The 271,685-nt window shown below is 43.5% G+C and overlaps 3 protein-coding genes across 10 annotated transcripts; 2 read left to right on the top strand and 1 right to left on the bottom strand.

The window, feature by feature from the left end:
* The first annotated feature begins 40,391 nt into the window (after window positions 1-40,391).
* On the top strand, window positions 40,392-176,734 carry tspan15 (tetraspanin 15). Its single transcript, XM_072239704.1, has 8 exons — window positions 40,392-40,528; window positions 92,012-92,197; window positions 105,229-105,303; window positions 120,041-120,136; window positions 126,025-126,141; window positions 131,330-131,377; window positions 139,959-140,075; window positions 174,025-176,734. Exons 1-8 carry the CDS (start codon window positions 40,433-40,435, stop codon window positions 174,202-174,204), a joined length of 915 nt encoding a protein of 304 aa, XP_072095805.1. The 5' UTR covers window positions 40,392-40,432; the 3' UTR covers window positions 174,205-176,734.
* Window positions 176,735-183,816: 7,082 nt separating this feature from the next.
* Window positions 183,817-254,284, top strand: rufy2 (RUN and FYVE domain containing 2). 4 transcript variants are annotated; one of them, XM_072239126.1, is made up of 18 exons: window positions 183,817-184,393; window positions 185,341-185,514; window positions 188,917-189,034; window positions 190,446-190,547; window positions 196,806-196,929; window positions 201,332-201,396; window positions 202,607-202,672; window positions 215,001-215,070; window positions 217,219-217,320; window positions 220,170-220,286; window positions 222,856-223,023; window positions 225,743-225,840; window positions 239,693-239,812; window positions 245,427-245,556; window positions 248,287-248,381; window positions 248,619-248,667; window positions 252,015-252,092; window positions 252,646-254,284. In XM_072239126.1, exons 1-18 carry the CDS (start codon window positions 184,153-184,155, stop codon window positions 252,784-252,786), a joined length of 2,058 nt encoding a protein of 685 aa, XP_072095227.1. In that variant the 5' UTR covers window positions 183,817-184,152; the 3' UTR covers window positions 252,787-254,284. The 4 variants fall into 4 exon arrangements, 3 of the variants coding, with proteins under 3 accessions (XP_072095227.1, XP_072095228.1, XP_072095229.1); XR_011882690.1 differs by lacking the exon at window positions 252,646-254,284 and having other exon boundaries at window positions 248,287-248,479; window positions 252,015-252,047; XM_072239127.1 differs by lacking the exons at window positions 252,015-252,092; window positions 252,646-254,284 and having other exon boundaries at window positions 248,287-248,426; window positions 248,619-248,651.
* Window positions 254,285-257,620: 3,336 nt separating this feature from the next.
* Window positions 257,621-269,285, bottom strand: hnrnph3 (heterogeneous nuclear ribonucleoprotein H3 (2H9)). 5 transcript variants are annotated; one of them, XM_072239121.1, is made up of 13 exons: window positions 269,087-269,285; window positions 268,056-268,088; window positions 267,872-267,973; window positions 267,637-267,792; window positions 265,892-266,035; window positions 265,142-265,280; window positions 263,983-264,164; window positions 263,000-263,086; window positions 261,819-261,934; window positions 261,600-261,735; window positions 260,885-260,971; window positions 260,708-260,818; window positions 257,621-258,002 (listed from the first exon to the last, which is right to left on the bottom strand). In XM_072239121.1, the coding sequence occupies exons 1-13, from the start codon at window positions 269,196-269,198 to the stop codon at window positions 257,836-257,838; spliced, it is 1,572 nt and encodes a 523-aa protein (XP_072095222.1). In that variant the 5' UTR covers window positions 269,199-269,285; the 3' UTR covers window positions 257,621-257,835. The 5 variants fall into 5 exon arrangements, with proteins under 5 accessions (XP_072095222.1, XP_072095224.1, XP_072095223.1 ...); XM_072239123.1 differs by having other exon boundaries at window positions 257,621-258,000; window positions 260,711-260,818; XM_072239122.1 differs by having other exon boundaries at window positions 260,708-260,803; window positions 269,087-269,284.
* Between the last annotated feature and the right edge of the window lie 2,400 nt (window positions 269,286-271,685).

Below are 271,685 nucleotides of genomic sequence, written 5' to 3'. Positions count from 1 at the left end.
CTTTCTGTAGGTTCCACTCCAAGTCAGACATTGAATTGGAAATATGTCACAATTCTGTCATACCATAAAACTAAACACATTGGGCGAGTACCTTAAGCTGAAGGACTAAGAGGTGAGAGAGATGGATCACCACCTTTCCAGGAGCAATTAGAGATCCTAGCCCAGCCAGCAATGTTCACTTCCCAAAAAGTGAATAGTGTTACGTACCCCGTAACTGGGTTGCCAAACCAGCAGAAATGGATCACTCAGTTGGAGTCTGGATTACTAGAACTAAGAAAGTTTTATTAAAGAAACAAGCAACACAGTACTCTAATCAAAAGGATAATAAATGCAACAGTTCAGCAATGATAAACATACATGTACACAGAATTAAGATAACAGGATCAATCAAGCTCTATCGTTGTCTAGGGGTAAATGACCAATTTCAAAGTGATGCAAAGTTCAGTTCAATTTAGTTCAGTTCGCAGACAGTGGGGGGAAGGAGGGAGAGAGAAAAATGAATGAATATTCAAACGGCTTCCACACACAGACCTTCGCAGTCAGCTTTCGGGCGAGCCCTTCGTGATGTCATCTGAGGTCACCGACTGTGACCCCTCCGTTTCCAGATATGAATCGTTTCCCTGCGGTGAACCTGGCGCCCAGGCAAGGGTGGACACACACTAGGTTCCCGCCGATCGTGCCTTTCCACCCTGAGCGTCTATGGCTTGATCCCGCGATCAGCCGTCCAAAAGCTTCCCACCGACTTGTGAGAGGCGCACCGCTTCCAGGGTCTCGTTACCTCAGGTGTCGTGTGTGTCCTGCCTTAGCGAACCTGTCCCTTTTTATCCCCCTGCTGGGGTATCGCCTGTCCATCACTTCAAACAGTTCAGGGTTCAAAGGGGGAGCTGCTCTTGACAGCTTTCCTTCCCCTTCATTACACATCTCCAAATGCTGCTCCGTTGTTTTCCTTGTCTCTCTCTCTCTCCTGAAGACAGGTGGCAGACCAACTGCTGATTACACAGGACAGCTAACATCTTAATCTATGTGTATTCTCGTCACAATAGGTATATAGGTCTACTGGCTTGATTGTAATGGTTGACTGATAACACTGAAAATGTATCTCCATATCACTCCAATACTGTCCAAAGGGCCTTAATGGCTGTGAGCAATAGCATCTGAGTAATCACCATACACACTGAGATAAAGTAGCAAATAAAACCCACAGGAAATTGTCCTCTTAGTATCAGCAGCGTGGTTAATTTTCTTTGCAACTGGTTTTACTTCTTGCTGACGTTATTGTGGTGAGCTTGTATTAAGTATTTTCATGGAACAAAGTTAAGGCACAGAATAGCATGAGCGAGTTACTTTTTAACTTCTAGTGTAACACAAAATTCTCTCTAATATTATCTCTCTAGCATTCCATTTCCTTCCAGTGAAACCCAAAAGTCATGATTTTTTAGGCTATGTAGAACATACTTCAGAGGTATGTCAAAAGTTCAAGGTGGGTCTGATGTCAAGTATGGGCAAGACCAGCTGGAAAGAGAGATTTCCTTCCATGAAGAACATTGTTGAGCCAGATGGGCTTTTATAACATCATGCTGGTTAGCTTCTCTTTATTCTTCCATCTTTTCCCTGGATTTTCAACACAATTCTTTCCAATCACTTTACCACTACATCTTTGGTCCCTTTCCTTTAAAAATTATTTTACGTTTACAGCCCTTTACACCTCTAAAGTAATTGTGCCCTTTGCTTGTGGATGATGACCCCATCCTATACAAATGTGGCTTACCAAGTCAAGGAAAAGCATCCTGGGAAATCTACAGGGCCTGAGATGTGCAGGCAGTAAACTTCAATTGTTTTACATATCAGCCAGTGCTTATTTAATACAATATATATATTTTATAGTTATAGCTAAAGAGTCACAGAGCACTACAGCACACAATCAGACCCTTCATCCCACCTAGTCTGTGCCAACCTGATCTTCTGCCCTCTATATCCACTCATCCATGTACCTGCCTAAACTTCCCCTAAATGTTACAATTGAATCTGTATTTACCACTATTGCTGGCAGTTTGTTCCACACTTGCACTTCTATTTGAGTGAACAGGGTCCTTCTCAGATTCCCCTTAAATATTTCACCTTTTACCCTAAGCCTATGACCTCTAGTTCTAGTTTTATCCATCCTGAGGAGGAAAAGCATGGATGCATTCACCCTTCCATATCCTTCATAATTTTGTAAACCTCTATAAGATCCCTCCTCATTCTCCTGCTGTCCAGGGAATAAAATCCAAACCTATTCAACAATCCCTGTATCTCAGGCCCTCAAGTCCCAGCAATATCCTTGTAAATTTTCTCTGCACTCTTTCAATCCTATTGATATTTTTCCTTTAGGTAAGTGAGCAGAACTGCACACAATGCCCTTTTCTTATTCTGGTGTCTTCCCCCTTCCTTTCCAGTCCTGAAGAAGGGTCTTGACCCGAAATGTTGACTGCTTATTCATTTCCACAGATGCTGCCTGACCTGCTGAGTTCCTCCAGCATTTTGTGTGTGTTGCTCTGGATTTCCAACATCTGCAGAATCTCTTGGCCTTACCAATGTCTCATACAACTTCAACATAACATCCCACCTCCTGCACTCAGTGCTCTGATTTATGAAGGCCAATGTGCCAAAAGCTCTCTTTATGACCTGTGATGCCATCTTCAAGGATTCCCATATATCTTTGTTCTACTGCACATCTTAGAACTCTACCATTCACTGTGTAAGTTGTACCCTGGTTTGTCCTGCCAAAGGGCAACACCTCACATTTATCTGCATTAAATTCTATCGGCTATTTTTCGGCCTACTTTTCCAGCAGGTCTAGATAACTCTGCAAGTTTTGAAAGCCTTCCTCACTATCCAATATAGCTCCATATTGCATGAATTAGAGAAGCAAATATATAGGGAAGTATCTTAATTTCTTTTTTATCCTTAGCATATACAGTATATGTAATACAAAAAGAGCGGAAAAATACTGAGGTAGTGTTCATGGGTTCTTCGTTCATTTCATTGAGACATCTGATGGTGGAGGGGAAACAGCTTTTCCTGGAACACTGAGAGTGTGTCTTCATACTCCTGTACCTCCTCCTTGACGGTAGCAATGAAAAGAGGGCATGTCCTGGTTGATGGAGTTCCTTAATGATGGACGCCACCATTGTGAGGCATCGCCTTTTGAAGGTGTCCTGGATGCTGGAGAGGCCAGTGACCATGGTGGACCTGGCTGAGTTTACAACTTTCTCCAGCACTTTCCAATCCTTTGCAGTAGCCCCGCTGTACCAGATGTTGATGCAACCAGCTGGAATGCTCTCCACGGTACATCTGTAGAAGTTTGCGAGTGTCTTTGGTGACGTTCCAATTCTCCTCAAACTCCTAATGAAATACAGCCACAGTTATGCTTTCTTTGTGACTGCATCAATCTGTTCAGCCAAGGATAGATCCTCAAAGATGTTGACATCCAGGAACTTGAAACTAATCACCCTTTCCACTTCTGATCATCCACATAATCATTCAGATTGTTGATATAGCTGATAAACAACAATGAACCCAGCACTAGTCTACAACACACAATTAGTTACTTGCCTCTAGAAACAGAAACAACCATCTACTACCACTCTCTGGCTTCTCCTGCTGTGCCAGTGTTGAATTCAGTTCACTACTTCATCCTGAGTACTAAGCATCTTAACCTTCTGGATCAATCTCAGAAATGGGAATTTTCAAAAGTCTTACTATATACACAAGATCCACCATTTTTCCTTCACCAATTTTCTTGATTATTTCCTCAAAAATTCTATAAGATTGGTTATACATGACCTACCACACACAAAGTCATGTTAACTATCCATAATCAGGTCCTCTTTATCCAAATACTTATATGTCCTGTCTCTTAGAATACTTCTCAAAAATTTACCACAACTGACGTCAGGCTCACTGGCCTATAATTTCTGTTACTTATTTTTATACACACATTCTTTCTATCACTCTCCTTTTTCTCCCTCTGTCCCTCTGAATATGCACCTTGCCCATCCTCTGCATTTCCCCCCTCCGCCGTCTTTCTTCCCGGACCTCCTGTCCCATGATCCTCTCATATCCCTTTTGCCAATCACCCGTCCAGCTCTTGGCTCCATCCCTCCCCCTCCCATCTTCTCCTATCATTTTGGATCTCCCCCTCCCCCTCCAACTTTCAAATCTCTTACTCACTCTTCCTTCAGTTAGTCCTGACGAAGGGTCTCGGCCTGAAACGTCGACTGCACCTCTTCCTAGAGATGCTGCCTGGCCTGCTGCGTTCACCAGCAACTTTGATGTGTGTTGCTTGAATTTCCAGCATCTGCAGAATTCCTGTTGTTAACATTAGCTATCCTCCAGTCTTCCAGCACCTCACCAGTGACTACGGACATTATAAATGTCTCTACCTGGTCTCTGCATTTTCTGCACTAGCCTCCTGCAAAATACAAGGGGATGCTTTGTCCTGCTCTGGGGGTTTATCCATACTAATTACCCCCAAATCAGCCAGAACTTCCTCCTCCATCGTCCATATTTGGCCCATGACCTCATTACTCTTCTGCCTCAGTTCTATAGACTCTGTGTCCATCTCATGAATTAATACAGATGCAAAAGGAATTTCATTTAAGATGTCCCCCACCTCTTTCAGCTCAAGCATGGATAGCACACTGATCCTCAGGAGGACAAATTTTGTTCCTTACAGTCTTTTTGCTCTTAATATATACAGTACCCAATGGCCACTTTATTAGGTAAATACAGTATGTACACCTGCTTGTTAATGTAAATATCTAATCAGAAAATCATGTGTCCATAACTCAATGCATAAAAGCATGCAGACATGGTCAAGAGGTTCAGTTGTTGTTCAGACCAAACATCAGAATTGGGAAGAAAAGTGATCTATTTGACTTTGACCATGGAATAATTGCTGGTGCCAGATAGGGTGACTTGTGTATCACAAAAACTGCTGATCTCCTGGGATTTTCATGCACACAGACTCTAGAATTTACAGAGAATGGTGTGATTTTAAAAAAAAACTATCCAGTGAGCAGCAGTTCTGTGGCAAAAATGCCTTGAATCAGGTTTATTATCACCAGCATGTGTTGTGAAGTTTGTTAACTTAGCAGCAGCAGTTCAATGCAATACATAATATAGAAGAAAAAAATAATAAATAAATTACAGTATATGTATATTGAATAGATTAAAAATCGTGCAAAATCAGAAATAATATATATTTAAAATGTGAGGTAGTGTTCATGGGTTCAATGTCCATTTAGGAATCAGATGGCAGAGGGGAAGAAGCTGTTCCTGAATCGCTGAGTGTGTGCCTTCAGGCTTCTGTACCTCCTACCTGATGGTAACAGTGAGAAAAGGGCATGCCCTGTGTGCTGGACGTCCTTAATAATGGACGCTGCCTTTCTGAGACACCGCTCCTTGAAGATGTCTTGGGTACTTTGTAGGCTAGTACCCAAGATGGAGCCGACTAGATTTACAACCCTCTGCAGCTTCTTTTGGTCCTGTGCAGTAGCTCCCACCCCATACCAGATAGTGATGCAGCCTGTCAGAACGCTCTCCATGGTACATGTATAAAAGGCTTTGAGCATTTTTGTTGACATAGCAAATCTCTTCTAACTCCTAATGAAGTATAGTTGCTGTCTTGCCTTCTTTATAGCTTCATCGATATTAGGACCAGATTAGATTCTTAGAGATCTTGACACCCAGGTGTTACGTAACTGGCAATAATGAATATCAATCGAGACAGGTTATATAAAAACAACCAAACATTTATTAAACATAGATAAACGATAAGGAAAAAACAAACGAAAACTTTAATTGGAAGTTAACCGTTATGCAGCCGTTCGACAAATCGTCACTCGGCACTGGTTCTTAAAGTGTTAAATGCGAAAACAATTCAGATATAGTTCTTAAAATGGTAAGTTCGAAAGTCCAACAGATTTATACGTTCAATTGGGAGAGACTTCTCTGGAGAAGGATTTCTTCATAGATGCGACTTTCCTGCTGGTTCTGTCCAAAGGATTCACGACGCAGTAAATAAACAGTTTGAAACAACTGACCTTGGTTTCTAGAGAGCAAACCTTTGCATGAACTCTTTTCTCTTTTGGCAAGAGTTATCTCCGATGCAGGTTGCTACTCCTTCAATGAAGACTCAATAAGGTCAATCCTTTGTTAAACTGCCAAACGATGCCGACTCCTCTCAATCCTTCGGGTCCTGTACTTCGATAAAGTCTTCACTCTCCCTTCTACTGCTGGAATAGGGTAAATCAGCACATCTAGCCAAAAATTTTCAGTCCAATAATATTGTATCTTGCAATAGAACGCAACACTCCGTTTTAAAAAATGAAACTGCGTCACAAAAACAAACACGCAACAGAAACGGAGACACAGCATCTTCTACCTGGAAATCTACAAACTGAAAACTAACTGCATCATCTGGGGTCTTCCCTTATATACCCATGATGCACATGTCATCACATGACCTCAAATCGGTGGGAAAATCACATCAAGTGACCTCCAAAAGACCATTACATCATTCTCACAAAAAAAACAGATCTCCTTGAGGCATGTAACACAGGAACTTGAAGTTGCTCACTCTCTCCGCTTCTGACCCCTCTATGAGGATTGGTGTGTGTTCCTTCGTCTTACCTTTCCTGAAGTTCACAATCAGCTCTTTCATCTTACTGACACTGAGTGCCAGGTCGTTGCTGCGACACCACTCCACTAGTTGGCATATCTCACTCCTGTACGTCCTGTCGTCACCACCTGAGATTCTACCAACAATGGTTGTATCAAACCAATTTTATAAATGGTATTTGAGCTATGCCTAGCCACACAGTCATGTGTATAGAGAGAGTAGAGCAGTGGGCTAAGCACACACCCCTGAGGCGCACCAGTGTTGATCATCAGTGAGGAAGAGATATTATCACCAATCCACACAGATTGTGGTCTTCCAGTTAGGAAGTCGAGGATCCAATTGCAGAGGGAGGTACAGAGGCCATAGTTCTGAACTTCTCAATCAGGATTGTGGGAATGATGGTGTTAAATGCTGAGCTATATTTGATGAACTGCATCCTGACATAGGTGTTTGTATTGTCCAGGTGGTCTAACGCCGTGTGAAGAGCCATTGAGATTGTGTCTGTCATTGACCTATTGTAGTGATAGGCAATGGGTCTAGGTCCTTGCTGAGGCAGGAGTTCAATCTAGTCACGACCAACTTCTCAAAGCATTTCATCACTGTCGATGTGAGTGCTACTGGGTGACTCACATTGTCCTCCTTAGGCACTGGTATAATTGTTGCCTTTTTGAAGCAAGTGGGAACTTCCACCCATGGCAGTGAGAGGTTGAAAATTCCCTTGAATACTCCCGCCAGTTGGTTGGCACAGGTTTTCAGAGCCTTACCAGGTACTCGGAATGCCAGACATGTACAAGTTGACAGGAAGGTGACAACAACTCAAATAAATATGCGTTACAACAATGGTGTGCAGAAGAGCATCTCTGAATGCAGAGCATGTCGAACCTTGAAGTGGACGGGTTACAGCAGCAGATGACCACGAACATACACTCAGTGGCCACAATATTAAGTACAGGAGGTCCCTAATGAAGTGGCCACTGAGGGTGTGGCCCCTTGAAGTCAGCTCGTATGGATGGACTGAAACCAGATATTGGCAAAAGGGAGAAGCTGACAACACCAAATTGGAGTGAAGCTGGTGTTCCATATACTGAGCTAGTGCAATCTGCCAAACAAGTGGAACATGATATTGAAGTCCGAGTAAGATCATTATAGGTGGGGCTGTTACCTGTTCATCAGCAGCTACAGCCGCTACAGGCAAGTCAACAACCAACATCCAGTAACCAACAGGAAAAAACAGGAAAGGGCAAGATTGCAAAGGAAGGGGAGGCAGGTAGATACAGATTTCCTTTATATTGAGTGTAATTCTATTGTACAGCTTCAGGATATCAGAAAACACTTTGTAGCCAATGAGGAACCTTTCAAGTTTAGTCCTTGGCATAATGTAGTAAAGTGACAATTAATTTGTACACAGCAAGTTCCTATAAACAGTAATACTGAGCTTGATAAATACTGGCCAAAATATCTATAACTGGTTATTAGGTCAATAGGTCATTATAAATTGTCCACTGATTGGGTTAGGGTTAATTGGTGGTTTGAAAGGCCAGAAGGGTCTACTCCATGCTGTATCTCTAAGTAAATAAATATACAAACAAATAGATAGATAGATAATCTAACCTGAATATCAATAAAATAATGCAAGGGGTTTTTGTATCAATATGAATAAAATGATTCCACTGGAAAATGATGCTGAAGAGGTAGTAATGGGGGATAACAAAATGGCGGATGAACTGAATAAGTATTTTGTGTCTGGCTCTTCACTGTGGAAGACACTAGCAGTATGGTGTCAGGGGGCATAAAGTGTGTGCAGTTACAACAACTAGACAGAAGGTTCTTGGGAAACTGAAAGGTCTGAAGGTAAATAAGTTACCTGGACAAGATGGTGTACCCACCAGAGTTCTGAAAGGGGTGGCTGAAGAGATTGTGGAGGCATCAGTAATGATCTTTCAAGATTTTGGAATGGTCACCCAGGTGCTGCAAGGCTGCCCAGGCACTCAGTGTTACCTGGATGACATAAAGTAATTTTTATTGGTAAGGATGGCATGGAACATATCCAAAACATCAAGACTGTGTTAAAAAGATTAAAAGATTATGGGTTCAGAGCATAATGCAACAAGAGTGAATTCTTTAATCCAAGCATCACTTACTGTGGCCACACTATTGATGCACAAGAATTACACAAGTGTGCTGAGAAAATTCAAGCAGTGGTGGATGCTCTAAGGGTATAAGATGAATCACAGTTGTGGTCCTTTTTAGGATTCTTCAACCACTGTAGCAGGTTCCTGCCAAACCTGGCTACTGTGCTCCATCTCTTGAACTCATTACTGCAGACTGGGAAGGAATAGCAAAGGACAAAACAGTGTGAAGTGACTTTCAGAAAGGCAAAGGAAATGGCGACACCTAACACTGTACTCACATATTATAATCCACATCACTCAGTGAAGCTTGTCTGTGACACCTCACCTTATGATATAGGTGCAGTTGTGCCTCACGAACACCCCATAGCCTTCGCATCCTGTTCCCTTATTGCTGCAGAGAGGCCTCGAGTTTGGTTTGGGTTGTAAAATGTGTCAACCAGTACTTGTATGGGGGAAAGAGTTTACCGTCATTACTGATCCTCAACCACTCGTGTCCATTTTCAATCCACAGTAGGGTGTTCTACTAACAGCAGCTGCCCAACTACAGAGGTGGGCTCTGTTTCTTGGAGGACACAATTACAAGATTGAATTGAAGAGGACAACTAATTATAGAAATGCTGATGGATTGTCCTGTTTACCCTTGCAAAAGGAAATACTGGAAAAATTTACAAAAACAGAGACTCCTCTTGATATGTTCTCTCTAACGCATATCGAAAGTCTTGGATCAGGAGAGATGATCCAAAGATAAACCAGAAAAGTCCCCACACTGTCTCCGGTCTACATGGCCATCCAAAATGGCTGGAATGTACATCAGAAACTTCAGTTCCCCAATTGTTACCAGCACTGGGATGAGCTTGCCCTTGATGGAGGTTGCCTTATATGGGGATTGAGAGTTGTCGTACCATCAAAGCTCAGAGCTAAAGTGATGGAGGAGCTACATACCGGTCATCCGGACATGGTTAAAATGGAAGTACTGGCTTGAAGCTTTGTCTGGTGGCCTGGGATAGATCAGCAAATTGAGCAACTCATCATGCACTGTTCGGGATGCCTACATGTTCCGAAGATGCAGCACCTCTCCATCCCTGAGAATGGCCTGCATTGGCCTGGCAGAGGACTTGTGTGGATTTCGCTGGACCATTCATGGGCACAAATTTCTCGGTAGTAGTGGATGTAGCTACAAAATGGCCAGAAGTGGCCCCAATAGCCTCCACTACTGCCTCACACAATGTTAATGTGTTGAGAAGCCTCTTCTCAAGGACTGGTGTTCCAGAACAGTTAGTCAGTGACAATGGACCACAGTTAGTGGGTAAACAGTTTCAGTCTTCCTAAAAATGAATAGAATAAGACATATTGCATCTGAACCGTACCACCCAGCTACAAATGGCTGGTGGAAAGGTTTGTCCAGAGTCTAAATAACACACTGTGAACAATGTCAGTGGAACACACTGTACTGACCCTAAATCAGAAACTCATCAATTTCTTCCTTTTATATCACAATGCAGCTCACTCCATAACCAGCCATGCTGTTCCTGGGTCGTTCATGCTGCTGAGACAAATTGAGGACTCCTCAGACAAGGAGGTTCAATGTTTCACTCCTGGACCGGTAGCCCTGGTGGGGGACTACAGAAGTATCAAAAGTGGGTACTTGGAAAGATTAAGGACAGAACTGGACCACTTTCCTACACAGTGAAGATTGTGTCTGATGTCATCTACAGACGACACATCGATCAGTTGAGGAGAGTAGAGTCAATTGTTAGAGAAGAAAGTTGGTTACTGCTGCCGGAACCACTTCCAACAGTCTCAACTCCTACAACTATCACGGAGGAGGCCCCAGAACTAAGATCGTTTCACAGCCATAAGCCTCACCCGACAAGCAGTGTGATCCTTCTTGTCAGCAAAAACATTATCTCACAAGAGTAAGAAAGCCTTCGCAGCAATGAAACCTTCAGGCCTGATGGAACAATTTAAAAATTGACAATGCTGTGGAAGTCTGTATATAGTAGTTGCATTATACGTATAGTATACTGTGTACACAGTTGCTATGTATTCTCTATTGAGTTGGAGTTTATATCTAAGCAGGGAGGAGAGTTGTGTATTTGACATTTCAGTAATATTTGAGTAATCTTGTATACATATTGCCTGATTAAGCATTCTTGTCTATTTAAATAATTCATTATGGGTTACATGTAAGAATACATGAATTGCATACGTCATTATGTTACCACGTGATACATACGCACGTCACTGAAAGTAAACACGAAGTTAGACTCACATTTGCAACTCCCACATCTTCCTTTTAATTAGTTTAATACTTTGAAGTTAGAAAACATAAAAATACCCTTCACAATTTTGTATACCTCTATCAAATCTCCCCTCAATCTTCTAGGTTCTAGAAAATAAAGCCCTAACCTATTCAACCTTTCCCTATAACTCAGGTCCACAAGCCCCGGCAACGTCCTTGTAAATTTTCTCTGTACTCCTTCAATCTTATTTACATCTTTCCTGTAGGTAGCCATGCAGTTTTGGTCACAATACTCCAAATTAGGCCTCACCAACATCAATACAATTTCAACATAACATCCCTACTACTGTACTCAATACCTTGATTTATGAAAGCCAATATGCCAAAAGCTTTCTTTACAACCCTGTCTACATGCAATGCTACTTTCTATGAATTATGGATATTATCTACTATGATCTTCAGTGCCCTACCACTCACCGTAATAAGACCTACCTTGGATGGTCCTCCCAATGTGCCACATCTGCTATTTTTCAGCCTATTTTTCCAGCTGATCCAGATCCCACTGCAAGCTTTGATAGTCATCCTCACTGTCCACTACACCCCCAATCTTGGTGTCATCTGCAAATTTGCTGATCCAGTTCATTGATATAGAAGACAAACAAGAATGGGCCCAGCACTGATCCTTGCAGCACTAGTCACAGGCCTCCAGTCAGAGAGGCAACCATCTACAGCCACTCTTTGTCTTCTTCTGTAAAGCCAATGTATAATCCAATTTACTACATCTAAGCGACTGAACCTTCTTGACCAACCTCCCATGGGTACTTTGTCAAAGGCTTTGCTAACATCCACGTAGACAACATCCACTGCCTTGCCTTCATCAGCTCTGCTAGTAACTTCCTCAAAAAGCTCCATATGTTTGGTTGGACACAATTTACCACGCACAAAGCCATATTGACTATCCCTAATCAATCCCTGTCTATCCAATATTTATAAAGCCAGTCCCTTAGAATAACTTCCAATAACTTCCCCACTATTGGTGTCAGGCTCACCGCCTATAATTTCTTGGCTTATTCTTAGAGCCTTTCTAAACAAAAGAACAACATTAACTATCCTCTGACCCTTCACCCATGGCTATGATTGTTTGAAACATCTCCACTAAGGCCCCTGCAGTTTCTGCACTAGCCTCCCACGGGATCTGAGGAACACATTTTCAGGTTCTGGGGATTTATCCACAGTAATTTGCCGAAAGACAGCAAACAGCTCCTCTTCTGTAATTTGTACAAGGTCCCTGGTCGATGCTGCTTTGCCTCACTTCTATACACTCTGGGTCAATCTCCTGAGTAAATACAGATGGAAAAAAATCACTTAAGATCACCTCCATCTCTTTTGACTCCACATATGGACTATCATTCAGATCTTCCAGAGGACCAGTTTTGTCCCTTCCAATCCTTATGTTCGGACAATCCCTTAGGATTATCCTTCACCTTGTCTGTTGAGGCAACCTCATGCCTTCTTTTAGCCCTCCTGATTTCTTTCTTAAGTGTTCTCTTGCATTTCTTATACCCCTCAAGTATGTCATTTTGTTCCTGCCTGCTTATACCTGCTATCTGCCTCCTTTTTGTTTCTTAACCAAGGCCTCAATATCTTTCAAAAACCAAACTTTCCTAAAGCTTGGCACCCCAACCCTCATCTCTTCCCTGGCACCACTAACTCTCTTCCCCCCCTCTGATCCCAGTGTTAATTCTTGCTGTGTCTTCACCATTCCCTCCAACCTTCCCCACTCCGAGGCAGAATGTTCTGTTCACAGCTAGGGCCTTACCCTTGTCCCCTTTGCCCGTGCTTCAGTGAGTTCCACGCACGCCACAACATCAAGCTCTTCTTCCCTCGTCTCTGTCTCTGAGCCCACTTCTTCGGCAAGAATTACACATGGCGCACTGATGACCTCTTCTCCTGCCTTCAATCCTCCTCCTGTTGGACACCCCGATCTGGTTCACTGCCTGCTCCGGATCTTTTCATTTCAAATTGCCAACAAGATATCAACCATCTTGACCTCAGCATTCCTCTGTTCTCCTCGAACCTTAACTCTTCTGAATGCACTGCCCTGCATGCCCTCCTCCCCAATTCCAACCGTATCATCAAACCTACAGTCAGAGGGGGTGCTGTTGTAGTGCGGTGCACTGACCTCTACCTTGTTGAGGCCAGGTGGCAATTCTCATTCACCTACTCATACCCACCCTTTGAAGAGAACTCCTCTCCCCCATCAGAAAACTGACCTTATCAGCTCTGGAGAACTCCCATCCACTGCTACCAAACTCATAGTTCCCTTACCCCTCACTGCTTACTTTTACCTCCTACCCAAGATGCACAAGTCTGACTGACTGGGAGGCTTATTGTCCCTGCCTGTCCCTGCCCCACTGAATCCGTGTCCTTGTACCTCAATTCCATCTATCCGCCTTAGTCCAGTCCCTTCCCACCCACATCCTCAACACTTCTCATGCTCTTGATCCCCTCGGTAACTTTCAACCCCGGCCATGGCTGCCTCATTTTCACCTTGGATCTTCAGTCCCTATACGTTTCTACCCCCATCAAGAAGGCCTGAAAGTTCTTCGCTGTTTTCCCAACAAAAAAAACAACCAATTCTGCTCTTCCGTCCTCCTCTATCTGACAGAACAGGTCCTCACCCTCAACAACTTTTCCTTCGGCTCCTCCCACTTTCTCCGGACTTGAGGGGTAGCTTTGGGCCCCAGCTATGTCTGCCTCTTCACTGGCTATGTAGAACAGTCCAGGCTCGAAGCCTTCCCCAGTAAAATTCCCCAACTCTTCCCCTGCTACATTGACAACTGCATTGACGCTGCTTCATGCACCCACGCTGAGCTCATCAATTTCATCAACTTTGCCTCTAACTTCCATCCTGCCCTTAAATTCATTTGGTCCATCTCTGACAACTCCCTTGTCTTTCTCGATCTCTCTCTCTCCATCTCTGGAGACAAACTGTCAACTGGCATCTTTTATAAACATACCAATTCCCACAGTTATCTTGACTATACTTCCTCCCACTCTATGTCCTATTAAAATGCTATTCCCTTTTCTCAGTTCCTTTGCCTCCACCACTTCTGTTCCTAGGATGCTGCTTTCCTTTCCAGGACATCAGAGATGTCCTCCTTCTTCAAAGAACAGTGTTTCCCCTCCTCCATCACTGATGCAGCCCTCATGCACATCTCCTCCATTTCCCAAACATCCACACTCACCCCATCGTCTCACTGCCTTAAGAGTAATAGATTTCTTCTTGCCCCCACCCCATGAGCCCAAGAGCCTCCATATCCAACACATTATCCTCCACAGCTCTGCCATCTCCAAAGGGTTCCTACTACTAATCATATTTTTACCTCCCCCCCCCCACCCCGTTTTCCACAGGGAACGTTCACTCCACAAATCTCTTGACCGTTTGTCCCGCCACACTAATCTCCCTTGCTGCACTTAGTGCTACACCTGTCCATTCATCCCATCCCTCACTTCCATTCAAAGCCTCAAACACTTCATCTGCGAATCTGCTGGAGTTGTCTGTTGTGTCCGTTACTCCCAATGCCAGCTCCTCTACATTGGTGAGACCCAACGTAGATAGGGGGACCACTTTGTTGAGCACCTTCGCTCCTCACCTTCATTCCTTGTGGTCAACTATTTTACTTCTGATGCCTATTCCTGTTCCATGGCCTCCTCGTGCCAGGATGAGGCCTCCCTCAGGGTGGAGGAGCAATACCATATGTTCCATCTTGGTAGCTTCCAACCTGATGGCATGAATAGCGATTGCTCCTTCTGGTAAAAACATTTATTTTCCCTCCTCCTCCCATCTCCTTCTATTCCCCACTCTGACCTTTTACATCTTCTCACCCGCTTATCACCTCTCCCTGGTTCCCCTCCTCCTCCTCTTTCTCCCATGGTCCACTATCCTCTCCTATCAGATTCCTTCTTCTCCAGCCTTTTACCTTTCCCACCCACCTGACTTCACCTATCACCTTCTAACTAGCCTCCTTCTGCTCCCCCCACCTTTTTATTCTGGTATCTAAGCTCTTCCTTTACAGTCCTGAAGAAGGGTTCAGCCCGAAACATCTGCTGTTAATTCATTTCCATGGATGGTGTCTGACCTGCTGGTGTGGTGGCAAGGAAGACCACCCCTTCTCCCAATGACCAGGTGCTGTGTCTTACCGAGGCCAATGCAGTGGATAGTGAGGTCAGCTGAAGGGATCACTGGGGTCCCTCTTCTCGCCATTACAAACATTTATACCACACACTGCATCCGCAAAGCTAACAGCATTGTGAAGGACTCCACACACCCCTCACACAAACTCTTCTCCCTCCTGCCATCTGGCAAAAAGTACCGAAGCATTTGGGCTCTCACAACCAGACTGTGTAACAGTCTCTTCCCCCAAGCTATTAGACTCAATTCCAAGAGTCTAGTCTGACAGCAACCTACACCCACACACACACTCAACTGAACACCACTCCACTCCCTTTTGCAATTTTTGCTCATTTCTTTCTCAATTCCTGCTAAAACATTGCTTACATTTACACTTACATCATTTATTATTATATTGTAATTTGTTCTTTATTGTGCCTATTGTCTTGCTTATTAATTATTGTACTGTCTTGCACTGTTTTGTGCACTTTATGTAGTCCCGTGTAGGCCTGAAGCCTAATGTAGTTTTGTGTTGTCTCAGGTAGTCTAGTGTAGTTTTGTGTTGTTTCATGTAGCACCGTGGTCCTGGAGGATCATTGTTTTGTTTTTACTGTGTACTGTACCAGCAGTAATGGTTGAAATGACAATAAAAGCAACTTGACTTGACTTGAATTCCTCCAGCATTCTGGGTGTGTTGCTTTGGATTTCCAGCATCTGCAGATATTCTCATGTTTATGTTCCCTAAGTCCATTATCCTAGCCTTTTATTCTGACAGGAACATACAAAATCTGTACTCTCAGAATTTCACTTTTGAAGACCTGCCACATACCAGATACACCTTTGCCAGAAAACACCCTGTCCTGATCCACACTTGCCAGATCCTTTCTGATATCATCAAATTTAACCTTTTTCCAAATTTAGAAACTCATCCTGTGGACCAGACCTCTCCTTTTCCATAATTACCTTAAAAGTAATGGCATTATGATTCTATCCCTAAATAATGCAAAGTGTTCCCTTACACAAACTCCTGTCACCTGCTCCGTCTCATTCCCTGATAGGAGATCTAGTATCACATTCTCTCTAGCTGGGAACTCTAAGTATTGATTAAGGAAACTTTCCTGAACACATGTGACAAACTCTTTCCCATCCAGCTCTATTACAGTACGGGAGTCACAGTCAATATATGGAGAGTTAAAATCACCTACTATCACAACCTTATGTTTTTTCAACTATCTGTGATCTCTCTACAAATTTGCTCCGTTAAATCCCATGGACTGTTGGGTGGTCTATATATAATCTCATTAACATGGTCATACCATTCTTATTCTTCATTTCTACAATAAAGCCTCTCTAGATGAGCTCTCCAGTCTGTCCTGACTGAGCATCCCCATGGCATTTTCCCTGACTAGTAATCCACCCATTTCCCTTTAATCCCTCCTGTTAAAACAGCAGAACCCCGGAACACTGAGCTGCCATTTTTGCCCCTCCTGCAACCAAGTCTCACTTATTCTGATGTTCTGGTTCTCATCCCCCTGCAACTCTTGTATAAATCATCCTGCCCCACCCCCGCACTAGCAAACCTTCCAACTGGGATAGTAATCCCCCTCCATTTCAGGTGCAAAGCATCCCTTCTGGACAGGTCTCACCTTCTCTGGAAGAGAGCCCAATGATCTAAAAATCTGAAGCCCTTCCGCCTGCACCAGCTCCTTAGCCACGTGTTAAACTATATGATCTTCCTATTTCTGAATTCACCAGCATGAGGCATGGATAGCAATCCTGAGATCACAACCCTGGATGTCCTATCCTTTCACTCAGCACCTAACTCCTTGCACTCACTTTGCAGAACCTCGTCACTCATCCTGCCCATGTCATTGGTGCATACGTGGACCATGACCTCTGGCTGCTCACCCTCCCACTTTAGAACGCGGAGGACTTGATCCAAGACGTTCCAGACCCTGGCACCCGGGAAGCAACGTACCACCTAGGAATCTCATTCTCATCTGTCCCCCTAACCAACAAATCCCGTCACCAAAGCTCACACAGAGCCAGACTCGGTGCCAGGTATCTAACCGCTGTGGTCTCTATTCCTCTGCTAGGTCATCCCCCACAACAGTATCCAAAGCAGTATATCTGTTATTGAGGGAAATAGCCACAGGGTACTCTGCACTGGCTGCCTATCTCCTTTCCCCCTCCTGACAGTCACCCAATTACGTGTGTCCTACACCTTGGTTGTAACTACTTCCCTGTACATCCAGTCTATCAAACCTTCAGCCTCCCAAGTGATCCGGAGTTCATCCAGTTCCAGCTCCAACTCCTTAACATGGTCTGTCAGAAGTTGCACCTGGAGGCACTTGTTACCGGTGTAGCCATCAGGGACGCCGGAAATCTCCCTGCCTTCCCAAATCCTGCAAGAGGAGAATTCCACTATCCTGTCCAGCATCCCCATTGCTCAAAATGTGCAATAAAAAAGAACAAAAGAATAAATAACAAAAAAAAGCAGGTCTCTAGAATTGAACTCCAATGCCACGAGCTGCAATAATGTTGTGCTAACTGCTACACTACTGTGGCACCACTGAGGTGTTTCATCTGAAATACAGCACCTTTACAGCATTCTGGCAATTAAGTATCAGCCTGTGATTTCATACTTACCTGGATGAAAAAACTCTTCTTGGGCTTCCAGCCAGGTACAGGTATCAATTCTAACCGATATTTCGATGAAAATGGCAGAGTTTGTCATTGGGGATGATGCCTGGGCACATTTAGACAAGTGATATATATACAGAATATACAGGATAGTGGAATTCTCCTCTTGCAGGATGTGAGAAGGCAGGGAGACTTCCAGTGTTACAACTAAGGTGTAAGTGTGTATGTCCCATCTTGTTTACAATCAAATTCCAGTTCTTACTTAGAGTGAGACCTTCATCTTTGTGTCATAAGGGGGGCATTGGAGGCAGACCTAAATGCAAAACACAGGCACTGAGGTACCAGGAACAGGACTAGGCGTGACAAGAAAGCAAGGGAAGTGGGAAAGAAATGACGCTGGACAAGACACAGGCCCTGGACAAGACTAGGATACAGGGCCTGGGCTAGGACATGGACAAGAAACACAGAACCTGGACAAGGAACAAGGAACTAGGAACAAGAAGCCTGGACTAGTGACAAGGAGCTCCGGAACCAGAGCCTGGATAAGGACCCAGAACCTGGGTCTTGGTTGGGACTCAGAACCTGGGACTTGACCTGGGCTTGGACTCCAGATCTTGGCGAGGACAAGATGTGGAAAGGCAACAGGACTAGACATGGCGGCAGGACACGGGACCAGAACTGGATGAGGACACGAAGAAAAGACTTGGACTTGGGAGACTGGAACACAGAACACAGAGCCTTGGTAATCTTGGGAGACAGGAATGCAGAACACAGAGCCTTGGTAATCTTGGGAGACAGGAATGCAGAGCCTTGGATTTGGAAGAACAGGAACATGGAACACAGAGCCAGGACCCCTCCTTGGGAACAGAACTTGGGGCCGGGGCTCTACATAGAGTCAGGACCCCTCCTAGGGAGCAGGACGTAGGGCCGGAATTCATACACAGAACACTGAGAGACAGTTCCCAACTCAAAGTAGCGGCAAACAGCCGGACCTACCTAGCGAAGGAGGGGACACGGAGACAGTTCTCAACTCAAGGTAGCAGCAAACGGCTGGATCTACCTAGCGAAGGTGAGGACACAAAGAGATAGTTCCAAACAATGGTAGACAGCTCCTTATCTGGACACAGCAAGGCTCCAGTCTTGCTCCGGCGGTAGAACTTGACAGCGATACAGGCGAGGACGCAAGCGAGTTTGCAGGCAAGGCTTCAGGAGGAAGGTGAAGGGAAGGGAAGGGAACAGTCCAGCAACTGAAGCTTCTTCTACTTCTTCTTCTTCTTCTTCTGTTTTCAGCTGTTTAGACGCATCCGGGCATATTACAGCCCTCCACAGGATGTATAATTAATTATAGAACTTCAAGGAACTCAAATTCTCGAATACAACCTAGTCTCACGTATAAACTGAATAATAGACTCTTCAATCAGATGTTGATTCTCTTGATGGCCAAACAAAGATTTAATAGAAAACCAAAATAAATTTAAGCCAGACAGCGTCTTGAACAGCATGCTTCTTTCAATTTTGTATCGATTACAGCTCAGCAAAACCTGCTGGACTGTCTCTGGACTACCACAGTCACATAATCCAGTAGGATGTTTTCCTATTATCTTTAAATAATAGTTTAACCCACAATGCCCCAACCTAAGTCTTGTAAATTTCACCATATCTCTACGACTTAAAAGGTAACAGTCTGAGACCTTTTTAACTATGGATGACTGGAAAAATAATGCCTGCCCTTTAATTCATTTTTCCAATCCTCCTGCCACTTCTTCTCTATACCTTTTTTAATCCTACTTCTCAATTCTGCTCTGCCTAGGGGAACTCTAATTTCTACTTGCCTGCTCTGTAAGGAAGACTTTGCAATGCCATCCGCAATTTCATTTCCCTCCACCCCAGCATGCCCAGGTATCCATGAAAATCTAACCGCACAACCCATCTTCCCTACTCTAAACAACACTAAGAGAATCTCAATAACTATGTCAGGACGAGCTTTTGATTTACTCCCTTTTATAGACTCTAAGGCAGCAGCAGAATCTAAACAGATGATAACCCTACGTGGTTGAGAGTCTTCTATCCACCATAAGGCCCAGAGGATTGCTAATAATTCTGTTGCAAAGACAGAAACACCATCTGAAACCCAATGACCAATCTTAACTCCAAGTTGAGACACACACATCCCAAATCCTGCCCTACTGCTCTCTGGGTCCACTGAGCCATCAGTAAAAATCTTCAGATAAGATCCCCATTTATTATTTAAATATTCATTTGTGATTAACGCTGATGAAATTGCACTGCTTCCTTTAAACTGAAAAAGGAGGAATAGGTCTACTTCTGGTTCTGGAAGGAGCCAAAAAGGGACAGGTGGCAAGCAGATTTGGTCAACTATGTCTTCCTCAGTCAGTTTCAATTTCACAGCCCAGTTATTAAGCAAATCTAAAAATGGGAATCTTTTAATTTTACTTTGGCACTCCGACTTCCTCTACAAAAGACACTTTGATGGACAGCTGTGATTGAATCCATTTAGTTTTACCCAATACTGCAGGCCCAACTGAATTCGTCTTAAGTGCAGAGGCATTTCTCCCATCTCCACACATAATGCCGGGACTGTTGTTGTTCTAAAACCTCCACAACAGAGTCTAAGTGCTTTGGACTGCACAGTGTCTAGTTTTCCAAGCACTGCCGTAGCAGCGGAACCATAAGCAATACAGCCATAATCAATAACTGATCTAATCATAGCTAGATATATTAAGTACATAGTTTCCCACCCTGCTCCCCAGTCGCATCCAGCAATACTTCTCATAATATTTAAAACTTTCTCACACTTTCCAATTGTTTTATCGATATGAACCCTCCAAGTAAGTCTTTCATCAAACCAGACACCTAAAAACTTGAATACCTTGACTTTTTCTAGTGGGGAATCATATAGACACAACTCACAATCAGGAATCTTTCTTCTAAAGCCAAGAATCATATATTCGGTCTTAGAAGCAGAAATCCTGAAACCCCATTTATTAGCCCAGTTTTCAACTGATCTTAAAGTCTTTTGTACCTGCCTTAATATATACTTGATGTTTCTTCCTCTTTTCCACATTGCACCATCATCTGCAAACAGTGATTTGCCAAACCCTGTCCCTACCTGATCAAAGATATCATTTATCATGACATTAAAAAGAACTGGACTGATGACACTTCCTTGAGGGGTACCATTACCTATTTTAACTGACTTGGAGCTTGTTCTGCCTATTCTCACTTGAATTGTCCTTTCCTTAAGGAAATCTTTGATCCAATTAAACATTCTACCTCTAATTCCCACATCATACAGTTTAATTAATAAGCCATCCTTCCATAGTGAGTCATATGCTCTTTCAATATCTAGAAATACTCTTACCATTACTTCTCTATTTTGAAATGCTTTTTAATATCATGATCTAAAAGGGCAACAGATTCCATTGTTGATCTTCCAGTTCTAAAACCATTTTGATAGGCAGCAAAATATCCCTTATTTTCCAAAAAATAAACAAGTCTGTTGGTGACCATTTGTTCCATAGTTTTACAAAGCACTAACGTTAAAGCTATAGGCCGATACAAACTAGGACTACACGCGTCCTTACCTGGCTTTAAAACTAGCAACTGAAGCTGAACCCAGGAGCTGTTTCTGCAGCCAGCCCAAAATGGGAATCATGTGCCTCAGTTAAGGCACACAATAGGACAAGGGAAAACTAGAAAACCTGGAATAAGGAACAATGGACCAGACCGTGAACCAGAATGCAGACTTCACGGACAGGACCATGATACTTTGTTAAAATTCTTATTCTCTAATCTTATTTCAATAGCCTCCTTCACCAGGCAGCCCTGGCGGGACAGTAGAAACCTGATTGGTTGAGGACTAGCTAATCAGGAGGGAAAGATAAGGAGGTGTATAGATTAGATTAGATTAGATTAGATTAGATTATGAGGACACTCAGTCCTCGTTTATTGTCATTTAGAAATGCATGCATTAAGAAATGATACAATGTTCCTTCAGTATGATATCATAGAAATACAAGACAGACCAAGACTAAAACTGACAAAAACCACATAATTATAACATATAGTTACAACAATGCAAAGCAATACCGTAATTTGATAAAGAGCAGACCGTGGGCACGGTAAAAAAAGGTCTCAAAGTCCTGATAGCCTCATTATCTCACACAGATGGTAGAAGGGTGAAACTCTCCCTGCCATGAACCTCCAGCGCCGTAAACTTGCTGATGCAGCACCCTGGAAGCACCCGACCACAGCAGACTCTGAGTCCATCTGACAACTTCGAGCCTCCAACCAGCCCTCCAACACCGAGCACCATCTCTGCCAAGCACTTCGACCCCGCCCCAGCCGCCGAAGACTCAGGGCCTTCCCCTCCGGAGATTCTGGATCACACAGTAGCAGCGGCAGCAAAACAAGCAGTTCAGAAGTTTCACCAGATGTTCCTCTGTGCTCTCACGTCTGTCTCCATCAAATCAGAATTACGCACGGCACCCTACTTGACAGATAACAGATATTCATCACCGGAGTGGCCGCTGCACGCTGCATCGCGCTGCCATCTTCTCCTCCTCCAGGAGAAGGAGAAGTAATACTGGATAGACGTGCCTAGGCATCATCCCTAATGAAGATGGCAGTTTGTCATTGAAATGTCAGTTAAAGTTGATACCTGTACCTGGCCTGGCTGGAAGCCTGAGAAGGGTGTATTCATGATACATGCAGGGAAAGCACTAGATCCTTTTCCACTTACCTGGATGTTTACTGCACACACTCAACAGGAAAATCCAGTCCTTCTAATAAAGGTGCACGAAAGGCACAAATAGGGTGGAGAACTAGAAATTTTTTCATAGGGTGTAAAGGGCTAACACGAAGATCATCATTTTAAGGCAATTGGAACAAAATATAGGGGGGATGTCGGAGGTAAGTATTTTTGCAGAAAGTGGAACAGCCTGCAAGGGGATGGTGGTAGAGAGACACATTAGGGATATTTAAGAAAGCTTTAGATAGGCACATGGATGATAGAAAAATGGAGGGCTGTGTAGGAGGGAAGGGTTAGAGTAGGTTAAAAGGTGGACCAAATAGCCTGTAGTGTGCTGAAATGTTGTAAGTTCTAGAAGTCCACTACCCTGTCTCCCATTATCCAGTCTTTTCCCATCTACATCTAGGACCCCTTGCATACATTTTTGACAATATCTGATTCCCTGGCCTCCAGGGTTTCATCTTCACTGTGGATGTTAAGTCTTTATCGACATCTGTTCCCTGTCTAGAAGGTCATAGATCCCTCCTCTTCTTTCTCCAACAAAGATCCAGTCAGCCCTCTTCCTCCAACACTCACGTCCACCTGGCAGAACTTACACCAGCCCTCAGCAGCTTCTCCTTTCATCGCTCACGTTTCCTACAAATGGAGGGTGTAGCCATTAAGGCCACTCTCATGGTAACTGGCTGCACTTGTCTTTTTGTTGCATACATGGAATGGTCCTTGTTCCAGACTTTCTGCCACTAGAACTCTTTCCCGACCATACTGAAGCTGCTTCCTGCACGGGCGCAGAGCTTGGCACTCAAGTTCACCGTGCATTGAAGGCGAGAGGGAGTAAATCCTAAGAAGCTGTGAGGGCCAAGTTTTTTTTAGAAAGAGAGAGGTGGATGCTTGGATGGAACCGCCAATGTGGTAATGGAGGCAATATAACAGCGTTGTATAAGACTTAGGCACACGGCTATACAAAGAACGGAGAGATTTGGACCTTGTGTAAACAGAAGGGACTAGTTCGGTAGACTTTCACTGCATAGCTTAACTTGCTCAGCACGTTGTGACTGCTCTTGTGCTGTACTGTTCTATGTTGTTCCATGTTCACTTGACTCTTTCTGACATGCCTTTTCGCGTTCAAGATAACTCCACTCCATCTCAGGAGTCAAACTTTCCACTGACGTCCACTATAACCCCACTGACACCCCCCCCCCTACCACATACACACACACACACACACACACACACACACACACACACACACACAGCAACACGTTTGAAGTTCGAAAGGCAGATTTATATTTAAATAAAACTCGAAACGCAACGGGATCACTGATATCTGGCTTCATTACCGAGGCTTTATGCAAAGGCTAGAAAAGATAACACTTCTTGTCCTCAAACCCAAACTCTGAGTACAGTACCCTCGTCATACTCAGAAAAAATGAAATACAGGATACCTTTAACTAAATCAACAACATATTCAGCGACGTCAAGTCTACAATGGAAGGAGAAGGTGAGAACCGACTCGTGTTCCTGGATGTACATGTCACGGAAAGGACTGGCGGTACACTAGAGACCCCATCTACCAGAAGGGTACACGCACGGACCAGGTACTGAACTACCACAGTAAACACCCAGCCTGCCACATGAAAAGCTTCACTCGCTCCTTATTTAAGAAAGCACAAACACACTGCAGCACCACTGAACTTCGAGCAAGGGGAAAGAAGCGCTTACTCAGAGTATTCCAGAACGACGGCTACCCACGGATTTTCATCAGGAGATCAGAGAAAGTCACGCAGACCTCAACGCACATTGAAATGCACAACCTTGCCCTGCAATCAGAATTTATCAGAACTGCTGGACTGCTCGAACCTCACGGAATCACAAACCAACAGGGACTTTAAGGTAGCTTGTCTCAAGAATCAAAATACCATTAAAGGCAATCAACAAAAGCAATACGGTCAACACACATCAAAGTTGCTGGTGAACGCAGCAGGCCAGGCAGCATCTCTAGGGAGAGGCACAGTCGACGTTTCAGGCCGAGACCCTTCGTCAGGTCTGTCTGTCTGTCTGTATCTTGTTTTACGGCGGTTGGCATCCAGTTTAATGGTGCATTACCGCCACCCTCTGCTCCGGAATGTGCACTAGACATACATTCTAAATCCCTTCACCCAATTAAACACACACACACACACACACACACATACAAACCTACACTTCACTCTCCCATCTTTGACCATCCTAGTATCCTATTCCTGTTTATTCGTCATATTCTATAAAAAACCCCTGTACCCCTTAAAAACACTAAAAGTACCCGGACTTATGCTCTCTCACCCATGCCCAGCAACCCTTTTAATGTGAATTCCTGCATCCCCAACTCCCTTAATTTATTTCTCATCATCTCTCTCTGTATCCCATACTTCCTGCAACACAAAACTACATGTTCTACTGACTCCTCTTCCTGACATTCCTCACACAATCCTGTCTGGTGTTTCCCTATCATTTTCAATGTTTTGTTTAATGCACAATGCCCCAGCCTTAACCTAGTCCACACAATTTCCTCTCTTCTGTTTCCATTACCTACCCTAGTAACTGCAACACTCTTTTGTATTTGATATAAATGCCTCCCTTTCCCCTCCCTGTCCCATCTTTCTTGCCACATTCGGTTGACTTTTTCCCAGATTACACACTTAACCTCTGCTTTACTGATACTAATGTGCATTTCCACATTTTCTTTCTTTAACGCCCTCTTTGCCAACTCATCCATCCTCTCATTCCCCTTCACCCCTACATGTGCTGGAACCCATAGAAATTTTACCTGACCTCCCTGATTTGCAATTCTTGTAACTAACTGAAGCACTTCATAAAGTACATCTTGCCGACTGTTTGTGTGAAAAGACCTTAAACTTGCTAGAACTGAGGATGAATCTGAACATATCAATGCTTTGGCTTGTTTGGCTTTCTGCACCCATTGCAACGCAACCAACACTGCCAGCATCTCCACTGTAAACACCCCTAACTTATTAGATGTTCTTCTGCTGATTCCAATTTCTTTTGCTGGTATTACCACCCTAAACCCTGTCACTCCTGTTTCAGGTTCCTTCGCACCATCCGTATAAATGTGAGTATAATCACTATACTTCTCCATCACATGACAGTTAAATGCATTTACCAAATCTGTTTTATATCTTTCTTTCCTTTTTACCTCTAACAAATGCCAGTCTATGTCAGGCCATACAAGCTTCCATGGAGCTACAACCGGATAAACTACTGAAGGACTTATCCTCAGATCAAATACTCCACATTCTTTCGCGATATCATTCCCTACCCGACTAAAGGTATCCCTCTGAAACCTCCCATTTTCCCAGCACTCCTGCAACACTCCTTTAGTAGGGTGAGAATCATTGTGCCCCTGCAAGTTAGCCCAGTAGTTTGCCATCAGTTGCATCCTTCTTAGTTCCAAAGGCATTATTCCCATTTCTACCTGTAGGGCTGACACTGGTGACGTTTTAAAAGCCCCACTGCACACTCTCAAGGCCTGAGCCTGAATCACATCCAGTTTCCTTATAAGAGACCTAGCTGCTGATCCATATACTATATTTCCATAATCCAATATAGATCTTACTAAAGCCACATACATTCTCTTCAAAGCTGAACAACTTACTCCCCATTCCCTACCAGTCAAACATCTCATCACATTTATTACTTTTTTACATTTCTCCTCAACTTTCCTGATATGGTCTGCCCATGTTAATCGTGAATCAAATATAACTCCCAGAAATTTAAATGATGCAACCCTTTCTAATTCAACCCCATACATCCTTAACTTCTTCCCTACCTCAACCCTTTTCCTGGTAAAAAATACAGTTTGAGTTTTACCCACTGAAAATCTACATCCCCAATCATAACCCCACTCCACCACTTCATCAATTGCTTCTTGTAGTTTCTTGATTATATGGTCCATGTTCCTGCCTCTTTTCCACAAGGCCCCATCATCTGCAAACAGTGACCTACCTATATCCACTGGTACCTTTGTGAAGACATCATTGATCATAATGATGAAAAGTAACGGGCTAATCACACTACCTTGAGGTGTGCCATTTTCCACTATGTACTGTTTTGATAATTCTGATCCAATCCGAACTTGAATTTTTCTACCAAACAAAAAATCTTTAATCCAATTAAAAGCTCTCCCACCAACCCCCATCTTGTGCAGTTTAATTAATAATCCTTCCTTCCACATCATATCATAGGCTTTTTCAATGTCAAAGAACATTGCCACTACTGACTCTCTATTTGCCTGGGCCTTCCTTATTTCAGTCTCTAACATAATCACTGAGTCCATGGAATTCCTTCCCTTTCTAAAACCACTCTGATAACTTGCCAGCATTCCCTTCTTCGTCAGGACTAACTGAAGGAAGAGTTGGTAAGAGATTTGAAAGTGGGGGGGGGGGGAGATCCAAAGTGATAGGAGAAGACAGGAGGGGGAGGGATGGAGCCAAGAGCTGGACAGGTGATTGGCAAAAGGGATATGAGAGGATCATGGGACAGGAGGCCCAGGGAGAAGGAAATGGGAGAGGGGGGAAAACCCAGAGGATGGGCAAGGGGTATGGTCAGAGGGACAGAGGGAGAAAAAGGAGAAAGAGAGAGAGAAAGAATGTGTGTATAAAAATAAATAACGGATGGGGTACAAGGGGGAGGTGGGGCATTAGCGGAAGTTAGAGAAGTCGATGTTCATGCCATCAGGTTGGAGGCTACCCAGACGGAATATAAGGTGTTGTTCCTCCAACCTGAGTGTGACCTCATCTTTACAGTAGAGGAGGCCGTGGATAGACATGTCAGAATGGGAATGGGACATGGAATTAAAATGTGTGGCCACTGGGAGATCCTGCTTTCTCTGGCAGACAGAGCGTAGGTGTTCAGCAAAGCGGTCTCCCAGTCTGCGTCGGGTCTCGCCAATATATAGAAGGCCGCATCGGGAGCACCGGACGCAGTATATCAGCCCAGCCGACTCACAGGTAAACTGTCGCCTCACCTGGAAGGACTGTCTGGGGCCCTGAATGGTAGTGAGGGAGGAAGAGTAAGGGCATGTGTAGCACTTGTTCCGCTTACAAGGATAAGAGCCGGGAGGGAAATCGGTGGGAAGGGACGGGGGGGATGAATGGACAAGGGGGCCATGTAGGGAGCGATCCCTGCGGAAAGCAGAGGGAGGGGGGAGGGAAAGATGTGCTTAGTGGTGGGATCCCGTTGGAGGTGGCAGAAGTTACAGGGAATTATATGTTGGACCCGGAGGCTGGTGGGGTGGTAGGTGAGGATAAGGGGAACCCTATTCCTAGTCGGGTGGCGGAAGGATGGGGAGAGTGGAAATGTGCAATGGGAGAGATGAGTTTGAGAGCAGAGTTGATGGTGGAGGAAGGGAAGCTGCTTTCTTTAAAAATGGAGGACATCTCCTTCATCCCCTCATATCCCTTTTGCCAATCAACTTTCCAGGTCTTAGCTCCATCCCTCCCCCTCCTGTCTTCTCCTATCATTTTGGATCTCCCCCTCCCCCTCTCAAATTTCTTACTATCTCTTCTTTCGGTTAGTCCTGATGAATGGTCTCGGCCTGAAACGTCGACTCTATCTCTTCCTATAGATGCTGCCTGGCCTGCCTCACCAGCAATTTTTAAGAGACAGATATTCCTTGGTCCTCACACTTCACCCCAATGGCTTTGATATCTTTCATATTATTCTTTATAGTTTTCACCAGCTGCAACAGTATCCCTCCAGCAGTCACCTCTTAGCCTCTCCATTTCTTACGGCTTTCTTGCGAAGACCAATCTTCTGTAACATCCTGGTTTGTTGATCCCTCCCTGTCCTGGTACACATTCTCCCTGCAACTGCAGGAGGTGCAACTCCATTAGCCTAAATAGCCCTTCCAGCCTCCTAAAATTTTCCATACCTCTATCAGGTCACCTTTTAACCTCTTTGGCTCCATGAACAAAGCAATCACAGCTTATCCAATATCTCCCAATCCAGGCAACATCCTGGTGAAAATGCTTTGCACGCTCGCTGGCATTACCACATCTTTTCCAAAGTGTGATGATCAGAAATACTGACAATAATCCAAGTACAGTGTCACCGGTGTTCTGTAAAGTTACAGCATTTACATTCTATGTCCTGACCTGTGGAAGAAAACGTGCCATGTGCGTTCTTCGCCATCCTGTCTACTGGTGTTGCCCATTTAAGGGAACTTTGTACCTGAAAGCCAACATTCCTTTGCAACCTTCCATTTACTGTACATTTTGTTGCTATTCAACTTTTTAGTATGAAGTCACCCTTAAACAGCTATCAAAGCTTTCTTGAATATTCATGTGGATTCATGCAGCCTGGTATGGGAATATCAATGCCCTTGAATGGAAAAAGACTGAAAAAATAGTGGACACAGCCCAGTCCATCACAGGTAAAGCCCTCCCCAGCCCTGAGGACATTTACAAGGAGTGCCATCGCAGGAGAGCAGCATCCATCGTCAAGGGCACCCGCCATCGAGATCACGCTCTCTTCCCGCTTCCACCATCAGAAAGGAGGTACAGGTCCCACACCACCACGTTCAAGAACAGTAATTATCTTCAATCTTCAACCAGAGTGGATAACTCCAATCACCCCAAACCTGATTCCACAACCTATGAACTCACCTTTAAGGACTCTATGACTCGTGCTCTTCATGCTTATTATTTATTTATTTATTTTTCCTTTTGTATTTGTAGTTTGCTGTCGTTTTCACTATGTTGTTGGTCCACCTCTGCCATATAACCATATAACAATTACAGCACGGGAACAGGTCATCTCGGCCCTTCTAGTCCGTGCCGAACTCTTATCCTATCCTAGTCCCACCGACCTGCACTCAGCCCATAACCCTCCATTCCTTTCCTGTCCATATAGCTATCCAATTTAACTTTAAATAACAACATCGAACCTGCCTCAACCACTTCTACTGGAAGCTCGTTCCACACAGCTACCACCCTCTGAGTAAAGAAGTTCCCCCCCATGTTACCCCTAAACTTCTGTCCTCTAATTCTCAACCCATGTCCTCTTGTTTGAATCTTCCCCACTCTCAATGGAAAAAGTCTAACCACGTCAACTCTATCAATCCCCCTCATAATTTTAAACACCTCTATCAAGTCCCCCCTCAGCCTTCTATGCTCCAAAGAATGAAGACCTAACTTGTTCAACCTTTCTCTGTAACTTAGGAGATGAAACCCAGGCAACAGTTTAGTAAATCTCCTCTGTACTCTCTCAATTTTATTGACATCTTTCCTATAATTCAGTGACCAGAACTGTACACAATACTCCAAATTTGGCCTTACCAATGCCTTACACAAATTCAACATTACATCCCAACTCCTATACTCAATGCTCTGATTAATAAAGGCCAGCAAACCAAAAACTTTCTTTACCACTCTATCCACATGAGATTCCATCTTCAGGGAACTATGCACCATTATTCCTAGATCCCTCTGTTCTACAGCATTCTTCAATGCCCTACCATTTACCATGTATGTCCTATTTTGATTAGTTCTACCTAAATGTAGCACCTCACATTTTTCTGCATTAAACTCCATCTGCCATCTTTCAGCCCACTCTTCTAACTGTCCTAAATCTCTCTGCAAGCTTTGAAAACCTACTTCATCATCCACAACACCACCTATCTTAGTATCATCTGCATACTTACTAATCCAATTTACCACCCCATCATCAAGATCATTAATATATATGACAAACAACATTGGACCCAGTACAGATCCCTGAATCACACCACTAGTCACCGGCCTCCAATCTGACAAACAGTTATCCACCACTACTCTCTGGCATCTCCCATCCAGCCACTGCTGAATCCATTATACTACTTTGATATTAATACCTAACAATTGAACCTTCCTAACTAACCTTCCATGTGGAACCTTGTCAAAGGCCTTACTGAAGTCCATATAGACAACATCCACCGTTTTGCCCTCGTCAACTTTCTTAGTAACCTCATCAAAAAATTCAATAAGATTTGTCAAACATGACCTTCCACACATAAATCCATGTTGACTATTCCTAATCAGACCCTCTCTATCCAGATAATTATATATACCATCTCTAAGAATATCTTTCATCAATTTACCCACCACTGACGTCAAACTCACAGGCCGATAATTGTCAGGTTTACTCTTAGAACCCTTTGTAAACAATGGAACCACATGAGCAATACGCTAATCCTCCAGCACCATCCCCGTTTCTAATGACATTTGAAATATTTCTGTCAGAGCCCCTGCTATTTCCACACTAATTTCCCTCAAGGTCCTAGGGAATATCTTGTCTGGGCCCGGAGACTTATCCACTTTTATATTCCTTAAAAGTGCCAGTACTTCTTCTTCTATAATTGTCATACTTTCCGTAACTACCCTACTTGTTTCCTTTACCTTACACAATTCAATATCGTTCTCCTTCGTGAATACCGAAGAGAAAAAATTGTTCAAAATCTCCCCCATCTCTTTTGGCTCTGCACATAGCTGTCCATTTTGATTCTCCAAGGGACCAATTTTATCCCTCACTATCCTTTTGCCACTAACATAACTGTAGAAACCCTTTGGATTTATTTTCACCTTACTTGCCAAAGCAGCCTCGTATCTTCTTTTAGCTTTTCTAATTTCTTTCTTAAGATTCTTTTTACATTCTTTATATTCCTTGAGTACCTCATTAGCTCCAAGCTGCCTATATTTATTGAAGATCCCTCTCTTTTTCTGAACCAAGTTTCTAATATCTCTTGAAAACCATGGCTCTATTAAACTTTTAACCTTTCCTTTCAACCTAACAGGAACATAACGATTCTGAACCCTCAAAATTTCACCTTTAAATGATCTCCATTTCTCTGTTACATCCTTCCCATAAAACAAATTTTCCCAATCCACTCCTTCTAAATCCTTTCGCATCTCCTCAAAGTTAGCCTTTCTCCAATCAAAAATCTCAGTTCTAGGTCCCGTCCTATCCTTCTCCATAATTACACTGAAACTAATTGTATTGTGATCACTGGACCCGAAGTGCCCCCCAACAAATACCTCCGTCACCTGCCCGGTCTCATTCCCCAACAGGAGATCCAACACTGTCTGTTTCTTTGTATTTTGTATCTTGAGGAGGGTTTAAACTAAGTTAACAAGAGGATAGAGACTGGAGTGATTGGACTGAAGATTGGGGCTGTTGGTGCACAAATAGATGCAATGTGTAGTAAGACTGTGAGGAAGGACAGGCAGAGATGAAGGGGCAAAATTTCAGACAGCGGGATAAGATGAAGGGTAACATGGGGGCAAAATTGAAAAGGATGAATACAAGACTGAAGGTGTTATACTTGAACGCATGCAGTATATAAAATAAGGTACTGTATATAATTTTGTAGCGCTATTAGAGATTAGCGGGTATGACACTATTGGCATCACTGAGACGTGGCTAAGAGAAGATCATAGCTTGGAGCTTAACATTCAAGGATACACCTTGTATCAAAAAGACAGACAGGTAGGCGGGGGGTTGCTCTGTTGGTAAACATGAAATGAAATCCACAGAAAGAGGTAACATAGGATCAGAAGGTGCAGAAAAATTTGTGGCTAGAGTTAAAAAACTGCAAAGTTAAAAAGCCCCTGATGGGAGTTATACACATGCCCCCATACAGTACCAAGGATGTGGGGTATAAATTTCAACAGGAAATAACACAGGCAATGATGTAATAATGGCAATGTTACCATAGTCATAGGGAGTTTTAATATGCAGGTAACTGGGAAAATCAGATTGGTGCTGGATCCGAAGAGAGAGAATCTGACTACGAGATGGCATTTTAGAGCAGCTTGGTTGAGCCCACTAGGGGAAAGGTAATTCTGGATTGGGTGTTGTGTAATGACCCAGATTTGATTAGGGAGCTTAAGGTAAAGGAACCATTAGGAGACAGTGATCATAATATGATAGAATTCACCCTGCAGTTTGAGAGGAAGAAGATAAAGTCAGATATTTCAGCATTGTTGTCCAAAACTAACCACAGTCTACAAATCAGTGAACTTGAATAATTAAAGGACAGTGGAAGTAGAAAAGCTAACAGTCTTTGTTCTTGCCATGTGCATGAAGAAAATGGAGGTGGCCATTTTGTAAGACTGTCCTTGCAGCCCCCATTTTGTGAACTCATTAATGAACTGGTTCTTGCTCTGGGATAACTTAATCAGAGCAATTGAATGTGGACACAAGAAGTTTCAGCTAATGACCTGCTAGACCTGAGAGCATTCTCAGACAAGTATCTATGTAAAGTGGCAGGTTTTCAGGAGGAGGTCACCTACTTTGACTGGGCTTGAACCAGTCAGAGTTAAAAAGAGCAAAGGCACAAGGTTGAGGGCAGAGACCATAGAAGAATGTTGGTTGTAACCCTGGACCAAGAGCCAACAGGATGGAGATGACACCTTTGAAATGATGAGAGACACTTTAAGAGGAGCGTTAAATGCAAAAGAGCCACAACTCTCCAGAGACAAACATGGTTTTGGAGGACCACATGAACATGTGGAGATTGGAGCAGGACCATGAGGAATCCATAGCAGCATAGACTCCTTTCTCAGGTAATACCTTTTCTCTTCATTAACTGTTCATGCAGGGTCAGGGAATCCTAGTGGGTGTGTACACAAGTAGTTAGCTTGTGAACCCATGTGCTTCTTAGTTGAGACAATAAAAGTTACTTGTCGGTAAGTACAGATTCTCTTTTTTCCCTCTCTCACCTTATTTCCTTGCCCGCCCATCACCTCCCTCTGGTGCTCCTCCCCCTTTTCTTTCTTCCATGGCCTTCTGTCTCTTTCACAAATCAACCTCCCAGCTCTTTACTTCATCCCTCCCCCTTCAGGTTTCACCGATTACCTTGTGTTTCTCTCCCCTCCCCCCACCTTTTAAATCTACTCCTCAGCTTTTTTCTCCAGTCCTGCCAAAGGGTCTCAGCCCAAAACGTCGACTGTACTCTTTTCCATAAATGCTGCCTGGCCTGCCGAGATCCTCCAACAGAATTATAGTGGAGTAAAGGGAATTACAGAGGCATGACGGATCATCTAGCCAATGTGATTGGAAGGCAACACTATCAGGGAAGAGGCCTGAACAGCAATGACTGGAGTTCCTGGGATCAATCTGGAAGATACAGGATAGATACACACCAAGGATGAAGAAGTATTCTAAAGGAAAGATGAGGCAACCTCGGCTGACAAGGGAAGTCAAAAACAGCATAAAAGCGAAAGAGAGAGCACATAATATAGCAAAAATTAGTTGGAATTTAGAGGATTGGGGAGCTTTTAAAAACAAACAGAAAGCAACTAAAAATACATAAGGAGAGAAAAGATGAAATATAGCTAGCCAATAATATCGAAGAGAATGCCAAAGGATTTTTCCAATATATAGAGAGTAAAAGGGAGGCATGAGTGGATATTGGGCCACTGGAAAATGATGCTAGAGAGATAGTAATGGGGGACAAAGAAATGGCAGACAAACCCAAGAAATGTTTTGCATAAGTCTTCTATGTGAAAAACACTAGCAGTATACCAGAAATTTGGGAGTGTCAGGGGCAGAAGTGAATGTTGTTGCTATTGTTAAAGAGAAGCTGTTTGAAAAACTGAAGGTCTGAAGGTAGATAAGTCACCTCAACCAAACGGACCACACCCCAGGGCTCTGAAAGAGGTAGCTGAAGAGATTCTGGACGCCTTGGTTATGATCTTTCAAGAATCACTAGATTCTGAAGGACTGGAAATTTGAAAATGTCACTCCACACTTTGAGGGGAGGAAATTACAGGCCAGTTGGCCTGACTTCAGTGGTTGGGAAGATGCTGGAGCCCATTGTTAATCTTGAGGTTTCAGAGTGTTTGCAGGCACACGATAAAGTAGGCCAAAGTCAACGTGGTTTCCTTAAGGGGAAATCTTGTCTAACAAACAGGCAGGATAGACGAAGGAGAGTCAGCGGATGTTGTTTACTTGGATTTTCAGGCCTTTGATATGGTGTCGCACATGAGGCTGCAAGATAAGAGTCCATGGTCTTACAGGAAGGGTACTCGCATGGAAAGATCAGTTGATTGTCAGGAGGTAGAGTCTGAATAAAAGGGGCCAATTGGGGTTGGTTGCTGGAGATAAATGGTGTTCCACGGTGTTTGATATTGGGACTGCTTCTTTTCATATTATATGTTAATGATTTGGATGATGGAATTGATGACTTTGTGCCTATGTTTGCAGATGATACGAAGATAGGAGAAGGGGCAGATAGTGTTGGGGAAGCAGGGAATCTACAAAGGGACTTAGATTGGCAGAATGGTAAAGAAGTGGCAGATGGAATATGGTATAGGGAGGTGGATGGTCATGCACCTTGGTAGAAGGATAAAGGCATAGACTATTTTCCAAATGGGGAGAAAATTTAAAAATCAGAGGTGTAATGGAACTTGGGAGTCCTTGCGCAGGATTCCTTAATGATGAACTTGCAGGTTGAGTCAGTGTTAAGGAAAGTAAATGCAATGTTAGCATTTGTTTCGAGAGGACTGGAATATAAGAGCAAGGATGTGATACTGAAACTTTATAAAGCATTGGTCAGATTTCACTTGGAGTATTGTGAGTAGTTTTGGGCCCTTTATCTAAGAAAGGATGCGCTGGCATTGGAGGATCCAGAGGACGTTCTTGAGAATGATTCTGGGATTGAAAATGGAAACATATAAAATACAGAACACAGAACAGGTCCTTCAGCCCACAATATTGTGCTGAACCAGTTAGAAAATATATCAAAAAAGCCCCAAAAACTCATCCCTCCTCCCTACAACATCCATAACCCTCCATCTTCCTCATATTCATGTGCCTGCCTATGCGTGTCTTAAAAGCGTCTAATGTGAAGATACTCCCTCTCTACTCTATCTATGCCTCTCATAGTCATAAACTATCAGATCTCCTCTCAGACTCTGCTGCTCCAGAGAAAACAACACAAGTTTATCCAGCCTCTTATGGTAGCACATGCCCTCTAAACCATAAACCTTCTTGACCACCCTATCAACCTGTGTATTCACTTTCAGGAAGCTATGAACTTGGACCCCAAGATCTCTCTGCTCAGCGACACTGTTAATGATCTTGCCCTTAACAGTATACTGTTTCCTTGCATTTGTCCTGCCAAGGTGCAACACCTCACATTTGTCTGGGTTAAACTCCGTCTGTCATTTCTCAGCCCATACTTGCAACTGGTCTTTATCACATTGTATTCATTGCCAGTCTTCTACACTATCCACAACTCCACCAATCTTAATATCATCCGCAAACTTACAAACCCACCCATCTATATTTTTGTCCCGGTCATTTATATATATCACAAGCAGCGGAAGTCCAACACAGATCCCTGTGGAACACCACTAATTACAAACCTCCAGCTCAAATAGGTCCCTTCAACCACTACCGTCTATCTTCTATGAGCAACCCAGTTCTGAATTCAAACAGCCAATTTGCCAGGGATCTCATGGATCTTAATCTTCTGGAATAGCCTCCAATGAGGGACCTTGTGAAACACCTTGCAGACAATATCCACTGCTCTACCTTCATCAATCTTTCTTATCACCTTGTCAAAAAACTCAGTCAAGTTGCTAATACATGACTTGCCCCGCACAAATCTGTGCTGGCTCTCCCTAATTAGGCCATGGGTTTCCAAATGCTCATATTTCCTGTCTCTAAGAATTTTCTCCAGCATTTCCCTACAATTGATGTGAGACTCGCCAGTCTATAGTTTCCAGGATTTTCCTTTATTCCCTTCTAAAAAAGGCACAACCAATATCCCCTCTAAGGTGTGCGCATATGCACGTGCACGCATATTTTGCTACTAGTGCACAAAGGAACTTGAACTGCGTCCAAAAGTTTGTCACCCTTTACCTTGTTGACATAGTCATAGTCATACTTTATTGACCCCAAGGGAAATTGGGTTTCGTTACCGTTGCACCAAGAATAGAGTATAGATATAGCAATATAAAACTATAAATAATTAAATAATAATATGTAAATTATGCCAGGAAATAAGTCCAGGACCAGCCTATTGGCTCAGGGTGTCTGACCCTCCAAGGGAGGAGTTGTGAAGTTTGATGGCCACAGGCAGGAATGACTTCCTATGACGCTCTGTGTTGCATCTCGGTGGAATGAGTCTCTGGCTGAATGTACTCCTGTGCCCAACCAGTACATTATGTAGTGGATGGGAGACATTGCCAAGATGGCATGCAACTTGGACAGCATCCTCTTTTCAGATACCACCATCAGAGAGTATATTTCACAATCCTACACAATCACATTTCCTTTTCCAGTTTCGGATGCAAATGGTGTTGACAACATGGAGATGCAATGATTTGCCTGCAGATTTTAGAGTTTACATATTTATACATTTTTATTGAATAAATTATTGATTCACTGTGCCGAATTCCAAAGAAGCACGAAGGAACTTATAGTTCATTTAAAGTGGAATGGCTGGAGGAAATCAGCAGGCCAGGCAGCATCTATGGAAAAGAATACAGTTGACGTTTTGGGCCGAGACCCTTCGGCAGAACCGATAGATGCTGCCCGACCTGCTGAGTTCCTCCAGCATTTTGTACGTGTTGCTTTGGATTTGCAGCATCTGCACATGTTCTCCTGTTTGTGACTGGTGTTACCCGCATGTATTGTCACGATGCAAAAGTTGCTGGAGAATTTGCAAGTGGGAAGAAGTGGAGTGATATTTGGAAACTTGAATTTTTGAAGTGTCATTGAGCAAGCAAATCACATATGGATGATGCGCAAAAGCTCCAGCGAGAAAATCCTTCATTACCCGCTACAGGCCTGCGACATATGTTTTGTGAGTACAGATGAATAAGAGTGAAAATAATCAAACCCAGAGGAGATTAAAGTTCTTATTGACAGTGTTTTGCTAGCTGTTAAAATGAATACCTCTTTATATAAAATTCAGTGTGCACGTGTTGTTTGTCACAGGGCAAAAATTTGCACAGCACAAGATTTTTGTGCACATTGGCCATTACAAATTAGAGAGAAGACTGGATACAACAATAGCCACTCATCAGTCCTCTGGGAAGTCACCTGTAGCTAGAGAGAACACAAAGGTACTGGTCAGGGGCCCAGCAATCTCATTTCTTGCCTCCTTCAATAACCTGGGGAGTTATCCACTTTAATACTCATTGAGGCCCAACACTTCCTCCTCCTTGACCTCTCAACACCCTAACATATTTATCCAGTCAGCACTGATCTACCTTTTCCTTGGTAAATACTGAAGCAAAATACTCATTGAGTACCTCACTCACATTCTCCACATCCAAACAAATGTTCCCCTCTTTATCCTTGAGTGATCCTACCCTCTCCCTAGTTATCCTCTTGCTGTTGATGTATGTACAGAATGCCTTGAGATTCACCTTAATTGTACTTGCCAAGGACTTTTCATGGCCCCTCCTGGCTTTCCTAATTCCCTTCTTTAGTTCCTTTCTGGCTTCTTTATATTCCTCATGTGCTCAGTTTGATCCCAACTTCTGAAGCTTTACATACTTTTCCTTTTTCTTCTTGTCTAAATTCATCACTTTCTGGACATCCAAGGTTCTCTTACCTTTCCATCCCACCCTTCCTTCTAACAGGAATGTAACTTCCCTGCACTCTGTGCAGTTGGTCTTTAAACACCCTCCACATGTCTGATGTGGACTTGCTAGAAAAATGTCATTCCCCATTAACTCTTCTTAGTTCCAGCCTAATGCCCTTGTAATTTGCCCTACTCCAATTTAAGACTCTCCAACAAGGACCATCCCTATTCTTATCTTTTACTACCCTGAAAGTTAAGGAGTTGTTCTCACTGTTCACCCACTGAAAGGTCAGTCACCTGGCCGGGCTCCTTACCCAACACGAGGTCCTCTCATTAGACCATCCAAATATTGATTTAAGAAACCCTCCTGGATACACTTAACAAATTCTGTCCCATCTGAACCCCTTACACTAAAGAAGTCCCAGTTTATATTAGGGAAGTTAAAATTCCCCATACAACAACCCAATTATTTTTACATATTTCCTTAATCTGATTACATATCTGTTCCTCTCCCAGTGACTATTACGGGGTCTGTAGTATAATCCCATCAATGTGATTGCAACTTCCTGTTCCTGAGTTCTACCCAAATAGACTCAGTATCTTGACCCCTCCATTATGTCTCCCCAGAGTGCAGCTGTGACATTATCCCTGATTAGTAGTGCAATTCTTCCCCCCCCCCACACACACACACTTCTTTTACCTCCTTCTCTATCTACCTTTTCTAAAATTTCAGAAACCTGGTACATTAATTACCCATTCCTGCCCCCCTCTCAGCCAAGTCTCTACAATGGCCACAACATCGTAGTTCCATGTACAATGCTCTAATAAGTTCATCACTTTTACCCATAATACTCCTAGCATTAAAATATACACACTTCAAACTATCCGTCCCATTGTACCCATTATTTCAACACTTTCCCTGACATCCACCTCCCTGTCTGATCCTTCACTTATTGACCTGGTAATCTGCTTACCAGCACTCCCACCCCCCATCCCCCAGAACTAATTTAGACCCTCCCAAGTAGCAATAGCAAACCTCCAGGCCAAGATATTAGTTCCCCTGCAGTCCAGGAGCAATCCATCCCTCTTGTACAGGTCACTCCTTCCCCATAAAATGTTCCAGTGATCCAAGAACTTGAAACCCTGCCCCTCCCCTGCACCATCTTTTCAGCCACTTGTTCATCTCCGCTATCATCCCTTTCCTATCTAGACTATATGTATTTAATGGCTCTGTGCTATGCTTTAAATATACTCAATGACAAAAGAAATTCCTTCTCACCTCTGTTCTAACTGGACGTCCCTCTGTTCTGAGGTCCTATTGGAAACATTCTCTCCACATCCACTCTATCTAGGGATTTCAATTAGAAACCCCTCCTTGTTCTAAACTCCAGCCAGGACAGACCCAGAGCCATCAAACGCTCTTCATGCATTAACTCTTTCATTCCCGGGATTATTTCAAAATGTCTATATCTGAGTCCTGAATCTCCCGATAAAATGCCAGTAGCACCTCATGAAACTGCAACCATTCAGCAGTGCACTCTACCTGTGGACTAAAAACTGCACCTAGAATCTAACACTTCAGATCAGCAGCAGCATCCCTCGTCAACTTTCTGAGATTAGTTCTTGCTAGTAGAATTCTTAAAGTAGCTTTTATATATTGTGTCTCCTTACAAATATTGTCTCAATGGCAATCTTTTTAAAAGTACTCATCAACTAACGATACCCGTTTAAATTACATCTACACTAGTTACTTAAGTTTCTAATTTGGACCTTCCTTTGTTGAACCCTATTGTGTGAGGCTCTCAACGCTTTTCTGATCACGAATTCTTCGTTCGTGAACGGGCTTTTCGATACGTTTGTTGACTTCCTGAACTTAGATAGTTATTTCCCGCATTGCTGCTTGTTAATTCGACCAGAGATAAAGTCTTTATATTGAGGAAACTATTTGTGGAAAGGGAGTTGTTGGTAAAACTCCGGTTTGCCAACAACTGGACTACCAACCGCCTTTCCTTGGCCACTGCTCCCACCCTCGCCCACAGCGGAGGGCGCGCTGCTTCCTCGGTTGGTTTTGGGGGCTTGGCTTGTTCTGATTGGTGGCTGTAATGTCAGTCACAGATAATCGAGTTGCTGATTGGCGACTGTGCCGGGGCGTGGTGGAGTCAGGTACGAATAAACCGGAAAAGAGTGCGTGAACAAGGACCTGACTTCAGGTAAATTGGACTGACAACGGCCAGAATGGCAAATCGCGCAGTGGGGCCGCGCAACTATTGCCAACGCCTCAGTTATATGTACCTCAAATTCACGCTGGTCGCGTACGCCACCTTCTTCTGGGTAAGTGTCAACCGGCAGCGGCGGCAACTCGTGTGAAGGGAGGGAGAGCACTGCATATGTGGTGGTAGGAACAGCCCACGTCCGAATGTCAACAGAGCACCTGAACTTCGGGAACAAACTGACATTAACCAGAACCACCTCTTTCCTGACAATTATTCCATCTGAATTAGTTTTCCTAACTATGGCCCCGCTCAACTCTTGTTGAAATACGTATCCATGCCCTTGTTATATTGTGCAAAATTCAGATCATCCAAGACTTTTCCCAGTACTTTACCATTCATCACCTGCTTGCTGGCAGACCTGGTTAGTAAAGCGATCATTTATAAAATTCTCACCCTTTGTTTACACGTCTCTGCATAGCTTGCCTCATAACAGCACAGAAGGATGCCTTTCTACCCACCATGTCCATGCTACCCAACTGCATCGGTCCATAATCCAGCTTACCTTCGTGAGGATATAGCCTCCTTTCCCCTGGTGATTCAAGTGCCTGTCTGGATTCTGCTTAAATGTGTGAGAGTATCTACCTGTAACAGGTGCTCAGGTGGTGCATGCCAAACGTCATCACATTGTGTGTGTAAAGATATCTTCACACCCCCAAACCCAGATCCCTTCTAAGTCTCTCCTATAAACCTCCTACCTCCCACGTTAAGCCCAAGGGGAAATATTCTTATTATCAGATTGAGAATCAGGTTTAATATCACTGGCATATGTTTTGAAATTTGTTGTTTTGCGGCAGCAGTACATTGCAATACATATTTAAAAACACTATAAATTACAATAACATGTATGTATATAAATATATTAAATTAAATCCAGTAAGTAGTGCAAAAAGAGAAGGAAAAAATACTGAGGTGGAGTTCACGGGTTCATTGCCCATTCAGAAATCTGATGGTGGTGAGGAAGACGCTGTTCCTGAAACATTGAGTGTGTGTCTTCAGGCTCCTGTACCTCCTCCTTGATGGTAGCAATGGGAAGAGGGAAAGTTCTGGATGATGGGGGTCCTTTCTGAGGTGTCCTGGTTGCTGGAGAGACCAATGCCCATGACAGGGCTGGCTGAGCTTACAACTTTCTACAACTTTTTCCGATCCTGTCCCTCCATACCAGACGCTGATGAAATCAGTTAGAAAGCTCTCCATGGTACATATGTAGAAATTTGTGAATGTCTTTGATGACCTATTAATTCTCTTTAAACTTCTATTGAAATATAGGCACTGTCAGGACTGCTTTGTAATTGCATCAATATATTGGGTCCAGGATAGATCCTCAGAGATGTTGTCACCCAGAAACTTGAAACTGCTCACCCTTGCCTCTTCTGATCCCTCATTGAGGATTGGTGTGTGTTTCTTCAACTTCCCTTTCCCGAAGTCCTCAATCAGTTCCTTTGTCTTACTGACAGTGTGTGCAAGATTGTTGCGACACCACTCAACCAGCTGATCTATCTCACTCCTGTATGCCTCCTCATCACCATCTGAAATTCTGCCAACAACAGTTGTATCATCGTTAAATTTACAGATAGCATTTGAAATGCGCCTAGCCGCACAGCCGTGGGTGTGAAGAGAGCAGAGCAGTGGGCTAAGGATGCATACTTGGGGTGCTCCAGTGTTGATTGTCAGCAAGGAGGCAATATTATTTTTGATCCACACAGAATGTGGTCTTGTGGTGAGGAAATTGAGGATTCAGATGCAGAGGGAGCTATGGAGGCCCAGGCTTTGGAGCTTGTTGAGTAGAACTGAGGGAATGATTGTGTTGAATATTGAATCAAGAAACAGTGGCCTGATGTAGCTATTACTATTGTCCAGGTGATCCAAGGCCACTTGGAGAGCAGATGAGATTGCATTTGCTGTCGACCTATTGTGGCAATGGGCAAATTGCAGCATGGTTTTAGCCATGTCCGATCTCTCAAAGCACTTCATCATAGTAGATGTGAGTGCCACTGGGTGATAGTCATTGAGGCAGCTCACCCTGCTCTTCTTGGGCACCGGTATGATTGTCACCCTTTTCGAGCAGGTGGGAACCTCTGCCTGTAGCAGTTAGATCGAAGATATCCTTGAATACTCCAGCCAGTTGGATGGCACAGGTTTTCAGAGCCCTACCAGGTCTACCATCAGGACCTGATGCCTTGAAAATGTTCACCCTCTTGAAAAATGTTCTGACGTCAGCCTTCAAGACAAGGATCACAAGGTCAGCAGATGCTGCAGGGATTCGCACAGGTGTAGTTTTATTCTCCCTTTCAAAACGTGCATAAAAGGCGTTGAGCTGATCTGGGAGTGGAGCATCACAGCCATTCATGATGTTAGGTTTCACTTTGTAGGAAGATAATGGCCTGCAAACCCTGCCAGAGCTGACGTACATCTGATTCTGTCTGTAACCTCAATCAGAATTGTTTTACCCCCCTTAAAATAGCCTTTCAAAGGTCGTAACTGGACCTCTTGTATAGCTCTTGATCACCAGTCTTGAACCACAGATCTAGACATCAGCAAACTATGAATCTCCTGGTTCATTCACAGCCTTTGGTTGGGTATGTCTAGTATGTTCTTGAAGACACACACTCATCCACATAGGTCTTGATGAAGTTAGTGACAACTGTAGTGTAATCATTCAGACCTCAAAGATGAATCCTTGAATATTGTCCACCCCACTGACTCAAAGCAGTCCTGTAAGCGCTCCTCTGCCTCCCTTGGCCCTCACCATTGGTGTTCAGACTCTGCCTTTGCACTAGGAGTAGAAGTACAACCAGGTGATCAGACTGTCCAAAGTGTGGGTGCGGGATGGCACAGTAAGTGTCCTTGATGGTGGTATAACAGTGATCAAGTGTATTGGCTCCTCTGGTTCCACCAGGTGATACGTTGGTGGTGGTTGTTCAGAGAGTTCTTCAAGCTTAAGCTACATTTAGTCTGAGGTAGAACGTACACCACTACCAGGATTTAGATTATGAAGACACACAGTCCTCTTTTATTGTCATTTAGTAATGCATGCATTAAGAAATGATACAATATTTCCTCCAGTGTGATTATCACAAAACACAGGACAGACCAAGACTGAAAAAAACTAACAAAACCAAATAATTATAACATATAGTTACAACAGTGCAACAATACCATAACTTGATGAAGAAGTCCATGAGCACAGTAAAAGTTCAAAGTCTCTCAAATGTCCCACATCTCACGCAGACGGGAGAAGGAAGAAAAACTCTCCCTGCCGTACCCAACCACAGTCCAACTTTGAGTCATCCGAAAACTTCGGGCTCCGATCAGCTCTCCGACACCAAGTACTGAGCGTCATCTCTGTCCGAACGATTCGACCTCCATCTCAGTCACCAACAGCAGGCAAAGCCGGGGATTTTGATGACGGTGGTTCCAGCAGCACAGCCCAACATTCTCTCGGTCCTCCTCCACACCCCCCTGGCTGTACGCACACTGGAGGCTCTGGTGGATTCCAGCAGAGGAGGTAACCTTCTGGACTGGACTCTGTGTGTGCAGTGCTCCCTACTAAGCATATTTCTCATCCTGTCGGGAACACGGCCATTAATGGACATCCCTTGGGGTCTGAGATGGTCAGAGTGTACACGCCACCTGTTCACATGAGCATCAGAGAACACTGCGTCCATTCACTTTCTCCTTATTGATGCACCCAACGCTCCTCTCATCCAGGGTTATCCCAGCTGTCCACTCACAACCCCCACGTTGCCTGGTCATCTGGTTCACTGCTGTGTTGTGTACCCACCTGCCCGCAACCTCAGCTGACTTCACCCAGAAATCCACGAAAACAGAGGAAATCATCGACCTCACCGAACTCGCACAGGAATACCTTGACTCAGCCATCGCCTTCAGAAAAAGGGAAGCCAGCCCTCTGCTGCCCGACAGACCACATGACGATGCAATCTGCCTTTTCCCGGGCACCCACCCCCCAAGTTGTCTGTTCACCCTCTGCCTTTCTTTGCCGAAGCGCTAGAGCACAGCTCCATTCATCCATCCCAGTCCCCGAACGGTGCGGGACTCTCAGCATGAAGAACCACTACCCTCTCCCATTTTTAGATAGCACGTTCAAAACACTCCACAGGGCCCAGATATTCACCAAACTGGGTCTGTGGAGCGCCTACAACCTAATCCACATCCACGAGGGGGTGAGTGGCAAACAATGTTCATAACACCCAACGGCCACTATGAATATTTGGTGATGTCTTTAGGACTTTCCAACAGTCCAGCCATTTCCCAAGCCTTCAACAACGAGATCCTCTGAGATATGCCACAAAGGTATATGTTTGTCTACCTCAACAACACCCTCATCTTCTCCAAGGACCGAGGACCCCAGAGATCACGTCTGTCATAAACGTTCAGTCCTTCAGTGTCTCCTTGAAAACCAGCTGTATCTGCAAGTTAGAAAAATGCCAGTTCCACACCCCAGTAATTTCCTTCCTGAGTTACGTCCTTTCATCCATTCATAACTATGGACCCAGAGATGGTGCACAGCATAGTTGAATGGGTCCAACGGCGCTCCCTCAAACAGCAACCTCAAGCATTTGCTCCTAACTTTCAGTTACCTTGTTGCCTTGTTGTGTTAAGTCTCTGTTCTGGCTTGTTATTCTGCAGTTTATTATTAAAGTTATAGTTCACCACTATATAGAATAGTATGGCACAGTACAGGCCCTTCGGCCCACAATATTGAACTGACCCTCAAACCCTGCCTCCCATATAACCCCCCACCTTTAATTCCTCCATATACCTGTCTAGTAGTCTCTTAAACTTCACTAGTGTACCTGCGTCCACCACTGACTCAGGCAGTGTATTCCACAGACCAACCACTCTCTGAGTAAAAAACTTCCTCTAATATCTCTCTTGAACTTCCCACCCCTTACCTGAAAGCTATGTCCTCTTGTATTGAGCAGTGGTGCCCTGGGGAAGAGGCGCTGGCTATTCACTCTAACTATTCCTCTTATTATCTTGTATACCTCTATCACGTCTCCTCTCATCCTCCTTCTCTCCAAAGAGTAAAGCCCTAGCTCCCTTAATACCTGATCATAATGCAGACTCTCTAAACTAGGTAAATCTCCTCTGTCCCCTTTCCAATGCTTCCACATCCTTCCTATAGTGAGGTGACCAGAACTGGACACAGTACTCCAAGTGTGGCCTAACCAGAGTTTTGTAGAGCTGCATCATTACATCGTGACTCTTAAACTCTATCCCTCGACTTATGAAAGCTAACACCACATAAGCTTTCTTAACTACCCTATCTACCTGTGAGGCAACTTTCAGGGATCTGTGGACATGTACCCCCAGATCCCTCTGCTCCTCCACACTACCAAGTATCCTGCCATTTACTTTATACTCTGCCTTGGAGTTTGTCCTTCCAAAGTGTACCACCTCACACTTCTCCGGGTTGAACTCCATCTGCCGTTTCTCAGCCCACTTCTGCATCCTATCAATGTCTCTCTGCAATCTTCGACAATCCTCTACACTATCTATAACACCACCAACCTTTGTGTCATCTGCAAACTTGCCAACCCACCCTTCTACCCCCACATCCAGGTCGTTAATAAAAATCACAAAAAATAGGGGTCCCAGAACCGATCCTTTTGGGACACCGCTAGTCACAACCCTCCAATCCGAGTGTACTCCCTCCACCACGACCCTCTGCCTTCTGCAGGCAAGCCAATTCTGAATCCACCTGGCCAAACTTCCCTGGATCCCATGCCTTCTGACTTTCTGAATAAGCCTACCAAGTGGAACCTTGTCAAATGCCTTACTAAAATCCATGTAGATCACATCCACTGCACTACCCTCATCTATATGCCTGGTCACCTCCCCAAAGAACTCTATCAGGCTTGTTAGACACGATCTGCCCTTCACAAAGCCACGTTGACTGTCTCTGATCAGACCATGATTCTCTAAATGCCCGGAGATCCTATCTGTATATCTTCTCCGCTGTTCTGCATTTGGGGAAAGCCGCTTCTAGATTTCCTGACATCTGTACTCTTGATCTTTGTTTTAATCACTGTGTTGCTGGTAATCTAGCTTTCAGATTCCAAGGCCTTCAATTCAGGAATGCCTTCCATAAAACTTTCTATCTTTCTTTCCTTCTTTAAGATGCACCTTATGAAACTTAACACCTCATGGTGTATCCTGATGAATTTTTACTTAGCCATCATTGAGAGTGTTGTGACCACCTCTGTCAGTGTTTGGTTTCCTGCTGCCTCCTCTCTCCAAGTCCAGGCTGCAAAAAGTGATCCACTCATCAAAGAAGATCATTGTCTCTCAGCTACTGACATTAAGAGACCTGTTTACCGCCCTAGCAAAGAAAACATCTAAAAAAAATTACTGCTGACTCCACCCTCCCTCATAGTCACCTATTCACCAAATTGCCATCAGGGAGAGACTACAAGTTCATCAGCACCAGGACTACACATCATCTCTGAAGCTTCTGTCCTGTAGCTACCCAGCTTCTCAACAATACTCACTCAGGTGTAATATCCTAACTGTCCCTGCACAACATTTATTAAATGGCCTTTCCTACTCTACTTGTTCTGTTGATAATTATTGAGTCTTTTCATATGTTCACATTCATTTAAGTTTGATTCTTGACGTTTGTGTATGTGACTATTCAGCTAATTGCTCATGGCTGTTTGCGCTATTGTCTTGTAAACTGTTGGTTGTTATTGTTTTGTCTGTTATGGTATTGTCCCGTGTTTTATGCTTGGCACCAAACTGCAATCAATTCTGCTGTGTTTCATGTACTGGCAATAAGGTGATTCTGATTCTGAAAAGCTACATCCTTGATTGTTCATCTAGTCTAAAACCTCCTCAGGTGGTTTCCTTTGATAATGCTACTGGTGAACACTGGGATGTTTTCCTTCGTGTGATGCACCACAAGAGCACAGAGTGTTCTGAATTTTTGTACCAGGAAGCCCGGCACTGGCACATCCTCAGACTTCGTATTGCAAACCTTTGTATTGTCCCATGGAAGGCAAGAAGAGAAGAAGTTAGATCTTTCATTTCACAACCTTAATACACCCCAAAGAAACTTCATTCAATGATATAGTTACTTTTGCCAATTAGGAAACACTGCTAACACGAGGAAATCTGCAGATGCTGGAATTTCAAGCAACACACATAAAAGTTGCTGGTGAACGTAGCAGGCCAGGCAGCATCTCTAGGAAGAGGTGCAGTCGACGTTTCGGGCCGAGACCCTTCGTCAGGACTAACTGAAGGAAGAGCTAGTAAGAGATTTGAAACACCGCTGTCAATTTGCAGGCAGCAGGTTTCTCAACTTTTAACAGCTGCTGAGGTGACATAAGAAGCAAAAATTGCTAAATACACCAGGGGTAACTTCCCTGCCTTTCTTCCCACAATCGGCTGATTTTGTCTGTGCTTTTCAAAAGCCAACAGTTGAATGTATCATCTGAGAAGTACCATGCTGGTAGTGCAGTGCTCCTTGAACTAGAATATCAGTCTAGGTAACATGCCCCTGAGTACAGTAAGGAAGTTTTGAAACTTGTGACTCCAATGTGAAACTGTTAACACTGAGATAAAGCTAATGTTTGTAGGGTGTCACCAGAACATCAATGAGGCATATAGGAAATTGAGCAGATCCTGTTCTCGGTGAGCTGCTATGGGACTGAGTTAATATGAAATATTGTTATAATTGATGATGTCCTTTGTGGGGGTACGGCTATTATAGAGAGTGTAGTGTTATTGTGGTGTTGGTGTTATGGAGCCGAGTGTCAGTTCATCAACACAGTGTCATTCATGAAACATCAACCATCCCTTCGGTTTTGCAAATTCAGCTTGACACACTGATTATGTATTTTGTTCCGGATTCCTGCAAATGTAGTCTCTCTTGTGTTGCTGCATCTTTCCCGTTGATTAAGCACTGGAAATGATGATGTTTTTCCTTGTGGTTATAGAGATAACACTGCTCCCGCCCCTATCCCCATCCCTGATGTGAAGAGGGATATGAGTGATGCGAGTTCTTCTGAAGACCACAAGACATAGGAGCAGAATTAGACCATTTGGCCCATTGAATCTACTCCACCATTCCATTATGGCTGATTTATTATCCCTCTTAACCCCATTCTCCTGCCTTTTCCCCATAACCTTTGAAACCCTTACACCCTGAAGTCGATATCAATCTCCTTGTTGACATTGAGGAAGAGGTTATTTGCCTGGCTCTTCCACCTCCTCTCTGAAGGCTGTCTCATCGTTGTTGGTGATGAGCCCCACCACTGTCGTGTCTTCAATGAACTTGACAATGTGATTGCCTGGGTGTTTGGCCGTGCAGTCGTGTGTGAGCAGAGTGTACAGCAATGGGCTCAGCACACAGCCCTGGGGGGCACCTGTGCTGAGGATGATGGGGAGGGAGCTGTGGCTGTGCTTCCTGACTCTGGGGAGTCTGTTGGTTAGAAAGTCCAACACCCAATTGCACAGTAGTACATTTAGACCGAGCCATAGGAGTTTATTCACCTTGATCTGTGGGACAATAGTGCTGAATGCTGAACTAGAATCCAGAAACAGCATTCTGGGCTACTGTCCTAGTTTTCTAGGTATGTCAGGACCAGGTGCATAAAGGGGTTCTGTTGGTAAGCATATCGGTGAGTGTCCAAAGGGACAGGAATAGAGTTTTTCATATATGAACTTACCAGCCGTTCAAAGCACTTGATGACGTTTGGCATCAGTGCCGCTGGGCAGTAGCCGTTAAGATCTGAAGGTGGTGTGTGGGGAATGCAGCCTGAATGAGTGAAATGTTGAAGATGCCATTGAATTGGTGTGCACACTCCCCGAGTACTTAGCCTGGGGTGTTGTCTGGCCCGGCCACCTTACGGGGGTTGACTCTCTGCAGAGTCCTTCTCATGTCTGCTGCTGTTACGGACAGTGGGTCACTCACCTGGGAGAGGGGTAGCTTTCGTAGCTGGCATTGTGATGCATGTCTCGAAGCATGCGTAAAAGTTGTTTAGAGCATCAGGGAGGGAGGTGTCACTGCTTCAGTCGATGCTGTTTCTCCTTGTGTAGTCTGTAATGCCCTTAAAGCCCTTAAAGTTTCGACATATGCTGGGATCATTATCAGAAAGGCGTTCCTGAACTTTTTTGCATGTAGGTGGTCTTTGCCCTCTTGATGCCTAAGATGAGGTTTCTTCTGGCTGCTGCTCTGAGAGCTGTTCTGTCTCCAGACTTGAAGGCTCCATCATGAGTCTCAGAAGATGCGTTGTTTATCCTGATACAGCTTAGAAGACGAAGGCTGATAATATGTAATAATGATAGTTTGATGGATGCCTTGTAGGCATCAAAATATTAAGCCGTGATTTTAAAAATTCAATAAGCATGCTTATTTGTGTGACTAATTCAGATGTTGGTAAATTCACCCTCATGTATATCTGATTATATCTATATAATACTGCCTTCTTGAGTTACCACTGTCCTTCCTGTGATGTCTAGTAGGGAACTCCAGAATTTGGCAATGTTTCCAAGTGAGGATAGTGATGACTGAATGGTGTGTTCTCTTAGGCTGGTTACCTTCTTTGTTCTGATGGTAGAGGTCTTCAATTTCAGAGGTTGTCAGAGTATCCAAGATAAGTAATTACAAAGTATTTGTGGATGGTGTACAATGTGCTGGCAGTTGTTTGCTTAGCCCTGCTTGAAGAACTTCCTGAATGTTGTAGGGTCACGCACATCTTCGCAAATGGACGTACCGCTTTGAACAAACTTTTAGAAATCTATTTATTATTTCCTTATATTGCTTGGGTTTGTTTTGTCCTGTGGAATTCTTTTCTGATTCCACACTGAAGTACTATATAATTGCAAATTAGTGTTGAGTCGCTGTAGTGCACTCATAAATCATACATATTGTAGCCAAAGTATAAATTAATAACGGGAGGAATGGATGCTTCATCAGCTGAATGAGCCAATCATGAGTTACAGTAGCTATAATTCTCTTTCCACAGCTGGATGCCAGAGTGCACTTTCTATTTTTATTTAGATTTCCAACATTTGTATTTTCTTGGTAACGGGTTTTGGACTCGGAGTTCAGGGTTCATGCTCAAGGTTATTAAGTGCTGTTGATGGCATTGCCATTCAGACAAGAGAGTATCCCTCCAGAGCTCTGACATGTCCCATGTTACTGAATAAAATACTGTTTGATTGTTAAGAGGTGACTCATTCACTGCAGAATTCTCAGTATTTAATTGTCTTTGCAATCAATATTTTTGAAGGCTCTACAGTTGAATGCAAGTTTACTTTTTAATGTTCAGGAATTCAGTGATGAGAAAACAATTGATGGTCAAAAATAAATAATCTGTTCCTTTTTAGATTTATGTGACAAGAATTTTACTTGTGAGTTTACTCACCAGAATTACAAATAGAAACATATGATGCAACCTTATTACTTCTTGAGCCAATCAAAGAAAGTTTAACTTTGAAATCTATAAAACTGATACAGCAGTTTTCTGGACTAAACTGCTTGGGCTCCACCACTCACAATTTTTCATTGGCGGTTGCTATGACCATTGAGTCTATGGGACAAAAAATCTTTGTAGAACAAATTGCAGATCATTTTTCCTATTCTTCCCCCATTACCTTACTTTATGCCTTCTCAGATTCCTTTTTTTAAATTGCTGAATGACTAGTTTCCGTCAGCCTTGCAGACATTTAGTTAAAATTACAATCACTCTCAGCATATAAACTTTTCTCTTACGTTCCCCTTGGATCTTCTGCCCATTGGCTTAAGTCTGTGTTCCTGCTTATGAAACATCCGCTAGTAAGAGAAGTTTTTTCTATTTTTTTCTGTATCTAAGCTGGGATCAAACCTCCTCTCAACTTTCTGTGTTCAAAGAAAAGGATAATTCCAGTTTCTCCAATCCGATCTTGAAGCTATATTTACCCATCTCATTTCTTATTGTGGTACAGTATTTGTGTTCTGGACCTTCACAGCTGATGACATGACTATTATTAGCAGAATCTCAGATGTACAGGAGTGAGATAGATTGGCTGATTGAGTGATGTTGCAACTAAAACCTTGCACTCAACATCATTAAGACCAAGGAATTAATTATGGACTTCAGGAAGGGGAAGTTGAGGAAACACATACCAGTCCTCACCGAGTGGTCAGCAGTTTCAAGTTCCTGGATGTCAACATGCCCAACATATTGCTGCAATTATGAAAAAGGCCGTCAGTGGATATATCTCATTAGGAGATTGAAGAGAATTGGAATGTCACCAAAGACTCTAACAAATTTATACAGACGTACCGTGAACAGCATTCTAACTCTTTGCAATATTTGGCGGAGCGCTGCAGAGGATCGGAAGAAAGCTGCAGAGGGTTGTAAACTCACCCTGTCATGGGTGCTAGCCTCCCCAACATGGAAGATGTCTTCAAAATGTGATGCCTCAAAAAGGTGCATCCAACATTATGAGCTCCCCATCACCCAGGATGTGCTCTTTTCTTATTATTGCCATCAGAGAGAGTGTACAGGAGCTTGAAGACACACACTCAATAATTTAGGGACAGCTTCTTTCCCTCTGCCATCAATTTCTGAACAGATAATGAACTCATGAAAGCTACCTCACTATTTTTGCTCATTATTTGCACAACTTGCTTTAATTTTTTTAATATATTTCTTATTGTAAGTTATAGTTGTAAGTTTTCTGTATTGTACTATACTTCTGTTGCAAAACAACAAATTTCATGACATATATCTGTGATATTAAACCTGACTCTGATTCCTTTATTGATAACCAGAATTACGAAGAACCAGAATTGTAAAATTCCAACCATTCAGTATGAAATTTCATTTTCTGTTGATTTCCCTGTTTGTTCTGCTAGCCCACCAGGCCCTCTTCACACTCTACCACATCACATGCTTGGTGTTTGAAAATTTACTCTGTATTTTCATATCTAAGTCTTTAATGTATCATTTGTCCCATTATTGAATTTTGGAAAAGCCATTGTTCCAATGTTACCCTCATTTTAAAAAAGTCAGGTTAATTGAGCACTATTTACCTTCAACAAAGCTCTTGGCTCTATTAACTGGGCTTCTTCAAATGCCTAGTAAATTTTCTTTGATTTATTGTTTCTTAAACTTTTCCCACCACAGATGTTAAGCTGACCCATCTATACCTGTCAGGCTTGTCTATACACCCGATTTCATTCCTTTGTATCAAGACAGGATTGGAAGACTACGGAAAGTTGCCCCTTGATGCTAGTTGATTTTGGTTTCATTTGAGTCTCTTGTTGCTGTACTCAAAATGATATAGACTCAAGGGACTGCAGATGATGGAATTTGGATCAGCAATCTCCTGGAGGAAGTTCAGTGGGTTGAACCCCATTCATGGTAAGAAAGAAATGTCTACAGTTCAGATCAAGACCTTGCATCAAGACCGTTGGTGTTTCAGGCCAAAATTCTGCACCAGGGTCCTGCTGCTGTGGTTTGACCAGAAATGTCAACAATTCCTATCTTTCTGCAGATGGTGCTTGACCTGTTGTGTTTCTGCTTGATGTATCTATGTGTCTTTCACCTTGAGCTGAATCTTAACTCTCATAACACAGGAAATGGAAGTGAGAGTCGGAGGAGGGCTTGACACCAACAGGTGGTAGATCTGAAATTCTCTGCAGAGTGTTTAGCAGAGGCAATGCAATGCAGCTGTTGTGACCAATTATAATACCATAAGACATAAGACAAAGGAGGAGAATTAGGCCATTCCATCTTGGCTGATTTATTATTCCTTGCAGCCACATTCTCCTACCGTCTCCCTGTAACCTTTGATGTCCAGATGAATCAAGAACCTATCAGCCTCCACTTTAAACATACTCAGTGACTTGGCCCTCACCACCGTCCATGGTAATGAATTCCACAGATTCACCACCCTCTAGCTAAATGGACAAGACCCTGTATCCAGACAGTTTATTCTATTTTGAGGCTGTGCATTCTGGTCCCAGACTCTCCGACAATTGGAAACATCCTCTCCACATCCACTCTACCTAGGCCTTTCAATATTCGATAGGTTTCAATCAGATCTCCCCTCATTCTTCTAAACTCCAGCAAGTACAGGCCCAGAGCCATTAAACACTCCTTATACGTTAACCTTTTCATTCCCAGAATCATTATCATGAACCTCCTCCGGATCTTCTCCAATGCCAGCACAACTTTTCTTAAATAAGGGGTCCAAAATTGCTCACAATTCTCAGAGTGCAGTCTGGCCAAAGCCTTGTAAAGCCTCAGCATTTTATCCTTACTCTTATACTCTTTTTCTCTTGAAATTAATGCTAACATTGCATTTGTCTTCCTTACCACCAACTCATACTGCAAGCTAACTTTTAGGGAATCATGCACATGAACTCCCAAGTCCCTTTCCACCTCTGATTTTTGTATTTTCTAACTGTTTAATCTACACCTTTATTCCATCTACCAAAGCACATAACCATAAACTTCTCTACACTATATTCCACCTGCCTCTTCTTTGACCATTCTCCCAATGTAAATCCTTTTGCAGACTCCCTGCTTTCTCAATAATACCTGCTTCCCCACCTATCTTTATATCATCTGTAAACTTGGCCGCAAAGCCAAATTCCATTATCCAAATTGTTGGCATATAACAGGAAAAGAAACCGTTTCAATACTGACCCCAGTCACCGGCAGCCAACCAGAACAGCCCCTCCCCTTAATCCCACTATTTGCCTCCTGCCAGTCAGCCAATCTTCTATCCACGCTAACATCTTGCCTGTAATACCATGGGTTTCTACCTTGCTAAGTATCCTCACGTGAGGCACATCGTCAACTCTTTCTGAAGATCCACGTAAGCAACATCCACTAACTCTCTTTTGTCTACCCTACCTGTTATTTCCTCAAAAAGTTCCAGCCAATTTGTCAGGCAAGATTTCCCCTTGATAGTTCGTCATTTTTCTCTGTATGGCTTTTTTTTTTCATCCCTTCTGTTTGTTTTTAAAAGCTTCCCAATTTTGCTATATTTATATGGCCTTTCTTTTGCTTTAATGCTGTTTTTGACTTCCCTTGTCAGCGACGATTGCCTTATCCTCTCATATAAAAACTTCTTCATCTTTGGGATATATCAATCCTACGCCTTCTGAATTGCCCCCAGAAACTCCAACTTTCATCCCTACTAGTGCCTCCTTCCAATCAACTTTGGCCAGCTCCTCTCTCTCTCTCATGCCTCTGTAACGTCCTTTACTCCACTGTATTACAGATACATCTGACCTTCTCCCTTTCAAACGGCATGGTGAATAATATCATATTATGATCACTGTCTCCTAAAGGTTCCTTTACCTTAAACCCTCTAATCAAATCAGGTTCATTACATAACACCCAATCCAGAGGTGCCTTTCCCCTAGAGGGACAACCACAAGCTGCTCTAAAAAGCTATCTTGTAGGCATTCTATAGATTTCTTCTCTTGAGAACTAGCACCAACCTGATTTTATCAATCTACCTGGAATTTATCACTATGTCCATGAGAGTTTTTTCTAACAATATGTGGCTGGCCCCACTAGAGACTGTGTGCAGCATTTCCTGTTTGGAATGGAGGCTGGCAACAAACAGAAACGGGGGAAGCACATTGGAACCAGTGGCCATAATTTTAGATTTTAGATTTAGAGATACAGCAAGGTAACAGGCCCTCCTGACCCAGCAAGCCCACACCATCCAATTACATCCATCTGACAAATTAACCTGCTAACCCGCAGGTCTTTGTAATATGGGAAGAGACTGGAGCACACAGGGGAAACCCTTGCAGTCACAGGATGAACATGCAAACTCCTTATAAACAGTGGCAGAAACTGAACCCTGGTCACTGGCGGTGTGGTAACGTTACACTAACCTCAGCACTAGTGTTTTGCCCAACTTCCATAATTCTAAAAGATTGGACTGTTCCACACATTAAAGCCCTAAGTCAGGGTGAGGCAAATTTTGAGGGCGTCACACGGGAATTTGCAAAGGTTACTAAGGTGAGGCTGCTAACAAGCAAAAGCATGCCTGGCAAGTGGGAGTCTTTTAAAAGTGCAATGAGGAGAGTTCAGGGCCAACAGATTCCTGTTAGAGTGTAGTGGGAAATGAGGAAGATGGAGGAGGTACATGGCAGGCTTAGGCAGTTGGCATCAAGTAAATTCCTTGAGGAGTGTTAGGGATGCAGAGCCACAACTAAGAAGGGAACCGGGAAGGCTTGAAAAGAACGTGACATGAGATAACCTTCTCGGATAAGGTACAGAAGAATCCTTAAAGATTCCATTGGCATACTGGGAGTAACTAAGGGAAGAATAGGTTCCATTAAGGCGACTGTGGTTTTCTTTGTGTGGAGCCACAGGAGATAAACAAAGTCTTACCTGAATACAGTGAAGAAGGTTCACTAAGATTACAACAGGTTCTAGATCAACTATAAAAGTGAGGCAAGGAATGGCAGATGGAATTTAACTCAAGGCGTGCAAAGTAATGTACCTTGGGAAGATAAACCAGGATAAGACATACATAGTGAGTGATAGGGCCCCAGAGAGTGTTGTAGAACAGAGAATTCCAGGGGTATAAGTATATGGTTCCCTGAAAATAGTGACACAGGTAGACAGTGTGGTGGAGAAGTTGTACAGCGGGCCTGTCGTCATTGATAGGGACATTGAGTACAAGGGTTCGGATATTATGTTATAGCCATATAAGACTTTCATGAGAACATATATTGGGTGCAGTTTTGCTTGCCCAAATTTAGGAAGACTATGATTAAGATAGGAATAGTGCAGATCAAATAGACAGCCAGTGACTTTTTCTCCAGGTGGAAATGGCTAATATGAAGAGGGAGGGGCATCATTTTGAGGTGATTAGAGGAAAGTAATCTTTTTACACATAGAGTGGTGGGTGCATGGAATACACTGCCAGGGGTGGTGGTAAAGGCAGATACATCAGAGGCATTTAAAAAATTCTTAGATAGGCACGTGGATGATAGAAAATGGAGGATATGTTGGAAGGAAAGGTTAGATTGATCTTAGAGTATGTAAGGTTGGCGCAACATAGTGAGCCAAAGGGCCTGTAGATACTATGTTCTGTTTTCTAAATGATTCACAAGGCTCTTGCTGGGACTTGAGAGACTGGATTGGATGGGAGTCTTTTCCCTGGAGTGAAGGAGGCTGAGGGCTGCTCTGATTAAGGACCTTATAACTCAACGTTTCAGGAACAGCTTCTCCTCCTCTACAATCTGATTTCTAAATAGACATGGAAACTATGAACACTACCTCACTACTTTTTTGTTTCTATTTTTGCACAACTTATTTAACTATTAAGTATATATATTATTTAAAATAAATAAATTGTGCAAACCTTATATATATATTTAATTTAACTATTTTATATATAAGGTTTTCCACACAGAGGGTGGTGGGTATGTGGATCGAACTGCCAGGGCAAGTGGGAGAGGCAATTACAATCGCAATGGCTGAAAGCTATTTAGATAGGTACAGTATATGGATAAGAAAGGCTTAGAGAGCTGTGGGCCAAATGCAGGCAAAAAGGAGCAGCTCGGGAAGGCACTTTGGTCAGCATGGGCAAGTTGGTTCGCAAATGCCCGTTTTCCTGCTGTGTGGCTACAAATGGACTAGCTGTGTGAGTGTTAAAGTGCCTTTGAGGTCAGCCACTTTGATGCACGTGACAAAGAAACAGAGTATAGTTTGTTGAATGGTGAACAATTGGTTAGTTTTAATATTCAAAGAGACCTTTGTGTGCTGTGCGCATGTCATTAAAGTCAACACACTGGCACAACAAACCACCAAGTAGGCGGGTGGTGTGTTCGCTTTCATTATGAGAAGGTTTCACTACTTTGATTAAGGAAATGTTGCATTTGTATCAGATTTTGATGAAACTGCACCTGGAGGATTTGTACATTTGGTTAGGTCACAGCTAGCGTTCAGGTCCTCGGGCCAGAAATCAGGAAGGGCATAATTGCACTGGAGAGGATACAGAGGAGGTTCACCAGGATGTTGTCTCAGATATTTTATTCATCCAGAAGATAATGAGAATCTGAAACTCTGCCTGTTGCAAATGCTCTCACAGCAACTAATGGAAGTGCTGCCCCCTCCCTACCCCTCCCCAGCTCCAGGTACCTGGACTCAGATCTGACCTGTTCAGCTGTCTGAGTGGCGTACAAGTTTTCCCCAAGAATGTGTGTGTTTCCTCTAATATTCCAGCTTCCTTACACATCTCAGAAATGGTCAGTAATGGCCCTCTGTAAAATGCCCCTGATAAATCCTTCAAATCTTCATTTTTATTGTAACATTCAAGATGATTGTCGATACCTGCAAATTCTTCATAGTTCCTAACTTGTTGAAATAGTGAAATCGTTCCATTTTCACTCACAGCCATTTCCGGCATCTCCAAGCCTGAATGCTTGAAACTGCAGTGAGCAAAACTATTACAAATTGTCTTACTGCTTATTTCTCACCAACTATCAATGACAAAAATCGCTGCTTTTTGAACACAACCAAATGCATCTGACGCTATTTAAAAATTGCTTACTGCGTGCACTGCATAGTGTCCAATGGCCGCACAAATACATGCAGCCAGCGCTAGTTAGAAACTGTTCAGTGAGAGTCTCCCATCCCCATTAAGCAACATATTGTGCCAGAAAAAATGAAGGGAATCCTGGCAATGTTATCAATTAGTTTTTGTTCTTTAAGAGTTGCCCCAAATAAGCAGCTGCCCAATTAACTAGCATCCACTGTATAGTGTATGGTCATGCCCTGTAGTAGAGGAAGTAAAGCTGTAGACTATTTTCTGAACGGGAGAGAATTCAGAAATCGGAGGTGCAAAAGGAGCCCTGGTGCAGGATTCCCTGGAGGCTAACTTGCAGGTTGAGTCAGTGGTAAGGAAGGCAAATACAATGTTAGCATTCATTACAAAATGACTAGAATAGAAAAGCGACGTTGTAATTCTGAGACTTCATTAGGTTTTGATCAGACCATACTTGGAGTATTTTGAGCAGTTTTATCTAAGAAAGAATGTGCTGGGCCGGCTAGTGGCGCAACTACATTGGCACTGGACCCGGAAGCGGAGGCTCCCGGGTTCGAAACTAGTCAGGTTCCTCCCGAGTACGCTTTCCATCCGTGCCGGGTTGAGTGTCGAGATCGCAACTCGGCCCCGTAAAATGAAGGGAAAATACTGCGAAATTGTCTGTGTGAGGAGTGGTGCGCCACACAGTCTCTCTCTCTCTCGCTCCACGCCTTGTAAAAAGCCATGAAAAAGACATCATCACAGACGCACACACGGACACGCAGACACACATGCACAGACACGCACAGACTCGCACGCACACACAGGTGCACACACCAGAAAAAAAAAGAAAGAATGTGCTGGCATTCGAGAGGGACTTGCGAAGATTCACAAGAATGTAAAGGATTAACATAGGAGTGTTTGATAGCTCTGGGCCTGTACCTGCTGAAGTTTGGAAGAGTGAGGGGGGATCTCATTGAAACCTATCGAATATTGAAAGGCCTGGATAGAGTGGATGTGGAGAGGATATTTCTAAAAGCGGGAGAGTCTAGGACTGGAGGGCACATCCTTATAATAGAAGGACATGTCTTTAGCACAGAGATAAGGAGAAAATTCTTAAGCTAGAGGTGGTCAATCTGTGGAATTCATTGCTGCAGAGGCCAAGTCATTGGGTTATTTAAAGTGGCGGGTGATAGGTTCATTCATTATGTGCTGTGTCATATAACATGGGCGATCATTGTCTTGGCCATAATTGTTCTTGGCAAATTTTTCTATAGACGTGGTTTGCCATTGCCTTCTTCTGGGCCGTGTCTTGATTAGTAAGGACATGGGGAGAAGGCAAGAGAATGGGGTTTGAGAGGGAAAACAATCAACCGTGATGGAATTGTGGGGCAGACTCAATGGGCCGAACAGCCTACTTTTACTCCTATATCTCATGTCAGGGGCGTTAGAATTAGAGGACATAGGTTTGAATGAGAGGGAGAAATCTAAAGGAGATCTGAGGGGTATGTTTTCTGAGGTTGGTGAATGTTTCAAAAGAGGGGCCAGAGAAGATAGTAGAAGCAGATGCCATTGCAATATTTAAAAGACATCAGAATAGGTGCCGGGGATAGGAAAGGATTTGGGAGGAAATGGGCCTAAAGCAGTGAGCTGGTAGCATAGATAGACATTACAGTTGACATGGACACGTGGGCTGTCAGGGCAGCAATTGTGTTCTGGATCTCACCATTCCAGCCAGTTGCTAGTTCCTCTCTGACCTCCTCCGGACAAATGAAATGCCATTAACGACATCTTCAGGCTCACGGCTTCAGACACTGTCACAAAGGAGACGATTGAGAAGAAGCTGTGCAGCAGAACTAAGGATGCCTGGGCACCAGAAACAGATGAAAATTTTCAAAGCACTCTTACAAAGTGTATAGGTTGGTCAGTGTAAAAGTGAATCCTGACACACAAGTAGTTAAAAGCATCTGACTAGTTAACAGGTTAGTAAATAAATGGTTAACAATAGTTTTATTTTTAGATTGTTTTTTTTACACCACTACTTATGGGTTTTCAATAGTTAACAGAAGCAGAAGCCAATTTAATAACAACATCCTGAGATCCTACCTTGAAGTGGTGAAAGGGTTGGTGCATGTGATTACAGGAAAGAATGGTGCAGTTTGAAAAGTTTAAAGAGCTTTGAAGAGCTCAGCATTCGAATGAATAACAAGATACGTCCGTTTCAGAATTAACCTAGTTACCATGAATGAAAGAGCCATAGAGTCAAAGGATCCTTACAACGTGGAAACGGGGCGTTCAGCCCAACTCATCGTGTGTTATTCCCATCTACGAGCAGTTGGTCATAGCTTCTCGGTCTGGGCAATTCCACTGCGCACCTCGAAGCCTCATAGCTACCGTCAGTGATCCTGCTTCCAGCACTCTGTCCAACAGCGTGTTCCAGGCACCTGCTCATCACTCTCTGGGTCACCTCAGCTTCCCTTCCGAATCTCTTCCCCTCACTCTAAATCTGTGTCCTTTAGTTTCATCCACTTCTGACATGGTGAATACTTCCCTGCTGTCTAACCTACCTCTATGCTGCATAGTTCAGCAGTCCTCAGTCATGTGACCTTTGTTCCAGGGAGGACAGACTGAGCCTCTCCCACTTCTCTCCATTACTGAGCTGTTTTTTCTCAGGCACTTCTGCCTCCTCTCCTCCCCTTCGTGTGGCAGAGTGGCAGAACCACACACTGGGCTCCAGCTCAGCCCTGACCAAGGTTTCGTAAAGTTGGAGAATAGCCTCCCTAACTCTGTACTCAATGGCCCCTGATGAAAGCTAGTATTCCATAGGCCTTCCTATCTTTCTGAAATACCTGTTCAAATGATTCCGTTTATTATCAGAGGATGCATGCAGCATACAACCTGAAATACGTAGTCTGCGAAGATATACATGAAAAACAGAACCCCAAAGGAACGAATGACAGAAAAACATTAGAACCCCCAAGCCCCCTATCCCCCTCTCCCCACATAAACAGCATCAATCTCCCCCCTCCCCACCACTCATTTCATCGTCAGCCCCTACCACCCACCAACCAACAGCACACAAAGAGAGACCATGATCTGCAGTCAACAAAATCTATTGTTTACCTGACAGTTTGACTTGTCACAGATTCTCATTCTCTCTCTCTCTCTCTCTTTCTCTATCTCTATCTCTCTGTATCTCTCTCTCTATCTCTCTCTGTATCTCTCTCTCTCTATCTCTCTCTCTCTATCTCTCTCTCTCTATATATCTCTCTCTATATCTCTCTATATCTCTCTCTATATCTCTCTCTCTCTCTATCTCTCTCTCTATCTCTCTCTCTCTCTCTCTCCCCCACTAACAAGAGACAGTGAGGTGTCACCCATTTCACAGTGAAACCGGAGACCAACAGTCACCATTATGATGTTACAGTTTGCCATGTCATTTTTTATTCTGACATTCTCTGACTCGAGAATCATCAGCAAACCCTCCGCACCATTGAGAGAGAAACAGCAGACGCTCGACTACAGAGAGCTCCATCCACACATCCGTCACAGCGAAATCCTGATGCTCCTTCCCCCGCGACGTATCAGTCGGCGGTATCGGCTACACCCCAGCGCTGAAGAGTGTCGGAAAATGGCGCCTCTCAGTCGGTGAGTTCCAAGAACAGCAACTCATCGCCATGAGAAAAAGTATATTTTGAGTGTTGTTGCAGATCAGGGACCTCAACAGAACCCCAGCCGCCTTGAAAAGGGAAAAAAAGAGACATTAAAGAGAGGAATTTAAGCTATTTCCGCAGATTAGCTCGGAGAGTCTGCCATTTGGCACCATCTTAACTCTGCCCATTCTTTACTTTCATGGATCTTTGGATGTTCTCCAAGGCCCTCTGTTCCTCAGTAAGACTCTACCATCCATGGTGTACGTCTGGGCCTTTTTAGTGCTCCCAAAATGCACCACCAGTGGATTAAATTATTGCTTTGCAACCTCGAATGAGGGAGAAAATGGGAGATGTCAGTTTAAATGGCTTTGCCTTTGATGGCTTCTCATTTTGTATGCTTTCCTCATGGAAGCAGAGGTGAATCAATGAAGGTTTCTACTCCCTTCTGTTGTTTGTGATATAAGTAAATGACTTAGCTAAACTTATCAGTGGACTGGTTAGTAAATTTGTAAATGACACAATGATTGTTGGAGTTGGGGATAGTGAGGAAGGTTTTTGAAAGAGACAGCAGGATAAAGAGCAGCTGGACATATGGACAGAGAAATGGCAGACAGAGTTTAATGCAGACAGGTGTGAGCTATTTCAGTTTGGGAGATCAAACACAAGAGGAAACTATATAGTAAATGAGACCAAAAAAAGCAAGACAAATTAACTTTGACAATCTGTTGATGATGCTGGGAAGTGGGGATAATTTGCTCTATTTTCTGATTAGGAGTTTAATTTGATTTCCACAGATACTCATATTTGAGTGTTTTCAGGATGCAGGTCCATACTGCTATCAATTCTGTGGGACTGACAAAGGCTAAAACTGATTGAAGTGATTTATGCCATTGAACACACAAAACCACTGTAATCTCCTGCATGTCAAATGTGGATATCATTGCTGGTGGCTGCTTGTTAAGCATAGCAATATAAACAGAAGCTAGGCTGTTAGGTTCTAGCAGTTGTGTTTTCACATACAATGTGGCCTTCAGAACTGATTGGGATTGTCAATTTGGCCCTCTGCCAGCTTAAGTTGTGCACCAGTACCTGAACTTCTCTATTGCTATCTGATTTCTAATATTAAATTGCCTTAAGACATTCATTTTAATTTGCTCCACAGTTTTTGTTATATTTTATTGGCTTTTACTGTGAAGACCAATATACTCATTTCCTCCTTTCATATTATAATTTGTCCTGCCTCTGCCTCTAAGGAACTGCTGTTTACCTTTGCCTTTCCCTTTATTTTTACACATTTGACATATTCATTACCTGTGTAAAATGACGCAATCTCCAGGTTTTCCATTTGCCTAATTTAATCTTCCTACTAAATGATGTAAAATTGTAGAATTGGAGGTCAGCAAGTGTGGAACCCTATTAATCGATAGGTTGCTGTGGAAGAGAATGATTTCGTTTGGCAATAGCCATTACTTGCTGCTTTTCACCTTCACTGCCGTTCCTCACATTGGGCCAGGCCACTTCGACCCAGAGCCAAAACCGTTTCTCCTTCGTATCTGGGTGAATTTGGGTAGATAGCGGAGCTGTCAAACAGAAGATCATCTGACCACCTGCTTGCCAGTAAGCTGGTCCCCAGACACACCACTAGTGTCATTACTTGATCATTAAAAACATTACAATAAACAAAGAGAAATTCCACTGGAAGAGTTCTATGACAACAATGTATCTACATTTAAAATTCTTACATCTTATATCTATATTTAAAATTCTTAGAGAGGGAAGTTTGAAGCTTGGTTTGCCTGGCTGTTGTCCTGCACTGGAGAATTATACAGGAATAGCTAGAATGTTGATTACCAGAGTGCTATACCTGGGCCAGAACCTCAGCAGCTCCTACAGCAAGCAGCAAAAATTAGTTGAGATAATATTTTCTGCACTATCTTCCTCAGCTTTGCTGTATAATCTATGCCTATGGATCATCTTGAACACCATGCTGTCATTGCATTTTCAAATAATTCTTCGGCAACTTGAGTATCCAAAATCCTTTAGAATGTGTTTTGAATCTTAAAATAATAATTAGATGTGCGTGAAAATTTTTTTTAAAAACTGAACCCTTTAAAAATTGTGAAACATGTTTGCAATTTGGGTATAAATATCTAAGGTTTTATTATTAAGTTTACAGATGAAAGGAAAGTTAGTAGCAAGGAAAATTGTCCAAGTCTACAGGAGGATACAGATGAGATTAAAAATTGGGTGGAGCATTGGCAGATGGAATTTAATCTCTTGAGAAGTGTGAGCTCATAGAATCAGAGAGTCATACGGCTCAGAAACAGGCCCCTGGTCCATGCCAACCAAAGTTCCCAGTTGCCACTGTTTGGCCCATATCCCTCTTAACTTTTACCATCCATGTACCTGTCCAAGCACTTTTTAAATGTTGTTAATGTAGCTGCTTCAATCACTTCCTCTGGCAACTCTGAGCGAAACCTTCTCACTTTAAACCTACGCCTTCTAGTTCCTGGTTCCCAAACCTGGAAAAAAGACAGCGTGCTTTCACTCTATCTATGCCCCTCATGATTTATACACCTCTATAAGATCAACACTTATTTTCCTATGCTCCAATAAATGTAACTATGAAAATGGACAAGGGAGAGCCAGTAGATGCAGTGTACCTGGACTTTCAGAAAGCCTTTGATAAAGTCCCACATAGGAGATTAGTGGGCAAAATTAGGGCACATGGTATTGGGGGCGGAGTACTGACATGGATTGAAAATTGGCTGGCTGACAGAAAACAAAGAGTAGCAATTAATGGGTCCCTTTCGGAATGACAGGCGGTGACCAGTGGGGTACCGCAGGGTTCAGTGCTGGAACCGGAGCTGTTTACAATATATATTAATGATTTAGATGAGGGAATTAAAAGTAACATTAGCAAATTTGCAGATGACACCAAGCTGGGTGGTAGTGTGAAATGTGAGGAGGATGTTATGAGAATGCAGGGTGACTTGGCCAGGCTGGGTGAGTGGGCAGATGCATGGTAGATGCAGTTTAATGTGGGGTTATCCACTTTGGTGGTAAGAATAGGAAGGCAGATTATTATCTAAATGGAGTCAAGTTAGGAAAAGGGGAAGTACAACGAGATCTAGGTGTTCTTGTACATCAGTCACTGAAAGCAAGCATGCAGGCACAGCAGGTAGTGAAGAAAGCTAATAGCATGCTGACCTTCATAACAAGGGGAATTGAGTATAGGAGCAAAGAGGTCCTTCTGCAGCTGTACAGGGCCCTGGTGACACCACACCTGGAATATTGTGTGCAGTTTTGGTCTCCAAATTTGAGGAAGGACATTCTTGCTATTGAGGGAGTGCAGCGTAGGTTCACAAGGTTAATTCCTGGGATGGCGGGACTGTCATATGTTGAAAGATTGGAGTGACTGGGCTTGTATACACTGGAATTTAGAAGGATGAGAGGGGATCTGATTGAAACATATAAGATTATTAAGAGATTGGACACGCTGCAGGCAGGAAGCATGTTCCCGCTGATGGGTGAGTCCAGAACCAGAGGCCACAGTTTAAGAATAAGGGGTAGAACAGAGTTGAGGAAAAACTTTTTCACCCAGAGAGTGGTGGATATATGGAATGCTCTGCCTCAGAAGGCAGTGGAGGCCAAGTCTCTGGATGCTTTCAAGAAAGAGATGGATAGAGCTCTTAAAGATAGTGGAATCAAAGGTTATGGGGATAAGACAGGAACTAGACACTGACTGTGGATGATCAGCCATGATTACAGTGAATGGTGGTGCTGGCTCGAAGGGCTGAATGGTCTACTCCTGCACCTATTGTCTATTGTCTATAAATAAAATTCCAGCCTGCTTAAACTCTTTCCATAACTTGGTCCCTCGTCCTGGCAACATCCTTCCAAATCTCCTCTGCACTCCTAGCTTAGTAACATCTTTCCTAAATGATGATCCAAACTGAATCCAATATTCCAAATGCAGCCTGGCAGTGTTTTGTACAACTGCAATATAAGATCCCAACTCAGTACTGCATGATAAAGGCCAGTATGCCAAAAGCCTTCTTCGCCACCCTGTCAACCTGTGTCTCCACTTTCTGGAAAGTGTGTATCTGTACCCCTGTCTCTTGGGTCCCCTCTATTCTACAACACTTCTCAAGGCCTTACCATTCACATTCCTAATCTCATTTATATTCCCAAAGTACAACATCTTGCACTTAATTGGAACTTAACATCATTTGTCATTTCTTGGCCCACTTGCCCAAATGATCAAGAACACTTCGTAAGTCCAAATGAATCAGCTTGAATGTTATTGCTCTGGAATTCTGAAGAGATTCTGCAGAATCTCTTGTGTTTACAATGCAGATTAAAGTGTAACAGCTACTGAAAAATGCAGTACAGGCAAACAATAAGATGGAAGATCATAACGGGCAGATTGTGAGGTCGAGTTCATTTTATCATACAAGGGACCCATTTAATATAACAGTGTGAAGGGGACTGGGGGCATTACTGGAAGCTCGAGAAATCCCACCCCTCTTCACCATTCCCCATCCCCTTTTCCCTTTTTCAACTTAACTCCTAGCCTCCCCAGTGCCTCCTTCTTGTGCTCCTCCCCCTTTTTCTTTCTTCCATGGCCTTCTGTCCTCTCCTGTCTGACTCTCCCTCCTCCAGCCCTGTATCTCTTTTACCAATCAACTTCCCAGCTCTTTACTTCATCTCTCCGCCTCCCAGTTTCACCACCACTGATGTGAGACTCATCATTTCATGATTACTCTATCTCCCTTCTGGAGCAAAGGAACAACATCTTGTGTTGCCTGGCCCTCTGTGGGTACAATATGCCCAGACAGGAGAGTAACACAGTGGGTAGTTCTGCTGCCTCAAAGCTCCAGTGACCCTGGCGAAATCCTGACCTCTGGTCATAGTCATAGTCATACTTTATTGATCCCGGGGGAAATTGGTTTTCGTTACAGTTGCACCATAAATAATAAATCGTACTAGAACCATAATAGACCAGCCTATTAGCTCAGGGTGTCTGACCCTCCAAGGGAGGAGTTGTAAAGTTTGATGGCCACAGGCAGGAATGACTTCCTATAACGCTCTGTGCTGCATCTCGGTGGAATGAGTCTCTGGCTGAATGTACTCCTGTGCCCAACCAGTACATTATGTAGTGGATGGGAAACATTGACCAAGATGGCATGCAACTTAGACAGCATCCTCTTTTCAGACACCACCGTGAGAGAGTCCAGTTCCATCCCCACAACGTCACTGGCCTTACGGATGAGTTTGTTGATTCTGTTGGTGTCTGCTACCCTCAGCCTGCTGCCCCAGCACACAACAGCAAACATGATAGCACTGGCCACCACAGACTCTTAGAACATCCTCAGCACCGTCCGGCAGATGTTAAAGGACCTCAGTCTCCTCAAGAAATAGAGACGGCTCTGACCCTTCTTGTAGACAGCCTCAGTGTTTTTTGACCAGTCCAGTTTATTGTCAATTCGTATTCCCAGGCATTTGTAATCCTCCACCATGTCCACACTGACCCCCTGGATGGAAACAGGGGTCACCGGTACCTTAGCTCTCATCAGGTCTACCACCAGCTCCTTAGTCTTTTTCACATTAAGCTGCAGATAATTCTGCTCATACCATGTGACAAAGTTTCCTACCGTAGCCCTGTACTCAGCCTCATTTCCCTTGCTGATGCATCCAACTATGGCAGAGTCATCAGAAAACTTCTGAAGATGACAAGACTCTGTGCAGTAGTTCAAGTGGTGCCAACGTCCTTTAGTTTGTGTGTTCTCAGAGTCGGCTGTGGTCGGGGGCTTCCGATGCATCGGCAAGTTTGCGGCGCTTGGAGTTCATGGCAGGGAGAGTTTCTCCTTCTACCGTCTGCATGAGATGATGGGGCTATCGGGACTTGAGACTTTTTTTTACCGTGCCCATGGCCTGCTCTTTATCAAATTACGATATTGCTTTGCTCTGTTGTAACTATATGTTATAATTATGTGGTTTTGTCAGTTTTAGTCTTGGTTTGTCCTGTGTTTCTGTAATATCTCTCTGGAGGAACATCGTATCATTTCTTAATGCATGCATTTCTAAATGACAATAAACAAGGACTGAGTGTCTTCATAATCTAATCTTTTTATGACCTTGTGCATTTCCTCTCCGGGCTGGCAGATTAGTTGGTATATGAAATGTAAGTTTTGGGGAGAATTGGTGGAACTATGGGGAAAAATAAAAAGGAATTAGTATAAGTACAAACGTTTGTAGATATTGTAAGGTCAGTGAGCTTATTAGGCTGAAATGCTTGTGTCTGTACTCCCTGGCATGGTGACAACATAACTCTGCACATTGCGCTGCGAAGCCGCTCTTAACACTAAATAGACAACTAATTTATAAATCTGCACTTAATACATACAAACTTGTAACACCTGTACAATGTTAATGTGCACAATTATGTAAGCTGTCTCCAGGCAACTCTCTGACTAATCTAAATAACATTCATTTAAAATGGCCAAACACACTTAGGATCTGCTGGACTGTTAGATGTTATTAGATCACTTTTGCCAGATGTTTTACAAAGAATGTTCCATTTTCCAGTAAACCTGATGAGCTTAGAGGAAACAGGGCCAGGTGAGTTTTCAGGGAGCACGGGACCCTGAGCCCTAAGCAGTTGAAAGGATTTAATGGTCCCAGAACTTAGTTGAGTGAAAGGGAGGCAGGAACTACTCCTGATTCTAAAGCCCTGGGGATTCCTGATGATTGGACTATTGAAGTTCCACTGAAGTCTATCTGTCATGCTCTCAGCCTCTCATGTGTCTATGTCCTTTTGAAGTCTTGTTACATCCTCTTCATAATTCCATCTAGAGGTTTGACAGAGGTACAGGAGGCTGCAGATGCTGGAATCTGGAGCAAAGTCCAGCAGCATCTGTGAGGGAAAGGAATTGGCGATGTTTCAGGTTGAAACCTGCATCAGCTTTGAGTTGGAGTGCTGTGATGGAGGCTTGAAGTGATTGAAGTGTGGAGGGGGTGAAAGGTTGTATGCTGAGTGAGGAGGGGGGAGATGGTTTGTAGATTTGAGTGGCAATGGCAGGTGGATGATAGATGGAGGCAGACAACAAATCATCTCTGGCTCCTGTCTCACCACTCCCACTCTGACTATTTCCCCAGTCCCAATGCAGGGTTACAACCTGAAACTAGGATGCTGATATTTGCTTTGCTCAGTGTAGATTGAGAATAGCTCAGTCTTGAGCATCAATTTGTGTGCTGCCCCATTTTAATCAGCCTGCTAACTTAAGGGAAACTAATTTATTTCCACTGTGTCCTTTTGGTTTATTAACCCCATCTTGATCTAAAGTGTGCCATTATATTACGCCAAACACCGTGTGTTGTAACTTTATTGATCAACCTCTGGTAAGGGACCTTACAAAAGCTGTCCAAAAATCCAAATACCCAGTGTCTGCTTGTTCCCCCTTGCAATATTCTGCATTTCTGTTCCTCCTCCCAAACTAGGTAACCTCACATTTTCTCTCATAATACTCATCTGTTTTATTTGTGGGAAAGTTTACCCCACAGTGTTCACTTCCATCAAGTGAAGCTTATAAAATTGTGAGAAATTTGACGGGCCCTGTACCTCAAGAGGTGCAACGAGGGGAGATCCGGAATCTCGCTTGTGCAGTCCTGCCAGAAGCTAGCTGGTGGGTGACTGACTGTTTAAGCCGTAGAATTGTACAGCACAGAGGGAAGTAGATAGGGAGGTAAGTATCTCATTTTTTCCCTGGATTCTTGTTTGTTAAGGAAACCCCACTAATCCAGGACAATTGAGTGTCTTTTATCAAACCCAGACTTTTATCTTGTAGAAGACAATGAAAAGTGCTTTAGGGGGTTGAAGAGTGAGTTGCCCATTTAGGGGAACACAGCCTCTGGGTTGCTCTTGTAACTGCAGAATTAATCTTGGTTGTTTAATTACTTTTATAGAGGTATATAGAAGAGTACAGCGCAGGAACAGGCCATTCAGCCCACAGTGTTCTGCTGAACCAGCTAAAAAGCAAATCAAAAACACCCAAACACTAATCCCTCCTACCGATACCATGTCCATATCCCTCCGTCTTCCTTACATCTATGTGCCTGTCCAAACGTCTGTTAAAAGCCTTTGATGTACCAGGCAGCGCATTCCAGGCATCCACCACTCTCTGAGTAAAAAAACTTACCCCTCATATCCCTTTTGAACCTACCCCCTCTCATCTTCAATGGATGCCCTCTGGTATTAGACATTTCAACATATATCTAATATATATTATCATAATCTATGGTCAACATAGATCTATCCCCTCCCCCACAACTGGAATCGAAAATGAGAAAAGCTTGGGATCTGCTGGAAACCTGGAATGAAAACAAAACATATTGCCAGTATTCTAGAGAGGCAGCATATTTGGAAAGAGAACTGGGAAGGGAGCAAAATAAGTTAGTTTCAAGATGCTGAGAGGGTAAATGAGAGATGGATAGGACAAAGGGAATAGCTTTGAAAGAGTTGCTGAAGTTATTTCAGTATATTCAGAGTCAACTTGTAAATGAGTGAATGAGGGCAGATAGAGAGAGGGAGAAAGAGAGAACACAAACATAGGGATGTGTTGGAGCTGTGAATTGGGATGAGACTGGCAGCAAAGGCAGGATGCAGCAAATGCACAGAGAGCATCTGTGGGACAAAATAAAAACTGAGTTGATGTTACAAACGGATAACCTGTGGCAGAAATGGCCAGATCTGACTCAAACAGTTAAATTCTATAATGATTCCAAAAGGATGCAGGGTGCTCAGATATCATGGTACATGCACAGTACACTAGACCCAAATCCACTAAACCCAGTATAGATCAGTATTTCCAGATCCCTCGGCTCTACCACACTGCTTAGTGCCCTACTATTCACTGTGTAAGACCTGCCCTGGTTTGTCCTCCAAAGTACCACACATCACACTTGTCTGCATTAGATTCCATCTGCCATTTTTGAACCCATTTTTCCAGCTAGTCCAGGTCCTCTGCTGCCCACTGAGCCCCCCCCCCAATCTTGATGTCTTTGAGATTTGCTGAAATTGTCATTTGGATTGTTGATATAAATGACAAACAACAATGGTCCCAGCACCAGTCCATGCAGCACACCACTAGTCACAGGCCTCCAGTCTGAGAGGTAACCATCTTTTACTACTCTCTGGCTTCTCCTGCGAAGCCAATGTCGAATCCAATTTACTACCCCATCCTGAATACCAAGCAACTGAACTTTCTTGACCAGCCTCCCATGCAGGATCTTGTCAAAGACCTTGATAAAGTCCATATAGACAATATCTACTGCCTTTCTTTCAACAACTTTACTGGTAATCTCCTGAAAAAGCTTTAAGATTGGTTAGACACAGCCTACCGCACACAAAGCTGTGTCGACCTTTTTTGCTAATCAGGCCCTGGCAATCCAGATACTTATATATCTGATCCCTTAGAATATCTTTCAATAATTACCCACAACTGACATCAGGTTCACTGGCCTATAATTTCTCAGTTTAGAGCTTTTCTTGAATAATGGAACTACGTTTGTCATCCTCCTGTCCTCCGTCACCTCACCCTGGCTAAGGACATTTTAATTATCTCTGCCAAAGCCCCTACAATTTCTTCACTAGCCTCCCAAAGTCCAATGAGAACCTTGTCAGGCCCAGAACACTTATCCAACCTAATCTGACTCAAGACAGCAAGCACCTCCTCTTCTGTAATCTGTTCATGGTCAATAATATCACTGCTGATTTGCCTCATATCTATAGTCCCTGTGTCTGTCTCTCGGGCAAATACAGATGCAAAAAAACCATTAAAAATCTCGCCCATTTCTTTTCGCTCCATGTAAAGTTTGATTCAGCGATAAATGCGGAGTGGGCCTTTCCAGCCCTTCGAGCCACACCATCCTAGCAACCCCGTGACCAGAATTAACCCTAACTTAATCATGGGATCATTTATAATGACCAATTAACCTACCTGGTAGGTCTTTGGACTGTAGGAGAAATCCAGAGCACCCAGGGAAAACCCACACATTCCACGGGAGGATGTACAGAGAGTCCTTATAGAATGGTGCTGGAATTATACTCCAAGTTCTGGAACGCCCCGAGCTGTTATAGTCGTGCTATTCGCTACGCTACCATGGTGCCCCATGTGACAACGCTGATCAAGGGACCAATTTTATCCCTTGCTATCCTTTTGCTCTTAATATAATCTGTAAAAGCTCAGGATTGGCCTTCAACACACACACAAATGCTGGAAGAACTCAGCTGGCCAGGCAGCATCAATGGAAAAGAGTACAGTTGAGCCCAAAACGTCGACTGTGCTCTTTTCCATAAATGCTGCCTGGCCTGCTGAGTTTCTCCAGCATTTTGTGTGTGTTGTTTGGATTTCCAGCATCTGCAGATTTTCTCTTGTTTGTGATAGGGTTCTCCTTCACCTTGTTTGCCAGAGCAACTTCATGCCTTTTTTTTTTTAGCCCTCCTGATTTCCCTCTTATGTGTTCTCTTGCATATCTTATACTCTTTGAGTACCTCATTTGTTCCTTTCTGCCTATACCTGCTATGCATCTCCTTCTTCTTCTTATCCCGAGCCTCAATGTCGCTTGAAAACCAAGGTTCCCTAAACCTGTTATCCTTGCCTTTTACTTTAGCAGGAGCATACAAGCTCTCTACTCTCAAAATTTCATTTTTGAAGGCCTTTCACTCATCGAGCATCCCCTTGCCAGAATACAACCTATCCCAAACCACATTTGCCAGATCCTTTCTGATGCCATCAAAATTGGCCTTTCTCCAGTTTAGGATCTCAACCTGAGGACCAGTCCTATCCTTCTCCATAAGTATGGACAAACTAATGAAACTATGATCACTAGATCCACAGTGTACCCCTACACACACCTGTCCTGTCTCATTCCCTTTCAGGACATGCAGTATCACCATCTCTCTAGATGGGACTCTATTTCGATTAGGGAAGTTGATTAAGGAAATTTTCCTGAATACATATGATAAACTCTATCCCTTCCTGTCCTTTTACAATATGAAGGTCCCAGTCAATATGTGTAAAGCTAAAATCACCTACTATCACCACCTTATTTTTCTTGCAACTGTCTGCTGCCTCTCCACCAATTTGCTCCTCAAATCACACTGACTATTGGGTGTTCTATAATATAATCTCATTAACATAGTCATCCCATTTCATTACCCAATTCCACCTATATAGCCTCAAGAGAGAAGCCCTATAGCCTGTCCTGTCTGAGCACTGCCGTGACATCCTCTCTGACTAGTAATGCCACCCTCTCTTCTTTAATTCCTCACATTCTATCGTGTCTAAAACAATGGAATGCCAAAGCTGCTAGTCCTACCCCTCCCGAATGGCTAAAATATCATAATTCCACATGCTGATCCATACTCTGAGATCATCCACCCTACCTTCAATATTCGTTGCATTGAAATAGACACATCTCAGAACATTATTCTCACCTGCACACATGGGGCAAGGCAGAGTCATCTGCGTGCCCACTCTGCTCCAAGCGAGGAACCCTGGAGCACATCCTCAGCGGCTGCGCAAGGGCACTTGGTGAGGGACGGTACAGGTGGAGGCATGATCAGGTCCTGAAGACCATCGCTGAAGCCATCAGCGCAGGAGTTGAGTGGGCGAAGCGGTCCCGACCCTCCAAGCAGACCATTGCCTTTGTCAGAGCTGGGGAGCAGCCAATACCTGCCAAAAGGACATCTGCAGGCATTCTGACTTCTGCAAAGGACTGGCAGCTGTTGGTGGACCTCGAAGGGCAGCTGAAGTTCCCCAACCATATCGCAGCCACCAGCCTGCAACCAGACATTGTCCTAGTGTCTGAGTCGACTAAGCAAGTGGTGCTGCTGGAGCTGACAGTCCCATGGGAAGATAGCTTGGAGGAGGCCTTTGAAAGGAAGCTCTCCAAGTACGCAGGACTGGTCAGCAACTGTCAGCAGGCTGGATAGAGAGCGAGGTGTCTCCCAGTGGAGGTTGGTTGTAGGGGATTCATAGCCCGTTCTTTAGTTAGAGCCTTCAGCATTTTGGGCATCGAGGGAGAGAGGAAGAGGAGAGCCATCCACAGTACCACCGATGCGACAGAGAGGGCCTCAAGATGGCTGTGGCTCAAAAGAGGGGAGCCATGGAGTCATAAGTAGCTAGCCATCTGGACACAAGCTGGGGTCTGATCAGCCCCGGCTGGGTCACCTGAAGGAGGTTGTATGTTGTTGAAAGACCCGAAACACCCGATGATTCCAGGAACATCACTGAAGATGTGTCCAGAAGCATCAATAGATGTATGTACACAGCTCACCATGCTCAAACCTTTCAACATCTTTCCCCACAACCATGCTATCTGTGATGCTGGTATTCTGATTCCCATACCTCTACGACTTTAGTCTGAACCGCCTGGAACAGCACTACCAAATCTTCCTGGAAGGATTTTGCTCACCTTCCCCCTCGATCTGAGATGTCCCTGACCCTGGCACCTAAGAGGCAACATACCATCCAGGAATCTTGTTCTCTTCCACAGAACCTTCTGTCTGTTCCCCTAACCAATGAATCCCCTAACACGGGGGTCGGCAACCCTTTTGCCTCTGTGGGCCGGATCGTGTATTAATGAGCGATTGGCATAAAAAACTTGAAATATGGGAATTATCCATTTAAATATATCTAGTTATGTTTTGCCTCAAATTAATGAATAACGCATGCTAGAAAATCATTTGTGCTTAAGGTTGCCTACTCCTGCCCTAACACAACTGGTCACCTCTTCCCTTTCGAGTCACAGAACCAGACTGCTGTGGCTTTCCTCTGCTAGGTCAACCCCCCTCCGCCATTAGTATCCAAAACAATACACTGTTATTGAGGGGATGGCCACAGGCCACTATCTACCCCTTTCTCTCTCCTGACAGTCACGCAGATACCTGTATCCTGCAGCTTAAATGTAACTACCTCCCTGTATATACTGTCAATCAACCCCTCGACCTCCTGAGTGATGCGGAATTCTCCAGCTCCAGCTCCTCCGAATCCTGGGAGGAAGTGGCAGGGATTCAGTTCTCGAAATAGAATAGGGAAAGGAGTGAGGTATGTTATGAGATTGGTTTTAGATTAGATTAGATTATGAGGACACACAGTCCTCTTTTATTGTCATTTAGTAATGCATGCATTAAGAAATGATACAATGTTCCTCCAGAATGATATCACAGAAACACAAGACAAATCAAGACTGAAAAACTGACAAAAACTACAAAATTATAACATATAGTTACAACAGTGCAAAGCAATACCGTAATTTGATAAAGAACAGACCATGGGCACGGTAAAAAAAAAGTCTCAAAGTCTCTCGAAAGTCCCATCATCTCACGCAGGCGGTAGAAGGGAGAAACTTTCCCTGCCATGAGCTTCCAGCGCCACAAACTTGCCGATGCAGCACCCTGGAAGCACCCGACCACAGCCAACTCTTGAGTCCGTCGGAAAACTTTGAGCCTCCGACCAGCCCTCTGACACCGAGCACCGAGCACCATCTCTGCCAAGCGCTTTGACCCCGGCCCCGGCAACAGGCAAGAGGCAAAGCTGAGGATTTGGGGCCTTCCCCTCCGGAGATTCTGGATCGCACAGTAGCAGCGGCAGCGAAGCGGGCATTTCAGAAGTTTCTCCAGATGTTCCTCCGTGCTCTCACATCTGTCTCCATCAAATCAGGACTGTGCACTGAAACTGGAAAATCCAGCACTCATTCCAGGTTACAAAATGGACAGGTGGAGGTAGGTGTTCTTCATCTTTACGCTGAGCTTCACATTGTAAGTGTAAGAGACCACATGCAGACCGGGTGAAATGGGTGGGACTGAGGTTTAAAGTGACCTGCAGCACAAAGGTTTGAATCACCCCTGTGTGCCAGGCACAAGTGCTTCACAAAATAATCTCCCAGTCTGCTTTTAGTTTATCAAGTGAACACATGCAGCAGACTGGAAGAAGTGCGAGTAAATCGCTGCTTCACCTGGAGTGGTTGTCTGGGTCCCTGCTGTCTAACCGGCTGAGGATTTCTTTCCTTAGCTCAGTTTTCCAACAGGAATCAGAATCAGGTTTAATATCATGAAATCTGTCAACTTACCGGCAGCAGTATAATGAAACACATGATAAATAAATATAGAGAAAAAACTGAATTACATTAAATATATATATATAATACTTAAGTTAAAATCAGTATTGCAGGAAAAAAGAAATGAAAGTGTGTGAGGTGGTGTTCATGGGTTCAATGTCCATTCAAAAATCAGATGGCGGAGGGGAAGAAGCTGTTCCTGAATTCTGAGTGTGTGCTTCAGGCTTCTGTGCTTCCTTCCCGATGGTAACAGTGAGAGGAGGACATGTCCTGGGTGGTGGAGGTTCTTAATGATGGATGCTGCCTTCCTAAGGCACCGCTCCTTGAAGATGTCTTGGATATATGGAGGCTAGTACCCTTAATGGAGCTGATTAATTTTACAAGTTTCTGCAACTTACTTCGATCAGTAGCCCCCAACACCAGATGGTAACACAGCCAGTCAGAATGCTCTCCACAGTACATTTGTAGAAGTTTTCGAGTGTTTTACTTGACAAACCAAATCTCCTCAAACTCCAAATGAAATATAGTTGCAATCTTGCCTTCTATATAGCTGCATCAATATGTTGCATCCAGGTTAGGTCCTCAGAGATATTGACACCCAGGAACATGAAATTGCTCACTCTTTCCACTTCTGATCCCTCTATTAAGACTGGTTTGTGTTCTGTTGTGTACCCTTTCTGAAGTCCACAATCAGCCCTTTGGTCTTGCTGATGTTGAGTACAAGGTTGGGGCTGCGACACCACCCAACTAATTGGTAGGCTATTCTGGACTGGGTTTTGAGCAATGAGGAAGGGTTAATTAGCAATCTTGTCGTGAGAGGCCCCTTGGGTAAGAGTGACCATAATATGGTGGAATTCTTCATTAAGATGGAGAGTGACATAGTTAATTCAGAAACAAAGGTTCTGAACTTAAAGAGGGGTAACTTTGAAGGTATGAGACGTGAATTAGCTAAGATAGACTGGCAAATGACACTTAAAGGATTGACGGTGGATATGCAATGGCAAGCATTTAAAGGTTGCATGGATGAACTACAACAATTGTTCATCCCAGATTGGCAAAAGAATAAATCAAGGAAGGTAGTGCACCCATGGCTGACAAGAGAAATTAGGGATAGTATCAATTCCAAAGAAGAAGCATACAAATTAGCCAGAGAAAGTGGCTCACCTGAGGACTGGGAGAAATTCAGAGTTCAGCAGAGGAGGACAAAGGGCTTAATTAGGAAGGGGAAAAAAGATTATGAGAGAAAACTGGCAGGGAACATAAAAACGGACTGTAAAAGCTTTTATAGATATGTAAAAAGGAAAAGACTGGTAAAGACAAATGTAGGTCCCCTGCAGACAGACTCAGGTGAATTGATTATGGGGAGCAAGGACATGGCAGACCAATTGAATAATTACTTTGGTTCTGTCTTCACTAAGGAGGACATAAGTAATCTTCCAGAAATAGTAGGGGACAGAGGGTCCAGTGAGATGGAGGAACTGAGCGAAATACATGTTAGTAGGGAAGTTGTGTTAGGTAAATTGAAGGGATTGAAGGCAGATAAATCCCCAGGGCCAGATGGTCTGCATCCCAGGGTGCTTAAGGAAGTAGCCCAAGAAATAGTGGATGCATTAGTGATAATTTTTCAAAACTCGTTAGATTCTGGACTAGTTCCTGAGGATTGGAGGGTGGCTAATGTAACTCCACTTTTTAAAAAAGGAGGGAGAGAGAAACCGGGGAATTATAGACCGGTTAGCCTAACATCGGTGGTGGGGAAACTGCTGGAGTCAGTTATCAAGGATGTGATAACAGCACATTTGGAAAGCGGTGAAATGATCGGACAAAGTCAGCATGGATTTGTGAAAGGAAAATCATGTCTGACGAATCTCATAGAATTTTTTGAGGATGTAACTAGTAGAGTGGATAGGGGAGAACCAGTGGATGTGGTATATTTGGATTTTCAGAAGGCTTTTGACAAGGTCCCACACAGGAGATTAGTGTGCAAACTTAAAGCACACGGTATTGGGGGTAAGGTATTGGTGTGGGTGGAGAGTTGGTTAGCAGACAGGAAGCAAAGAGTGGGAATAAACGGGACCTTTTCAGAATGGCAGGCAGTGACTAGTGGGGTACCGCAAGGCTCAGTGCTGGGACCCAGTTGTTTACAATATATATTAATGACTTGGATGAGGGAATTAAATGCAGCATCTCCAAGTTTGCGGATGACACGAAGCTGGGTGGCAGTGTTAGCTGTGAGGAGGATGCTAAGAGGATGCAGAGTGACTTGGATAGGTTGGGTGAGTGGGCAAATTCATGGCAGATGCAATTTAATGTGGATAAATGTGAAGTTATCCACTTTGGTGGCAAAAATAGGAAAACAGATTATTATCTGAATGGTGGCCGATTAGGAAAAGGGGAGGTGCAACGAGACCTGGGTGTCATTATACACCAGTCGTTGAAAGTGGGCATGCAGGTACAGCAGGCGGTGAAAAAGGCGAATGGTATGCTGGCATTTATAGCGAGAGGATTCGAGTACAGGAGCAGGGAGGTACTACTGCAGTTGTACAAGGCCTTGGTGAGACCACACCTGGAGTATTGTGTGCAGTTTTGGTCCCCTAATCTGAGGAAAGACATCCTTACCATAGAGGGAGTACAAAGAAGGTTCACCAGATTGATTCCTGGGATGGCAGGACTTTCATATGAAGAAAGACTGGATGAACTGGGCTTGTACTCGTTGGAATTTAGAAGATTGAGGGGGGGATCTGATTGAAATGTATAAGATCCTAAAGGGATTGGACAGGCTAGATGCAGGAAGATTGTTCCCGATGTTGGGGAAGTCCAGAATGAGGGGTCGCAGTTTGAGGATAGAGGGGAAGCCTTTTAGGACCGAGATTAGGAAAAACTTCTTCACACAGAGAGTGGTGAATCTGTGGAATTCTCTGCCACAGGAAACAGTTGAGGCCAGTTCATTGGCTATATTTAAGAGGGAGTTGGATATGGCCCTTGTGGCTACAGGGGTCAGGGGGTATGGAGGGAAGGCTGGGGCGGGGTTCTGAGTTGGATGATCAGCCATGATCATAATAAATGGCGGTGCAGGCTCAAAGGGCCGAATGGCCTACTCCTGCACCTATTTTCTATGTTTCTATGTTTCTATCTCGCTCCTGTACACACTTCCATCACCACCTGAAATTCTGCCAACAATAATTATATCATCAGCAAATTTATAGATGGCATTTGAGCTGTGCCTAGCCACACAGTTGTGGATGTAGAGAGAGTAGAGCAGTGGGCTAAGCACACACCCCTGAAGGAGGAGGAGAAGATGGCGGTGCGACGCAGCGCGCAGCGGCCTCTCCGGTGAATGATATCTGTAACCTGTCAGGTAGAATGCCGTGCACAATCCTGATTTGATGGAGACGGACGTGAGAGCACGGAGGAACATCTGGAGAAACTTCTGAAATGCCTTCTTCGCTGCCGCTGCTACTGTGTGATCCAGAATCTCCGGAGGAGAAGGCCCCGAGTCCTCGGCTTTGCTTGTTGCTCAGCAGCTGGGGCGGGGTCAAAGCACTCGGCAGAGGATGGTGCTTGGGAGGCTGTATCGGGGGGCTGGTCAGGCTCAACGTTTTTGGACGGACTCACAGTCGGCTGTGGTCAGGTGCTTCCAATGCATCGGCAGTTGTCGGCGCCTGGAGGTTTGTGGCAGGGAGAGTTTCTCCCTTTTGCTGCCTGCTATCGGGACTATCGGGAGTCGATCAGAACTTTGAGACTTTTTTTTACCGCGCCCATGGTCTGCTCTTTATCAAATTATGGTATTGTTTTGCACTGCTGTAACTATATGTTATAATTATGTGGGCTTGTCAGTGTTAGTCGTTGGTTTGTCCTGTTTTTTTTTGTGATATCACTCTGGAGGAACATTGTATCATTTCTTAATGCATGCATTTCTAAATGACAATAAATGAGAACTGAGTGTCCTCATCATCTAATCTAATCTAATCTGTGTGGTGCACCAGTGTTGTTTTCAGTGAGGTGGAGATGTTATTTCCTATCAGCACAGATTGTGGTCCACAAGATCACAGTTCCTCTGTCCTAATAAACTATTCTTCATTTCACTCTCATTTCACTGGTATTTAAAGCTGTAGACTTCCTGCGATTAAGTATATGCACAGTGAAACATAAGACATAGGAGTGGAATTAGGATACTCGACCCATTGAGTCTGTTCTGCCAGGATTAAGGCAAGATGGTACCGGTGACCAGCGGCAACATCCTGCAGACAACTCACAAAACTACTAGATATTTCATAGATCAATTGCATTTTAAGGATGTATTCTTGAGCTGACTAAATGATCTGGTGCTATCGCAATCTCCTGTGGGATTCGGTGAGGTTAAGAGTGGAATGTGCAGGTGTTGCCATCAGTCCCTGATGGGAGAACACAAGCCCGTGGCTCCATTACTCCACGCCAATTAAAGCATCAAGCAAGATTAAAATTGACAAGGATGAGAGCGGAAAACAAACGGATGTCCAGTGCCGTCTGCCTGTGTTTGACCTGTCTCCCTCTCTCTGCTGCTGGCAGAAGGTGTATAAGTCTTGAGTCCCACACTACAAGGTTCGTTTGCCTCATGGCTCTTGGCTGTGGACTTTGCCGTTTGACGTTTAATGTCCTTGGCGCTGAATGCATGCTGCAGCTGTTGACTCACTTTTGGGGACTCTGCAGTTTATGTTCCATTTGTCTGTGTTTACTCTTTTTTATGATCTGTGTGATTCAGTTGAGACGCCTCGGCACGGAACTTGCCCTGCACCCTGTGGCCTGCAGCCCACATCACAGTGCTGAACTGATTGAGTCAGTGGATGTGGCTCGTGGACTGTTGTGGGGACTCTGTGGATTGATATTTAATATTCTGTGTGTTACTTGCTCGTTTTTTGCAATTTGTTTTTTCGAGTGTTGGGCGTTTGATGGCTTTTGTTGTGTGGGGTTTTTTTGTCTTTAAACAGGTCCTATGGTGTTTCTTTGTTTCGTGACTGCCTGCAGGAGGACAAATCTCAGGGTTGTATACTCTATACATACTTTGATAATAAGTGTACCTTGAACCTTGAATTCCAACATAGCTGATTTATTATCCCTCTCAATCCCATTCTCCAGTCTTCTCCCCATCATCTTGGATGCCCTGACTAATCAAGAAACTATCAACCTGCACTTTAAGTATAGTGACTGGGCCTCCACAGCTGTCTATGGCATTGAATTTCGCAGATTCATCACCCTCTGACTAAAGAAATTCCTCCTCATCTCTCTTCTAAATGGATGTCCCTCTATACTGAGGCTGTGCCCTCTTGTCCTCAACTCCCCACCTTAGGAAACATCCTCTCCAAACCTGCTCTATCTAGGTGTTTCAATATTCAATAGGTTTCAAATGAGATTCCCCCCTGATTCATGTAAACTCCAGCGAGCACAGGTCCAGAGCCACCAAACGCTCCTCGAAATTTAACCCTTTCATTCCCAGAGTTATTTTTATGAACCTCCTCTGGATCCTCACTAATGCCAGCACATCTTTTCTTAGATAAGGGGTACAAAACTGCTCACAGTACGCCAAAAACAGTCTGGCCAATGCCTTATAAAGACACAACATCACACCCTTGTTCTTATATTCTAGTCCTCTTGAAATGAATGCTAACATTGCATTTGCCTTCCTCACCACTGAAAATTAACCTTTAGGGAATCCAGCACAAGGACTCCTAAGTCCCGTTGTACCTCTGATTTTGAATTTTGAAATTTCTCCCTGTTTAGAAAACAGTCTGCACCTTTATTCCTTCTACCAAAGTGCATGATCATACACTTCCCTACACTACATTCCATCTGCCATGTTTTCACCTTTCCCCCAATCTGACCTTCTGCCAATTCCCTGCTTCCTCCACACTGCCTACTCCTCCACCTATCTTGTATTGTCTGCAACCTTGGCCACAAAGCCATCAATTCAAGCCATCCTGAGAAAACTAAAGAAATTTGGCCTGTCCCCTAAAACCCTCACTAATTTTTATAGGTGCACCGTAGAAAGCATTCTTCTGGGGTGCACCACAACCTGGTATGGAAGTTGTCCTGTCCAAGACCGAAAGAAGCTGCAGAAGATCGTGAACATGACGCAGCACATCACACAAACCAATCTTCCGTCCTTGGATTCACTTTATACCACACGCTGTTGGAGCAGTGCTGCCAGGATAATCAAGGACACGTTACCCACCCAGCCAACACACTTTTCGTCCCTCTTCCATCCGGGAGAAGGCTCAGGAGCTTGAAGACTGGTACGGCCAGATTTGGGAACAGCTTCTTTCCAACTGTGATAAGACTGCTGAACGGATCCTGACCCGGATCTGGGCCGTACCCTCCCAATATCCAGACCTGCCTCTCGATTTTTTTGCACTACCTTACTTTCGATTTTTCTATTTTGTATTTATTATAATTTAAATTTTTAATATTTACTATCGATTTGTAATCCAGGGAGCGGGAAGCACAGAATCAAATATCACTATGATGTTTGTACGTTCTAGTATCAATTGTTTGGCGACAATAAAGTATGAAGTATCAATTACATCATCCAAGTTGCTGACATATAACATGAAAAAGTGGTCTCAATACTGACCCCTGTGGAACACCACTAGTAACCAACAGCCAACCAGAATTATTCCCACTATTTGCCTTCCGTCAGTCAGCAATCTTCTATCCTTGCTAGTAATTTTCCTATAATGCCATGGGCTCCTATCTTGTTAAGCAGCCTCACGTGTGGCACATTGTCAAAGGCCTTCTGAAATTCCAAGTAAACAACTTCCACTGGTTCTCCTTTGCCTATATTGCCTGTTATATCCTCATAGAATTCCAACAGATTTGTCAGACAAGATTTTCCCTTAAGGAAACTATGCTGACTTTGGCTTACTTTATCATGCACCTCCAAGTACCCCGAAAACATTTCCTTAATAATGGACTTCAACATCTTCCCAATCACTGAAGTCAGGCTAACTGGCTGACAATTTCCTGTCTTCTGCCTCCCTCCCTTCTTAAAAAGCAGAGTATATTTGCAAATTTCCAGTCCTTTGGAACCATTCTAGAATCCAGGTGACATCTACCTTCAGACCTTTCAGCTTCCCAAGCACCCTCTCCTTAGTAGTGGTGACTTGAATGAGACTGGAAATAAATAATGGGAGGTATTAACGGGAATAGTAAGGAAATGGGAGAGCCTTGACCATCAATGTGTCATTATACAAGAAAACTCTAAAGAATACCAATATCGGCAGGCTAAAGAGATGGAGTAACTTCAATTTTCTGCAATGAACCTAATGTTTCTGTACCTGTTGGCCAGCATTGTAGAGTCTAAAAAGAAGTAGCTACAAGGATTGTGTTACCATCTTCCACATATCTCCAGATCCTAAACATGTCCCAACAGAAGGAGGTAGAAGCCATGTATCGATAGACCTATCATTGGAATTCACTACCAAGGAAGTGACAGTGTGACATCCTTGGTAGCAAAGTTAGCATCAATTTTGAAAGGGGAGTGAAGTATGGCAAAGTATAGAACCAGAAGTGGATAGTGCATTTGTATTTCTAAAAGGCATTCAATAAAATGCAATGTACGATATAACCAAGTTCAAGTTTAATTGTTATTTAACCAGACACATGAATACAGCCAAACAAAACAGTGTTCCTCTAGGACCAAGAGTTGTGTATTTAATATTTCAGTAACATTTGAGTAATATTGTAAATATATTGTTTGAGTAAGCATTCTTTAGTTGTTGAAATAATTCATTACAGGGTTATATATAAAAAATACATGAATTGCATACATCATGACACTACCACATCATATAAGTGTACCTTGCTTCAAGTAAAAACAAAAAGTTAGACTTGCATTCCAAACTCCCTTGTTTTTCTACTAGTTTTATGTTTTGGAGTTACAAAACATAACAGTGGAGACAAGGATGTTTTAAACGAACCCCGAGATGACTACCTATCTGTTGAAGTGCAGTGAGACGTTTGAGTTAAAACAAAAGTGAAGTGAGACATTTAAGTTAAAAAAGCGCAACATAACGTTTAAGTTAAGAAAAGGTAGAAACGGAGGAATTTAGGGGTTCATAAACAGTGAGTACTAGGTGATAATAATCATAAATTTTAAAAAAGAGCAGAAATAGCTGGTTACATCAGAAAGGTAGACACGTTCAATTGCTCAAAAGATAACTGGCTGCTATATACCGAATGAAATGAACAGCTTTTGGAGAAGTGAGTGTCAGTTTTGCTGGTTGCATTGGGTTTAAAGACAGACAGTTTGCTTAGAAGTTTGACTGCTCTTACTAAACCAGCTGAAATGAGCTCTGTTGATATCGTGAAAATAATATAGGAACATTTAGAAATGAAACCATTGTTGATTGCAGAATGCTTTAGGATTCAAAAGCACAATCAAAAGGAATTGTAACTGTTTCAGTGTATGTGGCTGAACTGAAGTTGTCTGAGCATAGTCAGTTCAGTAATGGGCTTAATGATGCACTGAGAGATCATTTAGTTTGTGAATCTTACAAAACAACATTCAAAAATGGCTCCTAACTGAAGCACAACTTACATTTAAAAGAGCAGTTGAAATTGCTGTAGCAATGGAAACAGTGGACAGAAACGCAACTGAGTTGCAGTCAGGAATGAAAGTGAGCATGAACAAAATTGCATCATCTATACAGAAACCAGCCTGGCTAAAATAAATTGTGTTACCATTGTGGTAGAAGCTCACATACACCAAACAGATGCAGAATTAAAGACGAATCTTGCAGAAAATGCAACAAAGTAGGACACATATAAAGAGCATGTCAGGCAGATAAAAATAAATGGTCAGTATCGTTAAGAGAAAAAGATAAAAAGTCAAGTAACAGTTTCAAAAAGAGCACTAATCTGCATGCTGTTGATGAAAATTCTGAAAATGATGAGTGACACAGAACAAATCACAGAACATTTAAGCAAAGTGTACTTTTTTGGGCTTACCTACAGATGGAGATGGAAGAAGAGTCCAAAGTGTTTCTCACCATAAGCACTCACAAAGGGCTTTATAAATATAATAGGCTTATTCTTGGCGTTGCATCTGCAGAAAGCCATGGACCAGGTGCTGTACGGCTGTCCAGGTACTCAGTGTTACCTGGGTGACATCATTGTTAACGGTGAGGATGATAAGGAACACCTCCAAAATTTCAAGATAATGTTAAAAAGATTTGAAGATCATGGGCTCAGAGCATGACACAACAAGTGTGAGTTCTTTAAACAAAGCATCAGCTATTGTGGTCACATCATTGACACACAGGGATTATACTTTATACTTTATTGTTGCCAAACAATTGATACTAGAACGTACAATCATCACAGCGATATTTGATTCTGCGCTTCCCACTACCTGGATTACAAATATTAAATATTAAAAATAGTAAAAATTAGTAAATATTAAAAATTTAAATTATAAATCATAAATAGAAAATAGGAAAATGGAAGGTAAGGTAGTGCAAAAAAACCGAGAGGCAGGTCCGGATATTTGGAGGGTACGGCCCAGATCCAGGTCAGGATCCGTTCAGCAGTCTTATCACAGTTGGAAAGAAGCTGTTCCCAAATCTGGCCATACGAGTCTTCAAGCTCCCGAGCCTTCTCCTGGAGGGTAGAAGGACAAAAAGTATGTTGGCTGGGTGGGTCGTGTCCTTGATTATCCTGGCAGCACTGCTCCGACAGTGTGCGGTGTAAAGTGAGTCCCCGGACGGAAGATTGGTTTGTATGATGTGCTGCACTGTGTTCACGATCTTCTGCAGCTTCTTTCGGTCTTGGACAGAACAACTTCCATACCAGGTTGTGATGCACCCTAGAAGAATGCTTTCTACGGTGCATCTATAAAAATTAGTGAGGGTTTTAGGGGACAGGCCAAATTTCTTTCGTTTTCTCAGGAAGTAAAGGCGCTGGTGGGCCTTCTTGGCAGTGAACTCTGCTTGGTTGGACCAAGTCAGGTCATTTGTGATATTGACCCCGAGAAACTTAAAGCTTTTGACCTGTTCCACTTGCGCACCACCAATGTAAATTGGGTTGTGCAGTCCGCTACTCCTTCTGAAGTCAACAAGCAATTCCTTCGTCTTGCTGACGTTGAGGGATAAGTTATTGTCTTTGCACCATGCCACCAGGTTCTTAATTTCCTCTCTGTACTCAAACTCATCATTACCCGAGATACGGCCTACAATTGTTGTGTCATCAGCAAACTTATATATTGAGGTTGATGGAAACTTGGCTACACAATCATGGGTGTACAGTGAGTACAGCAGGGGGCTGAGTACACAGTCTTGTGGGGCACCGGTGCTCAGAGTGATTGTAGAGGAGAGCTTGTCCCCTATTTTTACAGCCTGGGTCCTGTCTGTGAGGAAGTTGAAGATCCAGCTGCAGATCTGAGTTCCGGAGCTTAGGAATCAGTTTATTTGGAATGATGGTATTAAAGGCAGAGCTGTAGTCAATGAAAAGGAGCCTTACGTATGCGTCTTTATTCTCCAGATGTTCTAAGGAGGAATGTAGGGCCAGAGAGATGGCATCTGCTGTTGACCTGTTGCTCCGGTAGGCAAATTGCAAAGCGTCGAGGTTGACCGGTAGGCTGTGGTTGAAGTGTCCCATAACCAATCTCTCGAAGCACTTCATAGCAATTGATGTCAGAGCCACAGGTCGATAGTCATTCAGGCATGCCACCTTGCTCTTCTTCGGCACTGGGATTATCGTTGCCTTCTTAAAACATGAGGGGATCTTAGACTGAAGCAAGGAGCAGTTGAAGATGTCAGCAAACACTCCAGCTAGCTCGCTTGTACAGGCCCGGAGAACCCGTCCCAGGACGCCATCTGGGCCCGTCGCCTTCCTTGGATTTATCTTCAGGAAGGCCCTTCTAATGTCTTCCTCGGTGACGATGAATCTCGATGCCACCAGGTCCAGTTCATCCGGAGGGAGCAGGACACTCCTCTTCTGTTCGAATCTTGCGTAGAATACTTTAAGTTCATCAGGAAGAGAAGCGCCACAGTTATTGATATTCCCAGCCCTTTCTTTGCGCCCAGTGATCTCATTTAGACCCTGCCATAGTCTACTGGCATCCCTCTGGTTAGCCTGGGCTTCCAACTTGGCTCGATATTGCCTCTAGGCGCCCTTAATAGCTTTCTGGAGTTCACGCCTGGATTCTGTGTAGCTTACCCAAGTATGCTGATAAAAATCAAGCAATAGTGGATGCCCTAAAGCCAAAGGATGCGTCACAGGTGCGGTCCATTTTAGGAATGTCAATTAATATAACAGCCAAACCTGGCTACTGTGCTCGACCCCTTGAACTCATTACTAGAGAACGGGAAGAAATGGCAATGGACAAATGAGTGTGAAGTGGCTTTCCAAAAGGTGAAGGAAATAGTGACGCCAGACACTCTACTCACACATTCTGATCCACATTGTCCAGTGAAGCTTGCCATGCACTGTTCGAGATGCTGACACTTCCAGAAGAAAGGTGTCCAGAACTGTCAGAGCCGCCTCCTGCAGTCCCAGAGTCAACTCCTACAACCACCACGGAGGAGGCCCCAGAACCTGCGATTGTTTCACAGCCACAAGTCTCTCCTGACAAGCAAAGTGAATCACCTTGTCAGGAAAGACTTCATCCCACAAGAGTAAGAAATCCTCCCCAGCAATTAAACCTTCAGGCCTGAATGGGACAACTTAAAATTTACTATGCTGTGGATGTCTATATAGTGGTTGTATTATATAGTATATTGTATATATATTATAAAAGTTGAAATGCATTCTATATTGAGTTGGATTTTGTAGCTAAGCAGGGAGGAGTGTTGTGTATTTAATATTTAAGTAATATTGTAAATATATTGTTTGAGTAAGCATTCTTTGTTTATTTAAATAATTCATGTTATATGACTCACATTCCAGGCGCCCTTGTATTTCTTCCAATTAGTTTTATGTTTTGGTGTTACAAAAAATAACACCGAGTGCAAAGCATATTATCAACAGTTACACACAGCATACAGCTCATATAGCATATGCAATTACGATAGCAGAAAATATACAGTTACAAATAAATAAATAAATAATATAGCCCAAGTCCCTGAGTGTCATGGCCTGTAGATTTATGGTGCATGGATGTTGGCCTGGAGCCACGTTTCTGCAAGAACATAGCTGCAGCAGTTTCTCATACCGCGCAGTGCAGCTGCAGACTAATTCCATCCAGCTTGTCTTCCATCGAGCAAACACTAGAGGGCAGCACTGTTGGGAGGGGCTAGCCCCAACCCAATACAGAATCCAGCGACATTCAGCCAGTCTGGCAACTCCTTCCTTGGCAGTCGCAGCAGGCGACCCCGAGGCATGAGGCCTGGTCTGCACCACAGCCGAGGCCATGCAGCCGTTGGTCTCCCCAATGAACCAGTGGATCAGACTCACAAACAAGAGAAAGTCTGCAGATGCTGGAAATCTGAGCAACACACACAAAATGCTGGAGGAGCTCAGCAGGCCAGGCAGCATCTATGGAAAAGAGCACAGTTGACGTTTCAGGCCGAAGCCCCTTGACAGGACTCACATATTCTACATTACCAGTGTCCGACAGGGTCCTGTGATCACAAGAAAGGTGTCCAAGACAATCACCTACACCATCCGTTCAACCACACACCACCTCTATGCACCACTTCTTCTCCTGGTGGCACAAACACGTTACAACATGGTGCACAACAAATCTAGCTCCCCTACTATTGAGCAACTCACTAGTGGTACTTGTAATACACATCAAAGTTGCTGGTGAATGCAGCAGGCCAGGCAGCATCTGTAGGAAGAGGTGAAGTCGACGTTTCAGGCCAAGACCCTTCGTCAGGACTTGTAGAACTTGATATTCTTGATAACCAGCAGTGTCTTGCGATTGTGAAAAAGGACAAACAATTAATTGGTTGGTTGTACCCAGTGTTGCTGTGTGTCTGAGTGCGTCACCATCTTACCGTTTATGGTTTTGGGTGAATGTATTAGCACGGATAGCAAATTGGCTCATTAACAGAATCAGCAGAAGCAGCCTATTTGCTGAATGGAAGCTTTATTATGTAGCATGCAACAGGGATTAGCGTGGGGGCCTCAACTATTTACAGACTACATGAAAGAAATTAGTATACCATTTTCTCAACGATACAGAGACAGGAGGGAAAGTAAATTCTGAGGAGAATGCAGGCCCTGCAAAGGGACAAAGATAGATTAAGTGAAAGGGCAAAATGTAACAGAGCTTATAAATGTGAGATTATCTGGTTTTGGTAGGAAGAATAGAAAAGCAGAATATCACAGAAATTGAGGACAGTGGAATGGAGAGAGATCTGTGGTTGGAATCTTGGCTCATATTGCAAAGGGGATGGAGTTCCAAAAGAAGAAACCATTGCTGCTGACTACACCTGGACTATTAAGTACAAGGCTGGTCATGTTATGTAATGAATGATTTACTTGTATTGGAAGGAGTTCAGGAAAAGCTTCACTAAATTGGGTCCCAGGATGAATCGTCTTAGAATTCTTTGAATCATAGAGGAATGATGTGCCAGAAGGAGACAATTCATCCCATGTCTTCCTGGTTGGTCAAAAATGAAAGATCCAGCCGAAATGCAATGCTGTGCAGTCAGTCCACAGTCTTGCAGTTCTTCCGCCCAAGTACTCCCTGGTGCGTTGAGTTTTGTTTCTCTCACTCTCGGAGGCAGTGGGCTAAGAGGGATGATTGCATAGTTGGGGCTACGCTCTTTCACAAGAAGGAGAAGGATCTTATTGAAACAAGAAAAACTCTTGCGTTAGATAGTGAGTTGAAGTTTCACCCTCCGGGATAATAAGGAATTGTCCATTTAATATTTATCATAATTCCTTATGACCGGGAAGGAGGCCATTTGGCCCATTAAACCTATGCTAGACTCAGAGCCCATTCCCCATTGATCTCCCTGCAACCCGTTCTCTCTGTATGCCCATCAATTCTTCACCGATTTTCCTGTTTTCCAACTACACTATGGACAATTTACCATAATGAGTAACCTGCAAGCGTGAACTTGGAGTGTTGGAGGAAACTGAGAGAAGCCCACACAGTCACATGGAGAACATGCAATTTCTTACACCACACCTGTGTTAAATCAGTGCCTGGATTTATTATGCATCACATGGTACAGCCTTAACTCTCAAAACAAAGTATACTGTGCTTTGTTATCCTTGAGCAGTAATACAGGAGTTCTACTGTTCCTGTGTGAAGTCTACAGAATACATTGCTAAATGTACTACTTGATAGCTATAAGACTGCTTGATGAATTGTTATCAGGTGTGGGACTTCACAAACAGACACATCAAACACGGAAATGGAGTGACTACATGAAGTGGTTATAGTAACTCTACACCATCATTAAGACTTACATGAATAGAATTTGCTTTGAATATCAGTGCTGTGGGGTGACTGATGGAGGCTCAGTGGCAGGAGTCACAAGAAGAACCAAAGAACCCAAGAAAAGAACAGAATTAGGCCACCTGGTCCTCAAGCCTCGTGTTGTATTTGTACTCACATCTCATTGATCATTCCACCACACTGTTTGCAAAAAGAAGTTGCCCTTCAGATCCCTTTCAGAATCTTCTCCCTCTCAACTCAACCCAATACCCTGTAGTTTTAGATTTCCCTACTCTGAGAAGAAGATTGTGACGATTCACCTTATCTAAGCCCCACATTACAAACCTCTCCAAGGTCACCCTCAGCCTCCTACATTCCCAGCCTATCCAGTTCCGGAAACATACTTGATGCTACCACGTCATATTTTCTGTGGCCTTTCCAGCCTAATGACATCCTTCTTATAACCAGGTGCCTAGAACTGCACACACTATTCCAGGTACAATGTGGCCAAAGTCTTGTACAGCTCGAGCTCTAATATTCAACGTAGGGACCAAGGAAGGTAAGCAAGCCAAACACTTTCTTCACCACCCTGTTTCCCTGTATCTCCACTTTCAGGGAGCTAAATATCTACAGAAGGATTGTCAAAAGTTGTTTTTGTTTTTTTTTGTAATTATTGCATTGTTTCTCATGACTTGTCAATCATTGTCAAAAGTGCTTGTTGAAAAGTTGGCATGCCAGTCCCAGATTCCTGCTGCAGGGCTCTTTTGGGAAATGGCTCATCTGCCTAATTCACTGTGGTTTCTGATTCCATCTTTGCTAAATCATCACCAGTGATGCCCTCCTCTTCCTTATGCCTTTTTTTTAAATTTCACTTACAGTCTCTGTCAGTGATATTTGTACCGGTCCTTCATGATATTTCAGAATCTTCAATATATCTTAGCTCACATTTTAACCCACACTGTTCTGTTCAATAATCACCTCTATCCTTAGGTAGTCACTGGGAGAAATCTAATGTTAATGCAGTTAACTCCTTTCTGACCTTTCCCTTCTCCTCATGAGGTCCTGCACTGCAGCCCTGGTGGGTTCTGCGATCTTCTGTCTGTATTTCCTGCTTTCTCCATTGCTACACTGCAGATAACAAATTTTCTTGTCAATAAGCTTTGGAGTTTTATCTGATCTCTACAACTGCTCTTACAAGCCAATGGAACATCTTTGACTGCCCCTCCGAATTTTTGTTCTGTCTGTCTGAAGCCTGCTTTTAAGCTTGGTTTTGATTTTTTTCATATTGGAGATTCATCTAAATTCAAATGGTTCTAGGTTAATAATTACATCCCTGTCTTTACAAATCTGTGCTGAAGTTCTATCTGGCATTATGGTATTTTAATTATGCCCTTGCTGCCTTAGAATAATCGACCTTTACTCAGTGGACCTCTTTGTTTGAAATGCTCCACCTTCTGATTAACAGGTGACATAATGGGAACCTAGGTAAACTGAAAACTAACAGGGTAACATCAAGTACAGTGCTGCAACATGCAGAGAACGAAAAATGCAGATTTCAGATAAGGAGTGATATAATCACACTGAGATGCAATAGCATGTGATTAGTATAAAGTGTGTGCTTAATGGTTGGTGTAGACTCGGTGGATTGAGAAGGGCCTGTCCTCATGCCGTGTCTCACTATGATTCATAAACAGGACCATTAAGTGGCAGTTTCAACTAATTATTGGCAAGCTGAAAAGCAGATTTGCAAGAATCCTGGCGGGGCATCATCCTTGTGCCCAGAGTATATAGGACAGTGGACATATTTGGATGCAATTGATCTTTGCAAAAACAGAATTCCGCATTGCTATTTTATACCAATGTATTTTAATGTGTTGTTTTTCAGATAATAGGAGGATTGATCCTGTGCATTGGGATATATGCAGAGGTTGAAAGGCAGAAGTACAAAACATTGCAAGGTGTCTTTCTGGCTCCGGCTGTAATCCTGATTGTCCTCGGAATTCTGATGTTTGTGGTTTCCTTCATCGGTGTTCTAGCATCTCTCCGGGATAACTTGTGTCTTCTTAATGTGGTAAGATATTCTCTATTTATAACTTGTTTTTGCATTGAACGTTCACCTCTGTACTTTGTTTCAAAGTAACCTGCTCACTTTGAATTGAATTGAATTGACTTTGTTACTTACATCCTTCATCTACATGAGGACTAAAAATCCTTATGTTACGACTCCGTCTAAATGTTCAATGTGCAATTTAGAGTATTTTATAATAAATAGTGTGTACAACAGGACAGTCAATATAACAGAAATACAGTTGTGTCAGCATGAATTAATCAGTCTGATGGCCTGATGGCAGAAGCTGTCCTGGAGCCTGTTGGTCCTGGCTTTTCTGATGCGGTACTGTTTCCCAGAGAGTGGCAGCTGGAACAGTTTGTGGTTGGGGTGACTTGGGTCCCCAATGATCCTTTGGGCCCTTTTTACACACCTGTCTTTGTAAATATCCTGAATCGTGGGAAGTTCACATCCATAGATGCGCTGGGCTGTCCGCACCACTCTCTGCAGGGTCCTGCGATTGAGGGAAGTACAGTTCCCATACCAGGCAGTGATGTAGCCAGTCAGGATGCTCTCAATTGTGCCCCCGTAGAAAGTTCTTAGGATCTGGGGCTCTATGCCAAACTTCTTCAACCGTCTGAGGTGAAAGAGGCGCTGTTGTGCCTTTTTCACCACACAGCTGGTGTGTACAGACCACATGAGGTCCTCGGTGATGTGGATGCCGAGGAATTTAAAGCTGTTTACCCTCTCAACCCCAGATCCATTGATGTCAATAGGGGTTAGCCTGTCTCCATTCCTCCTGTAATCCACAACCAGCTCCTTTGTTTTTGCAACATCGTCTTGAATGCTACACTCAGATCAAGGGAAGTTCAGGTGATAATGATGTGAAATAGAAGTCATTGCTGCTAAGGTCATGAATATAAACATCTGCTGCACCTCAGAACCAATTACCAATTTCACATGTTCTGTCTGATATTGGAGTTGTTATCTTTTTTGTGTGCTCATAAAAAGAACATTATTTGATTATTCTGCTAAACAAGGTTTTGCCGGAAATCATTTTGTATTTTTAGAAAAGGTTGATTGCATTAGAAGGAAAATTCTTGAAATATAATAACTGGTCATTTTTAGTTGTTTGGAAATGGTAATGTTATCTAATGTGCATTAAATATATTTGTGTCAAATTCTTTTCTCTCCTGGTCTAACAAAGGCAATGATAGGTTTTATCTTAGATTTTTAATGCACTACAGCTATATAATCAGTTGTTCATAAATTGATTTTCTTTTGCAGATGTTTAACATAAGGAAAACTTAGATAACTTTGATACAATACTGTTCTGACTTATATCCATTTCAGGGATCAACTTTATTCACCTTATACATTTACATCCAATGGTGAATTTATGTGAAATTTTAAAAAATACTCTTTCAGGATAAGGATTGAAATATTTTACACCAATAATCTAAATAAATTTATGCAGATTGCTTCCTAACTAGTCCCTCAGAAAAAAGTGGAGTGTTTAATTTAAACTGACATATGAGTGTATTGCCAATACACATACAGTATTAGGATATTTTGGTCAAAGACACAGAGCAGCAGAATGCGGCAGATGCAGAAATATAGAAGAATTAGGAGCATGAGTAAACCACCTGGCCCCTGCACACTTGCTCTGCAATTCCTCAAGATCATTGCTAATCCTCCATGTCATGTCCACTTTCCTTGACTCCCGTGAGTATCCAGAGCTCTCTCTATCTCTGTTCTAAGTGAATTCAATGACTGAACCTCCACAGCCCTCTGAGTTTGAGAATTCCAAAGATTCACCACCCTGAGAGGCAAGAAATGTTTCAACTCTATCCTTAGTAGCCCACCTCTTACCTTAAGACTGTCACATCCTCCCTGTATCTACCTGGTCAAGCACTGTAAGAATATTCTAAAGTACAATATTTCACCTCTCATTCTAGAAAATACAGATTTCCCTTCGTATGGAAAGACTGTCATCCCTGGAATCAAATCTGTGAACATTTATAGCACCCTCTCCGAGGCGAGTACATCCTGTTTTTAAGCTAGGTGCATGTCAGCACAATCCTATATACAGTAACTGCAGCAGGATATCTTTAGTTCTATTCAAATCCTCTCTTAAAGGGCAGCATATCACAAGCCTTCCCACCTGCTTGCTGCGCGTTACTTTCCAGTTAGTTTTGCATAAGGTCCTGGGTCCCTTTGAGCACCAACATTCCTCAGCCCGTCACCATTTCAAGGTTCTTGCCGGTGTCTGTAAGGAGTTTGCACACTCTCCCCATGACCGTGTGGGTTTCCTCCGGGTGCTCCAGTCTCCTCCCACATTCCTAACCCCAAGTTAGTAAGTTGTGGGCATGCTACGTTGGCATCGGAAGTGTGGCACCACTTGTGGGCTGCCCCCCCCCAAGCACATATTCGGACCACGTGTTTCACTGTAGGTTTTGATGTTTCAATGTACATGTGATGAATAAAGCTAATTTTTAATCTTTAGTGTGCAATTCTGTTTTCTCAATGGAGATAGATGACTTCACAAATTTCCTCATTATATTCCATATGTCATATTCTCACCACTTATTTAGCTTGTCTATATCCTCTGAACCTTCCTTATATCCTCCGCTCTGCTGAATTGTTTAGTATCATCAGTAAACTTTGAAAATATTGAAATAAAAACTGTAAAATCTAGAAATACTCAGCAGACCAGGCAGCATCTGTGGAGTGAGAAAGGTGTTGTTACAAGTCAATGATTTTTTCTTTGAGATTTGAGAAAATTTAGAGATGAACAAGTTCATAGAAACAGAGAAAAAAAGAAGGAAAGAGAGAACAATAGTAAAGGTCTCAGATAGGGTAAGTGATGGAAGGTGTGATCATGCAAGGTGTTAGGGATAAATAAAGGTAAATGCCTTTCTTTTGTTGTCTAATAGTGCCTTACGAGGCTGGTGGGATGGATCCAGGATCAGGGGGTGTTCCTCATGTCAGATGTGGGAACTTTGGGAGACCTCCCGTCTCCCTGATTGCTACATCTGCACAAGGTTCATCCAGCTGCATCTCCTTACAAACCATGTTAGGGAACTAGAGCTGCAACTGGGTGGCCCACAGCTCATGTGGGAAAATGAGGAGGGGATAGGTAGGAGCTACAGGGAGGTAGTCATCCCTAAGTTTCAGGAGGCAGATGGCTGGGTGACAGGAGAGGGAAAGGGAATAGGTAAATAGAGCAGACTACCTCTGTGGCCATTCCCCTCAATAACACTGTTGGGGGAGACATCTTACCAGGGAAAAGCTGCAGTGACCAGATCCCTGGCACAGGGTTTGGTTCTGTGGCTCAGAAGGGAAGGGTGGAGAAGAAGAATGCCATGGTGATAGAGATTCAATAGTTAGGGAAGCCAACAGGAGATCCTGTGGATGTGAAAGAGATACCCCGAAGGTATGTACTATATGTTACCTCCCAGGTGCCAGGGTCAGGGACATCTCAAATCAAGTCCACAACATTCTAAAGGGGGAAGGTGAGCAAATAGGATGATTTGACAGATAAATGTGTGACTGAGGCATTTGTGCAGGGGATGGGATTTCAGATTCATGGATCATTGGGCTTTCTTCTGGGGAAGATATGACCTATACAAAAAGGACAGGTTACATTTGAACGAGAGGGGGACCAATTTCCATGTGTGCAGGTTTTCTACTAGGTTTTAAACCACTTTGGCAGGGGGATGGGAATCAGAGGAATGGGTCAGAAAATGGGGCAGTTGGTGTGCAGGTAGATACATCATGTAGAGAGACTGTGAGGATGGATAGGCAATTGACAGGGCAAAATTACAGTCAGTGGGATGGTTTCAAATGTGTCTATTTTAATGCAGGAAGTATCAGAAATAAGGGTGATGGAACTATGACATTGTGGCCATCGTGGTGTCAGATGTCTTGATGGATGAGCATTTTGGAGATAGTGACAACTCCCTGACCTGTGCCATACCATAGCCTTGGAGAGGGCCAGGACCAGGTGATAAGGGAAAGTTTTTAATTGGCGGAGGGAAATTATGATGCTATTCGGCAGGAACTTGGGTGCATAAATTGGGAACGGATTTACACAGGCTGTACAATGGAAATATGGAGGTTGTTTAGGGAGCAATTGCGTGGAGATCTGGATAGGTTGGTCCCATTGAGGCAGGGGAAGGGTGGTGGGATGAAACCAATATCCTTTCTCTGGTGACATCCTTGCCTCATAGTTGACAAGAGATGTGGAACATCATGGTCAAGAAGAAGAAAGAAGTTTAGCTTTAGGAAAAACTTCAGGTTTAGGAAGCAAAGATCATACAGGGTCATAGAGAGTTACAGGTTAGCCAGAACTGAAGATTAGGCTCAGGAGAGCTGGAAGGCAACATGAGAAGGTATTGGTGAGTAGGATTAAGGAAAATGCTAAGGTGGTCTACACATACATGAGGGTGACAGGAGTGAGGGTAAGAAGTTCAAAGTTCAAAGTAAAATTTATTATCAGAGTACATACATGTCACCAGATACAACCCTGAGATTCTTTTTCTGCAGACGTACTAGACAAATCTATAGAACAGTAACTGTAAACAGAAGCTGTAAACTGTAAACATCAAGAACTGTAAACTAAACAAACTGCTCAAATTCAGGTAAAATAAACACAGGTAGCAATTAATAACGAGCATGAAATATCAAGATAAAAGAGTCCTTAAATGAGTGTAGTTATCCCATTTTGTTCAAGAGCCTTTTTTAAACGCAAACAACAGGAATTCTGCAGATGCTGGAAATTCAAGTAACACACATAAAAGTTGCTGGTGAACACAGCAGGCCAGGCAGCATCTGTAGGAAGAGGTACAGTCGACGTTTCGGGCCGAGACCCTTCGTCAGGACTAACTGAAGGAAGAGTGAGTAAGGGATTTGAAAGTTGGATGGGGAGGGGGAGATCCAAAATGATAGGAGAAGACAGGAGGGGGAGGGATGGAGCCAAGGGCTGGACAGGTGATAGGCAAAAGGGATACGAGAGGATCATGGGACAGGAGGTCCGGGAAGAAAGACAAGGCGGGGTGGGACCCAGAGGATGGGCAAGGGGTATATTCAGAGGGACAGAGGGAGAAAAAGGAGAGTGAGAGAAAGAATGTATGTATAAAAATAAGTAACAGATGGGGTACGAGGGGGAGGTGGGGCATTAGCAGAAGTTAGAGAAGTCGATGTTCATGCCATCAGGTTGAAGGCTACCCAGACAGAATATAAGGTGTTATTCCTCCAACCTGAGTGTGGCTTCATCCTTACAGTAGAGGAGGCCGTGGATAGACATGTCAGAATGGGAATGGGATGTGGAATTAAAATGTGTGGCCACTGGGAGATCCTGCTTTCTCTGGCAGACAGAGCGTAGATGTTCAGCAAAGCAGTCTCCCAGTCTGCGTCGGGTCTCGCCAATATATAAAAGGCCACATCGGGAGCACCGGACGCAGTATATCACCCCAGCCGACTCACAGGTGAAGTGTTGCCTCACCTGGAAGGACTGTTTGGGGCCCTGAATGGTGGTAAGGGAGGAAGTGTAAGGGCATGTGTAGCACTTGTTCCGCTTACATGGATAAGTGCCAGGAGGGAGATCAGTGGGGAGGGATAGGGGGGACGAATGGACAAGGGAGTTGTGTAGAGAGCGATCCCTGCGGAATGCAGAGAGGTGGGGAGGGAAAGATGTGCTTAGTGGTGGGATCCCGTTGGAGGTGGCGGAAGTTACGGAGAATAATATGTTGGACCCAGAGGCTGGTGGGGTGGTAGGTGAGGACCAGGGGAACCCTAATCCTAGTGGGGTGGCGGGAGGATGGAGTGACAGCAGATGTACGTGAAATCCTCCCTTATCCATCTTTCGCTCCCCCTCTCTCTCTGCATTCTGCAGGGATTGCTCCCTACGCAACTCCCTTGTCCATTCGTTTCCCCCATCCCTCCCCACTGATCTCCCTCCTGGCACTTATCTGTGTAAGCAGAACAAGTGCTACACATGCCCTTACACTTCCTCCCTTACCACTATTCAGGGCCCCAAACAGTCCTTCCAGGTGAGGCAACACTTCACCTGTGAGTCGGCTGGGGTGATATACTGCGTCCGGTGCTCCCGATGTGGCCTTTTGTATATTGGCGAGACCCGACGCAGACTGGGAGACCGCTTTGCTGAACATCTACGCTCTGTCCGCCAGAGAAAGCAGGATCTCCCAGTGGCCACACATTTTAATCCAACATCCCATTCCCATTCTGACATGTCTATCCACGGCCTCCTCTACTGTAAGGATGAAGCCACACTCAGGTTGGAGGAACAACACCTTATATTCCATCTGGGTAGCCTCCAACCTGATGGCATGAACATCGACTTCTCTAACTTCCGCTAATGCCCCACCTCCCCCTCGTACCCCATCTGTTACTTATTTTTATACACACATTCTTTCTCTCACTCTCCTTTTTCTCCCTCTGTCCCTCTGAATATACCTCTTGCCCATCCTCTGGGTTCCCCCCCTCCATCTTTCTCCCTGGGCCTCCTGTCCCATGATTCTCTCGTATCCCCTTTGCCAATCACCTGTCCAGCTCTTGGCTCTATCCCTCCCCCTCCTGTCTTCTCCTATCATTTTGGATCTCCCCCTCCCCCTCCAACTTTCAAATCTCTTACTCACTCTTCCTTCAGTTAGTCCTGATGAAGGGTCTCGGCCTGAAACGTCGACTGCACCTCTTCCTAGAGATGCTGCCTGGCCTGCTGCGTTCACCAGTAACTTTTATGTGTGTTGCTTGTTCAAGAGCCTGATGGTTGAGGGGTAGTAACTGTTCTCGAACCTGGTGGTGCCAGTCCTGAGGCTCCTGTACCTTCTACCTGATGGCAGCAGTGAGAGAAGAACATGGCCTGGGTGGTGAGGATCTTTGATGATGGATGCTGCTTTTCTACGACGGTGTTTCATGTAATGTGCTCAATGGTTGGCAGGGCTTTACCCATGATATACTGAGTCAAATCTACTATCTTTTGAAGGATTTTCCACCCAAAGGCATTGGTGTTCCCATTCCAGGCCATAATGCACCCAGTCAGCACACTTTCCACCACGCATCTATAAGTTTTCCAACGTTTTTGATGACATGCCAAATCTCTGCAGACTCCTGAGGAAGTAGAGGCACTCTTGTGCTTTCTTTGTAATTATATGTATATGATGGGTCCAGGACAGGTCCTCTGAGATAGTGACACTCAGGAGTTTAAAATTACTGACCCTCTCCATCTCTGATCCTCCAATGATTACTGGCTCAAGGACCTCTGGTTTCCCTCTCCTGAAGTCTACAATCAGTTCCTTGGTTTTATTGACATTGAGTGAGAGGTAGTTGTTATTACACCACTCAGTCAAATGCTCAATATCCATCCTGTATGCTGATTCATCACCACCTTTGATATAGACCGCAACGGTGGTGTCATCAGCAAACTCGTATCTGGTCTTAGCCACACAGTCATAGGTGTAAAGCGAGTAGAGCAGAGAGCTAAATACACATCACTGTGGTGCCCCTGTGCTGATGGAGATTGTGGAGGAGATGTGTTTGCCAATTCAAACTGACTGGGGTCTACAAGTGAGGAAATCCAGGATCCAATTGCACAAGGGAATAGTGAGGCCCAGATCTTGGAGTTTACTGATTAGTTTTGAGGGGATGATGAAGATAAATGCTGAGCTGTAATCAATAAAGAGCATCCTGATGTATGCACTTTGCTGTCCAGATGTTCCAGGATTGTGTGAAGAGCCAGTGAGATGGCGTCTGCTGTAGACCTGTGGCTTCGGTAGGCGAATAGGAGTGGATCCAAGTCACCATTCAGACAGGATGTGCTTCAATACCAGTGTCTCAAAACACTTCATCACTGTGGGTGCAAGTGCCACTGGGCGACAGTCATTTAAACAAGTTACCACACTCTTCTCGGGTACCGGTACGATTGAAGTCTTGCCAGGTGGGTATCACTTGCCGAAGCAAGAGATTGAAGATGTCTGTGAGTAGACCAGCCAGTTGGGTCAGCACAGGTCTTCAGTACTCGGTCAGATACTCTGTCTGGACCGGATGCTTTCCTTGGATTCACTCTCTTGAAAGCAGCCCACACGTCATCTTCAGTTGCTGAGACCAAAGGATCATCGGAAGACATGGAGGTGCATGATGGTTCCTGCCTGTTCTGATGATCAGAGTGAGCATAGAAAGCATTGAGCTCATCCGGAAGTGAAGCCCTGCAGTCCCAAATGTCACAAGGTTTAACTTTGTAACTTTGTAGGAGGTTATGGCATTCAAACCCCACCACAGCTGTTGAGCATCCCTCGTTGATTCCAATATTGTCTGGAATCTCCACTTTGCCCAAGAGATCGCTTTCCAGAGATCATACCTGCGCCTCTTGTAGCATTCTTGATCTCCAGACTTGAATGCCTCTGTTCTGGATTTCATTGTTCATCATGGCTTCTGATTGGGGAAAACCCTGAACGATTTAGTGGTGGGCACACTCATCCACAGCTGTTTTAATGAAGTCTGGAACGACCCTGCTGTAGTCACTGATGTCCTCAGATGAGCCCAGTCTCAAGGTAATTCCGTAGTCATTACTGCACTTCCTGCGACCACATTGTAGTTGTCTTGATACCTGGAGCCTTGCTCTTTCGGCTCTGTCTGAACACAGGTAGGATCAATCAGGGATAGAAAAGGAAACATGTACCTAGAACCAGAGGAGGTAGGGAAGGTCAATGTTCACTAGTGTGAGGGACCTTGATGTCTGTGAAGACAGCATAAAACAGGCTGACATGCTGGAACATGTTGACGTTAAGAAAGAGGATGTGCTGGAACTTTTGAAAAACATTAGGATTGATAAATCCCCGGGGCCAGACAGGATATATACCAGGTTACTACAGGAGGTGAGGGAAGAAATTGCTGCACCTTTGGTGATGATCTTCCCATCTTCACTGGCCACAGGAGTGGTAGCAGATGATTGGAGAGTAGCAAATGTTATTCCTTTGTTCAAGAAAGTGAGTAGGATAACCCTGGGAATTAGACGAGTGAGTCTTACCTCAGTGGTGGGCAAATTATTGGAGAAGATTCTTAGAGACAGAATTTACAAGCATTTGGGGAAGTATAGTCTGATTAGGAATAGTCAGCCTGGGCTTTGTGAGGGGCAGGTCATGCCTCACAAGGCGGAATGAATTCTTTGAGGACATTGATGAAGGTCGAACAGTGGATGAGGTGTATATGGATTTTAGTAAGATCTTTGATAAGGTTCCCCTTGGTAGACTCATTGTGAAAGTCAGGACGGATGGGATACAGGGAAACTTGGCTGTGTGGATTCAGAATTGGCTTGCTTATAGAAGGCATAAGGTGGTAATAGGTAGAGCATATTTTGCCTGGAGTTCGGTAACCAGTGGTGCTCCTCGGGGATCTGTTCCGGCACCCCTGATCTCTGTGATTTTTATAAATGACTTGGATGAGGAAATGGAAGGATGGATTACTAAGTTTGCAGATGACATTTGACAGCTTGCTCTCCATTATCATACTGCCCTGGCTTGTGTATCACATAAACAGCTGGGACACATCATCCATGGTCAACCCTGACAAATGGAGGGCCTCAGATGACATGAAGGTTGGTGAAATTGTGGGTAGTGTGGAGCTTTGTTGTAGATGACAGTGGGACATTGACAGTTTGCAGAGCTGGGCTGAGAAGTGGCAGATGGAGTTCAACTGGAAAAGTGTGAAGTGATTCACTTTGGAAGGTTAAACTTGCTGGCAGAACACAGGGTTAATGGCAGGATCCTTAGCAGTCTAGAGGAATAGAGCGATCTTGGGGTTCACATCCATAGACCCCTCAAAGTTGTAACACAAGTTGATAGGGCTGGTAAGAAAGCGTATGGTATGTTAGCTTTCATTAGTCATGGAACTGAGTTCAAGAGTCACGAGGTAATGTTGCAGCTCCATAAAACTGGTTAGATCGCACTGTGTTCAGTTCTGATCGTCTCATTATAGAAGGGTGTGGAGGTTAAGTGAGCTAGGGCTTTTGTCTTTGGAGCAAAAGAAGATGAGAGGTGACTTGATAAAAGTGTACAAGATGATAAGAGGCATAGATTGAGTGGATAGCCAAGAATTTTTTTTCCTCAGGTCTGAAATGGCTAATACGAGGGGAGCATAATTTTAAGTTGATCGGAGGAAAATATAGGGGGATGTCAGAAGGCAATCTTTTTTATACATGGAGTCGTGGGTGTGTGGAATAACCTGCCGAGGGTGGTAGTAGAGTCAAATACATTAGGGACATTTAATAAACTCTTCAATAGACACATGGATGTTAATGGAGGGTTATGAGTAAGGGAAGGGTTAAATTGATTTTAGAGTGGGTTAAAAGATTGGCATGACATCATAGGACGAAAGGCCAGTACTGTGCTGTAATGTTCTATGCTCTTTGTTCTGAAAGGTATAATGCTGCCTAAAAAATACTAGGCTTGAAAAATACAGATTTCAGCAGAGGAAGACCAGGGATGAAGAGTTATCTAGTCAGAAGTATGAAATAGACTGAAAAGTATTTCAGATGTGTGAAAATTCAAGTGGGTTCTTACAAACTGAGCTGGAAGAAATTGAATTGAGGAATAGAAAGCAGCGGAAAATTTAAGCAAATATTCTGTTCCTGAAAATCAAAACTGGAAATCTGAAATAAAAACAGAAAATGTCTCCTCGGGTTGGAAGGTGGAAAATGTAACTTCACTACTTAAGAGAAGTGAGTGAGAGAATAGAGAGAAAATGGAACTGTAGATGAGTTAGCCTGAGTGGTAGAGAAGAATTTATCACAAGTAAACGATGACGGTGAACTTAAAATAATAATATGCATCAGTGTGGTAGCATCAGCATGAATTTAAGAATGTGGCATTATGTTTAACAAATGTTTGACTGTTTTTAATTGGTAACTAATAGGTTAGATAAGGGGGAATAAGTGGTGTTTTTCAACTTTCAGGAGGCCTTTCATAAAGTGCAAAAGACAAGATTATTGATTAAAATTAGAGAAAGTGAGATTGGAATAATATAATTGATTGTGACTGCTTAAAGGACAGAAGACAGTGGGTAGGAATAAATAGATAGCTTTTGAGTGGAATGCTGTGACTAGTGACATGTCATGGCTTTATAAGGCATTGGACAGACCACATCTAGAGTATTGTGAGCAGTTTTGGGCCCCAAACCTAAGAAAGGATGTGCTGGCCTTGGAGAGGGTCCAGAGGAGGTTCTCAAGAATGATCCCTGGAATAAAAGGGCTAATTTATGAGGAGGGTTTGATGGCTCATGGCCTGTACTTGCTGGAGTTTAGAAGAATGAAGGAGAATCTAATTGAGACCTACCGAATATTGAGAGATCTGGAAAGAGTGGGCATGGAGAGGATTTTCCAACAGTGGGAGAGTCTAGAATCAGAGGGCACAGCTTCAGAATACAAGGACATCCCTTTAGAACAGAAATGAAGAGGAATCTCTATAGCCAGGGGATGGCGAATCTGTGAAATTCAATGCTAACAGACGGCTGTGGAGGCAAGTCATTGGGTATATTTAAAGTGGAGGTTGATAGGTACTTAATTAATTAGGGTGCCAAAGGGTTCAGGGAGAAGCCAGGAGAGAGCGATTGAGAGGGAAAGTAAATCAACCATGACTGAATGGCTGAGCAGACTTGATGAGCCATATGGCATATGGCTCCGATGTCTTATCTCTTGCATTGGAAAGATCAGCGCTGGAGCACCAGCTCTTTCCATGATACAGAGAGGAGGACCAAGTATAATATATCTTGGTTTGAAAAGGATACAAAACTGGGCGTCAGTGTGAGCGGTGAAGAGAATGCAGAGAGGCTCCAAAACAATGTTGACAGACCAACTGAATTCAAGCGTATTTGGCGGGTGAAATATGTGTAAAGATGTGAAGTTATTCACTTCTGTCAGAAAAATAATAACCTGGACGTTTCACATCATATGTCACTCATTAGAAATCTGATCCTAATTCTTTTTTTGTATGGTGAGAGGTTGAAAGACGTTAGTTTTCAGAGCTTACTAACTTCGGTATTATTGTACATGAGTAATGAAGAGTTAACATGGTGATATTGGGTGGGACTACAACTAGAGGTTAGGGGTTAAGAGTGAAAGGTGAAAAGTTTAGGAGGAACATAAGGGGAAGCTGCTTCACTCTGAGGTTCATGAGAGTGTGGAATGAGCTGCCAGCACAGGTGGTACATGTGAGCACGATTTCAACATTTAAGAGAAGTTTGGATAGGTACATGCATGATAGGGGGTATGGAGGGCTATGGTCCCAGTACAGGTCAATAGGAGTATGCCGTGTAAATGGTTCAGCACAGACTAGATGGGCCAAAGAGCCTGTTTCTGTGCTGTATTTTTGTATGGCTCTATGATATAACAGCCAGCTGGGATAGTACTGTAAATAGTTTGGTGATCTTCATTGCAAAAGGATTCGAGTACAGAAGTTAAGCTATGTTATGCAATTTCTAGATGCAGGCTGACCTGCGGAGTGCTCCAACTATTTTCAGTTCCATTATTCAAAGTTCACCACATTGACTTGTGGAGCAGTACAACTGAGAGGGGGGTGGGGTGAAACTGGTAGAGACAGTGCAGTTATACCACATGGGATCTGTTCTGAGGAAAAGTGATATACTTTGTTCGCTTTAGGAGAAAGGCAAACACACTAAGACAGAAATTTCTTAGGAGGTTTGACGGAGTAGATAGAAGTCTTTGGTGGCGCACGTATGAGAAGCTGAATGAACTGCTTCAGTTTCTTGTGTTGCTGCAGTAGCCCTTCGATGCTTTACCTAAAGAAGCAAATATCAGCTTTATAAGTGGAATATTGATAATAAGAGACATTGTAGTCAAACAAAATGACATTAAGATGTTACTATGATTTTTTTTTCTTCACGCAATTATATCTATCAATTCTGTGTAAAGCAATATCAAAACCTCACTTGCACTTCCTGAACCCACAAACAGTATTTCTAAAAATATTGGTGCATTTATTAAGTTTAAGACTAAGACAGAACTATTTTCTTTTTCTACATAGTTTCTCTACACACTTGCAATTGGATTGATACTTGAATTGATGGGTGGAATCGTAGCATTGATCTTCAGGAATCAGGTAAGTAATTAATACCTCATCATTAAATTGATCATAATGCATATTAGCAGACTTTGAATTGTTAAGCTCTGCATTAACCTTTTTATACTCCATTTTGCTGTTGTTTTTCTTTTGCTTAATATTGTTGGATAATTAGAATGATCCTACACAAAAAAAGCACAAAATGGACTTTCATTTTCAGTTTTTAATGGAGACATTTGGGTCTCATTTCTAATCATTGTTTTAGATTTTGACAACAGGCAGTTTTGTTCCAGTTCCAATTATGGATATATGGCAGAACAAGATGGAATTTAATTCTCCCTAGTGTGAGTTGGTGCATTTTTGGGGGGGACAATAAAGAACAGCAACAGCCAACAGTAAGGCCTAGGGAATATTGAGGGACATAGGAGGAGACTGTGTCACAAATCCAAGGGCCTCTGAAGGCAGCATCCCAGGTAGATGATGCGATATTGCCTTCATTAGCTAGGTCATAGAATATACACGTTTAGAGCACATGGTACAACATTTTCTAAAGGATTCGCAAGGCCACAGCCGGAGTACTGAAAGCAGTTTTGATCATTACACTGTATGAAGGATGTGATTGCCTGAAGATTGCAGAGAGAAAACTCTCCAGGATGTTGTCTGGGATAGAGTGCTTCCATTACAAGGCTGAATTCAGTTTACCTGGAATGGAAAAGGCCGAGGGGAATTTAGTAGAGGTTCAAAGTAAATTTATTATCGCAGTACATATATATGTCATTATATATGACCCTGAGATTCATTTTCTTGAGGGCATACTCCATAAGTCCATAATAGAATAATAAGCAAAACAGAATCAATGAAAGGAGATTAATTATAGAAAGAATGAATGTTGTACAAATGTATGAGGGGATAGACAGTATAAAGCTCTTCCCAATGGCAGTACTTGGAAGTCTAAAGCTAGAGGGCATAGAGAAGAGTAAGAGTTTTAGAGGCTCTGAGGAGGAACTTTTCGTTCAACATTAGAATGCACTGCCTGAATGGGTGGTGGAGGCAGGTCTGTCTCACAAAACCATCACCATGGCAGTGTATTGGTTAGTGCAACGCTGTTACAGCTCGGGGAATCGGAGCCCGAAGTTCAACGCCAGTGCCTTCTGTAAGGAGTCTGTGCACCCTCCCTGAGGAAAGTGTGGGCTTTCTGCAGATACTGTGGTGCCCTCCCCACAGTCCAAGGACATACAGGTTCATGGGTTAATCGGTCACTGTAAATTAGGTTAGGCTTAATGGCAACTGTCAGTGGTTGTTGGGTGCGTGGCGGGAAGGGCTGGAAGGGCCTACTCTGAGCAGTGATAGCGTTGTGCTAACGGCTACGCTAACGTAGCAGCCAGACTCGGTCCGGGAGGTGAGATCACATGAGATTCAGGGTGAGCTAGACACAATTGGGAGGATTTGGCAGGAAGAGTCAAAGGGTGATGGTGCAGAGTTGTCTTTCAGATTGGAGGCCTGTGAAAGTTGATGCGTAGCAGGCATCGATGTGGATGCACTGTTGTTTGTCAGATATACTTATGATTTGGATGAGAACATAGGCGGCGTGATTAGTAAGTTTATGGATGGCAACAAAATTGGTGGTATAGTGGAAAAAGAAGAAGGTTGTCTGAGGTTACAATTGAATACTGAACAACTGGGAAAGTGGGCAAAAGAATGGCAGATAGAATTTAACGCGGACAAGTTCCAAGTGATGCGTTTTGGGAAATTAAACCAAAGCAGGACTTTGTAAATGGCGAGTATTGTAGAAGAGAGAGACCTTGGGGTACAATCACATAGTTCCCTGAAAGGCGAGGAAGGCATATGGCACCCCTTCAAGGGACAGGCACTGTGTACAAGAGTTAGGACATCATGTCATAGCTGACTAGAATGCTAGTGAGACTGCATCTGGAATAGTTCTGATCAGCAGACCAAAGGAAGGATGGCCTCCAGTTTGGACCCACCAATAATCTCATCCGATTGACTGCTTCTCCTGACACTTCTCCCTCCAGATTCTATGGAGCACCTTCCCTACCATGTGGCAATACCTGTAGCCTCTGTCTCTTGCTCTGCCACAGCTCCAGGCCTCAATTTCCACTATCTGCTAAGGAACTCGCCTACACTTTATCTCCACCAGATCCATGCCTTCATCCACTGGTTTTTCTCCTTCCTCATGTCCAGGAATGATCGGAAGATCAACTGTCTCCAGACTGCGAGGATGCTGTTGTAGTTTGGTTTGACTGACCTCTACCTCGCTGAGGCCAGGCAGCAATTCTCAGACATCTCCTCTTACTTATTCCTTCAACAGCTCCACACCATCACCAACCTCATTGACTCTGGAGATCTCCCATCTATTGCACCAACCTCATAGTTCCCTTACCCTGCACTGCTCATTTCTACCTCCTACCCAAGATCCATAATCCTGACTGTCTAGGTAACCCATTTGTTTCTAACCTGTTCCTGCCCACTGAACTTGTCTCTACACATCTCAACTCCATTTTGTCCCCTTTTCCCACCTACAAAAACAACAATTCACATGCTCTCAATCTCTTCAATTGCTCTAAGTTCCCTGGCTCTGATTGCCTCATTTTCACTATGGATGCCCAATCTCTATATATGCCTATACCCCATCACTAAGGATTTAAAGCTCTTTGTTGCTTTCTAGACAACAGACCTAACCAGTTACCCTCCACCACCACCTTCTTTCGTCTGGCAAAAGTAGTTCTCTTCCAGCTCCTCCCACTTTCTCCAAACCCAAACTGTAGCCATAAGCCCCAGCTCGGCCTGCCTTTTCATTGGCTGTGTGGAATAGTCCATGTTCCAAGCCTACACAAGTAACACTCCCCAACTCTTTCTGCACTACGTTGATGACTGCATTGGTGCTGCTTCCTGCACCCATGATGAGTTCAACAATTTCAGCAACTTTACCTTCAACTTCCACCCTGCCCTCAAATTTACTTGGTCCATCTCTCTCCACTTTGGGAATCTCTCTGCCTCCATCTCTGGACACAGATTGTCTACTGTTATCTTTAATTAATCTACTGACTCTCACAATGACCTTGACTATATCTCTTCCCACCTGGTATCTTGTAAAAATGCTGTTCCTTTCTATCAGTTCCTCTGTAACTACTGCATCTGCTCTCAGGATGAGGCTTCCCATTCCAGAACATCTTTGATGTCCCCCTTCTTCAAAAAAAATGGACCACCCTTCCTCTACCATCAATGCTGCCTTCTCTTCTGCTCATGTGCCCTTCACCTCCCTGTAGGGCCCCGCCTTCCCTTTCACCATGGTCCTCTCATTGCTCCTGTCAGATGTATTCTTATTTAGATCTTTACATCTTCCACCTATCACCTCCCTGCTTCTCACCATCACCCTTCCCCCACCCACCTACCTTCCCCATCACCTGGTTTCACCTATCACCTGCAAGTCTGTACTCCTATCGCTCCCCCTCCTTATTCAGGCTTCTTCCTCTTTCCTCTCCAGTCCCAATGAGGGGTCTCAGCATGAAAAGTGAACTGTTTGTTCTTCTCCATAGAAGCTGCCTGACTTGCTGAGTCTCTCCAGAATGTTGTGTTTCTGCATTTTGAAGATATGGTTAAGTTAGAGAAGGTTCAGAAAACATTCACAAGGATGTTGCCAGGACTGGAGGCTTTGAGTACAAAGGAGACACAGCAAAGGTTGGGAGTGTTTTCTGTGGAGTGAAGGAGACTGAGTGATGAACTTACAGAGGTTCATAAAGTCACAGTCTTCTTCCCATGGTAGGGGAGTCCAAAACAAGAAGACTTAGGTTTGACATGAGAGAGGAAAGATGTAAGGGGACCTGAGGGCAAGTCTTTCACACTGAAGGTGATAGGTATATGGCACAAGGTGACAGAGGAGGTGGTAACAATGACAACATGTGACAGACACTTTGACAGGTACCGAGGTAGGAAAGGTTTACAGGGATATGTGTAAGTGCAGACATATAGGCCAAGTAGCTCAGCAAGGTACCTTGATTGGTATTTTTGCACTAGGACCTTGTTGTGCAATGACAATCGTGTCCATTTTACTCCTGGTGAATGGAATCCACACTGATCCGTGCAATCGCTTGGTTACTTGGAGGAGGCAGCAGAGGGGATCTTGGTGATATCAGTTGATTATCTTAGATTGAAAGTTGTGCTTATCTTCTTCTCACCCTCCTCCTTCCCCAACTTAGGAGGGGCCCTGTGTTCCTGGATTGCCACGTGAGTGCAGTTGATTACAGTCTGAGTTCTGAAGAAGCAGAAATTGCTGGTAGAGAACGTACAAAAGTGTTTTCTTCTAGAGTACAGAATGCCAGCAACCTTCATAGTGCTGCAGTGAGGTGTCGTCTAGAGCACTCATTACCTCATGACTCTGGAGAGGTATTTCAGGCACCTGTGACCCATGTGGAGGTCCCCTGTGTAGGCCTTCTGCCTCCTCCCTCAGGTCTCCTAGTATTACGTTTGGTACCTGTGGCACCTGATCTGAAAACCCAGCTCCGATAATCTTCTATTATATGGATGATATCATTAGCTATTTTTCTGTCATTGGAATTGCAAATACCAGATTTCATTTCCATTGGCATCCCACTTCAGGCTGAAAGACATTTCTCACTGTGTAATGCGGAGAAAACAGCGCTCTGCAATATGACGTCTGTGGAATTGTGTTCATTCCAAGTTGACATCATTTGGCAGGGTATCTGCATTATTTGATTGATCTTTGTTTAATACACTCGCTTGACATTTTAAACACAGAATGGGTTCTAACGTGAATTTGTACAGTCTAAGAAAACTACGGAGATGCTGGGAATAAATTACAGTACCTTAAGTCAAAACTTAGGCATTCTGCCTGAGTGCAAAACCAAGTACATGCATAGCTTTCAGAAAAAAATAGGTGTGTTTGGTGGTTCCTGAAGATAAGAAATCTGTTTGAAAAGTATGTAAGTCAAAATGATTTGGCTGCAAGATAAATCTGATAGAGATGGGAGCTGATGACCACTTGAAGTTATTGCAGAAAATATTTGCCAGTGCATATGTCCAAGTGACACATTTGTGTTGCATGTATATGGTGGTGTTCTATAGTGACATTGAATGGTGCACTCGTACAAAATTCTACTGTGTAAAAAACCCACAAGAATATGGAACAAATTTTTAAACAGAGGACTAAACCCCGCTTTGACTTTGGTTTAACATTTCCAAAGCTGCTTAACATGCTGTTGGAGAGTATTTCAATATTCACCATTCAGAATCAGAATCAGGTTTGTTATCTCCAGCATGTGTCATGAAATGTGGTAACTTAGCAGCAGGAGTTCAATGCATTACATAATAATATAGAAAGAAAAAAATAAATCAATCAATCAATTACAGCAAGTAGATATGTGTGTACAGTTGAAGTCAGAATCTTACATACACCTTAGCCAAATACAGTTAAACTCAGTTTTTCACAATTCCTGACATTTAATCCTAGAAAACATTCCCTGTCTTAGGTCAGTTAGGATCACTACTTTATTTTAAGAATGTGAAATGTCAGAATAATAGTAGAGAGAATGATTTATTTCAGCTTTTATTTCTTTCATCACTTTCCCAGTGGGTCAGAAGTTTACATACACTTTGTTAGTATTTGGTAGCATTGTGTTCGCGCGCAAACGCACTACTAAAGAAACACACGGAGGCAGAGAGAGCTGAGCTCAGAATGCCTTTACTGATTCAAAATCGCGCGCTTAAATCTCCCCTCCCATGGGCCCCCTGCGACCCGTGGGACGGACATGACGTCAGACTGTCCCCGGAAGGTCCGCCCCGAGCAGGTAGTTCCAAACGCGCCACTACGTGTCTGCCCGCGGCTTCTGACGGTGGTTCGAGTCCCGCGTGTGCGGACTGCCACACCATCACCCCCCCCCCCCAGAAACATCCATCGGGGGAGTGGAGCCCCCAGTCTGTGTGGCTTGCCCGGGTGGCCGGCCTCGCCAGCGCGGTGCGGGTACCCTCACTGGTTGCTCAATGTCCAAGTGTGCCAGTTTCAGGCGGCCCACTGTAAAAGTCTCTTCCCGGCCACCCACCTCCACAACACACATTGTGCCGGGTTCACCTTGAAGGGTCCCTCGCACGGCCGCTGTAGAGGTGACCTGTGCATGCCCCGTGAATAAAAACACACTCACAGTCTCGGAGGTCTTTAGGGGTGAAGGATGGCGTGGGACCATGCCTGGAGGTCGGGACCGGTGCCAGGGTCCCTACCTTGTCCCGCAGCCTCGTTGGCACCGCTGCTGGAGTTTCTTCCAAACCTCGGGCCTCTGGTACGAACTCGCCTGGGACCGTCAGGGGGGCGCCGTAGACCAGTTCCACCGAGGAGGTATCCAGGTTCTCCTTGGGGACAGTGCGGATGCCCAGCAGGACCCAGGGAAGCTCATCTGTCCAGTTGGGGCCCCTGAGGCCCGCCATCAGGGCCGACTTGCGATGCCGGTGGAATCGCTCTACCAATCCGCTGGACTGGGGATGGTACGCTGTGGTGTGATGCAGCTGGGTGCCCAGGAGCTGCGCCAGTGCTGTCCACAAACCAGACGTGAACTGCACCCCTCTGTTGGAGGTGATGTCCGTTGGGAGGCCGAACCTGGCGATCCAGTTTGCAATGAGCGTCCTGGCGCAGGACTCAGTGGACGTGTCTGCGAGCGGTACGGCTTCCGGCCATCTGGTGAACCTGTCTACCATGGTAAAGATATACCTGGCGCCCCGGGAGTCTGGCAGAGGGCTGACGATGGCCACGTAGATGTGTTGGAACCTCCTGTGAGTTGGCTGGAACTACTGGAGGGGAGCCATTACGTGCCACTGGACTTTGGCGGTCTGGCAGTGTACGCAGATCCTGGCCCAGTGTCCAAACTATTTGTGCAAACCATGCCAGACGAATCTGTCCGCTACCTGCTTGATGGACGCCCAGATGGACAGGTGGGCCAGGTCGTGCAGCGTGTCGAACATCAGTGCCTCCGTGCTGCTGGTACCACAGGTCAGGGTTTGCCGGTAGACACGTCGCACAGGAGTCGATCCGCTGCCGGGCTGATGGAGACGTTCTCCAACTGGAGCCCCGAAATGGCGGTGCGGTAAGCCGGGATCTCGGTGTCCGACCGTTGTGCTTCCGCCAGTGCTGCGTAGTCTATTCCTGAGGACGATATGCCTACTGAGTGGAGTCAGGGACGAGACAGTGTGTCGGTGACGACGTTGTTCTTCCCTGTGATGTGGCGGACGTCTGTGGTGAATTCTGAAATAAGGGACAGGTGCCTCTGCTGCCGAGCCAACCATGGGTCCGATACCTTGGCCAGTGCGAAGGTGAGGGGCTTGTGGTCTGATACACGATGAACTCCCTTCCCTTGAGGAAGTACCGGAAATGCCGGACAGCCAGGTAGAGCGCTAGCAACTCTCTGTTGAAAGCGCTGTACTTCACCTCTGGTGGCTGTAGGTGCCAGCTGAAGAAAGCGAGTGATCGCCACTGGCCCTCGATGAGCTGCTCCAGGACTCCGCCGACTGCCGTGTCGGAAGCGTCGACTGTGAGTGCTGTGGGTACATTGACTCTCGGGTGCACTAGGAGGGCCGCCTTTGCCAGCGTGTCCTTGGCCTGCTCGAACGCCTCCGTGGACTCCGCGTCCCATGTCACTTCTTTGGCCTTGCCGGCCATCAGGCTGAACCAGGGTCTCATGATGTGTGCCGCCGCCGGCATGAACCAGTGATAAAAGTTGACCATCCCTACGAACTCCTGCAGGCCCTTGACCATGCTGGGCTTGGAGAACTGGCGGATGGCCTGGACCTTGTCCAGTAGGGGAACTGCGCCATGTCGGTTGACTCTGTGGCCCAAGAAGTCGATCTCCGTCAGCCCGAACTGGCACTTTGCCAGATTGATTGCCAGTCTGCGGTCGCTCAGGCGTTGGCAGAGCTGGCGCAAATGTGCCACGTGCTCTTGGTGCGAACTGCTGGCCACCAGGATATCATCCAAGTAAATGAAAACGAAATCCAGGCTGCATCCCACTGAGTCCATGAGCCTTTAGAAAGTTTGGGCTGCATTCTTGAGACCGAAAGGCACCCTCAGGAATTCGAACGAGCCGAACGGGGTGATGAGGGCTGTCTTGGGCACGTCGTCGGGGTGCACTGGGATCTGATGGTATCCCCTGACCAGGTCGATTTTCGAGAAGATGGTTGCTCCGTGCAGGTTCGCCATGAAGTCCTGGATGTGGGGTACCGGGTATCTGTCGGCGGTTGTGACATCGTTGAGCCTTCTGTAGTCTCCGCAGGGCCTCCATCCTCCTGCGGACTTGGGCACCATGTGCAGCGGGGATGCCCACGGGCTGTCTGAGAGGTGTACGCTTCCCATCTCTTCCATCTTACGGAACTCCTCCTTGGCGAGGTGGAGCCTGTCAGGTGGGAGCCTGCGAGCTCGGGCGTGCAGCGCCAGTCCTTGCGTGGGGATGTGGTGCTGCACGCCGTGCTTGAGATTGGCCGTGGAGAACTGCGGGGTGACTATGGAGGGGAATTCTGCCAACACCCTGGCGAATTCGTTACCCGAGAGGGTCATGGAATCCAGGTGGAGGGCCGGTAGCTTGGCTTCTCTGAGCTGGGAAGTCTGGAATGTCTTGGCGTGGACCAAACGCTGGCCTTTTAGGTTGACCAGGAGGCAGGTGGCTCGTAGGAAATTTGCCCCTAGTGGTGGCTGTGACACCGCTGCCAACGTGAAAGTCCAAGTGAAACGGCTGGACCCGAAATGCAGTGAGATAGTTCGCGGACTGTACGTCCGAATACTGGTGCCATTTGTACCGGTGAGTTCGGGGCCTGGGACCGCGTTACGAGTGTCCATGTTTGGGGGGAGGAGTATGCTGACTTCGGCCCCGGTGTCTACCAGGAAGCGCCGCCCAGAGTGTTGGTCCCAGAGGTACAGGAGGCTGTCTCGGTGGCCAGCCGTCATAGCTATTAGCTAGGGCTGGCCTGGCATTTCCCAGAAAGGCACATGGTGGACGGCAGCGGCGTGTGCCTGAGCCCCATCTTTGGTGACAGCAACACCATTGTTCCGAACTTCCGTATTTTTCCCCCATGGGTCTCAATGGCCTCGGTTGCAGGGACTGGGCTTTGGGGCGCTTGATCGTGGCTAGGCAAATGGAGGCTGCTCCACGTTGCTTGCTCTGCCAAAGGACGTCTGCTTTAGCCGCGACCCTGCGTGGGTTACTGAAATCCTCACTCGCGAGGAGGAGGTGAACGTCCTCTGGCATTTGCTCGAGGAACAACTGTTCAAATAAAAGGCACGGCTTATGGCCGTCCATGAGCGCCAGCATATCATTCATGAGCTCGGATGGCGTGCGGTCGCCCAGGCCGTCCATGTGTAGGAGCCGCACGGCCTGTTCGCGGTGGGAGAGGCCGAAGGTACGGATCAGGAGCACCTGAAGCTTAGTGTATCTGTCCTCCATTGGTGGCTGGCGTAGGAAGTCGATAATCCAGCCTGCCGTCTCCTCGTCGAGCATGCTGACCATGTAGTAGTACCGCATGGTGTCGGCTGTAATGTCTCTGATACTGAACTGGGCCTCAGCCTGCTCGAACCAAACGTGGGGCTGAGTGGCCCAGAAAGTTGGGAGCTTCAGAGAGACCGCGTTGTGCAAGTTGCTCAAACTCATGGCAGGTCGCTGAGTCGCCGGTTCCAGATGCCGTCTGGAACGTCGGGGTCACCAATGTAGTCGCGCACAAACGCGCTACTAAAGAAACACACAGAGGCAGAGAAAGCTGAACTCAGAATGCCTTTACTGATTCAATCTCCCCTTCCATGGGCCCCTGCGACCCGCAGGACGGACGTGACATCAGACTGTCCCCAGAAGGTCCGCCCTGAGCGGGTAGTTCCAAACGCGCTACCACGTGTCTGCCCGCAGCTCCCGATGGCGGTTCGAGTCCCGCGTGTGCGGGTCGCCACAGCATTGCCTTCAAGTTGTTTAACTTGGGTCAAACTTTTTGGGTAGCCTTCCACAAGCTTCTCACAGTAAGTTGCTGGAATTTTGTTCCATTCCTCCAGACAGAACTGGTGTAACTGAGTCAGGTTTGTAGGCCTCCTTGCTCGCACACACTTTTTCAGTTCTGTCCACAAATTTTCTATCGAATTGAGGTCAGAAAATGATGTCAAGTCTTGTTCATCCTTGGGAGCAATTTCCAAATGCCTGAAGGTACCACGTTCACCTGTACAAACAATAGTACGCAAGTATAAACACCATGGGACCACGCAGCCGTCATACCGCTCAGGAAGGAGACGCATTCTGTCTCCTAGAGATGAACGTACTTTGGTGCGAAAAGTGCAGATCAATTCCAGAACAACAGCAAAGGACCTTGTGAAGATGCTGGAGGAAACAGGTAGACAAATATCTATATCCACAGTAAAACGAGTCCTATATCGACATAACCTGAAAGGCTGCTCAGCAAGGAAGAAGCCACTGCTCCAAAACCACCATAAAAAAGCCAGACTACAGTGTGCAAGTGCACGTGGAGACAAAGATCTTACTTTTTGGAGAAATGTCCTCTGGTCTGATGAAAGAAAAATTGATCTGTTTGGCCATAATGACCATCGTTACGTTTGGAGGAAAAAGGGTGAGACTTGCAAGCTGAAAGACACCATCTCAACCATGAAGCATGGGGGTGGCAGCAACATGTAGTGAGGGTGCTTTGCTGCAGGAGGGACTGGTGCGCTTCAAAAATAGATGGCATCATGAGGAAGGAAAATTATGTGGATATATTGAAGCAACATTTCAAGACATCAGCCAGGAAGTTAAATCTCAGTCGCAAATGGGTCTTCCAAATGGACAATGACCCCAAGCATACCTCCAAAGTTGTAGCAAAATTGCTTAAGGACAACAAAGTCAAGGTATTGGAGTGGCCATCACACAGTCCTGACCTCAATCCGATAAAAAATTTGTGGGCAGAACTGAAAAAGCGTGTGCGAGCAAGGAGGCCTACAAACCTGACTCAGTTACACCAGTTCTGTCTGGAGGAGTGGAACAAAATTCCAGCAACTTACTGTGAGAAGCTTGTAGAAGGCTACCCAAAATATTTGACCCAAGTTAAACAATTTAAAGGTAATGCTACTAAATACTAACAGAGTGTATGTAAACTTCTGACCCACTGGAAAAGTGATGAAAGAAATAAAAGCTGAAATAAATCATTCTCTCTACTATTATTCTGACATTTCATATTCTTAAAATAAAGTAGTGATCCTAACTGACCTAAGACAGGGAATGTTTTATAGGATTAAATGTCAGGAATTGTGTTAAATGTATTTGGCTAAGGTGTATGTAAACTTCTGACTTCAACTGTATATTAAATAGTTAGATTAAAATAGTGCAAAACAGAAATAATATATAAAAACAAAGTTGCAAGCTCAGTGTTTCATTGTAAACTTATTCTCGTGTTTCTTTACTGTTCACACCATCCCAACCCTAAATCATTTTCTTAACTCCCCTCCCAAAATATTTATCTGCCTGATCACTCCAGTCCTCAACATACAAAGACAAGTACAAGTACAAAGAAGGTTCACCAGATTGATTCCTGGGATGGCAGGACTTTCATATGAAGAAAGACTGGATGAACTGGGCTTGTACTCGTTGGAATTTAGAAGATTGAGGGGGGATCTGATTGAAACGTATAAAATCCTAAAGGGATTGGACAGGCTAGATGCAGGAAGATTATTCCCGATGTTGGGGAAGTCCAGAACAAGGGGTCACAGTTTGAGGATAAAGGGAAAGCCTTTTAGGACCGAGATTAGGAAAAACTTCTTCACTCAGAGAGTGGTGAATCTGTGGAATTCTCTGCCACAGGAAACAGTTGAGGCCAGTTCATTGGCTATATTTAAGAGGGAGTTAGATATGGCCCTTGTGGCTACGGGGGTCAGGGGGTATGGAGGGAAGGCTGGGGCGGTGTTCTGAGTTGAATGATCAGCCATGATCATAATAAATGGCGGTGCAGGCTCGAAGGGCCGAAGGGCCTACTCCTGCACCTATTTTCTATGTTTCTATGTTTCTATATGATGTCATAATCTGAATCAGAATCAGGTTTGAAATTTGTTGTTATGCAGTAACAGTGCATTGCAATAGATAATAATAAAAACTGAATTACAGTTAAAGTAAATAAGTAGTGCAAAAAAGTAGGGAGGTAGTGTTCATGGTTTCAATGTCCATTCAAAAATCTAATGACAGAGAGGTAGAGGGTGTTCCTGAATTGTTGAGTGTGTGCCTTCAGGCTCCTGTTCCTCCTAGCAATGAGAAGAGGGCATGTCCTGGGTGATGGGGGTCCTTACTGATGGATGCCACCTTCTTCAGGCACTGCTCCTTGAAAATGTCCTGTATGCCGGGGAGGCTAGTGCCCATGATGGAGCTGACAAGAGCTTACAACTTTCTGCACCTTAAAATCGATCCTGTATAGTGCCCCCCGTACCAGACGGTGATGCAGCCAAGTAGAATATTCTCGTGAAATATTTGTAGAAATTTGTGAGGGTCTTTGGAGACATACCAAATGGCCTCAACCTCCTAGTGAAATATAGCCATTGTCGTACCTTCTTTGTAGCTGCATCGATATGTTGGGGTCAGGATAGATCCTCAGAAATGTTGTCACCCAGGAACTTGAAATTGCTCACTCTTTCCACTTCTGATCCTTCTATGAGGACTGGTGTGTGTTTCCTCGTCTTACCCTTTCTGAAATCCACATTCAGTTCTTTGGTCTTACTGACACTGAGGGTAAGCTGGTTGCTGTGACACCACTCAACTAGCTGATATATCTCGCTCCTATGTGCCTCTCATCACCATCTGAAATTCTGCTAACATTAGCTACAGGTATCCTCATAGCTGTAGTTTTATTCTCCCTTTCAAAGCGTGCTTAAAAGGCGTTCAACTCATCTGGGAGTGAAGCATCACAGCCACTCGTGATGTTGGGTTTCACCTTGTAGGAAGTAATGGCCTACAAATCCTGTGGTCTTCAGTCTCTGCTTATGCTCAGGGAGTAGAAGTTCAGCCAGGTGATCAGACTTTCCAAAGTGTGGGCGGGGAATAGCACAGGAAGTGCTCTTGGAGGAAGGATAACAGCGGTCCAGTGTGGTGGCTCCTCTGGTTCCATTAGTGAAATGTTGGTAATAATTGGAGACGTTTTTCAAGCCGACCTGGTTAAAGTACCCCAAAATGATGGGGAAGACATCAGGATGTGCTGTTTCATGCCTGTTGATTACGTCTCTCAGTTCGGGTGGGATGTACACCACTACCAAGATGATGGCTGGAAACTCCTGTGGCAGATAAAATGGGCAACACTTGATCGCAAAATGTTCTTGGTCTGGTGGACAGGACTGGTACAGCATTCATATACCACAAGGAGTTGATCACAAAGCATACTCCACCTCCTCTGCCTTTGAAAGACTCAGCGGTCCTATCTTGGCAGTAAATTGTGAATCCACCATCTGTATCACGTTGTCCATGACTTTGTGAAACAAAAAACACAATAGGTGCTAATGTCCCTTGGTACAGTAATCTTGCTCTTGGGTCATCAATTTAATTTACCAGAGCCTACATTGCCCAGCAGGATAGTCGGTAGTGGGAGCCAGAAGCCTTGTCTCCTTAAGTGAACTTTTAAACCAACGCGGTATTCTCTCTTCCACTGTCTCAAAGAAGAACCACACCAGTGACCAGAGACTACGATCCAAAAGTAATTGACTTTGAGTAGCAATAGATTTTTTTAATTGCCTTAAAACGTCGCTTACACTATTGTCCATAGCTGTAGCTGTGGATTTCGGCTGTAGCAGTCTAAAATGGGAATGTTTGCTGATTTCCATCAGAGCGGCTCACCCAAGTTGCCTTCTTAATGGCGCCCTGAAAGTGCTTCGGTACATAAGTATTTCTCAGCTTTCAGGTCATTCCCACTAGTTCTATTTCCTTACTTACATCTCTACTAATATAATGTCTTTCCTGTTGCCATCAACTCCCACCCACCCACTCTCCACTCACATAACACCACCCAAAGTAGGGGAAATTTACTGCAGCCAAATAACCAGCCAACATACCATTGGGATGAGAAAGGAAACCGGAGCACCCAGGTGAAACCCTGTGGTCGCAGGGAGGACATTTAAACTCCACCACAGGTCAGGACTGAGATGCCCTGATTTATAGGACTTGGCTTCTTTCTGTGCACTTCTGTCCTCCACAGTCTTTCAGTCTTCTAAAATAGTTGTGTCAGTTGTTGTGGAGAGCATCCATGAGACTTTCCAATTTTCAGTAGGGAATCGTCTTGTTTCTCAGAACATAGACAGGACTAGGTTTAAATCTAGAGGAATATGGAAATTGCATGATAATGTGTTCTGTTTAACATGAATTTATATACATTTAAAGGCAAAAGTAAACACATTCAGAGATTTGGACAGGGAACTTTACTCTTGAGAATGATTTAGGATATGAAAATCTTAGCTCTTTGAACAAATTACTTCCTGTGGTGATTTTGCCAGCATTTGAATGTCTGCTAAGAGAGCCCTCTGCATAAAAATGTAATAAATATAATGTTAAACTTGTGTACCACCAAATACATCATCACAATTGAAATTCAGACACTGTTCTAAAGGATATCTAAAGGTAACAATTGATAAATAACTGTTATATCTCTTATATAATATGAATATTCAGAATGCCTGCATTACATACAGTATTTCATTGTCATTATTATTGATTGATTATGAATTCCATCAAAGCTTTCAAAGTTTAACTTTGTGTACTTTTCTCCCCAGACACTAGACCTCATGAATGAAAACATCCGCCAAGGAATTGAACATTATTATGATGACCTGGATTTCAAGAACATAATGGATTTTGTCCAACAGGAGGTGGGTCGGATTTTAAAATATTGGTGTCTCCACGTACAGTATGTGAAAAGGTTTACAGGCATTGCTAACTCCACTGTCTGATAATGTGGTTTTGTAGCAAATTTTGAGTAGAAGGGAGGCCAGGACTCAATTAAATAAAATAACCCTGTTGTAGATGATGAATTTTTTAGAAACTTAGCAAATATGTATGCTCCCAGACTCAAATGAAATCTAAGCAAAGTGAAAAGCGATACTCGGCTGGTCAGGCAAAAATGTTTCATGTGGGCTACCCTTCCTCATAGCTGATAAATGAGGAAACAGAGAGTTAGAGAGAAGGGGACAGATACTCACAGTAATATCCATGATGGGACGGAAACCATGGAATCAAAGTTACACAGCAAGGAACCAGGACTTTGGCCCAACTCGCCCACACTGACTAAAGTCTACCTGTGCTAGTACCTGCGTTTGACTCACATTGCTCCAATCCTTTCGCAGCCATGTACCAATCTAAATGTCTTTTAAACATCGTTGTACCCACCTGCACAGCTTCTTCTGGCAGCTCATTCCATTTACACACCATCCTCTAGATGAAAGGTTTGCTCATGAGGTTATTTATAACTCTGACTCCTGTCATCTTAAAGCTATGGCCTCTTGTTTTGGACTCCCCTACTCTGGGAAAAACTGGGACCACTCCTCAAGCCTCCTGTCCTGTTAACATCCTTGTGAATCTTATCTGCACTCTTTCAAACAAGAATGGTCTCACCAACAATGTGTACAGCTGTAACATAACATCCCAACTCCTGTACTCAATATCCTAACCAATGAAGGCAAACTAGACAGGCTCCTTCATTAATGCATATCCGTGTCTCCACTTCCAAAAGGCTATGAATCTGTATCTCTAGATCTCATATCTTTGGCCCTGGGTTGTTCAGATGACGCAATGACTGAGAACAGTTAGAGAAAATGAATGAACATGCTGGACAGTGTGAGGAAGAACAAAGCAATTGCTGGGAATCTTAGACGAAAGAGAAATTGAAAATGTCCAACAGATCACTGCATCTCTAAGAGAGGAAGATAATTGTACAGAGATGGATAAACTTCATCAGAAGTGGCTACTACTAGATCCAGCTAAAGCACCTCTCCTGTGCCATCTATACCTTTCAGGACTTTTACATTGACCATATCCCAATTGGTACTGGGGTGATTGAAATCTCACATTACCACGAATTTTACATGTTAGAAATTTGCTTACAAATTTACTCTTTGGACTACTTTGAAGTCTAAGGTACAGTTCCAATAATGTAATTGCCCTTTTTTATTCTTGAGTTTAACTTGCATCATCATTCTATGAGTCATGGTGTCGTAGAAAAGTACAGCACAGAAACAGCCCCCTCGGCCCATCCAGTCCATGCCGACCCGTTTAAACTGCCTACTCCCATTGAAATGCACCAGGACCGCAGCCTCCATACCTCTACCATCCATGTGCCTAGCCAAACTTTTCTTAAATGCTAAACCCAAGCCGGCATGCACCACTTGCACTGGCAGCTCATTCAACACTCTCATGACCCTCTGAGTGAAAAGGTTTACCCTCATATTCCCCTTAAACCTTTCACCTTTCACCTTAACCCATGACCTTTAGTTGTAGCCCCACCCAACCTCAGTGGAGAAGCATACTTGCATTTATCCTATCTATACCCCTCATAATTTTGTATACTTCTTACAAATCTCTTAATCTTCTATGTTCCAAGGACTAAAGTCCTAATCTATTCAATTTTTTCTTATAGCTCAGGTCGTCCAGTCCCAGCAAAATCCTTGTAAAATTTTTCTGTACGCTTTCAACTTTATTTTATCTTTCCTGTAGGTAGGTGACCAAAACTGCACACAATACTCCAAATTAGGCCTCGCCAATATCTTGTACAACTTCAACTTTACATCATATCTCCTGTACTCAATACTTTGATTTGTGAAGGCCAATATGCCAAAAGCTTTCTTTATGACCCTATCAACCTGTGACACCACTTTCAATGAATTATGGACCTGTATTCCCAGATCCCTTTGTTCTACAACACTCCTCAGTGCCCTGCCGTTTACTGTGTAAAACCTACCCTGGTTGGTCTTACTGAAGTGCAACACCTCAGGCTCGTCTGCATTAAATTGCATCTGCCATTTTTCAGCCCATTTTTACAGCTGGTCCAAATCCCACTGTAAGTCATAATAGTCTTCCTGGCTGTCCACTACACCCCCAATCTTGCTTCATCCACAAATTTGTTAATCCAGTTGATCACGTTATCTCCAGGTCATTGATATAGTTGATAAACAACACCGATCCCTGCAGCACTCCACTAGTCACAGGCCTCCAGTCAGAGAGGCAACCTTTTACTGCCACTCGATGGCTTCTCCCACAAAGCCAATGTCAAATCCAAATTACTTCCTCATCTTGAAAGCCGAGCGACTGAACCTTCTCGACCAACCTCCCATGCGGAACCTTGTCAGATCCCTTGCTAAAATCCACGTAGAACACATCCACTGCCTTGCCTTCATTACCTTTCCTGGTAACTTCCTCGAAAAACTCTATAAGATTAGTTAGAGACAACCTACCACGCATGAAGTCATGCTGAGTATCCTGGATCAGTCCACGTCTATCCAAATATTCATATATCCAGTAACTTTCCCACTACTGATTTCAGGTTCACCGGCCTATAATTTCCTGGTTTATTTTTAAAGCCTCTCATAAACAGCGGAACAACATTGGCTATCCTCCAGTCCTCCGGCATCTCAAAGGATGATTTAAATATCTCTGCTAGAGCCCCGGCAGTTTCTGCACTGTCCTCCCACAGGGTCCAGGGGAAACACCGTGTCAGGCCCAGGGGATTTATTCACCCTAATTTGCCCCAATTTTCTCCCTTGGAATCATTTTGTTCTTAACATATCTGTAGAATCCTTTAAGATTCTCCTTCGCCTTGTCTGCTAAGGCTACCTGATGCCTTCTTTTAACTCTCCTGACTTCTTTCTCTTGCAGTACTTATACTCCACAAACACCTCATTTGCTCCTACTTGCTATGCACCTCCTTTTTTTTCTTAACCAAGGTTCCCTATATCTGTTATCGTTACCTTTTGTTTTGACTGGCACATACAAGCTTAGTACTCTGAAAATTTCACTTTTTGAAGGCCTCCCTCTTACCAAGTACACCTTTGCTAGAAAACAGTCTGTCCCAAAGCACGCTTACCAGATCATTCAACGTGAATCTCAACCCATGGACCAGTCCTATCTTTTTGCATATTTACTTTAAAACTAATGGCATTGTGGTTACTAGATGCAAGGTGTTCACCTACACAACCTTCTGTTACCTGCCCTGTCTCATTCTCCAATAGCAGATAAAGTATCGCGTACTCTCTCATTGGGACTTCTCTGTACTGATTAAGAATGAATTTGACAACTTCTATCCCATCTAGTCCCATTACAGTATGGGAGTCCCAGTTAACATGTGCAAAGTTAAACTACCTACTATTACAGCATTATGTTTCTTGCAACAGTCTGCAATCTCTCTACAAAGGGGAGGAGAAGATGGCGGCGCAACGTAGCGCGCGTGACCGCTCCGAAATGATATCATATTTGTAAGTAGGTACCGTGCACAATCCTGATTTGATGGAGACAGCTGTGAGGAGCACAGAGGAACATCTGGAGAAACTTCTGAAATGCCCGCTGCTGCTGCTACTATGCGATTGAGAATCTCCGGAGGGGAAGGCCCCAGATCCTCAGCTTTGCCTATTGCCTGTTGCCGGGGCCGGGGTCGAAGCGCTTGGCAGAGATAGTGCTCAGTGTCAGAGGGCTGGTCGGAGGTTCGAAGTTTTCGGACGGACTCAAGAGTCGGCTGTGGTCGGGTGCTTCCAGGGTGCTGCATCGGCAAGTTTGCGGCGCTGGAAGCTCATGGCAGGGAGAGTTTTTCTTCCTTCTGCCATCTGCGTGATGATGGGACTTTCGAGAGACTTTGAGACTTTTTTTTTACCGTGCCCATGGTCTGTTCTTTATCAAATTACAGTATTGCTTTGCACTGTTGTAACTATATGTTATAATTATGTGGTTTTTATCACTTTTTCAGTCTTGGTTTGTCTTGTGTTTCTGTGATATCATTCTGGAGGAACATTGTATCATTTCTTAGTGCATGCATTACTAAATGACAATAAAAAAGGACTGTGTGTCCTCATAATCTGATCTAATCTAAATGTGTTCCTCAGACTGCTGGGTGGTTTGTAATATAGCCCCTTCAACGTAGTCATACCTTTTTATTTCTCAGTTCCACCCGTTACACCTCACTAGTCTCCTGACGGAGCACTGCCGTGACATTTTCCTTGACTAGTAACACCACTCCTCCTCCTTTAATCCCTCCTGCTCTGTCACGTTTAAAACAATGATCCTTCGAACAAATCATTGTTTTTCATAGAACCAAAATGGTCATTTCCCCCACCCCTCAATTTCACTTTTCCACTTTCCTCCCTCTTCAAGTTTGCGTGAGATGTCATTTATCTGGATTGTGTTGGTGCAGGTGTTCACTCCTCTCCCCCTCCTCCCTTCAGTCTGATCCATCACTGTGGCCAATCATTCATTTGCATCAAATTGCAACTTATACGGGTCAAAGATGACCTGGGACTCAGGTCGGCTGATGCCTACAGGATTTCCTGTGACTGTGGAATAGTGTATATTGGCCAGACGGGACACACAGTGGAAACCCGTATAAAGGAACACAGGAGGTGTTTGGGTTACCCGGAGAAATTGACGGTAGCAGAACACTGCATTCACAATGGCTTGAGGACTGACTTCAACAACACTGAACTACTGCACCACACCACTGGTTTTTGGGACCACCTGGTGGAGAAAGCCATTGAAATAAAACTAAAGGAAAAGAGCTTTAACAAAGACAAAGGTCTTGCTCTAAGTAAGAACTGGAATTAGAAGGTGATGAGGCAGGAAATGCAGACTCAGTATTTCTGATATTTATGGAAGATGTCCCAGCTTTTGCCTGAAAATAGAAAGGTATATGATTGGGTAGTTTAAGCAGCCAATTGATGATGCAAAAATTGATAATACTTCTGGTTGTGTGTGACAAAATGTCTTCACCTGCTCTGGCATTTATGGGTTGTCATGGGTGAAAGCTGATTGAGTGTGATTAGGAGATTTGGGGATCGATCAATATGTCAGGCCAAGTGGTGGGTACTAGGGCTTGTTAGGTGTGCTAAGGTGTGTCAGTTTCTAGGGTTCATTAATCTGCATAGGAAAAGATCATTATCCTATCATTGAGGTGGTTTATCAGGGTAATTTTGTGCTGGCAAGAGGGTGATGATTGGCAGATTGTTGCATTGGGTGGGAACGGTGGGGGATATAGTGTTAGCACAGCAGATTGCAGGCTAAGTGGGTGGGCTGTGTCAAACAAGGATGGTGAGCTTTTGTGGGATGGCTGTGGTTTCTGGGTGTTGGTGCTGGTATCATCATTGCATAGGGATGGGGAGCCTGAAAAAGAGCTGGCTAACTAGATACACCAACTTCAGCAGCATTCCCAGGCTTGACTTAAGTTGTCTGGGCTCCTCTATTTCTTAATGTGTCAGAGAGTGGGCCCCAGAAGAATGAAAATTCTGTTCAACTTACTTCAGTGTATTTACTGTGTCTTGTATTTAACTGAAAATGAATGTAGCACACAAAACCTACGAGATGGGTTATATAATTTCTAGGCATTTATATCCAATGTGGAAATTAATTTGTAAAATTCATAACCAATGCTGGAACTCTAAACAGTATTTCAGAGTACTTGAAGTTACTGTGTTGAGCTAGACTATTGGCACTGTTTTCTTTCCCCTTACCACACTGCTTTCTTTAGAAATAAACTGAAATATTGGTTATGTTGGTTTTGTTGCAGTTTAAATGCTGTGGTGGACAAGATTTCACAGATTGGTCAGCAAATATGTACCATAATTGTGAAGGAACTGGACCATTGGCTTGTGGTGTACCGTATTCATGTTGTGTTCATAATAAGGTAAGACTCATTCTGTTATGTTATTTCCAACTTGTTGGAAAAGTTTAGCATCATAACTCTGGATATGTTATAACAAGCAGTAGTAAATCAAGACACCTGGACTTGCTGTGTTGGCTAGAAGACATTTCATCATTCATCTGAGAAGCTTCTTCAACTCTGATCCATGGTAGGTAGTTTTCCCACCATGGTGGATCAGAACTGAAGAAGCCTCTCAGGTGAATGGCAAAACGTCTTCTAGACAACACAGCGAGTCCAGTTGCCTTGATTTACTACTGCTTGATATACAATGACCTGGATGACTGAGTACCTTCACGGACACTCTGGATCCATTAGGTAAGATGAGCATCCTTTGGTGGCACATGTATGCCCTGATGACTTACACAACTGCAACATAATGTCCCAGCTCCTATGCTCAGTACCCTGACTAATCGCCTTTTTCACCAACTTGTCTACATGTGATGCCGCTTTCAACAAACTACGTTCTCGTACTCTGAGGTCCCTCTTTTCTGTTACACTCCCTAGTGCCTGACCATTCATTGTATAAATCTTATGCTGCTTTGACTTTCCAAAATGCATTACTTCACACTTACCTGCATTGAAAACCATCTGCCCGCTTCTCAAACTGATCAAGATCCCTCTATAATCTGCAATAAAGCTCTTCACTATCAACAATTTTGTATCATTACTGATCAGGCTTTGTGTATTTGCATCCAAATCATTTCTATAAAGACTAAACAACAAGTGTCCAAATACCAGCCCCTGTAGTTAATACACCACTAGTTTCCAGTCTCCATTTCAAGAAACAACCTTCAACTACCATCCTTTGCTTCCTACCTCCCAGCTAATTTTGAATCCACCTAACTTGCTGTCCCTGTATCCCATGGGACCGAACCTTCCAGACTAGCCTGTCATGTGAACTCTTGTTGAAGGCCTTGGTGGAGTCCAAACAGACAACATCCACTGCCCCACCTTTATATCTACCTTTTTATTTACCACTTCAATCTAAAAGATTCATCAAACATGACTTTCCACGCATTACTTCTTGCAATCGGACCCTCTCTATCCAAATGCTGGTAGATCCTGTCCCTCAGAACTCAGAAGGGCACTGATATGGGGTTATTATATTTCAGAAATCACAGAAATGTGATAGGGGAATGGCAGCTCGATATTCCTAGCTATAGTATTTTCAGGCATGATGGGGAGGGGCTTATGATGCTCAAAAGGGGAGGGGCTTATGATGCTCAAAAGGGGAGGTGGTTTTGCACTGCTGACCGGGAGAGCAGTACATCAGTATTCATAGAGCATAAAACATTTCAGTATACTACAAGCCCTTCAGCCCACAATGTTATGCCAACCTTTTAACCTATTCTAAAATCAATTTAACCTTCCCCTCCTACACTGCCCTCTATTTTTCTATCATCCATGTGCCTACCTAAGGGTTTCTTAAATATCCCTAATGTGTCTGCCTCTACCACCACCCCTGGTACCTACCACTTTCTGAGTAAAGAACTTATCTCTGACATTTCCCCTATACTTTCTTCCAATAACCTTAAAATTATGCTCCCTTGTATTTGTTATTTCTGTCCTTGGAAAAAGTCTCTGGCTACCTACTCGATCTATGCCTTTACCATCTTGTGCAATTCTATCAAGTCACCTCTCATCCTCCTTCACTCCAAAGAGAAAAGCCCTAGCTCACTCAACCTATCCTCATAAGACACACCCTCTAATCCAGACAGCATCCTGGTAAATCTCCTCTGCACCCTCTCTAAGGCTTCCACATCCTTCCTATAATGAGGCAACCAGAACTGAACACAATACTCTAAAGTGTGGTCTAACCAGGGTTTTATAGAACTGCAACATTATCTGGTGACTCTTGAACTCAGTGCCCCGACTAATGAAGGCCAGCACAACATACAGCTTCTTAACAACCCTATCAACACGTGTGGCAAGTTTGAGGGATCTATAGGCATGGACACTAAGATCTCTCTGTTCCTCCACACTGCTAAGGATCCTGGTATTAACCCTGTATTCTTCTTTCATTGGGGAAGGGTTAACTCCAGGAGTTGAAGTGAAAACCTGGGGCAAGTAGAATGGAAGACAACATCCACTAAATGGAAAGTGTATAAAAGCAAAATGTTATAAGATCAGAGTCAACGTGTCTCCATAATGGGAAGAGGCAAAAATGATAAGATTAGGAAACATTGGTTTAAAAAAATTGGAAGTTTTATTGGTTTAAAAAAGTAAAATATGTCAAGTATAGGAAATTGTTATCAAGTGCTACTTCAGAGGTTTATAGAAAATATAGGGGTAATCTTAAGGATATAGTTAGGAAGACAAAAAGAACAATGAAATAGTACTGAACAACAGAACTAAAAAGAATTCCAAAGCTTTTATAAATAAATTGGAAGCAAGAGGGTCCCTAGGGAAAGAGTGGCCACCCCCAGGATGAAAAGGGAAGCCGTTATGGGGAGCCAGGCAGATATGTACGGAGTCCTCAATGAATACTTTACATCATTATTAAGCAGTGAGAAGAATGGGGAGAATGGAATGTAGGTGAGGAGTCTACTGATAGTTTGAAACTTGTGTTATCAGGGAAAAGGAAGTATTAAAGAAACCGATGCACATTAAGGTAGATAAAGCTCCAGGGTGTTATGGAAAGCAAAAGGGGTTTTTGAGACTCTGCTGGAGATTTTTGTAATGTCTTTATCCAGGGGTGATGAAGATAGAAGCGTAGCTTTGTGTGTAAATGTTTGAAATGAGAACAAGGGACTACCACAGAGCCTCCCAGAGGAAAGAAATGGATATAAAAAATGACACCATTGTTTCTGAAGGGTGATTAAGGCACTAAGGATGCAGAGGTGGGTAGACACTAACCAGAAGAAGAGAATATGAGTCACACTGAATGAAGGGGCAAGGACAGAGGAAACAGAAGGGAGTATTGGGGCTGATGGGAGGGACAGAGGGGAGTGGTTACTAGAAGTTGTCACGAGTGGGCTGGCAATATCGGATCCCAAGTGCAGAGGAAAGACAGACTCTGATGTAGAGATGGCAACGTGAGTTCATAATAATTCCGAAAGAACATTGGTAGGTTGGCCAAGTGAGACCATGAGAAGTAAAATTCTCAAAACTGGGACCCTGCAATTACCGTTAGTCAGGCATCCACTTAAATAATACAAGTAACACAGAATACCCGAGCCTATCAAAATAAACTTAACAAACTTAAAGAGAAGACACGAGGAGACCACATTACAAAGATCAAGTCACTTGAGAAAAACACAACAAACTCTAACTGTTTAACAACTGTCATTGAACAACAACTAACCAATTCAGGTGCTCTAAAAACCTCAGAGCACAAGGCTTTCCAGTGCTCCACACAGCCCGAAGAACGCATTACAAGGGCCCCCCTTCCCTCCATGGATGCACCTGATGGCCCAGGGAGACCTGAAATCTCGAGAACCAGGGGAACGCCGAGAGACTGAGAGACCAGGGAACCTTAAGGGGAACCTGGAGCGAGACATAAAAACATAAGAAATAGGAGCAGGAGTCGGCCATCTGGCCTGTCGAGTCTGCTCCACCATTCAATAAGATCATGGCTGATCTAGCCATGGACTCATCTCCACCTACCTGCCTTTTCCCCATAACCCTTAATTCCCCTACTATGCAAACTATGAGACCAGGAAACTTTGAGCAGGGCCCCAAGAGGGAGGTTTGGGAGTCCTTGAGATGGGGAGAATATTGGGAAAAAAAACTTGGAAACATTGAGAAAAGTCCTTGGGAAACCTGGAGAACCTTGACAACCTTGAGAACTTTGAGAATCTTGAACACTTAGACAGGAACACTTGGACTTGGAAAAAGCCTTGAGACCTGGAAACCTGGTTCCTTGAAAACATGAAACTCGAAACCTAGGGAGGGATCCTGGAAGGATCTTCCTCACAGTGTTTCATTCTTCACTATTTTCCAGAGGCAATTAGAATGCAATTTTACAGGTTGAGACAGCATAGGCAGGCTTATCTTATCACTGAGCAAGCTGTCTCTGTGTAAATCTGTTTAATTTGTTATATGAAAATTAATTTTCACAGTCTGTAGCATGATTTTCATCAAGGGGCCAAATGTAAGATAGTGTACACTTAATAGGGTTACTTTACTTGTGTTTGCACACTCCAGCCAGGGATCAGCTGTTGGAGAACTTGAATGTTGATTTGTTGAATCAAACGAACTTTATTGATAAGCTTGCTTGAAGCGCTCCATTGTTATGCAGACCCAAGTCGTAGGAATCTGAGGCTGGAAACCAGGGTACTTGCAACATGAAAAGCTCAGAAGAGATACTGGAGAAACTCAAAAAGTAGACTAGAGAAGCTCAAAATGTACACTCGGAACATAGACTCAGGACACTTAGAATGTAGACTCGGGACATGCACTGAGAATAGAAGGCCCACTTGCCTCCAGCCGACCAATATCCAAAATGCTGCTGTTCCACCTCTGCTGGGTCCGTTACTTGGCAGAGTCTTTCCATCATGGATGTACGCTGGCAATATCAGAACCCAAGTGCAGAGGAAAGACAGACTCTGGTGTAGAGATGGCAACGTGAGTTTATTAATAATAATTCCAAAAGAACATTGGTAGGTCGGCCAAGTGAGACCGTGAGAAGTAAAATTCTCAAAACTGGGACCCTGAAATTACCGTTAGTCAGGCATCCACTTAAATAATACAAGTAACACAGAATATCCAAGCCTATCAAAATAAACTTAACAAACTTAAGGAGAAGGCACGAGGAGACCACATTACAAAGATCAAGTCACTTGAGAAAAACACAACAAACTCTAACTAGAATCCCTGAGCCTATGGACTTTGTGTAGGTAGGGGAGATTAGTGTTTGAGTGTATTTGATTTGCTTTTTAGCTGGTTCAGCACCACACTGTAGGCCAAATGGCCTGTTCCTGTGCTGTGCTGTTCTATGTTCCATGTTCTACCCGTCCAAGTGTCTTAAATATTGTTGAAGTACCTGCCTCAACCACTTCCCTGACAGCTTGTTCCATAGACGCACCACCCTCCGGATGAAGTTTTGAACCTTTGCCTCTTACTGATTGTTGTTGGTGAAACAGTGTGGAGATGCAGGCATTAGTAGAAAAAGAAGTTTGAAAGTACTTAGATCCGTGAAAAATAACTTGTATGCTCTTTTTCATTTCAGATGGATGTTGTCAACACAATGTGCGGATATAAAACTCTTAACAAACATGTAAGTATCTTTAAAAGTAATTTATTCTCCACTCTACTTCCAGCAAGCTTTTCTATTTCCTTTCCTTCTCGACTATGAGTGATGCACTGGTCACTATGCATTTGAGGGGATGTGAGTGACACAGGCATTAATTGTTCATTCCTAACTGCAGTGCAGTAGATAGTATTGAGCAGTTCAATCTTCTTCCAGTAAAAATATTCCCACTGTATGGGTGGGTATAGAGACCCAGCAATGATAAAGCAATGTTGATTGATTTACAGTACGTACCAAGGTAGAGAACGACTTGAAAGAGAAAATGCAGTTGTAGTTTTCCCAAACATGCTTGACTTTCTGGGTGGTAAAGTTGCAAGTTTGGAAGGTCATCAAAACCATTGATGAGTTGTTGCATTGTATTTTATTGTGCATTCTGAGACGCATTTGTCAGTCCATATGTGCATTTGAGGAGCAGCAAATGTGCGCTGCAGCTGCACTATGTAGGACAGTGGTCCCCAACCACCGGGCCGTGGACTGGTACTGGGCCGCAAAGCATGTGCTGCTGGGCCATGAGGAAGCTATATGATTTGGCGATATGAGTCAGCTGCACCTTTCCTCATTCCCTGTCACGCCCATTGTTGGAACTTGAACGCACGCGACGTCATTACGCACGCGAGCTCATTACCCACATGAGGTCATGACCCACGTCATCCATGTCAGTGCGGAAAGATCAACTCCTCGAGCTTGCAAATGATGGCGGGCTGAAAAGTATGTTTGGCATAACATCTCTGCCGGCATTCCGGATCAAAGTCGAGGTTAAATATCCTGAGATAGCCACGAAAGCACTGAAAACGTTGCTTCCATTTCCAACGTATCTCTGCGAAGCGGGCTTTTCTGCAACGAATGCAACAAAAACTAAATTGAGGAATAGACTGGTCATAAGGAACCCCCTTCGAGTATCGCTGTCTCCCATCTCCCCTTGATGGGACCGTCTTGTTGCAGGAAAGAAGCCCAGGGCTCCCACTGATTCAGCGATATTGGTGTGTTGCAATGATTGTATATGTTCATACGGGGAAAATATGCATTGTGTGTTTAATATTAAATTTGTTAGATAAACCCTTTTAGAAACGAAATTGAGTGTATTAGCCACTTATAAGTGACTTAGTTGACTTATCACCTATATTCCAGTCGTAATTAACACCCCCCCCCCCCAACACCTCGTCGGCCGGTCCGCAAAAATATTGTCAATATTAAACCGGTCCGCGGTGCAAAAAAAAGGTTGGGGACCCCTGATATAGGAGATGGTGGACCTCGTGAAATAGCTGCACTATGTAAGAGACGGTGGACCTCGTGCTGTAGCTACATTATGTAGGAGATTGTGGATGTCAGTTTAGTTCCTGGTGACCACGTCTGCAGTAACTCTCTGTTGCTTAAGGAATTCAGGCTCAAAGTTGATGACCTGGAATCTGAGCTTCAAACTCTGTGATGCATCAGGGAGGAGGAAAGTTACCTGGACACTGTTTCAGGAGGAAGTCACGCCCTTTAGATTAACTACTTCAAATGTGGTCTGTAGCCAGGAACAAGAGATATGACTGTAGGTGAGGCAGATAGGGATATCCAAAAGGTAGTGATGGAGGAGCCTCAGTCCTCGAGCTTGCCCAACAGGTCTGAGATCGTTGCTCCCTGTGAAGATGAGAATAGGGGCTGTAGGAAGGACGAGCTACTGAACTGTGCACTATGGTTCAGAGAGCCATTCGGGGGTAGGGTAGAGGAGAGAAATATACATGCTGTACATAGTCGAACTTAGGGATAGCGTAGTCAGGAGAATAGACACAATCCTCTGTCACAAGGATCGAGATTCCCAGAAGATGTGTTGTTTGCCTGATGCCTGGGTTCGGGACATCTCATCTGACCTGCTCAGGAATTTAGAGTGGGAGGGGAAAGATCCAGTTGTTATGGTCCATGTGGATACCAATGATATAGGAAGAACTAGGAAAGAGGTTCTGCTGAGGAAATTTGAGCAGCTAGGGACTGAATTAAAATACAGAATAAAAGGGTAATAATCTCTGGATTGTTACCTGAGCCACATGCGAATTGGCGCAGGGCTAATAAGATAGAGGTTGGTGTTGGAGCAGTGGGTTTGAATTTGTGGGACATTGGCACCAACACTGAGGAAGAAGGAAGCTGTTCTAATGGGTGGGCTCCACCTAATCCATGCTGGCACCAGGGTCCGAGTGAATCACGTACATAACTAGGGGTGTAAGTAGGGCTTTAAACTAAATAGCAGGGGGAGGGGGAGTTCAATAGCTTTGAAAGGTCTTAGTAAAGTAAAAGGGAAGGAAAGTGCAGGAGAGGTTACTGACATCTCCAGCTTAAAGAATAAGACAAAAAGTTTAGACAAGGATTAGAATTTAACTACAGGCAACATGGAGACAAAACTGAAAGGAAGGGCGATGAATACAGGAGTGAAGGTGTTATATTTGAATGCATGCTGTCTACATAATAAGCCACATGACCTTGTAGCTCAATTACAAGTTGGCAGGAAGGACCTTGTGGGCATCACAGAGTCGTGGTTGAAAGAAGATCGGAGCTGAGAGCTTAACATCCAAGCATACTCATCATATCTAAAGGTCAGACAAGTGCGCGAAGGTGGGGTGACTCTGTTGGTAAAATCTGAACTCAAACTCTTAGAAAAAAGTCACATAGGATCAGAAGATGTAGAATCCTTATGGGTAGAGTTGAGAAACTACAAGTGTTAAAAGACCTTGCTGGGAGTTGTATACTGTACAAGCCTCCAAACAGTAGCTAGGATGTGGGGTACAAATTACAATGGGAGATAGAAAAGGCATGTAAAAAGGGCAATGGGGGATAGTCATGGGGGATTTTAATATGATTGGCAAAATCAGGTTGGTGCTGGATTCCAAGAAAAATAATTTGCAGAATGCCCAGGCTTGGACTTTTAGAGCATCTTGTGGTTGAGCCCACTAGGGAAAAGGTAATTCTGGATTGGGTGTTGTGTAATGGACCAGATTTGATTTGAGAGCTTAAGGTAAAGGAACCCTTAGGAGAGAGTGATTGTAATATGATAGAATTTACCTTGCAGTTTGAGAGGGAGAAGCTAAAATTAGATGTATCAGTATTACAGTGGAGTAAAGGGAATTACAGAGGCATGAGAGAAGAGCTGATCAAAGTTGATTGGAAGAGGACACCAGCAGGATGATTGCAAAGCAGCAATAGCTGGAGTTCCTGGAAGTAATTCAGAAGATGCAGGATTGGTTCATCCCAAAGAAGGAACAATCTTCTAAAAGGATGAGGCATTGATGGTCAACAAGGGAAGTTAAAGACACTGTAAAAGCCAAAGAGAGGGCGTACAATACAGCAAAATATAGTGGGAAGCTTTTAAAAAATCAACCAAAGACAACTAAATAAGTAATGTGAGAAAAGATGAAATATGAAGATAAACTAGCCAAGAATATAAAAAAGATACCCAAAGTCTTTTCAGATATAAAGAGTAAAAGCGAGACAGGAGAAGATATCAGGCCACTGGAAAATGATGCTGGAGAGGCAGTAATGGAGGACAAAGAAATGTCAGGTGAACTCAGTAAGTATTTTGTATTAGTTATTACTGTGAGGACAACAGCAGTATGCCAGAAATTCTAGAGTGTCACGGGGCAAAAGTGAGTGTAGTTGCTATTACTAAGGAGAAGGTGCTTGGGCAGGTGTAAAGTCTGAAGGTAGATAAGTCAGCTGGACCAGATGGACTACATGCCAAGGTTCTGAAAGAGGTAGCTGAAGAGATCATGGAGGCATTAATAATGATCTTTCAAGAATCTCTAGATTCTGGAATGGTTCCAGAGGGCTGGAAATTTGCAAATATCACACCACTCTTTCAGAAGGGAGGGAGGCAAAAGACGGAATTGTTAGTCTGACTTCTGTAGTTGGCAAGATGTTAGAGTCCATTATTAAGGATGAGGTTTTGGAACACTTGGAGGCACATGATAAAATAGGCTGAAGTCAGCGTGGTTTCCTTAAGGGGAAATCTTGTCTGACAAATCTGTTGGAATTCTTTAAGGAAATAACAGACAGGATAGACAAAGGAGAGCCAGTGGATGTTGTTTACTTGGATTTTCAGAAGGCCTTTGACAAGGTACCACACATGAGGCTGCTTAACAAGATAAGAGCTCATGGTATTACAGGAAAGACGCTAGTATAGATAGATGATTGACTGACTGGCAGGAAACAAATAGTGGGAATAAAAGGGGCCTTTTCTTGGATGTCTGTGAATAGCAGTGTTTCGCAGGAATCGGTGTTGGGACCGCTTCTTTTCATGTTATATGTAAATTATTTGGATGACAGAATTGATGGCTTTGCAGCTAAGTTTGGGGGTGATACAAAGATAGGTGGAGGGGCAGGTGGTGTTGAGGAAACGGGGAGTCTGCAGAAGGACTTGGACAGATCAGGAGACTGGGCAAAGAAGTGGCGGATTGAATACAGAGTAGGCAAATACCGAAACTGGAGGTCAAAGGGACTTGGGAACCTTTGTGCTGGATTCCCTAAAGGTTAACTTGCAGGTTGAGCTGTTAGTAAGGAAGGCAAATGCAATGTTAGCATTTATTTTTAGAGGACAGGAGCATAAAAGCAAGGATGTATTGCTGAGGCTTTATAAGGCATTGGTTAGACATCACTTGAAGTATTGAGAGTAGTTTTGGGCCCCAGATCTATGAAAGGATGTGTTGGCATTGCAGAGGATCCCGAGGAGGTTTATGAAATTGAACCCAGGAATGAAAGAGTTAATATACTGTATGGGTAGCGTTTGACGACTGTGAGCCTGTACTCGCTGGAGTTTGCTAGAATGGGGAGGAGAGAATCTTATCAAAATATATCAAATACTGAAACGTTTAAATAGAGTGGATGTGGAGAGGATGTTTCCATTAGTGGGAGAGTCTGGGACCAGAATGCAGGGAATAGAAAGAGAACAGAGATTAGGAGTAATTTGTTTCACCAGAAGAAGGTGAATCATTGAAAATCATTGCCACAGCCAGCTGCGAAGGCTAAGTCTTTGGGCATATTTAAAGTGGAGATTGATAGGTTCTTGATTAATAAGGGTGTCAGAGGCTATGGGAAGAAGGGGGTTGAGAGGGAAAATATTTCACGCATTATCGAATAGCAAAGCCAACTCAATGGGCTGAATAGCCTAATTCTGCTTCTCTGCTTCTGTCTTATGGTCTAACTTCCTCACTTGTGACATTATGATGGAAGATAAGGTTTGAAGAATTTTCTCTGTGACATCCTGCAGCTGGACTGTCCATCCTATTGGGGGGAGCCCTGCATCAAATTCTCTATACAAAATCACCAGCAAGTTTTCCAGGCTGATGCTTTGGATCAACTTTTAGGGCCTGGTGGCTAAGTTCAAGTTTAAGAAGAACTGCCAGCCAGTGTTTTACATTGCCTTATGCAGTGTGTCCAAAAGGTAGAAGACAAACTTGACTGACTACAAAGAGAAGATCTACAACCAACCGGCCTGGAGCAAATTTGTAGCAAGCAAGAGGCCTTGAAACAAAAATATGGTACACCTGCCAGGTCGTGATTGTTTGGTGCCAGTGACAAAACGTACACTGGCGTGGTGCAAGCTGGCTACCAGCTTGAACTTGAGCTGACAGACTGAAAAATTAAAAGGCAACATTTGAATCATACACACCAGCAAAGCTATGGAAGTATCCTCTGCGGATGGAACCTGCATCCCCGCAGATAATCTAATGGATGGTTCATCAGGAAAAGAGGAGATTCACAGTCCACTGTCCTCAACATCAGCTAACCAGGAAGGCACAGGGAGGGACGTTGCCTGCCTGCGACTGTCCAAAAGGGTGCACCAGCCAGTTGACCGCTACCAAGCGGGATAGATAGTTCATTATTTTTCTCTGTTTACCTCACTTATTTCCCTTCCTCTGCGGTTTCTATTATCATGGGGTGGATGTAGAGTATCAGATCTTCAGGTCAGTTGTGAGAATGTGGCAGGTGAACGTGCAGCCATTTGATAGCATGGTGAATCAACTGGGCCTCCTGATTGTGGAAGGCTCTCTCCTTAAGCAAAGGCTTTTGGGTGCACATGTTTTTATCTTGGCTCCTGCACCATACGTTTCACAACATGTACAGGTATTAGCAGGACTCAGTGAAAACGTTTAATCATACTTCTCTGTTGTTGATCTTGCTCCATGCATACATAACAGAATGACGGGCATCCAACAACAAAATGACCTTATCTTAGTCCAGGTCTGACCATGGTGGAGACACTTTTCCTTCATTCTCATTGACTTGCATTTTGCCTTTTCACACAGTCAGTGACAGTAACTCTCCTGCCATTTCAGAAGTTGGCTTTTTGTTCTATGCCACAGTGGGACGTGGTGCTGAGTGATGATGGCACACTACACCCCCCCCCCCCGCCACCAAACAAAGCACCAAAGAGGAGGTTAAAGGTGAATAAGTGCCACATAAGCACATCGTCCAACTCTTTGCTGCAAACTATGATAGAATGAAATGGCTTCAGATGCCAGATTATTCTGCTTTTTTAAGAACACCATTTTGCCGAGATCACAATACAGCCTTGGTTGGCTATATAGGGCAAAAGAACTGAATTTGCAAAGCTTTCAGAAGGTGATTGCCCCTCACAATGGAGACGGGAATTGCTCCAGCAGTAGGGGAGATATCAGCCACTTAGAAAGATACTTGTATTTGTAACTAGCAACATAAAAAGTCAATTTGGAGTATAGTAATGCAAGAAGAAGCTTCTGAAGACCAAGGGGTTAGCAATAAATGGCCTGAAGACAATGTTCATATAATGAGAATTCATTTTTAGAAATGTGAATGAGGTAATTCTACTCTCAGTCATAATGTTTTAGAGTTTTAAAGATTAGTTTTATTTTTCCGGTGTACATTGAAACATACAGTGAAGTGCATCGTGTGTGTCAACAACCAAAGGAGCCCAAAGATGTGCTAAGTGTCGCTGTGTATCCGGGGCCAACATGGCATGCCATAACTTACTAACCCGAACCCATACACGCGTTTGGAATATAGGACGAAACTAGACCACCCAGAGGAAATCGCCGCAGTCATTGGGAGAATGTACAAACTCTTCACGGGTGCTGTAAAGCACTACACTGACTGCTATGCTACCATGCTGCTCCTAAGTAATTAAGTAATGCTCTTGCTGCATAGACATGAAAGGGCACTATGAAATGTGGTTTTTGAGGGGGATGCAAAGCATATCATGGACGAAACAAATATCTAACGAGGACGTCATGAACAGAGCAAACGCGAACAGAGAAATAATGTATGAGATCATGAAAAGGCAACGTAATTTCATTGGACATGTGATTAGGAAAGAGGAGTTAGAATGCATGGTAATTATGGGGAAGGTGGAAGGGAAGAAAGCAAGAGGAAGACAAAGACAAATGATGATGGAGACAGCAGCCAGAGAATTGGAAATGAATACCAATGAACTGATCCACTTGACCCGAAACAGGAGTGTGTGGGCCATGGCAGTCAAAGCTCAAACTGGGCACGGCACCTGATGATGATGATGCCAAAGCAAATTCTGAGATCTTTCAATAAATAACTTCCTGGTTATGACTGTCCACCTGGAGCAGACAATTTGCTCATATGAAACCCACATATCGCACAGTAGATGGGTCCATGTACTCAGGTGGGTTATCGTGCTGCTTCCTGGACCCATGTCTTGCACCTTAAGTGATTACAATAACATGCTTTTGAAGCCCACATACTGTGTTACACACAAAATGCTGGAGGAACTCAGCAGGCCGGGCTGCATCAATGGAAGATGAAGGGTCTCACTCTTTTCCATAGATGCCGCTGAGTTCCCCCAGCATCTTGTGTGTATTACTTTGATTTCCAACATCTGCAGATTTTCCCTTGCTTGTGATTCAACCCATATAGTGTATGATTTGCTTCCAGGTCCTATTACTAATGCTGTAATTATCATTGCATACTAAATGCAGAAGGAACTCAGTAGGTTGGCTAACATCTACAGATGGAAGTGAACAGCCAATGTTTATTACAAAAAGCAGAGACCCTTCACTAGAACTGTTTATTTCCCTCCACAGATGCAGCCTGGCTTGCTGTGTGTTGCTCCAGACTTCCAGAATCTCTTATGTCCATATATTTTTCATGTTAGATGTCTGGTGCAAGCTTCTCACACTCTTTACTTCCAAGTTCTCTGCAGTTTTGAATTCTTTGCATGAGCAAGCTTCAGATTCTCAAGGCATATGCATGTGTAGTTACTATTTTGAAGTCTTTCCTGCAAGCTCGTCACTGGCTCTGGCTGCTATATATGTACAGCATGTGGTTTATCCCAAGCTTAAAGCACAGGGCACAGGGAATAAATCCCCTGCTCTTCTACAAATCAGTGCAATCACATCCTTTGCGTCCATGTGAGAGGCAGAGAATTTAATACCTCTTCTGAACATCAGCACCTCTGACACTGCAGCATTAGAATGTCAGCTCCTGTCCCTCGAGCACAACTTTCTAAATCTTAGGTGTGTGTTCTGTCAACTGAGTCAAGGCTGACACCCATATTTCATGCTTTTATCCACAGCGCCTCAGTCTACTTAGTACCATCTATGTCCGTGGGTGCACAGATACGGTCTTGAATTGGTTCTTGGCACACCATGCGGCTATGGCTGCTCTCTTGTTGGGTATAATAGTACCACAGGTAACTTTATTATATCTTATTTAATGTCATGTTTTACAATTGATAACATTTCTTCCTCGGATATGCACAAACTAATACTGTCTCATCCCTCAGCCTCAATAAAAGCACTTGAAAGGCTTACTTTAGATAATAATGTCTTAAGTGATTGAGCTAATGGAAGATCAATCACTTTTACTAATCTTTTACTAATGCTGCAGAGCATACCAGTCCAGAACAAATAAAATTCCAGCAGAACTGTTTGACAATTATCTGGAATATAGAGCCGACCACACCATAGGGCAGCTTTGTGTAAACTATAAAATGAGGAGTTTCTTTTCCACATTTTGCTTCCTTTTTCCACTTTATGGATTGATGTTGAAAACATTTCCTGTATTTATACTCATGACTTGCAGTGTGTAAATGATTTGCATCAAACAAAATTTAAAATATCATATAATTCTATATAAATCCTCCTGCTGCTGAGTTGAAACCAAAAGGAATTTGCACTGGTGGAGATGCCCTCTGCTTTGAGGCCATCGAATAAGGAGAACTTCTGATGAAACATACTTATTTAAATTCTTGTGCACTGTTTTCCTACAACAAATAAATCTATTCAAAACCAATGGGTCAAAGAGTCCATACCACATTCTATCTACTTCAGTTATATCCAGTTGAACTTCTGCCTAAATGATTGTGAACTCCAGTGAACTGACTCCTTATTTGCCATTCCCCTAATCTTTGTTCTTTCATGATTGGACTTTGTCCTTTTAGAGTCTTTCTTCAAGTCAGTCCCCCTCCTAGATCACACTGCATCTTCCCTCAGATGCACTTGCAGTCCCTCCTGCACAAATCTGCTCCACAGCCACACACTTCGGCTAATCAGACAGTTCTTCCTAATTCCTAGTCTTGCACCACCAAGGAAAACGAGATTTCAGTGCATGGAAAACTATTGTCCGTCACTATAACTGTAACGCTCTATCCTAGGCACATCTGGTACATATTCTCTGCACGGTCTCCAATTCAATCACTTCCTTCCCACAGTGTGATGACTAGAGCTGTAAACAAGTATTCCAGTTCTGGCCTACCATTGTTTCTTATCGTTATACTGTAAACTTGATGCTCTTGTATTCTAAGACCTGGGTAATGAACATAAGTGTCCCATATTCTTTCTTCATGTCTTATTTACTTGCGCTGCCATTTTCGAGGATCCTTGGACTTGTACACTGGTTCTCCCTCCTCCCATTCCTGCCATCACCATCTTTCTTGGATCCAGCTATCACCCACCAGCTCTTACTCCACCCCCTTCCCCCTACCTTTTACACCAGCCTCCCTCTTTCTTTACAACCCTGATGAAGAGTATCAACCTGAAAAGTTCACTGTCCATTTCCCTCCATAGATGCTGCCTGACCTGCTGAGTTTCTTTGTGTGTTGCTCCATATTAAAAACATTGTCATCCAAATCGTTAATATATAACAAACAGCAGTGTATCCAAACCTCTAATATCTGTGGCACACTGCTGGTTACAGGCCTCCAAACTGAAAAAAAAAACCTCCACTGCCACCCTCTGCCTCCCTCCTCCAAGCTAATTTTGTATCCAATTTACATTCCCTATGCTCTCACCTTCCAGTTCAGCCTACCACAAGGGACATTGCCAAGGGCCTTGCTAAAGTCAATGTAGACCACAGCTACACCCTCCTCTCATCGATCTTCATAATCACCTCTTCAAAAAAGTTCAATTAAATTTACATGACACAGTTTCTCACACACAAAACCATGCTGGCTATTCCTTGCCTTTCCAAAACAGAGACACAGGAGAACTGCCTGTCTGTGGCCCTGATGAGAAGGCCTGCATCATTACTGCTCTCCTGGGCTTTGCCCAATTTGTCCATCACCTCCGTCGTGAGCCACTCATGGAGTCACTGATCTGGCCACTGCTGCTATGTTCCCAGAGAGGCTATCTCTCCAACAGTATCCAGTCCTCCACTGGTTCTCACAAAACGCATCGCTTCACATTTGTTTGGAATAATCTCCACCTGTCATTTTTCTGCCAGTTTCACCAACATCTCCCTGCAGCCTTCCACGTTGTCAAAAGCTCCACCGCTGTTCAGCTCTTCCACAGGCTTACTAAACTCGCTTCCCGCATCCACTTTGAAGACATTCATGTACACTCGGTGGCCACTTTATTGGGTACAGCTGTACATCTGCCCATTTATGCAAATATCTGATCAACCAATCATGTGGCAGCAACTCAATGCATAAAGGCACGCAGACATGGTCAAGTGGTTTGGTTTTTGTTCAGACTAAATATCAGAATGGGGAAGAAATGTGATCTAGGTGACTTTAACCGTGGGATGATTGTTGGTGGCAGACAGGGTGGTTTGAGTATCTCAGAAACTACTGATCACCTGGGATTTACACACACACAACAGTCTCTAGGGTATACAGAGAATGGTGCAAAAAACTAAAAACATCCAGTGAGCGGCAGTTCTATGGGCAAAAACGCCTCGTTAATGAGAAAGTGCTGATGAGAGTGGCCAGCTGATAGGAAGGCGATAGTAATTCAAATAACCACGCAATACAACATTGGTGTGCAGAAGAGCATCTCTGGATGAACAACATGTTTGACCTTGAAATGGATGAGCCACAGCAGCAGAAGACCATGAACATAACTCACTGGCCACCTTTTTAGGCACAGGAAGTACCTAGTAAAGTGGACACGGAGTGTATCTTACAATCAGCAAGGTATCCAAGGCCGATACTTGTGGGACACCACTGGTCAGAGGGATTCAATCACAAAACAATCCTCCATCTCCTGGTGCCAAGGTGTGTGAGAATAGCCTGCCTGTAACCTTGTTGGGGGAAGGATGGTGATAATTGTGCTTTTTGGAAGTAAGCTGAAAAGGGGCCTGTTGTGTTGGAAGTAGGGGGTGAGAAAGGATTAGGAATGAGCCTTACACAGGTTAAAATGTGTAAGACTCAGCCACAAGGAGAGATCCTTGAGTGGGTCTCTGTTATTTCTTGAGACAAGAGATTTGCCGTGATCTCCTTGACACATCAGGAGGAAGGGGCTGTATGCCCCGTTCTCACTCCTGATTCTTATGCTTTTATCCAATATGTCAGTTAAGAAAACTGACAATTTACAACTCGCTCACCAGACAGCATTATTAATGGCAGGTTTGGGTCGGTCACGGAGACCAATGTAGATTTTCAGTTACGTTTGTAGCCACAAAGATTATGCAAAAGATCTACTATTCAATCTCTAAACGTGATGTGGTCTATTAATACTCATGAAAGTAGGAGTGTGAAGATGAAAAGCAGTGGACGGAAATTCAACAGCTTTCATTTGCAACATGTCAAATGGTTCATAATTTCCATTGCGTTTGGCATTTGTTCTAATGAGGATTAATGTTTATTAACATTCTATTTTTAGACAGGATTCAAACAAGTGAACATCTTTCATTTGCTGAGGTTTTATTATTCCTCTTTACATGGTAATTGGATTCCCTGAGTGTTTTTGCTCTGCTCCGCAGTGTAACGTGTGCAGTGGGTGACTGTTGTGTCAGGCACAGTGTAACGTGTGCAGTGGGTGACTGTTGTGTCAGGCACAGTGTAACGTGTGCAGTGGGTGACTGTTGTGTCAGGCACAGTGTAACGTGTGCAGTGGGTGACTGTTGTGTCAGGCACAGTGTAACGTGTGCAGTGGGTGACTGTTGTGTCAGGCACAGTGTAACGTGTGCAGTGGGTGACTGTTGTGTCAGGCACAGTGTAACGTGTGCAGTGGGTGACTGTTGTGTCAGGCACAGTGTAACGTGCAGTGGGTGACTGTTAGGCACAGTGTAACGTGTGCAGTGGGTGACTGTTGTGTTAGACAGTGTAACGTATACAGTGGGTGACTTTTGTGTTAGGCAGTGCTCCTGCAGGCAGCAACACATTAAAGTCCCCTCCTCTTCAAGTAGTCAAAATCCTCCGGTCTCTTGGCCTGCTGTCAAATGCAGCACAAGTTACTCATAAATCCTTAAACCATGAAAACAGCTTTAAAACTTCCCAAATGATTTTGAGTTTGCAATTATAATCAAAAATGGCCAATAAAGAATTTGTGAAATGTGAATTAATCTATCTTATTCATATACTTGTAAAGTGATACAGAATGGAAATACCTAGATCCCTGGCTCGATTTGTCCATGCTGACCAAGATCCCATTAGCAACACACACACACCCACACAAAATGCTGGAGGATCTCGACAGGCCAAACAGCATCTGTGGAAAAGAGTAAACAGTTGATGTTTCGAGTCAAGGCCCTTCAGCAGGACTGAAAAAAAAGATGAGAAGTTAGAGCAAGAAGATGGGGAAGGGGAGGAAGTAGTAGATGGTGGCAGGTGATAAGTTTTTGAAATCATCAAACAAAACTTATAAAATTACAAATCTAGTTGACAAAATATCCAGATAGGTATTTTACTTGGAAATCATTGCATACAACACAGATTTTGTAGCTCTACTGTTCCAGTAAGCCATTCAGCTTTAAATGAACTTGCAGATCTTTTGTGCCATAGAGCACTAATCGCAGGGTCCTAGCTTTGAGGACATTAGATCTCAGCTGAGCCACCGATGTTCTGTTAGAATTGTTATAAGTAAACTCTGGTTGCCACCTCTATGCTGGAGCCTGTCTTTCCCACACACTTGGGTTCCCACATTGCCAGTGCACATCGTGACAAGACAGGGTAGTTGAATGCTCCTCTTGCGCAATGCAAGAAGGCAGGAAGATCTCCAATGTCCCTGACGACGACATCTGCAAGAAGTTCATCCAGCTGCAGCTTCTAACAGGTTGTGTTAAGGAGTTGGAGCTGGAATTGGATGAACTCCAGATCATTCGGGATGCTGAGGACAGGTAGTTACACCCAAGATACAGGACACAGGATACTGGGTGACTATCAGGAAGGAGAAGGGGGAATCAGCAGCCAGTGCAGGGTACCCCTGTGGCCATTCCGCTCAACAACAGATATATCACTTCAGATACTGGAGGTAGTATGACCCAGCAGAGGAAAGCCACAGCAGTCAGATCTCTGGCACAGAGACTTGCTTTGCGGCTGAGAAGGGAAATGGGGAGAAGAGGCGAGCTGCAGTGATAAGAGATTCATTGGTTAGGAGAGCAAAAAGGAGGATCTGTGGACTAGAACGAGATTCCCAGATGGTACGTTGCCTCAAAGGTGCCAGGGTCAGGGACATCTAGGATCTAGTCTACAGTATTCATAAGTGGGAGGGTCAGCAACCAGAGGTCATGTCTGTGTCAGGACCAAAAACATGGGTAGGAGGGGTGATGAGGTCCTGCAAAGTGAGTTCGGGGAGTTAGGTACCAAATTTAAAGGACAGGACCCCAGGATTGTGATCTCAGGATTGCTAACCATGCCACAAGCTAGAAATAGGAAGATTATAACTTTAACATGTGGCTCAGGAGATGTTGCAGGAGGGGAGGCTTCAGAATTTTCGATCAATTTTCAATACCAGGTAAGGTAGGACCTGTACAGAAGGGGCAGCTTGCACCTGAAATGGAGCGGAATTAATAATTAATATCCTAGTGGGAAGGTTTGCTAACGCTGTAAAGGTTGGGAAGGCGGGTTGGTCGGGGGGGGGGGGGGTAGTTAGTCTTGAGTTGCAGGAGTATGGGAATCAGAGCACTAGAACAGATTGTGGAGTGGAGAAAGATGTTGTTAAGCCTACGTACAGAGTCAGGAATCAGAAGTTTGAGCATGGTGGCACTAGTGTCCTGAGCTGTGTATATTTCAATGCAAGGGGCGTGGATCAGCATTCAGAATTGGAACATTGTGGCCATTATTGAGTCTTTGTTGCAGGAGGGGCAGGACTGGCAGCTCAATTTTCTGGGGTTCTGTTGTTTTACACGATAGAGTGAGAGGGATTAAAGGGGTGGGATGGTATTACTGGTTATGAAAAATGTCACAACAGTTCTTATTCAGGATGGACTGAAGAACTCATCTGGTGAGGCTTTATGGGTAGATCTGAGGAAAAAGAATGGTATGACCATGTCAATGGGGCTGTTATAGATTATCCAATAGTCCGTGAGATTTAGAGGAACAAATTTGTTGAGAGATCACAGACTGTTGCAAAAAACATAAGGTTGTTATAGTAGGTGATTTTAATTTTCCATATATTGACTGGGACTCCCATACTGTAGAAGGACTGGACAAGAAAGTTTGTTAAATGTATTCAGGAAAGTTTCTTTAAGCTGTACATAGAGAACCAACGAGAGATAGCGATAGTAGATCTCCTATTAGGGAATGAGACAGGGCAGATGACAGAAGTTTGAGTAGGGGAACACTTTGCATCTAGTGATCATAATGCCATTAATTTCAAGGTAATTGTGGAGAAGGATAGGTCCGGTCCTCGGGCTGAGATTCTAAATTAGAAAAACCCCAATTTTGATGGTATCAGAATGGGTCTGGCAAATGCGGATTGAGACAGGTTGCTTTCCAGCAAAGGTGTACTTGGTAAGTGGGAAGTCTTCAAAAGTGAAAATTTGAGAGCAGAATTTGTATGTTCCTGTCAGAATAAAAAGCAAGGATAACAAGTTTAGGCAATCTTGGTTTTCAAAAGATATTGATGTCCTGGTTAAGAAAAAGGAGGAGGTGTATAGCAGGTATAGGCAGGCAGGAACAAGTGAGGCATTTGAGGAATGTAAGAAATGCAAGAGAACACCTAAGAAGCCTAAACTGGGATGCCTACCCTGAAGAAGTTTAGATCTTCCCGTTGACCAGAGTTCAGTGCAACCCTCTCTCACTGCTCCCCCTCTGTGACATCTGCTGCCCTCCGACTCCATGACCAGACCCACTACCACAGCCACGTATCCTTCCTGGGAGCTTGTCTTCACCACCATCTTGTGCCACATGGTTCTGGATCCATTTTCAGGTTTCTCAGTTAGGATCCACCGAGGGCCCCAGATACTCCTATTCGATTGACTGCTTCTCCTTCCGCATTCTACGTGCTGCCCTTTCTGCCGTGCAGAGATACCTGGTGGCCCTGTCCCAGTCACCACTACAGCTCAGGCCCTTCTCTCCTCCACCTGCGACAGACCTCCACTTTATCCTCCACTGGATCCATGCTTTCAACCACCAATTCTTCGCCTTCCTCACATCCAGCAAAGATCAGAAGATCGCTCGTCTCCAGACCACGATCCTTGCTGCTTCCTGCTCGGACTTTGATTCCATCGGACACCCCCAGATTACGGATCTCCCCGAATCCATCCCTGGCCCGACAGCTCTGCACTCCTCCATACCAGTGACAATACCATCACCATCACTGGCTCCAACGATCCGAAGCAGATCCAGAATCCGGATTCCACCGCTATCAGTGCTGGTTCCTATGACCCCTTGACACCTGCTAATTGTTGATTACGTGACCTCTAGCTCTGGTTCCAGCCCGGACCTTGACTGCCAGCACCTCCAGGCCGAGACTTTACGCATTGCTGCTGGACCCCCTGTCTCCCCTTCCTTCACCATGACTCTGCAATCTCGTGTCTCACTGTTACCCCGTCAGCTCTTAGGTCCTCAGAGTCTCCATCTTCCTTCCAGCCCACCTCCACCCTCCTCTCTCCACAGACTCTACCAACTCTCACCCATGCCAGGTCTTCACTATTCCCTCCGACCTTCCCCTCTCTGAGGCAGAACGCTCTGAGCTTAGTACAGGCCTCACCTTTGTCTCTCTTTGCCCACACATCAGTGAATTCCATGCCCACCATGACGTTGAGCTTTTCTATCGTCACGTCCATCTCCGAGCCCACTTCTGCAACAAGGATTCCACACCCCACGCTGATGACCCCTTCTCAGTTTCACCACTCCTCTCTCTTCCTCCAACATGACACCTTCTGAACACACTGCCCTCTGCTCTCTCCTTGCCAATCCCAACCTTACCACCAAACCCGCAGACAAAGGGCGTGCTACTGTAGTGTGGCGCACTGATCTCTCCCTTGCTGAGGCCAGGCAACAACACTCAGACACCTCCTCATACCTACCGCTTGAGGAGGACTCCACTCCATCAGAAAACTGTCTCCATCACCATCACTGGTCTCATCCACTCTGGAGAACTCCCAACCACTGCCACCAAACTCATAGTTCCCTTACCCCACACTGCTCCCTTCTACCTCCTACCCAAGATCCACAAACCGGACTATTCAGGTAGGCCTGCTGCCTCTGTCTGCTCTTGTCCCACTGAACTTTTGTCCTCTTACCTCAATTCCGTTCTATCCCCCTTGGTTCAGTCCCTTCCCACCTACATCTGTAACACTTCTCGTACCCTCGATCTCCTCAGTAACTTTCAATTCCCCAGCCCTGACTGCCTCACCTTCACCATCGATGTTCAGTTCCTGTACACTTCTATCCCCCATCAAGAAGGGGTCAAAACTCTGTTTCTCTCTTGACAAAAGAATCCCCTCCACCACTACTTTCCTCCGTCTGGCAGAACTGGGTCCTCACCCTCAATAATTTTTCCTTTGACTCATCCCGCCGAGGGTTAACCATGGGCACTCACGTGGGCCCAAGCTACGTATGCCTGCCCTTTTGTTGTTAATGTAGAGCAGTCTAAGTTCAAAGCCTTCTCCGATTATAATCCCCAAATCTTCCTCCGCTCATTGACGCTGCTTCATGCACCCGTGCTGAGCTTGTCAATTTTATCAATTTTGCCTCTAACTTACACCCTGTTCTTAAATTCACTTGGTTAATCTCTAACACCTCCCTCCCCTTTCTCGATCTCTCTGTCTCCATCTCTAGAGACAAACTGTCAACCAATATCTTTTATGAACCTACTGATCCCATAGTTATCTCAACTATTCCTCTTCCTACCCTGTCCCCTGTAAAAATGTTATTCCCTTTTCTCAGTTTTATTGCCTCTGCCACATCTGTTCCCAGGATGAGGCTTTCCATTCCAGGACGTCCTGTCCTCCTTCTTTAAAGGATGGGGTTTCCCTCTCTGTACTATTGATGTTGCCTTTACCCACATCTCCTCTATTTCCCATATATCTGCGCTCACTCCATCTTCCCACTGACTTAACAGCGATAGAGTCCCTCTTGTCTTTACCTACCACCCCATCAGCTTCCGCAACCAACACATTGTCCTCCGCAACTTCCGCCATCTCCAAAGGGACCCTACCACTAAACATATCTTTACCTCCCCACTCCCCCCACCATTCTCCACTTTCCGCAGGGATCGCTCCCTCCACGATTCCCTTGTCCATTCGTCCCTCCCCACTGATCTCCTCCCGGCACATATCCCTGCCAGTGACCCAAGTGCCACACCTGCCCATACACCTCCATTCAGGGCTCCAAACAGTCCCTCCAGGTGAGGCTACTGGTGTCATCAATTGTGTCCAGTGCTCCCGATGCAGTCTCCTCTACATTGGTGAGACCCGTCTTAAATTGGGGGACTGCTTCATCGAGCACCTCCGCACCATTTGCCACAAGTGGGATTTCCCAATGGCCAAACATTTTAATTCTAATTCCCAGTCCCATTCCGACATGTTGATCCATGGCCTGCTCTTGTGCCAAGATGAGGCCACTCTCAAGGTGGAGGAGTAACACCTTATATTCCGTATGGGTACCCTCCAACCTGATGGTATGAATATTAATTTCTTCTTCCGGTGAACAAAATTTCCTGTTCCCCACTCTGACCTTTTACTTCTTCCCACCTGCCTATTACTTCTGCTGGGTCCCCTCCTCCTTTCCTTTCTCATATTGTCCACTCTCCTCTCCTATCAGAGTCTTCCCCCACCCTTGACCTTTCCCACCCAGCTGGCTTCACATATCACCTTCCAGCTAGCCTCTTTCCCCTTCCCCCCTCAACCTTTTAATTCAGGCATCTCCCCACTTCCCTCTCAGTCCTGAAGAAGGGTCTCGGCCCGAAACGTCGACTGTTTACTCTTTTCCATAGGTGCTGCCTGACCTGCTGAGTTCCTCCAGCAGGGCTAAAAGAAGGCATGAAGTTACTCTCACAGACAAGGTAAAGGAGAATTGTACAGGCTTCTACAGATATACACGGCATGGTAGTATAGTGGTTAACATAATGCTTTACAGTACCAGCGACACGGGTTCAAATCCCGCTGCTGCCCGTAAGGAGTTTGTATGTTCTCCTTGCTATCATTTGGGTTGATGAAGACAAGGCAGTGGATGTTGCCTACATGGACTTTACTGAGGCCTTTGACTAGGTCCAGTATAGGAGGTTGTTCAAGATGAGGTAGTAAATTGGATTAGACATTGGCTGTGTGAGAGAAGCCGAAGAGGAGTGGTAGAGGGTTGCCTCTCTGACTGGAGGCTTGTGGCTAGTGGCATATAGACCATGTGCAGGCAGATGGGATTAGTTTAAATTGGCCAGATCCTGTACTCTACTGTTCTATGTTAACATATTTTTATCCATCAGTTGCAAGTGAATTCATCATAGACTTCAAGTACTAGGTGTGATAGCAAAGTGGATAAGTTACTGAACTAGCAGCCAATAAAACTACCTAATTCTCATTTTTTAAAAACCCTCAGGTTCACAAATGTCTTTTAGGAAAGTTAATCTGTTATCATTATCTGTAGATGTCTCCAAATTCACTAATGTGGTTAATTATTACTGCCAGATTAGTTAAAGGTTAATCAGGAATGCACAATAAACATCAACATCATTACCTATCAAGAAATGAAAGCAAGCATGAAAACAAAAGTGAAATTAGCATCTGAATACCTTGTTGCTTGTTTTTATCCAACCCTCCTGTGGTATTATTGCAGCCTCTCCAAAGCTAACCACAGTGGTGAGATGATCTGAACTCCTTGTAACAAGGTAATCACACCCATTTTTCCTCCTTTAAGAGGTGCAGTTGTGGCATCTGTTAATTACCCTTTTCCTGTCATATGATAACTGGAATTGTACATAGTGTTGAACTTGTAGTTTAACCAGCATTAGAGGAAATTCTAGCATAACTTCTGGCACTTACATTCTATGCTTCAACAAAGAAAGCATCCCATGTGTTTTAAATTAACCTACTAACCATCCTGGCAATATTAAGGATTTGTAGACATATTCTCCAAGGTTCCTCATTCCTCCAAATCTTTAACCTCCCTCTCATTTATTGTACATCCTCCTGCTCTGTTGTAGCTCTAGTTGGTGAGACTACTCTCGATTAAATTCCACGTCATCTTTCTGCCCAATAGTCTAGACAGGGGTCCCAACCTTTTTTATGCCATGGACTAAAATCATTAAGCAGGGAGTCCATGGACTCCAGTTTGAGAATCCCTTGTCTAGACCATCTATTTCTTCCTACAATTTAGCATCTTGTTTCCTTTACTGTCAAACTCATACTGATTCTTTTCCATTATCTATCGACTTCTTCGGCATCCTAATTAAATCTAAATCTCAAACATTGATATACTTTAGAAAATCTAAGGGACTGACAACTGCACATTACAGAAACCCACTGGTAATAGCCTTCCAGCCACTAAAACACCTTTTGCTTCCTGCCACTGAGTCAGTTTTGAATTCAAATGATAGAACGTAGAACAGTACAGCACAGTACAGGCCCTTTGTGTGATCTAACCAGAATTTTATATAGATCCAACATCATCTTACAGTTCTTGAGCTCAATCCCCTGACTAATGAAGTCTAACCAATAGGCCTTCTTAACAACCCTATCAACTTGCTACCATCCCCTCGATTCCATAGGTGTTCCCCTTCTGATCAGCCACTTGTGGCACTTTGCCAAACCTTCCTAAAAATCCATCATCGTCCATAACCAATCCACTGCCCTGATAAATGGTCTTGGCCCAAAATGTCAACTGTTTATTTCCCTCCATAGATGCTGCCTGATCTTCTGAGTTCCTTCAGTATTTTGTGTGTGTTGCCATCTTCCAACCACCTTGATGCCTTGGTGAACAAATAAACAGGCAGACCCTCAGACAGTGTGGAGTCGGGGAGAAACCACACTGACTCTTCCTGGAATCAAAATTCTGAATTCCCTTCACTAAACTTACTGGATGATTTCAAGATAGGGGTTCACCACCACTTTCTCAGGACAATTAACAATTGGCGATAAATGTTAGACTTCCCAATGATGCCAGCTTCTCATGAGTTAATTAACAAATAAGCTGTCCTCTCATGAATTAACTAATAAACTGTCCTCTCAGAACAAGCCAATGTCCCATAAAGACAAATGATCAAATGACGTGCTTCATCACTTTTATTTCCAATGTTTCCTTAGAATAAATTAACATTTGATATAATATTTCAGGTACTTACTCAAAATGACTAATTCATTAGGAATAATATTTCGAGGTCCAATATTTGTGTCTATAAATCAAACAGCTAAAAACTTGAAACCTTCAAGAAATAAACCAGAGAACACAAGTAATAACAGAGTACTTGAAGTCTATGATGAATTAATTTGCAACTGATGGATAAAAATGTTAACATAGAACAGTACAGTACAGGATCTGGCCAATTTAAACTAATCCCATCTGCCTGTACATGGTCTATATGCCTCTTTCCTTTGCCTGTTCATGAGCTTTCTAATTACTTCTTAACGTTGCTATCAGATCGACTACCACCACCTCTCCTGCCGCAGTGATCCAAACATCTACCACAACCTGTACAAAAAAAAACACACCTTGCAAATCTCCCCTCACTTACATAAAATCCATGGGTATTTGACGCTTCCACCCTGAGTAAAAGGCTTAAATATCTACTCTGTCTGCCCTGCTCACAATCTAATATGCTTCTCTCAGGTGGCCACTCAGCCTTCAGAATTCCAGGGAAATTGATTCAAGTTTGTCCAGACCTTCTTATATCTAATACTTTCTAATGCAGGCAATATCGTGCTGAGCCTCTTTTACACCCTCTCCAAAGTCTCCACATCCTTCCTGTAAAATGCACAATTCTCCATAACCAAAGTTTTATACAGCTGCAGCATGACTTGCCAACTTTTATATACCAATAAGGACAAGTATGTCTACACCTTCTTCACCATCCTATCTTTTTGCAGTCCCACTTTTGAGGAATGATGCGCTCATACACCAAATCCTTCTGTACATTAGTACTCCTAAGAGTTTTGTCATTCACTGCACACTTTTCTCTTACCTTTGATCTTCCAAAGAGTATCGTTATGTTTTGTAACTTTAAACTAACTAAATGAAGATGGGGTCCAAACTGTGGATGTGTCTTCATCTTTACTTTTAGCAAGGTGTGCACTTATCGTGTGGTAGCATGATAATATATACGGTTACTATTTCTACATATAACCCATAAGTAATTGTTTAAATGAATATTAAATTGTGTGTGTATATACACATACGTATTTCCAACTGATCTATATGACAACTTACTATTCAGAACTCCACTCATTTTGTGTCATCTACAAATTTACTAATCAGTCTACTTACATTTTTATCCAAACCATTTATAGAATTATGTGTATCATAAACAACAGAGATCTTAGCACTGATCCTTGTCACCCGCCAATGGTGAGAATAATACAGTACTCCCTCCACCATTGCAGTCCATCTTCTGTGGCCAAGCCAATTTTGAATCCAATGTATCAAGGCTCTATAGATCCTTGTGCCTTAACCTTCTGGAGCATCCAACCATGAGGGGCCTCTTTCAATGTTTCACTATAGTCCACACAGACAACATCCTCTGTCTTATCCAGTTATCATTCAGTGGCATCACCTATTCAAACAGTTCAATCAAGTTTCTAAGACATGAGCTCCCCTGGTTAAAACCATGCAGACCATCCCCAATAAGCCTCTGCTTTTCCAGATGTGAGTAAATCTTACTCGTTAGAACCTTCTCCAATAATTTCCCTACCACTGATGAAAGGCTCTTTGGCCTATAATTTCCTATTTTGCCCCAATTATTCTTATTAAACAAAGGTACAATACTGGCTATTCTAAAGTCCTCATCTGTGGTTAAACAGGGTACAAAGACCTCCACTAAAGCCTCAGTAATCTCCTCTTTTGCTTCTCTGAATAACCAGGGATAGATAAATCATCAAACATGACTCTCCACAAGCAAAGCCATCCTCCAAATCAGATTCTGTTAGTTAATAGTTGATTGGCTAATTAACAGCAGCTAATAAAAGTAAATTAGGGTCAAGTGGAGCAGCAATTTTTTTTTATCCTTTGTCCTTGATTCAGTGTCGACAGGATTGTAGTCAAGGAACCTGGCTGTTTCCCTAATAACCATGTACATTGGAAGTGCACATAGGTGCAGCTCCTGACAGACTGGGAACTGGAGGTACCCAGGATCATGCGGAAAGCTGAAGGATGTTTGCAAAGAAAAAGAATTTCAGGATGTATATTGTGTACATTTCTCTGACATTAAATGTACCTATTGATTCATAGATGAGACTTTAACTGAGGTGGTTACACCCAACGTACAGGCTTCAGGTATAGGGGTGACTACAGGGGAAGGGGAACAGGGATTCAGAGCAGGGTTTGTCTGTGGCCATTCCCCTCACTAATGGGGGGATACTGTTGAAAGGGACGTTCTTTCAGGGGCTGGCAGCAGTAGACTGGCTGTGAGGCTCCAAGGGAAAGGGTGCAATCTGACAGGGCAAGAGTAACAGAAGACGTGATAGTGTAGGTTTCGTGGATAGGATAGTGTGTTGCCTTCTTGGTCCAAGGTCAAGGAAACCTCTGAGTGGGTGCATAAAATTCTAGTGGGGTGGGAGTGAACAGCCAGAGGTCTTTGTACATGTTTGTACAAATGGTACACTGTATTTAGAACCAGGGATGAGGTCCTGCAGAATGAGTATAGGGAGTTAAGTAAGACATTAAAATACAGGATCTCAAGCGCAGTGATCACTGAATTACTCTGCATGCCATATGTTAGTGAGTCCAGGAATAGCGATGTAGACTGGATGAATGTGTGGCTGAAGAGCTGGTGTAGGGGCAGGGATCCAGGTTCTTGGATCACTGATCTCTTCTGGGGTAGACACATCCTGTACGTTTGAACCACAGGGGGACAAATATCCTCGCAGGGAAATTTCCCAACAGAGTTGGTTGTCAGGGGGCTGGGACTCAGAGGAGGTCAGTGAGGAGGCAGGGTTATTTGCAATGACTAAAGCAGGCATGCCTAGCAATCAGGAAAAGCCATATTTAAAGTAAAAGGACAGATAGATTAAATTGCATCTGTTTCAATGCACATAGATTAACAGCTAAAGTGGATGAGCTGAGTGTGTGGAATGCCTCACTGAACTAGAATATTCTGGCCCTAATGTTAACGTAGCTGACAGAAGAGCAGGACTGGCAACTTAATGTTTTGGGATAATGATGCTTTTTGATGGGAGGACATTTCAGCAGTGGTTAGAGCAGTTATTTTCGAGGGATCAACTCACAAGGCCATTTGGGTAGAAGTAAGAAGGGGATGCTCACCTTAGTCAGACTATACTATAGACTCTGCCAATAGTCAGTTGGAAACTGCAGAGCAGATGTGTCAAAAATTTGCCTGGAGTTATAACAATAGCAAAGTAATGCTAGCAGGAGATTTCAATTTTCCTGGTATTGACTGGGTCACCCAAAATGCAAGGGACCTAGATGGGGCAGCATTTGTGCGGTGTGTCCAAGACAGTTTCTTTGCACTATTTATGGAAGGACCTACTTGGGAAGGAAGGAGCAAAACTCTTAGGGAATGAGGTGGGCCAAGTCGCTGAAGTAGCAGTTGGGGAGTACTTTGGTTCCAGTGACCACTATTCTATTAGTTTTAAAATAGTCATGGAAAAAGATAGAATAGGTCCATAGGTTAAACTCCTGAACTGGAACAGGACTGATTTTGAGGACTAGCAGGATCTAGCTGGGATCGATTGGGGGACTCTATTTAAAGGCAAAGAAGTAGTTGATGTGGGAGTCTTTTAAAAGGATCATATCAAGAATCTGGAGATAGCATGTTCTTGCTATGGTGAAGGGTAAACATTCCAACTTCAGGGAATCCTGGTTAACAGGAGATATCGAGGGTCTGGTAAGGAAAGAGGTGGAAGCATACATCATGTTTAGACTCTGGGTGATAATGAATCCCTTGACAAATATGAAAGGTTTTAGACCAGGCTTAAGTTAACTCAGCAAAACAGCAGCATCTGTGGAGGAGAATAACGAGTCGCCATTTCTGGCTGAAAGCCTTCATCAGGACCTGCTGAGTTCCTCCAGCATTTTGTGTGTTACTCTGGATTTCCAGCATCTGCAGAATCTCGTGTTTATGAAATTACACGAGTCTCTTGTTATCTTCCTGTCAGCTCATATTCCCATCCAGCTCTGTAAACATGGAGATAATACATTTAATTCTTTCAGTAAAATAATTCAAATTTATTGTGAATATCTGGGATTAAGTACCAATTCCTGCAGACCTCACTAATCACTAGCTACCACACAGAAAAGAACCTGCTTACCCTACTCTTTTCTACTAACCAGTCCTCTGGCCGTGTCAGTATACTAACTCCAATTCCATGTGCTTTAATTTTGATCATTTACCTCTTCAGAGTAATAGTCCATCATTTGCAGTACTGTGTGCAGTTCTGGTCACCACAGAATAGGAGGGATGTGATTAAATCAGAAAGGTGCAGAAAAAAATTGCAAGGATATTAACTGAATTGGGGGATTTGAGTAATCAGGTCCAAGATTGTATAGGCTAGGAATGAAGGAAGTTGAGAGGTGACATGTTAGGGGTGTACGAAATTATAAGAGGTAGAAATAGGATACATAGCCAATGCAACACAAAATGCTGGAGGAACTCAACTCAGCAGGTGAGGCAGCATATATGGGAATGAACAAATAGTCGACATTTCAGACCGAGACCCTTCTTCAGGACTGGAAAGGAAGGGGGAAGGTCCCAGAATAAAAAGATGGTAGGGGGATGAGAAGGAGTCTAGCTAGAAATAGGTACTTTGCCAGTGTCTGTTTTCCATTTCAAAAACTAGAGAGCATCAGTTTAAGGTGAGATGGCAGAGATTTAAACAGATCTAAGGGGTAAATTCTTCTTACAAAGAGTAGTTGGTATCTGAAATAAGCTACCAGAGATATGGTGCAGGCATTATGACTGGTACTTAAATGCACAAAACATAGAGGGAGATAAAATTAATGCAGGATGGTGGGATTAGTATAGATAGGCATGATGGTCAGACAGATTCTGTGGTCTAAAGGACCTGTGTTTACATTGCACAAGCCTATGACTGTAAGAATCCTTCGCTCCAGCCCCAACTTTACTCTGTCTCTGAACTATCATAGTTCTCTAGCAGCCCCCACCTCCCTAAAGCTTCTAGATTTTGTTTGAACACTCCTTAAAAGCTACATCATTTACAAAGTTATGTTATTGTCTGCTCCTTTCACCTAGTGTCATATTTTTGCCTGATTACAATCTTGGGAAATGTTGTGGAATGTTTTAATGCATTGAATGTATACAAATCCAGGCTGTTACTTAAACGTGCAGACAGAAAGTTGGACAGTTCCCCTACTGAGCCCTGTGGATTTCTCAGCCCAGTCTCCCTGTTAGATTGTAGTTTCCTCACTAAGATGTTGCATTGTTTTAATATTTTCCAAGTTTTTTTTTAAAACACATGAGGTCTACAAGTTAGTCTATGAAAGGCTATTACATAAGAAATAGGAACAGGAAGCCATCTTCCCTTCAGACAGTCTTTACCATTCATTAAGATCAGTGCCATTTCCCAGCACTGGCTCCATATCTCTTAATTTCCTTAATGTCCATAAATCTGTTCATATTTCCTTACAATATTCAGTAGATCAAGTCTATACTGCCTCGCGGAGCAATCCCAATTCCTCAAGTTTTTTCCGTGACCTATTCTCCCTACATCCTCATTTGCCTACATAGGGCCAATGTACAATTAGCCGATCAATCAACACATCTTTGGGATGTGGAAGGAAACTAGAGAGTGGGAGTTCCATTGTTTAGTGTTGGCCATAGATATTGCACCCTAGCTGTCTATATGATAGGCAAGCCAGGCAGTATGATATGGAGAGCAAGCTGTTGCCCTTGTAGCAAGCTCCCCGCCCCCCAGAGGAACATCAGAGGCCAGTACAGTTTGGCACCAGCTGTGTCACAGGAGTTGCCAGTCAGCATTGACTCGGTGTAGGACTGCCTCAGGGACTCCAGCTCCAGATTTTTCTTTGGGGTTTACTCTCGAAGCCTTCCCGATGAGTGGGTACAGTCACAAGGCAACAGGAGTCTGAGGTCAGAGTGTTCCTTCTCCTAGGTGAGCTGCCAACCACAGCTGACAAGTCCCATCTGCCCAGAGCAACTGGTTTTAAGGCGCCAGTAACCTGCCTCTGCCCCTTCTCCTGTCAGTAGAAATGGTTAAGCTGGGCTTAGTAGCTAAACCACAGGTGAAGACCAGGAGTGGGCCTTGATTGTCAAAGGCTATTTAATAAGCATGCCATTGGGAGAATTTAATAGATAGTGGGACCTTATTCCCACTACTGCTTGTATGCCCCCTCCCTCCCCATCCCAGCTGTGACTACTTTAAGGAAGCTAGTACAGAGTACCTCTGTGGGCATTCCCCTTAATTATAAGTATACCACTTTGGATACCACTGGGGGACAACCTACAAGGGGGAAGCCGCAGAGACTGGGTTTCTGGCACTGAGTCTGGCTCTGGGCTCAGAAGGGAAGGGGGAGAAGAGGAGCACAGTGGTGATAGGGGATTCCATGGTTAGAGAAGCAGACAGGAGATTCTGTGGATGTGAAAAAGACACCCCGATGGTATCTTATGTCCCAGGTACCAAGGTCAGGGATGTCTCAGATCGGGAGGGTGAGCAGTCAGAAGTCTTGGTACATATTGGTACCAGTGACATGCTGTAGGTAGGAAATCCTGAAGAGATAATATAGGAAGCTCGGTAGAAAGTTGACAAGCAGGACTTGCAGAGTAGTAATCTCTGGATTGCTACCTATGCTATGCACCAGTGAGGGCAAGAATAGGATGATTTGGCAGAAGGGTGCAAGGGCAGGGTTTCAGGTTTCTGGATCATTTGGGATCTCTTCTTGGGAAGGTATGACCTGTACAATAGGATGGGTTATATCTGAATTCAAAGGAGACCAATATCCTTGCAGGCAGTTTTTCTAGAGTTGCTGGAGAGTTTTAAAATTAATATGGCAAGGGGATGGCAACTGGAGTGATAGGGCTGAGGATGGGGCAATTGGTATACAACGAGATGCAGTGTGTAGTGAGACTGTGAGGAAGGACAGGCTGATGATCAGGCAAAACCGTAGTCAGTGGGATGAGTTGAAGTGTAACATTGGGGAAAAGTTGAAAAGGTGATGAATACAGCACTGAGGGTGTTGTGTTTGAATGCACACAGTATATGGAAGAAGGTAGATGATCTTGTAGTGCATTTAGAGATTGGCAGGGATGATATTGTGGGCATCTCTGAGACCTGGCTATAAAAAGATCATTGTTGGGAGCTTAACATCTAAGGATACACATTGTATCAAAAGGACAGGCAGGTAGGCAGAGAGTGTGGGTGGCTCTAGGTTGGGTGGGGTGTTGTGTAATGAACCGGATTTCATTAGGGAGCTTAAGGCAAAGGAACCCTAAGGAGCAGACAGTGATCATAATATGCTGGAATTCACCATGCAGTTTCAGAGGTAGAAGATAAATTAAGATGTATCAGTATTATAGTAGAGTAAAGGGAATTACAGAGGCATGAGAGAGGAGCTGGCCAAAGTTGATTGGAAGAGGACACTAGCAGTGATGACAGCAGAACAACAATTGCTGGAGTTTCTGGCAGCAATTCGGAAGGCACAGGATAGATACATCCTAAAGATGAAGAAGTATTGTAAAGGGAGAATGAGGCAACCATAGCTGACAATGGAAGTCAAGGACAGCAAAAAAGCAAAAGAGAGGGCAAATAATATAGCAAAAATTAGTGGGAAGTTAGAGGTTTGGGAAGTTTTTTAAAAAACCAACAGAAAGCGGCTTAAAAAATCATAAGGAGAGAAAAGATGAGATTTGAAGGAAAGCTAGCCAATAAAATAAAAGCGCATACCAAAATAATGTTTTTAAGATTATATAAATGTGAGTTAAGAGTGGATATGGGACCACAGGAAAATTCATTGGAGAGTTAGTAATGGGGGACCAATGAATGGAATCTTGCCCTCACACATCACCTCACTGGCCTCCACATCCAGTACATAATTCTCCACAACTCCCGCCACCTCCAATGGATCCCACCACCAGGCACATCTTTCCCTCTCCCCCAATACCTGCTTCCTGCAGGGATCACTCCCTACAAGACTCCCTTGTCTACTCATCCTCCCCACTGATTTCCCTTCTGGTACTTACTATTGCAAGCAGAACAAGTGCCACACCTGTCCCTACATCTGCTCCCTCACTACCATTCAGGGCCCCAAACAGCCCTTCCAGAGGAGGCAACACTTCACCTGTGAGTCAGTTGGGGTCATCTACTGTATCCGGTGCTCCTGGTGTGGCCTCCTGTATATCAGTGAGACCTGATGTAGATTGGAAGACCACTTCACTAAGCCCCTATGTTCTGTCCACCAGAAAAAGCAGGATCTCCTGCTGGCTACCTGTTTCAATTCTCCTTCCCATTCCTCACTCCATAGCTTCCTCTACTGCTGCAATAAGGCCACTCTCATGTTAGAGGAGCAATACCTTATATTTCATCTGGGTAGCCTCCATCCTGATGGCAAGAACATCGATTTCTCAATCTTCCAGTAACTAACCCCCACCCCCCATTCCCCATTCTCATTTCCCTCTCTCACCTTCTTACCTGCTCATCACCTCCCTTGCTTGCTCTCCTTCCCTTCCTTTTACCCTTTCCTATCAGATTCCCCCTTCTCCAGCCATTTATCTCTTTCACCAATCAACTTCCCAACTCCTTACTACAGCCCTCCTCCTCTCCCAGTTTCACCTATCACTTCTCCCCCACCTTCTTACTCTGACCTCATCTTTTTTAGTCATCTTTCACTCTCTGGACCAAGTTCATTCCATCAACCACTGTAGAAGAGTTTCCTGTGAGTTGCTCTTCTACTGCTACATTTTTCTGCAAGGTTGTGGCTAAAGTAGCTTTATTTGTCTTTCTCAGCAATCCTTCTGGTGTGGACAGGGCCCAGGGCAATGGTCCAAGGGGATGAGAAAGGATATCCTCCATATGTAGACTGCGCCCTTGTGTCATCACTATGATGCGTCCAAACAAAGACCTGTCTGCTTTCAAGATGATTGCCCTCCCATTTGATTTCACTTCTCTCTTCTTACACATATCACTGAATGTTTTCAGCTTGTTGGCTTTTATTGGGTCATGGAATTTCTTTGCTGGTGGGTCTTCCTCTAGTCTCTCATCCTTGAAGGTTGCATAGCATTGCTCACCAATCTCACATGCCTTCATCAGGTTGGAGGCAATGTCCTTGGGGGCTGCCTTTTGCTGTAGAGATGCTAATGAGGTCCCGCTTCTCTGCAAATGGGTTGACCCATTCATGTATGAGGCTAACCACTGCTGAAACTGCTTCCTCATCTTTCTGGATTCTTGGCCGCTGTGGCTCCGCATGACAAAGCTCTGATTTGTTGCCTTGCACCATCTCCCTTAACTGTCCCAGGAATGCACTGTGGTGCTCAGCTGTTATGTAGTAACACTTGATAGCTCCAGTGTTCAGGCTGAACCGTGATGTGCCTCCAGGAGTCTGTGTGGCTTTGTTCACTGTGGCTTCAATAGCCTGGTCCACAGGGATCTGCCCAAAGGGGTTGTTACTTGACAGCTGCACTGAGAATTGGCCTGTCTTGAAGGCCTCATACACCTAAGGATTCTTCTCTGAGAGGTTCAGCATCTGAGCAAAGTAAGGGGACGGGTACCTGGCATAATTCATCTTATCATAGGCAAAGCACCATGGGATCATGGTTCTTATAGCATGGAGGTGCAACTCCCAGTCCCCCTCACAGAAAGCTACCACCGCTGCAATGCTATCACATATTGTCTAGCACTAGGGGTGTATACCTTGCCAAAAATCACTATAACAATTATTCCCCCAGATGGTACCGGTGGCCCAAATTTGTGGTCCTGGCTCACGGACTAAATAGGTAACCCCAAGTGGGTCATTCCTAAAATCCAAATATACCACATTCATTGGTTTCCTCCTTATTTATCCTGCTAGTCATACCTCCAAACAATATCAAAAGATCAGTCAAATGTGATTTTAGTTCATAAATGGATGTTGATTTTGCTAAATTCTACTTTTATTACATATTTCATTATAGATTTTGCACCACTTTCCCCAATACTGAGGTTTTCCATTTCCCCTCACCTTTTCTTAAGTAATGGGATCATATCTGATATCAGGTAAACCATAGGAACATTTTCAGAACCTACAAAATCTTGGAAGGTGATGTACAGTACATTCCCCATCTCTAAAGCTATTTTGGAATGCAAATAATCAGGTTGTTGGGATATCACTGTTATTTGGTTAATACTAAGTTATTTATCCTGACTAGATCTTTGATTTTCTAATATATGTGGCAGGTTTTGTTGAGTCTTTTCTATGAAGTTAGACAAAAGTAATTGCTTATTTCTTCTATTTTCTTATTCTTTATAAATCCTCTTCTCTCTGTCTGTAAGGGGCCCACACTTAGAGACATAGAATAATACAGCACAGACACAGGCCCTTCGGCTCAATGAGTCCTTGCAAATCACAATGCCCACCCAGCTAGTCACAATTTTCCGTGTTTGATTCATATCCCGCTAAGCCCTGCCCCTCATGTACCTATCCAACTGCTTCTTAAATAATACTATTGTCCCTGTCTCAATCACCTTCTCTGGCAGCTCATTCCAAATACTCACCACTCTCTGCACTGAAAAAGTAGATTCTCAGGTCCTTTTTAAATTTCTATGCTCTCTCCCTAAACCTGGGTCCCCTTGCTTTGGACTCTCCTACCCTGAGTAAAAGACTGTTACTGTCCTCCGTATCCATGCATCTCATAACTTTAAACATTTCCTTAAGGTCGGCCCTCATTCTCCCAAGTTCCAAGGAATAAATCCTAGCCTAGCCAAATTTTCCCTAAAACTCAGGCCCTCTAAACCAGGGAATATCCTCATTAATTGATAGGGAGAAATTACTTCAGTCAGAGAGTGGTAAATCTGTGGAATTTGTTGCCACGAACAGCTGTGGAGGCTAAGTCATTGGGTGCATTTAAGGCAGAGATAGATAGGTTCTTGATTAGCCAGGGCATCAAAGGGTATGGGGAGAAGGCAGGGGAGTGGGGATGACTGGAAGAATTGGATCAGCCCATGATTGAATGCCAGAGTAGACTCAATGGACTAAATGGCCTACTTCTGCTCCTATATCTTATGGTCTTAAAAATTCCTGTACTCTTTCTAGTTTAATCACATCTGCCTTATAATTGGGTGACCAAATCTGTACATTGTACTCTTTAAGTGCAGCCTCACCAACAACTTATACAACTGCAATATAGGGTCTCGGCTCAAAAGATCGACTGTTTATTCAATTCCGTAGATGCTGTCTCACCTGCTGAGTTCCTTCAACATTTTGAGTGTGTTGCTTTAGATTTATGGCGTTTGCAGAATTTCTCGTGTTTATAATGTTCCAACTCCTATACTCAGTGCCCTGTCTAATGTGCTAAATGCTTTTTCAGCACTCTACCTGTGAGGTCACTTTCAATGAACTGTGCACTTGTATTCCTGTCTCCGTTCCATGACACTCTCTAGTGCCTCTCATTCATAATATAAATTCACATTGGTATGACTTTCTAAAATGCCTCACCTCACACTTCATTGAACTCATATGCCAGTCCTCAGCCCACTGTCCTAGCTGATCAACATTCCCTTGTAATGTACAATAAACATCACTATGTCATCCCCAGACTTACTGATCAAGCCTTGTGCATTCACATCCAAATCATTTATATAAAAATGAACAAGGGTCCCAATATTAACCCCTGCAGCACACCACTAGTCACAGGATTCCATTCTGAGAAACAACCTTCATCTATCACCCTTAGCTTCCTACCTTCGAGCCAATTTTGAATTCACCTAACTATCTCTCCCTGGATTCATAGTACTTAATCTTCCAGACCAGCCTACCATGCAGGACCTTGTCGAAGTCCTTATTCAATCCACTGCCATATCCCCATTTACCTTTTTGGTTACCTCTTCAAAAACACTAACAAATTCGTCAAGCATGACTTCCCCCACACAAAGCCACGATGACTCCCCCTGATCAGACTGTCGCAATCCTGTAGATCCTGGCCCTCAGAAATCCCTCCAGTAACCTCCCCACCACTGGTGTCAGGCTGACCATCTTGTAGTTCCATGGCTTGTCCCTTCTTAAATAAGGGAGCAACATCGGTCACCTTCCAGTCTTCGGAAACTTCAGTGTTGGTTAACAATGAAGTGAGTTGTCTTTGGCCTCACTGGCCTCCCACAAGGTTTGATGCACATGGTCAGGCCCTTGAGATTTATCAACCTTAAAACATTGTAAGGCTTTAGGTACCTTCTCCCTGGTAAAATGAATGTCCTCCAAACCATCTCACTTGTTTCCCTTATCTCTTGAACAACCTTGAATTTCTCCTTAATAAACACCAAGGAGAAATAGTAATTAAAGATCCCTCCCATCTCCAGCAGCCCAAGACACAGGGGGCCCCGCTGATCTCTGAGGGGAACTACTCTCTCCCTAGCCACCCCTTTACTCTTAATATAACTAAGAAACTCTTGGGATTTTCCTTAACCTTCCCTGCCAGATCAAGTCATATTCCCTCTTTGTTCTCTTGATTTACCTCAAAGTGTATTCTTAATCTTTTAATAGTGATTGAGGGATTCATTCATCCCTGACCTCCCTTCCCAAACCCTGAATCAGAATCTTGCTTAATACCACTAGCATATATCACAAAATATGTTGTTTTGTGACAGCAGTACAATGCAATACACAATTTAAGAACTATAATTTACAACATATAAAATTTTTAAGTACAAAAAGAGTGTAATAAAAGAAAAAAGTGAGATGATGTAAATGGTTTAATCGTCCATTCAGAAATCTGATGGTGGTAGGGAAGAAGCTGTTCCTAAAACATTAAATGTATACCTCATTCTGTGATAATAACAATGAGAAGAGGGCATGTCCTGGGTGATGGGGGGGTCCTTAATGAAGGATGCCACACTTTTGAGGCATCACCTTTTGAAGATGTTTTCGATGCTGGAGAGGCTCTTTACCATGATGGAGCTGGCTGCACTTTTTCAGATCCTGTGCAGTCACTCCTCCATACCAGATGGTGACACAACCGGTTAGAATGTTCTCCATGGCACATCTGTAGATATTTGCAAGAGTCCTTGGTGATTCACCAAGTCTCCTCAAACTCCTAATGAAATATAGCCACTGTTGTGCCTTCTTTGTAATTGTGTCAATATGTTGGGCCCAAGATAGATCTTCAGGGATGTTGATACCCAGGAATTTAAAACTGCTCACCCTTTCCACTGCTGATCCCTCAATGAGGACTGGTGTGTGTTCCTCGATTTCTCTTTCCTGAAGTCCACAATCAATTACTTGGTCGTACTGATACTGAGTGCAAGGTTGTTGTTTTAACATTACTCAACCAGCTGATCCATTTCACTCCTGTGCACCTCCTTGTCACCACTTCATATCCTGCCAACAATAGTTGTATCATAGGCAAATTTATAGATGATATTTGAGCTCTGCCTAACCACACAGTTGTGGATGTAAAGAGATTAGAGCAGTGGGCTAAGCACACACCCCTGAGGTGCACCGGTGTTGATTGTTAGCGAGGAGATATTATTTCTGATCTGCACTTTCTGGTCTCCCAATGAGGATCCAGTTGCAAAGGGAGGTACAGAGACCCAGGTTTTGGAGCTTATTCATTAGGACTGAGAGTATGATGGTATTGGACACTGAGCTGTAATTAATAAACATCAGCCTGACGCAAGTATTGCTATTATCAGGTGATCTTAGGTCAAGTGGAAAACCAATGAGGTTGCATTCACTATAGACCTATTGTGGTGAAAGGCAAATTGCAGTGGATCCAGGTCCTTGCTTAGGCAGGAATTGATTCTGGCCATAACAAGCCTCTCAAAGCACTTTATCATAGTAGATGAAAGTCTACCTAGACAATAGTCATTGAGGCAGCTCACCCTGCTCTTCTTGGGCACTGGCATGATTGTCACCCTTTTGATGCAGGTAGGAACCTCCAAATGCAGCAGTGAGACATTGAAGATGTCCTAGAACACTCCTGCCAGTTGCTTGGCACACGTTTTCAGTGCTCTACCAAGTACACCATCAGGGCCTGATGCCCAGATCAGTGTTTGCATCCTTCTTTTTCTTCACCAGAGCCTCAGTATCTCGTCAGCTAGGGTTGACAGGTTTACCCTTTCCCCTAACAGGAACATATTGCTCCTGGACACTTGCTATCACATATTTAAAAGCCTTTCTATCTGCCATTTGTTCCTTTTCTTTGAAACAATCTCACCCTATTGACTTCTGCTAGATGCTGTCCAATAACCCTAGAATCAGCACTGATCCAATTTAGGAACCCAACCCATAAACCTGACCTATCCTTTTCAATCACTATCTTAAAACTATCAGAATTATGTTCAATGGAGCCAAAGTCCTCCCTGACTGCGGCCTCAGTTACTTGCCTTGTCTCACTTCCTCAGAGGAGGTCTAATATTGCACCCTCCCAACTTGGGCCTTAATAATATTGACTGAGGAAACTTTCCTGAATACATTTCACAAAATCCACCCCATCTAAGCCCCTAACACTCTGGGCAGGCTAGTCAGTTTGGGGAAATTTAATTTTCCCACCAATACAAACCTACTATTCTTACAACCATAAGCACTTTTTCCCAAGTTTCCACTGAATATTGGAGGGTGGAGGGTTTATAATATAGCCCCACTAGAATGACCCTCCTCTTTTGTTCTTAAGTTCTCCCCATCTGGTTTAGCTGGATAATCCCTCAAGAAAATCACCTCCAAGTACTGCTGTTATACCCTCCAGTATCAAAAAGGCAATGCTCCCTCTTTGCTTACCTATACCCAACACCTGTAGCATGTTTCCTGGAATATTGTGATGTCCGTTCGATCCTGCCCTTCCCTCAGCCATGCTTCTGTTATGGTTATAACATCCCAATTCTCAGAGCAAAGAGTGTGTCTTCTGTACCCATTTAACCTCAAGCACAGAAATAAATGCAGTTTAACTGAGTAATCCTTTCACTGCCTTTACTGTGAACCAGTCTATCCTGATTAATACACTCTGTGGTCACTTTATTAGGTACCTCATATCAAATGAAGTGGCCACTGAATATACTGTTGGTGGTCTTCCACTGCTGTAGCCCATCCACTTCAAGGTTTGACATTTTGTGGGTTTAGAGATACTCTTCTGCACACCATTGTTGTAATGCATGGTTATTTGTTGCTTCCAGTCAATTTGAACCAGTCTGACCATTCTCCTCTGACCTCTCTCACTAATAAGGCATTTTCTCCCAGACAACTGCCACTCACTGGATGATCTTCTGTTTCTTGTGCCACTCTCTGTAAGTTCTAGAGACTGTGTGAAAATCCCAGCAGATCAGCAGTTTCTGAGATACTCAATCCACCCTGTCAGTTATCAACAAACATTCCACAGTCAAAGTCACATTTCTTCCCCATTCTGGAGTTTGATCTGAACAACAACTGAATCTCTTGACCATGTCTGTATGTGTTTATGAGTTGCTGCCACATGATTGGCTGATTAGGTATTTACATTAATGAGGTCTACAGGTGTACCTAATAAAGTGGCCAGAGTAGATATGCTCTCACTGCCTACTGCTTTATCCCATGACATACTCCTGCTCTGGATTCCAAACCCTGCCAGTCTAGTTTGAACCCTCCCATGTACATTTTTACTTATCTATAAAAGCTCTTAAAGTCTACTTTTATAGTTCTCACCACTCTGCCCTCATTTCTATCTTCCTATTCTCAATCATCAACTTTGTAAGACTCAATGGTATCTTTAATTTCTCCCATCAGTCATGAATGAATCACTTTTCCTATTAGGACTTAAAGGATTTTTTAAATCTTGGGCATTATTTTTTGAATGCCAACCATTGAAGGTTATAACATTGAATATACAATGTCTTCTCCCAGTGATCCACAACCAACTCTTTTTTTAAAAAGTGAATTTATTATCAAAGTACCATATACAACCCTGAGATTAATTTTCTTAGGGGAATGTTCAATAAATCCAGTAACCATAATAGATTCAATGAAAGACCACACCAATAGGGTGGTAATCAGTGTGCAGAAGACAACAAACTGTGCAAATGCAAAAAGAAAAAATAATAAATAAGAAATATCAAGAACATGAGATGAAGGGTCCTTGAAAGTGAGTGATGGGGCAAGTGAAGTTGAGTGCTGGTTTAGGAGCCTGATGGTTAAATGCTAATAACTGTTTCTGAACCTGGTGGTGCGAGTCCTGAGGCTCCTGTAGCTTTTTCCTGCTGGCAGACGAGAGAAGAAAATATGGCCTGGGTCACTTCCTGTGTTTAAATTAAAGATACTAGTTTCACATTGCGTTTTAAAGTGATATAGTTCAATGTCAATTTCTATTGCATTATGGTTACTTTTCCTCCATAGCCCATTAACAACAAGAATATCAATTAATTTTCCCTAACTGCACAAAATGAAAGGCAAAATAACCTTTTTCCTAATTGGGTCATCAACACATTGATCGAGAAAAACATTTCACATACATTTCAGGAATTCATCTTCCAGTTTATTGTATCAAAATGTATTCATCCATCACTATGGAATATTATTGAACATTGTGGGATATTTATTTCCCAGCATTAGTCACCTTGTATCCCCGATTCCATACTGGAACTGAGATCAGCATCATCATTCAGTCTGTGCTGTTAATTCATTTACCTTAGAAACATTGAAAACCTACAGCACAATACAGGCCCCTCGGCCCATAAAGCTGTGCCGAACATGTCCTTACCTTAGAACTACCAAGGCTTACCCATAGCCCTCTATTTTTCTAAGCTCCATGTATCCATCCAGGAGTCTCTTAAAAGACCCGATCATTTCCACCTCCTCCACCACCACTGCCGGCAGCCCATTCCATGCACTCACCACTCTCTGCATGAAAAACCTACCCGACATCTCCTCTGTACCTACTTCCAAGCATCTTAAAACTATGCCCTCTCGTGCTAGCCATTTCAGCCCAGGAAAAAACCTCTGACTATCCACATGATCAATGCCTTGTTGCAAATGCTTCAAGCATTCAGGCATGGTGCCTTTAAATTCCGCACTTTGACTTTATTTACTCTCACTTACCATTTTTCCAACTTTCCACAGCACTTCTTCAGTGACATCTTTGACTCAGGCACCAGGAAGGCAACGTGCCAAGGTGGAATCATATATAAAGCTACAAAAATATTTTCCTGCTTCCCAGCTATTGAATCCCTATACCAGTCGGCTGAGATCCATCTCACTAATAACTTATAAACTATAAGCATCTCTTATACCAATTAATTTATACCAATGTTGTATGGTCAGATCAAAAGCCAGTACAGTCTTGAGATTTTCCCACAGACTTTATTCTCTCAAGATAACTGCACTCCAAGGGTGGCAGAATACAACCTAAACCATAGTTTCTGAGCCTTCCATATTAAATTCCAAGCAGTACTGGGGAGTGATGTTAGCTGACATCACTTAATCTGAGTTGAAAGATTTCCTTTATATCCAATTGCAGTGGGTCTTCCCTGAGTTCTGTATTTATTTATCCCAACTGAAACATTCAAATCCAGAAGGACACCTTTAGCAGTCACTAGATTTGATTACTAAATTGAATTTAAGAACAATTAAAGATAAAAAATTGAATACACTTGAATAAAATTGAATACTCACCAAAACCCAAATTCTAAGAATAGCTGTAATCTAGGGATTACTGTACATAAACCATAAATAGTATCTGAAACAAGTGTATTGTGTCCTTCCTGGTGTATTTCTAATTAGTAGCTCTCACTGCTTAATTGTAAATTCACAGCTGTTGTTGATTACTCATTATCACATTGTTAAGCAACTCCCTTTTGTCATCAGGTGGGCCCTTTTATATCTTTAGTAGATAAGACCATAAAACACAGGGATTTAGAATGTATGTCTAGTGCACATTCTGGAGCAGAGGGTGGCGGTAATGCACCATTAAGCTGGATGCCAACTGCTGTAAAACAAGAGAGAGAGAGAGAGAGACCATAAAACACAGGAACAGAATTAGGCCAACTGGCCCATTGAATCATTTTGCCATTCAATCATTTTTCTTCTCTTCCTCAACCCCAGTTCCCAGCCTTCTCCCCATAACATTTGATGCCATGTCCAATCAAAAAGCTATCAACCTCTGCCTTAAATACAGCCAGTGATCTGGCCTCCACAGCTGCATATGGCATCAGATTCCACAAACTTTCCACCCTCTGGCTAAAGAAATTTCTCTGTATCTCTGTTTTGAAAGGGTGCCCCTCTATTCTGAGGCTGTGCCCTCTTATCCTGGATTCTCCCACCATGGGAAAAATCCTTTCCACATCTACTCTGTCGAGGCCTTTCAACATTCGAAAGGTTTCAATGAGATCCTCCCTCATCCTTCTGAATTCCAGTGAGTACAGACCAGGAGCCATCAAATGTTCCTCGTATGATAACCCTTTCATTGCTGGAATCATCCTTGTGAATCTCCTCTGGACCCTTTCCAATGCCGGCACATCTTGTCTAAGATAAGGGGCCCAAAACTGTTCACAATACTCAAGGTGAGGCCTCACTAGTGCCTTATAAACCCTCAGCATCACATCCTTGCTTTTGTATTATAGACCTCTTTAAATAAATGCTAACATGGCATTTACCTTCCAAACCACTGACTCAACCTGCAACTTGACCTTTAGGGTATTCTGCACAAGGGCTCTCAAGTCCCTTTGCATCTCAGATTTTTGGATTTTCTCCCCATTTAGAAAACAGTCCGCACATTTATTTCTACTACCAAAGTACATGACCATGCATTTTCCAACATTGTTGGAAGGTCAGTGGGACTAGGCAGAAAATGGTTCGGCACAGCCAAGAAGGGCCAAAAGGCCTGTTTCTGTGCTGTAGTTTCTATGGTTCTATGGTTCTATTGTATATCATTTGCCACTTTCTTGCCCATTCTCCTAATCTGACAAAATCCTTCTGCATCCTACCTGTTTCCTCAACACTACCTGCCCCTCCACCAATCTTTGTATCATCTGTAAATTTAGCAACAAAGCCATCTATTCCATCATCTAAATCATTTATATACAGCATAAAAAGAAGTGGTCCCAACACCGACCCCTGCGGAACACCACTGGTCACTGACAGCCAACCAGAAAAGGATCCTTTTATTCCCACTCGCTGCCTTCTACCTATCAGCCAATGCTCTAACCATGTTAGTAACTTTCCTGTAATACCATGGGCTCTTAACTTGGTAAGTGGCCTCATGTGCGGCACCTTGTCGAAGGCCTTCTGAAAGCCCAAATATACAATGTCCACTGCATCCCCTTTATCCATCCTACTTGTAATCTCCTCAAAGAATTCCAACAGGTTCGTCAGGCAGGGTTTTCCCTGAAGGAAACCATGCTGAATTTGTACTATCTTGTCCTGTGTCACCAAGTACTCCATCACCTCATCCTTAACAATTGACTCCAACATCTTCCCAACCACTGAGGTCAGGCTAACTGGTCTATAATTTCCTTTCTGCTGCCTTCCTCCTTTTTAAAGAGTGGAGTGACGTTTGTAATTTTCCAGTTAGAAACCATGCCAGAGGACAATGATTTTTGAAAGATCGTTTCTAATGCCACCACAATCTCTAACGCTACCTCTTTCAGAACCCTAGGGTGCAGTGCACCTCCTCTCTTGTAATAGTAACTGCATCCACTTCTCTTCCTGCAGACACTACTAGTGTCTTCCACAGTGAAGACTGATGCAAAATAGTCATTTAGTTCATCACCCATCTCCTTGTCCCCTGTTATTATTTCTCCTGCCTTATTTTCTAGCAGTCCTATATCCACTCTCATTTCTCTTTTATTTTTAACATACTTGAAAGAACTTTTACTATTTCCTTTGGTGATATTTGCCAGCTTGCTTTCATATTTCATCTTTTCCCTTCTAATGATTTTTTTTTAGTTGCTCTCTGTAGGTTTTTAAAAACTTCCCAATCCTCTATCTTCCCACTAATTTTTGCTTTGTTGTATGCCCTTTCTTTTGCTTTTACAATAGCTTTGACATCCCTTGTCAGCTATTTGAGTATTTCTTCGTTTTTGGAATACATATGTGCTGCACCTTCCTCATTTTTCCCAAAATGCACACCATTGCTGCTCGGCTGACATCCCTGCCAGCAGCTCCTTCCAATTTACTTTGGCCAACTCCTCTTTCATACCACTATAATTTCCCTTACTCCAATGAAATACTGCTACATCAGACTCTACTTTCTCCCTATCAAATTTCAAGTTGAACTCAATCATATTGTGGTCACTGGTTCCTAAGGGTTCTTTTGCCTTGAGCTCCTTAATCACCTCCATTTCACCCAATTATATAACAACCAATCCAGTATAGCTGATCCCCTATTAGGCTCAATGACAAACTGCTCTAAAAAGCCATCTCTTAGGCATTCAACAAACTCACTCTCTTGAGATCCATTACCAACCTGATTCTCCCAATTGACCTGCATGTTAAAATCTCCCATGACTACCACAACATTGCCCTTTTGACTTGCCTTTTCTATTTCCTGTTGTAATCTGTGGTCCACATCCCAGCTACTGATGGGAGGCCTGTATATAACTGCCATCAATGTCCTTTTACACTTGCAGTTTCTTAACTCAACCCACAAGGATTCAACATCTTACAATCATACATCACATCTTTCTACTGATTTGATGCCATTCTTTACCAGTAGAGCCACACCACCCCCTCTGTCTACCTTCCTATCCCTCCAATATAACGTGCAACCTTGGACATTCAGCTCCCAACTACAACCATCCTTCAGCCACGATTCAGTGGTGGCTACAACATCATACCTGGCAATCTGTAATAGTGCAGTGCAACAAGATCATCCACCTTATTTCTTATGCTATGCACATTTAGATACAACACCTTGAGTACTGTATTTGCTATCCTTTCTGATTCTGCATCCCTAATGTTTTGATACTCAGCCTGTTGGCTGCAACTAAGTCCAATCACCTGCCTGCCCTTCCTGATAGTCTGACTGCATGCTATCTTTACTTTTTTACCATCTGGCCTATCTTGAGCCCCTTCACCCTGGTTCCCACCCCACCCCGCCAAATTAGTTTAAACACTCCCCAGCAGCTCTAACAAACCTGCCCGCAAGAATATTGGTCCCCCTCGGGTTCAGGTGCAACCCATCACTTTTGAACAGGTCATACCTCCTTCAGAAGAGATCCCAATGATCCAAGAACCTGAAGCCCTGCCCCCTGCACCAGCTTCTCAGCCACGCATTTATCTGCCAAATCATCCTGCTTCTACCCTCACTGGCGCATGGCACAGGCAGGAATCCAGAAATTACTACCCGAAAGGTCCAGCATCTCAGCCACGCATTTATCTGCCAAATCATCCTGCTTCTACCCTCACTGGCGCATGGCACAGGCAGGAATCCAGAAATTACTACCCAAAAGGTCCTGCTTCTCAGATGGAAGCACCTGTTAGAAGTTGTAGGAATTTCAATCAATTTTTGAATCTGCCTCTTGTAAGAACGCCGAGACGTATGGTATTTTTACACCGGCTCCTTGCATACCGTAACACACTGGTGAATAATAAAACCATCTTCAGCTATAGCTACGCTGGGACCGGAGATATCTCTGTCTAGTTCAAGAAAGCAGGAAAAACTCATGAGCGGGGGCAGAATAAGGTGTAAAAAAGTAAAGTCAGGAAATCATTGCCACCTTTCACTCACTTGTTTTTGTTCTCTGCCGTTCTGCAGTTTTTGGGGGTTCTGATAACTTGGCTGTACACCACCCGGCTACAGGACATCATCTATGAGCATGATAGAATGGACGTTGGTCTGATGGGTGGACAGTCTTCTGGACCTCGGAAAGCAGATGTCAGCACGTCAGGAACAGGATGCTGTTGGTGCTTACCTAATCTTGACACTGTTGCATAAAACTTTTCAAGGGTTCTGATAATCTTAAACCTGAGAGAGACAGAGGGAGAGGGAGAGGGAGAGGGAGAGACTGCAGCATCAAGTTCCCAAAAACTGTCATATAGCTCAGGGATGTAAAGAAAATCAATTTTCAAACCTTGCAGCGTATTTAATAGTAATTGAGCCCAGGGAAGATGAAGAATAATTTTCAGAGATGGTACATTCACAACTAAAATTGTTAAGACGTCATTCAAATGTTAACATCTTAGGGTATATCAGCATTTTTGCTGTCTTAATTGATACCTTCCTTTATTTCTTTCTTTCTTTATTAATCTTTTTATTGATTTAAAAGGAACATAAATACAAACAAGAGGAGAATCATCTCAAATATATATATATACTGTATGAATAACAATACAGAGATTGAAATAGATATTATCAAACTCATACATAGTGTTAAGCTAGTATATAATATATAATAAAAAAGAAAACAGTGATTCTCCTCTTATCAGTTCATGAAGAGGAAAGAAAAAACTTTGAATTTTAAATGAAGAAAAAAAACCACTACACTATACAAAAAAAAGTAAAAAAAGGGGACTGGGCAGTCCATCCTGAGGATACAACCAAAAAAAAAAAGAAAGACCTTCTGGTCAAACCTAAAACTTCGAAAAAAAATTGGAAGAGTAATAAATCAAATCAAATGAAAATATTGAATAAAAGGTCACCAGATTTGCTCAAATTTAAAGGATGTATCAAATGTCTGACTTCTTATTTTCTCTAAACTTAAACAGGACATAATGGAAGAAAACCAATAAAAGACAGTAGGTGGATTAGAATCCTTCCACTTCAGTAAGATGGCTCTCCTAGCCAATAAAGTTGAAAAGGCTATCATACGTTGAGCAGAAACAGGAATATTTCCTGGTTTCGATGGGGTAATCCCAAATATTGCCATAAGTAATTTAGGTTGTAGGTCCAGATCCAAGACTTCTGATAATGCTTTAAAAACATCTCTACAAAAATTGTCTAGCTTTATACAAGACCAAAACGTATGAGTTAAAGTGGCCACCTCACTATCACATCTGTCACAAATGGGATTGATGTTGGAAAAAATACCTGCTAGTTTATCCTTTGACATATGGGCCCGATGCACTACCTTGGACTGTATCAAGGAATGACAGGCACAAATAGATGAGTTATTAACCAAATGAAGAATATTGCTCCATTGATTATCTGAAAATGACTCTTGAACTTCCAATTCCCAAGCACATTTAATTTTATCGTTAGATATCACTTGTAAATTCAATATCCATTTATAAATTATAGCTATCAGCCCTTTTTGAAGTGGTTTAAGCTGAAAGAGAGCATCCGTCATATCAGGTGGATAAGCAGAAGGGTAATTGGGCAGCAAATCACATAAAAAATTCCTAATTTGTAAATATCTAAAGAAATGTACATTAGGTAAACCATATTTATCCACTAACTGAGAAAAAGACATTAAACAGTCATGTAAAAACAAATCTGAAAATGTTGTTATTGCCTTGGTTTTCCAAATTAAAAAGGTCTTATCCAAAATTGATGGTTTAAAAAAATTTAAATGGATATTACTAGAAAGAACAAAATTATTCAACTGAAATAATCTACGAAACTGAAACCAAATTCTTAAAGTATGTTAATAATAGGATTAGAGTCTTGTCTACTAATCTTAGAAAACAAAAAGGGAAGAGGAGCTCCCAGTAAAGAGGCCAAATCCTTTTTTTTACGAAATCTTGCTCTTATTGCTATAGGCATCCGTTAGTCTCATGACACCATGGATTTGCACCTTGGGAGGTTTCCATGGCGCAGGCCTGGGCAAGGTTATATGAAAGACCAGCAGTGGCCCATGCTGCAAGTCTCCCCTCTCCACGCCACCAATGTTGTCCAAGGGAAGGGCATTAGGACCCATACAGCTTGGCACTGGTGTCGTCGCAGAGCAATGTGTGATTAAGTGCCTTGCTCAAGGACAAACACACTGCCTCAGCCAAGGCTCAAACTAGCGACCTTCAAATCACTAGACGAATGTCTTAACTACTTGGCCACACGCCAACAATATTGCTATGATGCACTGTATTGCATTGGGCGTTCAAAGCCAGCATTGAGATTTACTCATAATTTGATGTTAGAACCAGCATATTTCCCTATCATCCTGTGACTTGGTGTTTGCTGTCCCTCAATCTTACCTCTTCAGTAGCTTGGTTCACCCCGCCCCTCCGTTCCACCACAAGGTGATACTAAACATTTCAGAAATTAATACAACATGAGGAAGAAATGGCTTCATTAAATTTTGGCCAGGAATGAACTGTAGATATGGGCTATCCTTGGTATCCATCAGACTTATGTTTACAAAGACGGCCAAATTATGCCCATTCCTCCCGTTACAACCAACCTCTATCCTGCAGTTCTGGATGTTAGGCCGTAATACACATAATGCTGTGAAGGCTCTGACAGGGAGTCTGTGATTTTTATTTTTGGCTTCAAATTAATATGTGTACAATTAATTTTTGAAAAAGAATAAATGAGTGATTTTGCAAACACGATTTTGTATTGATCACTAGAAGCACAAAACACAGTTATTTTATTTGCTTTAAATGAATGACAATTTTCCAGAATGTACAGCTGGTGGGAGCACGTACAGGTTCACATTAAATAAGGACTGTCAGGGCAAATGCAGAAGTTGAAAATTTGATTGGCTCCTACTATTGTTTTTCCCTAGTTCCAGAACTGATTTAACAAAGTAGCCAAGAGTATTCTTTAAAATGGAGTGTTTACATTGCCTTGAATCTACCAATAACCCATCCCCATTCACCTGGTCCTCAAGGTGTTAAAAACATTTTGTTTTGTGGGCTGGCTGGTGGCACAATGACATCAGTGCCGGACTCTGGAATGGAGGTTCCCGGGTTCGAACCCAGTCGCAGCCACTCCCGAGTACACTTTCTATCCATGCCAGGTTGAGTGTCGAGATTGCAACTCGACCTCGTAAAATAAAAGGGAAAAATACTGCGAATTGTCTGTGTGAGGAGTGGTGCACCACACAGTCTCTCTCTCTCTCGCTTCGCGCCTTGTAAAGGCATGAAAAAGACATTGTCCCACCAACATTGCACACGGACGCACGCAGATGCACATGCCAAAAAAAAACAAAATGAAACATTTTGTTTTTGACTCACAGAGTCATATAGCATGGAAACTGGCCCTTTGCCCAAGACGTCCATGGCAACTGGAGAGCTAGTTCCATCTATGGTCTCACGTTTGGACCATAGCCCCCTAAACCGCTCCTATCCATGTACATATCTAGATGGCATTTAAATGCTACTAATGTGCCCACCTCAACCAGCATTTCTAGCAACTCATTTCAAATACACATCACCTCTTGAGTGAAGATGCTGCCCTTGATGCCCACTTCAAATCTCTCAGCTCTGATCTTAAACCTCTTGCTTTTAGCACACCCTCCCTTAGGAAAAGACTATATCCCTCATGATCTTATATACTTTAATCAGGTAACACCTCAATCATAGGGAGTATAAATTATAAAGCCACATGGTGTTATTGTTTATATTCCCTAGAAGGTTGTAGCAGAATTAAACTATTTGGCTCGTCAAGACTGCTCCACCATTCCATCCTAGCTGATTCTTGGCCTCCACAGCCATCTATGGCAATGAATTCCACAGACACATCATCCTCTGGCTAAAGAAATTCCTCCTCATCTCTGTTCCACACAGACATCCTATTTTGAGGCTTGTGTCCTCCCATTATTTGAAACATCCTCTCCACGTCCACGCCATCTAAACTCCCGTGAGTACAGACCCAGAACAATTAAATGCTCCTCACATGTCAACCTTTTCATTCCCAGGATCCTTCCTCTGGATCCTCTCCCATATCAGCACATCCTTTCCGATCATAATCTAAAACAGAATTCACCGTGCAATTTGAGGGGAAGAAGCTATAGTCAGATGTATCAGTATTACACTGGAGTTACAGAAAGGAGCCCGCCAAAGTTGATTGGAAGGAGACACTAGCAGGGATGACGACAGAGCAGCAATGGCTGGATAGATACATCCCAAAGAAGAGGGAGTATTCTAAAGGCAGGATGGCACAAGGTAAGTCAAAGCCAACATAAAAGCAAAAGGCAGGGCATTTAATAGAGTGGAAAGCTAGAGGAAATTTTTTAAAACTAATAGAAGGCAACTGAAAAAAACCATAAGTGGGGGGGGGGAGATGAAACATGAAGGTAAGCTAGCCTGGAGTATCAAAAATGATACCAAAAGTATTTTTCAAATATAAAAAGAATAAGAGAGAGGCAAGAGTGGATATTGAACCGCTGAAAAATGATGCTGGAGAGATAGTAACGGGGGCCAAGGAAATGTTGGATGAACAGAATAAATATTTTGCATCAGTCTTCTCTAGTAGTATGCCAGAAGCTCAAGAGTGTTAAGGGACAAAAGTGAGTGCAGTTGCTATTAATAGTTGTTGGGAAACTGAAAGATCTGAAGGTAGGTAAGTCACCGCAACCTGATGGACTACACACCAGGGTTCTAAAGGAGGTAGCTGAAGAGATTGTGGAGGCATTAGTATTAATCTTTCAAGAATCAGTAGATTCTGGCAGAGTTCTGGAGGAATGGAAAATCGCAAATGTTACTCCACTCTTCAAGAAAGGAGGGAGGCAGAAGACTGGAAATTATAGGCCAGTTAGCCTGACCTCAGTGGTTGGGAAAATGTTGGAATCCATTGTTAAGGATATGATTTTGGGATACTTGGAGGCACATTATAAAATAGGTCAAAATCAGCATGGTTTCATTAAGGGAAGATCTTGCCTGATAAATCTGTTGGAATCATTTGAAGAAGTAACAAGCAGGATAGGCAAAGGAGAATCAGTGGATCCTTGGATTTTCAGAAGGCCTTTGACAAGGCGCTGCACATGAGGCTGCTAATCAGGACAAAAGCCCAGGGTATTACAGTAAACATATAAACATGCATAGAGCATTGGCTGTTTGGCAGAAGACAAAGAGTGGGAATAAAGGGATCCTTTTTGGATTCCCAGTGGCTAGTGGTTTTCCACAGGGGTCTGTCTTGGGACCACTTCCTTGTACGTTATATGTCAGTAATTCGGATGATGAAATTAATGGCTTTGTGGCTAAGTTTGCAGACAATACACAGATAAATCATAAGACCATAAGATATAAGAGCAGAATTAGGCCATTTGGCCCATTGAGTCTGCTCCACCATTTCATCATGTCTGATCCATTTCTCTCTCAGCCCCAATGTCCAGCCTTCTCCCTGTATCCCTTCATGCCCTGAATAATCAAGAATCTATCAAGCTCTGCCTTAAATACACCCAATGACTTGGCCTACACAGGTACCTGTGGCAACGAATTCCACAGATACACCACTCTCGGGCTAAAGAAATTCCTCCTCATCTCCATTCTATTCTGAGGCAGTGTCGCCTGGTTTTAGACTCCCCCACCACAGGAAACATCCTCACCATATCCACTCTATCAAGGACTTTTAATATTCAATAGGTTTCAATGAAATCCACCCCCCCCCCCCACAGGTAGAGGGGCAGGTAGTGTTGAGGAAGCAGAGAGGCTGCAGAAGGACTTAGTCAGATTAGGAGAATGGGCAAAGAGGTGGCAGATGGAATACGGTGTCAGGAAGTGTCTGGTAGAGTGAAAGCAAAGACTATTTTCTAAATGGGAAGAAAATTCAAAAATCTATGGTGCAAAGGGATTTGGGATTCCTAGCGCAGGATTCCCTAAAGGTCAATTTGTAGGTTGAATCGGTGGTGAGGAAGGTGAATGCAACATTAGAATTCATTTCAAGAGGAGTTGAATATAAAGGCAAGGATGTAATGCTGAGGCTTTATTAGACACTGATGAGGCTTCACGTAGTGTGAGCAATTTTGGGTCCCTTATTTAAGAAAGGATATGAGGAGAGGGTTCAGAGGAGGTTCACGAGAATGATTCCAGGAATGAAAGAGTTGTCATTTGAGCGGCAATTGAAGGCTCTGGGCCTGTACTTGTTGGAAGTTAGAAAAATAAGGAGGAAACTCATTGAAACCTATCGAATATTGAAAGGTCCACGCAGAATGGATGTGAGGAGGATGTTTCTCTGGTGAGGGAGTCTAAGACACCGCCTCAAAATAGAGGGACATCCATCTAGAACGGAGATGAAGAGGAATTTATGTAGCCGAGGGTGGTAAATCTGTGGAATTTGTTGCCACAAGCAACTGCGGGTGCATTTAAGGTGGAGGTTGATAGATTCTTGATTAGTCAGGGCGTGAAAAGTTATGGGGAGAAAGCAGGAGAATGGGGTTGAGAAGGAAATGGATCAGCCACGTTGAAATGGTGGAGCAGACTCGATGGTTCGAATGGCCAAATTCTGCTCCTGTGTCTTATGGTCTTCTTAGATATGGGACCAAAAACTAGTCATGATACTCCAAATGTGGTCTGACCAATGCCTTATAAAGTTTCAGCATTACATCTTTGCTTTTACATTCTAGCCCTCTCAAAATGAATGCTAACATTGCATTTGCCTCTCTTACTACCAACTCAACCTACAAGTTAACCTTCAGGGAATCCTGCGCGTAGACCCCCAAGTCGTTTGCACCTCTAATTTATGAACTAGCTTCCAGTTCAGAAAATAGTCTACGCCTTTATTCCTTCTACTAAAGTGCATGACCATACACTCTATTCCATCTGCCACTTTGACCTAAGATTTCCACTGAAGGAAACCATAATGATAGTAGCCTATTTTACCATGTGCCTCCAAGTTCACCTAAACTTCATACTTAATAATGGTCTCCAACATCTTACCTGTTATTCACCTTCCTCCCTTCTTAAAAAGTAGAGTGACATTTGCAATTTTCCAAACCTCCAGAACTATTCCAGAATCCAGTGATTTTTGAAAGATGACTACTAATGCCTCCACAATCTCTTCAGCTACCTCTTTCAGAACACTGGTGTGTAGTCCATCTGGTGCAGGTGACTTTACCGATATACCTGCAGGCCATTCAGCTTCCCAAGCACCTTCTCCTTAGTAATGGTGACTACACTCACTTCTGCCCCCGACACTTGAATTTCTGATATACAGCTTGTGTCTTCCACAGTGAAGACTGATGTAAAATATTTATAGAGCTCGTCTGCCATTTATTTGTCCCCCATTAATAGCTCTCCAGCATTATTTTTTGGCGGTCCAATAACCACTCCCACCCTTTCTTTTATTTTTTTATACTGTATACCTTGAAAAACTTTTGGTATCCTCTTTTATATTATTGGCTAGCTTACCTTCATATTTCATCTTTTCTCTTTTTTTTAAAGCTGTTGGTTTTTAAAAGCTTCCTAATCCTCTAGCTTCCCACTAATTTTTGCTATATTATATGCCCTCTCTTTTGCTTTCATGCCGTCGTTGACTTCCCTTGTCAGCCACGGTTGCTTCACCCTTTGGAATCCTTCTTCTTGGGATTAATCTATTCAGCACCTTCCGAATTGCCCACAGAAACTTCAGTCATTGCTGTTCTGCCATTATCCCTGCTAGAGTCCCCTTCCAATCAACTTTGCTCAGCTCCTCTTTCATGTCTCTGTAGATCCCTTTACTCGCTGTAATACCAGTACATCTGACTTAAGCTTTTCCCTCTCAAACTACGGTGTGAGTTCTATACTATGATCACTGCCTCCTGAGGGTTTCTTTATCTTGCGCTCCCTAACCAAATCTGGTTCATTAAACAACACCCAAACCAGAATTGCCTTTTCCCTAGTGGGCTCAAACACAAGCTGCTCTAAAAAGTTATCTTGGATTCTACAAATTCCTTCCCTTAAGATCCAGCACCAACCTGATTTTACTAATCTACCTGCATATTGAAATCCCCCATGACTATCGTAACAGTGCCTTTTTTACATGCCTTTTCTATCTTCCGTTGTAACATTATACCTATTGTTCAGAGGCTTGTATGTAACTCCCATCAGTGTATTTTTACCCTTGTAGTTTCCAAACTCTACCCACAAGGATTTTATATCTTCTAATCCTAGGTCACCTCTAGGGATTTGATTTCATTTTTTAACTAATAGAGCCACCCGACCCCTCTGCCTACCCGCCTGTCCTTTTGTGACAATGTGTATCCTTGGATGTTAAGTTTCCAACCGTGATCTTTCAGCCACAATGTCATACCTGCCAATTTCTAACTGTGCTACAAAATCATCGACCTTATTCTGTATACTGCGTGCTGTGTTCATCACCCTTTTTCATTTTGCCCTTATGTTACCAGAAATTAAATTCTTATCCCTTTCCAAACTTTTTATCTTTTTATTTTGAAAACTTTCGTAACTTCTCCTGCACACTCCTTCCCTTATACTACATCCTCACTTTTCCAAACAGTTGAATCCATCCCCTTACTATTTAGCTTGAAGACACACTTCAATCCATTCCACTGACTGCAGTTTTGCCGTATCATTTCTCACTTTCTCATTACACACTGCATCTACTTGTATATCAACCGCCCCATCCTGTGCCCTGTCACTCTGGTTCCCAACCCACCGCCAAATTAGTTTAAACTCTCCACAACAGCTCTAGCAAACCTGCCTGCCTCTCAAGTTCAGGTGGAACCTGTCCTTTTTGTACAGGTTATACTTTCCCGAAAAGAGATCCCAGTAATCTGGAAATCTGAAATCCTGCTCCCTGCAAGTATTCATCTGTCAAATCATCCCATTTTTACTCTCACTGGTGCATGGCACAGGCAGCGATCCAGAGATTATTACACCTAAGGTCCTGCTATTCAGCTTTCTACCTATTCTCTCTTCAGGACATCATCCCTTTTCCTATGTCATTGGTACCACAACTTCTGGCTGCTCACACTCCTCCTTTAGAATGCCATGAACCACAGAGGCTTCCCTGACCCTGGCACATAGGAGGCAACATACCATCTAGGCGACACTTTCGTGTCCGCAGAATCTTCTGTCTGCACATCTAACTTTTGAATCCCCTATCACCACTGTACCCCTCTCCTTTCCCCTTCCATTCTAAGCCATGGAGACAGACTCAAGGCCAGAGACCTGGTCACTGCAAGCTTTCCCCAGCTAGGCTGTTCCCCCTCCCCAACAGTATCCAAACCGGTACATTGAGGGGAACAGCCACAGGGGTAATTTGAACTGGGCGTTTTGAGAAGTCCAGCACCTATTCTGCTATAATGTGTACTGTCGCCAAAACCTTCCATTATTTATTTAAAGGTTCAAAGTCTTCATGTTTTTCTCCAGAGCAAACAAAAAAAGGACAATTTTTCTCTGAGTATATGGCCTATGTCCTGCAGCTCCACACAAAATGTACAGTTTGGTCTTTGAAGGGCACTTATACTTTCCCTAGTTACTCTTTTCTGCTTAATAAACTATAATATATATCTGCGTAATATAAAGAATATATAATATATAATCCTTTTAATATAAATGTCTCTATGGATTCTCCTTAAATCTTCTCTGCCAAAGCTGTCTCATTTCCCTCCTGATTTCCTTTTTAAAATCCCTCTCTGGCATCTCGAATACTGTGATAGGGATTCAGTTGATCTCAGCCGCCCGTACCTGACCTCTCCCTGCCTCCTCGTTTCCTGACCACTGTCTACCGCCCTTGAAGGAGGAGGTTGCACGGCTTGCGGTTTGTTGCAGCTCTGGAGGCAGTAGCGGAGTGAGTGACTAGGGTGACGGATGGGATGGCAAATGAACTGATTTGTTATGGCGAGTGGCAAGCTGTTTGAGGTTAATTATTCACCCAGCCAGGCATATTCTGACTGTTGCATCCGCGGGGGGACGAGCTTTTGCAGCGGCGAGTTGATGCCGGGCTGTCCCTGATGGGCTGGCAGCGGGGAGGTGGACTGAGGCAAGCTTCTCGGAGGCGGGACACACCCATCGCGGCAGGAGCAGCGGAGCCGCCGGGATCGGTGCGGAGCCGAACCGGTACATGGCGAGTCTGGAGCGAGAGCGCGACCCGGGTCTACCCCCAGGCCTCGGCCTAGCGGACGGGGACACTCGGGATCCAGAGCGGACCTTCGGGATCCTGCGGCTTCAGGAGGAGCGGGGCCCGGCAGCAGAGGTCGGCTGGCAGGCCCCGGGCCCCGAGCTGGTCCGCAGAAGGTTAGAGACCTCCTCGGTAGCAGCTTCGGACGGTGACCCGCAACCCACAGGCAGTGGCAGCGGTAGCGGTGAGTCTGGCTGGGCGCGGCTGCAGGGACAGGGGTGGGGTTGTGGGGAACAGTAGGTGGGTAGTGAAGGTGGGGGGCGAGTGGGACTGGGATGGGGTGGGGGTGACGGTCGGTGAGTGATGGGTGGGGCGCGGTGGACGGGTCAGGTGTGGGGTGGGGACGGGCGGGGATGGTGTGGGGGGACAAGTCGGGTGGGGGGTGTGGGTTGGGTGGGGAATGTGGTGAGAAGAGTTGAGAAGGTAGGGGGTGCGTTCAGTTTGGAGTAAGGGGGAATATAGGTGGGGGGAGGGGCACGGGGCAGGTAGTGTAGGGGGAGCAGGTGCGATTTGGGTGAGGTTGGAAGAGAGAGTGAGGGTATGGAGAGAAACAGGGTGGGGTTGGAAAGAGGGGAGGGGAGGAATAGGGTGGTATTGGGAGGAGGAGGAGAGGAACAGAGGGTGGGGTTTGGGAGAGGAGGGGAGGAAGATGGAGGGGTTACTGGAGGAGGGGAGGATGTGGGCAAGATGTCCCTTCAACCCATCTCTTCTCATCTGCCCATCACTTTCCTCTGGTTCCCTTTCATCCATGGTCTACTCTCATCCCTATTGATTTCCTCTTCAGCCCTTCACCTCTTCTACCATCACCTCCCCTCCACCAACCACCCACATTCCCCCTCACTAGGTCTCACCTCTTATATATCAGCTAGTACAACTTTCCTTCCCTCCACCCCCCCCTTGTTTTTAAAGAGATGGGGGGATGCCCAATGGCTCAGGACATGAGAATGTGGGGAAACGGGAAATGGGGTTTATGGAAGCAGAGGGATGAGGAATAGGGCACTTTGGTGTGTCAGCTCTGGAGGTATGTGGCATATGTATTTGGGAGCGAGGAATTCGATGGGTGCAGAAATTGCCCTGGTGATCAGTTTGCCATCCTGAGCAAGCTGTGACTATTTGTTTTTGGTTGCTCAGTGCCAAGGGACCCAATGACCATTGAACGAGCAAACCTACTGAACATGGCGAATCTGAGTATCAAAGGACTGATTGAATCGGCCTTGAGCTTCGGTCGGACTCTGGACTCGGATTATGCCCCACTACAGCAGTTCTTCATTGTGATGGAGCACTGCCTCAAACATGGATTGAAAGGTATCGTGTAACCTATCCCAAATTCAATCTATTCTCAGTGACTTGCATTATCTTGTTGTTCAGCTGTGTACTTCATACTATACAGACAGAGGATAGAATGTTGTTTCCTCTAGCCTGAGTGACGTGTGTCTCAGGAGCCTGCTCTTCATCCTTGACTCTGGCCTGTAAGTGTTAGTCAGTCCACTTTCATCCACTTGGATCATCAGTAACCAATGTGGTTTCTGTATAATTAGGAGTTTATATAATGCTTCATTCTACAACTCCTTTATTACTGATAATTCACATTTCTGCCTCACGTAAAAATGAGAGTGCCACAAATTCAGAAAGTCACAAGTCCTATAAACCTTGCTTTCTTTATGTCTCTGTGCATTAATAGTTACTAGACAATGGGGTGACCCATTGGGGCACCCTTTAAAAGAAGGGTAATGCAGTCTGATGTGACCGGAATGAACATTAAATTTTCCTGAACGCTATTGGTATCGTTTTAATTTGGAAACTGAAGTAGAAAACCTCAGTTTATTAAAAAAAGAATGACGCGTAGCAAAGCAAATATAGCTGCTCCTCATTTAACGAAGGACACTTTTGATGGATTTATTTCTGGTTTATCTGCCACCCTTGTGCCTCCCGTTGTCATTCTGGAGACGTGCAGCCCTTTCATCCCCCGTCTCTTCATCTCTGTTGCTGTTTGTTGTTTGTCTCTGATCCTGGAGACATGCATGCCTCTCCTCCTCTGTCCCTTCTTCTCTCATCGTTTTTTTGTCCTGACTCTTTGTTTCTGAGGTCGTGCGGCCCTGGCCTCATCCGATTCTTGTTCTCCCCCTCTCCTTGCCGCTTCCCGGCGACGTTTGGTGTCATCTCTTGACCATAACGTCCCCCTTCACTTTCCACACGGCATAATTAGGCTGACCATTTTTTTTACCCTAATGCTGGATAGAAGATACGAAGCAGTAACACCAAAGGATGCTGATTATTCTTGATGTGGTTGGCGCTCTCCTAAATGGACGTGATATGGTCACCGCTGTCTTTTGACAGCAGTAAAGGGTTTTATGGGTGTCTCGAAGTATGTCATTACAATAAGATTTAATTATCTCTTATTGATGGGTGGCAGTTAGATCTGTCCCAATCCTGCACATGCTGATGGTGATTAGCAGAATATGACCCCTTGAAATAGAGCTGCTCTGCCCTTTTGTTCCGGTAGGTGTCACTGCTGAGGCTGGCCGTGCGCCTGCGTCGGGCTGTCGCATCCCGATTTCCATGATGGGTGATCGGGTCTCGCGTTAAAAGGGAGTTTGTTTATTTTGGCGAATGAGCAATTTTATTGGAATATATAACCCTGAACTTTGCCTGCATTCTGTAAGTTAGTGCATTTTAATTCGATTTAGCCAAAAAAAGTGCCGCTGTAATGCACCGTTTGCACTAATTGGAGGTCGCAAACAGACAGACAGAGCATGAGAGTTTTAGTAGTATATAGATATTAATTTGGGAGACTGTGGATCAATATTTACTTAGCTGTCCATTTGATTCTAATGCACCTGAAGTTGAAGTTACTACCTGACATTTGTGCAAAGGAATTGTGATGAGCCTGGGTGAAAAAGAAATTAATTTTTTTTGCAACACTCACAACACGCTGGAGGAACTCAGCAGCTTGGGCAGCATCCGTGGAAACGATCAGTCAATTTTTCGGGCCGGAACCCTTCGTCACCCTAGTTTTTTTTGACTATTGTGGGGTGTTTCTCTAAATTTTGGTATATTCCCCAGATATGAAAACAGGATATCTAAAAATACTTGGACAGGTCAGGAAGTATCTGTGGAGAGAGAAGCAGTTTTGGTTGTTGACAAAGATGGAAATGAACACATTTTAAGATGCTGAGGAAAGGAGGAGGGAAAGAAATAACTGAATAACAAGAACCTCCCACAGGGAATAGTAAAGTGTGTGAAAATAACCGGGCCGGTCAGGCAGCATCTATGAAAAGAAACAGAGTTGATGTTTTGGATTAAGGACTGTTTATCTTTTTGTTTTTAGTTACAGATTTCAGCATCAGCAGCTTTTCTTTTGATTTTCATTTGATTTTGATGAAGGTTGGTATGGTGGGAAATGAGGACAATGTGTAAGTTGATCTGATTTTTGAAGTGGGAAGAATGCTATGATTGATTAGACTTGACAGAGGCCCCCATGATCTCTGATGGAAGGTGTCTGCAGAATAGATAGGCAGTTCTAGTTTGTGGCCTGAGACATTGTGGGCTCCATGGAACCTTCTCAATTTCAGTCCTGTTGAACTCAGTTCTACCAATGATTGACTCAGTGCCATGTGACAAAGTAGAAAAAAAATTATCTTCCAGTTAGTCACATCTTCTGTACTGAATATTGAATTCAACACATTCGGGTAGTCTGCATTTCTGGTTACTTTATGTCAGATTTCCAGCATTTCTTCATTTCTCTGGTAACTGCAGAGAATTATTCTTTCAGGCTTTTATTACTGATCTGTCAAGCAACATCTGTTGTGTTTCACTCTTATAAGCCTTCCCTTTTCACATTCCCACCACCACCACCCTTCTCACATTTTCTGTATCTTAAAATTAGCTTTTTCTCTAAGTGTTTCTAGTTCTGGTGATGAGTGTGATAAGTTATCAGTTTGGAATATTAGTTCTAGTTATCTGGAATATTAGTTCTGGTGATAAGAGTGAGAAGTTATCAGTCTGGAATATTAATTCCATTTATCTCTCCATGCCTACGTAGTGCATTGCTGAATATTGATGGGATTTTCTGTTTCTATTTCAGATTTCCAGCATCCATATCATTTTGGTTATAGTACTTGTTCCCAGGTGTTTATGAAGACAATTTTGCAGGGTTTATTGAACTGTGCAATCCTTTATCATGCCTGGGCTTGTGCTGTATCGCTCAGTGCATTCATATTAGCCTAGGATTCCAAATAGGGCAGATTTTCCTCACTATAAGATGTTAGAACTAGGTGAGTTATCGAGACAATCAAATAGTTTCATGGCCAGTATTAATAATAGTAGCTTATTAATTCCACATTAATGAATTTACTATAATTATCTGTGCATTAAAATTTCATTGGATCCCAGTTTAAAATCAGAGGATCTTCCGGAATAGGTGCCTGAAGAGCGCCTTGGTTACCCATCTCAAAGTGCCCTTGACCAAGTGACAGGAGTCGTTCTTGTGTTACTGGCTCTAGCTAGGCATATCTCAGTGGAAGTGGTATCTCGGAGCGGAATCGAGTTGGACTTGATTTGCTACCAGTTACATGGGGATTGTACATCACAACCTTATTCTGGTCTTTCTTACCTCTGAAACCTATTGCTATGCTTCAGAGGCTTCAATGATAAATTTCAGATGTCAGTGCTATTTATAACGTGGCCTTGCTCTGTCCTTTGTTGTAGTGAAGAAGTCTTTCCTTGGTCAGAACAAGTCACTGTGGGGCCCCTTAGAACTCGTGGAGAAGTTATGTCCTGAAGCTGTGGAGATTGCATCAAGTGTCCGGGACCTGCCTGGGTTAAAGTAAGAAACCTTTTTTCACTAAGTGTAGGAAATATGGGACTGTTTTTGAAATATGTGAAGAGGAATCTCTTGGTTCAGGCCCTTCATCTCAGTTTCCTATTGAGTTAGGTGAGATATCAGCTGCTGCTCCTTCTGTTACAAATGGCCATTAAGCCAGGATGTGCGCAAAGGATCAGTTTTGACTGAGTCAATTTTCATATACTGGAGCCGCAGGTTTTCCCACTGACAGACACATCACGAGGCTCATCAGGCCTTAGCAGGGTGCAGTACTGTGCTTAGTTGTTCGCAGCTGGGAAGCAACTTAAAAGGTCTGTTGCTCACCATGGTTGCAGGTCTTGATTGGCTAATTTAGGCTCAGAGGTGGTTTGGACCTTGCAGATGGTCGGACTTTTTTCTGAAGTGCTACAGTAAGCTGCTAAGATTCCCAAATACCTGTAGTGACTGCACTCTCAAGGTCTGAGCTGCACATGACATAGCTTGTTTGCAGTGGGAGTGGGAGTACAAACACATCTGTGATGTCCTGAGGATGTAAATGCACAGTTTTGTGTGTTTATTCTATAGTACTTCCTCCTATCAATGTAGTTATAAAGAAGGCAAGACAGCGGCTATGCTTTATAAAGAGTTTAAAGAGATTTGGCATGTCAACAAATACACTCAAAAACTTCTATAGTTGTATCGTGGAGAGCATTCTGACAAGCTGCATCACTGTCTGCCATGGAGGGGCTACTGCACAGGACCGAAAGAAGCTGCAGAAGGTTGTAAATCTAGTCAGCTCCATCTTGGGTACTAGCCTACAAAATACCCAGGACATCTTTAGGGAGCGGTGTCTCAGAAAGGCAGCGTCCATTATTAAGAACCTCCAGCACCCAGGGCATGCCCTTTTCGCACTGTCACCATCAGAAGCCTGAAGACACACACTCAGTGTTTCAGGAACAGCTTCTTCCCCTCTGCCAACCAATTCCTAAATGGACATTGACCCCTTGGACACTACCTCACTTTTTTTTAATACACAGTATCTCTGTTTTTAGTACGATTTTTAATCTATTTAATATATGCATACTGTAATTGATTTACTTGATTATTATTTTTTTTAGTGTTTTTATCTCTGTTAGATTATGTATTGCATTGAACTGCTACTGCTAAGTTAACAAATTTCACATCACATGCTGGTGATAATAAACCTGATTCTGATTCTCTTCTTGGGTGACTCCATCTCTCTGGTGCTATCCCAATTGCTGAAGTTTGTTGGATTGGGATAGCTAGTGATGCTGTTGCCACATCCAGCATCAGGTCAGGTTCTCACTTGTGTATACAGAGCACTGCCGTGGTGGTTAAGCACACAGAGCAAGTGCAGACATTCTAGTGTCTGCTGGAGATGTAACTAACCATTGTGGCTGCGGTTCCCTTGCAGGACTCCTCTGGGACGAGCTCGTGCCTGGTTAAGGCTGGCCATGATGCAGAAGAAGCTGGCGGACTATCTGCGGTGCATGGTTTTCAGAAAAGATGTGTTCAGGTGGATCTTGTCCTTCTGTATTTCCTGTTGGACGAAAAGTGAAATAATGATCTGTGGTTGCCTGGTGCAAAACCAGTGAGTTAAATCTATCTGTTAATCCCAGGTCGTTGAGGAAAGTTGAGAACCAAGAATGATAAATAGCAGAAGTTAAACCTTTGTTTAAAAGATATTGAGTGGGTGAATAGTTCCAGTAACTCCAGACCAGTCATTATAAAGTGAAAGTGAAGATGTAGTGTGGATTTATTGGAGAATATCTGTAGGGTTTTTCTTTAAAAGACAAAATGTCATTTTTGTTTTTGGTTGAATAGTACAGAGGATTGATGAGGGAAAGGTTGTTGATCTGTTTCTGAACTTCCAAAGGCTTTTAATAAGGTGTCATGTGTAAAGTTTGTCATCAAGATTGAATTGCAGAGAACGTAAGGGGCTAGAGTCCCATGAATGCAAAATGGCTAAATGGGAAGAAACAGAGATTACTAGTGCAAAGTAGCATTGTGGATTGGAGTGAAGGGTCCTGATATCAGTCCTCAGTACCAGGACCACTACTAGTGATACTGCATATTTAATACAAAACACACAAAAGGCCCACCAGTGCCTTTACTTCTTGAGAAAACTAAAGAAATTTGGCCTATCCCCTAAAGCCCTCACTAATTTTTATAGATGCACTGTAGAAAGCATTCTTCTAGGATGCATCACAACCTGGTATGGAAGTTGTCCTGTCCAAGACCGAAAGAAGCTGCAGAAGATTGTGAACACGGCGCAGCACATCACACAAACCAATCTTCCGTCCTTGGACTCACTTTACACCGCACGCTGTCAGAGCAGTGCTGCCAGGATAATCAAGGACACGACCCACCCAGCCAACACACTTTTCATCCCTCTTCCCTCCGGGAGAAGGCTCAGGAGCTTGAAGACTCGTACGGCCAGATTTGGGAACAGCTTCTTTCCAACTGTGATAAGACTGCTGAAGGGATCCTGACCCGGATCTGGGCCGTACCCTCCAAATATCCGGACCTGCCTCTCGGTATTTTTGTACTACCTTACTTTCCATTTTTCTATTTTCTATTTATGATTTAGAATTTAAATTTTTAATATTTACTATCAATTTGTAATCCAGGGAGTGGAAAGTGCAGAATCTGATGTCGACAGTCTGGGATGTATCTTTGTCAGGGACTGGGTCTGATCCACTTTTACACCCGCTGAGACATCTGACATCTCCTTTTACCTTAAACCTTAAGGTGGGAAAAGTATCTTGCACCCCTCAACAGCTTGTGTAGCCTTATATAGTCATCCTTTAGTGCCCTGTGCTCCAGGGGGAGAAAAGCCCCAGCCTATTCAGCTTCACCTTATGAACCAAGCTCGGTGGTGACATTATTGTGAACCTCCCCCTGGTGTTTTCCAGCTTACTGATATCCTTGCTGTAGGATATCATTGTGCTGGCACCCAGTATTGTGGTCTCACCAGCTATGTGTACCATGGCAATGTAACAGTCCAGCACCAGTAGTTGATGCCCTGAGTGAAGAAGGTGAATAAATGTGCTGGGTTCCTCATCAATATCCTGTCCTACCTGTATCATCACTTTCAGGGAAACATGCGCCTGGACCCCTCAACACTCTCTAAGTACTGCCATGGCGTATGTGTACACATTGGAGGAGCAGGGGTGAAGAGGGTCAGTAACTTTAAATTCCTGGGTGTCCCTATCTGTCCTGGACCCTGCATATAAATGGAGTTGCAAAGAAAGCACCACAGCACCTCTACTTCCTCAGGAGTCTGCGGAGATTCGACATGACATCAAAAACCTTGACAGACTTCTATAATGTATGTGGAAAGTGTGCTGACTGGCTGAATTATGGCCTGGTATGGGAACACCAATTCCTTTGACTGGAAATCCTTCAAAAGATAGTGGATTTAGCCCAGTACATCACGGGTAAAGCCCTCCAAACCATTGAGCACACCTAAATGAAACGTGGTTGTAGAAAAGCAGGATCTGTCATCAAAGATCCTCCTCACCACCCAGGCCATGCTCTTTACTCGCTGCTGCCATCAGGTAGAAGGTACAAGAGCCTCAGAACTCACACCACCAAGTTCGAGAACAGTTACTACCCCTCAACCATCAGGCTCTTGAACAAAAGAGGATAACTGCACTCATAAATTGCTGGAGGAACTCAACGGGCCAAGCAGCATCTATGAAACAGGGTACATAGTGCAGAAAAGATTCACAAGGATGTTGAAAGAACACTCACAGTGCGCTGGAGGAACTCAGCAGGTCAGTCGGCATCAACTGAAAAGATTAGTCAGCGTTTCGGGCCGAAACCCTTCATCAGGACTGAAGGAAGAACTTTGGGGAGGGTTTAAGAATGCTGGTGGTTGAAAAAAACAGTAATTTTTAAGACAAAGGGGTGGGGGAGGGGAAGCAGGGAGGTGATTGGCAGGAGAACAATAGTAGAAGGAGGCGGAACTATGAGGGAGGTGATGCGAAATAGGGATAGAGGAAGGGAGGGGGAGGGAATTACCGGAAGTTGGAGAATGTAACCCCACTTTTTAAAAAAGGAGGGAGAGAGAAACCAGGGAATTATAGACCGGTCAGCCTAACGTCGGTGGTGGGGAAACTGCTGGAGTCAGTTATCAAAGATGTGATAACAGCACATTTGGAAAGCGGTGAAATCATCGGACAAAGTCAGCATGGATTTGTGAAGGGAAAATCATGTTTGATGAATCTCATTGAATTTTTTGAGGATGTAACTAGTAGAGTGGATAGGGGAGAACCAGTGGATGTGGTATATTTGGATTTTCAAAAGGCTTTTGACAAGGTCCCACACAGGAGATTAGTGTGCAAACTTAAAGCACATGGTATTGGGGGTAAGGTATTGATGTGGATGGAGAATTGGTTAGCAGACAGGAAGCAAAGAGTGGGAATAAACGGGACCTTTTCAGAATGGCAGGCAGTGACTAGTGGGGTACCGCAAGGCTCAGTGCTGGGACCCCAGTTGTTTACAATATATATTAATGACTTGGATGAGGGAATTAAATGCAGCATCTCCAAGTTTGCGGATGACACGAAGCTGAGTGGCAGTGTTAGCTGTGAGGAGGATGCTAAGAGGATGCAGGGTGACTTGGATAGGTTGGGTGAGTGGGCAAATTCATGACAGATGCAATTTAATGTGGATAAATGTGAAGTTATCCACTTTGGTAGCAAAAATAGGAAAACAGATTATTATCTGAATGGTGGCCGATTAGGAAAAGGGGAGGTGCAACGAGACCTGGGTGTCATTATACAGCAGTCATTGAAAGTGGGCATGCAGGTACAGCAGGCGGTGAAAAAGGCGAATGGTATGCTGGCATTTATAGCGAGAGGATTTGAATACAGGAGCAGGGAGGTACTACTGCAGTTGTACAAGGCCTTGGTGAGACCACACCTGGAGTATTGTGTGCAGTTTTGGTCCCCTAATCTGAGGAAAGACATCCTTGCCATAGAGGGAGTACAAAGAAGGTTCACCAGATTGATTCCTGGGATGGCAGGATTTTCATATGAAGAAAGACTGGATGAACTGGGCTTGTACTCGTTGGAATTTAGAAGATTGAGGGGGGATCTGATTGAAACGTATAAAATCCTAAAGGGATTGGACAGGCTAGATGCAGGAAGATTGTTCCCGATGTTGGGGAAGTCCAGAACAAGGGGTCACAGTTTGAGGATAAAGGGGAAGCCTTTTAGGACCGAGATTAGGAAAAACTTCTTCACACAGAGAGTGGTGAATCTGTGGAATTCTCTGCCACAGGAAGCAGTTGAGGCCAGTACATTGGCTATATTTAAGAGGGAGTTAGATATGGCCCTTGTGGCTACGGGGATCAGGGGGTATGGAGGGAAGGCTGGGGCGGTGTTCTGAGTTGGATGATCAGCCATGATTATAATAAATGGTGGTGCAGGCTCGAAGGGCTGAATGGCCTACTCCTGCACCTATTTTCTATGTCTATGTTTAATTCTACATTCATACCAAGGGGCTGGAGACTACCTAGACGGTATATGAGGTATTGCTCCTCCAATCTGAGTTTAGCCTCATCATGGCAGTAGAGGAGGCCATGTATGGACATATCTGAATGGGAATGGGAAGCAGAGTTGAAGTAGGTGGCTACTGGGAGATCCTGTCTGTTGTGGCGGACGGAGTGGAGGTACTCGATGAAGCGGTCCCTCAATCTGCGTCAGGTTTTGCTGATGTAGAGGAGGCCGCACTGGGAGCACCGGATGCAATAGATGACCCGAACAGATTCGCAAGTGAAGTGTTGCCTCACCTGGAAGGACTGTTTGGGGCCCTGAATGGTGGCAAGAGAGGAGGTGCAGGGACAGGTGTAGCACTTACGCTTACAGGGATAAGTGCCGGGTGGGAGATCCGTGGGGATGGGTTTCGGCCCGAAACGTCGACTAATCTTTTCAACTGATGCTGACTGACCTGCTGAGTTCCTCCAGCGCATTGTGAGTGTTCCTTTGACAACAGCATCTGCAGATTATTTTGTGTTCACAAGGGTGTTACAAGGACTAGAGGGCTTGAGTTATAAGGAGAGACTGGACAGGCTTGGGCTATTTTTGGGGCAAAGGGGGCTGAAAGGTGACCCTACAGAAGCTTATAAAATCACAAGGGGTGTAGATCAGGTGGACAGTCACAGTGTTTTACCCAGGGTAGGGGCATCTGAAGCAAGAGAGGACAGGTTTAAGGTGAGGGGGGTAAGATTTAAAGAGATCCTGAGGGACAAGTCTTTTTTTTCCCCCACCCAGAGGGTGGTGGCTACATGGAACGAGTTGTCAGGGAAGGCGGTAGAGGATGATACAATTAGAACTTTTCAAAGATATTTGAACCGGTTTGTTGTATAGGAAAGGTTTACAGGGATATGCACCAAGTCAGGCAAAATTGGGTGGGCACCATGGTTGGCATTTGTGAGATGGGCTGAAAGGCCTGTTTCATTGCTGTGTAACTATGACTCTAAAGGTTTCTCCTGTTTTTAAGTGTTCTGTACCTACCAGATTGCACCTCTTTCGCTGTAACGGTATAGGACTGTGTTCATATCCTTTCGTGTCCACAGTTCTGTAGACTGTCATCCTTACCCGTCCTTTTTCATCGGGTTAGTCCCTAAATAACCTGTGACAGAAAAAGGCTCCTGGATGCACTTCAAAAATTCCGCCCCCATCTAATCTTGGTGACCCCAGTTAATATTATGGAAGTTGAAATCCCCTATGAATTTCCAGGAGCGAGTAATAGAAACAGATTTGGTTGTGGCATTTAAAAGGAAAACAATAATTAAGTACAACGAGAGATGTATGGTGTTTCTGCTGCTGTTTGTAGGGAGTTTGTACGTTCTCCCCGTGACCGTGTAGGTTTCCTCTGGGTGCTCCGGTTTCCTCCACATTCCAAAAACGTACCGGTTAGTAGGTTAATTGGTCATTATAAATTGTTTAGTAATTAGGCTAGCATTAAATTGGGGGGTTTTTGGGCAGCACATCTTGAAGGGCTGGAAGGGCCTATTCCACACTGTATGTTAATACATGAATAGTTTTGCTTGATTAGTGAAGCTGCAATTCTCATCATTGCAGCAGAAACTAAACTCCAGCATGTTGTTATACTTAAGGCTGATTTATACAAATCGACGTGGTAGGTACGGCGTTGCTGCGAACACTATGCAGTGCCTACGTGGATCCCTACGCCGTAGCCTAACGCGCACCTCTCCCAAAATGTAACTACGCATCGCGGCAACGCAGACCGCAACAATTGTGATTGGTCCACTTGGTAGCATCGCATTTCCTCATACTCTGCAGTAGCTTCCTATTGGGTGACTGAAGGGCAGGGAAGGAACTCTGGCTGCAATGCTTTCCATAAAGCTGTACAGACCTCTGAAATTATGGAGGACACATTTTGCTTTTATGAAAAAAAACGCTCGCTTTAAACTTGTTTACCCTGAGAAAGACTACCGTGACCATGAAGCCTTGCACGGGCAGGTGTGTGCACACGCGTGAGGTGCGTGAATTGCAGAGCGACGCAGAGACACCAACGCACAAGTATTAATGCTCACAATGGCGTAGCCCACTTGCGTAGGCTATGGCGTAAGCTGGTATTCACAAGTATAAATCAGCCTTTAGGAAGAGATGGGACTTAGCTGGAATAATATCAATTGATATTAAAGAAATTAACATTCCAATAACCTTTTGGACAAAATATAATCTCATTTGTTTCAGAGGGTGCATCGAATCACTGTTGTTTGCTGTTTTGTTTGCAGTGATTTTTATGAGGAACACGCAGTGATGATGCAAGAGGAAGGAACAGTGATAGTTGGACTTTTGGTTGGACTCAATGTGATTGATGCTAATCTCTGTGTCAAGGGAGAAGACCTAGATTCCATGGTAAGGCTGTAGACTAGTCTGTAACGATTGGTCTGAAATACTCATCTATTATCCGCATGACTCTTCCTCAGAAAGGACACACTTCTCTGCCGGTTCACGTGTGTATACTCATCCAGGGCACGTGCTGTTACGGAGATATGTACAATTATTAAAGAGGTAAAATTTCCAAAGACGGAAACTTGCAGTGGGCCCCATTGCTGAAGGCACAGGAAGTCTCTGGAACCCCGTTCCTGAACGTGCTGGGGTTCACTTCTGTGCTGTATCATTGAAGCACAGATTTTGATTTATAAAGGGCTGAATTGTTTTTAAGTATTTAATTGTGTAATATAGTTTAACTGTTGGATTTTGGATTAAAGTGGAAAACAATAATGTAGACTGCCAGTTAATTAGGTTAACTGAAGGCAGCTGACTCGAGTTAGTGAAACCTGGGAATCTCTTGTAAATCTGAGGTCTGCTAAGGCATGGCAGTTTCTTTGTCCTTTGGCTTTGATGCTGTAAGGGGAAAAGTGTAATTGCTTTTAAGAAATTAAATTATTAAATGAAGCTTAGCAGAGTAGGTAATGCTTTATTGCTGCATGTGTGGTGGCTTATGGAAACATGATTCATAGTGACATCTACAGAAAGTGCCTCAGCACACGGAGCTTAGGTGATGAGTTGGACCCAAGATTTGGACCCTGCAATGCATCGGGGGGGGGGGGGGGTCATCTTAATTATACACATTGTTCCAGGTTGCATCCACACCTCTGGAATTAGATGCTGCAGAACTGATCAGTGAAAAGAGACAACAGGGTGGGATGCTTTCCTATGAAGATCCAGAAGGTAGCCTTGCACTTGTTGAATAAAGTCATTAGATTCCTGCCACCTTTGTAGTTGAAAGTATGTGCCACTTTGTCTGCTGGCCAGGAATAGACAGACAGATGGAAGATTTGACCACAAGCTGTTCAGGTGCCACAAAGTTCTAAACGCATCCCCTCAGGCTCCTTTACACCCCTGGGAGTGGCCATCTTCACCATGGCAAAGAGTGCATATTGATTTTGCTGGGCCATTCATGGACTCCATGTTTCTGATTACTGTGGATGCTCATTTGAAGTGGCTGGAGGTCATATCAATGAAGTCAACCACCTCAGCAAAGACTGTTTCCACTCTAACGACTATCTTCTCCAGAAATGGCTTACCTGAACAGATTGTGAATGACAACAGACCACAATACACGTCAGAAGAGTTTAGACTATTCATGAAGAAAAATGGTATCAAACATTTCAAGTCAGCTCCTCACGACCCAGCAACGAATGGGTTAACTGAAAGGATTGTCCAAACCTTCAAGGAGTCCCATTAAAGCGATGGATAAGGAGGATATTTCTGTACAGCACAAGGTGGACAACTTCCTTTTTGTGTATGGGAACTCTGTTCATGTGACAACAAATCAAACACCTGCAATGCTGTTCATGAACAGGAATCTGAGATCTCACATAGACCTCCTGAAACCAGATCTACAGAGGGAAGTGCAGAATAAACAGTTCAATCAGTTGCGAAGTAAATCAGCAAGGAGCTTCAAGTTGGAAAGGAAGACCTAGTGTGTGATTACCGAGAAGACAAGTGGACTCCTGATAGGAAAGCTACTGATACACACAGTGGATGTTGGAGGTCATACATGGAGACGTTATGTGGACCTGATACTGGATGCTCAACTGAACAAGACATCTGAGTTGACTGCATCCAACAAGAAGGACACATTACATTCACTGGGCTTACCTCTCAGCAATGATCATGTCATTAACAGCAACGTGACACCTGCAACAGAGAAAGTTGTCTTTGACAAGATACCTGCCAAACCTGCTGCCACTCTATAGGTCCAAATGCGCTGTCCTGAAAGAAACAGCGCCACCCGAATAACTGAATCGTTAGTATAGTGAAGTTATAGACTGTTATTTTTAAAAAAAGAAAAAAAATCAAACTCTTGTTATTGTAGAAGCATGCTTGTTTGAATAGGGTCTGTTAAAGAGAAATTGAATGTTTTGTTACTTATAAAGTTTTATGTTATATTAATCTAAAGGGGGTGGAACTGTAATGTATGGATCTATTTCTTTTAGTGCAATGACTCCCTTTAGGGCTAATTGACTGATAATGTACTCACGCACATTGATTTGTTGCTCTCTCTGCAAAGTGAAAACTTCACCTCTGAGTACCTGCCTTTTTTAAAATTTGATATGTAGTTGCACAGACACAACAAAAACCATGCTGACTTTGCCCTGTTATCATGTCCCTCCTAGTACTCTGAAATCTCATCCTTAATAGTGGACTCCAACATCTTCCCAACCACTAAGGTCAGGCTAACTGGCCTATCATTTCCTTTATTCTATCTCCTTCCTTCTTGAAGAAAGGAGTGACATTTGCAATTTTCCAGTTCTCAAAAACCATTCCAGAATCTAGTGATTCTTGAAGGATCATTACTAATGTGTCACAATTTCTTCAGCCATCTCTTTCTGAGCCTTGGCTTTGGCCTATCTGATCTACCGTTAGACTTTTCAGCTTCCCAAGCATCTTCGTCTTAGTAACAGCAACTACACTCACTTCTGACCCTGATACTGTCGAATTTCCGGCATTCTGCTAGTGTGTTCCACAGTGATGACTGACATAATATTTATTGAGTTCTTCCATCATTTCTTTGTCCCCTATCACTACCTCTCCAGCATCATTTACTAGCGGTCTGATATCCACTCTCGTCTCTCTTTTATATATACTTTTGGTATCCTCTTTAATATTGTTGGCAGCTTACTTTCGTATCTTTTCTCATTTTATGGCTTTTTAGTTGTCTTCTGTTGGTTTTTAAAGCTTCCCAATCCTATACCTTCCCACTAATTTTTGCTATATTATATGCCCCCTCTTTGCCTTTTATGCTGTCTTTGACTTCCCTTGTGAGCTATGGTTGCCTCATCCTCTTTTAGAGTACGTCTCCATCTTTGAAGTGTATCTTTCCTGCACCTTCTGAATTTCCCCCATGAACACCAGCCTTTACTGTTCTGCGGTCATCTCTGATAGTGTCCTCTTCCATTCAACTTCGGCCAGCTCCTCTCTCATGCCTCGGTAATTCCCTTTACTCCACTGTAATGCTGATTGATACATATGATTTTATCTTCTCAAACTGCAGGGTTAATTCTATCATATTATGATCACTGCCTCCCAAAGGTTCCTTTACTTTAAGCTCCCTAATGAAATCCGGATCATTATATCACATCTAATCAAGAATTGTGGGTTCAACCACAAGCTACTCTAAAAAGGCATTCAATAAATTCCTTCTCTTGGGATTGAGCACCAACACGATTTTCCCAATCTACCTACATATTGAAATCCCCTCTGATTATTGCAACATTGCCCTTTTGACATGCCTTTTCAATCTCCCATTGTAATTCGTAGCCCACATTCTGGCTACTGTTTGGAAATCTGTACCTAACTCCCATTAGGGTCATTTTATCCTTGCAGTTTCTTAACTCTCCACAGCGATTCTACATCTTCCAATTCTACGTCATCTCTTTCTAAGGATTTGATTTCATTTTTTACCAACAGAGCCACCAGGTCCCTCTGCTTACCTGCCTGTCCTTACAATACAATGCCTATCCTTGGATGTCAAGCTCCGAACCATGATCTTTGTTCAGCCGTGCCCACAACATCATGCCTGCCAATTTCTTAACTGTACTGCAAGATCATCTGCTTTATTTCTTATACTGCATGCATTCAAATGCAGACCTTCAGTCCTGTATTCGTCACCTTTTTCAATTTTGCTCCCATGTTACACTTCAACTCATTTCACTGACTGCAATTTTACCCTATCAATTGCCTGTCATTCTTCACGTCTCACTACACACTGCATCTAGTTGTGCACCAGCTGTCCCATCCTCAACCCAAATTAGTTTAAACCCCCACCAACAACTCGAGCAAACCTGCCCGAAAGGATATTGGCCCCCTCGGGACACACCCGCTCACTAACCCTATCTCGTACATCTTTGGAATGTGGGAGGAATCCGGAGCGTTTGGAGGAAACGCACGTGGTCACGGGGACACAGTCCTAATGCAGGCAAATAGTTTCAGTGTAATTGGGCTAAAAGGTCAGCATGGACGGGGTGAAGCCTGTGCTGTACAACTTCTGACTCGAGTTACAGGGAACAGGAAAAGCTCTAAACGTGACAGGTAGTTACGACTTCAAACAAACTCTCCCAGGATGTTGGAAGTAAATTCAGGAAGGTATGAACTGTGTAATTGCAGGTGAACAGGGAAGGAGTGTGACAGGAAGTTAAACACTGATAAGAAACAGACAGGAGTATGAAGACTGGAGCCCACTGTGTAGTAACTATTCTATCAGTCCACAATTCTGCATGGTCTCACCTTATTCCCATTTCTTCCCCAGGTTGGAGTCATCGACTTCTCCTTGTACCTGAAAGGTGATAATGAGAACAGCCGGTGCTTTGAAAGGTAATGTTTGTATATGTAGTTCTAATATTTTGAATCATATGTCTTATGGGAAAATTTGGAAGTTTTCCTTAGGAGGCAACTACTATTGAAATTTTCTCTGCTGTTTTTACAAAAAAAAAATCTTGGAGTGAAGATATCACTGTCTTAACCAATCTGGTATCTCATAACCTAATATCTGAATTAACTCTGAAGGTGCATTCCCAATGTCAGGACTAATGGGATCAGCTCTAAAAGATTTGGTTATAGCAGTGTGTTACAGGTATCAACCCTCAACAATAATGGTCTGTTTGGCAGAAAGAGAACCTGTATTTACAGTTAACAACAAGCATATGGGTTCTCTCTGATCCCCCCCCCCCCCACCGTGAACGGTCAATGAATGGAAATAGTAATACTCAAGAAAAGGAGTCTCTGATTGTCGGGATTCCTTCTGATTCCAATGTAATCTCTATTTCCGACACCCACGATGGTTGGTCTCCAAAGTGTTCACTGCCTGTATTTTGACCTATGGGTAGTGTTGTAATTTTTTTGTTTAGTTTGGGCTAGGGTAGGGATTCATGGCAAATCAGTGGATGATGGACATGGGAGGGCAGTGATAAGATGCTGGCTTAGACTGTAAGAAGCCAGTGGGTTATATTGGGTCTCTAGAAGGCACTATGCAAAGCTAGTTTTTAACCTTTAGATCAGCATTTTGAGAAGTTAGTGTTTTAACATAGAGCATAGTGCAGCACGGTACGGGCCATTCAGCCCACGATGTTGTGTTGACCCTTTAACCTATCCTGAGATCAATCTAACTCTTCTCTCCTACATAACCTTCCTTTAATTTATGTTTGCAATTAATGCAATTAGCATAATCAATTGACAGCCTTTTATTAATGGTGTAATTGGACATGCAGAATGGTTTTTCATCCTACTGTCTTTTAAAATTAATTCGTGTATAGTCTTAAGGTGTTTGGAGAAAGATGTAAGGGGAATGTTAGAGCTTAGTGTTTTTCTTAACAGGGTGGTGTGTCCTGTCAGGAGTAGTGATATAGATGGATACAGTAGGGACATTTGAGAGACACTTGGATAGGCACATGGATTTTAAAAAATGGTTGATCTTAGAGTAGGTTACAAGATCAGCACAACTTTGTGGGCTGAAGGGCCTTACTGTGCTGTAATGTCAGTATTTGGTGTTTACCTGATGCCTTATAAATTTGTCTCTTTTTATTAGCAATGGACAGATTGCTGCAATCCTAGATCAGAAGAACTACGTGGAAGAGCTCAATCGGCAGCTGACGTATGTTTCTCTCAATGTTTGATATCCTCCTGTAATGATTTTGTTCTTGTCTGTGAGGTGCGTATTTTGACCACGTCTGTGACATGTGATGACTCTGGCCTTGTCATAGAGTCATAGTAAAATACAGCACAGGAACCAGCCTTTTGGCCCATCTAGTTCGTACAGAACCATTGAAACTGCCTACTCCCATTGACCTGCACTTGGACCATGCGTGTAACCTATCCAAACTTCTTTTAAAAGTTGAAATCGAGCTTGCATGCACCATTTGCGCTGGCAGCTCATTCTACACTCTCAAGACCCTCTGAGTGGAGAAGCTTCCCCTCATGTTCCCCTTAAACTTCTCACTTTTCACCCCTAGCCCATGGCCTCTAGTTTTAGTCTCACCCAGCCTCCGTGGAAAAAACCTGCTTGCATTTACCCTATCTATACCTCTCATAATTTTCTATACCTCTATCAAATCTCCTCTCAGTGATCTACATTTATCCATGTTCAATGTTCTCCTCTCAATGTTCATCATTTATTAGAACTCTCTAGACTCTGGGCAGGTCCCGGCGGATTGGAAGACAGCAAATGTCACGCCACTTTTTTAAAAAGGATGTAGGCAAAAGGTGGGCAACTATAGGCCAGTTAGCTTAACATCTGTAGTTGGGAAAATGCTTGAAGCTGTCATTAAGGAAGAAATAGCGAAACATTTAGAAAGGAGTGGTTCCACTAGACAGAAGCAGCATGGATTCAGAAAGGGCAGGTCCTGTTTGACAAACTTATTGGAGTTCTTTGAGGACATAATGAGTGCAGTGGATAGAGGGGAACAGGTGGATGTCGTATACTTGGATTTCCAGAAGGTGTTCGATAAGGTGCTGCACAAGAGACTTATAAATAAGATACGGTTGCATAGAGTCAGAGGAAGTGTATTGGCATGGATAGTGGATTGGTTAACCAATAGAAGGCAGAGAGTTGGTATAAATGGGTGTTTCTCTGGTTGGCAGTCGGTGGTGAGTGGGGTGCTGCAGGGGTTGGTGCTGGGCCCGCAGCTGTTTACCATTTACATTGATGATTTGGAAGAGGGGACTGAGTGTAGCGAAGCAAAATTTGCTGATGACACTAAACTGACTGGAAAAGCAAATTGTACAGAGGATGTGGAGAGTCTGCAGAGGGATATTGATAGGTTAAGTGAGTGGGCCAAGGTCTGGCAGATGGAATACAACGTTGGTAAATGCGAGATCATCCACTTTGGAAGGAATAATAGAAGAGCAGATTATTATTTAAATGGTGAAAGATTGCAGCACGCTGTTGTGCAGCGGGACTTGGGAGTGGTTGTTCATGAATTGCAAAAAGTTGGCTTGCAGATACAACAGGCTATTAAGAAGGCAAACAGAATGTTGGCCTTCATTGCTAGAGGGATTGAATTCAAGAGCAGGGAGGTCATGCTGCAACTATACAGGGTACTGGTGAGGCTGCACCTGGAGTACTGTTTGCAGTTCTGGTCTCCTTACTTGAAGGATATACTGACTTTGGAGGCAATGCAGAGGAGGTTCACCAGGTTGATTCCAGGGATGAAGGGGTTACCCTGAGGAGAGATTGAGTCGCCTGGGACTATACGCTCTGGAGTTCAGAAGAATGAGAGGGGATCTTATAGAAACATAAAAAATTTTGAAAGGGATAGATAAGATAGAAGTAGGAAAGTTGTTTTCATTGGTAGGTAAGACTAGAACTAGAGGACATTGTCTCAAGATTCAGAGGAGGAAATTTAGGATGGAGATGAGGAGAAACTGTTTTACCCAGAGAGTGGTGAATCTGTGGAATTCTCTGCCCAGGGAAGCAGTTGAGGCTTCCTCACTAAATATATTTAAAAAACAGTTAGATAGGTTTTTACATAGTAAGGGAATTAAGGGTTATGGGGAAAAGGCAGGTAGATGGAGCTGAGTTTACGGACAGATCAGCCATGATCTTATTGAATGGCGGGACAGGCTCGATAGGCCGGATGGCCTACTCCTGCTCCTATTTCCTATGTTTTTATGTTCTTATGTTCCAAAGAATGAAGTCCTAAACTATTCAATCTTTCCTTATAACCAACAACATTCCTTAGGTTGGTGACCAAAACTACTCCAAATTAGGCCTCCCCAACACCCTATACAACTTTAATATGATATCCCATCTCCTGTACTCAATAATCTGATTTATGAAGGCCAAAATGGCAAAAGCTTTCTTTATGTCCCTCTTTATCTGTGCCCCGCGTTGAATGTATTATGCACCTGTATTCACAGATCCCTTTGTTCTAACAGCACTCCTCAGTGCCCTATCGTTCACTGTGTAAGACCTGCTGAAGTGCTCCTGGTCCTATTGAAGTGCAACACCTCGCACTTGTCTGTATTAAATTCCCTCTGGCATTTTTCAGCCCATTTTCCCAGGTGGTCCAGACCCTGCTGCAAGTTCTGATAGCATTGAACAGCAATTTTTTTCAAAAGTGTTGCTTCCTCAGAATTTTTTGTAGTTATAATGGACTGCTTGAAGCTGAATGCAAATATAATTTCATACTACTTGTATCACGTAGAAATCTGGAGAAACAATAAATTAGCGTTTATTGAATATAATGTGTTTAATTGCATAACAGTGCTGACACTTTGCCATAGTTCAGCTACGCTAAAAATGTTCTACTGATGATTTTCATTTGTATTCAGTGTCTGAGGCTTCTGGCTTAAGTATCCAACAATAATCAGCCAGCATTGATGGATTCCAGTTGCCCTGATACCGTTTCTCTGCCACTGCAATGTCCTGGTGAAACCTTTCCCCATGCTCATCACTGACAGCACCAAAATTTGCAGGGAAGAAATCTAAATGGGAATGCAGAAAATGAATCTTTAGTGACATGTTGCACTTCATGGTTTTGTATGCTTGAAGCTCGTTGTCATCCAGCTGCATGTAGTTTGGTGCTCAGTAGTTGCCAAGAAAATTTTAAGCAACATCCTTGAATGCCTTCCACACGATCTTCCTCGGTCCCACTGGAAGATCTCTGAATTACCTGTCTCTGACAACTTGTTTGATTTGTGGACCAACAAAAATGCCTTCCTTAATCTTGGCAGCAGTTGTTCTGGGTAACATCTGCTCAAATATCGAGATCCTTCATGGCATTTTTGTGTGTGGTGACAGCAGTTTCCATCCTTGCAATCTTGAACCCAGTGATTTTGCTTTTGCCTTTGACAAACCCAGGTCATTTAACTTTTACAGATGAGGCTCACATGACATAAAGGGTTCAAAATCTGTGTCGTCTTGCATTCCTGACTCGTGTATCGTGGCATCTTTGTCTGCTTCCTCTAGCCTCCATGTCTTTGGTGGCTGTGAAGACTGTCAATGTGCAACACAGGTCTCATGGCTAAAGGGAGATTGGGGTGTTCAATAGATTTCTTATTTTTAGTAGAGAAACCAGACACACTGGCCAAACAGAAGTAGCAGTCTGTCACATGACCCTTCTGCTCTCGCCATATCATCAGGAGCCTGAACAGCATTGACTTCTGAGTACCTCTGAGCCAAGCTCTAGGGTTGATAGCATGTTGTGCAACAAATGTGAGCAGACCAGGCTTAGTCTTTGTCACCAATTTTACATTGTGGGCAACATTTTAATTGACTTATATTTGTAATTTCAATTCATAATTTAAGCAATTTTTAAAAAATAGTGCATGATAGGGAAATCTCATCAAAGTCGCTGGTGAACGCAGCAGGCCAGGCAGCATCTGTAGGAAGAGGTGCAGTCGACGTTTCAGGCCGAGACCCTTCGTCAGGACTAACTGAAGGAAGAGTGAGTAAGGGATTTGAAAGTTGGAGGGGGAGGGGGAGATCCAAAATGATAGGAGAAGACAGGAGGGGGAGAGATAGAGCCAAGAGCTGGACAGGTGATTGGCAAAAGGGGATACGAGAGGATCATGGGACAGGAGGTCCGGGAAGAAAGACGGTGGGGGGGGGGGGGGACCCAGAGGATGGGCAAGAGGTATATTCAGAGGGACAGAGGGAGAAAAAGGAGAGTGAGAGAAAGAATGTGTGCATAAAAATGAGTAGCAGATGGGGTACGAGGGGGAGGTGGGGCCTTAGCGGAAGTTAGAGAAGTCGATGTTCATGCCATCAGGTTGGAGGCTACCCAGACGGAATATAAAGTGTTGTTCCTCCAACCTGAGTGTGGCTTCATCTTTACAGTAGAGGAGGCCGTGGATGGACATGTCAGAATGGGAATGGGATGTGGAATTAAAATGTGTGGCCACTGGGAGATCCTGCTTTCTCTGGCAGACAGAGCGTAGATGTTCAGCAAAGCGGTCTCCCAGTCTGCATCGGGTCTCGCCAATATATAAAAGGCCACATCGGGAGCACCGGACGCAGTATATCACCCCAGTCGACTCACAGGTGAAGTGTTGCCTCACCTGGAAGGACTGTTTGGGGCCCTGAATGGTGGTAAGGGAGGAAGTGTAAGGGCATGTGTAGCACTTGTTCCGCTTACACGGATAAGTGCCAGGAGGGAGATCAGTGGGGAGGGATGGGGAGGACGAATGGACAAGGGAGTTGTGTAGGGAGCGATCCCTGCGGAATGCAGAGAGGGGGGGGGAGGGAAAGATGTGCTTAGTGGTGGGATCCCGTTGGAGGTGGTGGAAGTTACGGAGGATAATATGTTGGACCCGGAGGCTGGTGGGGTGGTAGGTGAGGACCAGGGGAACCCTATTCCTAGTGGGGTGGCGAGAGGATGGAGTGAGAGCAGATGTACGTGAAATGGGGGAGATGCGTTTAAGAGCAGAGTTGATAGTGGAGGAAGGGAAGCCCCTTTCTTTAAAAAAGGAAGACATCTCCCTCGTCCTAGAATGAAAAGCCTCATCCTGAGAGCAGATGCGGCGGAGACGGAGGAATTGCGAGAAGGGGATGGCGTTTTTGCAAGAGACGGGGTGAGAAGAGGAATAGTCCAGATAGCTGTGAGAGTCAGTAGGCTTATAGTAGACATCAGTGGATAAGCTGTCTCCAGAGACAGAGACAGAAAGATCTAGAAAGGGGAGGGAGGTGTCGGAAATGGACCAGGTAAACTTGAGGGCAGGATGAAAGTTGGAGGCAAAGTTAATAAAGTCAACGAGTTCTGCATGCGTGCAGGAAGCAGCGCCAATGCAGTCATCGATGTAGCAAAGGAAAAGTGGGGGACAGATACCAGAATAGGCACGGAACATAGATTGTTCCACAAACCCTACAAAAAGGCAGGCATAGCTCGGACCCATACGGGTGCCCATAGCTACACCTTTAGTTTGGAGGAAGTGGGAGGAGCCAAAGGAGAAATTATTAAGAGTAAGGACTAATTCCGCTAGACGGAGCAGAGTGGTGGTAGAGGGGAACTGATTAGGTCTGGAATCCAAAAAGAAGCGTAGAGCTTTAAGACCTTCCTGATGGGGGATGGAAGTATATAAGGACTGGACATCCATGGTGAAAATAAAGCGGTGGGGGCCAGGGAACTTAAAATCACACTTCTCACACTCTTAAGCTTTTCGATTTTGGCCGTGATCAGGCTAGGGTAAATGGGTGGGTTGCTGAGAATATGCCTCAAAGGGCCGGAAGGGCCTATTCCATGTTGTGTCTCAATAAATAGATAAATGGCGTCCTAACCGCCCTATCGAACTGTGCAGCAACTTTGTGAGTTATGAACTTGGACCCTAAGATCCTGTACTCTATGCCATTGGCCGTTAAACACCCTCCACATGTTGGATGTTGTCTTGCCCAAAACCAGCTGTTCCCAATTAACTCTCCCTAATTCCTGCCTAACGCTCTCGTAATTCGCTCTGCTTCAATTTAATACTCACCCGCAAGCCCACAAGGTCCATACATCTTATCTATAGTTACCTTAAAACTTAAGGAATTGTGGTCATGTTTCCTAACTGCTCACTTACTCTCAAAGTTCGGTCAGCTGGCGAGGCTCATTGCCCTACACAAGGTCCAGTACAGTCCCTCCTCTTGTTGGCCTATCCGCATATTTATACAGAAACCCTCCTAGGTACATCTAACAAATTCTACCCCATCTTAACCTTCTGCACCAAGAAGGTCCCAGTTTATATTAGGGAAGTTGAAGTGCCCCGTAACAACAACACTATTTTTACACCTTTCCTTAATCTGTTTGCATTTCTGTTCCTCAGTGTCCCATAGCTACTGGAGGGTCTGTAGTACAAACTCATCAGATTGATTGCATCTTTCCTATTTTTGAGTTCTACCCATATATATACACATCTCTACCAAAGAAGGTGCAAGGCTTCTTCCCTCCATGGACTTTCGACCTTAGTGATGTCTCAAGAATAAAGGTCATAGAGTTATAGAACATCAAAGCAGGCTATTCAGCCCAACTGGTCAGTGCTAGCCAAGATTCCCATCTAAGCTAGCCTACTTGACTATATTTGGCCCATATCCCTCTAAACCTCTCCTATCTTCATATGTGTCCAAGTACTTTTTAAATGCTGTTAAGGTACCTATCTTAACAGTGACTGCCTTATCAATAGTATATTTGTGCACTGACATTTGGACTACAAGGTAGTTTGAGAGCATATAGAGTCATAGGGTTATACCATATGGAATAAGACCCTTTGGCCCAAACTTGTCCATGCCAACTAAGGTCTATATTCAAGCTATTCCCATTTCCCAGCACTTGGCCGATATCCTTCCTAAACCCTGTCATCCATGTATACCTGTCCATTTACTAATGTACCTGCCTCAACCTTTTCCTCTGGCACCCAGTTCCACATGTTTACCACCCTCTCTGTTTTTTTTTAAAAAAAAGAAACAAGTTACCCCCCTCAAGTTCTTATTAAACCTTTCACTTCTAACCTTAAAACTATGTCCTCTACTTTTTTGAATCCTCAACCTGGAAAAAAGACGTTATCTACACTCCTCATGACTTTGTATAAGTTGCTAAGGTCACTGCTCAGTCTCCTCTGTTCCAAGGAGTAAGGCCCAGCCTATCTAGGCTTTCTCCATAACTTAGTCTCTTTAAGTTCTGTTAACACCCTTGTAAATGTCCTTTTGCACTCTTCTCAGTTTGATCACATCCTTCCTCTAACAGGGTGACCAAAACTGAACACAGTGCTCTTAGTGTGGCTCACCAACATCTTGTGCAATAGCAACGTGACCTCGCAGCTTCTATAACTCAATGCCCTGACTGTTGAAGGCCAGCATGTCAAAAACCTTCATCGCTGCTTTGTATCCCTGTGACTCCATTTCAGGGGAATGATGCACCTGTACTCCAAGATCCCTCTGCTCTACAACAGTACCCGGAGTCCTTCTGTTCATTGTAAAAGTCCTTTCAAAATTGAGATCATGAACTGTTACTTGTGGTGAGCAAACAATTAATCTATTCATTGAGAGACAGTGTAGAACAGTCCCTTCCAGCCCTTCGAGCCACACCACCCAGTATCCCCCGATTTAACCCTAGCGTAAACACGGGACAATTTACAATGACCAGTTAACCTACCAATTGATATCTCTTTGGAGTGTGGGAGGAAGCCCACGCAATCACAGACAGCTGTAGAAATTGAACCCCCGTCGCTGGTACTGTTACTAAGCACTATGCTACCATGCCAACCCACATAAAGTTTAAATTCCAGCACGAGATTTTAAAAAAGCGAGCGGGGCCCATCAGGATTTAGCGGTAATTTTGAGATTGTTGGGTAATTAGGCATTTGTCAAAGGCAAATAAAAAAAAGTTAGGTTTAAGTGGAGTGGCCATTGTGTGAGTGAGCCAGGGTTAGAGTGGGAAACTTGAGGCTTTGGCATGGAGAGGCAGAGGCTAGGATAAGTTTCTAGTAAGTTAGTTTCTTTCTTATTGCACAGTTAAAGCAGTGGGAATGCCAGGTAGGACAGTGGAATGCTCTTGCGGTATGTGACAAGACAGGGAGGCCTGCAGTGTCCCTGACAACTCCACCTATGAGTATTGCATCCGTCTGCAGCTTCTTACAGACCGTGTTAGGGAACTGAAGCCGGATGAACTCCAGAATATTTGGGAGGCTGGGGGGGTTGATTTACAAGAGCTACAGGGAGGTAGTTGCATCTAAGGTGCAGGGCACAGGTAACTGGGTAACCACCAGGAGAGAGAAAGGGGATAACCAGCCAGTGCAGAATAACCCTGTGGCCATCCCTCTCGATAACAAGTATAACACTCTTTGGATACTATTGGGGGGCCGACCTAGCAGAGGAAAGCCATGGCAGTAAGGTCTCTGGCACTGTGGCTCAGAGGGGAAGGTGGGGGGGGGGGGCAAGGGGAGAGTGGTAGTGATAGGGGCTGATTAGTTAGGGGAACGGACAGGAGATTTTGTGGTCGAGACGAAACAACAGGAATGTTGCCTCCCAGGTGCCAGGGCCAGGTCCACAGCATCCTAAAGGGGAGAGTGAGCGGTCAGAAATTGTGGTCTGCATTGGTACCAACAACATACTGTAGATGAGAAAGGGAATGAGGTCCTGAAAGGAGAATATAAGAGCTAGGTAGGAAGCTGAAAAGCAACACCTCAAGAGCAGTAATTTCTGGACTGGTGCCTATGCCAGTCACCTGTTGGAGTAAGAGTAGGATGGTTTAGCAGATGAATATGTGGCTGAGGAATTGGTGCAGGGGGTACGGTTTCAGATTTCTGGATCATTGCGATCTTTTCTGGGGAATGTATGACCTGTACAAAAGGGAATTGTTACACCTGAACTCAAAGGGGCCCAATATCCTTGCGGGCAGGTTTACTAAAGCTGTTGGGGAGGATTTAAACTAGTTTGGCAGGGAGGTGGGAACCGGAGTGATAGGGTAGTTGATGTAAAGGGAGATGCAGGATGTGGAGAGATTGTGAGGAAGGGTAGGCAGTGGAAAGGGCATAATTGCAGTCAGTTGGATGGGTTGATAGGTATCTGTTTTAATGCAAGAAGCATCAGGAACAAGGACAATTAACAGAGCATAGGGTCAGTACATGGAACTACGACACTGAGGCCATTACAGAGACTTGACTGTCACAAGGATAGGAATGGCTGCTGAATGTTCAGGGGTTTGGGTGTTTCAAAAGGAACAGGAAGAGTGGCAAAAGAGGGGGAGTGGCATTGTTAATCAGGGATAGTATCACAGTTGCAGGAAGGGAGGACATCGTGGAGGGATTGTGGACTGAGAGTGGGTGGAAGTCAGATACAGGAAGGGAGTATTCGCTTTATTGGAACTAATCTGTAGATTTCTCAATAGCATTGAGGTGCAGATCGGGAGGAAGATTTTAGAAGGGTGCTAAAATCAGGGTTGTTGTCATGGGTGATTTCAACTTCCCTAATATTGATTGTACCTCCTTAGTAAAGAGTAAATTGGAAATGCATGTACTCAGAGAAATACGCAATAGAAATGTGGAGGTTGTTTACTGAGCACTTGCTGGGGGTTTTGGTTAATTTGTTCCACTGAGGCAGGGAAAAGATGGTGGGGGGGTTGTGAAGAGGTGTGCCATGGTTGACTAGAGATGTACAATATCTAGTTAAGAGGAAGAAATAAGTATTCTTAAAGTTTGGGGAGCAAGGATCAAACAAGTCTCTAGAGAGATGCCAGGTAGGCAGGAAGGAGCTTAAAAATTGACTTAGGAGAGCTAAAAGGGGGCTTGAGAAGGTCTTGGCTTGGATAATTAAGGAAACTCCCCAAGAGGCTCTGCTAATATGTGAAGAAGTGAGAGTAAGACTGATCAAGGATAAAGAAGGAAGCATCCCTGGAGTCAACATGCCAGGAGGTCCTTGATGGATACTTTGCTTCACCAGTGGGAGGAACCTTGACCTTTATGAGAGGTGTAGATGGGGGAAATGCAAGCACCGTTTTCCACTGAGGTTGGGTGGAACTACAAGCAGAGATCATGGGTTAAGGATGAAAGGTGAGAAGTTTAAGGGGAACATAAGGGGAAACTACTTCACTCGGAGGGCCGTGAGAGTGTGGAACGAGCTGCCAGCACAAGTGTATGTGAGTTTGATTTCAAAGTTTGGGTAGGTACATGGACAGTAGGGATATTTGGGGGGGGGGGGGGGCTATGGTCCCAGTGCAGTTCGATGAGAGTAAGGCAGTTTAAATGTGTTCAGCATGAACCAGATGGGCCAAAGGGCCTGTTTCTGTGCTGTACTTCTCTATGATGAATGTGAGGTTGACATAGAATAGGTTTGTATGCTAGAACATGTCAACATTAAGAAAGGGGAACATTTGAGAAACATATTAATATAAATATGTCCCAGTGGCCAGATGGTATATACCCCAGGTTGCTATGGGAAGAAAGCGAGGTAATAGATTGCTGCATCGTTGGCAATGATCTTTGTGCCTTTATCAGCCACAGGGGTAGTATCAGAGGACTGGAGGATGGCAGGTGCATTTCTTTGTTCAAGAAATGTAATAGGGATAACCCTGGGAATTTTAGACCAGTAGGTCTTCCGTCCATGGCAGGTAAACTACTAGAGAGAATTCCTGGAGACAGGAATTACTGCATTTGCAGAAGTGTAATCGGATTAGGGATGGTCAGCATAGCTTTGTGAGGGACAGGTTGTGCATCACGAGACTGATTGAATTCTCTCTGGAAGTGACAAAGCATATTAATGAAGGCAGAGCAGTGGATGTGGTGTATATGGATTTTATTAAGGCATTTACAAGGTTCCTTCATGGTAGGCTCATTCTGAAAGACAGGATGCATGGAATCCAGGAAAACTTGACTGCATGGATTGTGAATTGGCTCCCCACAGAATGCAGAGGGTGGTAGTGGATGGAGCATATTCCGCCCACAGGTCAGTGACCAGTGATACTCTGCAAGGATCTGTCCTGGGGCCCTTGCTCTTGGTGATGCTTATAAATGACTTGGACAAAGAAATGGAAGGTTGGGTTAGTAGGTTTTCAGATGACACAAACGTCGGTGGTATTGTGGATAGTGTACAATGGTGTCGTAGGTTACAACTGAATATTGTCAGGATGCAAAGTTGGGCTGAGAAGTGGCAGATGGAGTTCAACCTAGAAAACTGTGAAGTAATTCAGTTTGGAAGGTCGAACTTGAAGGCAGAATGAAGGGGTTAATGGCAGGATTCTTAACAGTCTGGAGGAATAGAGGGATCTTGCTGTTTACATTCTTAGCTCCCTCAGAGTTGCAGCACGGTTTGATAAGGTGATTAAGAAGGCGTTATGGTTTGTTGACCTTCATTAGTCAGGGGATTGAGTTTAAGAGCCACAAGGTAATATTGCAGCTCTATAAAAACTCTGGTCAGACCGCACCAGGAACATTGTGTTCAGTTCTGGTCACTTCATTATAGGAAGGATGTGGAAGCTTTCGAGAGGGTGCAGAGGAGATTTCCCAGGATGCTGCCTAGATGGGAGAGCATGTCTTTTGAGGATAGGTTGAATGAGTTAGTGCTTTTCTCTTTGGAGTGAAGGAGGATGAGAGATGACTTTATAAAGATGTACAAGATGATAAGAGGCATAGATAGAGTGGATAGCCAGAGACTTTTCCCCAAGGTGAAAATGGCTATTATAACTTTAAGGCATTTGAAGGAAAGAATGGGGGAAGGGGTGGATATCAGAGGTAGGTTTTTACACAGGGTGCATGGAATGCATTGCCAGGAATGGTAGAAACGGCAGATACTTTGGAAACATTTAAGAGACTGTTAGGCACACTGATGAAAAGAAAATGGACTGACTATGTGGGAAGGAAAGGTTAGATTGATCTTGGAGTAGGTTAATGGGCTGACACAACATTGTGGACTGAAGGGGCTGAACTGTGATGTTTTCTATTCTAAATAATACACTACACCAATCTGAATTAAGTTTCATTTGACATTCCCGGGCCACCACCCTCCAACCCCACATACCAAGCTGATCAGGGTCCTGCTGTAGGTCCTAATACTCCTTTTCGCTGACTACAAAACCATCTATGTTAGTGTCATCCTCAAATGTACTAACTATTCCATGTATCGGCTTGAAATGAGATTGGAGCTGCAGAACAAGCTTCCATTTACTGTAAGTGAATATCAGTGGAGACATTCAGAACCATTTTGCTATTGGGTCTCCAAGAAAGCATGAACAGATTCTAGCTAGAACCAGAGTGCAGGTTAAACTTTTAATATGTACTTTGTGCACAGGAACCTTCTGAGGGACTACTCCTGGTAAACTTCTCCCATACTTCAAAGTCATCGTTATATATGTATCAATGGGCAACCATCGAAATGTCAATTCTGTTTCACTGTTCATAGATGCTACCTTACATGCTGAATATCTCCAGCATTTTGTTTTTACCTTGCATCGTATGGCCTCGTCTACTGAAAATTTGGTTATTTCAGCCGATAATTAATTATGTGTTTCTGTTTTCAGTTCGACAGTTGGTAGCCTGCAGGGCAGAGTTGCATCACTCGAGGTGGCAAATTCTAAACTAATTGAAGAGGTACCAACTTCAAAATTTAAAAATTGCTTGTATGTTCTCCAGATTTTAAATTTTCAAGTGTTTAACCACATTAAAGGTAGAGATTTTATGTTAAATAAAGAGACTTGTTGCTATGGAATGGTGATATTGTAAAGCATTAAGTGGGTTTTAGATCACTTTTCCACACTTTCTTTGAGAATGCACTAATGCAGGTGGGATATAATTTAACACTAGTGCCCGGTGTGATTCATTGCCCTTAAGACGGGCCTGATGCATATCACAACAGTATTATGCCCATACTCTGAGAACAGAAAACAACAACTCCGTGGAATTACAGCCAGGAACATATACTCAGTGACCACTTTGTTGGGTACCTCCTGTACGTAATAAGTTGGCTATTGAGTTTATGCTTGTGGTCTTCTACTGTAGTCTATGCACTTTAAGGTTTGACATGTTCTGCATTCAGAGATGTTCTTCTGCACACCACTGTTGTAACACATGGTTATTTGAGTTATTGTCACCTTCTTGTCAGCTTGAACCAGTCTGGCCATTCTCCTCTGACCTCTCTCATTAATAAGACATTATTTGCCCACAGAACTGCTGCCAACTGGATGTTTTTATGTTGTTGTTTTTTTTTTTTTTGCACCATTCTTTTGTAAATTGTAGAGACTGTGTGCATGAAAATCCCAGTCGATCAGTTTCTGAGATACTCAAACCACCCCATCTGGCACCAGCAATCATTCCGTGGTCAAAGTCACTTATGCACATTTCTACTCCATTCTGATGATTGGTCTGAACAACAACTGTACACTTGTCCATGTCTGCATGCTTTTATACATTGAATAGCTGCAACATGATTGGCTGATTAGATATTTGCATGAACGAGCAGGGGTACCTTAAAAAAAAAAATGGCCACTGAGTGGTATTCATTGCTCTGACTGAATGATATTCATCCGCCCAAATGGAGCCACTGACTATGCTGTGCATCACTTCCAGAAATAATATTTCACATTACACCAGGATTACTTTAACATTCTAGGATTGACACCTACATTACTCCTGTCATCATAAGCAGAAAGTGGACTATCCAGTGAGAGTTACCCAGCATTAAAGCAGGTCATTTTGGCCATTGAGTCTGTGTCAACTTTCAACCACTCGTTTACACTAATTTTGTATCAATTCCATTTAGTTCACCCCATTTTCCTATCAAATCTCCCCACATTCTACCACTTGCTTAAAGGCAGGGGCCAATTTACAGTGACCATTTGACCATCCAATCTGGACAGTGTGGGCGGAAGCCTACGCAGGGGGAGAGGGGGAGGGGGAGTTGCCGAAGCCACTCTACAAACCACGCCACCTGTCTGTCTAGTCCTTGAAAATTCTCAGAAAGCTGGAGCCATTGTTGTGCTTTGGGTCACACATGATCAGGTCTGTGGCCGGAGCCACTGACCATGGACGATGGTGTGTGTAGACACAGTGCTGGAAGTCCTCTGCATTACTCTACAGGAATGGTCTTAGCAAAGATTCCGATTTGACATCTGAATCACCGTCAGAGATGTCTGCACTACTCCTGAGAATACAAACTTGCAATATAAGCAGTCTATATTGTAGCTGCAACGTGCAAGTATGACCCCTGTAGATGGAGACATATATTCAAGTAGGGTAAGTCTGTCTGTCTATAGAGTCGATGCCTATGATACACAAAGATTAGTTATGTTAGCAGAAGCCTGAACTATTGCTGTTTATTTTGAGGATGGTAATGCCAATTTGAAATATTATTGGGAAACCATGGAGTAGAAATGCACCCTGCATCTCCATGTGTGGAGCTCGCTTCATTGAAGTGTGTGAACATATTTGGTGCTGGTCACTGGGTGTCTCGGACTAATTCTAATCTCATATGGCCCTACAGTTTTGAATTAATCCTGATGTGATTCAGTTGTTGGCTCAGGAGGAAGGTTCAGGTGGTGTGTGGGCTTCCTCTTGATTTCTAAAGAGGCTCTGCTAAGTTCATCCTCCAGTCAATGAAGTATTTTGCCCTTTGACTTTTAATTGTACAAGGACATGGAAGTTGTGGAAGATGACGATAAAGAGCCAGGGTGTCAATGAACTTATGCTGAAGCTGCTATTTGATGACTTGGTCCTCTCTTCCTCCCCCCCCCCCCCCCAAAGTTAGCAATTGCCAAGAACAGTATCATTCGGCTGCAAGAAGAAAATCTCCAGTTTCGCAATGAAAATGTTCAGATGTTGATAACAACACAAAAACATCTAGAGGTACGTGTGAGGATGCTAAAGTTTGCATGTTCGGTTTCAAAGTTTCAAAGGTCTGTCTTCCATCCATCATCCATCAGGAGCACTGCATACGCGAGGCCCTTAGCATTGTCAGTGATCCCTCCCATCCATCCAACAATCTCTTTGACCCACAACCCTACCATCAGGCAACAGGTGCCGCAGCATTTAGACAAGAATTGTTAAGATGGGAAGGAGCTTCTTCCCCCATGTCATAAGACTACTGAATTCCCTTGCCACTACTTGGGTCTCATCACTCGTGAAGCAACAGAGTGTTTACTTTTTAAACTTGTGTCCCGAATGCACCTTATTATTTGTTAATTTAATAGTGGTAATAGTACTCAATGTGTTGTGCGTGCGTTATATGTACTGTGTTGTGCACCTTGGTTTGGAGGAATGCTGTTTCATTTGGTGGTATACATGAGTACAATTGAATGATAATAAACTTGAAGACTGTGACTAGGAGGGTTGGAATCGAATATAGAGGAGACCGGACAGCCATTAAGTGACAGCATGGAAACAGATTGTTCAACCCAAAGAGACTATGTTGAACTTGTTGCACCCATTTACACCAGTTCCATGTTATTCTCCCGACATTCCCATGAACCCCTCTAGATCTTATCACCAATATTCACAGGGACACTTTACAATGCCCAATTAACCTGCCAACGTGCACAGATCTGGAGTGGAGGATGTGCAGACTCCATTCAGACACTAGCCAAGGTCAAGTTCAAATCTAAACTGCTGGCACCATGAGGCAGCAGAGCTGCTGTACTTCCTGAATACTCCACATTTCAGTGTTTAGTGTTTGATAGAGAAAACATTGCAACACATTTTAATATTGTAGATTCACTTGTCAGCTGCTTGGGAAGAGGCCATTTCAAGCTTACCCTCCTAACAACAAGATCAACTAGAGTCTCAACCTGGACAAGACTGAAGTGATGATTGTGGACTTCAGGTTGACCATTCCTCACTGCACATAAGCAGCTCCTCCTTGGAGAGAATTAGGAGCACCAAGTTTCTTGGAGAGAATTAGGAGCACCAAGTTTCTTGGTGCACATAACTGACAATCTCACCTGGTCCCTCAACACCACCTGTTTCAAAAAAAGCACAGCAGCATCTCCGCATCCTGGGGAGATAGAGGCAACTGAGTGTCCTAACCATCTACGTCACCAACTGGCACAGAAATTGCAAGGCATCTACAAAGGATTGCGAGGACTGCTGAAGGGATCATTGGGGTCTCTCTTCCACCCTTCAGAGATGTTTATCAGGAGTTCTGCATATGCAGGGCCCTTAGCATTGTCAATGATCCTGCCCATCCATCCAACAATCTCTTTGACCCACAACCCTACCATCAGGCAGGAGATACCATAGCATTCGGATGAGCTGTTAGGATGGGAAACAGCTTCTTCCAGGCAGAAGTCTACTGAGCTCCCTGCCCCTACCTAGATTTCATCACATAGGAAGCACCAGTAGCGATAGACTGTTCACTTCTTAACTTGTCATAAATGTACCTTAGTATTTGTTAATTTTTTTTTGTAGTAATGTTGTTTTTATGTGTTGAGTGTGTGAGCTATATGTACTGTGTTGTGCACCTTGGTCTGGAGGAATGTTGTGTCGATTGGCAAAATACTTGTGTGTGGTTGAATGATAATAAACTGAATTTGAAGAGGTAACACACAAGCTGGAGCAGGCACTGTGGCTGTTCATTACAAATATTTTTGAAGAAATTGAATAGATCTAATTTAACTTTTTAATTTAAAAAATTGATTTAAAACCTTAAAATACAGATTTATTTTTAAAGTACATTAGTTCAAAAATTTACTTGCATTTGCCTTTTTTGAAAAATGCCCTTTGTTTAAGGGCATTAACCTGCATGTAAGGTACTTATGAACAAGACAGAGGAGCATCGGTGGGAGTGTACAACCTGCTGAGGAAAATAAAAGACCAAACCCAGTAAATTATGGTACACTCAGTGTGTATGTTATAGATGCAAGGTGTGCCATGAAGAAACCAGATGAGCTGATAGGTGTGAATGTAGAGTTTTCCAGCATAATGTTTCTAGTTCCAGGCATGATGGAAAGAATGATAAAAAGGAAAGGTGTGGCATACTGCTTGAAGGAACAATCAGAAGTATGAATTCCTAAATAGTGTAGAGGCTCTTTTTTTTTGGATAGAGTAGAACAAGCCCAACAACAGGTGGATAGATAACACATTTCTGGATTAATTTTATGAAGTCGAGCAAGCAGATGAAAGGAGCAGTGGTGGTGGTGTTGAACATAGTTCATTTACGTTTCCCATTGCTATTGAAAAAGACAAATAGGAATGAATCTTCTAATTGGGTTAAGACCAATTTTACTAGACATGAAAGTGATTTAGCAATCATGGACTGGAAAGAACTAGTTATTCAATTTTGAAGAATTTAAAAAAGTATTGTGGAGTTCAGGTTAAATGTGTTACAGCAAAGAGAAGTAATGTGATTGCCAAATCTAGAACCCTCTTGTTGGCTCGGTGCATGGAGGGCAAGACAAGCCAAAGGGGAAGGGTATACTGAGACTTTAGTACAGCTGAATGTGTAAGAATAAGATTAAGAAAAGGAAACAGGAAAAAGGAGGGTTTGTGAAATACTGGTAACTAAAATTTAACAGAATCAGATTTTTATATAGTGTTTACAGAGCAAGAGGATAACCGCAGAAAGTGATGGTTCCCTTTGTCTCCAATGCATGTATAGGCAGTGAGCTGCTTTAGCAAAAGGAAGACTATTCTAATCTGTATTGTTGAACTTGCAACTTCTGGCTGCTCTTTCGTCTAACGAAAGATATTTACCTCTTCAGCTGGAGAAAGAGAATCTGTCTGAGGAACGGGAGACCTGCAAGGGTTGTCATCGGAGCCTGGATGATGTGTATAATGAGGCTCACAGACAGCTGAGAGCAGAATCACGCCTGCGTCAGGTACGTGCTGGTTACGTAAATAGGCTTCAGATCGTGGTTTTCGTGAGTAGCAGCTTGGATTAAATTGGATTTGCACCACCACGTTGGTAGTTGTTCACTTTTGCAGTCTCTCTTTAATTCACATGCTGGAATTGATGATTTTAATATTCTATAGGGGTGAATTACTTGCCCACAGGAAGACAGACCTTGAGAGTGATTTCTATTTATCTAACCAGCAAACTGATGAAACGTTGAGGAGTAATTATGTTTTGAAGATGCCTTTCAATATTGGGAGGGTGTGCAGAATCATAGAAGGAGGGAAACACTGTTTATTCTGAAGTACACACATTAATGCCTTTCTCTGGAAAACCATTATTGGTCAATATCAACAAATGGCTAAGTTCACACAAAACCTTCTGTGTGGCAAAGTACAGCTCCATTGCCATTTTTAACCACTGTCAATGGCCAAATCAACATGAGGGAGATTGAAAATCTGGCCGAGTGGTGCCACAACAACCTCTCACTCAATGTCAGCAAAGGCAAGGAGCTGATGATTGACTTCAGGAGGAAGAAAACGGAGGCCCATGAGCCAGTCCTCATCGAGGGATCGGGGTGGAGAGCGTCAGCAACTTTAAATTCCTTGGTGTCATCACTTCTGAGGATCTAAACTGGGCCCAGAACCCAAGTGCAGTTATGAAGAAAGCATAACTTCCTGAGGAGTTTGTGAAGATTTGGCATGACATCATAACCTTTTACGAACTTCTACAGATGTGTGGTGGAGAGTATATTGACTGGTTGCATCACAGCCTGGTATGGAAACACCAAAACCCTTACACGGAAATTCCTACAAGAAGTAGCTATTCGTATTCAGTCTGCCACAGGAAGAGCCCCTCCCACCACTGAGCACATCTACACAGAGCATTGTTGCAGGAAAGCAGCATTCAACATCAGGGACCCCCACCACCCAGTTCGTGCTCTCTTCTAACTGCTGACATCAGGAAGAAGATACAGGAGCAGTTGTTACCCTTTAACTATCATGCTTTGTATAACTTCACTCAACTTCTCTTGTTCCATCACTGAACTGTTCCCACATCCTGTGGACTTACCTTCAAGGACTCTTCATCTCATGTTCTCGATATTTATTGCAAATTTTTATTATTATTATTCTCTTCCTTTTTGTATTTGCACAGTTTGTTGTGATTTACACACTGGTTATTTGTCGCCCTGTTGGGTGTGGTCTTTCATTGATTCTGTTGTGATTCTTGGAATTACTGAGTATGCCTGCAAGAAAATGAATCTCACTCTGGGTTGTATATGGTGACATATATGTATTTTGATTATAAATTTGAACTTCAAATTAGTTCAGATTTTCCATTTAGCCTTCTGTCTAATTACTCTTCTGACCCCGCACTCTTCACCCTATCACCAACCCTCACCTGTCACCTCTGCACACTACCCTCTCCTGTACATGTTTCCTCTGCCGCTGTCTCTGTCTCACCATCTGCCACAGTGCTTGTCCCTCCCTCAGCACCCGCCACCCGTAAACTGATTGCACGTCGTCCTCCTCTCACCACACTGCTCTCTGGGCTCCCCACCACCATATATTGCTTTTTCCCCGTCTGTTCTCACCTGTCTGTATCCACCTCCAACCTACCTGCTTTAAGGTAACTTTCGCCAGTTATTTACTTAATCCTGCTGGCATTTGCTCTCTTTCCTCCCCTCTCCCCCTCTGTCTCCTGCACCCCATTTCCCCTCTCTTCCTGCAATTTTCCCCTCTTACACTATCTATCCAGTCTATGAATAGCTGACCATGTGGACAGAATGGCCTTGTACAGCAGAGATACAGAGATAGTATTGATATGGACAGAATGGCCTTATACAGCAGGGATACAAAAATAGTATTGATGTGGACAGAATGGCCTTATACAGCGAGGATACAGAGATGGTATTGATGTGGGGAGAATGGCCTTGTACAGCAGAGATACAGAGATAGTATTGATGTGGGGAGAATGGCCTTGTACAGTAGAGATACAGAGATAGTATTGATGTGGGGAGAATGGCCTTGTACAGCAGAGATACAGAGTTAGTATTGATGTGGACAGAATGGCCTTGTACAGCGGGGATACAGAGATAGTATTGATGTGGGGAGAATGGCCTGCTGTACAGCAGAGATACAGGGATAGTATTGATATGGACAGAATGGCCTACTGTTCAGCAGAGATACAGAATTAGTATTGATGTGGACAGAATGGCCTTGTACAGCGGGGATACAGAGATGGTATTGATGTGGGGAGAATGGCCTGCTGTACAGCAGGGATACAGAGATAGTATTGATGTGGGGGGAATGGCCTTATACAGCAGAGATACAAAAATAGTATTGACGTGGACAGAATGGCCTTGTACCGCGGGGATGTAGAGATGGTATTGATATGGACAGAATGGCCTTGTACAGTGGGAATACAGAGATGGTATTGATGTGGGGAGAATGGCCTGCTGTACAGGGATACAGAGGTAGTATTGATGTGGGGGGAATGGCCTTGTACAGCAGAGATAGATGGTATTGATGTGAATGAGCTTTCCTATCTGGCAGGATGTGGAGAGTGACCTGTCGGTGCAGATCAACATGAAGAAGGAGATAGAGATAGCGATGAAGCTGTTGGAGAAAGACATTCATGAGAAGCAGGATGCTCTGATCAGTCTCCGGCACCAGCTGGACGAAGTGAAGGCCATTAATGTGGAGATGTTTAAGAAACTCAAGGTAAGTTGTTTGATGTTGATAGTTGTTGCTATCTAAGTAAGAGCTTAATAATTTTTTTAAAAGCATTGCAAAACTTTATAAATAGCAGGACAGTAACTGAATGTTTGGGGAAGTACATGCTGCCCACTGCATTTGGCTTTTCTTATCTCCCTTAAGCTTGTGTATTGCGTACTTCAGGTCAGATGGCATCAGAAAATAATTAGAGTAATGCAATTCTAATTGCATTTTGAACTATTTTTACAGTCAAAACTGTTTAAAATTTAATTAGAAGCTGAACCAAGTAGGCTCCACACTTGCAGGATGAGGGAGCAGAAAAGCTACCTGGTTCACTTTCTATCGTACTGGTTGCAACATGGTACAGCGGTAATGTCACTTACTAACCTTGATCATTACTTTCATAATAAACCTGAACATTGGGTAAGGTAAGCCCAGAGGGTGAAAGTTTTGGGAGTCCTGAGAAGGGGTTAAATATCTTCAGATCTGGGATCTCAGTGTGCCTCAATTTCTCACACGTTTACAAATTTTCCTTTAATTAAACAAACCCATCCAAATTTGCATTTTAACCTCTCCCAAAGCTGTGCGTACAATAGAACAACTTGTTCTCTGAAATAAATGTTTCTGCAGGTTAACATTGAATTTATTTCACTTTAAAAGTAGTCCTCTGTTTTGTTCATCTGTTACATGAAAGTTGATCAAAGCCATGGATATGATAGGGTCTTTTAAGAGCCTCTTGGGTAGGTACATGGAGCTTAGATAAATAGATGGCTATGGGTAATCATAAGTAATTTCTAAAGTAAGTACATGTTCGGCACAGCATTGTGGGCCAAAGGGCCTGTATTGTGCTGTAGATTTCTCTATGTTCTATGTTCTGTTATGAGTTTCTATAGGACGATGGAATTTGTAGTTCTGTCACCTTTCATTTGTTTCATTCTCGTGAGTGTATCCTCGTCCCAGATAATTATAAATATAATTACCGGATACGTTCACTGGTGTTCGGCATTTCTGCACCTTTAAGTACCTCATAGTCATGCCAATACCATATAGGTGTGTTAAGTGCTGTTGAAGCAGGCATCTATAAAGTAGCAAGGCAACATCATTATTTTTGGTCCAAAACTGCAATCTTTTGCTTAATGCTGTCCCGACCCCCCAGCCCCCCTCCATCCCCAGGAGTGCTTATTTTTCATAATCCACTTAGTCCGCTGGGTTGAACAGCCAAGTATTTGTCTGTACACTGAAAAAAGGACTTGGGAACCTGGCACAGGACCCCCTCGGTGCAGTAGATAACCCCCTTTAATGTTGGTTCCATTAGTGCCATCGTATTGACTGTGAGGTGAGGTACCAGTGTTTTGACTTTTCATTGCATTTCAGCAGCAAATCTGTAAGAACTGCTGTGACAGCCCTTATTCATTGTTGATAGGATCTCCAGAACTCTTATGGCAACCGTGACACTTTCTTTTGATTCAAGCAATCTGTTATTTTATCCCCTTTATTTATTTATTTCATTTTAAATTTGGATTTACAGCGCAGGCGCGCGCACACACACACAGACTCTCTCACACAGTCTCTCTCTCTCTCTCTCTCTCTCTCTCACACACACAGACACACATACATACACAGACACTCTCTCACACAGTCTCTCTCTCTCTGTCACACACACACACACACTCTCTCTCACACACAGACTCTCACAGTCTCTCTCTCTGTCACTCACACACACACACACACACAGACACACGCGCGCGCACACACACACTCTCACACAGACTCTCTCATACAGTCTCTCTCTCTCTCTCTCTCACACACACAGTCTCTCTCTCTGTCACTCACACACACACACACAGAGAGCTATGAATCTGGCAAGATTTTGGTCATCCCCTACCAGCAGCCTCAACACAAATGGAGAATGGAGCTTGGCATCAGTTCCCACACCAGACTGGCAGAGGGAGGAATAACCAGTGCTTCTGCTTCCATTTGTTATTGAGTGATCCGTGCAGGCAGTTGTCAGACTTATTGCTGATTTATGCCCTGCTTGCTGGTGTTGAATATCTTTCAGTCCTGGAAATTGACAAAAACACTCTGTGCAATATCACTGAGCATTGCAGTGAAATGCGTTACGTATTTGATAAAGGCATCTGGAACAAGAATTTGTTGCATCTTTTTCTTCCTAATGCAAAGCATGAATCAGTCAGTGTCGGTCTTCTTGAATATTATCAGACCATTGCATTTATTCAAATGAGAGACTGCTGCGTGGAAAGTTCAAAATCCAAGTTTATTTGTCACATGTACATCGAAACATACAGTGAAATGCGTTGTTTGTGTTAGATCCGACACCACCGAGGGTGTGCTGGGGCAGCCTGCAAGTGATGCCACACGCTCCAGCGCCAATGTGACACGCCCATCTTGACATTAGTTCAGTCCTGATGAAGGGGCTCGGCCCAAAATGTCAGCAGTTAATTCATTTCCATAGATGCTGAGTTCCTCCAGCATTTTGCATGCATTGCTCTTGACATTAATGGCAACGTTTTCTCTTGCTTACCTTGAGGAAGATTGCCAGAAGCAATTCTAACCGATGAATATTCAAGTCGAGGTGAAGTTTAGTGGCTTTGTGGCTTTCTTTGAGTTTTTACTTTCCCAATACATTTAGTTAGAGTTTAGTGACTGCTTAAACCCTAATGACATCAAATCATGTAAAATATTACTCAGATTTCTGTGGTTCCAGGGTTCTGAAGATGGTTTGAAGCAGAAAAGTGAACTGATGAGTCAACTGGAAGAGAAGACTAACCAAGTCACTGCCGCAATGAAGCGAATGGAGCAAAGGTACGATTTCGTAGTTCCATAGTTCCACTTCCTTCCCTTCTCCTTAGGTTTAGCTGAGTATCAGCCTCTTGGGTGCTGACTCCTGTCCCTCATCAGGCTTCTCAGATGTGACCTGCGATAAGCACGGTGTCCAAACAGCAGGTACTGGTGTCTTCACTGGACCATGCTCTCCTGGCTTAGATTGTGTACTCTTCAGCTGCATCTGCCAGCAACATCTTCATTCAGTGTCACCTACCCTTTCCCCCGTAACGTACATCTGAATGAAGGTCCAATTATCAGGAGCAGGCGCCTTAGCCATCTCCTCCTCCAGCCATCAGACCCGAAAGGACAAAGGCTATGGTTTTAGCTGGGCACAGATGAGAACAAATCTGAAATCTGAAATGTCCCCGGCGTGTGGCTCTGGATTACTTTGAACAGAGAGACCCCCCCCCCCACACGATATGATTTAAGTAACTGTCACTGTAAATGCTTTGAAGTAATTTTGTATCAGAGAAAAGGTGTTCTTTTATTGCAACTACATAATGTCACTTCAGTTACAGTTCCAATTTGCAAAATTGCCAGAGTCAGATTTATAGACAACACCATTGACCCAGGCGGGTGTATCCAAGTACCTCTGGTCTTGGTGAAGTAATACCCATAGCTTGAGGCTTTGTGTGTGGAGGTGGCAGAATTAAATCCATCCAGTAATGTTTAGTTGGGTGTGATTCCATGGAATGTATCACTGGTTTCTGTATTAGATCCTAGTTGCTGCTCACAGCTTATATTTACCATCTTCATGTGATGTCCTCCTGTCTTATCCATTACTATCTTTACTTTTTATATTCAGATTGTTAATATCTTTAGAAATGTTACTGCTATTAACATCTTTTTCTTTCTTCCCCTTTAATTTTCATTTATGTTTTCCTTTCTCTACCTATTTGCTTCCCCAAATTTGTCCCTTTATTTTGTGACCCCTACCAAGTGACAAAGATTTAATAGACCAAACACGAACTATCATAGTCACTTGTTTGAAGTGCATTGGTAGACAGAGTAACATGTAGAATTGCTTTTGTAACCAGATAACTAGCAGCAAGCTAAGAGAATAACCTTAAATTGTATTCAGAAGAACTGTGTAAGAGCTTAAATGTCTAAAAGGATAGTGTAACCAGCCAACTATTCCTTCAAATACTCAAATTTATCTGTCCTACCTGTTTATTCTTCCACTCACTCACTCTCTTGCTTCTTTCCTCTCTTCTTTCTGCCTCAGTTTCCCTAGCCTTTGACCTCAGCCTCCGTCCCCTCCCCTGCCCTCGCGCCTCTGTCCCCCTCTCCCCCGCCTCAGCCCCCTCGCCCCCCCGGACTGTGGTCCCTCGTTCTTCCCTGCTTTCCTGCCTCTGTTCTTTCTCTCCCCCTCGGTCTCTCATGCCTCTTTTCTGTCTCTTCTTTCTGGCTACTCCAACTATTGTCCTTGGAAACAGTGCTGTTTAATTGACTTTTCAGTACAGCAAATGAGTTGGCACATCACTGTTAGAAACCCAGTGATAGTAATGAAATAGTGATACATTATTAAATAAGAACGAAGTGTGAATTGTTTTGGAGTATGGAAGCGTCTCTATTTCCATGTGCCTCCTGCCCTTTCCCTTCCATCAAGCTGAATTCACAGATCTGGGAAAATGTGGGATAACATTTATCAAGTTTCTGCAAGTTGTATATTGTACAATCTTGACCTATGGGCTCCTGGTGTTGGAAGAAATGAGCATTTATTTGGTTGGAGAGATGAAGTGGACGATGTTGGTGGGCCAGCGCTTGTAGGAACTATTTGGAAGTTGAGTGTATTCTATCAGTCCTGATTTATCATCATGAGAGAGCCAGCCTTTGAGCTGCTCTGAATTTCTTAGTGCAGTTAAGGTTCTGATCAATGGTGGCACCGAATCAGAGCTTTGGCAAAGATAATGCTGTTGAATATTGTGTTTGCAGGTCGTTGACGATGACGATGGCGATACCATTGCCTGAGCTCTGTGTGGTGTGAATATTACTTGTCCATGCCTGAATGGATTCTAGTTCATGCTGAGGGCAGGCATGCATGTTGTGCTCTTTCAGGAGTTAAGAATGCACTTGAAATCGTGTATTCATCAGCAGGCACCACTGTTTCTGACCTCAGGAGAAGCCGGGTCAATCATAAAGCAGCTGAAGGATGTTGGCCATTGGAGCTGAAATCTGTACGTTTATCCTCTGTGTGGTACCTTCTTAGCTATCCACCCCTCTGCCCACTGTATCCGCATATTCTCACTCCTTTCTCGCTTCCTCCTTCCCACTCTGTTCCCCTCCACATATCTCCAATTTCGCCTGCCACACTCTCACTTTGACTCCATTCCCACTCATCCTCTTGCATGCATCCTGTTCCCCACATCCACTCTTCCGGTGGTACACCAGAGGCGTAACGAATTACTATCAGTAACAATGAAAATGAATAAGTAAATGGTGCGAAAGAGGAACGGTGAGGTAGAGTTCATGGACCATCCAGAAACTTGATGGCAGAGTGAAAGAAGCTGTTCGTAAAACATTAGTGTGGATCTTCAGGCTCCTGTACCTCCTCCCTGATGGGAGTAAAAAGAAGAGGGCATGTCCTAGATTGTTAATGTCCTTAATAATGAATACTGCATTCTTGAGGCAAAAGATGTCCTCAATGGTGGGGAGGCTTCTGCCCATGATGGAGCTGATTGTGTCTACAATCCTCTGAAGTGTCTTACGATACTGTGCTTTGGAGCCTTCATACCATGTGGAGGAGGTGGGTCAGAATCCTCGCCACTGAAATTTGCAAGTATAGTCACTTGTGTGCCTTCATCACAATTGCATCAGTATGTTGGGTTCGGGATGGACGCTGTGAAATGTTGATAACCGGGAACAGAGCCACTCTCCCTTTCCATTGCAGACCCTTTGATGAGGATTGGTGTGTTTCCCAAACTTCCCCAACATGAAGTCCTCAATCAGTTCCTTGGTCATGTTGATGTTGAGTGCAAGGTTGTCACTGCAACACCAGATCTCTTTCACTCTCCTACGCCTCCTTGTCACCTTCTCAGATTCTGCCAATCGCTGGTGGAGAGCGAAAGCATTGACTATAGAATGTGGGAGATGTAACGTGCAGATCAGATTAACAAGTCCAGTTGATCAGTGCTGTACTCCCAGAGGGTGTAAAAAGAGAAAATAAGCATAGATCGGTAGTTGATTGATGTAATCAGAGAGATAAAGTAACCTGAAGTTGTGGAACTTAGCATTGAATCCAGAAGGCTGCAGTGTGCCCAAATGGAAACTGGGGACTGTTCCTGAAGCTTGCGTTGATCATCAGTGTAACAGTGGAGGAGGCTGCAGACTGATGGGTCAGAGTGGGATGGAGAATTAAAGTGGCAGGCTCTGGGAAGCTGAAGGTTGCCCTCCTCACCACGTTCTCTCCACCTGTGTTTGGTTTCGTATAGTGAGCACCAGATGCAGTATACCAGATTGGAAGAGGTGAAAGGACAGGAGTTACTTCACCTGAATTTGCAAAGGGAAGTGCTGTCAGGAGTTGGATGGTTGGCAGAAGTAGAAGATGTATAGATAAGGCCCCACTGAAAACTGAAAGCCGAGAAGAGGGGAAGATGGATCTGCTGATGTAATTTCTATGAAGCCACTAAAAATCTGTTGGAAGATGGAGGTTAGTGAGGTGGAATGTGAGGACCAGTAGAACTCCATCCTTGTTCTGTCCCAGGGAAGAACAGGGTAGAGGATAAGATGCAGTCGAGGGATTTGTAAATAAGAATAGAGAGAAAGCCATCGTTTAAGAACATGGCACCTGTATCGGAAGTCTCATCATTGGAGCAAATATGACCAAGACTGAGGAACCTAGAGAATGAAAAGTCATTGCGGAAGGCAGAATGGCTGAACAAGTCATTCAGATAGCTGTGGGAGTTGGTAGGCTTGCAATGAATGTTAATAGCTAGATGGAGACAGACGCCAGAAAAAGGAAGAGACAGGGACGGACTGTTTGAAGGTGAGAATAGAGTAGAAATTGGCAGCAAAGTTAATAATATTATCAAGTTCCACATGAGCACAGGAAGCACCGTCAGTCATTGATGTAATGGAAATTAGGGAGTGGGCTTAAATAAAAAAATACTGTTCCACTAATCCCACAGAAAGACAAGAATATCCCACACCTTTGATCTACAGAAAATGAGTGGAGAGGGAAACGTTGTTCATTGAGAACAGGTTCAGCCAGGTGAAAATGGGGTTGATGGAGGGGCAATGATTCAGCCCCTGCTCAAGGAAGTGGGATGAAATTACAAAAGTACTGTACACCCAAGGTAAAAGATTAGGACCAAGGATTTGGAAAGAATCAAAGTGACATCTGAGGTGTTTTTTTTTTGAGAATAGGGCTCATGCCAAGCCAGACACAGACACTGATATGCACGTGGACACATACAGACAGACAGGCGCGTGCACACACGCACTTATCTGCTGTGCTTTTCAAAACTTGTGCATTCTGTGTTTTCTCTCTCTCTCTAACTGCGTGCATTTACTCATTGAGCAGATAAGTGTGTTTACAGCGTATCCCCATGGTCATCGTCATTTTACCTATCAGACACACGTCCTCTTCCATCCACCTTACAGCGTATCCCCATGGTCACCGTCGTTTTTCCTATCAGACACACGTCCTCTTCCTTCCACCTCACAGCTGCTTTCGAACAGTCTCCTTGGCAGTTCTGAAGAAGACCTGAAGCATCTGTTCCCAGAGAGGTGACCTGTACAGGAGGGATGGGTTGTACTAGGACTGGAAGGAGCAAGGAGATATGCTCGTGTTACTCAAGGAGGCTTTAAGCTAGATTGGTGCAGGAACAGGATCCAAAGTGGCAGAGAATCAGATTGGATGCTGAAAGTTGAGACAGAATTCAATAGGAAGCAGAAGTAGCTGATCAGAAAGTGGAGGGGCTAGGGGAAAGTTGGGTATCGTGACCACAAGTTTGTAAGGAAGGACTGGCAGGAGCAAAGTCAGATACACAACAGGACCGAAGGTTGAAATGTGTTAATTTTAATGCAAGCAGTACTATGGGTAAGGGAGATGAACTTAGAGCGTGGATAGGTACATGAAGCTATGATGTGTGGTCATTACAGAAACTTGGTTGAGAGAGGCTTAGTTCTGGCAGCTTATTGTTTCAGACGACAAAGGGGATAAAAAAGAGGTAATAAAGGACAGTATTAGAGCTATATTCAGGGGGCTTACCCTCTGAGTATGTATGGGTAGAACTCAAACATAAGAAAGGTACAATCATTCTGATGGGATTATAATACAAACCACCCCTCCCCCCCCCCCCCCCCCGAGGCTTCGGGACGTTGAGGACCCAATATGCACATGGATTAGGGAAAGGTATATAGAAACAACAGGGTAGTTGGAGTGGGTGACTGCAGCTTCCCTAATATAGACTAGAACCTCCTTCGTGCAAGAGATTTAGATGGGATAGAATTTGTTAGGTGCATCCAGAAGTATTTATTAAAACAGAATGTAGATAGTTCGACTAGAGGAAGGGACATACTGGACTTGCTGTTGGGGAAATAGCCCAACTAGATGACTGACTTGATAATGGGAGAACATTTAGGAAACAGCAATCTCAACTCTGGACCTAGCAGAAAGTATTAAATTCATGGAGGGCAAATTACGAGAGCATTAGGCAGGAACTAGGGAGAGTTATTGGGAAAAGCTGATTTTGGGCAAGTCCACATCTGACAGGTGGAGGGTGTTTGAAGACCAACCATACAGAGTAAAGGACAGGTATGTTCCAGTTAGAAGGAAGGACAGCAAGGTAAGGGAATCTTGGATGTCAGGAAAGAAAAAGAAGCATATCGAATGGGGTCATTGAGGATTATAAAGAAGCCAGAAAAGAACTCAGGAAGGGAATTGGGAGAGCCAGGGGGGCTGTGGAAAGTCGTTGCGAAGGACACGGTGTGGGAGAGATTAGAGGCACAGCAGGCCTGCTGGAATCTGTGCTAGGTTGGGGGCTGCCCCCCCCCCACCAAACCTGCTCTCCTGTCAGTGCTGTCTCCAGAATCCCCTCCCAGGAAGATGAGCTGGATTGCCTTCGGCTACAGCTGTGGGAAATGAGAGACTGCTGTGTGCTTGTTCTTGCAAAAACATGGCTCCAGGACAACATTCCATGCGCCGTCAATCTTCAGGCCATGTCACTCATGCTGTGTGCTGAGTGTGACTGTAGGTACTGTGGTTTGCACTTTGGCCCCAGAGCAAAGCTGTTTTGTTTAGATGTACACGTGAGCTTAGCTGAGTGACAATTAAACTTGAACTTAACCGCTCTCACATATAGAGGGATCTTCAGTTCCTTGACAATGACACAGAAGTTGTGTGGGAAAGAAGGCAAATGGCAGTCTTGCCTACACTAGTTGAGGCATTGAGTCAGGAAGTTATGTTGCAGCTTTATAAAGCTCTGGCTAGGCTGCATCTGGAGAATTGCATTCAGTTCAGATCTCCCAATATAGGGAGGATGTGGAGGCTTTGGAGAGAGTTCAGACGAAGTTGCTGCCAGAACTAGCAGGTGTGTACTTTAAAGAGAAATTAGACGAACTAGGGTTGCCGTCTGTTAAGCTGTCAGGAGATCTAATAGTAGTTCATAAAATTATATGAGGCACAGAAAGCCTGTATTTTTTCCCCTAGTTAAAATGTCTGTTACTAGAGTGCATGTGTGGAGGAAGTTTTGTTTTACTCTTAGTCCTAGAATGTGCTATCAGTGTGTTGGGTGTCTAGGGTGCACTGTCAGTAGTAGTGGAGGCAGACGTGACAGAGGCGTTCGAGGATTTGAGATCCTCTGTGCAAAGTAATGCAGAGAAAGGAGAGATATGGACCATATTCAGACAGAATGGATTCAATGTGGTTATCTTAATTACAACAGGAGGTAAAGGGGCCTGTTACAGTTCTGTACTGTTCTGTGCTCCAGGTGTAGCCTGACCCACCAAATGCTTTTGAAGCATTTTCTGTTTTTGTTCTGGTTCTGACAGGGAACTTTGTTCTTCCTTTCCACGTATGTATGTATAGATTGGAGTCATTGTTATAGTCACATTGCCATTACTTACAGGTTGGGGTGGTATGGTAGTGTAGTGGTTAGGACAACACTTTACAGTACCAGTGACCCGGGTTCAATTCCTAACACTGTAAGGAGTTTGTACGCTCTCCCCGTGACCGTGTGAGTTTCCTCCGGGTGCTCTGGTTTCCTCCCACAGTCCAAAGACGTACTGCTTGGTAAACATAGAAACATAGAAAATAGGTGCAGGAGTAGGCCATTCGGCCCTTCGAGCCTGCACCGCCATTCAGTATGATCATGGCTGATCATCCAACTCAGAACCCTGTACCAGCCTTCCCTCCATACCCGCTGATCCCTTTAGCCACAAGGGCCATATCTAACTCCCTCTTAAATATAGCCAATGAACTGGCCTCAACTGTTTCCTGTGGCAGAGAATTCCACAGATTCACCACCCTCTGTGTGAAGAAGTTTTTCCTAATCTCGGTCCTAAAAGGTTTCCCCTTTATCCTCAAACTGTGACCCCTCGTTCTGGACTTCCCCAACATCGGGAACAATCTTCCTGCATCTAGCCTGTCCAATCCCTTTAGGATTTTATACGTTTCAATCAGATCCCCCCTCAATCTTCTAAATTCCAACGAGTATAAGCCTAGTTCATCCAGTCTTTCATCATATGAAAGTCCTGCCATCCCAGGAATCAATCTGGTGAACCTTCTTTGTACTCCCTCTATGGCAAGGATGTCTTTCCTCAGATTAGGGGACCAAAACTGCACACAATACTCCAGTGGTGGTCTCACCAAGGCCTTGTACAACTGCAGTAGTACCTCCCTGCTCCTGTACTCGAATCCTCTTGCTATAAATGCCAGCATACCATTCGCCTTTTTCACCGCCTGCTGTACCTGCATGCCCACTTTCAATGACTGGTGTATAATGACACCCAGGTCTCGTTTCACTTCCCCTTTTCCTAATCGGCCACCATTCAGATAATAATCTGTTTTCCTGTTTTTGCCACCAAAGTGGATAACCTCACATTTATCCACATTAAATTGCATCTGCCATGAATTTGCCCACTCACCTAACCTATCCAAGTCACCCTGCATCCTCTTTGCATTCTCCTCACAGCTAACACTGCCGCCCAGCTACGTGTCATCCGCAAACTTGGAGATGCTGCATTTAATTCCCTCATCCAAGTCATTAATATATATTGTTAGGTGGTCATTGTAAATTGTCCAGTAATTAGGCTAGGGTTAAACCGGGGGTTGCTGGGTGGTAAATTGAGCAACTTTCTTCGAACCGGACTCTCCCACCACTGTTACTGAATCAATAGCACTGCTGAATTGTGAATATTTAAAGAGAGTAGGGTTGCTTTTAATTGCATTAAATTATGGAACCTTTAGTCTGAATCTTTGTTGAATTTGTTGCATCAGATTCAAATACTTAAGTAGTTCATAAATGAAAACAGTAGGTAGCTGTTCTATTAATCAGTAAGTTTATGACTAACCTGTTTGTACAACTGATTCCCATATAATCTACTCCCTTATAGTACTTGATGCCTCTGCACCCGCTGCTCTCTGGCGATGCATTTGTAAAGGTTTACAGTCTTCCTTATCATACCAATCCCTTTATTACAAAACTACACTTCTTGTAGTCACCAAGGATTCTGCAGATGCTGGAAATCTTGAGCAACACACACAAGCTGCTTGAAGAACTCAGCAGGTCAGGCAGCATCTACGGAGGGGTATAAACAGGCAATGATTCCGGACGAGACCCTTCATCAGTCCTGTTGGCATGGGTACCTCTGTAGTTCTAGGTTCTGCTGTCAGGAGGAGCATTTTCATAGCATTTACTGAGTGAATCAAAAACAGTCTGTGCTGTATGACCCAATGACTTTATGATCAGCATTCATTCTTCAAAACTTCAGCCCAACCTTCTTGATCTTTCACCCGAAAGCTTAATTCAACCCAGGAATCAATCTGGTAAGGCTTCCCTGTGCTGCCTCTTAATCAAAGCTCTGCTCAGTACTCTGGGAGTAGTTGTATTAACATACAATTCAGTTTTTGCAGGACTTGCCAATATCTGTACTCTGTTTTGTAATAAAAGCTAGTATTATATTTACCTTCCTGGCTGCTTTTGTTATTTTTCTTCATGTGTGAGTTGGAGCTATCTGAACACCAACATTTTCACACAATGTCGATGATCTTTTCTGTTCTTTCCACTAAAGCTCACATTATTTTCCATCTGCTATCTTTTGCACACTGTCAATATCCCTGCAACATCGTGTGTGCTCTTCACAACTTGCTCTTCTAGTTTGTATCATCAGTAAGCTTAAATGCAATGCACTGTTATTAATATAAATATATAGGCAGACAAAATTGAAAAGGGTGAATACAGGTCTGAAGAGGTTGTATTTGAATGTGTGCAGTATACAGAATAAGGTCGATGAACTTGTAGCACAGTTGCAGATTGGCAGGTATGATGTTGTAGGCAAAACGGAATCATGGCTGAAAGATTGTAGCTGGGAGCTTCATGTCCAAGTGTACACATTCTATGGGAAGGACAGGCAGGGGGTGGCGTTGCTCTGTTGGCAAAAGATCAAATCAAATCATTAGAGAGAGGTGACGTAGGGTCAGAAAGTGTTGAATAACTGTGGATAGAGCTAAGGAACTGCAAGGATAAAAAGACCCTGATGGAGTTGTATAGAGACCCCAAACAGTAGTAAGGATGTGGTCTACAAATTACAACGGAAGATAGAAAATGCATGGCAAAAGGGCAATGTTACAATAGTCATGGAGGATTTCAATATGCTGGTAGATTGGAAAAATCAGGTTGGTGCTGGATTCCAACAGGGGGGAGTTTCTAGAGTGCCTATGAGATGGCATTTTAGAGCAGCTCATTGTTGAGCCCACAAGGGGATCAGCTGTTCTGGATTGGGTGTTGTGAAATGAACCGGAATTGATTAGAGAACTTAAGGTGAAAGAACCCTTGGGGGAAAATGATCATAATATGATCAGATTCATCCTAAAATTTGAGAAGGAGAAGCTGAAGTCAGATGTATCAATATTACAGTGAAGTAAAGGGAATTACAGAGGCATGAGAGAGGAGTTGGCCAGAATTGATTGGAAAAGAACACTGGCAAAGCAGCAATGGCTGGAATGTCTGGAAGCAATTCGGAAGGCACAGGATATATATGCGTCCAAGAGAGGAAGATGTATTCTAAAGGCAAGATGACACAACCATGGCTGACAAGTCAGAGCCAACATAAAAGCCAAACAGAGGGAATATAATAGAGCAAAAATTAGTGGGAAGTAGAGGATTGGGAAGTTTTAAAATACCAACAGAAGGCAACTAAAATCATCAATAAGAAGGTAAAGGTGGAATATGAAAGTAAACTAGCAAGTAATATTAACAATGCCAAAAGTGTTCTTCAGATACATGAAGTGTAAAAGAGAGGCGAGAGTGGATATTGGACCGCTGAAAAATGATGCTGGAGAGGTAGTAATGGGGGACAAGGAAATGCCAGATGAACTGATTAAGTATTTTACATCAGTCTTCACAGTGGAAGACATTAGCAGTATGGCGGAAGTTCCAGTGTTAGCGGTCATAAAGTGTGTGAAGCTACCATTACTAGAGAGAAGGTTCTTGGGAAACTGAAAGGTCTGAAGGTAGATAAGTCACCAGGACCAGGTTGTGTATACCCTTGTGGCTGAAGAGATTGTGAATACATCAGTAATGATCTTTCAAGAATCACTAGATTCTGGGATGGTTCCTGAAGATTGGAAAATTGCAAATGTCACTCCGCTCCTCAAGAAGGAAAAGAAGTAGAAGAAAGGAAACTATAGGCCAGTTAGTGTTTGACCTCATGGTTCGGAAGATATTGGAGTCGATTATTAAGGATGAGGTCCCAGGGTACTTGGAGGCACATGATAAAGTAGGCAGTAGTCAGCATGGTTTCCTCAAAGGAAAATCTTGCCTGACAAATCTGTTGGAATTCTTTGAAGAAACAACAAGCAGGATAGACAAAGGAGAATTAGTTGATGTTGGCTGCTTAGATTTTTAGAAGGTCTTTGACAAGTTGCTTTACAGCACCACAGACCTGGGTTCAGTTCAAACACTGTCTGTAAGGTATTTGTACATTCTCCCCATGACTACATGGGCTTCTGGGTGCTCCAGTTTCCTCCCACGTTGGAAAGATGTATGAGTTAGTCAGCTAATTAAACGCACACAGTAGTGAGTATGGCCTTGCCATCTGCAACATAATGTCCCTGCTCCGATACTCAGTGCCTTGACATGAAGGCTGCTGTGCTATCTGCTTCTTTCACAATCACGTTTACCTGTAAAGTTGCTTTCTATACACTTGTACTCCGAAAGTCCCTTTATACCGTTGCACTCCCTAGTGCCCTACCAGTCTCTGTCTAAGTCCTACGCTGGTTTGACTTTCCAAAAAACATCACCTCACGCTAATCTGCATTGAAATCTATTTGCCGATCCTCAACCCATTTCCCTAACTGATCAAAATCCTTCATAATCTACAGTAACCTTCTTCACTATCAGCAACGCCCCTCTAATTTTGCATCATCCGCTTGTTCTAACTTCTAACTTTCCCTCAATCCCTCCAACTGCTAACCTGCTACTGCGGTTCCAATCCCCTGTCGTGCTAGTTTAAACACTCAAACGGCAATAGCAAATCTCCCAGTGAGGATATTGGTCCTCCCCCAGTTAGGTGTGATCTGTCCTCCTTGTACAGGTCCGACCTGCCCTGGAAGAGAGTCCAACAAGCCCTTCCCCCTGCACCAGCTTCTTAGCCACACATCGAGTCTCCGTATTTCTTGCCTCACTTAGCCTGTGGCATGGGAAATGATCCTGAGATTGCAACTCTAACTGCCCTACTTTCCTCCTAAAGCACAACATAGAACTTGTTCTAACTTCCTAGGTTTCATTGCAGAATCTTACCCCTCTTTGTACCTACTGTATATCATTGGTACCACATGGGCCACAACCTGTGGCTGCTCACCCTGCCATTTTGCAATGTTCTCTGCCCGCTCAGAGATATCCTTGACCTGGCAACCGTGAGGGAACATGCCATCCTAGAGTCCAGCTCTTAGACACAGAAACGTCTGTCTTTGGCCCTGACTAAAGTCACCTGTCGCTATTGCTTGCCTGGACTTAGCTCTGAACTTCTGTAAAACGGAGCCAGTCATGTGCCACTGAACTGGTTGCTGCTGTAACTTTTTTCCTGAGTAACTATCCACCATCCCCCCTCGCAAATAGTATGCAAAGTGGTATTGCTATCTGACACTGCTATTCAATGCTATTTCCCTGTTCACTTCAGCTAGCTCTCCTCTCACTTCATTGTAAATGAATATATTTGATTTCAAGATCCTACCTTTGGACTAATGTTAATTGCTCTCAAACTGAATGAGAGGTTCTTCCATGCTGTGATCACTCTGTCATAAAGCTTCCTTTGTAGTGAGCTCAATAATTACCTGTGACAAAATAGCCTGTGTATTGTCGGAAGCTAACTTGAATTCTTTTGATGGATCTGTTGTCATGACTTCCTCTGTCAATTTGATATGGCAAATTTAGGATTAAAATTGCCTCTGGAATTACATTACCTTTGTTATGAGTTTTATTTTTTGTTTATTCTTTCTAATGGCTGGTAGAGAAAGGGGAGCTAAAAGCCGCTGTCTCTGCTGGATGTATTATTTCATATCGCAATCAATTTTTTAAAAAATTTCTAAGGCAAGATCATTCCTCATTCTGAAATGTTTCTAATCACACTCTGTCTCCTTGTTGAGTGTCAGAGACGCAGAGTTTTAATTTCCCAGCCATGGTTATACCATTTATCTCTATATTATCGTTGGTTCCAAATGATCTGTGAATTCAGAGGAAGAACCTTTAATGCTGATGCCATCCACTTTTACTTCCTTCGTCTCCTTGCTGACATCATTATATGCTCTATCTCTTCCTGTTACACTCTGCAATACATGAACTGTACTGTTACAGTGGTTTTTAACAGAACATTTCTTAACTTACCCAGTCCCTTTTTCCTCTCCTCTGACTTTGCCTTCTGCCCAGTCACACTGACGCATTTTGTTTGGTAGTTGTTTGTTTTGCCAGGACGTTAGCCCCAGCTACATCCAAGTAAAGGTCTTCCCAGTGAGTGTGGTCTTTCACTTTCCCAGTACTGGTGTGAGCGTCCCATCAATTGAAACCTCTCACTCCCAAGTTTCTCTTAAATGCAAGTTCAGTCTGAACCTTTAATAAAAATGCGGGCAAGTCTGGAGAATTATACTCCATGTGCAGGCTGATGGGCCTGGGCAGAATAACAATTGGGCATGGACTGACGGGCCAAAGGACCTGTTTCTGTGCTGGACTCTCTGGCTCTTCTATGCACGTCTTTGGGTCCTACATTTCCCTTTGACCCCATACCGGTTTGCATACATCTTGGGTAGAAACCTAGGTAGAAGTATTTGGTTTTGCTTGCTGTTTTAGATTCCAGCTCCTCAAAACCCTCAGCAGAATGTTTTTTTTTTGGTTGCCTATTTATCTGCTTGATATTTGGTCTGCAACGACTGTATTTTGCTTCCTGAGTTTTTCATCTGATTAAATTTCCTTTTCCAGCAGACAATCTGTCTTTTATTTCTCCACCATCCCTTTCCCTGCATCTTTGCATCCATTCCTCTTTCTTCCCTTCCTCCAGTTTAATTTGCTGATGTTTGTATCCTGTTATTTGCTTTTTTTTTTTTTTTGGTCTGTTTTCCACCCTGCATCCCTGTCAAAGCCTAGGCTTTATCCAGAGTTGATTTAACTTGCACCAGATTGCAACAAGCGGAACGAGATCAGGAGACGGCAGAGAAGGGAAGCTACGAGTGCCGGCATGAACTGGGCAGCAAGGTGGAGACACTGCAACGAGAGAGTGACCAGAAGGAGCAACAACTGTAAGTATTTCTGTATATACGGGGAGAACGGAAGTAGAATGGCGTTCAGATCCAGCACTCTGAGATAAATGCACTTAATAATGTGCTTCCTGCACAATCCTTTCAAACATTGCCATGATCTCCAACCTGTACTGTCTTCTCTCAGCCTTTCCTCTGGCCCTTCACCTTCCTCTTTTACCTGTGTCTTGCTACCCTCACACTTCTCATTTCTGTTTGCCATTTTCTGTCTCTCCTCCCTCCCTCCCTTTTCCCTGCGCTCATTCCCACCCCACACACATTTTTTTTTCTCACAGTCAACCCTCTGTCTGATGGGTCCCTTCTCTTTAACATCACACCCTGTTCAGTTGTCTGTCTAGATTTGCCTTCCATTTCAAACAAGAGAAAATCTGCAGATGCTGGAAATCCAAAGCAGCACACACAGAATGCTGGAGGAACTCAGCAGCCCAGACAGCGTCTGTGGAAAAGAGCAAATAGCCAATGTTTTGGGCTGAGGACCTTTCATCAGGGCTGGAAAAAAGAGATGAGAAGTCAGAGTAAGGGGTGGGGGGGAGGAAGATGAGGTACGAAGGTAAACTAGCCAAAAATATAAAGGAGGATAGTAGAAGCTTCTTTAGGTATGTGAAGAGGAAAAAATTAGTTAAGATCAAAATTGGGCCCTTGAAGACAGAAACGGGTGAAATTATTATGGGGAACAAGGAAATGGCAGACAAGCTGAACAGGTACTTTGGATCTGTCTTCACTAGGGAAGACACAAACAATCTCCCAGATGTAATAGTGGCCAGAGGACCTAGGGTAACAGAGGAACTGAAGGAAATTTGCATCAGGCACAAAGTGGTGTTGAGTAAACTGATGGGACTGAAGATTGATAAATCCCCAGGGCCTGATGGTCTGCATCCCAGGGTACTTAAGGAGGTGGCTCTAGAAATCGTGGACGCATTGGTAATCATTTTCCAATGTTCTATAGATTCAAGATCAGTTCCTGCAGATTGGAGGGTAGTTAATGTTATCCCACTTTTCAAGAAAAGGGGGAGAGAGAAAACAGGCAATTATAGACCAGTTAGTCTGACATCAGTGGTGGGGAAGATGCTGGAATCAATTATAAAAGATGAAATAGCTGCATATTTGGATAGCAGTGGCAGGATAGATCCGAGTCAGCATGGATTTACAAAGGGGAAATCATGCTTTACTAATCTTCAGGAATTTTTTGAGAATGTGACTATGAAAATGGACATGGGAAAGCCAGTGGATGTAGTGTACCTGGACTTTCAGAAAGCCTTTGATAAAGTCCCACACAAGAGATTAGTGGGCAAAATTAGAGCAAATGGTATTGGGGGTAGGGTACTAACATGGATAGAAAATTGGTTGGCAGACAGGAAACAAAGAGTAGGGATTAATGGATCCTTTTCAGAATGGCAGGCAGTGACTAGTGGGGTACCGCAAGGCTCGGTGCTGGGATCACAGCTATTTACAATATACATTAATGATTTAGATGAGGGGATTAAAAGTAACATTAGCAAATTTGCAGATGACACAAAGCTGGGTGGCAGTGTGAAATGTGAGGAGGATGTTATGAGAATGCAGGGTGACTTAGACAGATTGGGTGAGTGGGCAGGTGCAGTTTAATGTGGATAAATGTGAGGTTATCCACTTTGGTGGCAAGAACAGGAAGGCAGATTACTATCTGAATGGTGTCAAGTTGGGAAAAGGGGAAGTACAACGAAATCTAGGTGTCCTTGTTCATCAGTCACTGAAAGCAAGCATGCAGGTACAGCAGGCAGTGAAGAAAGCTAATGGCATGCTGGCCTTCATAACAAGGGGAATTGAGTATAGGAGCAAAGAGGTCCTTCTGCAGCTGTACAGGGCCCTGGTGAGACCACACCTGGAATATTGTGTACAGTTTTGGTCTCCAAATTTGAGGAAGGACATTCTTGCTATTGAAGGAGTGCAGCGTAGGTTCACAAGGTTAATTTCCGGGATGGCGGGACTGTCATATGTTGAAAGATTGGAGCGACTGGGGTTGTATGCACTGGAATTTAGAAGGATGAGAGGGGATCTGATTGAAACATACAAGATTAATAAGGGATTGGACACACTAGAGGCAGGAAACATGTTCCCGATTTTGGGGGAGTCCAGAACCAGAGGCCACAGTTTAAGAATAAGGGGTAGACCATTTAAAACGGAGTTGAGGAAAAACTTTTTCACACAGAGGGTTGTGATTCTGTGGAATGCTCTGCCTCAGAAGGCAGTGGAGGCCAATTCTCTGGATTCTTTCAATAAAGAGTTTTTTCAATAAAGAATTCTTTCAATAAATAGAGCTCTTAAAGATAGCGGAGTGAAGGGATATGGGGAGAAGGCAGGAACAGGGTACTGATTGTGGATGATCAGCCATGATCACAGTGAATGGTGGTGCTGGCTCAAAGGGCTGAATGGCCTACTCCTGCACCTATTGTCTATAAACCGGAAGAGGAGGTGAAGTAAAGAGCTGGGAAGTTGATTGGTGAAAGAGATAAAGGGCTGGAGAAGGGGGGAAATCTGACATGAGAGGACAAAAGGCCATGGAAGAAAGGGAAGGGGGAGGAGTACCAGAGGGAGATGATCTCGTTTACCTGCCCATCCCCTTCCAGCACTTTGTGTGGGTGTTGCTTTGCCTTCCATTTGTTTACTTCGCTGTATCTTCTCTAGCCTTTCTAGTAGACCTATTGGAATTCCTTGTTTCGCATCTCATTCTCTCTAGTGTGTCACCCTATCTCACTCTCCCTTCTGCTCTTGTTCTCATTGTTTCTCTCTTAAAAGTGTCATTACTAAACTTTTGCCTGTATCATGACCACCACTTTAGTTGTGGTTCATTTTATTTCTGTGCTTTACAATCTGCCTTGCCCTCAGTCTGTCTCCTGCCTCTACTCTTTGCTCTCTCTCTCTGCCTGTTGCACACACTCTCGCGCTCTCTCTCACACCCTTCCAACAAGTATAACAACTGGACTCTGGCCGTGTTGAGGGTCTCACTGTTTCCATGTCCCACCCTTCCCCAGGCTGTCTCATGTAATATAGTTTTACCTGTAAAACAAATTAATTTCCAGGTGTAATATCTTTTCTAAACAAGATAAACAAGCTGGTGGTTATTGAATTGTACTAGCTTTTACTCTTCAGCCGTATGTTTATACTTCAGCCTGCAATGCACAAGACTGCCTTGTTGCCATTGGAGATTAAATTCAGGGAGTGTGGAGCTAACCTCTACCAGCTCTGAGCTAAACCTTCAAAACTCTGATTGGTCAAGACCTTATTTATTTGAGACGGACAATTTGTGATATTTTCTGTAAAGCCCCTCATGGCACACATTTAATGACTGTTTCATTACAACCTCCCCTGTTCACATCCCGTCAGATGTGCTCATTTTCAGAGGTGTTCAGTTTGATGGGTCTTTTGTCAGACACTGAAGTAAATTGTTTGGATCACTATTCCCACATTTTGTGTGTTCCTGGGAGTTAACCCTTTTGAATGCAAACTTTGTTTTGTGTAACCAAAATCCTCCTAGGGTTAAACTGAACAGGATTTAAATATTAGTTGTATTTTATTTTATTTAGAAATGCATGCAGAACAGTCCCTTTGAGCTGTGCCATCCAGCAACCCCGATTTAACCCCAGCCTAATCATGGAACAATTTACAATGACCAGTTACCCTACAAAACGTCTGTGGGCTGGGGACCATCCACAGGGACAGCATACAAAGTCCTTACAATAGACAATAGGTGCAGGAGTAGGCCATTCAGCCCTGCCATTCACTGTGATCATGGCTGATCATCCACATTCAGTATCCAGTTCCTGCCTTATCCCCATAACCTTTGATTCTGCTATCTTTAAGAGCTCTATCCATCTCTTTCTTGAAAGCATCCAGAGACTTGGCCTCCACTGCCTTCTGGGGCAGAGCATTCCACAGAACCACTCTCTGGGTGAAAAAGTTTTTCCTCAACTCTGTTCTAAATGGCCTACCCCTTATTCTTAAACTGTGGCCTCTGGTTCTGGACTCACCCATCAGCGGGAACATGCTTCCTGCCTCCAGCGTGTCCAATCCCTTAATAACTTTATATGTTTCAATAAGATCCCCTCTCAGCCTTCTAAATTCCAGAGTATACAAGCCCAGTGGCTCCAATCTTTCGACATATGACAGTCCCGCCATCCCGGGAATTAACCTCGTGAACCTACGTTGCACTCCCTCAATAGCAAGAATGTCCTTCCTCAAATTTGGAGACCAAAACTGCACACAGTACTCCAGGTGTGGTCTCACCAGGGCTCTGTACAACTGCAGAAGGACCTCTTTGCTTTTGTACTCAATTCCCCTTGTTATGAAGGCCAGCATGCCATTATCTTTCTTCACAGCCTGCTGTACTTGCATGCTTGCTTTCAGTGACTGATGTACAAGAACACCTAGATCTCATTGTACTTCCCCTTTTCCTAACTTGACTCCATTTAGATAATAATCTGCCTTCCTGTTTTTACCACCAAAGTGGATAACCTCACATTTATCCACATTAAACTGCATCTGCCATGCATCTGCCCACTCACCCAGCCTGTCCAAGTCACCCTGCATTCTCATAACATCCTCCTCACATTTCACACTGCCACCCAGCTTTGTGTCATCTGCAAATTTGCTAATGTTACTTTTAATTCCCTCATCTAAATCATTAATATATATTGTAAACAGCTGCGGTCCCAGCATTGAACCCTGCGGTACCCCACTGGTCACCACCTGCCATTCCGAAAGGGACCCATTAATTGCTACTCTTTGTTTTCTGTCAGCCAGCCAATTTTCAGTCCATGTCATTACTCTGCCCCCAATACCATGTGCCCTAATTTTGCCCACTAATCTCCTATTATCAAAGGCTTTCTGAAAGTCCAGGTACACTACATCCACTGGCTCTCCCTTGTCCATTTTCATAGTTACATCCTCAAAAAATTCCAGAAGATTAGTCAAGCACGATTTCCCCTTCGTAAATCCATGCTGACTCGGACCGATCCTGTTTCTGCTATCCAGATGTGTCGTAATTTCATCTTTTATAATTGACTCCAGCATCTTTCCCACCACCGACATCAGGCTAACCGGTCTATAATTCCCTGTTTTCTCTCTTCCCCCCTTCTTGAAGAGAGGAACAACATTAGCCACCCTCCAATCCACAGGAACTGATCCTGAATGTACAGAACATTGGAAAATGATTGCCAATGTATCCACGATTTCTAAAGCCACCTCCTTAAGTATCCGAGGATGCAGACCATCAGGTCCCAGGGACTTAGCAGCCTTCAGACCCAACAGTCTATCCAACACCATTTCCTGCCTAATATAAATTTCCTTCAGTTCATCCATTACCCTAGGTCCTTTGGCCACTATTATATCTGGGAGATTGTTTGTGTCTTCCCTAGTGAAGACAGATCTAAAGTACCTGTTCAACTCGTCTGCCATTTCCTTGTTCCCCATAATAAATACAGCGGATGCCAGGATTGAACTCTGAACTGCCAAGTTGTAGTGGTGTTGCGCTATCTGCCACTCTACCGTGGCCCCCTTGTATTGTGCTTGTGCAGATGTAGGTCTGTTTGATGCAAACGGATGATTTGTGAACTAACAGGATCCAACTGGAAACTGATTTGAAGATTGAGAAGGAGTGGAGAAGAGCGTTACAGAATGACCTGAAACGAGAGAGGAACACCATCTCGGAACTGAGAGCACAAACCCAGCAACTCAGCGCCCTGAAGAAGGTACCGGAAACACAGGTTTCACTCCCATGTTTGGTGTCCCAAAGTCAACAATTATCCGGCAGTGTGAGATTGAAAGCAGGGCTTTGACATTGACAATTCCTCTGTCCAAGCCATTTTCTCATGTTATTGATTGCCATGTCTTGCATATGTTGGTTAGTCTACAGTTGATATATTGCTGGTGTATCCATGTCTCCTAGTATTTTTCTTACTGTTAGATGATATTTCAGTTTATTGTTACAACCTCTGGGAATCTCTCTTGTGTCTCCCTCACTCCCTTGTGTACCCATTCAACCTCAACTCACACTCCCTCCTGCATTCTCCATCTCTGTATCACTTATGACCATTTTCTCCCTCTTTTGCTCTCACCCTCGTCCCTTCTATTTATTTCCTATCTGCCTATCTCTCCCTCACTTTCCCGTCTATTTTTGTGTGTCACTCTTCCTATTCCTGTCTGTCTGTGTACTCTCATCTTTGCGTAGCCATCTCTGTGTCTCTCTTTCTTTCTCACCCTGACTCACCTCAGTGGCTCTCTCATTTATATTTCCTGCCTCATTCCTCTATTTTTTGTATCAATCACTCCTTCTTAATATCCACCTGCCACCCTCCCCCCTCCATTCCACCCCATCCTTGCCACTTTCTTGTTCTCACTCTGTGTCCGCTCTTTCTCCTCTCTCCCTCTGCCTGTCACAGTATAGTAACACTTTGGCCACTTTGTGCTACAGTGGACTTTTTTGTGTTCTAATTGTGTTTTCTTGGATCAGTTTATATACTTAATGCTCTTCCTATTGAACATTGTGTAGCTGGCACAATGTGCCTGTGAATCTGCTGCAAGTAAGTTTTTCATTGCATCTGAGCACTGGATGGTTAGATTGGTGTAATCATCTACACCAATATGGCAACGCTCACGGGCTGCCCCCAGAGTATCTCAGTCTGTGTTGGTCATTGACGCAGTTAACGCATTTCACTGTATGGTTCGACATGCATTGACAAATAAAACTAATCCTTTAATATTTTATCTTGCCTCCCACACTATAAGCTTTTACTTTCCATAGTAATTTTCATTTGGTATCTTATGATATGTCATTTTGTTCATTTTTATCCACAACACATTACCTTCTCCTAGAAATTGGTCAAATATGATGTCTTTGTCTTTAATAACTGCTTCTAACATTTTCCCTGTGACAGATGTTAAGCAAATTGGCCTGTAATTTCCTGCTGACTCCCTCCCTTTTAGAATGCTTCATTTGTTATTTTCAGATCTAATGGAACCTTTCCAAATCTAGGAAATATTGGATAATTAAACCAATCCATCAATGATCTCTGTCACTCTTCCTTTTAAAACTAGGGATGAAATTCATCAGGACCTGGAGATTGTTCGCTGCACTCTTCTAGTTTCTCTGTTCCATTGCCTCGTGATTGTATTGTTACTGATTTTCCTCCTCCCTGTTTATTTCATCTGCTTTCTATTTTAATTCCACAGACTCACTGGCTATACAAACAGCGCTTGTTTTGTTAACTACTTAAAGTACCTTTAGAATTCTTTATTCTTCAGAATTCTCTTAATAAAATTCTGTTTGTTTTTACTCTCTGGATTGCTTTATCACATGCTCTGTCTTTTCTTTCCGTATTAACATTCTTCTAATCTTGGCTTTCCTTGCTGTTGCTGTAATCCAGGATCAGTCCTCCCTGATTCCCTCTGGCTTCTGGTCAGATTCTGTCTTACTCCTTTTTCTGGTGCTCACTGGCAATCCCATCCCTAATTGCTATAGTGGAGGTACCAGCCAATCTGGTACCTCCACTGTGCTGTTGGGAAAGTCCACGAGTTAGAACCAGCAAAAGGTCCTGCCAGTAGTCTATAAATGCATTGACTCCTACAGTTACCTGGTCTTCACTTCTTCCTCCCCTGACTATTTTCCTATCCATCCCTCAACCACACATTCCTCCCACTGGTTCCCCTCCCCATCTCCTTCCCATTATTCCATGCTCTAATGTCCTCTCCTGTCAGGATTCATCGCCTTCAGCGATGTGTTCACCAGCAACTTTGATGTGTGTTGCCTTCAGCTCTTTGTCATTTCCACCTATCACCTCCCAGCTTCTTGCATCATTCACTGTCTTGTCTCCTGTCTGCCGTCTGCTGTTGTATCCTTGTGAGAATGCCTGTGTTTTGAAACCACCTCAAGTTTAGGAATGAAAATACTTACAGATGAGTTTCAACTTGTGGAACGATAACTTGCTACTTGCAAGTAAATTTTGAATTGTACATTCAAACAGTAAGATGGCATTGATGAAGTTAAAGCTAATATGGGTTCACGACTGCTGTGTAGCCTCAGGATCTGCCAGCTATAGAGCCTGTGGTTGTTCTCTAACCACGGCCAACAGGGCCAAATTAATGGCCACAGCAGCGAATGAGGTCCTAGTTCATGTTCTAGCTGCTACCTGAAGGATCAGTGCATTACCCACTGCAACCTCCAGTGTTACCATTTTCTCTCATTTAACATTACCATGTTGGTGTGGATTCTGGAACAGCATGGAGTTAAACTGAAGGCCAGTGTGTGACGTTCATAAGTCCATTCTCCATTATCCCCCTGTGTGAAGGAGTGCCCCTATCAGGTTCTCTGTATTTTCTAGTGTTCTCAAAGAGAGTAAAAAGATCTTTGTAAAGATGTGACAGGTAAATAACATCCCAGAGTCATTTCAGCCTGATCTATCTGTTCATTATGTGCTTCCTAGGAATTCCTCGGATTACAAGAAGAGAATGGACAGCTTCAGAGGATTTGCAGTGACCAGGAGCAGGCACTGCAGGAGCTGGGCTACAAACTCAGCGAGTAAATCACCCCCCTCGTCTCATTAATCTTGCTGTTGGATCATTGGTACACTTGTCCCCACTACCTACCCCCAGACCCATCAACAGCATTCATTGTAGGCAGGTGATATGCATGCATGTTGTAGATGGAGGGAGAAGTGGTGGGAGGGCTGCGATGGTGCTGTGGGTTGTATTTAACAATTTATCTGGGTACAATCAATTTGTAATGTTTACTTTGGGACTCAATCTTTTCACATAGGTCAAAGCTCAAAATCGAGACCATTAAAGAAGCTAACAAGGCCTTGCAGGTAACTTATAAAGAATACTAGTGTATGTCATCATTTTGGTTGGTAGTCATGATGTGCTGCTTTATAAAGTTATATTCCTTGCATATAGAACAGTGTAGCACATGAACAGGCTCTGTGGCTCACAGTTCTGCCAAACTAATTAAACTAGTAATCAAGATGCATAAGAAAACGAATCCCTTCCACCTACATAATGTCTATATCGCTCATGTGCCTCTTAAGTGCCTTTATCGTATTTGCCTTCACACCACCCTACACTCCCTGTGGCTTCATCTACACCTGTAATCCTGAGGGCTTTTCTTTGAATGGAATCAGGCTGGCTGAGGACACTCTGTGAGGCATTCATCCATGATAAGCAGGCATACTCCATGATACTTTGTACCTGGGCTTTGTAAACCGTGGCTCTGCCCTCTGTCTAGTTTGGATGCTACTTTCTGCAGTGCTTCAAGCCTTTGTCCAGCCTTGTTTGAAATAGTGGAAAGGTGTTTATCCCACACCAACTTGCTGTCAATATTAACACCAAGGATTACTAGCTCCTTCTTTAAATCCAGCTTGCAGTTCCCAAAATACAGATCGGGGTTAGATGGATTCCTCTTCCTAGACATCACCATCACCTTGCAGTTAGTAGACTCAAAGGTGATATTCCAGTCGTCTACCCAGGCTTTCATCCTGTCAAGATCCCTGTTCAGGCTTGCTGCCACTGTATTACTCTCTCCTGCTCTAATTGGTGCAAATTGCATGGCCATATACTTACTGTATTCCACCTGCCACTTCACCCATTCTACTAATCTGTCTAAGTCTTTTGTAGCCTCCTTGCTTCCTTAACACTACTTAACCCCTCCACCTATCCTTGTATCATCTACAAACCTGGCCACAAAGCCATCAGTTCCATCATCCAAATCATTGATATACAATGTAAAAAGTATGGTCCCAACATCAATCCTGCAGAACACCACTAGTCATCAGCAGCCAATTAGAAATGGCTACTTTTATGCCCAAGTTTTGCCTCCTGCCAATCAGCCAGTGCTAAGCAAATTCATGTGTGATACCTTGAAAATCCTTCTGAAAATCCAAGTACAGAACATACACCAATTCTCCTTTGTCTATACTGCTCGTTATTTCCTCAACTAATTCCAACTGATTTGTCAGGCAAGATTTCCCCTTAAGGAAACCATGTTGACTTTGGCCCATTTTATCATGTGCCTCCAAGTTCCCCCAAAACCTCATCTTTAACAATCAATTCCAACATTTTCCCAACCAGTGAAGTCAGACTAACTGGGCTATAATTTCCTTTCTTCTGCCTCTCTTCATTCTTGAAAAGTGGAGTGACATTTGTAATTTTCCATATCTCTGGAACCATACCAGAATCAATTGATTTGTAAAAGATCATTACTAAGGCCTCCACAGTCTCTTCAGCCACTTTTCAGAACAGTAACGTGTATAGCATCTGGTCAAGGTGACTTATCTACCTTCAGATCTTTCAGTTTCCAAGAACTTACACTTCTACCCCCACACAGAATAGAACTTCCTGCATACTGCTAGTGTCTTCCACAGTGAAGACTGATGCAAAATACTTAATTCAGTTTATCTGCCATTTCCTTGTCCCCCCCCCATTACTACCTCTCCAGCATTATGTATCAGAGAAACATTTGGTATCCTCTTTAATATTATTGGTTAGCTTACCTTCATATTCCATCTTCTCCTTTATGAGTTTTTAAATTTTGCTCTGTTATTAGCCTCTCCTTGCCAGCAGTCTCAAAACACACTACCTCATCCTCAGCACTGTCAGTCCAGTTCCCTTCTCTCTGCCAAATTAATTTAAACCCCCTCCAACAACTCTAGCAAATCTGCTCCCAAGATATTAGTCCGCATCAGGTTCAGGTGTAATCCTGTCCTTTTTGTACAGGTCGTACCTTCCCCAGTGACAATCCCAATGATCCATTAATCTGAACCCCCAGCCCTCTATACCAGTTCGTCAGCTACACATTCACATGCCAAGGCATCCTATTCTTGCCCTCACTGGTGCATGGCACGGGCAGCAATCCAGAGATTACTACACTGGGCCTCCAGTCAGCATTCTACGTAGCTCCCTGAAGTCTCTCTTCAGGAGCTCCTTACCTTTTCCATCTATGTCATTGGTACCAATATGCACCAATGCTACAGACTTGATCTGAGACATCCATAATCCTGGCACCTGGGAGGCAGCATACCATCTGGGAGAATCCATAGAATCTCATATCTGTTCCTCTGGCTATGGAATATCTTCACCTCTCTTCTCTTCTAAACCACAGCACTAGATTCAGTACCAGAGACCCAGTTACTGCGCCCTCCACGTCCACTAGTAAATCGTCCCCCTCAACAGTATCTAAAATGCTATACTTATTGAGGGGAACAGCCTCAGCGGTACTCTGCACTGGCCATGTATTTCCCTAAGTCACCCAGTTACCCGTCTCTTGTAACCTACTTTCCTGTAGCTCCTATGACCTTCTTCTCACTCTCCTGTATTACCTGAAGCTGCAGCTCCAGCTCCTTAACATGTTCTGAGGAGCAGCAGATTGGTGCACCTGGTGCAGAGAACTGAATTGACTATTTCTTACATCCTTCACATACATGAGTTAAAAAATGTTTACATTACATCTCCGTCTAAATGTGCAATTTATAATAAATAGTTTGTACAACAGGAGTGTCAATATAACAGAAATATAATTGTGTCAGCATGATTTAAGCAGTCTTATGGCCTGGTGAGCTGTCCTGGTGGAGCCTGTTGGTCCTGGCTTTTATGCTGTGGTACCATTTTATCCATTGATTAAGAACAAAAAGAATTAACCCCTTCATTCCTGGGATCATTCTCAAATCTCTCGACATCCAATGCCATCACATGCTTTCTTAAATATTGGGCCTAAAACTGCTCACAATACTCCAGATGTCATCTGACCTATGCCTTATAAAGCCTCAGCATTATGTCCTTGCTTTTATATTCTAGTCCCCTTGAAAAGAATGCTAACATTGCATTTACTTTTACTACCAAGCTAACTTGCAAGTTAACCATTAGGGAATCCTGCACTAGTACTTTCAAGTCTTTTTCTACCTCCAATTTCTGAATAGTCTGCACTTTCATTTCTTTTTTCTTCCTCTTTCCTTTGAGGTGATAATCAGAGAACAAATTCCTTCAACGCAAGGTTAGCTGAAATATCACTATTGCTTAATGTGCTTCATCCACAACAGTTCAACTAAGAATTAATGGTTGAGGCAACTAAACATGACATTGGCTGAACCTTCTCAAGGCAAAATGCTGATACTTAAGGCAAAATGAAATAATGATTTGTTAACTATTGTGCTTCTGTCTCCAGGGTTTGGTGTGGCTGAAAGACAGAGATGCTGCCTGCTGTAAACTGTGTGGAAAGGAGTTCTCCATCAGTACAAGGAAGGTACGCAACATGTATTGGTAGAGTAAAGCTACATTGGAGTGCAAATCATGAAATGAGAGCAAGGAAGTTCAAGGTTAAAGTCAAGTAGTACTTCTTGTCACGAGATCTTGAACATTATTACCCAGAATGTTGGAGAACATTAAATAGTGACACTGGCAGAAAGAAGTGGAACAAAGCTGGGATGAAAATGTTATCATCCAAACACTGCATACAAATCCAAAGCTGTATCAACTCACTTTCTGCTGTTGACATGTTATCAATTCATCACTGCCAGCAACTTGGTCTTCATTCTTATTTTGACATTCCGTTATGGTGTTGCTCCTCCATTTATCCTTTGTGAGGGCTTATGAAGGTTGAACCCTTTTCCATCACAAACTGACACCAGTCCATCATTGCTCATTAGCTTTGTGCTCTGCATTCCAGAATGGCTAAACTAAGGATGGGTGCACATCCAATTATGTCTCATCAACAGTGATATGGAGCATGTTGCTGAAATAATTACATAACAGTGGCAGTGCAGCACTAACTTAGCTTATTTTTTTTATCTTTTTAGCATCACTGCAGAAACTGTGGGGAAATCTTCTGCAATGCCTGCTCTGATAATGAGCTGCCTCTTCCTTCCTCTCCAAGACCTGTGCGTGTATGTGATACCTGCCATGCACTTCTGCTGCAGCAGTGTTCATCCAATACCTGAACACTTACAGTGCAGTTCTCATACTTTAGGCCTAGTACCAGGAGGCAGCATTGGTCTTTATAAAGTCTATGCCAATCTCCATCAAATATGAAGAGCAGATGGGATGGGAAAAATGGTATTTTCTTTATCATGATCAGACAGTCTTATCTGCCAAATGCAGCTTGTTCAGGAACTAAAAAAAAACACTTTCACCTTGTTAATTTGTAATCACACTATCAATGTAATTAAAGTTAATCACTCACTAATACAATATATTTTGAAAGATGAAATTTTGCTGCTTTTCAGTTTATTCATGGAGGACCAGGTATGATTTTTTTGTTCATTGAAATCATCTGATGATTATAATGTGAAGACTAGTGTTCATTAGCATTAAAATCAATCTTTTGGAGAACAACTTAATCATTGTTTTATAATTGTGTAATAGTTTTTGTTACTTACACACATGAGAATTGCTTTAATTCATGCATAGCTTGTGGATGATGATGGCAAGACCACCATTTCATTTCTTTCTATTAACTGCAATAAGTATTTGTTTACAATAGAAATAGAAAATGCTTATGTTATTATTGTAAAATTTGGCATGAATAAGTATGGTTCATAAGGGATGAGGGTATTGGAATAATTCAACTAAACCTAGACTAGATTTGTTAGTTCCTGGATCTCAGACTCGGCATTGAAGGCACAGAGTTGATCCGAGGAATAGGAATACACTGGCAAGTTTATTGCCTGCTGAGTGAACCATACAAAGGTTTCCTGCCAAAGTGCTCTATGCTGCTGTTTTTGGAATTGTCCTACAGACTAAACCAACACTGTTGTCCATATTCATACCAGATTTGTGTAATCTGTTTCAGTTGGAATTGGTGCATTGCTATACACCAACATAGAAAAGTAGCTCTGAGATGTCCCCAACATTGGATTCTGATCCCATAAGTCTCAAAACATCCAGTCAAACATATGTAAGTAAACCCACTATCATTTGCCATCATTTTGCTGAGAAGCTTCCTCTTCTTGCTAGACACTTGGAAGATAACAAAACACAATGCACAGTAGGTGGAGCACTTAATCATCTACTGAATAAGGTAGTTGAACCTGGTGACCATAACTGCCAGAGGCGGTGAAAGAACAAAATTTTATTCTTAGTCATTGCAGCCCTCTCACAACAAACATTTGTTTCATGTTTGAAGAGCTGTTTATTGTGGGGTAGCAGTACCAATGAGCAAAATGAGATCAATTTGGAACTGTGTAAACATGATATACTGTAACCTTCATCCATCATTGTCTTCACAAGCCAGGAAGCTGTGACCTAAAACTAGATGAATGAATCATGCAATAGGCAAGGCTATCCACAACCCAATCCATACCCTAGTTATCTGGTTTGCTTTAAAGCATGATTGAACCCGTTAACGCAGCATATAATGCAGTTTGGTCAGGAAAGCAGCGGGAAGATAAATGATAATTATAAACAGTGCCTATAAAAAGTATTCACCGCCCCCTTGGAAGTTTTCATGTTGAATTGTTTTACAACATAGAATCAAGGTATATTTAATTTGGCTTTTTTTGACACTGATCAACAGAAAAGTGTCAAAGTGAAAACAGATCTCTACAAAGTGATCTAATTACAAATATAAAACAAAAATAATTGATTGCCTATTTATTCACCACCCTTTAATATGACACACCAAGTCATCACCAGTGCAGCCAATTGCTTTTATAAGTCAGTTATTTAAATGGAGATCTGTTTTGGAGACCTGTGTGCAGTTAAGGTGTTTCAATTGTATCTGGAAGGTCCAACTGCATGAGTCAGTATCCTGGCAAAAACTACATCATGAAGACAAATGAACACTCCAAGCAACTCCATGAAAAGGTTATTGAAAAGCACGAGTCACGAGATGGATACAAGAAAATTTCCAAATCACTGAATATCCTGTGGAGTACAGTGAAGTCAATCATCTAGAAATAGAAAGAATATATATGCCTAGAGCAGGCAGTCCTCAAAAACTGAGTGACCTTGCAAGTAGACAAGTGAGGGAAGCCACCAAGAGACCAATGACAACTCTGGAGGAGTTACAAACTTCCACTGGCTAAGATGGGAGAGACTGTGCATACAACAACTTGTTGGCAAGGTGCTTCAGTTGCAGCTTTATGGAAAAGTAGCAAAGAGATGGACACTGTTGGGGGGGAAAAAAAAACACGTAATCTTGGGTAGTTTGCCAGAAGGAATGTGGGAGTCTCTGAAGTCAGCTGGAAGGTTCTATTTCATGAAACCAAAATTGAGCTTTTTACCCATCAAACTAAACACAATGTTCAGCATAAACCCTACAATCCCTACTGTAAAGCATGGCAATGGCTGCGTCATGTGTGGGCATGCTTCACTACAGCAGGCCCTGGAACATTTATGAAGGTGAGGCGGCAAAATTAATGCAGCAAAATACAAGGAAATCCTGGAGAAAAAACCTGATATGGTCTGCAAGGGAACAGCACTTGGGAGATTTATTTTCCAGTAAGACAATGTCCCCAAATAGAAAGCCAAAGCCATACAGGAATGGCTTAAAAACAACAAAGTTAATGTCCCGGAGTGGCCAAGTCAGGGTCTAAACCTCAAGCCAATTGAGAAAAGAACTGTTCACTCACAATCCCCATGCAATCTGAGTTTGACCAGTTTTGTAAAGAATGGGGAAAGACTGCAATGTCCAGATTGCAAGGCTGGTAGAGATCTATCCACACTCAAGGCTGTAATTGCTGCCAAAGGTGCAACTACTGAAAATAGGGAATACTTATGCAATCAATTATTTTGTTTTATATTTGTAATTTATATCACTTTGTAGAGATCTGTTCCACTTTGACATATCTTTTTCTGTTGATCAGTGTCAAAAAAAGCCAAATTAAGTCCACTGCGATTCAATGTAAAACAATAAAACAGGAAAATTTTGGGGGGGGGGGGGGAGGGATACGAGCTACATGAAAATCTCAATTAATAATCTGCCATGGAACTCACCTGTGAAAGTGGGAAAGAACTGTTGATGTTTCAGGTCAAATTCCTCATCATACACAAGTTCCTTCAGCAGATGGGTGGTTGCTCCAGGAGCTAATGCAAGAGAGCTAACATGACTTTGTCAAGGATAGCATTGTGCTAACCACCATGCTCCTGTGCCACCCAAATCTGATTTAAATTCTTTGGAATAAAAAGTATATTGGAGAGCACAGGGTAATAGATGTGATATGTATGATTTTCAGTTAACATCAAACATGGGAGACTGGTTTGAAGGGTTGGGGCCCATGGAACTGGTGGCAAACTATCCAAAACTTTTATGTCAAGAGACAGAGGGTGATGCTTTTGCAATTGGATGCCTGTGATGGACCTTGTTTGCACTATATAAAAGACATGAATGTGAATATGATAAGCAAGGTGAATTCCCAGCTAACACAAATGATTTAAATACAAGTTGCTGTCAGGTAGTCTAAACTGCAGTCTCAAAGAACCACCTCGTACTTTGTGAATGAAACACCTTTCGCATTTCTTCACTGTCCAGTGACCTGCATCCTGCCACAGTTCTTGGTAACTTTTTGCACTTTTTAGTTTCAGTAAGAAAGGAAGACATTATCGTACCTTTGACAAGTGATTCTTGCATTTTCACTGACCACAGGTGGTGCACCAGCTGATTGGAGGGTGGGCAAATGTTAGCCCTGGCCACAAACACACTGATCTTTTATATATAAATGATTTGGGTGAGGAAGAAGGCTGGGATAAGTTTGCAGATGACACACAGATTGCTGAAGTTGTGGATAGTATCGGTTACAACAGGACATTGCCAGGATGCGGAGTTCAGCTGAGAAGTGGCAGGTGGACTTCAACCCAGAAAGTCTGAACTGATTTACTTTGGAAGTTGAATTTGAACATAGAATACAAGGCTAATGTCAGATTTCTTAGCATTGTGAAGCCACAGATGCAAAGTTGTAATGCAAGTTGGTAGGGTTGTTAAGGCGGCATATGGTGCCTGGAGACAGACCATTTTGCCTGCTTTCTATGTAAAGAATATAAACTGCAACAGGAGAAAATTTGCAGATGCTGGAAATCACACATAATGCTGAGTTCCTCCAGCATTCTGTGTAGATAAACTGCAGATAGCTTACTTAAGACTTACCATAGAAGACAGCGAAGAATAAAATTTGGAGATTTTCTTCACTTGGAGTGTCAACAATGCAGAAGGCTCTGACTGAATGAAGATGAGTCATTGATTGCATCTAGTAGGTAGGGGGTGTGTGTGGGTGGGTGTGCGTGTGTGGGGGGTGTGCGTGTTCGTCCATTGTTGTCATCGATGAAGACCTCGGCACCATTAGATGATAATGGTGTCAAGACAAGCACTTGATTTGGATTTAAGTGAGGGAGAGTTGCACAGCATCAGCTTCACTCTCTCTTCCCATCTGGACCCAGTGGCAAGACAAGAGTCGAGATGGGACTAGGCGCAGTGGATGACTAGGATGTCTTCTGTGTCTTGTCGTGCTCTACATGTTTCACGCTTGCACAGACCGCCTTCTTGACTGTTGGGACCTTCCATTGGTCTTGTCCACTCAATCCGCTGGAGTCTGTCTTCACGTGCTGAGATAGGATAATTTCCTGGGAATATAACACCATCACCCAGCAATTTCTTCATCCAAAATGTTGCCTAGCTGTTGGGCAAAATGACCTGATTCCATGCAGCATGATTTTATGATTCCAGAAACCCACTGGGCCATTGAAAGGAACTAGATTCAGTTCCAATTTACTAACATCCATTTAGATCATGTGTTGTGCAATGATACAAGTGGCAAATCATATGAATTAACCTTTTCAAAATAGATTTTAAAATCTTTATTAGACTGAGTATTTAATGGGATTTTTAAATCAGAAAATTAAAATGAAAAAAAATAAAGCAAAAATGAAACCTTAAGATTTGAATTAACATTATCACCAACACAAACTATTGTGTCCAGACCCCATTTTAGAAACAGAGCAGAAACATCACTGACTCAATCCTGCACAATATGAAAACAAAATATCCTCAAAAATGATCAGAAGCGGCCAGTTTCACCTTGGAGCCGCGCATAGTTCCTAATACATTCGCCAGCCTCCACTTCCGCCCAGTCCCCCCATTCCTCCCATGTTACCCCCCATTCCCATGCCTCCAGAGCCGCCGTAGTAGCCCCCTGCACCATTGTTGCCTCCGCTGTGTCGACCTAAAATAAAGAATTCAATCGTAAAGCCTTCAAATCAAAATTTAATCAGGTAGCCTCAAGCATCAGAAAGATCAATTATATGAAACAAATTCAAACGGCAGGTGAAGGGCAAACATGTGGTTTATCTTTAGATATAGTGATCATAATCCCTTTAATTCAAAACATTATGGACAAAGATAGGACTGATCCATGGGTTGAGATTCTAAATTGAAAGCCAATTTTGAATGCAGAACGAATCTGGCAGGTGTGGATTGGGATACAGTCTTCTGGCAAAGGGATACTTTGTAAGTGGAAGGGCCTCAGAAGTGAAATTTTGAGAGTAGTTTTGATGTTCCTGTTAGAATAAACATGCAAGGCTAACAGCTTGAAGGATATTGCGGCACTGGAGGAGTACAAGAGATCAAGTGAGGCCATGGACCATTTCCAGATTACCGAAAAGATAAATCGTGGGTAAGTCCCAAGTGCCTGGCAATTTGTCCTCTCAAGACTTAGTGGGAAGTGGGCTACAGATTAGGTGCCGGAGAATTGATTTTGTTCCATCGTTCAATAAATGCTCAAAGCATAAGACATGAAATTATAGGCCCGTGGGTATTCCAAAGGACCCTCCAGGAGGACCACAACCTTATAGCTTGGAGGCTTGCGTTCCTCGATGACCTGGAGAACTATGTTGGCTGGAGTTTTGGCTCTTGGTACAGTCACACATGCTAAACAGGTCAACGGGTAGCCAGACTAAGGGTGATCCATCAGACCTCCATGTTCAGGGGTTCAGCTCAGGGCTAACAACTCCTACTGGTAAAACAAAATTGTTACAGGAACAATGAAGAATCCTTCTACACCTGAGTGTGGCAGTATTCCAGAGTCTCCACCCAGGACTGTAGTGAAAACAGAAGAAGCTACTGACACAATGAAGGAAACAATTTAACACCACAAGTGATGAAAGTCCTTTCACTGCTGCCCTAAGTGACAGTATAGATACTTGGATAGACAGGGCCTGATTAGGGATAGTGAGCATGGCTTTATGTGTGAGAATGTCTAATCAATCAGTGTCTTTCCAAGGAGGTTACTAGGAAAACTGATGAAGGAAAAACAGTGAACATCATCTACCAGACCCAAGACCTGCATGGGAGACTCGTCAATAAAGTCGTCACTTGGCATTCAGGATTGTAATCAATTGGATTCACATCAACTTAGCAGGATTAACCAGAAAGGTAATAGATGGTTGCTTCTTACCAGTGACAGGTGGTGTGCCACAGGGATCAGTGCTGGATCAGTTGCAGTTTATATAATATATAGTATATCAATGATTTGGAGAATAGTATGGTAAACTGGATCAGCAAATTTGCAGATGACACAAAAACTAGGGTCCTAGTGAACAGCAAGGAAAGCTATCAAAACTTGCAGGATCTAAACCAGCTGAAAAGTGGACTGAAAAAATGCAGATAGAATTTAATTCAGACAAGAGTGAAGTATTGCACTTTGGATAAGTCTTACACTAAGAACAGTAAGGCACAGGAGCACAGTACAACAAAGGGATCTGGGAATACAGATCATTAATTCATTAAAAGTGGCATCACAGGTAGATTGGGCTGTAAAGAAACCTTTTGGCATGCTGGTCTTCATAAACAGAGTATTAAGTGCAGCTCTGGTCACCTACCCTCAGTAAAGATATCAATAACATTGAAAGAGTATAGAGAACATTTATAAGGACGTGACTCTCAAGGACCTGACTTAGAAGGAGAGGAGGAAAGGTTAGGACATGTAAAATTTCTCTTCATTGTCCTATGCTCCAGGGAATAGAGGTATACAAAACTGAGGGATACAGAGCCTGTGTCTGTGCTGTAGTAGTCTATGATTCTTATAATGAAACTTATAAACACTAAATTCTGGGATTTCAGGGGCGACAAGCCCCCGGAAACAACATGTGTATTTCTGCATCTCCACACGCTGAACAAGGTTAAGATGAAACTCTAAGAAAGTGAGTGTTCACATTTAGTGTAGTTACAGACAATAAAGGTAGTCAAAGTTCAGCAAGCTATGGGGTTGAGAAATTGACAGCTATAGTTCAGTCTGTGCTAGTTTGAGTTTAAAGGTAAGTTAGTGCCAGGACCATAAACAGTTCTAATGTACTGAAGGATCTTGGCGGCTTACTCCATAGCTCAACAAAAGTGGCCATGCAAGAATAGAATGGTAAGGAAGGCACAGGGCAGGCTTGCAAGTGTAGGCATCAGGAACACAAATTGCAGCTGTATAAAATTTTGAAGAGTGTACAGAAGGGATCTATCAGGATGCTGCTTGGTCTGATGGGATACAAGGAATTTTGGATTGTTTTCTCTAAGCACTAGAGATCAGGCAGAAATTATAAAAGGATAGATGGCCAGAATCTATTTTTCCTGGGTAGAAATGTCAAGTACTAGACATTTAAGCTGAGGTAGAAAAATTGCAGGAGATTTTTTTAAATTAAAAAGCACAAAGTAGTAGGTGCATTTGTACCTAGTGAACACTTGCCAGGAATGGTAGTATAAGCAGATACAAGAGGCATTGAAGGGGCTTTTAGATAGACAGAGGAATGGAAGAATACAAATCAGATACAGGCAGAACAGATTAATTTAATTAAACCTATGCAGAGACATGGACCAAAGAGCCTGCTTTTCATATGCTATAATATCTATGATCATCTATAATTGAAGCAAAAGAATGTAACTTTCCTTACCATAAGATCCCATGCCGCTCTGGTTCCCATAACCAGCTCCGTAATTACCAGACATCCCGTGGTTCCCAGAGCCACCATAACCTCCCTGGTTTCCTACAAAATAGGAGTCTTTTAAATAAATATAAGAAAACATTCTCACTGCAGTTGAAATGGCAGTTATAAAATACAACTCACCCATTCCATGGCCTCCATAGTTACCACCATAGCCACCAGAGCCTCCCCCGGCAGTAGAGTTCAAGAACAGTTCAATATAGCGATGCTCTGAAATAAATTCAACTGCATTAACTAAAAGGTTTTCAAAAACTACCCATGTAACTTTTGCAGCAGGCATTCCCTGGCAACATTTTGACACCTTCTGAAGCTTGGCATTTCCAGACATTGAAAATATCCACAGAATTGCTTTGTTAAGATGGTATGGTGATAGACTATCAAGGAAATTTTACAAATATTACTAAACAAATAAATCGAAATCCAGGAGACTGTCATCATAGAAAGCCAGTAACTATCTTAAGCTATCTAATAATAACAAATTCACTAAAAATGTCCCTGAAAGTAATCATCCTGGCCCTTCTACTAGTCAAAGGCCATCCTCTAAATAATCACTTCAATGAAACTACATCCAGTCTTGCTAGCAGAGTTTATCCGTTCTTGATAGGACACATTGGGCAGGCAATATCTATGCAAAGAAGCATTACCTACAGCCAGCCGTATGACTCTAGAGGAATTTCTCTATATATCCTACATCCCTATCAACAGTATTGGCCATGGCAGGATTCTTTTGCTAAAACAGATGACAAATTTGGTTCCAGCTCCACAGTCAGCAAACTAAGCAAAATCTAGCAAATGAATGCAGACTCTGCAATATATACAGCTGACCCATATCACTTACGCATATGAGCTTTATCCTTAGACATGGCAGCCACAGCATCCTCATGCGTTGCAAATTCAACATCAGCTTCCCCTGTAGCTCGACCATCATTTCCGTACTCCAGGTGAATACGAAGAGGATTCAGAGGGGAAAAGAACTATAAAGAAACAATAGAACATAGAATGTTACTCTCCATTGATCAGTTTTGTTTTGTAAAATGTAGAAAGTTAAAGAACCTACATGAGCAACATCATCCTCCGTAGCCCTGAAGGGTAGACCTCGCATGTGCACAAAGTGTCCACTCAGGTAGCTCGAGCCAGCATCTCCAGCTCCTCCATATCCCTGGTTACCCATTCCTTTCAACAACAACAAAAACTGGTAAGTAATGTGGGAAAAAAACTGCATCCCATTCTACTCCACATTTCATGCCAAACTTTATCCCATCATTCCATCCAAACTTATCACCAAGCTTCAAGACCTCAGCATCTGTACTTTCCTCTTGACCTCCATGAAGTTTGGTAACATCTCACTGATGCAGGTGCACCTTAAGGCTGTGTGCCAAGCACCCCCCCCCCCACACTACACTCGAGGTACAAATAAGCAGCGCACCTATGCAATATACAAGATGTGCCAATGACGTCACTACTGTTGGGACAAATCACGGGTGAAAACGGGTCAGCGTACAGAAGCTTGATAGGGATCTAGTCGAGTTGTGCCACAACCACCTCTTGCTCAAAAAGTAAAAACTAAGCATTGAGTTCATGTAGCAAAAGGAAGGTGATCACGCACCAGTCTATAGTGGAGAGGGTCAGCAGCTCTACACACTCGAGCAGGGGCTCCCAACCTTTTCTATGCCATGGAACAATACTAGTAAGCAAGGTGGGAATATAATTAGGCGACCTGCCCAAGGTGGTACATTAGCACCTTTACTGTTTTGGAAGGTTAAGAAGATTCCTACATAGTAAAAGCATTCTGACTGGTTACATCATAGTCTACTATGACAATTCAAATGTGCTGGAATACAAGGTCGGTAGACACTACACGAGGCACTACCATAAAGAGGCAACAAATATTCAAAGATCCCCACCTCCACCCATGCCATCTTATCTCTGGGCAATAGATACAAAAGTTAAAGAGCCACACCACAGTTCAAGAACAGCTACTTCCCTACAACCACTCAGTCTTGAAGCAACCTGCACAACCCTAATCACTACCTCACTATAGCAATACTGTGACCACTTTGCACTGCTATAGGTGATGTCTTTTGTTTTTATTATGTTCTTTCTGTTCTTGTAAATGTTGTGTATTTGGTGCAATAGGCAATTAAGTTTCTTGTTGCACTTGTGCATATGGAAATAAATTCCACATTGACTCTCTTCCCACTCTAACTAAACAAAGATCATTTTAAACATCAAACTTACCTCTGTTGCCTCTCATTGGCCCATCATATTCATCGCCACCATAACCATAGTTGTCATATCCATTGTAATCATCGTACCCACCATATCCTAAAGCATAAATGCAGATGAAATTGAAGTAAGAAACAAGATCCTAAAATACACTTGTACATGCATTGAAATCATTTAGAGAACAAAACCAGGACTGCTGATCAAAGGAAATATGTTCATTTAAAAAAATTACCTCACAAAGCTCATCTACTCACAACAGCAAAGCACACACACAACCTGGTTCTCTTATCCCCTTCTGCAACATGTTCCATCTTTCCTTATGAGATTCCAACATCTGCCTTTACCCTTCCTTCCCTCCACCTGCACCATGTCCCCCCCCCCCAACTTCCTCATGCCCTATAGACACACTTGTCCCTAGATTCAACTCTAGCACTAACACTAGTCCCAAGAGAAGATTCTCCACCTCCATCTCACACATCTCCTTTTCATCTCTTTAGGCTGCCGCTCCCCTCTACATATTCAGTCCTAAAACAGGATCTCAATCTGAAACGGCAACAATATGCTGCTGGATCAGCCAAGTTCCTCCAGTAGTTTGTTCATACAACACGTTATTAATTGTTCAAAGGTGTGACATTCTAATTAAAAAGCTTGTATTCTGACAGCAAGGACAATTACATTAATGAATCTTACCACATGTTCTAACTCTTGGTCATATCTCTTTAGACCTTTGAAAACCTGTGGATATTTTCAGGTTTGCACAATTTGATAGATTTGTTAACAATGAACAAATGACTAGTTTCTTCATTTCTGTGCCTATTCACCTATTTACAGCCTAGACACACACAAATGATAGGTATGGCAGTAGCTTCCAGCCACCTTGTAAAATCACAAGAACTTTGTTCAGCATGTGGAGCTGCACAGACACAAATAATGCTTTTAATCACTATGCAGTTATCTACCATAAGTGAAAAACATTTCAGTTAAGCAATACTCACCACCACCATAGCCTCCACCTCTGCGCATTCGATCGTAAACACCTCCTCGCTGGGGACCACCAAGGTAACCACCTCGTCCCATTGGCCGGTCATATGGGCCTGGTCTCTGTCCCATCAGCCTCTTTGGTGGATCATAGTATGCCCTGACCTCACTTCTGCTGCTTTTAAATATCTCAATATACCTAAATCACAATGAGCAGAGATTAACATTCAGGGAAAACACTGTAATGACAGAATTATGCTGGACAATTAATGCTTAAAACATTTGTATCTCAAGTTTACTTTTAGAAAAACGTAAACTATTAACAGAATTAATTCTAGAGTATTCCAATGTTACACGTTTAACATAACTCCTTAACATTTTAATTTAACATTTTGTTAATGGAGCAAGCATATTGTCAATAAATTACAAGATTCAAATACTACATTGCAAATAATCTGAAAACTTGTTCAGTAAGTAATTCTCAAGCCAAAACAATGCATTCTATACATGAAAATATGGTTTAATTACAACAGTTGTAATAATTGTATTTACAATACTGTTCATCTCAGGTATTCACTGATCTGCAGCTTGGAGGGAAAATAAAGAGGACGCTAGCAGCCCCAAAGGGGACTTGGCAGTTCTGGTAAATTAGACCATTGATAAAGGGTGCTGACAGAGCAGAAATTAAATTGAAGGGAGAAGTGTTGAACATGGAAAACAACAACATGAGTGAGCAAACATGCTGTGAGTAATGACAAGATAAAAGTGAAATTCTACTGATATCAACTCAAAGACTTGTAACAACCCCAAATAAAAATGGGGTAATACAGCACTCCATTTTTGACTCTTACTGGGATAATACAAGATCACAACAAGCCACCTAAAATATAGGGCAGCCATGAGACCTTGCCATAACATTTGCAAACCATTACGCTGCATTTTTTATCCATTCAATCCAAACAGGACGATTATGTTTTTTAAAGCAATAATTCAGTGAAGCTACACTTGTAGCTCTTTCTTGGGATTTTAGCATTTATAAATTATTTTTTATATTTATATTATTCTTAACTGACTGCAAGATCAGTGTGTAGTCCCAGCTTCAATGCGTCATATACCAGCACCTAGTGATTAAACTCAACTTTAAGATGAATAACCAACCCGTCCGTCCATCCCCACCTGTGCCCTATTCTTTCCTTGTGTTTCCCCAGTGCTTTTTCTGCTATCTCCTTTGAAGCAAACTGCACGAAGGCCTCCCCTGTGCTTCTCCCCTGGTAGTCCATCGGCAAAGTTATCCCATTTGGCACGATTTCCAACCCTTTAACCCAAGGACAAAATAACCCCATCAGGGGAACAATATTAAATGATGCACATTTCCCAACATTATCTACAAATATATAAAAGATTAAAACCCAGTTACTAACATACAAATATGTAAAATACTAATAAGACTTAAAATTAAAGTAAACCCAACTTCTACAATTATTAAAGTGTTCAGCTTCAAATTAATTAAACAGACTACATGTCAACTACATAACTCATTTCAATTACAACTCTTAATAAGAACTGCTGTGAAGATATAGCTGCAGTCTATTATGTTGAATCCAACTACGGACAAATCAAAGCTTACATTCAGTTGAGATACTGAAATTACATTTAGGTACAGGATGTCTCAAGCAAAGATATACAAATCCTTACATGATTCAAACTCAACATTTTTTTAACCTTACAACTAAACTATTCAGTTGTTATTGTTGCCAAAGTTTTAAATTTAAACTAATAAGCACACAATTGAAGCCAACATAAATAATTCAGATTAATTCTTAAAATTTGATACCAACAGTTACCCATTACAAGTCACACAAATCTAATGACAAGTCAAAATACTAATACCCATTTCCTGTTAAGACCTAAGTAGGTGAAAAATACCTGTGAAAAACTGAACAATTTCCTCCTTGCTGCAGCCAAATGGAAGTCCTCGGAGCCGCACTGTGCCATCATTGGATGTATCAGAATGATTGGTACCACTATGCTTCATAACCCAGTCCATCTCACTGCCATTAGATTTGAAAACTAAGTTGGAAAATAAGATATGCTGTTATTTGTATAGAGGAGTCACTCAAAAATGCTGCCTCAATTATCTCCACAAGAAAAGACAGCTATTCAATTATGCTATCAGGCATTAACATCCATTAATAGTAATTGGGCACAGGTGTGAACTAGTCAAATCAATCAGAAACCATCAGGGAAATTTCAAAGGATGATTTGTTTAAAAGAAGCTAGTCTACTACTATTTTGACTAAATACCTAACAGATATCATTTGCGGAAAGCAATATGCATACCTGGCCCAGTCCACATACAACTTGGCACCCAAAACTATTAACTACCCACTGAAATGCTACTCAGCTGCACCAAAAGAGGTCAGCAAAGAATAAAAGCACACTTACCACCACCAAAATAGTATTCAGATTTGAAAATGACAGAGGCAAGACAGTTGCGAGATTATCTAAACCGGAAAGAGTATACTACAGACTCGTTGAGCCACACTAAATCAGACGCTAGGTTCTTCCATGATAATCATTAGCAGCACCACCATCCCACCACCTTTTAAGTTCTTAACATAACTTTAAGATCGTCCAAAAGATGATCGAACACACACCAAATGAAAAGGATAAAGGAGCAGCAACTCCTAAGTGAAGACCTACCCAATATAAAATTATTGCCCCATTCACAACCATCAACAAAATGTTGGATGATGCTGTGAACAGCACCAAGCAAAGGATTGGAATATGACCATGTACCAAATTATAGCAAATCACAAAATAATTCAGAAACAGAAAGGAGCTTTTACATAGAACATTACCACAAAGGAACATTACAACTTTAATACACAAACGCACTCACTCAAGTGCCTAACTTTAATAATCCCTTCTGCCTATATAAAGTCCATATTCTTCCATTCTCTGATCATTCAAGTCACTGTTCAAAAATGCAGTGATTTCCGTCACTAAAACTTGGTGAGAAATAAGCAGTAAGCCAATTCAGAATTGTTTTGCTCACTGTCGTTCATAGCATTCAGGCTTGGAGATGATAGAAACCGCCAGAAATGAAAATGAAAAAAATTCACTATTTCAACCAGTTAGAAACTATGAAGATTCTGAAGGTATCAGCAACCATCTTTAATGAAAATAAAATATTGGAGGAATGCATAATTGCACTGGGTGTAAGTGCTGATTTTGTACATTTCTAGTCAACAGATCACAGAAGCATACAATGGCTGAATTCATTCATAATTATTGGTGGTTAATGTCCTAATTTCTTCTGCAATTTGTTTAAATACATAACTTGTTACACAGCTGACTAGTAGTTTTTCTTCTTATACATTCGTAATTATGTCCATGAAACGTATTCAAACAGCCACTTAATTGGGTCAAAATGTACTGGTCCCAGCATGTCCCAATTAACCGGACCCCACAGTAATACAGATTCCTCTGCAACTCAAGCATTAACTTCTTTCCCCTTTCTACTGAAACAAAGGCTCTATCAACCTCATCCTTTAATGGACAACACAGAAATTTGCTCAGTATAATCGCTGATATTGAAGCTGAACCAAATCTTGGTGGGATATTTCAAAGCCTCCCTTTAATCTACACAGTGCAGTATTGTTACTGACCTTCAATGTATCTGTGGCCCATGTACTTTCTATCTTTAGCTAAGGCTTTTTTAAAGTCTTCAGCAGTAGCCAGATGCACATAGGCTTCACCGCTTGGACGACCATCTTTAGAGACAGTGAACTGCACACCTCGCAATCCATTACGAATATCACACTCTAAATAAAAAGAAAATAGTAAAATTATGCATGGCCTGTTACTAAATATGTAACTAGTATTGATCACACACAGTAATACCTGAAAAGAAACGGGCTACTTCCTCTGGTGTACATGACCAAGGCAAACCACGTACTCGCACAACAAAATCTTCTTCCTTTTCCGGAACTTCTGGCTCTTTCTCTGAAATCATTGTGAAACAATGAACAACTGCATTGTTGAGTAGCTAAAAGCTGTACAATTCATAAACTGATTCAATGCTTACCTTCAACTGTTTGTTCCAAGTTAGAAAAGATTTCTGCGAAACAATCACATGTTTGATATATTAATGGAACGAAGAATGGATTTGTTTTTCTCTCTTCAGAGAAAATCCTCAAGCGCATTCAGAAAACAAAAATAATTCTGCATCCATATTGTGAACAACAAAGGCAACCACACTAATTGCTCTAAATACTGAACCTTCCAACCCAAATGAAATTCGGCGGCACAGACCTAGAGGCCCTGCACCAAGGCCAACTTGGTCAGTTTGGGGCGCGCACATGCCATGCCACTCGCCGGCGAGAGGAAGTGGCGCTGCGGCGCCGAAACTAGGACCGCTCGGAGTCCGAAAAAGGGGGAGGGGGGGGGGTTGCTGCGGAGCCGGGCCGCCGGTGGTTTAACACAGCCGTTGTGCGCCAACAGGCCTGGGCCGCTCACAAGTAAGTGGGCCCGCCGTGATGCGGGAGGTCCGTGGGCTGCTCTCGGGGAGAGAGGCCGCTATTTCCTGGAGGCCCGGGCCACTCACTCGGGGAGAGAGGCCGCCGTTTCCTGGAGGCCCGGGCCACTCACTCGGGGAGAGAGGCCGCCGTTTCCTGGAGGCCCGGGCCACTCACTCGGGGAGAGAGGCCGCCGTTTCCTGGAGGCCCGGGCCACTCGGGGAGAGAGAAAGGACGCAGTTCCCGGAGGCCCGGACCGCCGCTACTACGCCATAAACACGAGCTGCGGCCGTATGTCCACAGCCTGCATTTTTTCTTCGGAGGAAGGGACAGCGGGAACGAGTCTCCGAACCGCTGCCCGTGGAGGTCCAGCGCCCAGGAGGCACACTGGGTCCCGCTCGGTCGGCCTCCAGCCATTATTACCAGGAAGTCATCGCGAACACAACTTAAGAGACCAAAGTATCCGCCAGGCCAGGCAAGGCCTGGAGACGGCCCACGGGGAGCGCACTGCCGGCTCCGTCGGACCCGGGCCGCGCAGCCAAAAGCGGGCCATCACCCGCTACCCTCCCCCCACACCACCATCACAACCACAACCACCCACCGCGCTCCATGCAGCCATCCAGGTCAGTGTGGGGCGCAGTAAGTCGGCTCAGGGGCTCCGTGGGGCAGAGCATGGAACCATCGGGTGACTGATTGCCTTCTTCCTGCGCCATCGTTGCCGCTCCTCCGGTCACCGCCGCACACAAAGGAGACCGCGCAGCCGACTCGCCACAAAATGGCGCCTGCTCCAGCCCACTGCGCGCTCCTGCTCTCGCGAGAGTCGCAGGCCCCGCCCCGCGAGATCGGAAGCGCCTGTCACTCGGCGCCGAGCCCACCACCTATTGAGCGTTCGCTTCCCTCGCGCCGTCACCGTGCCGCTCGGGAGCCTGGAGCGGCCATTACGGCCCGCCATCGTGCGCCAGCGATTTTCTCCTCGACGGCATGGTGAAGGAAAATTCACAATCCACAGTGAATAAAAATCAACAAAGAAACTACGAATACTGGAAATCTGAAATAGAGATCCATGCAAAGAAAACCAGCTCGGACAGAATAGATTCTTCAGATTGTGGAAATCTTGAGCAACACACAAAAAGCATCTCAGCCCAAAAACGTCGACTGTTTGTCTTCATAGATGATGCCTGCCTGCTGAATATTTACAGACTTTTCAGTGCTGATTCCGAATACCCATGAACTGTTTTGAATACAATCAATAACTACTCTTTTAAGTAAAGACTAAAAGAAGAACGTGCCAGTGATTCAATTGCCACAAACTGTGTAGAAATCTTAATTAGGGATTCTTATTAATGACAAACGAGCAGAATAATCAAGGAGGGAAAATCAGGTGAATATACGCCAGTCCTCCTTGAAGGGTCTGCAGTGGAAACGATGTAAGTGAGCTTCAGGTTCCTGGCAGTCAGCATCTCAGAGGAACTATCTTAATGTCCAGTACATAGATATAATATGTAGAAAACACATTAGCGAATCTACTTCCTTACAGTTTAAGGAAATTTGGCATGTCATGAAAGACTCAACAAACTTCTACAGTGGAAATCATTTTCACTGGTTGCATATGATCTGAAGACCGGCTTACATGATGTGAAATTTGTTAATATAGCACCAATGCGATGCAAAGACATACAATTATTATATTACTGTAAAAGGGGCAATGTTACAATAGTCTTGGGGATTCCAACATCCAGGTAGATTGGGAAAATCAGACTGGTGCTGGATCCCAAGAGAGGAATTTATGGAATACCTTTGCTTGTGGTTGAGCCAAGTAGGGAAAAGGCAATTCTGGACTGGGCAGGTGTTCAGTAATAAATTAGATTTGATTAAGGAGCTTAAGGTAAAGGCACGGATAGAATTATTCAGTTTGAGAGGGAGAAGCTAATTAAGTGTATCAGTACTACAGTAGAATAAAGGGAACTACAGAGGCAGAGTGATTGGAAGGGGACACTAGCAAGGATGACAGTAGAACAGCAACAGCTGTACTTTCGGGGAGCAGTGCAGAAGGCAAAGTATAGATTCATTCCAAAGAAGAAATGTATTCTAAGGAGAGGATGAGGCAGCTGTGGCAACAGGGGAAGCATAAAAGTAGAAGAGAGGGCATACACTATAGCAAAAAAATTGGTGGGAAGCTGCAGGATTAGGAAGCTTTTAAAAACCAACATAAAGCAATAAAGAGAGAAATGATGAAATAATGAAGGTAAGCTCACCAATAATATAAAAGCATACCAAAAGTTTTTTTCAGATACAGTACGCAGTGTAAAAGGAGCAGTGAATGGCTATTGGTCCACTGGAAAATGGCACTGGAGAGGTAGTAATCAGGGACAAACCCTAAAAGTATTTTGCGTTAAGTCTTCACTGTGGAAGTCACGAACAATATGCCAGCAACTTAAGAGTGTCAAGGGGCAGAAGTGAGCAAAATTGCAATTTTTCTTGGGAAACTGGAAGTCTGAAGTAGACAAGTCAACGGAACCAAATGGACTACACTCCAGCGTTTTGAAAGAGGTAGCTAAAGAGATTGTGGAGGCATTGGTAGTAATCTTTCAAGAATCACTAGTTTCTGGAATGGTTCTGGAGAACTAGGAAAGTTGTAAATGTTGGTCCACTAATTAAGAAGGAAGAGAAGCAAAATGCAGGAAATTATTGTACAGTTAGCCTGAGGTAGAGGGGCAGGTAGTGTTGATGAAACAGAGAGCCTGCAGAAGAACTTAGACTGGATCGGAGAATGGGCAAAGAAGTGGCAGGTGGAATACAGGGTAGGGAAGTGTACGGTCATGGACTTCTACTATAAGGAATAAAGGCACAGACTATTTTTCACTCCTCATCTGTTAGAGCATAGTAGTTTAGTGAGGATGGTTCCATGGACAGTGTTTGGTTCTGTGTGTGGAATATGGGAAGTCTGGAAGACCTCCAGTCTCCCAAATAAACACAGCTGCACCAAGCTGCAGCTTGATGATCTTGAACTCATACGGGAGACTCAGGAGGTGATAGACAGGAGCTACAGGGAGGTAGTCACCCCAAGGTTGTGGGAGACAGGTAACTGAGTGACTATCAAAAGAAGAGTGGAAATGAACAGCCAATGCAGAGTGTACCTGTAGGCATTCCCCTCAATAATAAGCATACAACTTTTAGATACCATTGAGGGGGAGGTACGA

This window comes from Mobula birostris, chromosome 21, assembly GCF_030028105.1.
Source record: "Mobula birostris isolate sMobBir1 chromosome 21, sMobBir1.hap1, whole genome shotgun sequence".
Classification (NCBI taxonomy): Eukaryota; Metazoa; Chordata; class Chondrichthyes; order Myliobatiformes; family Myliobatidae; genus Mobula; species Mobula birostris.
The sequence above is the reverse complement of the archived record's forward strand: the minus strand, read 5'-3'. Positions and strand labels throughout refer to the sequence as shown.

Bases quoted from the DNA above. Each gene is read 5' to 3' on its own strand.
- rufy2 (XM_072239126.1), top strand. From the start codon at position 184,153: ATGGCGAGTCTGGAGCGAGAGCGCGACCCGGGTCTACCCCCAGGCCTC. The intron at 184,394-185,340 runs GTGAGTCTGGCT...TTGGTTGCTCAG, and splicing joins AGGCAGTGGCAGCGGTAGCG to TGCCAAGGGACCCAATGACC. The intron at 245,557-248,286 runs GTACCGGAAACA...TGTGCTTCCTAG, and splicing joins AACTCAGCGCCCTGAAGAAG to GAATTCCTCGGATTACAAGA.
- hnrnph3 (XM_072239121.1), bottom strand. From the start codon at position 269,198: ATGGCGCAGGAAGAAGGCAATCAGTCACCCGATGGTTCCATGCTCTGC. The intron at 266,036-267,636 runs GTCAGTAACAAT...TTTCCAACTTAG, and splicing joins GGGCCACAGATACATTGAAG to TTTTCAAATCTAATGGCAGT. The intron at 261,935-262,999 runs GTAAGTTTGATG...TGTTGTTGAAAG, and splicing joins GCCAATGAGAGGCAACAGAG to GAATGGGTAACCAGGGATAT.
- tspan15 (XM_072239704.1), top strand. From the start codon at position 40,433: ATGGCAAATCGCGCAGTGGGGCCGCGCAACTATTGCCAACGCCTCAGT. The intron at 120,137-126,024 runs GTGGGTCGGATT...GTTTTGTTGCAG, and splicing joins TGGATTTTGTCCAACAGGAG to TTTAAATGCTGTGGTGGACA. The intron at 131,378-139,958 runs GTAAGTATCTTT...TTTTATCCACAG, and splicing joins ATAAAACTCTTAACAAACAT to CGCCTCAGTCTACTTAGTAC.